General features: G+C 33.4%; 1 protein-coding gene across 1 annotated transcript; it reads right to left on the bottom strand.

Moving 5' to 3' along the window:
- Positions 1-69,871: 69,871 nt before the first annotated feature.
- On the bottom strand, positions 69,872-257,385 carry LOC141543943 (glyceraldehyde-3-phosphate dehydrogenase). Its single transcript, XM_074269606.1, has 2 exons — positions 257,148-257,385; positions 69,872-70,811 (listed from the first exon to the last, which is right to left on the bottom strand). Exons 1-2 carry the CDS (start codon positions 257,383-257,385, stop codon positions 70,078-70,080), a joined length of 972 nt encoding a protein of 323 aa, XP_074125707.1. The 3' UTR covers positions 69,872-70,077.
- Positions 257,386-288,358: the final 30,973 nt, after the last annotated feature.

Genomic DNA, 288,358 nt, shown 5'->3' with positions numbered 1-288,358 from the left:
CCTAAATTATTTCCTCTCAATTACACACATACATACACACACACACACACACACACACACACACACACACACACAACCTTTTCTATCCCTTTAATAAAAAAAATTGCTACTTCATTTTGATTTCTCTCCTTTGATTATTAATATTGCCGTTATGACCCAATTTGAGATTTCCATAATAAAAACATCAGCTTTTCCAAGCATTTTTTTTCAAATTTTCATTTATTTAATCATTACCAGGGTTTAGGTTTTTTCCTCTTTTTGAAAATAATGTTTGTAGTCTTTAATTATTGATTCATTTTGGACTGGATGCTAACTATAAAATATAGCAATTTTTACATATTCCTGATGTAGTTTTGACTGCCACAGCTACCAGAAGTACTTTTGAATCCAGTTTCTTTTAAATGAAATTGATACTGTTAGGCAGAATTTTTATTTTGATATAACAAAACAAATATATTTTATGATGTCTTCTGTTTTAATGGAAATAATCATTTCACATTTATACTTAAAATAAATGTACTACTTTATTTCTTCCCAGGTTAAACAAGCACACTCACACACACAAAGACACACATGCTAATGTACACTTAAAAACATATCATAGAGCTAAAATTCATTGTAGAATATGCTTTGATGTTTGTGTAAGCCTATTTCCTACCAAATTGCTTATACATTTCCAGAAACATATTTGTCAAATAATGACTCATTTCCCTAGTTTTTTTTTTATTTTCTATACACTTATCAAATATAACTTTTCTATACTGCCAATTGGGTGTTCATATCACTATTCTGTTTCATATTTTCCCTCTATTTTTACTCAAAACCAAATTATTTTGATGATAATACCTTTGAAATGTTTTAAAATCTGAGAATATAAAAGCATTCTTCTTTTCTCTTTTTTTTTCAATAGCCTAAAACAGGCTCTAGACTTAGAGAATATGAGTTCAACCATTGCAGACAAAATTAGAAAGGAAGCAATAAACTGGGGAAATTTTGTATATTCAAGGATTCTGATAAAGGCCTAATTTCTAAAATATAGAGAGAATTGACTCAAATTGAAAAGAATTCAAAAAATTCTGCAATTGATAAATGAGCAAAAGATATGAAAAGGTAATTTTTAGATGATGAAACTAAAACAACCATCTCTACTTATATAAAAAGGTGCTTTAAATCACTATTGTTCAAAGAAATGCAAATTAAGACAAATCTGAGATACCACTATATACCTCTCAGATTGGCTGGGCTTATATCCCAAAGAGATCTTAAAGGAGGGTCCCACACATGTGTAAAAATGTTTGTAGCAGCCCTTTTTGGTAGTGGCAAGAAACTGAAACTGAGTGGATGTCCATCAATTGGAGAATGGTTGAATAAATTATGATATATGAATGTTATGGAATATTATTGTTTTATAAGAAATGATCAGCAGGATGATTTCAGAGAGGTCTGGAAAAACTTATATGAACTGATGCTAAGTGAAAGGAGCAGAGCCAGGAGAACATTATACATGGCAACAGCAAGATTATATGATGATCACTTCTGATGGATGTGGCTCTTGTCAACAATGAAGTGATTCAGACCATTTCCAAAAATCTTGTGATGAATAAAGCCATCTGCACTCAGAGAGAGGTCAGTGGGAACTGCATGGGCACCACAACATAGTATTTTTACTCTTTTTGTTGTTTACTTGCATTTTGTTTTTCTTTCTCATTTTTTCCCTTTTGATTTATTTTTCTTGCACAGCCTGATACTTCTGGAAATATTTATAGAAGAATTGCATATGTTTAACATGTGTATAATCACATGCCATCGAGTGGAGGTGGTGGGGAGAAGGGAAGGAAAAATTGGAACACAAAGTTTTGTAAGGATGAATGTTGTAAATTACACATGTATATATTTTGAAAATAAAAAGCTTTAATTGAAAAAAAAAAGAAAATTACTTTCCCAAACCTAACCCCAACCCATTTTCCAGGCTTAATCTACATCATTTTCCTTCCCATATATTACAGGCCAATTAAACTGTCATTGTGGACAAAGAACCATTATTAACCAAATGTATTTGAGGAAATTGTTCTGAAATTTACCAAAAATTTGGCAAAAAACTCATGTATCTAGATAGATATAAAAACTAAAGGCAATTCAAATTATGGATTTACAATATTCATAAAGATAAAGTGGTTTTATTTTTATGATATATAGATGACATCATTAAACCCCAAATATTTTAGTTCAACTTATTTGAAACAAATTTCCTCTCAGATAAAAAATATTATTATCAGAAGAAAGATAATTATATCCATGAAATATTTGACAAGGAACCTTGATATTTAACATACATACTGAATTATTAAAACTTATAAGTACATCTCTCACCTCACAATACATATGTGGTTTAAAACTACAAAGAAGAAATACTGATTGATAATAATTATTTGAATAAATGATCAATTCAGTTCCCTCCAAATCAAAATATTTGCTCCTCTAGACTTTTGCACTATTTCATTTATTTCACTGATAAGCTAATTGATGTTCTTAGAAGCAACATGAAAAATGGTTCATGATATGTTTGAGCAGAATGCAACACTAATAAAAAAATTTTCGGTCAGTTGGCATTTATTTTTCTTCTTTCTGCCACCCTTGAGAGAGTGTGAATGGGAGAAGAAAAAAAAAGTGTGCATAACAAATATCCATAGAAAAGCAAAGCAAATCCCCATATCAGTCAAAGATACATGCTTAATATTGTATTAATAAGGTGTGTCCTTCACCTCCCTGTCAGTAAGTAAATAGCATCCATCATCATTTCACTGGAATTGTGGTTTGTCATTGAATTGAACAATTTTCTTAAGTCTTCCAGAGTTTTTGGTCTTTAAAATGTTGTGTAAATTGCTCTGTTGACTATCCTCACTTCATTCTTCGTAAAATCCTTCCAAGTCTTCCCTGAAGCCATAACCTTCTCTCAACACATCAAAAATGAGAAACTATGATGAATAACAAGAATAGAAGAAGTTACTTAACAGTTATATGCCAGACAAAGAAGAGAGACTGCTAATGTGGATAGAGTGTGTAATGACAGATTGATAGCCAAAGTAATCCACTACTATCATTCCAATATCACGAGAAGATGAGGAGAGCTTCTAGTATAATAGGTATATACCTGCCATAAACTTTATGCAAGGATGTGGATGAATCTTATATAAAATAGGATTAGATATGTTGTCATCTATGAAATGGGAGAAAACTCCTGGATCAATGAGATTATACATTCATTTGATTATGTTTTGTACTTATTGTTTCCTTTGTTGGAACACAAAGCTCTTTTAAGATACATTTTCAGAGAAGAATAGTATGTAAGAAGGCAGGAAAGATAACAAAGATTCCAATTATGAAGAGCTTTAAATGCTAAAGAGATGAGTTGCTATTTAATCTTTGAAAGATTTTTGAATATGAAGATATAAAAGGCAGCCCGTTACTTTAGGAAAAAACACTTCAGTTGGCAACTTATTGGATGAATAACAGCAGGAAGGAGAATAAGGTAAGGTGAAAAATAGGAAGCTATTATAATATTCTGAACAAGAAGTTATGAAGGCGTAATCTAAGCTAATAACTGTGTGAACAATGAAGAAAGAATACATGCACAAAGAGATATGGTGGAAATGGAATGACAAAATTTGTCAACTTAGATAAATTTTGTGCATAAGAATGCGGAGTTGAGAACATTGACAGTGAGGTTTTGAATCTGGGCGACTAGGAGAGTAATGATGCCCTCAATATTAATAAAAAAAAGTTCAGACAAAGAGTGAGCTAAGTATAAAGATAATGAAGTAACATGGTAAAATAGAGCAAACCTTAGAATTATGTAGAGCTAAATTCAAGTCTTAAATCAAATACATAATGATTTTGTTACTGTCGGCAACTTTCTCAAAGTATAATTTGCAACCTGGAATGGGATTGCATTTGATAAAGGACCTTTTCCTATAGAAATGAAATAACAGTTTCTATACAAAACTTATTTTCTATAAATTATATCACCATTCTCCTAATCAGTAAGGCTCAAGACATTATTATCATTTTTTAACTTCAACTTCTCTCTCATCTAACAATAGATAACATTTATATATTGCTTTAAAATTTTGAAAGTATTTTACATATTTGATTCTCAAATAATGATATGAAACAGATGCTATTGTTATCTTCATAATATAGATAAGGAAAGAGGCTGAGAGATTTTGAGAGATTACTTACCCAACATTACATATCTACTTAGTTTCTGAGGTAGGATTTGCACTTATGTCTTTGTGATTTCAAAATCAAAACTCTAACAATTATACCATCTTGCTGCTTTTAACATCTTTCCACATCTAGGTAGTGAACCCAAAATACTTATTCTGTTCTCTCATATTTTTCAAATCCCACCTTCTATTATGACTATACAATTACCAAGTTTGTTTCATTCATTTAAACCTGAACACTTAGAATGTGTTCCTAAAGGTCTATTTTCAGCCTCTCTCTAATTCATCCGGGCTACCATGGAGAGATTAAATAAAGTATTATTTTGATTATATACTTTCCTTTCAAAAATAAAGAAACCCTCAATACTTTCTTCCCTGGCTAGTGTAAAAAGCTTCAACTCAAATTCAGTGGCTTCCATGATGAATCTAACTTTCTGTCTACATCTCTTTTTTATAAGTGAGTTACGTTAAAGTGTTTAGAAGGAGGTAAAAATCATCTATGTTTCCTTCCTTCTCTAAAACTTTATGCTTCTTAGGAGAAAGATCTATATGTTTCCAAGTTTCACAATGTTTTATTCCTTGCTAAAAAAAAATAAGTTATTTAAATGACCTTCACCAAATAAGATGACCACCTATTTTGGTCCTTTGAACTCAATCCTCCAATAGGCAATCGAAGTCAAAGTAATAAAATGGTTTAATTCAGTATGCAGATTAACTCAGCCAGGTGCCTATAAGAAATCATGTTGTGGGCAGGTTCAGAAAATTGAAAAAATGATCCACAACCTAAACAGTGTATTAGTTCAGAGTGAATAATTATTGTGTAAATCAGAAGCATTATCTCTGTGAACTAGTGCATAGGAGAAAGAATGATAATCATATAGGCTAACAGTAATATTGAATTGCATTGAGACACACATTCACAAATATTTTAATATTAGTTATCTTCCACAAATAAAAAATGGTGACTTTGAATTTGTTCCAGCTATTGGTTCCATGCTCTTTTAGAAAAATTGACAACTAACTAATGATCTTACTTTCAGAAGCCATGGAAAAACAGAATTTTACAATGAATTTCAGAGATATTTCTTTTCTTCCACAACAAATTGTAACATCTGCACAAAGTTCAATATGGTCTCCTTCCAGAGGTATCTAAAGGGATGAAGAATCATCTTTACTTTCTTCAAAATAATAGAATGATTTAAAAGTGAAAAAAATTGATATGAAGAAAGTTAGGAGAGTCTAACATATGTATAGAGAATGGAGAGGCAAAAATGTCATGCATTATAAATTTCTTCAGAGAGAGCAACAAGCAAGAGGATTGATAAAAGGTTAGTAGATATGGCAATTTAGAGATCATTGATAACTTTAGAGAGAATAATTTCAGTTAAATGATGTGATGAGAAAGATTGAAAAAACTTAAGAAGAGAGTGAGAGGAAAAGAAGCTAAGGGACCTATTTTAGATGGCTTTTAAAAATATTTTTATTCATTAAAAGGAAGAGGAATGGAAGATGACTAGTGTGAATGAACAAATCAAACAAGGTTTTTTGTTTTTTATAATATTCTGGAATGGGGGGAAACATGGGCTTGTTTGTAGGAAATAAGGAAGAATATAGTAGACAAGAAAAGATTATAGATTAGTGAAAGAGTAAGAATAGAGGAATTGATTAGTTTTCTGGAGAAGAAGGAATGGAATGGAGTTATTTGTCTATATAGGAGAGGTAATTTTGGCAAGGAGAAAGGTAGCACTTCATGTGACGAAAAAGCAAAGGAAGAGATTATGGCAGAAAGCATTTGTGTATTATGAGATGAGGAACAGAAAAAAATGAGAGCTTTTTGAAGATGGCTTCAATTTTTTTTCAGTGGAATTTGAAGCAAGGTTGTCAGTCAAGAGGGTATTGCAAGGATGAGGTATATAGGTGAATGATAACAGATTATGATCAAAGTTAATTCCAAAGTTTATGAACAGGGATATATAATACTTGTGGGTGATCAGAAATATGATTGTCTCTGGGTATAGCTGTGGTGAGGCAGAGTAGCATATTGTAGATGAGTTAATAAAGGAATCTAGAGTTTAAAGTATTTTATTTGATAAAGTATTAATATGTATGTTGTAGTCCACTGTTATGAAAAAATGATTGAGGAGAAAAGAAAGACCATGCTGTGAATCAGGCTGTGTCTCACTGAGGAAGGAGGGAAAAGATCTAGGAAGTCTGCAAACAAAACCTGAAAGAGAATAAAGTGGGTGAAAAGCATGTATTGAATGAACCTTAAAGAAGGAGATGTTGCTGAGTGAGGGCAAGCAGATCTCATGACAATTAGCTACTTGCCATAATTCATGTGAAGAGAAACAAGTGAACTAGATATTCAAGCACAAGGATGCTTAGAGAAACAATACATACAATTGAAATTCACATCAGAAATTTATACTTAATTCAAAAAGAACAGAATAGATCAAGGGTGGGTGGATTAAAAAATTATATATTGAGAATATAAGTATATAAGGAAATTCTAGTACCAAAGAAAGAGTAAGCAGCTTAAAAGCACATAGGTGAAGATGAGGTAAAGGGAGAGAATATAAACAAAACATAAGTTATTTTAACAGGAAAAAAGGATGATGAGTCTTGGGAACAGAATGTACTCATGACATGGAAATTTGTTGTAGCATGATGAAAGATTTCCATTTTTCAATTGTCTACTAAAACTCTTTCTTCAAAAAACATCACAGGTAAAATATTCTTGGATTGTGTTAGTAACAATTTAATACTGCAAAAAGTAGGGGAAACTATAAGAAAAAATGTTCATATTGAACAGATTCTTATCAGGAAGGGAAAATTAGTTGATTTAATGTTGAACTTGGAAGAATGTGACAATTCCATTTTAGAATGTGTGATGAGGAAAACTGGGTATAGGCTGATTTGCATCTGATATTTTAAGAAAACAGATTACAAAGGGTTCAAAGAAAGATAAGTTAGTTACCTACATTACAATTCTAGAGAGTGCGAAATGAAAAACACTTCAAATAAAAATTTTTGAAAACACAAAAATAATTCCAAATATGAAAAGTGGTCTAAAAAAACCAATGTGAAGGAACAAGCAACTAATCTCCTAATTACCTAAAGGCCATTAAGTCATTTTTCAGTTATGTCTGACTTTATGACCCTATTTGAGGTTTTCTTTATAAAGATAATGAAGTGATTTTCCATTTGATTCTCCAGACCATTTCCTTCAGCTTATGAGAAAACAGGTAAAAGAATTAAGTGACTTGTCCAGGATCATACAACTAATAAAAGTCTAAGGTCAGTTCTGAACAAAGGAAGATGAACTTTCCTGACCCCAGGCCCAACACGTTTTCCATTGTGCCAATTTTAGAACTAGGGAAAGTTACGTAAAACAAATAAAGAATTATGTTTTAATGGCTCCATGATAACTAAAATAGTATCTAATATCAATTTTTCTGCTTAGCTTTGTACCTTTCACAGTCTGGCTCCTTCATATTTTTCCAATCTGCTTACATAATGCTCATGTCCCAATATTCTGTGAATAGCCTTCATATTGGTCTTTTAATTTGACTTTCCAGTTCCTGGTTTTGTGCCTTTTTCATTGGGTGTTTCCCATTCCTGGAATGTCCTCTGTCCTCCCTTCTGACTCCTGCCTTCTTTCAAATCTCTTCTCAAATACCAATTGCAAGAAATCCTTCCAGGTCCACCCCCACTACAAGTTATTCCCTCAGAGATTACCCCCTCTTGTCCTGCTCAATTTTGTATGTCTATATCTTTTTTGCATGCTGTCTTCCATTTCAGAATGTGAGTTTCTTGTGGACATGCACTGAGTTTTTTGTCTTTATTTCCCTAGTGATAGCAGAGTAATTGCAAAGGCACATAGTATCTAATAGAGAGACGGACAAAGAGAAATTGACTGAAATAAATAATAAATAAATAAATAATAAAAAATAAATAAATAATTAAGAAGTAAGAGAGTTTCTTGATTCCCATGCAAAGTATATTAAATTACTTCGTATGACTACTATTTGAAGCAGGCTCTGGCCCTGTAGGATGTTCTTTAGATAAGAATTCCAGTGTATATGATTCTTGTTCTAGACAGCATTAAGAAAGTAAGAGACTTGGGAAGATCATCATCATCCACCATTATTATTATAAATTACTATTATTATTGAAGTTTTTATTGTACTTAGATGTTATACTGACATAGTATGTCATATGATACACAGAGGTAAAGAAACCTCTGAGATCATTACTTAATGAGGACTAGGTGGAGTAGTTTCTGGAGCAGCATTCCAACTCCTGAAATAGTCCTCAAATATAAAAAGGCCATTCCATTACCTTTTCAGATATTTTCATTGTGATCCCTTAAAATGTATATGAATGTTAATTGTGAAAATTTTAAATACATGAGAAATTAATGACAGCAATTGGTACTTGTTAATAATGCACTTGATCACCTTTTAAAAGTCTATGATATTTTTTTTAACTTTCTATCTTTCAAATATCTTGAAAGTCAATTTCTTAGTATTTTCAAAAATGTGTCACTTCTATTATATCTTTTGAATGGAACTGTGTAATGGGCCAGAATTCTGGAGAAATGTACTTGAAACAAGGATTCTTACAAAAAGGTGTTAACTCAGTGGAATTGATAATACAATGGTTATCTAGTTTAGCATGTAAGTTCTCTAGTTCTGTATGACTGATTTAATCTTACAACAAATAATGGTTCCCTAGTGATATAATGATTGGTTTATAGTCAGTGTACTGTAATGATATCATTGTAATAGAGTATAAAATTGAGGACAAAGTCAGCCATAGACATTCCATCTTGGACCAGCCTCTGGTAGCTCTCCTGCCTCCTGCATTTCCTCCACTGAAATCAAGACCAATTCTGGAGAGCCTCCAGAAAGCTAGGTGGGTCCCAGGAGAAGGAGGCAGACTGTGAAGGAGATAATAAAGACTTTGGATTGTATTCCTGACTATTCTTGTGGAGATTATTCTGCTGAAACAAAGGCTGGTCCTGTGACCTCCAGAAAGCTAACCAGAACATTACAATTTGGAACCTGATCATGGAAATAAAGATTTACACTCAGCAGTTCCAACTGGCATGATCCTGACTTCAGTGGAAAAGTCTCCATGACCCAGAAATTAGGTTGAGTACAAAAATAGACAAGAAAGAAACTTTGTTAAGGACTAAACTAGTATTTCAGCTGAAATGAGACAATTACTTGTAAAAGAGCCTTCCCCACCCCAAGAGAAGTGTGTAGAAAGTATAGTTAAACTAATAAAAAAATCAAGGTTTGATTGAAACTTAGAAGGACTATTAGAAATGTTAGAGTGTATGTCCCCTTGGTTCTCAAAGGAAGAAGAATTAAAGCCAGACAATTGAAAACTAGTAGGAGAGCAACTAATTGAATATTACAATGATAATGGTCCTTATTCAATTCCTAAAGACACATTATATATATAAAACTTAATACAACTGACTTTAAGGAATTAAATAAATATTAGAATAAGAAAAAAGAACAAAGAGCAGGAGGGGAAGGGTACTGATAAAACAGCTGAAAAGCATGAAGAATTAGACAAAAAAGGAGTTAAGTATAATGCTGATAAAATTAAGTAGTGTGGTGTTTCACAGCAGGAACCATTAGGGCATTCCCCATCTCATGACCCACCCTCCTCAATTAATCCTTCATGGATGGAGGAAGAAGGAGGAGGGGGAGGGGAAGTGACACAATCAGCATCACCTCTGAAGCAGCCTGTGACAAGATTACAAAAGGCATTAGTTAAAGCTAAAAAAGGACAGGATATATCTGATTTAAGAATAGAAGCACATCCTCTTATTCAAGAGTTTGACTCCAAGTCAAGAAAGGAGAAGATACACTCCTTCTGATCTGGAAATTATCAAAGATATAAAAAAGGGTTGTACTTTTTATGGGACTACATCATCTTATGTTAAAATGGCATTAGAGAATTTGGCTTATGAAATTTTAACCCTTAGTGATTAGAAATCTATAGCAAGGATATGTTTAGAACCTGGACAAAACTTGTTGTGGCTCTTGGAGTACTGTGAACACTGTAAGATACAAGACCAATAAAATAGGCAAATTGGAGTTAATATACCAATCACCTTTGATTAACTAGCAGGTATAGGTCATTATGCAGATGCTTTAGCACAGATTAATTACCCTTTGATAGCATATGGGAAAATTTCTGCTGCTATCAAGCCATGGGGGAACCTCCCAGGAAAACAAGATAAAGGGGAAGCCTTCACAAAAATAGAGCAAGGTCCAAATGAACCCTTTGCTGATTTTGTGGGGCATCTGCAGATAGCTGTCATATGAACTATTGGTGAAAATGCAGCTACAGGAATAATGATCAAACAACTTGCTAGAGAAAATGCAAATGAGGCTTGTAGAAGAATTATACTGGAACTTCACAAGGCTGCTCCTTTAGAGGAGAACCTAAGATTCTGTGCCATAGTGGGCACAAATGCTTTTATAACCAGGCGAGGATGCATAACATGGGAAGACAGGGTCCCTCTTGTCAAGGGACTTCCAGAGAGACTCCTCAATGCTTTCAGTGTGGTAAAGTAGGGCATCTGAAAGCTCAATGTTGGCATAGAGATAGAGTGAGAAGACAGGGTGGGAAAACAAGATCCAAAATCTTATGCCCAAAATGCAACAGAGGCTTCCCTTGGGCCTCATAATGTAGATTGACTCAGGGAAACAGCAAGCAAAGCCCAGCTCCAGGGTGCCAGTGGACATCAGAATGTCAATTGACTCAGAGAAACAAGAGGCGGGGCCCAACTCCAGGGCCCCAAGCAAAAAACAGGTGAGGCCTGATGGCAGCCGATGCTATACCCAGTGTCTTTAGAAGTTCAAAATTCAGACATGATCAATCAGCCAAAAAGCAATTAATGGAAAAAAGGGATTGCAATTAGGAAAAATAGAATTGTATGCAGCTGAGACCACTGAGCTATCCCCTGCAGAAGTGAAATCTGTCCCTGTCTGGCCAATGGATCCTTTGTTTCTAGGCATAGTAGGCTTGACCATTTCACCTCCTGAGAGTGCTTACAAAACAATGTCCATCCATATGCTGATTTGTGAAACTGGGGAATGTATAGCTATTATCCCAGTCACTAATACAAGTAGACAATTTGTGCCTTATCACCCAGGAGAAGTAGTAGCATCAGGTTTACTGATACAGACTCCTAATAGGCAATCAGGTGATAGTCACCTAGACTCTGGCTCCCAACAGCAGAATCCAGGAATATTCTAGATTATAGCTGTTATAGCTGACTGACCTATGCTCACTATCTATATAAATGGCATACCATTAAAAGGGTTGTTAGATATGGGTCCAAATCATACAGTCATTAGAGGTTCCAGTTGGACCAGTCATTGGCCAAAGATCAAGGCAGACACCTATATATCTGGTATAGGAGGGTCAATAACAACTGAAGTTAGTACTACCCCTATTTAAAGGTGATATTAAAAGGTGAAACAGGGTTTTTACTCCTTTTAGTTGAAAAATCCTCATCAATCTATGGACAAAGACATTTTAAAGCATTTATGATTACAATTGAGTACTTCAGCTTTTTGGGCAAGTCTGCTGTTGAAGGCCTGCTTGGACTCTCACCTCTTCCTATTCAAAGGAAAACTGATACACCAGTGTGGGTAGAACAGTGGCCCTTAGCAAGTGATAAAATTCAGGCCTTATTAGATATAGTACAAGAGCAATTGACCAAGGACACTTACAACCTTCTCTAAGTTTAGCATGTGAGTGAAGGATGTGACCCATTATAAATCTTTTTTTTTTTTTTTTTTTTTTTTTTTTGTCTTTCATCCATGTTGTAGTAGACACCTTTTCAAGATTTACTTTTGCCTTATCAGCAACAAAAGAGATTGCCTTCGTCTTCACTGAATTCTTTATACAAGCTTTTCTAATTATGGGTGTTCCACAAGCAATAAAAACAGATAATGGACCTGCACATATACTTCTAAGCATTTTGCACACTTTTGTGCACAGAATCAGATTTTACACACCACTGGCATATCCTTTAATCCTCAAGGACAGGCAATAGTAGAGAGGAGAAATATCATCATCAAAACTCTCCTTGAAAAACCAAAGAAAGGGGGAGCCACAGGTAACCCTAGAGAACTTCTAAGTTTAGCTCTTTTTACTATTAACTTCTTCATTTTTGACTAAGATGTACTGGCTCCAGCAGACAGGTTTTATAACCCACTGGAAGGGCAGTGTCCAATGTGAGCAGCTCCACTATCTTTAGATAATCCCCATGTGATGTGGAGAGACCCAGAAAGTGGTGGATGGAAGGGACCAGATATGTTAACTGCTTTAGGGAGAGGGTTTGCTTGCGTCTCTACCCATGGAGAAGGAATGAGATGGGTGCCAACGAACCATATTCACCTTGTCCATCGGAGAGAGATGGAGCAAACCTTTGAAATGAAGGAGAAGACCCAAAAAACATTGGATGGTACCATCTCTGACTACATGTGCCACTGAAAAAGCATGGCTGTTAACCCAATGTGTATGACAATTGACTCATGAACATCAAATTTGTTGATAAGACTGTGATAGAACTTCAAAACTTACAGAAATCATTGGATTCCCTGAGATGAAAAATTGTTGATAAGACTGTTGCATAACTTCAAAACCAGCAGGAATCACTAGACTCCCTGACACATAATTAGACTGATACAGGGCTTCAAAATCTGCTAGAATCATTGGATTCCCTGACACATGAAGTAATGGACAATAGATTGGTTTTAGACTATTTCTAGGACTTATGGACATGTATAATTCTTCATCTTGATTCATGTTGTTTGTTATATCACTACTAGCCTGTGTTATATTATGTGCTTGTGTAATACCTCCCATGTTGATGGATTTATGTTTACCTGTTTCAAGTGAGACCCTTCAGAAACCCACTAACAAAATCTGGTTTGACTCCCCATTTCCCTTTGGTGTTTTCATCTGCCTTCCTGGAATATCAGGGAAGGTGTAATCACCTCATTTTTTTGGTGTTTTCACCTTATTTTCTGAGAAGTCAGGAAGGGTGTGATCACCTCCTTTTTGAGGTTCTCTCCTCCTTGAGAAGTCAGGGAAGGCACGACCACCTATGTTCTAAAATAAAAGAAAGCAGGAGATGTAATGGGCCAGAACTCTGGAGAATTGTACTTGAAACAAGGATTCTTACAAAAAGGTGTTAACTCAGTGGAATTGATAAGACAATGGTTCTCTAGTTTAGCATGTGAGTTCTCTAGTTCAGTATGATTGATTTAATCTTACGTCAAATAATAGTTTCCTAGTGATATAATGATTGGTTTATATTCAGTATACTGTAATGATGTAATTGTAATCGAATATATAAACTGAGGACAAAGTCAACCATAGACATTCCATCTTGGACCAGCCTCTGGTGGCTCTCCTACCTCCTCCATTTCCTCCACTGAAACTAACACCCATTCTGTAGGGCATCCAGAAAGCTAGCCGGGCCCCAGGAGAATGAGACAGATTGTGAAAGAGATAATAAAGACTTTGGACTTTATTCCTTACTATTGTGGTGATTATTCTGCTGAAACCAAGGCTGGTCCCAACACTTCCAGAAAGCTAACAAGAACATTACAGAACTGTTTTGGTTCTGTTGGTCTTTCTAGCTTTATACTTGTGAATTTTATCCTATTCTCATTTCCACATATAGGATATCAGGTGTTAAGTCCAAATATGGGTATTCACTGATCATTAGTGCTGAACACCGAGAATTATTTATAGGGTTGCATATACTTACTGAATGTTTATTGAAAGATGAGAAATGGAGAACATAAAGGAAAAAAGAAGGAACAAAGGAAGAAAGAGAAAGTGGATAGATGAATGGAAGAAAAGGGGGAAACAGAAGGGAAAAGGACAGGAAAACAGATAAAGATAAGCTTTGTTTGCTTCAAATTTATCAAAGTTTTGCCTAGGGCTTACCTAAAGAATGAAATAACATTTTATATCTAGGTCTTAAGAAGACCTTCCATTATTAAATTGTGTAAGCTGTGTTACTATGATACTTGTTCATTTAGAAAAGAATAATAAAAGAGAAAACTTTGACTTAAAATTACTTTTAAATGTGTTAGTTTATATCTAGTCTTATTTATTTCCAAAATCTCCAAAGTCACACAAATATTTACTTTAGAGGAAAGTGAAAATTGTTTTAAAGTTCAAGAAATTATCACTTCAATTGGTTAAAAAATAAGCATTGGTTAATTACTTAAAAAGAGAAATTCATTATATTAGACATTAGGGATTCAAAGATAAAAAGAGCTTATATTCTATCAAAGGGGGATAATGCATAAACATATAAATGTATACAAATCACAGACATACATAGAAGATAATATTTTGGGAGAAGCCTCTGATAGAGGATTGGGAAATGTTTCTGAAAAGATAATGTTTGAGCTGAATCTCAAAGGAAATAAGGGATTCTAAAAGGTAAATGTGAAGGATTCCATTCTAGTTATGTGGAACAACTGACAAAAAGGCATAGAAAAAGTAGATGGAGTGTCTTGTATGAGGAACAGTATAGATAGTTTAAATGCAGCATAAAGTATATGAAGGGGAATTATTTATATATTAACAATGAAAAAAATATGTTGAGTTCAGGTTATGAAGATGTGTAGATACCAAAAAGTGCAGTTTGTATTCAATTCTGGCATGAGAAGGAATTATGAGCTTATTGTGGAGGAGAATGGCAGTGTATCTGTATTGGAGGAAATGCCTACACTATGAGATTGAAAAACCATTATTGACACTCATATCCATGTGACAAAAATAAAACATTACCTACCCTCAAGAATCTTACTTTCTGTCAAATGCAAGCTTGATAGACCTAATTATGTTTATAAATATTAGAAAAGATATAGTTTAATCATCTATTAAACTGAAACAATAAACTTCCCTGCAGTACAATCCTACAATTTACCAATACCAGGAATGGAAAAGAGATATAGGAGCAAATTAGAAATTGCTACATGTAATAATAAATCATTGTATAAGTCACTCCCTCATAATAAATTGAGCAGTCTAAGAGATGCACTAATGCTTTTAATCCATAGCTGTGCCATTTAGCACTCTGGGTAGTAATTTAGTGTATTATATGATAATACAATACATTCATTGTTTATTTTCTATGTAGGAAAATGTAATTTATAAATCTAAGGAATGAATTAAGTTAAATAGAATGGCAGTCAGCAAGAATATAGTCATGTATAAGCACTGACATGAAATAAATATAAGCAGAATAAAATGCCAATATATAAATTATGACTTTCTATAATGATAATAGTGAAAGTCATGGGTTTAGCATTAATCATAAAAGGCTTTTCTACATGAGTTTTATCTGACATTCATGTTTCTCTATCTATCTATTTATCCATCTACCCATCTATTCAATAGTGGCACATCTATCCAACAGTGACACAACACATTCCAAGACACTTAGATATACAGAAAATTATTAAACATGATTCTCTGACTCCAAGAATATGACAAGAATATGATATGATGGGGTTGAACAAAGATCCAATTCCACATTGGATGTGGATCTATTTAGAAGGTAAAAACCTCAGAGATTTGAGTGATGCTGTACATATGGGAAAGGAATTATTTAGTAGTTGACTGAAAGTAGGTGAGAGACAGGGATATTTCAAAAATGACAGTACAACATTTCATCATCCCAAAATATGCAACAGAATTATGTGACATAGGACCTTCAGATTCATGCTTGCAATTTTAGGATTTGGGGACAAAGTAATATTCAAGACTGTTGTATGTGAGAGGAAAAAAAAAAAGATCTCTTCCTAAGTGCAAAAGCCAGGTAAATTTTGGAGACTAAAGAAGTTCAAATAGATTTAAAGCATTCCCACATTAATATTGTACAGACAAGCTAGGGTCTCTCAAATCAAAATCAATTAATTTCTAATAATGACTGCCTATTGATGAGGCAGGGGTGCAATTGATAAGATCATTAGACTTGAAGTCAAGGAGATCTAGGTTAAAAATCTATGTCAAATACTTATTGATTATATAAGTTTAACCTCTCTGTGCCTCAGTATACTAATGAAATTAACTGACACTAGATGTATTCATAATCTATATTTAAATCTATATTCCTATATTTCTATGTATGTTCTTACCAAAGCAGCTTAATAATTTATAATAGTTAGGAAACAGCTAAGTTGCTCAGTGGTTGGAGCACTGGCCAGAGAGGAAGACCTGAATTCAAATCTATCTGTAGGTAATGACAAGCTGTGTAATCCTGAGTAAGTCATCTAACCTCTGTTGTCTTAATCCACTGGAGGAAAAAATGAGATCACTAAAACCCCATGGACAGCATTGGCATAGGTCCAAACCCATGACACAACACAACTGAATGGCAAAACAAAAATAACACCTATTATGTTGCAGGTTCTGTAATAATCTCTATACAAATATTAGCCCTGAGAAATTTAGAACTATGCCTAAGTGTTATAAAACTTCACTACTGGATCTATGGTGTACTATGGTATATGAATGTAATGGTATGTTATTGCTCTATAAGAAATGATGAGCTGATTGATTTCAGAAAAGCCTTGGAAAAATTACATGAATTGATGATTAGTGCAATAATCAGTGGGAGTATAACATCTCAGATAGCAACAGCAAGATTGTGTAATGATTCACTGTGATGGAGATAGCACTTCTTGAGTTGGAAAATGCCAATCACATACTCAGAAAGAACTGTGGAAACTGAATGTGGATCAAAGCCCAGTATTTTTTACTTTTGTGGTTGTCATTTGTTTGTTGGTTGGTTTTTATTCCACCTTTCTCATGGTTTTTTCTCCCTTTGGTTTGATTTTTCTTGCAAAATATTACAAATATGAAAATGTGCTTTAAATGATTACGCATATTTGGCCAATGTAATAATTCTTGCTATACTGAAAGAATAAGGAAAGGAGGGAGAACAATGTAGAACACAAAGCCTTATAAAAATGAATCTTAAGAAAAATTATTGTGGGTGGAGGCAAGATGGCAGAGAGGACACATTTCTTTATAGAGAATTGACTCAAATTTATAAGAATTCAAACAATTTTCCAGTTGATAAATGGCCAAAGTATATGAACAGATAATTTTCAGATGAAGAAATTGAAACCATTTCTAGTCATATGAAAAGGTGCTCAATATCATTTTTTGATTAGAGAAATGCAAATTAAGACAACTCTGAAATACCACTATACACACTTCTTAGATTGGCCAAGATGACAGGAAAAGATAATGATGAATATTGGAGGAGATGAGGGAAAACTGGGACTCTAATACATTGTTGTAGAACTGTGATTGTATTCAACCATTCTGGAAAACAATTTCTATCTATGCCCAAAGAATTATCAAACTCTGCATACTCTTTGATCCAGCAGTATTTCTACTAGGTTTATATCCAATCACAAAGATTTCTTAAAAGAGGGAAAGGGACCCACATGTGCAAAAATGTATGTGGCAGCCCTTTTTGTAGTGGCAAGCAACTGGAAACTGAGTGGATGCTCATCAGTTGGAAAATGGATGAATAAGTTGTGGTATATGAATATTATGAAATATTATTGTTCTATAAGAAACAATCAGCTGGATGATTTCAGAGAGGATTGGAGAGAATTACATGAATTGATGTGAAATGTGAAATGAGTGAAAAGTGAAATGAGCAGAACTAGGATATCATTGTACACAGCAATACCAAAATTATACAATGATTAATTCTGATTATGTGGCTCTCTTCACCAATTAGATGATTCAAATTCCAATGATATTGTGAAAAAGACAAAGGAAGAGACAAATAGAGAGAGAGAGAGGAAAGAGACAAGCAGCAGAAAGAAAGAAAATCAGAGAGAGGGACAGAAAACAAAAAGGGGGGGAAACAGAACGAGAGAGAGAGAGAGTAGAGAGAGAGAGAGAGAGAACCATAACAGAGAGAAACGAAGTCAGAGAGACATACACAGAGAGTGGCAGAGAGGAGCATCCTGTAAAAACACCTGGAGTCAAATGGTAGCATGTCTTTTTGAAAGAAACAGGATAGGTGTTAGTGTCATTGCATCAAATAATTGTCATTGCATCAAATAATTTTATGTATTTGAGTGAAGTGTTAGATTGAAAAGGTATTAACAAAAAAACTAGATTAGTGAAATTTTAAATCTAAACAGAATTTTTTTTGTACTTGAGAGAAGCAAAAAAGTACTAATTTTACATAAAAATGCACTCAAGATGCAAGAAAAAACATGAGTCTTAAAGTACGTGACAGAACAAAAAACAAATTCTTAACATGTAAGAAATATTACAAGATAAAAATTACAAGATACAAAAATTACAAGATAAGTACCTAGAAGTTCAGAACATAGAGAATGAAAAAGCATTTAAAGAAATTATAACTCTCCATAAAAAATTCAACATTCTAAACTTCAACACACATAGTTATTAGATTTAATAATTTAGTTCAGAAACAAATTCCATAAGCAATTATTTTTTTAAAAATCTTTCAAATTCTAAGAAAAAAGAAATTAGAATAACACAAAACTATTCTCCACCCACCTAAAAATACAGGAGAGAATGGAAAAATGTATTCAGAAGAACAATGGATCTTAGAATGCAATCTTAGGTAACTTCTCTGCAAATTATGAACTTAATCACATATGAAAAAGGTGAGGGTACTCAATAATAAAAAAAAAATTAAATATTCTTAGGAAACAAACATATTTCAGATTGTTTGCTTCTCAAATGTCCCTACATACAGAAAGGAAATGCAATCCTACTATATGTTGTTTACAGGAAACACACCTGAAACAGGATGAGACATTCAAACTAAAAGTAAAAGGGTGGAGCAGAATCTATTATGCTTCAGGGAAAACCAAAAAAAGCAGGGATGTAGCCATCCTCATCTCAGATCAAGCAAAAACAAAAATTGATATAATTAAAAGAGATAAGGAAGGGGCATTATATCCTGCTAAAGGGAAGCATCAATAGTGAAGCAGTATCAATATTAAACATGTATGCACCAAGTGGTGCAGCATCTAAATTCTTAAAAGAGAAATTAAGAGAGCTGCAAGAGGAAATAGATAGCAAAACTATAATAGCGGGAGATCTCAACCTTGCACTATCAGAATTAGATAAATCAAACCACAAAATAAATAAGAAAGAAGTCAAAGAGGTAAATAGAATACTAGAAAAGTTTGATATGATAGATCTTTGGCGAAAGCTAAATGGAGACAGAAAGGAATATACTTTCTTCTCAGCAGTTCATGGAACCTATACAAAAATTGATCATATACTAGGGCATAAAAACCTCAAAATCAAATGCAGTAAGGCAGAAATAGTAAATGCATCCTTTTCAGACCATAATGCAATCAAAATAACATTTAATAAAAAGCCAGGGGAAAATAGACCAAAAAATAATTGGAAACTAAATAATCTTATACTAAAGAATGATTGGGTAAAACAGCAAATCATAGACATAATTAATAACTTCACCCAAGAAAATGACAATAATGAGACATCATACCAAAATGTGTGGGATACAGCCAAAGCAGTAATTAGGGGAAGTTTTATATCTCTACAGGCCTACCTGCATAAAATAGAGAAAGAGAGGGCCAACGAATTGGGTTTACAACTAAAATTGCTAGAAAAGGAACAAATTAAAAACCCCCAGACAAACACAAAACTTGAAATTCAAAAAATAAAAGGTGAGATTAATAAAATTGAAAGTAAAAAAACTATTGAATTAATTAATAAAACTAAGAGTTGGTTTTATGAAAAAACCAACAAAATAGACAAATCCTTAGTAAACCTGATTAAAAAAAGGAAAGAGAAAAAGCAAATTGATAGTCTTGAAAATGAAAAGGGTGAACTCAGCACTAATGAAGAGGAAATTAGAACAATAGTTAGGAGCTACTTCGCTCAACTTTATGCCGATAAATTCGATAACTTAAATGAAATGGAAGAATACCTTCAAAAATATAGCTTGCCCAGATTAACAGAGGAAGAAGCAAGTAGTCTAAATAGTCCCATCTCAGAAAAAGAAATAGACCAAGCTATTAACCAACTTCATAAGAAAAAGTCCCCAGGACCAGATGGATTTACATGTGAATTCTACCAAACATTTAAAGAACAACTAACTCCAATGCTATGTAAACTATTTGAAAAAATAGGGATTGAAGGAGTCCTACCAAATTCCTTCTATGACACAGACATGGTACTGATACCTAAACCAGGTAGATCGAAAACTGAGAAAGAAAACTATAGACCAATTTCCTTAATGAATATTGATGCTAAAATCTTAAATAAGATATTAGCAAATAGACTTCAGAAAATCATCCCCAGGATAATACACTATGACCAAGTGGGATTTATACCAGGAATGCAGGGCTGGTTTAATATTAGGAAAACTATTAGTATAATTGACCATATTAATAATCAAATTAATAAAAACCATATGATCATCTCAATAGATGCAGAAAAGGCATTTGATAAAATCCAACATCCATTCCTACTAAAAACGCTTGAGAGTATAGGAATAAATGGACTATTCCTTAAAATAATAAGGAGCATATATTTAAAACCTTCAGTAAACATCATATGTAATGGTGATAAACTAGAACCTTTCCCTGTAAGATCAGGAGTGAAACAAGGTTGCCCACTATCACCATTACTATTCAATATAGTACTAGAAACTCTAGCCTCGGCAATAAGAGCCAAGAAAGAGATCCAAGGAATTAGAGTAGGAAATGAAGAAATCAAATTGTCACTTTTTGCAGATGACATGATGGTATACTTAGAGAACCCCAAAGACTCTGCTAAAAAGCTATTAGAAATAATTCAGAATTTTAGCAAAGTCGCAGGATACAAAATAAATCCACATAAATCCTCAGGATTTTTATACATTACCAACACAATCCAACAGCAAGAGATACAAAGAGAAATTCCATTCAAAATAACAGTCGATAGTATCAAATATTTGGGAATATATCTACCAAAGGAGAGTCAGGAATTATATGAGCAAAATTACAAAACACTTGCCACAAAAATAAAGTCAGATTTAAATAATTGGAAAGACATTCAATGTTCTTGGATAGGCCGAGCGAATATAATAAAGATGACAATACTCCCCAAACTAATCTATTTATTTAGTGCTATACCAATCAGACTCCCAAGAAACTATTTTAATGACCTAGAAAAAATAACAACAAAATTCATATGGAAGAATAAAAGGTCGAGAATTGCAAGGGAACTAATGAAAAAAAAGTCAGAGGAAGGTGGTCTAAGTGTACCTGATTTAAAGCTATATTATAAAGCAACAGTCACCAAAACCATTTGGTATTGGCTAAGAAATAGACTAGTTGATCAGTGGCATAGGTTAGGTTCACAGGACAAGATAGTGAATAAAAATAGCAATCTAATCTTTGACAAACCCAAAGATCCCAAATTTTGGGATAAGAATTCATTATTTGACAAAAACTGCTGGGAAAACTGGAAATTAGTATGGCAGAAACTAGGCATGGACCCACATTTAACACCACATACTAAGATTAGATCAAAATGGGTCCAAGATTTAGGCATAAAGAACGAAATCATAAATAAATTGGAGGAACATGGGATGGTTTACCTCTCAGACTTGTGGAGGAGGAAGGAGTTTGTGTCCAAGGGAGAACTAGAGACCATTATGGATCACAAAATAGAACATTTTGATTACACCAAATTAAAAAGTTTCTGCACAAACAAAGCTAATGCAAACAAGATTAGAAGGGAAGTAACAAATTGGGAAAAAATTTTTACAGTTAAAGGTTCTGATAAAGGCCTCATCTCCAAAATATACAGAGAATTGACTTTAATTTATAAGAAATCAAGCCATTCTCCAATTGATAAATGGTCAAAGGATATGAACAGACAATTTTCAGATGATGAAATTAAAACTATTTCCACTCATATGAAAGAGTGTTCCAAATCACTATTGATCAGAGAAATGCAAATTAAGACAACTCTGAGGTATCATTACACACCTGTCAGATTGGCTAAGATGACAGGAACAAATAACGATGAATGTTGGAGGGGCTGTGGGAAAACTGGGACACTGATGCATTGTTGGTGGAGTTGTGAAAGAATCCAACCATTCTGGAGAGCAATCTGGAATTATGCCCAAAGAGTTGTCAAAATGTGCATACCCTTTGACCCAGCCATACTACTACTGGGCTTATACCCCAAGGAACTACTAGAGAAGGGAAAGGGTCCTGTATGTGCCAAAATGTTTGTGGCAGCCCTTTTCATAGTGGCTAGAAGCTGGAAGATGAATGGATGTCCATCAATTGGAGAATGGTTGGGCAAACTATGGTATATGAATGTTATGGAATATTATTGTTCTATAAGAAATGACCAACAGGAGAAATACAGAGAGGCTTGGAGAGACTTACATCAACTGATGCTGAGTGAAACGAGCAGAACCAGAAGATCATTATACACTTCAACAATGATACTGTACGAGGATGTATGCTGATGGAAGTGGATTTCTTCAACATAGAGAAGAGCTAATCCAATTCCAATTGATTAATGATGGCCAGAACATCCAGAAAAGGAACACTGGGAAATGAATGTAAACTGTTATTTCTACCTTCTGAATCCAATTCTTCCTGTGCAACAAAAAATTCGGTTCTACACACATATATTGTATCTAAATTATACTGTAATATATTTAACATATATAAGACTGCTTGCCATCTGGGGGAGGGGGTTGGGGGAGGAAAGGAAAAAATCTGAATAGAAGTAAGTGCAAGGGATAATGTTGTAAAAAATTACCCATGCATATGTACTGTCAAAAAATGTTATAATTATAAAATAAAATAAAAAAAATTAAAAAAAAAAAAAAAAAAGAAAAAAAAAAAAAAAGAAAGGAAATGCAAAAGAGGTAAAAGAATGCAGTAGTCAAGAGTTACAAAAGCAACAGAAGCACAATACAGAGACCTGTTAGAGATTTCATTCTGTGTACCCAAAAAGAAAAATAAAGGAAGAATTCAAGTAAAATTAAAATTAATGGAAAAGTCCTAAAGCATTATGGAGAAAACATGGTGACACTGCACATCAGGTGAATCAGTGTTTTTGTAAGACTAGTGTAGCGTGCTGTCATCTCTAGAAGCTGCCGGATCACTCTCTGGGAAGAGATCTGCTGTGTCTTCTACTCAAATCTCTCTGACAGATTCTTCTTCCTGTAGTGAACCGTTGTCTCCAGGCAGTTGCTGTTAACTCTTGTCCTTAGAAGTGACTTCCCTTCCTGCAGAGAGCCCCGTTAGGGCTGATGTAATGCAGAGTCTCTCTTCTTGAATCCTGGCTCTGAATCTCCTCCAGCTCTTATCCTTCTCCAGGCCGATCTGCTCTCTGGGCCCAGTGCTATCTCTTTTATCCTCCCAGAGAATGGGCGTGGGATAATGCAAGGGCTTCTGGGAAGAACCACCCCAGCCAATGAGCTTGCCCCCTCTATCAAGTCAACCTGAGTTCTCACCTTGTAATTGTCCAGAAAACCTGAATTCTCACCTTGTCACTGTCCAGACAACCTGAGTTCTCACTTAGTAATCCTAACATCTCCCCCTTTCTTTTGATTTAGAACATAGGACAGTCATGACCTTGAAACATAAATCCATCAATATGGGAAGTATTACAGATAATTACATAAATGACCTTGAAACATAAATCCATTTTTGCAATCTGATTGCCTTTTGACTCACTTATCAGGTAATCCCTTTCTGCCATGTGATTGCTTTTCTGCTGGTTGATTAAATCAGAGTCCTGGCCTTCTAAAGACTCTTTGGGTATAACATCAGCTGCCATCATGCCCCAAGTCTTTTTTGCCTGGGGCTCAGGTCCAGGGCCCCTCATCCCATTTCCCTGAATTAATCTACACTCTGATGCCCAATGGAGTCCTCTGTTGCATTTTGGACATGGGGTTTTAGGTCTTCTCTCACTCTGTCTTCTCACTGTATCTCCATATCTACACTGAGCTCTTAGATGCCCAATTTTTCCACATTGAAAACATCGCCGAGTTTCTCTAGAAGGCCCTTGCCAGGAGGGACCCTGTCTTTCCACATTCATCATTGTCCAGGTGTAAAAAGCATTTGTTCCCACTGTAGCACAGCGTCTTATGATCTCCTCTAAAGGAGCATCTTTGTCTAATCCCCATATAATTCTTTTGCAAATCTCATTGGCATTTTCCTTAGCCAGATGTCTGGTCATTATTTCTGTAGCTGAATTTTCTCCAATAGTTCTTTTGACAGCAGTTTGCAAACGTCCCACAAAATCTGCAAAAGGTTCATTGGGACCTTGCTGTATTTTAGTGAAAGCCTCTCCACGATCTTTCTGTCCAGGAAGGACACCCCAAGCTTTTATTGCAGCCTTAGCAATTTGTTCATATATTGTCATGGTATAATGAATCTGTTCCGAATTCTCTCCATACTGACCTTCACCAGCTAAGTGCTCAAAAGTGAATTGTGTGTTAACTCCTATTTCCAAATTGCATCTGACTTGAATTTTACATAATTCATGAAATTCCGCAAGCCATAATAAATTTTCTCCAGGTTCCAGACATGTCCTTGCTATGGATTTCCAATCATTCGGGGTTAGGACTTCATAAGACAAACCATCTAGTAACATTTTGACATAAGCTGATGTAGCCCCATAAAGGGTACAACCTTTTTTCAAATCCTTAATTTTATTCAAATCTAAAGGTGCATATCTTCTCCTTTTTTTACCTACAGAATCAATCTCTTCAATCACAGGATATGCATGTATAAAATCACTTATATCCTGTCCTTCTCTCTTAGCTTTAACCAATGCTTTTTCTAATCTTGTCATAGGCTTAGGCTTCTTCACAGGCAATTCTGTTTGTGTTTCTGCCTCTTCCCCTCTTTCTTCCTCCATCTCTGAAGGTGGGGTTGATGTGGGCCTGTCAATAATCTGTTCTCTAGGCAGGGTTGAAGCTTCTTCAAGAGAATCATACCCTAATTCCTCATTTAAATCCTCTTGCTCTAGGGAAAGATCTTGATCTTTCCTTTTTTCCTCACACTTCCTCCTCTGTTCATTTTTAGAACTTTTCCTTCTCCTACAACTTGCTTGATAGTTTAAGGCTAATTGAACTATGTTGTAGATATAAAATACTTCTGCAGAAATTGAACGAGGCCCATTTTTTGCTTGAAATTCTTTCATTTCATATCCCACTAGCTTCCATTTATCTACATCTATCTTTTCTTCCTCTAAGAACCAAGGGGATGTGCATCTTAATGCAGCCAAGAGTTTAGCAATCTGTACCCAGGTTACAAGTAAACTCTGCTCCTCAATTATGTTGATTATACTCTCTATAGTACCACTCCTGAATGGGGGTGGAGCTGAGGTTGCTTCTGGGGCTGGGGTTGAGTCGGCTGAGGTCTAAGGATTGAATTTAGCTAACATGTGCCCCATTTCAGCTATAAGAGATTCCTGGTTTAGCCCTTAACAAGTTAAGTTCCTTATTTATCTATTAGCACGCTCACTTAATCTTTAACAAAGTTTCCTCGTTACTCACGGTTCTGGGTCAGAGAGACTGAGATCCGGATGGGAGGCTTTTCCACTGGAATCAGGACCGTGTCTGTCCCTGTTCGGGCGCCAAATTGCGAAGGTCTGGTCTAGCTCCTCTTGTCAGGATAAGCAAAAGTCCTTGCCCCACGTTGGGCGCCAAGATATAGCGTGCTGTTGTCTCCAGAAGCTGCCGGATCGCTCTCTGGGAAGAGATCTGCTGTGTCTACTCAAATCTTTCAGACAGATTCTTCCTGTAGTGAACCGTTGCTGTTAACTCTTGTCCTTAGAAGTGACTTCCCTTCCTGCAGAGAGCCCCGTCAGGGCTGATGTAATGCAGAGTCTCTCTTCTTGAATCCTGGCTCTGAATCTCCTCCAGCTCTTATCCTTCTCCAGGCCGATCTGCTCTCTGGGCCCAGTGCTATCTCTTTTATCCTCCCAGAGAATGGGCGTGGGATAATGCAAGGGCTTCTGGGAAGAACCACCCCAGCCAATGAGCTTGCCCCCTTTATCAAGTCAACCTGAGTTCTCACCTTGTAATTGTCCAGAAAACCTGAATTCTCACCTTGTCACTGTCCAGACAACCTGAGTTCTCACTTAGTAATCCTAACAGACTAGAGGGAAATAGAAAGAATTGTTTTATATGCATGGGTTTAATCAAGGTTAGGAGTGAAGAGAAGGTAATCCAAGTAGTTTTAGGAAAGTGGATGATGAATTGAGGAAAGGGGAGAAGAAAGGACAGAAGCCTTGTTTTAGTTTAGTGTGGATTACACAGATGAAGTCTGTTATGGGAAAATGATAAAAAGGTCTATAAAATTTTTGAGAATCATGTGTAACACAGTACTTCATTTGGTGATTTGGTACTTGAACCATTTGTTTTATATTGGAAGAATTGGAATTAGATATCCTGAGGGCAACTGGAACTCTGGAAGAACAGGCATGGGTATAGGTAGATTTTAATGCAAATAAGGAAAAGAAGTAACTATGGGTAGGATATAGGTTATAGGTCAACTGCATGATAGATCAAGGTGAGAGTCCTAAAATGGGGAAGTACCTTTTCTGTCATCTTCAGCAATTAGCATTTTTTTGGGAGTGAAGCACAATGGAAATGGAAAAGCCCTGAGACAAGGTCTATAAGATAGTGGCAGAAACTATGAAGAGAAGAAATGCCCAAAATGTATATTTTTAAATGTATCCTTCAAAAAATAGAGAATAGGGACAGGAAAATTATAAAGGCCAAGAACCATAAAATGAAGGTCTAGAATAGTCTCCTGTCCCTCCCCCTAAAAAAATGATAGCTGGTAAAAAAAATTGAGACACTTTATTTAAAAGGATCAAACTAATAAAAATTTAAAATGTCAAAATAATCCAAATGAATAAGTGAAGGGAAGAAAGGAATAGAGAATGTACTTGATTGATTGGAAGAGAAAGAAAATTAAATAATCAGATAAACCCAGCAAAGGAAAAAGAGCTAATAAGCAAAATCCCAGAGGGAAAAGAATAACTAACAAGAGGAAGGAATCAGAGGTGAGGAGAAGAGAGACATTAGAAATAGAATCAGCTAAAAATAGAATATGCTAAAGTAACTGAAAGGACATAGCACTCACTATATTTACAGCAGAAAAGGAAAAACTCATAGCTGAAAAATAGAGGAAAATATAAACATAAACATTATAAAATTAAATGTGAATGGATTAAACAATTTAAAAATGATATATTGGATAAGAAAAATGCTATAATGTTTTGTTTGAAAAATAAAATGAAAAGGAAAATGAAAGAACAAGGACAAGTTTCACCATACATCTTCAATGGTTGACTAAGCTATAAACACTCTGTAGCTTCATCCACTTTCATATCTTTGGTTCATTTTCCCAAAATTTATTTTTCTTGCTTTTTGATTTATCTATTCTGCTGAAGGAAGTCTTCACATGTTTAGAGAAGATACCCTATTAACTCAAAAATGGGTTTGAAGCCTGTCAGTTACAGTCAACCCAATTTAGGACAGTTGCCAAGATAGTTTACCAGGGTGTGACCACTACACATGCTACAGCTTCTTGGAGCCAGAGATGAGTGTTGAATGCCAAGTGGATAACAAAAATGGATAAGAACCCTTTTAAAAGGCTCATCAAGCTCTCATAACAGAGGTACTAGTCCTTCCTAGACATTTTACATACTGCAGTGCCAGTAATATAGTACAAAAAGCTCAATGACAGAAAGCTTGCAATTATACCTAAATATTCATTAAAAACCCTTTGGTGGTAGCACAGAATTGGAAACAAAGGCAGTAGCTATCACCAATGGCTTAATAAATTTTGGTATATTCATGTAATGACATAGTATTCTAACAAAATAAATAATGTGAAGAATTCAGAAAAAATGCTGGAAGATTTATATGGACTGACGCAGAATGAAGTGAATAGAATAATTATAAAAACAATAGGGGCAACTAATTATAATGATATTAACTTAAAGAACATTAATCAAAACCATGTAGTCATAGTTATCAAGTTTAATTCTATAAATGAAATTAAAATGTTTTATCTTCATTCATTGTTGAAGCAGAGGCATATTAGAAATGGAATTGATCAAGGCTTAAATTTTGGCCATGTATTCTCAGTACCAATATGTTAGGAGTCTTACAAAGTGCTAAGTCACTGGAATGGATTTAATTATCTAATTTATCATGGTACTTAACAGTTCTCTAGTTCAGTAATATACTAACTAGAATTCCATGAGATTCACACCTTTAAGAGAGCATACTTTTAAGGGGCTCCCACAAGCCCACTCTCTAGGAGGAGAAGTCTGATTCACTCCCACGTCTACCTTCATGCTGGCTGGAGACATTGGGAGGACAAGAGGCTGGAGGCTGAAGGACAAACCTTTGGATTTGGAGACATTTGGACAAGAGCGCTTGGGAGCCAAGAAGAGAGATAAGCCTCTACTAAAGCTACCCAGGCCTCAGGAAAAGATTCAGGATTTTTTGAAGGACACAATAAAGGATCTGGACTTTAACTTCTGGCTGCATTTTGGGATTATTGAACTGAACTGAAACTAAGACTACCTCCAGAAGCTCCCCAAGGGATCTGCTCACAGAGAACGATTACAATTTAGAGAAACAGAATATTACACCAATACAAGGCTGATACTTAGAAGACATTTAATAAATGTGTTTTGATTATGTCAAAGATAGAAAAACGTGTTAGTTGATTTGAGTACATTGCTTTAAAATAACTTTATTACAATTTGAAGTTCACTACATAAGGTAGCAGATTACATATATTTAGAAATGAAATAATGCAGAATTTAAATTATAATAAAATAATGTCAAGCAATAAATACAATAAAATAATAAATAATAAAAATGAATATAAGAATGCTTCTGATATAAATATATGCAAAACAGTATTGGAAAAGAAAAAAAGTAATGCTAGTTCTTCAGAATGTTAGAAATATCTTTATTATCTGGTACCTACCTCAAAAGATTTATGTGAGGATCAAGATAGATAATAACTACATAGTTTATAGCACAATACCTAGAACCCAGTGTACTCAATAGATATTTTTTCCCTTCCTTCTTTCTAAAAAAGACAGATATTTTTATGGAAAAGAGAATAGGATAATAAATATTAAAGGGAAACTCACAAATAATATTACTACAGAATAAAAGTGATTTTGAAAATATCACCAGCAACACGTTACTTTACTCTTTACAACCCATTATTTATGACAATAACATTCATATCTTTAAGGTATTATTAGTAGTAGTATATTGAAAATCAAGTTTTTTTATGAACTTGATGTTGCTATGCTTATTACTTAGTAACCATAAAAATCATTGCATGATGTAATAGAATAAAATATTGCCCTAAAAGCATTCTACCATTAAGGTATCTCCAATACACTTATTGAAATTCTTTAAGATTTTTTAAAGATGCAGGAAAATAAATAAATCTAATTTACCTTCTAATTATTAATATCAAATAAGACATAAAATGGGGAAATATACCACTACCAAAGACATTTGCCACTATCATCTAAAATGTACATGCCACTACAAATGGAAGGCATATCTCCCACAGAAAGAGAATTTTTCTGAATGCCCTGGTTATGGAAAAGATTATATTGATTACATTACATCCTGAATCTTACACACCCTCTGAAAAGGGATTTGCTGTCACTCAAAGGAGGTTGGCCTAAATATTCACACAAGAAAAAGCAAATTAGTAATGACTATTGCCTAACTATTACATTCAGCCAGATGAACAATCAATAAACATTCATTAAGTGTTTATGTCAAGTCCTGTGTTAAATGCTAAAAGTACCAAACAAACAAACAAAAAAAACATTATATATATATATATATATGTGTGTGTGTGTGTGTGTGTGTGTGTGTGTGTGTATATATATATATATATATATATATATATATATATATATATATATATATATATATATATATATATATATATATATTTAGTCACTATCCTTAAAAGGAACTCATATTCCAATGGGGAAAACAACATTTGTAATTCAGAAAACATATAATATATTGAGAGTAGATATAAGGGGGCAGCTAGGTGGGGCAGTGGATAGAGTACCAGCCTTGAAGTCAGGAGAACCTGATTTCAAATCTAATCTCAAGACACTTAACACATCCTAGCTGGGTGGCCCTGGGCAAGTCACTTAATCCCAATTGCTTCAGCAAAAAGAAAAAAGAGAGAGAGAGAGAGAGAGAGACTTCAACTTGAATGACTGAAATAATTATGGTACCTTCAACAAAATAATAGGGAATTCAATCGTGTAATAAGAAAATGCATTTTGTTTTGGATGGAGCCAGAGAATCCATCAGCTGGTAGATATGACATGGATAAAAATTCAATAATAGAGACTGAAGAGGAAGGAGGAAGTGGTATAAACCCTTTGGGCACATTTCCAAATTGCTTTCCAGTATTACATCAGTTCAAAACTCCACCAACAACGCATTCATGTCCCAATTTTGCTATATCTTTTGCAATATTTATCATATTCCTTTTTTGTCATATTGGCCAATCTGGAAATTGTGAAGTGTTTTAAATAGGGATGGTTTTAAATAGATACTACTGATCATTTTAAGAAAAAAATCCATTTATTCCTATATTCTCTAGTGTTTTAGTACTAATGGGTGTTGGATTTTATCAAATGCTTTTTCTGCATCTATTGAGATAATAATATGAATTTTGCTAGTTTCGTTATTGATATAGTTGTTTTAATCTGTATTTCTTTAATGAAAAGTGATTTAGAAAATTTTTTCTTATGCTTGACGAAGACTTTGATTTCTTCTAAAAACTTTCAGTTCATATTTTTGACCATTTATAAATTGGGGAATGGCTTGTTTTCTCATTAATTTGATGCAGCTTTCTATTTATTTGAGAAATGAGGCTTTTATCACAAACACTTGCTGTAAAACATTTTCACATCTCTGCTTTCCTTCTCATCTTAGTAGCACTGCTTTTGTTTGTGGAAAACTTTTTTTTTTTTTTAAATTAATAAAATGCTCTATATCTTGTTTGGTCATACATTCTTCCTTTTGCCATAGATCTGAGAGGTAGTCTATCCCTTGCTCTCCTAATTTGATTATAGTGTCACCCCTTATGTCTAAATCATGTCCCCATCATTACCTTATCTTGATATACAGTATAAGATGTTGGATAACTGTTTCTGCTTTCAAGTTTTTTACCCCAGTTTTTGTCATGTAATGAGGTCTTTTCCCAAAAGGTTAAATCTTTGAATTTATTAAATGTTAGGTCACCATGGTCATTTACTATTGTATATTGTATTATATAAGGGGGCAGCTAGGTGGGGCAGTGGATATGCTATTCCACTGATCCACCATTTTCTTTCTTAGCCAATTTCATGTAGTTTGTCACTTTAAAATAAATTTTTAGGTCCTGTATAGTTAGGGTCCCTTCCTTCACATTTGTTTTCACGAATTCCCTTGATATTCTTGACCTCTTGCTCTTATGGATGAAGTTTAAGCAGAGAAAAGGGAGTGGTGTATATTATAATGTCTATTGTATGAAAATGAACAATTTTGGAAGATTTAAGAATTCTGTTCAATCCTGATTTCTGAAATGGAGCAAGAACAAATGTGACCATGATGGACTAATAGACCAAAAAAGAAATTCAATTTTGGATGTGATCTATATGGAAATTTTGATTCCTTTTGCTTACATAATATGAGACTTTTTGTCTTTTAATTTACTCGATTATTTATTTCTCTTCCTCTTGATTTTTCCTGCCTTTTTTCTTTATTTCCCTTCTTTTCTTCTTTCCTTCATTTCTTCAATACATAACTTCTTTTTACCTTCTTCTCCCTTCTTTTTTTTTCCATCGCTCTGTTCTCCTTTCCTTCCTTTCTTTCTTCTCTTTTAAGTTGGTTGAGGAAGCTAAAAGGCAAGAATGGTGGCTTGATAATTGAACAAAAAGAAAATATTTTACAATGGAAAATATTTTGCTACAGCAAGATCTCTTATATAGAAGAGATACAATATAATCATAGAGATAAATATAAAAGTACAATCATTTTTAATGATCTTTTATGATTTCTAACAAAGAGCAAAGGACTAAATATTTGTTGAATGAACAGAAGAATGACTGAATTAGTATTGATCATGTTTATGATATCAGTTTATTAATTTAATCTTCTTACCTTTAACAATGAGCTGATACACACACACATACAATTGTTGATGGACTTGGCTCTCTTCAACAATGAGGCAAGTCAAGACAATTCCAACAGACTTCTGAGGGAAAGTACCATTCAAATGCAGAGAGAAAACTATAGAGAATGAATGAGAATCAAAACAGTATCTTTATTTTTGTTCTTGTGATTTGTTTGTTTGTTTGCTTGTTTTTTATTTCTCATTTTTCACTTTTTATCTGCTTTTTCTTGTGCAGCATGAAGAATATGGAAATATATTTAGAAGAATTGCACATATTTAACCTATATCAGATTGCTAGTTGCCTTGATGGGAGTGGGAAAGAAAAATTTGGAATATGAGGTTTTGCAAAGATGTATGTTGAAAACTATTTTGCATATATTTGAAGAAATGAAATACTATAAAATAAAAAACTCATCTATATGATAATGTTACTTGATACTTTTAAAAAGTCAAATAAAAATAATTACATAGATATACATATCTATATATGTATATATCTATATCAGATATATATCTATATATGTATATATCTACATCTGATATAGATATATAGATATATACATATATATATATAGATATGTAGATATATACATAGATAGATATCTACTATGAGTGTATTTTCCTAGTCCCTAAATGTGAACCCAAAGGGAAAATATCTTTATAAGTTCTAGAAAGTTATAAGATAGAGATAGAAAGGTAAATGAAGGTTATGAAACTATCCAGAAACTCCTTTCTCTGTTGGAAAAGAATAAACACAGGATATTTGCTACATTCTTCTCATAAATTTGTGGGGAGTTAGTATTGGAATTTGTGGGGAGTTGGTACTGGAGGAAGTTGGATGGGTGGTGAGATTCCTATCTCTTTGACCTTTTAATGCCTCTCTTCTAGAAATCCAAGAAAGAAAAAGCTAAGTAAAAGGAAAAGCAGGATCTCTAGGATGGTGTATTTTACAACAGTGTATCCTCATGACTCTACATAACAAACAAAGTAGTCCATGTTTCTAGGGAGCAAGAAAGAGTTTCCTTTATTCTCCTATCAAGGGTACTGGAACAACTTCTTTCTAGAAAATACTATTCTGTAACAAAGGATACCTCCATGTTTCATCAATTGATTAGGTGACTCAATAAATACCAATCAAGTCATAAGACAGAGATGCCTAATTTTCTACATTTTCTCATCATCAATAATTTCAATGATTAAAAAAAGCAAGCAAGGAGGTAATATGGTATATTTCAAAGAACATTAAGTTTAAGAAAGACTGATCTAAAGATCTGAATTCAACTCGTGTTTCTGCTATAATGGTGGCAACTTAAGCAAGATACTTTATTTCTGTGAGTTTTCCTTTCACAATCTTTTAACTCTGAGGATTAAACTATATGATTTTTTTGTTCTTTACAGATTTACAAATCTTTAAATATATATTTATATAAATAAAAAATATTAAAAATGCCTTAACAAGTTCATGTAAAGGACTGAATCTCTGAGCAGATGCAATTGAATAGCCTAGCACTTAAGGCTAATTAATTACTAATTGGACCATATTCTATTAGCATGTGCTTAGAGAATGACCTGGCCCAACATCCTGTGCTGGTTCAATCTGTGGGTGTATACAGTAAATGAAAAGAGGCATTGGAGGGTGGAGTAGGACAAGAGGGAATCACACTTTGGTGGAGGAGAGAGAGAAAGAAGGTGTGGAGATTCCTATATCTATTCCCCTAACTGTGACCCTAAAAGATCAAGAATAAAGACTTCTGTTTATTCTGACTCCTGCTGATTCTAAGGTATTTAAGATTCTAACTCAGTCTTCACATTTGGCACCCAAGGTGTGGGCCAAGGACCCTACTTTTACTGAAGAAGTCCCCCAGTGACCAGGAAATTAGGTGAGTGTTTTAATAGACAAATAGGGAACTAACTTTGTTAAGGGCTAAACTAGTAACTTTTTTCTCGTTAAAATAAGGCAGATGTTAGGAATAGATTCTCCCCTGTCCCCAGTATCACCCCCACTCCTGCTGGGAAGGGGTGCTATAGAAAGCATGCTTAAGTTGATTAAGGGACAAGGCTTAATTATAACTTGGGAACAGATTGCTAGACTCTTGAGTACATTAGGACGCACATCGCCTTGGTTCTTAGAGGAAGAAGAAATAAATACAGATAATTGGAAACTAGTAGGAGAACTATGTGAATACTACAAAGATAAAGGTTCTCATTCAATTTCCATAGAAGCATTCTATAATATGATTGGCCTTAAAGAAGTTATAGAAAAAGGAAAAATTTTAGAAACAGCCAGATGAGGAAGTGTGAGGAAAAAGAAGACAAAGAACAGTTTCATGACCATATAGCCAGAGAGCATGGGGACTTAAATGAGGTTCAAAGGCATAGTGATTCTCTCTCTCATGAGGCAGCTTCAACCCCGCCTAGGCAGCAGATTACCTACATTCCTCCATCAACTCTGCCTCCAGGGATGGAGGGAGGAGGAGTAGTGGGAGGGGCAGTGATATCACCACACCTCCCCCCCCCAGCAATCACACCCTCCTATGACTAGGTTGCAGAAGGCACTACTTAAAGCCATAGAGAAAGGGAATGATATAGCAGAGTTGAAACTACAAATATATCCTGTGATTCAACAATTTAACTCTTCAGGTCAAGAAAGTAGAAGATACACTTCTTTTGATATAGAAATCCTCAAAGATCTCAAAAAGGCCTGCTCTTTTTATGGAGCTATTTCAGGTTGGGTTAAGATGTTATTACAGAATTTGGCTTATGAAGTCTTAACTCCTAGTGACTGGAAATCTATAGAAAGGATATGCTTAGAACCTGGACAAAACTTGTTGTGGCTTTCTGAATATAGTGAGCTCTGTAGGATACAAACCCAACAAAATAGTCAAAGTGGAGTTAATCAATCACCTGTGACCACAGGTGTAGACATTTCAGTACAGACTAATTACTCCATAGCAACATATGAGCAAATTGCTGCTGCTGCTATCAAAGCATGGGCTTCTCTCCCCAATAAAAATGACAAGTGTGAGACCTTCCACAAAAATTGCACAAGGGCCAAATGAATTGTTTCCTGATTTTGTGGGACATTTGCAGATAGCTATCATATAGACTAATGGTGAAAATACAGTAACAGATATTTTGATAAGGCAACTTGCTAAAGAAAATGTTAATGAGGTTTGTAGAAGAATTGTACTAGGACTACACAAGGATGCTACTTTAGAGGAGATTATAAGATGCTGTGTCTTATAGCCAGACTCATGATGCAGACTTCCCAAGATCACAACATGGGAAGACAAGGTCCTTTTTGGCAAGGGACTTCCAGAGAGACTCATCAATGCTCTCAATGTGGTAAAGTAGGCCATCTGAAAGCTCAATGTTGGCATAGAGACAGAATGAGAAAACAGGCTGGGAGAACAAGACCCAATATCCCATGTCCAAAATGCAACAGAGGACTCCATTAGACATCAGAGTGTAGATTGATTCAGAGAAGCGGGATGAGGGGCCCAGCTCCAGGACCCCAGGCAAAAAACACTTGTGGCATGATGGCAGCCAGTGCCACACCCAGAGAGTGCCTACAAGTCTAGTACCCAGACATGACCAATCAGCCAGGAAGCCATCTGATGGGAGAAAGGAATTACACTTGGAGAGAATAGAGTTGTATGTAGCTGGGACTCCTGAAATACCCCCTGGAGAGGTGAAATCTTTTCCTCTCCAGCCTATGGATCCCTTGCCTCCAGGAACAGTAGGATTGACCATTTCACCTCCTGAGAGTACTTACAAAACAGTATCTATCCATACACTGATGTGGGAAGCTGGGGAATGTCTAGATCATATTTCAGGCACTAATACAGATAGACAACGTGTGAGTTATCAACCAGGAGAAGTAGTAGCATCAGATTTACTGATACACACTTCTAATAAGCAATCTGCTTATAGTTGCCCAGATTCTGACTCCAAGCAACAAAATTAAGGAATATACTGGATAGCAGCTGTGACAGCTGACTGACCTATGCTCACTATTTATGTAAATGGCATACCATTAGAAGGATTGGTAGACACTGGTACAGATCACACAGTCATTAGAGGTGCCAACTGGCCCAGTGAATGGCCAAAGATTAAGGCAGAAACCAATATGTCTGGGGTAGAGGATCAATAACAGCTGAAATTAGTGCTACCCCTTTGAGATGGACTTTTGAAGGCAAAAAAGGAGTTTTTACTCCTTTTATAGTTGAAAAACTCCCCAACAATCTGTGAGGAAGAGACATTTTGCAACAAATAGGGCTAAAAATTAGTACTTTGGTTTTTTTAGGCAGAGCTACTGTTGAAGGCCTGCCACCACTTTCACCTGTTCCTATCCAATGGAAAATTAATATACCAGTATGGATAGAACAGTGACCCTTAGGTAGCGATAAAATTCAGGCCTTATTAGATATAGTACAGGAGCAACTTGAACAAGGACACTTAAAACCTTCTCTAAGTCCTTGGAATTCCCTAGTATTTGTTATAAGAAAGAAATGTGGAAAATGGAGGATGTTGACTGATTTAAGAAAGGTAAGTGAACAGATGGAAACTATGGGAATTCTTCAGCCTGGACTTCCATCTCCTATTCAGTTGCCTAGAGAATGGCTTCTTTGGATTATAGACATTAAGGATTGTTTCTATTCTATCCCCTAGAAAAGGAAAATATGAAAAGATTTGCCTTTTCAGTGCCCAGCGTTAACTTAGCTGAGCCTTATAAAAGATAAAAATGGACAGTTTTGCCACAGGAATGAAAAACAGCCCTACTATGTGTCAAATGTATGTTGCTGCTGCTCTTAGTCCAGTAAGAAAAGTATTTCCAAAAGTAATGTTATTACATTACATGGATGATATATTAAGATATGCACCTGAGGAACAAATGTTAGAAGCATGTCTACAAAAGACCATAGAAACACTAAGGAATTATAAATTGCACTTAGCTCCAGAAAAAATTCAGACATGCTCCTTTTCAATATTTAGGATATGAAGTATACGCTAAGGTGCTTACAGTACAGAAACTCTCCTTAAGAACAGAGAAGCTAAACACCTTAAATGCCTTCCAGAAATTGATAGGAGATATCCAATGGATGTGTACAGTGTTAGGCTTGACTACCTATCAATTGCAACCATCATATGATATTTTAAGAGGAGACAGTGCTTTAAACTCACCACACCAGCTTACAAAAGAAGCTCAAGAGGCTTTGAGAGAAGTTGAACTGGCTCTATCCAATGTGGTTGAAAGAGTCACTCAAAAAACCCTTGGAAATACCAGTCTTTGCTACACAAGGGGCACCCATAGCAGTCCTTCATCAAGGAGATAGTGTGATAGAGTGAGTGAACCTCCCAGCACAACCAGAACAGAGCCTTACTCCTTACCCAGTGCTTGTAGCTAGAATTTTATTAAAGACCATTAAGCAAGCTGTACAATTATCTGGGATGAAACCTGACAAGATATACACCTTTTATACTAATTGACAAGTTAATGTGATCTGTGAAACCATCCCAGAGTGGCAAATTTTATTAGCCATGGCTCCAAATTTTACACATAGGTCTCCATTAAAGATAACCAGACTGTAACATAATTGGCGATGGATTCTTGAAGAAAAGGTTTCTAAAGTTCCTCTTCAAGGACCAACTATCTTTACAGATGCATCCAAACATAATATTTGTGCTGTATACTCTTGTGACTTAACTATAAAGAGAGTAGTCAGAACTCCTTTTCAGTCCACTCACCAGAATGAATTGTATGCAATCATTTTAGCTCTTATTTATTATCCAGGAGACATAAATATAATATCTGATGTGGACTATTCAGTCGGTGTGGTACAAACAATTGCCACAGCCCAAGTAAAATTTGTAGCCTCCAATATATATCAGCTCTTTAAGGAACTTCAAGAGCAAGTGAGAAAACATCCAGGTAAGTTTTATATATTTGCATGTCCACTCTCATAGTGGACTTCCACATCCTATTTTTGATGGTAATTCAAAGGCAGATAGCCTTCTAACTATGTTGGCCAAATACGCCTTTATTTCAAGAAGCCCAAGAATCTCATTCTAAATATCATCAGACTGCCCAAGCTTTACGCTTACAATTTGGAATAACAAGAGAAGAAGCTAGAAGCATAGTAAAAGCCTGTCCAGCTTGCCTTCCTTTCCATGCTCCTACACTCCCTCCAGGGAAGAACCCTCGTGGTTTGAGACCTAATGAAATTTGGCAAATGGATGTGACCCATTATAAATCTTTTGGTCATCTATCTTTTATCCACATCATGGTAGACACCTTTTCAGGATTCGCTTTTGCATTGCCAGCAGCAAAAGAGACAGCCCAATGGTCACTGTATTCCTTATACAAGCATTTGCAATTGTGAGTGTGCCACAAGCAATAAAAACAGACAATGAATCTGCATATACTTCTAAACATGTTGCACACTTTTGTGCACGCATAAGATTTCACATACCACTGGCATACCTTTTAATACTCAAGGTCAGGCAATAGTAGAGAGAAGAAACAGAGATATTAAGACACTCCTCCAAAAACAAAAGAAAGGGGGAGCCATGGGTAACCCTAGGGAACTTCTAAATTTAGTTCTCTATACCATTATTTTTTTTAATTTTTGACAAGGATGCATTGGCTCTGGCAGACAGGTTTTATAACCCACCGGAAGGGCAGTGTCTAGTGTGAGCAGCTTCACTGTCTTTAGATAATCTCCATGTGATGTGGAGAGACCCAGAAAGTGGTGGATGGAAGGGACCAGATAGGTTAACTGCTTAGGGGAGAGGGTTTGTTTGTATCTCCACAGATGGAGAAGGAATCAGATGGGTGCCAATGAGCCGTGTTCTCCTTTTCCACTGGAAAGAAATGGAACAGACTCTTGAAATGAAGGAGAATACCCAAAAAACATCAGGTGTTTCAGTCCCTGACTGTGAAAGAGCATGGCAGTTATGGCGTTTAATTCATGGACATCAAAAATTGTTGGACTTCAAAACCTTCAGAAATCATTGGATTCTCCAAGACATCATAAGATTGTTGTTGGATTTCAAAACACTCAGAAATTATTGGATTCTCTGAGACATGATAAGACTGTTGTAGGACTTGAAAACCCTGAGGAATCATTGGATTTTCTGAGAAATAATAAGATTGTTGCAGGACTTCAAAATCTGCAGGATTCCCTAACACATAAAAAGACTGTTGCAGGACTTCAAAAACTTGTGGGGATCATTGGATTCCCTGACATGTGAAGCAATGGACAATAGATTGGTTTGGGAGTGTCTCTTGGTTGTTGCAGAAGGCATATGTGTGACTGATGTTTACATACCCTCCTTCTTGGACTTCTGGAAATCCTTTAAAACACCATGTTGATTTATAGTGTTTGTTATATCACTACTTGCATGTACAATTCATGTTTGTTACACCACATTGAGCCTTCACTGGTTGTGGGGAAGAGTCATCACTAATAGCCTGTGCGTTATTGCTATGTACTTGTGTAATACCTTCTATGTTGATGGGTTTGTGAATACCTGCTTCTAATAATACCCTTCAACCCAGAAACCCAATAACAATCCCCACTTCCCTTCGGTGCTTTTCATCTCCCTCCCTGAGATGTCAGAGAGGGCGGGATTATCTCCTTTTTAGTGCTTTTACCTCCCTTCCTGAGAAGTCAGGGAGAGCGTGATCACCCCATTTTTAGGGTTCTCACCTCCTTGAGAAGTCAGGGATGGCTTGACCACTTGTGTTCTAAAACAAAAGAAAGTGGTTGATGTAAAGGGCTGAATCTCTGAGCAGATACACTTGAATAGCAGAGCACTTAAGGCTAATTACCAATTGGCATAATCTATTGGATAATGACCTGGCCCACCATCCTGTGCTAGTTCAATCTGTAGGTATATACAGTAAATGAAAAGAGGCATTGGAGGGTGGAGTAGGACAAGAGGTAATCACTCTTTAGTGGTGCAGAGAAAGAAGGTATGGAAATTACTATATCTATTCCCCTGACTGCGACCCCAAAAGACCAAGAATAAAGAATTTTGCTTATCCTGACTCTGGTTGATTCTAAGGTATCCAGGATTCTAACTCCATCTTCACAAGTTCAGATTTGTATATTTTGAAATATATATATATATATATATATATATATATATATATATATATATATATATATATATATATATATATATATATATATATATATATATATATATATATATATATATTTCTATAAACAAAAAATCTTTAAAATCTCTCACAAATCTAGATTTATGAATCATATGGATTTAATTATCTATGGTATCCTCTTCTAGCAAACAGTAAACATTGATTATGGATAACAAAATATAGCAGCCATATGCAAATAGCTATGTGCTCACTTTTTTCTTAGAGCAAAGTGATAGTCAAATAACAGTCATACATCTTAAGTCAACAACATAAATGATTCACTAGCAACTCAAGTGTTGCCACTGCTGTGATTGGTTTGTGAATTAGTAAGAAAACTGACATGCTGTCTCTTGCCTTTAGTAGAAGAAAGATTTGTTTTATTGTGCTCTAAAAATAATTGCTGATAGAAAAGTTTTATCTCCAGAAACAGAGTCGAAAGGTAGCATAAAATGTTCCTTTTTTTCTGAGCAGAGTACAATTTAAAGCCCTTTTGTAGCACTGTTGCCAAATGCAGAAGATATTTAATGGCTCTGCATCCTGAACTATATCCTTCTGACAATGCATTTCCATGTCTTCTATGCCACCCAAGTTATGAGATTGGAGGGAATAATGAAAGACTAACAACATGTTTCATGGCAAAGGGCTCCAATTTTTTATTTCTCATTGACATGTCACTAGCTGAGTCAAGGCTTGATATCATGTAACTGGTACTTACTTTGTAGGAATTATATTAAAATATAGGAAGGTCTCAACCTTCTATCTTTTATATGCAATATTAAAGCCACATTAATATTTAGAGATTCAAAATCCATTGTGGAGAATAAAAATTTTAAGAAACTACAACTTGGAGCTGTGAAAAATTGATTTAAGAGCTTCAGTGTGTATTTTTTAAACTATGTTATTTTCTCATAAAAACAATTGAGTCAGCAAAGCAAGAAGTGCAGGGTTAGAAGAAATTGTCAAAACATTTATCAGAGCATTTATATAAGTGATGCAATTTTAAGTGAAGTGATCCTATTAAAATACCTATCTGTCCAGAAAGATATTTATAACTGTACCTTTTGAAATTAGAGACATTCATGCCATCTGTTCTCCCAAATCACCACTTTCTTTGTGCCTTTTCACACACACACACACACACACACACACACATATGTGCACATGCTCATACACATGCACACAGACCCTAATTTCACATGGTTTGGGAATAGTAGATATATAAAGTATATAGCATGAGCACTACCTGTTGTATGTGAGAACTTATCAACTTATCAAGTCAATTGCACTTCCATCTCAAAATAAATTGTAAAGCAGAATCATCCATTTCCCTTTTACTCTGCTCACAATATTTATAACTATCCTACCCCCAAATACTTCTCCTGGATATCACTTCCATATATATGGTATATTTCCTTAACAATATGTAAGCTCTTTTAAGGACAGGGATTGACTTACTTTTGAATTTGCATTTGCATCCTTAGTACCCAATACATAATGGACTCAATAATTTCTTCCTGAATCACTGAAATAATAATTTCCAAAACTAGATTGGTAGAATAGAGTAGATCAGCAAAAATGAAAAACAATTGAACTTAGTAGATAACATTCAATAAACCTAAGAACACAAATTATTTTGAAGACATTTTTGAACTAGGCAAACAGAAAAGTTTGACAAAAACAAAACAGTGCAAAGCAAAACTATTTAGATCAGAATTTCATGCCATATTCAACAATAAGTTCCAAATAAATGAATAAGCAAAATGTAAATTATAGATTGAAATCTAAAAAGGAAATTGATTTAAACAGAACATTAAAAAATAGGGCAAACAATTTCATCTCCCTTTCTACATCTTTGTCTCTATCTCTATGTCTTTCTGTGTCTCTCTCTTTCTGTCTTTCTTTTTGTCATCCATGGAATAGTGAGATATGTGTGTTCATTATCTACTGATATTTTGTTTCACACTCTTGAGTAAATGAATAAATTGCAGCTCACCTGTCTACTTATATAAGGAGCTGTTTTATTTGAACATTACTTAGAGGACTCTGATAAGTTTTGTAATTTTCCTATAAATGTGTGTTAAAATGACATAACAGGGCTTCATGTATTGTTGTAGTTGAACCACACTTTAGACCCAAGTGTTCTAAAATAAATATATTTTAAAAACTCACATGGTTTGTACAGAATATTGACTCCAAAGTATCTAAGGAAAGTGTGAAGCTCCAGTGAAGGTTCTAGGATATAAGGAATAAAGCATCCATAATAGATGCAGAAAAGCAAAGGAAAAGAGTACAGGAACAGATAGATGGCACAGTGGATAGAGCATAGGCTCTAGAGTCAGGAGGACCTGAGTTCAAATTGGGCCTAAGAGACTTAACATTTCCTAGCTATGTGATCCTGGGCAAATCACTTAATCTCAATTGCTTTGCCAAAAAAAAAATTAAAAACTGGTGTTAAGAATATTTTATTTGTCTGAGGACCCAATATGTTGATTCTGTATCATTTCCCCTATCCACAAAAGTATTAAACATTTCCCATCTACAATGACAATAACACAATCCTGGACAATATTGGTCAAGTATATTCCTGATTAAACTAACTATTTGATTCATTTGAATTTAACTCTTCAAAAGCTGGAGTAAATAAGAAAATCATATATATATATATATATGATTCTTACAATGAAGAACTCTTTCTGGGTAGAGGGGGATCAAGTCATATGAAGCCAGTTAACAATTCTTTATTAAGTACTTTCTATGTGCCATTTTGCTAAGTGCAAAGAGTACAGAAACATAAAAAGAAAATTTTCCTTGTCCTCAGGGAAATTATATTCTAATAAGGATAAGGTAATAGATAGAAGATTTATTAAAAAGTGGGGAAAGTAATATGAAGAAAAGGTAAAATCTAAAGAGTTCAAATCAAAGCTAAGAGACAAAATAATGCTTGTCCTTTGGACATATTCTTCCTTAAGATGGGGGAAAGTGGCCACAGGAACAGAGGATTGTTATAGATTCAGAAAGATATGAGGGTTTTATATTATAAAATCTTATAATCAAATAAGTTCCAAAAATGACACAAAATCTAAATGCAAAAAGTTGCATTATTATTATTATTATTATTATTATTATTATTATTATTATTATTATTATTATTATAAATCTAAATGCAAATAAGTTGCAAAAGTGATATAGTACTAGGTCCAAACATCTTGGAAAACAATGTAGAATATGCAAAAATAGTCATTACATTATCTATTTTCTTTTTTGCCCAGTTATACCTGGCGTTATAAAAGGAGGTAAAATTGTTGTGCCACAGTTCTCTTTTATTGTCCTGACTCGGTTTCCCTAACTAGTTCCCTAGCTTCAGTTTATAATGGTCTGCTCAGTCCTGTGAAACCTCCCCTAAAAGATCTTATGTTTTAGAATATCATAATGCCTCTCTCCATCCCAAGCGATCAGAATATCAGATATCATCTTATCAAGATGCCTCTCCCCATGTCCAGGGTGCCTCCCCCTATTATGTCATTCCCCTCCCCAGAGGCTCACCCCATCCTGTCAGAGTCCTGTTCCCACTCTCAGCACCCTGATCCTGCCCCTGCCTCAGACTACTCCCTGAGGGTATATATGTCATTGAGAACTCACATTGTTTCTGGATTCTTGGAAACAATAGTCTCATTTAGCCCTGGGACCAAATCATGGATCCATTTGATCCCAGTATATCTCTCCCTTTTTAATAAATTATTAAATACTCTCTAATCTCTATCTTGCCTCAGTTTCTTCAGCATTACAAAATGATATAAGAAGATTACATATATACAAATATATTTACAGTAACACACAGCAAAAGGATGGGAATTACACAATTGCCTATCAATAATGAAAGTAGTGGAAACATTGTGATTTATAAATGTAATAGAAACCTCTTGCTCCTTAGAGGAAAAGAAGCCCTCATCAATTGAATATGCTTGCAGAAGACTTTTAGTCTTTGAATACTGTATTTTCTCTTGCCCAGAATCCTAATGCTAAGCAGCCTCAATTTCCATGAGTTGAAAATACAAATGCACAAAAAGAAAGGCAAAATATGCCTCAGGAAGCTTATATTCTAATGAGGAAAAGATAATAGATAGAAGATGGTGAGGAATATGGGAAGAAAGCAAAATTTAGAAAGTTCACATCAAAGTCAAGACACAAAACAATAGTTGTCATTTGGACATGCCCTTTCCTAAAATGAAGGGGGCCACAAGAGCAGAGGAATATATGCCATTGATAGTTTTGTTGTTGTTGTAGTTGTTTTTCCCCTAGAGAAAATTCTTTGACAGATACTACAGTTCAGCTCATACATGCCTTTTCTTCAGGCATGGAAATCCTTTTCTTTCTGGCTGACTCTTCATTGACTTGCCTTTTCCTCAAGATGATTGTACTCTTTTTTGTTACATATCAATGTTCAATGCAACAGGAGCATTCCTGTTCCTTTTTAAGCAGTTGTATGAATCACTGTCTTCAGAGAATAGGACAGAAGTTATTATCAAAAACTATACCTGTCAATCTATTTTCAATATAGTCTGGTTAGACATCCTAAGTGTAACATATCCATTGGTATGTTAAAAAAAAAAAAAAGAAAAAGAAAAAGAAAAGAAAAGAAAAGAAAAGAAAAGAAAAGAAAAGAAAAGAAAAGAAAAGAAAAAGAAAAACTCCCTATGTAGAAACACTTTCCATTTTTTCACTTTCTAGATGCCATTTAAATTACTACATTTAATATATATCTTGCTGTTTTGAAGTTATGTGGCTAGAGAGTTATATTAAAAAGGAATAGCATCAACAAACTAATCAATTATTTTAACTACAAAATAATTTGTTTGTTTGGTTTTGGAATATCATTTGATGCAATTTTCTACTGTATCCCCAAAAATGTTTGATTCTATATGCAAGAACCTGGAGAAATGAACCTCTTATATCTGAAAGTAACTTGATTGCAACAGTCAGGAAAGTTTTTTCCCAAGTTGGTTTTGTTCCTTAAACCCTTTTCTATAACAATAGCAAAAAATATGCAAAAGAGAATGAAAGAAAAAGTGAGCATCTCTGTACACAATGTATAGTATTTATTATATAGATTTTCTTGAAATAGAAATTTATAGCTTTATATTTTGAATCCTCTCTTGTTTTTCTGGGTATATCACATAATATTTATTTTTTATTTCCCAGTTTGCATTTGTTTAAATAAATTAATTAAAATAAAAATGTAGAGACACAAAATAGAATATTATGTATGAACAGGGAGAAGTTCAATTTAGCTAGCTAATACAATATAGGAAAGGGAAAAATGTATAACAAAACTGCAAAAATAGAAAGGGGTAAAGATATGAAGACCATTAAAAATTCAAAGAGAGGAATTTACATTGTATCCTAAGAAAAAAAGTTTTATGATGAAGTAAAAACTTAAATTGCAAAAAAAGTGGAGGACTTAGTAAGAGGAGAAGAACTGGAAGCAACATAGCAGCTCTTTCTAGGATTTTGACTAAGGAAAATAAAAGAAGAAACATGGGATAATCTTTGTACCCATATGCTAAATTAAACATGCAAAGATATAATGTACAATATTTAGGACTATTAGACAGTATGTATACCCAGGATTTCACCATCTGTATCCCTGTTACCACGTATTGGGTCACTGATAGTCCAATAAATTTCCCCACATGGAGTATAAGTAAAGACTAGAGACATATTTTTGATTTTGATTTCTTGGTCTTTTTCTCCTGAGGAAAGTTAGAAAGATATAGAGGCAGTAGGGTAAGAACCAGTAGATAAAGAGTTATCAAAGATTAAAGAGAGGAATTATGGGGAGGGAGAATCTGTTGAAAACAAAACAGGAGGTTGGATTCAAAGGTATATGTAGATGGATTGACTGTTTCAAAGGGAAGGATTATCTCATTATTGGACAGTAAGAAAAAAGGTAAGAGTAAGGAAGATATTAGAAAGATTTGAAATAAAGAAAATAAAATTAATTGGTAAATGGCTTCAATTTTCCTAATAATATAAGTAATTTCTTACCTGAGATTTCTTACCTGAGAGGTGCTAATGTGGGAATCTTGAGGAGAAAAGATTTAGAATGGCTTTTTTGGGGACTAGGATAGAAAATAAATTAAGATTCAGAAAAAAGATTGACTTGCTATAGCGAAAGTTTAGTTAATATTAGATAACATCAACTTTTCAGGTATCTAATAAAATCCAAATTAGAAGAATGTTTCTGCTTCAAATGTACAAAAACATCCTCCCAGTCAATCTATAGGTGAGGGTAATATAGCTTGCATCTTACTATATCTAAAGCATTAAGGGTAATAAACCTAGGCTAAATAATAATTGCATTTAAACAAGCATAACAGAATTTTCTTCACTTGGCATTGTAAAGACTAATTCTCCTAATTTCTGACCAATGTTAATGTCTATGGATCACTTTTATTGTCATTACAGGGTATAAAGAAGGAGCAAAACACCTCTGAGACACTTACTCTCTCTTCTCTCTAACTGGGTCTGTAAGCAAATGTTCCCTAATATGTTATAAGTGAGACAAGGTAATATCTTTGATGAAGGTAGGTCATGGTTGATCTAGGGATGGAAAGCAGTGGTGGGCAGACCAGTTTGTGGGTAGCTTCATTCCAAATTAGAATAATAACTGGCTGAATATGACATCTGTCACCTGAAACACTTCCCTAATTATGCTACTGAGTTTTGATGGATGCAATGGAAGAGGTACTGACTGAAAGCAAGATTCCACACACATAAACTTATTTCAGAATAGCTCACATTAATGTAATGTCTTAAGGTTATAAATATTTTCTTCATAATTGCAGGTTTTTGTGTTTATTTTATTGTAAGTAGTGTTGAATTAATTTTATTGAAATAATAAAAATGAAGCTAAGGGAAAGTGAGTTATTTGCCCATAGCTACATGACAAATTACTGTCAGTGATCAGATTAAAACCTAGGCACTACAACCATGGAGACTCAAAAGATGTTACATCTCCACAAAAGCAGACCCAGATGTTAGGTTCTTACTAAGTGGTAATGAGATAATGAGATATTAGGTTCTTACTAAGTTCTAGGTCAGTACTTAACAATTCTCTATTTCCAGTCTTTCAAGGGAGTTTTACCCTTTTGAACTTCTGGTTAGGAGTTTAATGTTTAAAAGGAGCAAATTCATTGGTAGAAGTAATCTTCCCACAAGCCCTTAAGTTATCCCACACCCATTCTCTGGGAGGATAAAAGAGGGCTGCACTCTGGAGGAGGAGTCTCTACTCTGGGTCAGAGTTGGCAACTCTCTACAGGAAGAAGAATCTGGCCAAGAGATTGAGTTGAGACAGCAGATCTCCTCCTAGAGAGTGATTGATTGTTTCTGGAGATAACAGAACTTTACACCAATCCACTTTTTTTTTTTTTCCTTTTTTTCTTTTTTCTTTTTTTTTTTTTTTACTCATTTTTCCAAATTATCCTCTCCCTCCCTCCACTTCCTCCCCGCCCCCCCCCCCATGACAGGTAATCCCATACATTTTACATGTGTTACAATATAACCTAGATACAATATATGAGTGTAAATACCATTTTCTTGTTGCACATTAATTATTAGCTTCCGAAGGTATAAGTAACCTGGGTAGATAGACAGTAGTGCTAACAATTTACATTCACTTCCCAGTGTTCCTTCTCTGGGTGTAGTTATTTCTGTCCATCATTGATCAACTGGAAGTGAGTTGGATCTTCTTTATGTTGAAGATTTCCACTTCCATCAGAATACATCCTCATACAGTATTGTTGTTGAAATGTATAGGGATCTTCTGGTTCTGCTCATTTCACTCAGCATCAGTTGATGTAAGTCTCTCCAAGCCTCTCTGTATTCCTCCTGCTGGTCATTTCTTACAGAGCAATAACATTCCATAATCTTCATATACCATAATTTACCCAACCACTCTCCAATTGGTGGACATCCATTCAACTTCCAGTTTCTAGCCACAACAAAAAGAGCTGCCACAAACATTTTGGCACATACAGGTCCCTTTCCGCTCTTTAGTATTTCTTTGGTATATAATCCTAATAACAGTAATGCTGGGTCAAAGGGTATGCACAGTTTGATAACTTTTTGGGCATAGTTCCAAATTGCTCTCCAGAATGGCTGGATTCTTTCGCAACTCCACCAGCAATGTACTAGTATCCCAGTTTTCCCACATCCCCTCCAACATTCATCATTATTTCTTCCTGTCATCTTAGCCAATCTGACAGGTGTGTAGTGGTATCTCAGAGTTGTCTCAATTTGCATTTCTCTGATCAGTAGTGATTTGGAACACTCTTTCATATGAGTGGAAATAGTTTCAATTTCATCATCTGAGAATTGTCTGTTCACATCCCCCGACCATTTATCAATTGGAGAATGGTTTGGTTTCCCATAAATTAGGGTCAGTTCTCTATATATTTTGGAAATGAGACCTTTGTCAGAACCTTTACTTTTAAAAATATTTTCCCAATTTGTTACTTCCCTTCTAATCTTGTTTGCATTAGTATTGTTTGTACAGAAACTTTTTAGTTTGATGTAATCAAAATCTTCTATTTTGTGATCAATAATGATCTCTAGTTCTCCTCTGGTCATAAATTCCTTCCTCCTCCACAGGTCTGAGAGGTAGACTATTCTCTGTTCCTCTAATCTATTTATGATCTTATTCTTTATGCCTAAATCATGGACCCATTTTGATCTTATCTTGGTATATAATCTGTTCCACTGATCTACCGGTCTATTTCTTAGCCAGTACCAAATGGTTTTGGTGACTGCTGCTATATAATATAGCTTTAGGTCAGGTACACTTAGACCACCTTCCTCTGAGTTTTTTTTTCATTAGTTCCCTTGCAATTCTTGACCTTTTATTCTTCCATATGAATTTTGTTGTTATTTTTTCTAGGTCATTAAAATAGTTTCTTGGGAGTCTGATTGGTATAGCACTAAATAAATAGATTAGTTTGGGGAGTATTGTCATCTTTATTATATTTGCTCGGCCTATCCAAGAGCACTGAATGTCTTTCCAATTATTTAAATCTGACTTTATTTTTGTGGCAAGTGTTATGTAATTTTTCTCATATAATTCCTGACTATTCTTTGGTAGATGGATTCCCAAATACTTTATACTCTCAACATTTGTTTGGAATGGAATTTCTCTTTGTATCTCTTGCTGTTGCGTTTTGTTGGTGATATATAAGAATGCTGAGGATTTATGTGGATTTATTTTGTATCCTACCACTTTGCTAAAATTCTGAATTATTTCTAATAGCGTTTTAGCAGAGTCTTTGGGGTTCTCTAAGTATACCATCATGTCATCTGCAAAGAGTGATAGTTTGATTTCCTCATTTCCTACTCTAATTCCTTCAATCTCTTTCTCGGCTCTTATTGCCGAGGCTAGCGTTTCTAGTACTATATTGAATAGTAATGGTGATAGTGGGCAACCTTGTTTCACTCCTGATCTTACTGGGAAAGGTTGCAGTTTATTTCTATTGCATATTATGCTTACTGACGGTCTTAAATATATACTCCTGATTATTCTAAGGAATAATCCATTTATTCCTATACTCTCAAGAGTTTTTAGTAGGAATGGATGTTGGATTTTGTCAAATGCTTTTTCTGCATCTATTGAGATGATCATATGGTTTTTATTAATTTGATTATTAATATGGTCAATTATACTAATAGTTTTCCTAATATTAAACCAGCCCTGCATTCCTGGTATGAATCCTACTTGATCATAGTGTATTATCCTGGGGATGATTTTCTGAAGTCTTTTTGCTAATATCACCAATCCACTTTTAAAAATGTATTTTATGATAAGTTTTTATTTTTCAAAATACATGCACAGATAGTTTTCAACATTCACCTTGCAAAACCTCTTCCAACTTTTCCTCCTCCTTTCCTCCCTTAGATAACAGGTATACCAATACATGTTAAATATGTTAAAATATATGTTAGATGCAAGATATGTATACATATTTATACAGTTATCTTGCTGCACAAGAAAAATCAGATTTAGAAATAAGGTAAAAATAACCTGAGAAGGAAAAAAAAATGCAAGGGAACAAAAACAGGAGTGGAAATGCTATGTTGTAGTCCATACTCATTTCCTGTAATGTTCTGTTCTGACGTTATCTCATTAGCACTTAGTAAGAACCTAACACCCAGTGACTAGCCACTCTCCTAAATGGGAGAAGGGTAATCCTTGCCATGAATCAGGTATATAAGGTTGAAATTGAGGAGGGAAAAGCATAAAACAAAAAAAGCCATGTTGGTCTTGTACCAGGGTGAATGTGATACCCAAATCACTAAGACAAATAAGGAGAGTTCTTGACAGTATAAGCATTTCAAAGTCTAAAGTCTGCATAGGATCAGGAAACTAACATGCAGGGAATGCAAATGAATCATTTGTTTATTAGACTAAACCCTGGTTTTATTTCAATATTTCAATTCAGAAATCAATTTCTTTTGAGGAGTTTGTAATGTGGATACCACTGGTACATTAAAGAAAAGTCCAATAGCATTTATGTTTTTGCTTTTAGCCCCAATTTTTTTTCATATTTTTCTAATCCCAACATGATTTTGAAAAGAACTTTACCAATCTAATTCTGAGGGTTGGTAAGGATTTTCTTATTTCTTTTGACATAGATGATGATATATTTCCTGCACCTTTGGATGGAGCTAACATTACAGTATAATAATAAAAGGGATCCCTCAAGTATTCTTTTTATCAAAATCATGCCCTCTTTATCCAAAAAACACATGAAATAATCCTCTCTCAAATTAATTATGTTTTCTAGAATAATAACGTCAAATAACTTCCATAAAAGACTTTATAGTTTGGGAAAATCTACTAGGATTTAATTTGTTCTAATATACTTTTACAACATAGGATTACTTTTACGCTACTATTAGGCACCAGTGAAAGGAAATATACTATAATAAAAAATTTTCTCAACAGTAATGAATGATCATGACTACTAATCACATTGAAAAATGATATCTAGTGCACATTGGAGATATAGAATAGAGCTAGAAGTCAGAGATTCAAGGTGACTAAGCTCTAGAGAAAACAATCAACTTGTTTTCTCTGACGTCCCTTGGAAGATTCCATGGAGGAAGTTGTCTGTTGCAGCCTATTTGTCCTAATTAACAAATCTTTTCCCTTGTTTGATGATTTCATGCATTGTTCAAATACAGAACAGTTGCTTTCCCTCTACATATATAAAACAAAGAGAAAATGGTTAATGGTCATACATAGAGGAGAGAGGCAGAACCAAGATGGCATAGTAAAGACAAGGACTCATCTGAGCTCTCCCTCCAGATACCTTTAAATAATGGGTTTAAACAAATTTGCCATCAAACCTACAGAAAGATGGAAGGTGAATACAACTTAGAAGATTAGCAGAAAAGGTCTGTTGCACCAGAGTGGAACTGAAATGCAGTTCCAACTCAGGTTTTACCAGCACACCCTTAGTTCCAGTAAATCTTGGGAGTCACTGAAGCAATGGCAATAACAAAGGCAGCAGCAAGGACAGCAGCAACTGTAACAAGAACAGAAATAGCAGGAACAGTAGTGGTGGCTTCCAGAGATCTCAGCCCACAGAGAAACTGGTTTGCTGTTCTGATTCATGGTTCAAGGGTGAGTAGGAGCACTAGCAGCCAGAGTAGAACACTTTGAACAGTTACAGTGCAGAAAAGAGTATTTGTGGTCACTCACAAATCAGAGGATAGATATGAAAACACTTTGGAAGAATGAAAAATTTACAGTTTTGTAAGAGAATGTCTGAAAATAGGTAAATAAAATATCTGGAGTATGGGACATTATATCTCTCCCCCACCCTGGAAACAGAGCCCTGCTTTAACAAAGCAAAACCTGAGCTGGGCAAATAAGAAAACAGCATTAAAAACTGGGCTGGGCAAATAAGAAAACAGCATAAAAATATTCTGATCATACAAACTTACTATAGTGATAAGAACAATCACACTAAGAAGAATATAACAAAGTCAAAGATCTTAAAGCCTTCAAAAAAAATTGATCCCAAGCCATGAAAGAGATCAAAAGAGATTTTGAAAATCAAATGAGAGAGAAATTGAAAAGACAAATGTGAATGATTCAAAAGGAAACATAAAAAAACAAAACTAATAAGTAGAAAAATGTCTTACAAAAAAAATTGGCCAAATGGGAAAGGAAATACAAAAATATTCTTAAAAATTAGAATTGAGTAAAAGGAAGCTAATGACTTTATGAGAAATCAAGAAACAATAAATCAAAATTAAAAGAATGAGAAAATAGAAAACTATGTGAAATATCTCATTGGAAAAACAACTGACTTGGAAAAGAAATCCAGGAGAGAGTTAATTTAAAAATTGTTGATCTGCTTAAAAGACAAGGTTACGAAAAAAAGAGCAAAGAAATCATCTTTCAAGAAATTATTAGGGGTAAAGTCAAGATGGCAGAGAGGTCTTTGTCTGAGCTCTTCCTGACTTCCTGCAGAGTAACACCAGATCAAAACTCTAAACTGGTTTTGGAGTGACAAAACATGCAGATATTTGGAGTTTATCAAATTTCCAGTATAGGATATTTTGAAAGAACTTCAGAAAAGGTCTGTTTCAAATAGGCACAAGGAAGGCAACCAAGCACAGGCATAGATAACATAGGGAACCAAAGTGGTGTGGTGTCTGCACAACAGAGAAATCTACTGGGAGTTTCTTAGCTAAAATACAGCATTGCTGACTATTTATCCCTTTTCAGAAGCAAATGGATCATCATATTAGCTGTGAGACATTCAATGCAACTACAAAAGCCAAATAGTGATTCCCTAAACCCCAGTATAAAACAGAAATTGACTCTTCCCACCCAGCCCAGCAAGGAAATAAATAGCATCCGCCTCAGGTCAGTGTGAAGCCATTGTTGCCTATAGAGAGAATGCTTGGCAAAATCTTCTCTTTAGACTAAGAACAGACCTCAATCTTTAAAAGTGAGCAAAAAAGCAAAAGTAAAAACAAAATAAAACAAAACAAAACCTCCAAACATTGGCAGCTTTAAGGAAACAAATAACAGAACTCAATCCCTGAGGACACTAAATACAAATTATCTTCAGAAAAAGCTTCAAAGGGTGATATGGTTCCCATCTCACAAGGGTCTTTTGAAAGAATTCAAAAAGGATCTTAAAAGAAAGTTAGAAGAAAAATGAGGACAGGCAATAAGAACTTTGAAGGAGAGTTAGGAAAAGGAAACACATAAATAATAGATTTAAAGAAATGGAAAAAGCATATAACTCCTTAAAATAGATTTGATGAAATGGAAAAAGAAAGTAAGTCATTGAAAAACAGAAGCTGTGAAATGGGGAAAAGAAACAATAAACAAAACAACATAAAATTCAATTGGCCAAATGCCAAAGTAAATACAAAAGCTAAATGGAGGAATTAATTCTAAATATTAGAATGAAACAAATCATTTTTGGGGCATAATTCCAGATTGTTCTCCAGAATGGTTGGATTCTTTCACAACTCCATCAACAATGCATTAGTGTACCAGTTTTTCCACATCCCCTCCAACATTCATCATTATTTGTTCCTGTCATCTTAGCCAATCTGACAGGTGTGTAATGATATCTCAGAGTTGTCTTAATTTGCATTTATCTGATCAATAGTGATTTGGAACACTCTTTCATATAGGTAGATATAGTTTCAATTTCATCATCTGACAATTGTCTGTTCTTATCCTTTGACCGTTTATCAATTAGAGAATGGCTTGATTTCTTATAAATTAGAGTCAATTCTCTATTTTGGACATGAGGCCTTTATCAGAACCTTTAACTGTAAAAATCATTTTCCCAATTTCTTACTTCCCTTCTAATCTTGTTTGCATTAGTTTTGTTTATACAAAAGCTTTTTAATTTGATGTAATCAAAATTTTCTATTTTGTGATCAATAATGATCTCTAGTTCTCCTTTGGTCACAAATTCCTTCCTCCTCCACAAGGTTGAGAGGTAAAGTATCCTATGTTCCTTTAATTTATTTATGATCTCGTTCTATATGCCTAAATCTTGGACCCATTTTGATCTTATCTTAGTATGTGGTGTTAAATGTGGGTCCATGCCTAGTTTCTGCCATACTAATTTCCAGTTTTCCCAGCAGTTTTTGTCAAATAATGAATTCTTATCCCAAATGTTAGGATCTTTGGGTTTGTTAAACACTAGATTGCTATTTTTATTCACTATCTTGCCTGTGAGCCTAACCTATTCCACTGATCAACTAGTTTATTTCTTAGCCAATACTAAATGGTTTTGGTGACTGCTGCTTTATAATATAGTTCTAGATCAGGTACAGCTAGACCACCTTCATTTATTTTTTTTTCATTAGTTCCCTTGAAATTCTCGACCTTTTGTTCTTCCATATGAATTGTGTTGTTATTTTTTTCTAGGTCACTAAAATAGTTTCTTGGGAGTCTAATTGGAGTAACACTAAATAAATAGATTAGGTTAGGGAGTATTGTCATCTTGATTACATTCAATTGGCCTATCCAAGAGCACTTGATGTCTTTCCAATTATTTTAATCTGACTTTATTTTTGTGGCAAGTGTTTTGTAATTTTGTCCATATAATTCATGACTTTCCTTTGGTAGATTCCCAAATATTTTATACTATCGACCGTTATTTTGAATGGAATTTCTCTTTGTATCTCTTGCTGTTGGATTGTGTTGGTAATGTATAAAAATGCTGAGGATTTATGTGGATTTATTTTGTATCCTGCAACTTTGCTAAAGTTCTGAATTATTTCGAATAGCTTTTTAGCAGAGTCTTTGGGGTTCTCTAAATATACCATCTTGTCATCTGCAAAGAGTGATAGTTTGATTTCCTCGTTACCTAATCTAATTCCTTGAATCTCTTTCTCAGCTCTTATTGCCAAGGCTAGCATTTCTAGTATAATATTGAATAGTAATGGTGATAGTGGGCAACCTTATTTCACTCCTGCTCTTACAGGGAAAGGTTCCAGTTTATCACCATTACATATGATGTTTACTGACAGTTTTAAATATATGCTCCTTATTTTTTTAAGGAATAGTCCATTTATTCCTATACTCTCAAGTGTGTTTAGTAGGAATAGATGTTGGATTTTTTATCAAATAATTTTTTTCTGAATCTATTGAGATGATCATATGGTTTTTGTTAATTTGGTTATCAAACTGTGCACACCCTTTGATCCAGCAGTACTAGTGGGCTTATATCCCAAGGAGATACTAAAGAAGGGAAAGGAACCTGTATGTGCCAAAATATTTTTGGCAGCCCTTTTTGTGGTGGCTAGAAACTGGAAAATGAATGGATGTCCATCAATTGGAGAATGGTTGGGTAAATTATGGTATATAAATGTTATGGAATATTATTGTTCTGTAAGAAATGACCAACAGGAGAAATACAGAGAGGTTTGGAGAGACTTACATCAACTGATGCTGAGTGAAATGAGCAGAACTAGGAGATCATTATACACTTCAACAATGATACTATATAAGGATTTATTCTGATGGAAATGGATATCTTCAACATATAGAAGAGCTAATCCAATTCCAATTGATCAATGATGGACAGAATCAGCTACACCCAGAAAAGGAACACTGGGAAATGAGTGTAAACTGTTAGCATTTTTTGTTTTTCTCCCCAGGTTCTTTTTACTTTCTGAATCCAATTCTTCCTTTGCAACAACAACAACAACAAAATTCGGTTCTGCACATATATATTGTACCTAGGATATAGTATAACATATTTAATATGTATAGGATTGCCTGCCATCTAGGAGAGAGGGTGAGGGAAGAAAGGGAAAAATTCGGAACAGAAGGGAGTACAAGGGATAATGTTGTAAAAAATTACCTATGCATATGTACTTTCAAAAAAAGTTATAATTATAAAATTAATTTAAAAAATGAAATAAATAGAAATGAATGACTCAATGAGAAATCAAGAATCAGTTAAATTAAAACCAAAAAGAAAAAAAGAATAAGAAAAATACAAGAAAATGTAAAATACATCATTGGAAAAAAAAATAACAACTGACCTGAAAAATAGATCTAGGAGAAACAATCTAAAAATTATTTGACTTCCTGAAATACCATGATGAAAGAAAAAAAAAAAAAAAAAAAAAACAGAGACAAAATTTTTTTCAGAAAATCATCAAGGAAAACAGCCCTGATATACTGGAACAATGGGGTAAAGTAGCCATTGAAAGAATTCACTAATGACCTCCTGAAAGAGATCCCAAAATGAAAAATCTAAGGAATATTATAGCTAAATTACAAAAATATCAGATCAAGAAGAAAATATTGCAAGCAGCCAGAAGGAAGCAATTCAAATATTGTGAACTCACAATCAGGATTACCCAGAACCTAGCAGCTTCCATTTTAAAAGACTGAAAGACCTGGAATATATTTCAAAGGACAAAAAAAAATAAAATAAAAAACCTTGGATTGCAGCCAAAAATCATCTATCCAGCAAAATTAAGCATTATTTCTCAAGGAAAAAGATAAATACTTAATGAAACATTGATTTCATGTATTTCTGATGAAAAGACTAGAACTGGAGAGAAAACATGATTTTCAAATACAAAACTAAAAAAACATAAAAAGGTAAAATGAAAAAATGTTAAAAATGTTTACATACATATATGAGATGATGATATGTTTAACTTTTGAGAAATGCATCTCTGATATGAGTATACTTAGAGGTTGAAGATATAATTTCATTTTATTGTGATGATATGAAAAATAATCTAGAAATGGAAAAGGGATTGTACTGGAAGAAGAGGTAAGTGGAAGTAAAATGGGTTAAATTACATTTGATTTAAAGGCAAAAATGACCATTTACAATTGAGGGAAAGAAGGGAAGGGGATGAGCACTGTGTGAGCCTTACTCCCATCGGATTTGACTCAAAGAGTGAACATCAGATATATTTAAAACAGAGAGAAACTTGTCTTACCTTGTAGAGAAGCAGGAGAGGAAAAGGGAAAGGAAATGTGGAAGTTAATAGAAGAGGGAATAGAATTTAAAGGAAACAAAGAATAAGAAAGCAGAAGAGATTGTAAAAAAAGGAAGGGCTTTTGAGGGAGGTGATGGTCAGAAGAAAAATACTGGGGAGGAGGAAAAGGGGAAAAGAAAAGAGTTAAATGTAACTTGGGGAAAATAAGATGGCAGGAAATACAGAATTAGTCATTTTAACTGTGAATGTGAATTGAATGAATTCTCCCATAAAACAGAAAGATGCTCACAGAAGGAGGGCTGCTCCCCTGATAGTGCTCACAGTTTTTATACATTTCAAAGAACCCCAAATATCCAGCCCTCTATATGTTGAGACTGGCTACATAAATGTTTATTCCCTTATTTGTCTAGTAGAATGCAGTAAATGAGATAATGGTATAGATCCTTTGGCCATGTCCTTCTTTGGACTATGGAATCTAGTCCAGGCCTTATCTAAAATCACATGACTCCAGAAAAGCTGAAACTGAGGCCTTAAGGCTTCAACTAATTTAGCTAGCAGTCACTCATCAATCTGTGCTTGATCTGTAAGTTCTTCACCTTTTCCACACACTTCAAAGTGTTTTTTTTTAATATTTTATATTATATTCAAAGTTATTTTTATATTTTGATAAGCATTTAACACAGTTCCTGAAATACAGTATGCATATGTAAAACCTTTTTTTATTCATTCATTCTTCATTCACTCATTTATTCATACATTCTCTACCAAATATTTTGTGTGAAGTTTTCTTCTACTTAATATCCCATGCAAATAAAATGGCTAAAATAAAAGTAAAATGTAGCTAATGGGTTTATAAAACTTCTTTTTTAGTATTTGACATTATCTGTATTACATTAAAGTAGCAATTGCTATTCTTATATTCTTTTACAGTAACAAATAACAATTGATAATGTGACATTTTTAGTTGACTTATTTATAACATTCTTCTCACTAATACCTTACTTTTTTCATATAAATTCTTCTTGATTTCTTTAACCCTTTTTTTTTTTTTTTTTTTTTTTTTTAGCAGCGACAATATCTAATTATTGTTGTCCTTATCTTTTCTGTAGAGCACATGACAAACCTAAGGAAGTGATATGGTTTATTATTTCATTTCCTCTCTTTCCTTATTTTTAAGGAATCTTTTTAAAAATTGATGACTTTTTCAGCAATCTCATAATTTAGCTTTTGGTTGCTGTTTCTTTTCTTTATTATTCTCTTCAAATGAATTGGAATCCACTGGGTTTTAATTATGATGTCTTTTAATTGAATCAGTTTTCTCTCAGGTTTACAGATAGTATAATTTTCAACGACTATTTCATTCTTAATGGACTGATTCATTTTACTTGAATTCTTTTCTGGAATCACTTGTGTTTTTGGTAACTCACTATAGTATTATAAAATCCTATTGTAACATGTTTCCTATGTATAACCTTTTCTTATCTCTCATCAAGTTCCTTTGTATTTACTTGTAGTTTATGGACTCATCAGTGAGGATCTAGTGCTTGAAGTATACTCAGATTTGCACATCATAAAGAGCTGTACAAGAACATATCTGTTATTCCTTGCTTATACTATAGCAATTAGAACTTTGAAGAACTTATTTCCAGCCAAATGTGATTGAGAGACTGGTACTCTGCATTGATAAAAAATCATGTCTAAAAAAACTTATCTAAGGATACACAAAGACTGAGAATTCTGGAAGTACTTAAATAAAACTGAATTTTCATACTTCCTTTTTTATTTTGTCAGTAAAGGAGTCAGAGCTATCCAGAATGAGGAAGGAGATCTCCACTACCTTCCATACAATTCCATGTACATCTGGGCCTGTAAATTATAGTTCATTTGTTTTTCATCTTTCTTGGTTTTTTTTAGGTGAGTAAGTACTCTAAAAAGTAAGTGTCTAAGTGACTAATAGATCTATCGCGAGAGACTTAGTGCTCTCACCAGGAGCTGAAAATGGCAGTGACAAGAGAGGCCGAGCTTGCATATAGCAGAAAGATGACTACCCAAGTATGACAGCTCTTTCTGGAATTATAGTTCCTTGTGAGGATGAAAAGTGTTTGTTGTAAATTCTATAAGGGCACCAATATTTGGGGCTTGCACAGAGCTACATTTAATAAGATCTTCCTAAAGACTCCATAAGAGGAGAAGGGACTTTTGGGGCTATAGTTGTAATATTCCCCTTATCTACATATATTTTCTAAAAGATGTCTCACTACTATTGAATTTTTAGTTGAGTCACTTTCCTTAGAGACGTTGGTCTCTGGACCAGGATCACTAAATATCTACAAAATTATTGCTTAAAAATGTTATTTTTTTTCTCAATAACTATTGGAAAAGTACCCATTAAATGCAAAATGTAATAAAGTCATGTTTTGTTACAACCTGTTTTTATATGGATGTAAACACATGTATATGTATATATGTACATATATATATATATACATATGAATATCTGTATATGCATAAATATGCCTATGTACACACACACACACATATATACATACACACAAACACAGTTCCTTTGGATTAATACTGAAGGCTTTTGAAAACTCGCGGCTCTGTAGATTTTTTTGCCCAACAAAGTGGGAGGGAGTTAAACCGCAGGAAAAACTAAAGACATAAAATTATAGAATTGTTTTAGGGATGAAAAGAATGTCAATCATAGCTATTTATATTATACCTTAGGAAAAAAATGTTTATTTCCAGGGGTGGAGCTAAGATTATGGAGTAAAGTCAGGAAGCTGTTCAAGCTCTCTCAGTTTCCCTTGAAAACCTTATGAAACCAAGCCTCTGAACAGAGTCTAATGGAAAGAAACTACTGTCCAGCTCAGGATAGACTGGAAAAACTTAAAGAAAGATCAGTGTCACTGAAGCAAAAAGGGTGTCCAGCCCAGTTTAGATTAATTCTGGGAAAGCCAGTGAGAGAGTCTAAATCAAATCAGCAACTAAGACTCTCAGTCCTGGCTCAGTAGAGGAGTAAATAGTGGGGCAGCTTCCAGTGTCAGCTCAGAAGACAAACTCTGAGAAACCAGGCTGTTTCTGAAAAGAGCAGATGAAGTTACCCCACTACAAACACTAGGGACTCCTGTGCTCAAAGTCAAGCCTCAGGACTGCACAGGAAGCTTTGGATAGCACTTTCTTAATCCCAGGGAGAGCTCAACCTTAAAAATAAAAACAGAAATAATAGCAAAAGAAAAGAGAAAAGAACATTGACCTAGAAAGCTACTATGATGGTAGGACATACCAAAGCACAAACTCAGAAAAGGACAAAATGTCCACAGAGGAAATCTCAACTTGTGAAATGAATTTAACTCAAGCCCAAAGAGGCTTCTTGGAAGTGCTCATAAAAGGCTTTAAAAGGTAAATAAGAGCAGTAGAAGAAAAAAATGAGAAAGGAAATAAAAAGCATACATGACAGCGTCAACATCTTAGAAAATGAAAGAAAAAAAAGTTGCCTGAAGAAAACAACTCCTTAAACAATAGAATTAACCAAATATAAAAGATACAAAAGTAACTGAAGAAAATCACATACTAAAAAGTAAAACAAGGCAATTGGCTTAATTAGCCATCAAGAATCAGTCAAACTAAAAAGAATGGAAAAAAATGGGAGAAAATGTGAAATACCTCATAGGAAAAAATAGCCAACTTGTAACATAGATCCAGAAGAGACAATTTTAAAATTATTGGACTACCTGAAGACCATGATGAAAAACAGAACCTGGATAGCATTCTATAAAAATTATAGAGGAAAATTTCCCCAACATTCTAGAAATAGAGGATTGTTTTCCTGATTGAAAGAATCCCTCAATTACCTTCAGAAAGAGATCTCAAAAGGAAAATGTTAAGATATATTTTTATAAAACTCCAAAATTACAATCTCAACAAAAAGATACTGCAATCTGCCAGACAAAAGCAATTCTAATATTTAGGAGCAACAGTCAGGATTCCTCAGTATCTGGCAGCTTTTACAATAAAGGATCAGGAAGCCTGAAATATCATATTTTGGAAGGCAAAGGACCTGACATAACAGTCAAGAATTTACCTAGTGAGATTCAGCATCATCTTTCAGTGGAGGCAATGAAGCTTCAATGAAGTAAGAGACTTTCAATAATTTCTCTTGAAAAAGCCCAGAACTAAACAGAAATTTTAATCTACAAACATGAGTCAAGAGAAGCATAGAATGTTAAACAGGGGGAAAATATAATATTTAAATGTTAAACTGTCTACATCCCTAAATGGAAAAACAATATCTGTAACTCTTAAGAAATGTAACTGTCACTGAGGCAGACAGAGGGAACATCATATGGACTGAGGGTGAGGTTGTGAATTGATTGTAATATGATGACATGAAAAAAAAAAAGATATTAAATGTTGGGGAAAAAAGTCTGTACTGGAAAAAAAGAAGGGGGGGAATAATGGGAAAAATAGTTCACATGAAAAGATACAAAAGACCCATTACAATTGACAGAAAAAAGGGAGGGAGATAAGCATTTTCTGAAGCTTAATCTCACCAATTATGGCTCTAAGAAGAAATAACTAAATAGTTATATGTAGAAATTTATCTAACCCTGTAAAGTAGTAGAAGGAGAAAGAGGAAAAGAAAAGGGAGGGACAGGAAATAAGGGAGGACAGAAAGGGAAAGGCTAAAAGAAGGGGAAAAGGGTTGATCTATGTTAAGGTAGTGAGTGGACTAGATTAAAAAAATAAAGAGAAGGGGAGGGTGATAGAAGATAAGGTTATGGTAGGGATAGAAGATAAGGTTATGGTAGTTTCATTTTCTTCCTCTAAAAGGACAGGGTGGAAAGGTATATACAAAAGTATATACAAAGAGAAAATAAGATGAAGGGAAATAAAGACCTGGCAATCATGACATTTTTCTTTTCTTCTTATTATTATACTTTTTTATTTATAAAACATACACATGGATAATTTTTATACACTGACCTTGCAAAGCCTTCTGTTCCAAATTATCTCCTTCTTTATCCCACTCCCTCATCTAGACGGCAGGAAGCCCAATACATGTTAAATATGTTAAAATATGTTAAATCCAATATATGTATACATATTTACACAGTTGTCTTGCTGCATAAGAAAAATCAGATAAAGAACAGGAAAAAAAAATGAGAAAGAAAACAAAATGTAAGTAAACAACAACAGAAAGAGTGAAGATGCTATGTTGTGAACCACACAGCTCCCACAGTCTTCTTCTCTTTGAGGGGACATGGCTCTCTTCATCACTGAACATTTGAAATTGGTTTGAATCATCTCATTGTTCAAGAGAGCTATGTCCATCAGAATTTATCATCATGCAGTCTATTTTTCATGTATAATGATCTCCTGGTTCTGGTCATTTCACTTAGCATCAGTTCATGTAAGTCTCTCCAGACTTCAAAGAAATCATCCTGTTGGTTGTTTCTTTCTTTTTTTTTAAATAACTTTTTATTGACAGAACATATGTATGGGTAATGCTTTACAACATTATCCCTTGCATTCACTTCTGTTCCGACTTTTCCCTTTCCTCCCTCCATCCCTTCCCCTAGATGGAAGGCAATCGTATACATGTTAAATATGTTATACTATCTTAGATAAATATATGTGTGCAGAACCATACAGTTCTCTTCTTGCACAAGAAGAATTAGATTTAGAAATAACCCGGAAAGAAAAACAAAAATGCAAGTAGTCTACATTCATTTCCCAGTGTTCCTTCTCTGGTGTAGCTGATTCTGTCCATCATCAATCAATTGGAACTGGATTAGATCTTCTCTTTGTCGAAGATGTCTGTTGGTTATTTCTTACAGAACAATAATATTCCATACCATTCATATGCCATAATTTATTCAGCCATTTTCCAATTGATGGGGATCCATTCAATTTCCAGTTTCTTACCATTACAAAAAAGGCTGCTACAAACATTTTTACACATGTGGGTCCCTTTCCTTCCTTTAAGATCTCTTTGGGATATAAGCCCAGTAGAAACAGTGCTGGGCCAAAGCATATGCACAGCTTGATAGCTTTTTGAGCATAGTTCCAAATTGCTCTCCAGAATGGCCAGATGAATTCACAATTCCTCTGATAATGTATTAGTGTCCCTGTTTTCCCACATCCCTTCCAACATTTGTCATTATCTTTTCCTGTCTTCTTAGCCAATCTGAGAGGTATATAGTGGTATCTCAGGGTAGTCTTAATTTGCATTTCTCTGATCAATAGTATTTCGACACCTTATCATATTACTAGAAATAGCTTCATTTTCTTCATTTAAAAATTATCTGTTCATGTTCATATCCTTTGACCATTTATCAACTGGAGAATGGCTTGAATTATTATAAATTTGAATCAATTCTCTATATATTTTAAAAATGAGGCTTTTATCAGAACCTTTGAATATAAAAATGTTTTCCCAGTTTATTGCTTCCCTTCTAATCTTATCTGCATTCAATTTGTTTGTACAAAATATTTTAAACTTAATTTATTCAAAAATATCTATTTTGTGCTCAATAATGATCTTTACTTATTCTTTGGTCAAGAATTCCTTCCTCCTCCACAGAACTGAGAGGTAAACTATCCTATGCTCTTCTAATTTGTTTATAAAATCATTCTTTCTGTCTAGATCATGATTCCATTTTGATCTTATCTTAGTATATTGTGTTATGTGTGGATTAATGCCTAATTTCTGCTATGCCTGTATTCAATTTTCCCACAAGTTTTTGTCAACTAGTGAATTCTTATCCCCAAAGCTGGGGCCTTTGGATTTGTCAAACACTAGATTGCTATGGTCATTAATTATTTTGTTCTGTTAACCAAAAATGCAAAAAAGGAAAAAAATGTAAAATACCTACTTGGACAAACAGCTTACCTGGAAAATAGATCCAGGTGAGACAATCTAAGGATTATTGGACTCCCTGAAAAACCATGATGAAATAGCCTACTCACTATTTTTTCTGGAAATCATCAAAGAGAACTGCCCATATGTCAAAGAATCAGAAGGTAAAATAGCCATTGAAAGAATTCACAGAACACCTCCGAAAAGAGACCCCAAAATTAAAACTCCAAAGAATATTGTGGCTGAATTTCAGAACTATCAGACAAAGAAAAAAAATATTGCAAGCAGCCAAAAATAAATAATGCAAACACCAAGCAACCACAATAAGGATTACACAAGACCTAGCAGCTTTCACCTTAAAGGATCAAAGGACCTGGAATCTGATATTCTGAAAGGCAATGAAACTTGGAATACAGCCAGGAATAAACTACCCCACTAAACTGAACATTTTCTTTCAGGGAAGAAGTTGGACATTCAGCTGGTGAATTCCATTTAATTCTGATGAAAAGACCAGAGCTAAACAAAAAATTTGACCTCCAAATGTAGAACTCAAGAGAAGCATAAAAACTAAAAAGAATAGAACCCTTGAGAACTTCATTTTTGTTATGGATATACATAGAGAGTGCATGTATAATTTGGTTTTACTGTTATATATATAAAAAAAAAAAACAGAGATGGAAAGGGGATTGTACCAGAAAAAGGGGAAAGTGGAGGTAAAGTGAGGGAAATTATATCTCATGAAAAGTCTAAGAAAATCTATTATAACTGAGGGAAAGTAGGGATGGAGATGAACATTGTGTGAATCTTATTCTCATCAAATTTAGCTTAAAGAGAGAAGATTAGACATATTTGATTTCACCAAGAAACTTCTCTCACCTTATAGAAAAGTGGGAGGGGAAAGGGTAAAATGGAAGGGATAGGCTAAATAGAAGGAAAAACATAAATAGTATGGAAAAGTTATAAGAAAGATGGAGGGATTCTAAAGGCAAGTAGTGCTCATGTGTAAAATACTGAGGATAACGGAAAGAGGAAAAGGAAAGAGAAAAGAATAATTGGGGGTTAATAAGAGAGATCATTATTGATCACAAAATTGCTAATTTTGATCATATTAAATCAAAAAGTTTTTGTAAAGGGAGGGGGCGGAGCCAAGATGGCAGAGAAGAAACACACAACTCTGTGAACGTCCTTACTCCTTCACAACCAATTAGATAAATCAGCCTCAGAAATAGCGTTGGACTGATAGATACCACAAGGACTGGAAGCACTACTTACCAGTTGAAGAGAATCTGGAGTTTCAACAGAAAAGGTCAGTTCCCAGGGGAGGAAGAAGAGAGGCCAGCACAGACGGCCGGGTGCTAGCATACTGCGCCGATCACACTGGGAAGAACTCTGGGATCAGAGAAGCCACTGAGATAAGGAATCTGGCAGAGGCTGTTAGCTCTTCTCTGCTTGTGGTGCAGCAGTTCAGAGGAGAAATCAAGCCAAATTAATTTAAAACCAGACTGGATCTTCCCGGATCCCAGGAGTGACTCAGCAGATCTCGGCACTGGGGGGTGGGGCCCCTAGCTCCTACCTGAGACTAGTTAAGAGATTGAGAAGGGGGCAGATACGGCCCAATGCAACACACACTGCCTAGCTCAGCTGGAGGGTGTGGAACTCAGCTCCAGAAGTCCCAGAGAAGCAGGGACTGTGGTTTCTGGCAGACACTTCCAGTTTGAGTGCAGGGGCTTTTCACAACACCTGCTGCAGAAATCCAGGTTGGGCTTTACTGTTCAATCTCAAACATCAGGGAAGCTGCTAAAACACAGCGCCCTCAAGGCACAGCAGTGCAAGTCACCTCTGAGGCACTTCTAGGGAGGGGGTGGGGAACTCTCTCCCAGAGCTCTCTCTTAGCTCAGGCACAGGAGCCTCTGCATCCATCCTGTCTGAGAGGAAGCTGGTAAAGAAGTAAATAAATAATTTCCTACCCCAGGGACAGACCCCAAAAGATTTTTTAAATATGAACAAAAAAGCCAGAAAAACTATAGATACCTTCTACACAGAGAAAGAGCGGGTATCCAACCCCGAGGAAGTTAACAGCAGAGAGTCAGCAGATAACAACCTAAAGGGGAACGATTCCTGCCCCCATCACATAACTCTCTCCTAGAAGAGACTATTAAAAAGTTAAGAGAGTTAAAGAAAAATGGGGAAAGGAAAGAGAAGCTATGATAGAGAATAACAACGTCCTGAAATTGGAGTTGGAAAAAATAAAGAATTCACAGGAGATGCAGGGAAACAAAATTTATGAATTAGAAAAGGTTAAAAAATCACAGGAAAGTAGGATTTCTGAATTGGAGAAGATAAAAAAAGTCTCCAGAAAATAGAATTTCTGAATTGGAAAAAGAAAATAATTCTCAAAAAAAAAAAAATTAGGTAAATGGAAAAAAATTCAATAGAGCAAAATAATTCATTTAAAAACGAAATTGGGCATTTACAAAAAGAACTAAAAACTGTGAAAGAAGAAAATAACTCCTTAAAAGTCAGGATGGGACAAATAGAAATGAATGATTCACAGAGAACCCAAGAATCAGTCAAACAAAACAAAAAGAAATGAGAAGCTGGAGAACAACATCAAATACTTAGTGGGAAAATCTATAGACCTGGAAAATAGATCTAGGAGAGATAATCTGTGGATCATTGGACTTCCCGAAAACTATGACCAAAAAAAGAGCCTAGATTCTATTTTACAGGAAATTATCAAAGAGAACTGTCCAGAGATAATAGAAACAGAAGGGAAAGTAGATGTGGAAAGAATTCATCGAACTCCTTCTGAAATAGACCCTAAAAAAACAACATCACGGAATATTGTGGCTAAGCTGCAGAATTACCACACATAGGAGAAAATCTTGCAAGCAGCTAGAAAAAAACAATTTAAATACCAAGGTGCCACAATAAGGGTCACTCAAGATCTGGCTGCCTCCACATTAAAAGATAGAAGCGCCTGGAATTTTGTAAGGCAAAAGATCAAGGACTACAACCAAGAATGAACTACCCAGCTAAGTTTAGCATCTTTTTCCATGGAAAAAGATGGTCATTCAATGAAATAGAAGAATTCTATATGTTTCTAAGAAAAAAAAAAAAAAAACAGACTTAAACAAAAAATTTGATCTACATCCACAAGACTGAAGAGAAACAGAAAAAAATACACAGAAACCTTGAGAACTGTAACTCTGTTGTGGGTATATAAAAAGTACTCATGGATAATTTGATTTTACTGATATAAAAGAAAAAAAGGGGGGAGTAGTAAAGGGAAGGAGGTCGTTTCGGAAAAAGGGGAAGGAATGATAAAAAGAGGGAAACTACATCCCAGGAAGAGGCATAGAAAATACACCATATCTGAGGGAATTTAGTGAGAGGGAGAATCATTGTGTGAATCTTACTCTCATCGGAAGAGGCTCAAAGAGTAAATAATTGACATATTTGTTTTTCAGAGAATTTTCTCTCACTTCATTAAAAGGGGGGGAGAGGAAAAGGGAAAAGGAAAAGGAGAATAAGTGAAGGGACTTGGAGGGAGGGGGAGGGATACTAAAAAAAGGGAGGGCTGCAAGTCACAAGGGGGGTCTGTAAATTAAATATCGGGGAGGGGGGTCAGGGGGGCCAAGGGAAAAAGCATAATCTGTGGATAATATGATGGCAGGAAATACAGAATTAGTAATTTTAACTGTAAATGTGAATGGGATGAACGCTCCCATCAAACGGAGACGGATAGCAGATTGGATCAAAAATCAGAACCCTACAATATGTTGTCTGCAGGAAACACACTTAAAGCAGAGAGATACATACAGAGTAAAGGTAAAAGGTTGGAACAGAGCCTATTATGCTTCAGGTAAAGCCAAAAAAGCAGGGGGAGCTATCCTTATCTCAGATCAAGCAAAAGCAGAAGTAGATCTAGTTAAAAAAGATAAGGAAGGAAACTATATCCTGCTGACAGGTAGCATAAATAATGAAGCCATATCAATACCAAACATATATGCACCAAGTGGTATAGCATCTAACTTTCTAAAGGAAAAGTTAAGAGAATTGCAAGAAGAAATAGACAGTAAAACTATAATAGTGGGAGATCTCAACATTGCACTCTCAGATTTAGACAAATCAAACCACAAAACAAAGAAGAAAGAAATTTAAAAAGTAAATAGAATATTAGAAAAACTAGGTATGATAGAACTTTGGAGAAAATTGAATGGAAATAGAAAGGAATATACTTTCTTCTCACCAGTTCATGGATCCTATACAAAAATAGACCATATATTAGGACATAAAGATCTCAAAATTAAATGTAGGAAGGCAGAAATAATAAATGTCTTCTTCTCAGATCACAATGCAATGAAAGCTACATTCAGTAAAAAGTTATGGGTAAATAGACTAAAAAGTAATTGGAAAATGAACAATCTTATCTTAAAGAATGACTGGGTGAAACAGCAAATTATAGAAACAATTAATAATTTCACCCAAGATAATGACAATGATGAGACATCATACCAAAATCTGTGGGATTCAGCTAAAGCAGTAATAAGGGGAAATTTCATATCTTTGAAGAAAATAGAGAAAGAGTAAATTAACGAATTGGGCCAGCAACTTAAAAAGCTAGAAAAAGACCAAATTAAAAACCCCCAACCAAAAATTAAACTTGAAATACAAAAATTAAAAGGAGAAATCAATAATATTGAAAGTAAGAAAACTATTGAATTAATAAATAAAACCGAGAGTTGTTTTTATGAAAAAGCCAATAAAATAGATAAACCTTTGGTAAATTTGATCAGAAAAAAGAAAGAGAAAAATCAAATTGTTAGTCTTACAAATGAAAAGGGGGATCTTTCCACCAATGAAGAGGAAATTAGAGAAATAATAAGGAGTTACTTTGCCCAACTTTATGCCAATAAATTTGATAACTTAAGTGAAATGGATGACTTCCTCCAAAAATATAGGCTCCCTAGATTAACAGAGGAGGAGATAAATTACTTAGATAGTCCCATTTCAGAAAAAAGAAATAGAATAAGCTATTAATCAACTCCCCAGAAAAAAATCCCCAGGACCAGATGGATTCACATGTGAATTCTACCAAACATTTAAAGAACAATTAGCCCCAATGTTATATAAATTATTTGAAAAAATAGGGGATGAAGGAGTCCTACCAAACTCCTTTTATGACACAGACATGGTACTGATACCTAAACCAGGTCGATCGAAAACTGAGAAAGAAAATTATAGACCAATTTCCTTAATGAATATTGATGCTAAAATCTTTTTTTTTTTTTTTTTGCACTGAAATAAGATGACTTTATTGATGGTACACAATATAGGACACTCTAGGCTTCCCCCCCTTACTACAGAGGTGGCTGTAGCACAATGTTGTGAATGGGGCATGGAATCCCCAGTATATGAACATAGGTTAGGGATGTGGGCTCCCCAGTGGTGGAACAACTTTTTTTGGCTGGGGATGAAGATCCATATCTTCCCACTTTACTCCTTGGAGGCCATGTAGACCATGAGGTCCACTACACAGTTGCTATAACCATACTCATTGTCATACCAGGAAATGAGCTTGACAAAATGGTCATTGAGGGCAATGCCAGCACCAGCATCAAAGGTGGAAGAGTGGGTGTTGCTGCTGAAGTCACAGTATACAACCTGGTCCTCTGTGTAGCCCAAGATGCCCTTCAAGGGTCCTTCTGATGCTTGCTTCACCACTTTCTTGATGTCATCATATTTGGCAGGTTTCTCCAGGCGGCAGGTCAGATCCACAACAGATACGTTGGGAGTAGGAACTCCGAAAGCCATGCCTGTGAGCTTTCCGTTCAGCTCAGGGATGACCTTGCCTACAGCCTTAGCAGCGCCAGTGGAAGCAGGGATGATGTTCTGAGCAGCACCACGCCCATCACACCACAGCTTGCCGGAGGGGCCGTCAACTGTCTTCTGAGTAGCAGTGATGGCATGAACTGTGGTCATGAGTCCTTCCACGATGCCAAAGTTGTCATGAATGACTTTGGCCAAGGGGGCCAAGCAGTTGGTAGTGACAATCTTAAGGGAATTATCGTATTTCTCATGGTTCACTCCCATCACAAACATGGGGGCATCAGCAGAAGGTGCAGAAATGATGACACGCTTAGCTCCACCCTTCAAGTGAGCCCCGGCCTTGTCCATGGTGGTAAACACGCCAGTGGACTCCAAGACGTATTCGGCTCCGATGCTAAAATCTTAAATAAGATATTAGCAAAAAGACTTCAGAAAATCATCTCCACGATAATACACTATGATCAAGTAGGATTTATTCCAGGAATGCAGGGCTGGTTTAATATTAGGAAAACTATTAATATACTTGACCATATTAATAATCAAATTAATAAGAACCATATGATCATCTCAATAGATGCAGAAAAAGCATTTGACAAAATCCAACATCCAGTCCTACTAAAAACTCTTGAGAGTATAGGAATAAATGGATTATTCCTTAGAATAATCAGGAGCATATATTTAAGACCGTCAGTAAGCATAATATGTAATAGAAATAAACTGCAACCTTTCCCAGTAAGATCAGGAGTGAAACAAGGTTGCCCACTATCACCATTACTATTCAATATTGTACTAGAAATGCTATCCTTGGCAATAAGAGCCGAGAAAGAGATTCAAGGAATTAGAGTAGGAAATGAGGAAATCAAACTATCACTTTTTGCAGATGACATGATGGTATACTTAGAGAACCCCAAAGACTCTGCTAAAAAGCTATTAGAAATAATTCAAAATTTCAGCAAAGTGGCAGGATACAAAATAAATCCACATAAATCCTCAGCATTCTTATATATCACCAACAAAATGCAACAGCAAGAGATACAAAGAGAAATTCCATTCCAAACAAATGTTGAGAGTCTAAAGTATTTGGGAATCCATCTACCAAAGAAAAGTCAGGAATTATATGAGAAAAATTACAAAACACTTGCCACAAAAATAAAGTCAGATTTAAATAATTGGAAAGACATTCAGTGCTCTTGGATAGGCCGAGCGAATATAATAAAGATGACAATACTCCCCAAACTAATCTATTTATTTAGTGCTATACCAATCAGACTCCCAAGAAACTATTTTAGAAAAAATAACAACAAAATTCATATGGAAGAATAAAAGGTCGAGAATTGCAAGGGAACTAATGAAAAAAAAAAAAAAAACTCAGAGGAAGATGGTCTAAGTGTACCTGACCTAAAGCTATATTATATAGCAGCAATCACCACCATTTGGTACAGGCTAAGAAATAGACCGGTAGATCAGTGGAACAGATTAGATACAAAGGACAAAAAAGGGTACATCTATAGCAATCTAATCTTTGACAAACCCAAAGATACCAACATTAGGGATAAAAATTCATTATTCGGAAAAAACTGTTGGGAAAACTGGAAATCAATATGGCAGAAATTAGATATGGATCCACACTTAACACCATATACCAAGATAAGATCAAAACGGGTCCATGATTTAGGCATAAAGAGTGAGATAATAAATAGATTAGAGGAACAGAGGATAGTCTACCTCTCAGACTTGTGGAGGAGGAAGGAATTTATGACCAGAGGAGAACTAGAGATCATTATTGATCACAAAATAGAAGATTTTGATTACATCAAACTAAAAAAGTTTCTGTACAAACATACTAATGCAAACAATATTAGAAGGGAAGTAACAAATAGGGAAAATATTTTTAAAACAAAGGTTCTGACAAAGGTCTCATTTCCAAAATATATAGAGAACTGACCCTAATTTATAAGAAACTGAACCATTTTCCAATTGATAAATGGTCAAAGGATATGAACAGACAATTCTCAGATGAAGAAATTGAAACTATTTCCACTCATATGAAAGAGTGTTCCAAATCAGAGAAATGCAAATTAAGACAATTCTGAGATACCACTACACACCTGTCAGATGGGCTAAGATGACAGGAAGAAATAATGATGAATGTTGGAGGGGATGTTGGAAAACTGGGATACTAGTACATTGCTGGTGGAGTTGCGAAAGAATCCAGCCATTCTGGAGAGCAATTTGGAACTATGCCCAAAAAGCTATCAAACTGTGCATACCCTTTGACCCAGCACTACTACTACTGGGCTTATTTCCCAAAGAAATACTAAAGAGTGGAAAGAGACCTATATGTGCCAAAATGTTTGTGGCAGCTCTTTTTGTTGTAGCTAAAAACTTGAAGATGAATGGATGTCCATCAGTTGGAGAATGGTTGGGTAAATTATAGTATATGAAGGTTATGGAATATTATTGCTCTGTAAGAAATGACCAGCAGGAGGAATACAGAGAGGCTTTGAGAGATCTACATCAACTGATGCTGAGTGAAATGAGCAGAACCAGAAGATCACTGTACACTGCAACAACAATACTATATGAGGATGTATTCTGATGGAAGTGGAAATCTTCAACATAAAGAAGAGCCAACTCACTTCCAGTTGATCAATGATGGACAGAAGTAGCTACACCCAAAGAAGAAACACTGGGAAGTGAATGTAAATTCTTAGCACTAATATCTGTCTGCCCAGGTTACATGTACCTTCGGAATCTAATGCTTATTGTGCAACAAGAAAATGGTATTTACACACATGTATTGTATCTAGGTTATATTGTAACACATGTAAAATGTATGGGATTGCCTGTCATCGGGGGGAGGGAGTGGAGGGAGGGGGGGGATAATTTGGAAAAATGAATACAAGGGATAATATTATAAAAATATATAATAAAAAAGTTTTTGTACAAACAAAATTAATGCAGACAAGATTAGAAGGGAAGTGAAAAACTTGGAAAAAAATTTTTACATAAGGCTTCTGATAAAGGCCTCATTTCTAAAATATATTGAAAACTGCCTCAAATTTGTAATAGTTCAAGCCATTCTCTGATTGATAAACAGTCAAAGGATGTAAACAGACAATTTTATATGAAGAAATTGAAACTGTTTCTAGTCATATGTAAAGGTATTCTAAATCACTATTGATCAGAAAAATACAAATTAAGACAACTCAGAGATACCACCACACACTGCTCAGATTGGCTAAGATGATTGGAAAAGATAATGACCAATGTTGGAAGGAATGTGGGAAAACTGGGACACTAATAATATCAGTACAGTTGTGAACTCATCCAACCATTCTGGAGAGCAATTTGGAATTATGCTCAAAAAGTATCAAAGTGTGCATATCCTTTAAACCAACAGTGTTTCTACTGCACTTATTATATCCCAAAGAGATCTTAAAGAAGGGAAAGGGATTCATGTGTGCAAAAATGTTTATGGAAGCCCTTTTTGTACTGGCTAGAAACTGGAAACTGAATGGATGCTTGTGAAGGTCCGGGCTAGCTCCTCTGAAAGGCTCAGAATAAATCCTGGCCCCATGTTGGGTGCCAAATGTAATGCTCTGATAGTCTCTTCAATTATAATCCTTCTCTGGGAGGAGGTTTCTTTTCTGTATAATCTTTTCCTCTGTGGGCAGGTTTCTTGAGAGGCTTCTGAAGCCTCCAGCCAGAACAAAGGTAGAATCTCAAATCCTCTTCTTCCTGAATCCTGGCTCTTGTCCTTCCCCAATCCAGACTACTTGTCCAGGCCCAATGTTGTCTTCTTTTATCCTCCCAGAGAATGGGCATGTGAGAACTCAGAGGCTTGTGGGAAATTACTTCAACTAATGAACTTGCTCCTTTCAAAGGTTGTGTAAACTCCTTTTCAGAACTCCTTTTAAAGGTGTAAACTCCTCCTCAGAAGTCCAAAAGTGTAAACTCCCCCTAAAGGCCGGAACTAAAGGTGTGAATTCTGAGCTAGAGAATTATCCAGACAACCTGAGTTATCACCTTGTAATTTTAACAGATGCCCATCAAATGGAGAATGGCTAAATAAATTATGGAATGTGAATGTTATAGAATATTATTGTTCTGTAAGAAATGACCAGCATGATGATTTCAGAGATGCCTGGAGAGACTTAGATGAACTCATGCTAAGTGAAATGAGCAGAACTAGGAGATAATTATACACAGCAACAAGATAAAATGATGATCAATTCTGATGGACGTGGCTCTCGACTGTGGGAACTGAGTGTGGTTCAGAACATAGCATTTTCACTCTTTTTATTTTTGTTTGTATTTTATTTTGCACTTATTTACTGATTTAATTTTATTTTTCTTGTGCAGTATTATAATTGTGTAAATATATATGCATATATTGGATTATATTGGATTTAAAATATATTTCTACTATGTTTAACATATGTTGGACTACTTGCCATCTAGAGGAGGGTGTGGGGGTATGGGGAGAAATTGGAGCACAAAGTTTTGCAAGGGCTTAATTAAATTCTGATTTCCAAAAGAAATCTCTGATACAGTAGAAATAATATATATGCTTCTAAAGTAAGTCCCTGATTTAGGGTTTGAAATTCTGTTTTTAAATTACTTCTTTTCCTTCATGGGCATAAGTAAGACCTTGAAGAACTCATTTCACTTTAAGGCTGTTTTCTCATCTGCAAAATAGGAACAATAATTATTACACAACCTACCCTCACAGTTTTTCCTTCAAAGATTAAATAAGATAAATTGATCAGTTAATCAAAAATATATGATTAATCATTTAAAAAGCCTTTATTACCTACCTCCTATGGATCAGATATTTTTCTAAGCACTAGGGATGCAAAGAAAATCACAAGAAATGCCCTGTTCTCAAGGAACTTTGAATCTAATAGGGAAGGCAACATGTAAGCAAGTACAAATACAAATTTTACATAAATAGCATAATTATGATGTAAATAATAATTTAGATATAATTGTATATTTTAGAAATACATATGTATATATGTATTCGTATATAAACTTGTCTGTTTGCATATATACACATATATGTGTGTATGTGTACATTTATCTATCTCTCTAATTGTAGACAATTAGCAGAGAAAATACATTCACATTACTAGGTGCAAAACATTTGAGATGCAAACAACAAGATGTTATACTCAGTGCTCACTTTCTAATATGTTACATATATGAGCCTTTGGCTGAAACTCAAAAAGAAAGGTTGATGATCCTTAAGATCATATAATATCAATAAAACGGAAATGTATCTTCTTTAATGTAATTTGCATGAATAGAATCTTTTTAGTTTCTAATAGGGGTTCAGCACTTTCAGAGATATACCAAGTTATAGCTTCATAAATATTGATTCCTTGGATTCTGCCTGTGGTGACCAGCTGGAAAGAGGGGCAATGGTCTGTGTGGGGGGGTTTCTAGGAATTATAATTAAAATTAAAGAACTACATAACATGGAGTGCTTCCAATTAAGTTACTCTTTAATCATTTATTTTCTTTATCCTAATCCAACATGATCAGGATACTAGAATTATAGAACAGGTCTCTTTTCCCCCCATTCTTTCTACTAACAATTTGTATTGCAATAATGTTTAAAGTGCTTCTGATTATATATATATATAGTTCAAGGGATATTGCTTGATTAAATTATCTGGGAATTTCACAGGCAGACAAAATTATTTATTAAAAAATACTATGTTATCTAAATGGATTTCTTTAGTAACACATATAAATTAATAGGTTTTTGTTTCCTTTAGAGTAAAACTACACTTAAAGTGGTCCTTTAAATTTTACTTTTGCTTTAAAGAGAGGCAGCAAATATGCAAAAGATTGTTTTTATTTGAAACATATGCTCTTTTAGATATTAATTAAAAGGCTACATTACAATCTTATAACTGCTGTTATGAAACAATATGATGAAACTTAACACTCTATCTTAGAGCTTTTATGAAATTGCACCCAATATTTGGACTTTACATAGCCTCAAATCCATATGACTAATATATAATTAAGTGGAAAAATACAGTTTCACAAGTCAAGGATCACTTTTCTCAGACATCATCAACATTTTTAAACAAATATTCAGATATTAATAATTATTAGTATAGGAAAAAATCATGAAAGCACCCAAGAAAATAAATAGAATGAAACCATAATGATTGGTTAATATTAGCCCTAAGGCATGACCATCATTATATAAAGGAATGAATTTAGTTAAGAATGACTAATATAGGAGAAGAAAGCACATCATTTGAAATTAGAAGAGTTTGACTACTGGCTCTTTCCTTTTTCCTGTGTGAATTTGCTCATGTTGTCAAATGATTTCTCTGGACCTTATTTGGGAAAATGGCAGAATTAAACTAAATGATTTTTAATTTCCTTTCCAGATCCAAATTCTTTAAACATATGAGATTGGCTGGAAGCTGAGTAAATAATCACATCAAGTTCTTAAGAGAATCTCAGATACTAGGAATGTACTTATTCAGTTATAATAATGATTTTATTAGATTAATCAGAATTTCAATATACTTTTATTTCTTTGAACACTGATATACTAGGGCTTTAGAAAATCACCTCTTGCAATCTTGCAGATAATTAAAGAGAACAAAGGGAATAAGCAAATATTTATTAAGCATCTTTTAGGTGCCAGACACTGTGCTAAATAAACATTTTAGAAATATTATTTCATTTGTCCCTAACAACAATTGTAGAGGTTTCTAATTGGTTTTGTTCATTTTTTAAAAAATATTGAATTTTATCCTCAGTCCTATTTAAATAATAAACACATTGAATTTCATTATCACTATCTATAGAATCTGAGAATTACAAGGGATCACAGGAGACACTTAATTTAATTCTGATTTTAAAAAAGAAATCTTTGATACAGTAGAAATAATATTAGCTCTAAAGTCAGATTACAGATTCAAATCTAACATCTGATTCTACCTTTATGAACTTGGATAAATCATTAATCTCCCTGAGATTTCGTGTCCTTAGCTGTAAAATATAGGAATTTTACTGGATGAATTTTGATGCCCTTTCTGTATGAAATCTATTGTTCTATAAAATCCTTTTACACCTTAATTAGAGCATGGATGATAACAAAATTTGATTATTTGTGGAATAAAACTCAGTAGAGTTGGAAAGTTGGAAAAACTGCCTTTAGTGATTCTAGTTTACTTGAAATGAACAGATATCATAGAATGCTAAAAAAATAACTTTTGAGTATAATTTGCTAAGCATTATGGAAGATTTTTAAGGGAAAATAAATAAATATATATATATATATATATATATATATATATATATATAAGGTGACAAGGAACTAAAGATAAATATTTTTTGATTTGAAAAACATTTTACAAAAGAATACTAACTAATGAAATTGATATCAATTTTTGGCAATAGTGCAAAATAAATGTTTAGGGAAATGGCATATGACCACTTAGGAAAACAGGGGTCACTTAAAGGTAGCATATATTTACTAAGAATAATTTGTAATAGACTCATTATGTCATTTTTCTGACAATTGCTACATTGTTGTATTATATTAATGATGTGAAGATAGTGTTTCAGAATCAGAGCAACAAATTTGAAAAAATATGACATTAAGTCTCAATTGTTGGGACTTCTGGCCAAGATGGTGGCGAGGATGCACACAGCTGCTTGAACTCCACGTTTTTCTCTCAGAATTTACTTCAAGACAAGCCATGGAATTAATGCTTGACCAGAAAAAAACCACAAATAATTACCAACAGAAGACATCCTTGAAATTCACCAGAAAAGGTCTGTGTTTGCTCAGGAGAACAGACTGGGTGCGGCCTGTGGGCAAGCAAAGAGAGTGAGGCAGGCAGCTCACACTGCTCAGACCTGAAGGGGGAGGGGTGTGATCTCTTCCATTTCTGTGAAACAACCTTTACCCAAGTGTGGATATTCTGTCTTGGCAGCAAGCCAGGAGCAGAAGAGAAAGTGTAAACACACAGGAGGTAAAGAATAAAACCACGGAAAACTAGCATCTCTCCAGATCCAGCCTCCCCCACCCCCACCCAGAGTGACGCAGTGCGTTCTTAGAGCCTCAGAGTGCAAATGCAGTGAGCAGCCATTGCTGTCCTGTTAGTGCCACGCTACTTTCTCCCACAGTCTGTAGAGGAATCATGGTAGCACCATCCAGCCCCATCCCCCCCGCTCAGAAACGGACCAATTGTTTTTCTTGTCAATTTGTTTTCTTCAATTCCCGCTCTGACAAAATGAACAAAAAATTTAAAAGGGCTCTAACCATTGACAGTTTCTGTATGGATAGAGAGCAGGCTTCAAACCCTGAGGAGACTAAAAGCAGACTGTCTCCAGAGGAATCCCCTAAGGGGTATGTGACCTGCTCCTCAATACACAAAACTCTCATAGAAGAAATCAAAAAGACTCTCACAAGAGAGATAGAAGAGAAATGGGAAAAGGAAAGGGAAGCTTGGCAAGAGAGTCTGGAGATGTTATCCCACACATTTAAAGACAAAGTGGATAAAGAAAACAAATCATTGAGAAATAAAATTAGTGAGCTGGAAAAAGAAAACAGCTCTCTAAAAAATAAAATGGATGAAATGGGAAAAAAAAATTCCATAGAAGATAAAAATTCAATTGGACAATTACTAAAAGATATTTAAAAAGTGAGTGAAGAAAATACATCACTGAATATTAGAATCAAACAAGTAGAAATGAATGACTCAAGGAGAAACCAAGAAGTAGTCAAGCAAAACCAGAAAAATTAAACAATTAAAAAGAATGTCAAGTACCTTATTGGTCAACAGAGGTGGAAAACAGATCCAGGAGAGACAATTTGAGAATAATCAGACTCCCTGAAAAATGTGAGGAAAAAAGAGCCTGGACACTATTTTCCAGGAAATTATCAAAGAGAACTGCCCAGATGTTTTAGAAACAGAGGGTAATATAGACATTGAAAATATTCATCGATCATCTACTGAAAGGGACCCTAAAATCAAAATGCCAAGAAACATAGTGGCAAAGTTCAAGAACCATCAGGCAAAGAAAAAAAATATTGGAAGCTGCTAGAAAAAAGCAATTCAGATATGGAGGAGCCACAATAAGGATAACCCAGGATCTAGCAGCATCCACATTAAAGGAATGAAGGGCCTGGAATATGATATTCCAAAAGGCTAAGGAATTTGGTATGCACCCAAGAATAACTTACCCAGCAAAAATGAGCATCATTTTCCAGGGAAGAAGATGGATATTTAATGAAATAAATGAATTTCATCAAATCTTGATGAAACAAAGAGATCTACACAAAATGTTTGATCTTCAAATACAGAACTCAAGAGATTTCTAAAAAGGTAAAAAGATATCTTGAGAAATTCGCACTGCCATAAAGATATGTAAAGAACACATATATAATTTGTCCTAGGAACTAGAGGTATAAAGGAAATTATATCATAAAAAAGGGTAAAGTGGTAGTACTACATCTCATGAAGAGGCAGAGGTAACCTATTATATCTGAAAGAAAGAAAGGAGAGGAATGAACATAGTGTATATCAATAGACATATTCGATTTATGGTGAAACGACTTCCATTTCATTGAAAAGTGGGAAGGAAGGAGTAAGCTAAGGGGAAGGGAATGCAGAAATTGTGAGGAAAAGGGGTAAAATAGGGGGAGGAAATATAAGGTAAGGGAGGGATACTAAAAAGGGAGGGCTGTGAAAAACAAGAGGTGTTAACAAGTTTAATACTGGGAAGGGGGATAAGAGGGAAGGAAAGGAGAAAAGCATAAGCAGGGGTTAACAGGATAGCAAGCAATATAAAATTAGTCATTCTAACCATAAATGTGAATGGGGTAAAGTCCCTCATAAAGAAGAAGAAGTTAGCAGACTGGATTAAAAGCCAGAATCCTACTATATGTTGTTTACAGGAAACACACCTGAAACAGGGTGATGCATTTTGAATAAAAGTAAAAGGGTTGAGCAGAATCTACTATACTTCAGGTGAAGCCAAACAAGCAGAGGTAGCCATCCCCATCTCAGATCAAGCAAAAACAAAAATTGATCTAATTAAAAGAGATAGGGAAAGGCATTACATCTTGCCAAAGTGTAGCATAGATAATGAAGCAGTATCAATATTAAACATATACAGACCAAGTGATGCAGCATCTAAATTCTTAAAAGAGAAATTAAGAGAGCTGCAAAAACAAATAGACAGCAATATTTATAATAGTGGGAGATCTCAAACTTGCACTCTCAGAATTAGATAAATCAAACCACAAAAAAAATAAGAAAGAAGTCAAAGAGGTAAATAGAATGCTAGAAAAGTTTGATATGATAGATATTTGATGAAAGAATACACTTTCTTCTTAGCAGTTCATGGAATAAATACAAAACTTGATCATATACTAGGACATAAAAACCTCAAAATCAAATGCAGTAAGGCAGAAATAGTAAATGCATCCTTTTCAAACCCCAATGCAATTAAAATTGCATTCAATAAAAAGCGAGGGGAAAATAGACCAAAAAATAATTGGAAATTAATAATCTCATACTAAAGAATGATTGGGTAAAACAGCAAATCATAGACATAATTAATAACTTCACCCAAGAAAATGACAATAATGAGACATCATACCAAAATGTGCCGGATACAGCCAAAACAGTAATAAAGGGAAGTTATATATCTCTAGAGGCCTACATGCACAAAATAGAGAAAGAGAAAGTCAACTAATTGGGCTTACAACTAAAACAAGGTTGTCCACTATCACCATTACTATTCAATATTGTACTAGAAACATTATCCTCGGCAATAAGAGCCGAGAAAGAGATTCAAGGAATTAGAGTAGGTAATGAGGAAATCAAACTATCACTCTTTGCAGATGACATGATGGTATACTTAGAGAACCCCAAAGACTCTGCTAAAAAGCTATTAGAAATAATTCAGAACTTTAGGAAAAGTGGCAGGATACAAAATAAATCCACATAAATCCTCAGCATTTTTATACATTACCAACATAATCCAACAGCAAGAGATACAAAGAGAAATTCCATTCAAAATAACGGTCGACAGTATAAAATATTTGGTAATATACCAAAGGAAAGTCAGGAATTATGTGAGCAAAACTACAAAACACTTGCCACAAAAATAAAGTCAGATTTAAATAATTGGAAAGACATTAAGTGCTCTTGGATAGGCCGAGCGAATATAATCAAGATGACAATACTCCCTAAACTAATCAATTTATTTAGTGCTATACCAATCAGACCCCAAGAAACTATTTTAATGACCTAGAAAAAATAACAACAAAATTCATATGGAAGAACAAAAGGTCGAGAATTTCAAGGGAAGTAATGGAAAAAAAAATCAAATGAAGGTGGCCTAGCTGTACCTGATCTAGAACTATATTATAAAGCAGCAGTCACCAAAACAATTTGATATTGGATAAGAAATAGACTAGTTGATCATTGCAATAGGTTAGGTTCACAGGGCAAGATAGTGAATAAAAATAGCAATCTAGTGTTTGACAAACCCGAAGATCCCAACTTTTGAGAAAAAGAATTCATTATTTGACAAAAACTGCTGGGAAAACTGGAAATTAATATGGCAGAAACTAGGTATCGACCCACGCTTAATACCACATACTAAGATAAGATCAAAATGGGTCCATGATTTAGGCATAAAGAACAAGATCACAAATAAATTAGAGGATTATAGGATAGGATACCTTTGAGACTTGTAAGGGAGGAAGGAATTTGTGACCAAACTAGAACTAGAGATCATTATTCATCATAAAATAGAAAATTTTTATTACATCAAATTAAAAAGGCTTTTGTACAAACAAAACAAATGCAAACAAGATTAGAAGGGTAGTAACAAATTTAAAAAACATTTTTACAGTTAAAGGTTTTGATAAAAGCTTCATCTCCAAAATATACAGAGAATTGTCTCTAAGAAAATCAAAGAAAAAAAAAATCTAAGAAATCAAGCCATTCTCCAATTGATAAATATTCAAAGGATATGAACAGACAACTTTCAGAAGATGAAATTGAAACTATTTACACTCATATGAAAGAGTGTTCCAAATCACTATTGATCAGAGAAATGCAAATTAAGACAACTCTGAGATACCACTACCCACCTGTCAGATTGGCCAAGATGACAGGAACAAATAATGATGAATGTTGGAGGGGATGTGGGAAAACTGGGACACTGATGCATTGTTGGTGGAGTTGTGAAAGAATCCAACCATTCTGGAGAGCAATCTGGAATTATGCCCAATAAGTTATCAAACTGTGCATTCCCTTTGAACCAGCAGTGCTACTACTGAGTTTATATCCCAAGGAAATACTAAAGAAGGGGAAAAGTCCTGTATGTGCCAAAATGTTTGTGGCAGCCCTTTTTGTAGTGGCTAGAAACTGGAAAATGAATGGATGTCCATCAATTGGAGAATGATTGCGTAAATTATGGTATATGATTGTTATGGTATATTATTGTTGTGTAAGAAATGACCAACAGGATGAATACAGAGAGGCTTGGAGAGACTTGCATCAACTGATGCTGAGTGAAATGAGCAGAATTAGGAGATCATTATACACTTCAACAATGATACTGTATGAGGATTTATTCTGATGGAAGTGGATATCTTCAACATAGAGAAGAGCTAATCCAATTCCAATTGATCAGTGATGGACAGAATTAGCTACATCCAGAAAAGGAACACTGGGAAATGAGTGTAAACTGTTAGTATTTTTTGTTTTTCTCTCCAGGTTATTTTTACCTCCCGAATACAATTCTTCCTTTGCAACAACAACAACAAAATTCAGATCTGCACATATATATATATATATATATATATATATATATATATATATATATATTGTACCTAGGAGATAGTATAACATATTTAATATGTATGGGAATGCCTGCCATCTAGGGGAGGGGGTGGAGGGAAAGAAAGGAAAAATTCAGAACAAAAGGGAGTACAAGGGATAATGTTGTAAAGAATTACCTATGCATATGTACTCTCAAAAATATTATAATCATAAAATTAATAAAAAAAAGTCTCAATTGTTGCTGTTGGTGGTCCTTTATTCTTGAAGAGGACCCTGTCATCAGTGTAGTGATATCATGACGTGCAAGTGAATTGGATATAAGTGAGGAAAGGTTCACTTTACCTTCCAGAGCCATTTGAGTCCAATAATGAAGTATAGATCAGGACAACTGGAGATTACCCTCCAAATAAGTGGATCTCTTAAAAAGTGACCTTTTTAATCTAAGGTTTTTAATATATCTCAATTTGACTAAGGAAATGCCAATTCAATAATTAAGGAATGGTAGCAATTGAGACAAAAAATGTCCTCTCATCTAGCCAATAAGTAAATAAATAAAATAAAAACATCATAATTCTTAGAATATTTTATTGTATATAATTGGGAAGAATAGAAAATATGATGTTAAAAAGTAAGGGACAGAGTCTTTGGGGTTCTCTAAGTATACCATCATGTCATCTGCAAAAAGTGATAGTTTGATTTCCTCATTTCCTACTCTAATTCCTTGAATCTCTTTCTCGGCTCTTATTGCCAAGGCTAGCATTTCTAGTACTATATTGAATAGTAATGGTGATAGTGGGCAACCTTGTTTCACTCCTGATCTTACTGGGAAAGGTTGTAGTTTATTTCTATTGCACATTATGCTTACTGACGGTCTTAAATATATGCTCCTGATTATTCTAAGGAATAATCCATTTATTCCTATACTCTCAAGAGTTTTTAGTAGGAATGGATGTTGGATTTTGTCAAATGCTTTTTCTGCACCTATTGAGATGATCATATGGTTCTCATTAATTTGATTATTAATATGGTCAATTATATTAATAGTTTTCCTAATATTAAACCAGCCCTGCATTCCTGGAATAAATCCTACTTGATCATAGTGTATTATCGTGGAGATGATTTTCTGAAGTCTTTTTGGTAATATCTTATTTAAGATTTTAGCATCAATATTCATTAAGAAAATTGGTCTATAATTTTTTTTCTCAGTTTTCGATCGACCTGGTTTAGGTATCAGTACCATGTCTGTGTCATAAAAGGAGTTTGGTAGGACTCCTTCATCCCCCATTTTGCAAATAATTTATATAACATTGGGGCTAATTGTTCTTTAAATGTTTGGTAGAATTCACATGTGAATCCATCTGGTCCTGGGGATTTTTTCCTGGGGAGTTGATTAATAGCTTATTCTATTCATTTTTCTGAAATGGGACTATCTAAGCAATTTATCTCCTCCTCTGTTAATCTAGGGAGCCTGTATTTTTGGAGGATGTCATCCATTTCACTTAAGTTATCAAATTTATTGGCATAAAGTTGGGCAAAGTAACTCCTTATTATTTCTCTAATTTCCTCTTCATTGGTGGAAAGATCCCCCTTTTCATTTGTAAGACTAACAATTTGATTTTTCTCTTTCTTTTTTCTGATCAAATTTACCAAAGGTTTATCTATTTTATTGGCTTTTTCATAAAACCAACTCTTGGTTTTATTTATTAATTCAATAGTTTTTTACTTTCAATATTTTTGATTTGTCCTTTTAATTTTTGTATTTCAAGTTTAATTTTTGGTTGGGGGTTTATAATTTAATCTTTTTCTACCCTTTTAAGTTGTAAGCCCAATTCGTTAATTTTCTCTTTCTCTATTTTCTTCAAATAAGCCTCTAAAGATATAAAATTTCCCCTCATTAACTGCTTTATCTGCATCCCAAAGATTGTGGTATGATGTCTCATCATTGTCATTATCTTGGGTGAAATTATTATTTGTTTCTATAATTTGCTCTTTCACCCAGTCATTATTTAAGATGAGATTATTCAGTTTCCAATTATTTTTTGGTCTATTTACCCCTAACTTTTTACTGAATGTAGCTTTTATTGCATTGTGACCTGAGAAGAAGGCATTTATTATTTCTGCCTTCCTACATTTAATTTTGAGATCTTTATGTCCTAATATATGGTCTAATTTGTATTGGATCCATGAACTGCTGAGAAGAAAGTGTATTCCTTTCTATTGCCATTCAGTTTTCTCCAAAGGGCTATAATACCTAGTTTTTCTAATGTTCTATTTACTTTTTTAATTTCTTTCTTATTTGTTTTGTGGTTTGATTTGCACTCTAATCTGAGAGTGCAAGGTTGAGATCTCCCACTATTATAGTTTTACTGTCTATTTCTTCTTGCAATTCTCTTAACTTTTCCTTTAGAAAGTTAGATGCTATACCACTTGGTGCATATATGTTTGGTATTGATATGGCTTCATTATTTATGCTACCTGTCAGCAGGATATAGTTTCCTTCCTTATCTTTTTTAACTAGATCTACTTCTGTTTTTGCTTGATCTGAGATAAGGATAGCTCCCCCTGCTTTTTTGGCTTTACCTGAAGCATAATAGGCTCTGTTCCAACCTTTTACCTTTACTCTGTATGTATCTCCCTGCTATAAGTGTGTTTCCTGCAGACAACATATTGTAGGGTTCTGATTTTTGATCCAATCTGCTATCCATCTCCGTTTGATGGGAGCGTTCATCCCATTCACATTTACAGTTAAAATTACTAATTCTGTATTTCCTGCCATCATATTATCCCCAGATTATGCTTTTTCCCTTGACCCCCCTGATCCTCCTCCCCGATATTTAATTTACAGACCCCCCTTGTGACTTGCAGCTCTCCCTTTTTTTTAGTATCCTTCCCCCCTCCCTCCAAGTCCCTTCACTTATTCTCCTTTTCCTTTTCCCTTTTCCTCTCCCCCCTTTTAATGAGGTGAGAGAAAATTCTCTGAAAAACAAATATGTTAATTATTTACTCTTTGAGCCTCTCCTGATGAGAGTAAGATTCACATAATGATTCTCCCCCTCACTAAATTCCCTCAGATATGGTGTATTTTCTTTGCCTCTTCCTGTGGTGTAGTTTCCCTCTTTTTATCATTCCTTCCCCTTTTTCTGAAACAACCTCCTTCCCTTTACTACACCCCCCTTTTTTTCTTTTATATCAGTAAAATCAAATTATCCTTGAGTACTTTTTATATACCCACAACAGAGTTACAGTTCTCAAGGGTTCTGTGTACCTTTTTCTGTTTCTCTTCAGTCTTGTGGATGTAGATCAAATTTTTTGTTTAAGTCTGTTTTTTTTTTCTTAGAAACATATAGAATTCCTCTATTTCATTGAATGACCATCTTCTTCCATAGAAAAAGATGCTAAACTTAGCTGGGTAGTTCATTCTTGGTTGCAGTCCTTGATTTTTGCATTACAGAATATCAGGTTCCAGGCCCTTCTATCTTTTAATGTGGAGGCAGCCAGATCTTGAGTGACCCTTATTGTGGCACCTTGGTATTTAAATTGTTTTTTTCTAGCTGCTTGCAAGATTTTCTCCTATGTGTGGTAATTCTGCAGCTTAGCCACAATATTCCGTGATGTTGTTTTTTTAGGGTCTATTTCAGGAGTTCGATGAATTCTTTCCACATCTACTTTCCCTTCTGTTTCTATTATCTCTGGACAGTTCTCTTTGATAATTTCCTGTAAAATAGAATCTAGGCTCTTTTTTTGGTCATAGTTTTCGGGAAGTCCAATGATCCACAGATTATCTCTCCTAGATCTATTTTCCAGGTCTATAGATTTTCCCACTAAGTATTTGATGTTGTTCTCCAGCTTCTCATTTTTTTTGTTTTGTTTGACTGATTCTTGGGTTCTCTGTGAATCATTCATTTCTATTTTTTCCATCCTGACTTTTAAGGAGTTATTTTCTTCTTTCAAGCTTTTAGTTCTTTTTGTAAATGCCCAATTTCATTTTTAACTGAATTATTTTGCTCTATTGAATTTTTTTCCATTTCCTTAAATTTTTTTTTTTTTTTTTGAGAATTATTTTCTTTTTCCAATTCAGAAATTCTATTTTCTGGAGACTTTTTTATCTTCTCCAATTCAGAAATCCTACTTTCCTGTGATTTTTTAACCTTTTCTAATTCACAGATTTTGTTTCCCTGCATCTCCTGTGAATTCTTTATTTTTTCCAACTCCAATTTCAGGACGTTGTTATTCTCTATCATAGCTTCCCTTTCCTTTCCCCATTTTTCTTCAAACTCTCTTAACTTTTTAATAGTCTCTTCTAGGAGAGAGTTATGTGATGGGGGGCAGGAATCGTTCCCCTTTAGGTTGTTATCTGCTGACTCTCTGCTGTTAACTTCCTTGGGGTTGGATACCCGCTCTTTCTCTGTGTAGAAGGTATCTATAGTTTTTCTGGCTTTTTTGTTCATATTTAAAAAATCTTTTGGGGTCTGTCCCTGGGGTAGGAAATTATTTATTTACTTCTTTACCAGCTTCCTCCCAGACAGGATGGATGCAGCGGCTCTTGCACCTGAGCTAAGATAGAGCTCTGGGAGAGAGTTCCCCACCCCCTCCCTGGAAGTGCCTCAGAGGTGACTAGCACTGCTGTGCCCGAGGGCGCTCTGTTTTAGTGGCTTCCCTGAGGTTGAGATTGAACAGTAAAGATGGCACAAAGCCCAGCCTATGTGTCCCGGTGGGGCGTGGATGTCTGCAGCAGGTGACATGAAAAGCCCCTGCACTCAACCTGGAAGTGTCTGCCAGAAACCGTGGTCCCTAGTTCACAGGTTCCGCTTCTCTGGGACTTCTGGAGCTGAGTTCCACTCCCTCCAGCTAAGCTAGGCAGTGTGTGTTGCCTTGGGCCGTATCTACCCACTTGTCAATCTCTTAACTATTCTCAGGTGGGAGCTGAGGCCACACCCCCTGGTACTGACATCTGCTGAGTCACCCCCAGGGTCCTGGAAAATCTAATCTATCTGAATTTTTAAAGTATTTTAGATTTCTCTTCTGAACTGCTATATTTTAAGCAGAGAAGAGCTAACAGCCTCTACCAGATTCCTTTTTCTCAGTGGCTTCTCTGATCCCAGAATTCTTCCCAGCGCAATAGGTGCAGTATGCTAGCACCCAGCTGTCTGTGCTGGCCTCTCTTCTTCCTCCCCTGGGAACTGACCTTTTCTGTTGAAACTCCAGATTCTCTTCAGCTGGTAAGTCATGCTTCCAGTCCTTGTGGTATCTATCAGTCCAGCGCTATTTCTGAGGCTGATTTTTCTAATTGGTTGTGAGGGAGTGAGGACGTTCACAGAGTTGTGTGTTTCTTCTCCGCCATTTGGCTCCGCCCTGATCATTATACACTTCAACAACGATACTGTATGAGGATGTATTCTGATGGAAGTGGATATCTTCAACAAAGAGAAGATCTAATTCAGTTCCAAATGATCAATGATAGACTCAATCAGCTACACCCAGAGAAGGAACTCTGGGAAAAGAGTGTAAACTCTTGGTATCTTTGTTTTTCTTCCTAGGTTATTTTTACCTTCTGAATCCAATTCTTCCTGTGCAACAAGAAATTCAGTTCTGCACACATATATTGTATCTAGCATATACTATAACACATTTAACATGTATGGCACTACCTGCCATCTAGGGAAGGGGGGGTGGAGGGAAGAAGGGGAAAATTCGCAATAGAAGTGAGTGCAAGGGACAATGTTATAAAAAATTACCCATGCATATGTACTGTCAAAAGAAGCTATAATTATAAAATTAATTAAAAAATAAAGTATTAAAAAAAAAAGAAGGCTAACCGGGCCCAGGAAAAGATTTAGGACTTTGAAGGACACAATAAAGGATCTGGACTTTAAAAAAAAAAAAAAAAAAAAAGGAAGCTTTCTCTATACAAAAAAATAACTGAATTTATATCCTACCTTTAATGCTTACTGCCTATATGGCTCTCCTGAAGTAAAATTTTTAGTCTATGTAGGCCTCCATTTTCTCAATGGTAAAAATGAGTGATTTGAATTAGATGGTCTCTGAGGACTCTTCCAATTTTATATCTGTGATTACAAATCTAAAATGATAAGTAACATCAAACAAGACAGAATTTCATAAATGTAAATATAATTTATTGATATTTGAGTTAAACAATCAAATACAAAATACAAAATAGGAATAAATACAAAAAAGGGAGAGGAAGCATGGCAATCTTTGGACTGAACTAGAATTCATCATTCAACCAGGAAAGATGATCATCAAGAAAATCATTTTATTTTAAGATGACATTATTCCTAATATTGACATAGCATTTTTATTCTTACTACCCTCTGCTCTTCTGGCTGGAAGGCTGGAAGGTAAAGAAAATATTTTCTTAGCAAACCATCTCTTCATCTTTATTTTCCATCTAACTGCATTCCATTGTACCAAATTCCATTATGTTTCTATGATAGGAGTTGTATTTCTATATATCTATCAGCTTCCTCTTCTATGTCATACACACACACACACACACACACACACACACACACACACACATACACACACAGGCAGAGACAGTGGCAGCAGCAGCGAGACAGAAACAGAGACAGACAGAGACAGAGAGAGACTCTTTGACTGACAAGATAGTGAGTTCATGTTAAAATATATGAAGATAAGTGTAACAGGAAATTGAGAACTTCCCAAGAATAGTCATTTGATAATTCTGAAGAGAATCCCAAAACCTAAACCTCTCACTTGATAAATCCAGATCCAATTCAAGGGTCTGTTAATCATTAAGACTCTAGGAAGGAGAACAAAAGACCTGCCCCTCTAGTAGAAATATCTGATATCCTCTACCTTTACTTAACTTCTTAGAAGAAGCTAACTAATTAATGAACTAGAGACATTCTAAGGGATCTGTAAACTGGGTAATCTCTATTGTTGAGGAAACCTGAGGTAAATCCAGTCTCCTTGGTTATCCTAGTTTAATGGATTATTTACCTCTAAACAAATCTCTTTGTGAGGGCATTATATGGTTTCTTATAAAATTATCAACTAAGGTAGGTTGAGATTTAGTTTATAAGGGGAAATAAAATAGGGTACAAGTTGTAAGCCATTACAATTCAGGTCAAAATTTAACAAGTTCATGTTACTTGCAAGCATTATTCTTGTGGTCATGACTATATAACTCATTTCAATCTCTGTGGAAATTAACCTCTCTAGACTGGTTTGGAGTCCAGTGTGGAGAAGTTCGCTTCTTACAAGAGTCTAAGAATATTTCTATTCTTCATTTGAGATATCTCTGAGTATTTGTAAATTGGATTTGCCATACCACACAGGGATTTGAATGGAGTAGAAAATTAATGTGAGTCACTTATGTGATATGCCAGTCTAAAAGAAAAACTTATTCAATTTTTGGCTAATTTTATTAAATTATAAACTAGAGGTTGATATTTCTCCCACTGTACTTTGTTCTTGTGACTTTTTTAGGAGTACCAACATGTGCTGTCCTGTGTACCAAATTACAGGAAGCTCATTGACATGCAGAAACATTTCTAAAATATCTCTTGAAGGAGATACAGATAATTAGCCACAAAAAGAGACTTGGAAAGTATAAATTCTACTTTTAAATTTTTGAAAGTTTGCTGTGTGGAAGAAGAATTAGATTTGTTTTGACTGAGCTAAAAGGACAAAGTTAAAAACTATAGTTAAAAGTTATTCAGAGAAACAATTAAAGTTGCCCCCAAATAGTTGTCCCTGCCACTGGAGGTAATCAAGCATCAGCTAAGTAATTAAATGTCAGAAATTTTGTAGAGGCATTCGTGATTCAATTTGAAATAGGCCTAAATCATTTGAGTTCTCTTTTAACTGTATAATTATATGATTATTTATCTAGCAAATTAATATACTGATCCTGATAGCATCTGTTTATTAATAAACTATATAACCATTAAATCATACTTTTAGGTGTGATTCATTATACTGATAATGATCAAATTTCTCTTTGCAAAAATATAGAAATAGACATTTGTCATGGAGTAATTCTCTATATTTCCATCCTTTTTATTAAATTCAATATTCAAGATCTTTTTGCTGATTCTATAATATTGGAATTTTGAATGACTATGACTAATTGTGAAGGATGTGTACACATACTGAGGGAAAATATGGAAAATTCCCCAGTCTAGCTGACATTGATCCAAACATGTTAGGCTACTGCAAAAAAGTCATTAACAGGTCATCAACTTCTCATATATTAGAAAACATATTTAGCACCATGAGGCATCCATGTGGTTAGCATCAAGCCAGAGATCATTTAAATGTTACTTAATTCATTCTGCTGGGCAAATTATTTGCATAGGACACAAAATTAGGTATAATGGCAGAGATCTATGGAGAATTAGTCATCAATAACATTTGTGCAGCTCTCCCAAATTACGTGTGATTTCTTAGTTGTCACATCCAATCTCCTTTTCTCAATCCTCACTCTCTTCAATCACTCTGCATGAGAGAATAGGAGAAAATGCTTGGAGAAAAGAGATGGTATCTTGTTTGTGGAATAGCATAGAGGCTATGTCACAGGAACAAAGATTAAATCATGAGGAATTCCTCCTCAATTCTATCTATTGGCTTCCCTTTTTTGTTTGTTTGTTTGTTTTTTTAAAGTCTTAATTCAAATCCTATTTTGTATAATTCTAAAACCTTTTTTCCATTAATTACTTCCTATTTATTGTATATTATAGCATCTTTGCATACATTTGTTGTCTTCCCCATTATAATGTAAACTCCTAGATTGATAAAAAAAAAAAAAAGTTTATTTGGAGTTTGGAAGTAAGGGTAAAGGTAGAAAAATGCCAGGGCCAGAGGTGGCTTCCGGGCAGACAGGAACCCTTACATGGCCAGAAGGATATCATGTTTTTTTGGGGGGGCTCCTGCAAAGAAACTGGGCCCCAGAGCTCCCTTTTATAATCTTGAAGGTAGGTGGAGTCCCAGGCTCCTAAACTGGTTTTCAGCCAGGGTCAACATTGAATAGAATTCAATGAGTTTTTAGATAAGGAAGAAACTGTTTGTGGGGGTTGGGAAAACCCAAGTTAGCTCAGATCCCATGGGGGCTGGGGAAAGCCTGGATATCACTGGAATTCAAAAGGGTGCTTTTTGACCAGGATTTGTGAATCAAAAGATCCTAGCTTAAAGGGACCTCAAACCCCATCAATATCCAACTCTTTGTGACTTTATTTGGGTTTTCTTGGCAAAAATACTGGAGTGGTTTGCAATTTCGGTCTTCAGGTCATTTTTAATTATAAGGAAACTTGAGGTAATTAGGGTTAAGAGGCTTGTCCATGGTCACACAGCTACTTACTGTTTGAAGCCAGATTAGAACTCAGGAGATGAGTTTGCTTGATTCCAACCCTGTCACTCACTATTAATTTTTTTTTAGGAAAAAAACCCAGCAATGTCTACTTTCAATATTTTGCAAAAAATAGTTCCAAAACTGATGTTCAAAAACTATAAATCTAGAATTGATTTAATCTCAAGTGTGGTCATTTGGAAAGTTTATTATCACTGTAACAGATCATTTATTTTTAACAAATCATTGTAGATTTTTTTTGGAAACAAAAATCTAGAGTAAATGTTATAACTTGAAAATTTCAAGTTGTAAAAGCATGTTTTTTTTTTCACTTTGAAAAAAGTAAGATGGCATATTTTATGTGAATAAAGTGGGCAATATTTTGTCAAGTGACCTTGGATGCATGTACCTAAAATTAGTAAATACTAACAACCTTCATTTAATTTGTTGTAGGATAATAATTCTGTTTAGAAAATAGTAGCTGGTTGACAAATAGAAACAATTTCCACTTTAAAAATATGTTGGGAAAGCATGCATCTTAACTTCTGAGCAGAAAATCTAGACTGGAAGGAGTGATATTCAAAGATGCCATAATGGGATGTTTTAATATGTTTCTCTGCATTGTCCCTTCATATACTTTATAAACACTGCATAATACGTGGGCTCCTGTTGGGTTGCCTCAGACAGTGGCTTTCATTGTGACAAGTCATAAATACTGTCCTGCTGCTCCATGCTTTACAGGGGTTGAGGGTAATTGTGTGGAGCTTAAAAAACATATTGGAAATATGACCCTATGCCCCATGAGCTTAGCAGAAAAAGAAACTTATGAACATAGAAAGTTTCTATTTTACTCTTGGGTCACAAATCATAAAAACGAACAACAAAGGAGTTCATGATAAAAGAGATTAAAAAAAAGTCTTCACAATCTCAACTGTATAAGAGATGTGGAAATTTTATTTCTTTTTTGTCCTGCAGAGTTGATTAGCACATGTAAAAATATTCTTTTCATTCATTTTCCTGTTAGAAATATTAAAACAGTCAGATAGAAAAGAAGTAGACTGATGATTTTATTTTTCCCCATAGATCTCAAATTATATTGTCATCTTTGAGCAGTGTTTTTGATATGTTGGTAATGCTAGAAAACTTGCCTTTGATGAGAAAACACAAAAAAAGAATGAAGGTGAAAGTTTAAGTTTTTATAGGAGCAATGGCAATGGTGCACTTTGTGCCAAAAGATAGAAATCATGGGAATGGAAATTGGGACCAAACTATCCTGATCCTTTTTCTTAGGAATTTGCCTACTTAACCTTTTCTTGAAAATAACTACAATTATCAAAAAATCTCAAATAGAGTCAAAGTGTTTGGAAAGAGTCATACATCATGACTTGGCCGTCTCCTAGAACAGAAAGTAAATACTGAGTAGTTCTAGGATATGGTTTTCTGTTTATTTAAAGAGCAGGACATGTTTGACTCCAAAATGATTTTGTCTTTTGAAAAGAAACATCTATATGGACCTCCCAAATCAGCAATTGCAATAATAATAACATAAACATCTATATATATATTTTAAAATATTTTAACTATTTAAATTAATTTAATTACTAACTATATTAACTATATTTTAACTATTAATACGCTTTACATCTATTAACTCATTTGTACTTTAGAAACCTATTAAGTAGGTGATAATATATGATATGACTATATTAATAATCAAACTGAAAAAAACCATATGATCATCTCAATAGATACAGAAAAAGCATTTTGCTAAATCCAACAGCTATTTCTATTAAAACACTACAGTGTGTAGGTATGAATAGAGTTCTCCTTAAAATGATCAGTAGCATGTATTTAAAAGTCATCTGCAAGCATCAAATGTAATAGGGATAAATTAGAACAACTCCCAATAAGATTAGGGGTGAAACAAGATTGCCCAATATCACCATTACTATTAGAAATGTTAGCATTGGCAATAACATAAGAAAAATATATTAAAATAATTAGAATAGGTAAGAGCAAACAAATTATCACTTTTGCAGAAAATATGAAGGTATACTTAGAGATCCTAGAGAATCAACTACAAAAGTTCTAGAAACAATTCACAATTTTAGCAAAGTTGCAGAATACAAAATAAATCCCCATAAATCATCAGCATTTTTCTATATTTCCAACAAAGTCCAGCAGCAAACAATACAAAGAGAAATTTCACTTAAAATATTTGGGAGCTACTTGCCAAGGCAAGTCAAGAACTATATGAACACAATTACGACACATTTTCCACACAAATGAAGTCAGATCTAATTTCTTGGAAAAATAGCAAGTGCTTGTGGGTAGCCTGAGCCAATATAATAAAGCCACTACCTAAATTGAGCTACTTATTCAGTGCCATACCAATCAAACTCCCAAGAAATTACTTCACAGAGCTAGAAAAAAAATAATAACAAAATTCATCTTGAAGAACAAAAGGTCAAGAATTTCAAGTAAATTAATGAAACAAAATGCTAATGAAGGTGGCCTAGCTGTATCAGGCCTAAAATTATATTATAAAGCAGAGGTCATCAAAACCATTTGATACTGAGTAGGAAATAAATTAATTAATCAGTGTAATAGGTTAAGTTCACAGGACAAAATAGTCAATATCTATAGTATTTTAGTGTTTGACAAACCCAAAGATTCCAGTTTTTGGGATAAGAACTCACTATTTGACAAAATCTGCTTGAAAAATTGGAAATTAGTATGGAAGAAACTAGGCATTGACCCACACCTAACACCCTATACCAAGATAAGGTAGTAATGGGTTCGTGATCTAGACATAAAGAATGATATTATAAACAAATTAGAAGAATATAGGATGGTCTACCTCTTAGATCTGTGGAGAAAGAAGGAATTTATAGCCAAAGAAGAACTTGAGTACATTATTGAATGCAAAATGGATAATTTTGATTATATTAAGTTAAAAAGTTTCTGTTCAAACAAAACCATTGCAGATAAGGTTAGAAGGGAAGTAAAAAAACTGGGAAAAATTTTGACACTCAAGGTTTTTGCTAAAGGCCTCATTTCTAAAATATATTAGAGAATTGTCTCAAATATATAAGAATTCAAGCCATTCTGCAATTGATAAATGGTCAAAGGATATGTATAGACAATTTTCAGATGAAGAAATTAAGACCATTTTTAGTCATATGAAAAAGTGTTCTAAATCATTATTGATCAGAGAAATGCAAATTAAGACAACTCAGAGATACAACTACACACCTCTCAGATTGGCTAACATGACAGGAAAAGATAATGACAAATCTTGGAAAAGATGTAAGAAAATTGGGACAATAATTCATTGTTGGTGGAGTTGTGAACTGATCCAACCATTCTGGAGAGGCATCTGGTATTGTCAAAATGTATATATTTTGAAAATAAAAGGCTATAATTTAAAAAAAAAAGATTTTCAAGACTCTTCACACTTATTAACTCATTTGTTCTTTAGAACCCTATGAAGTAGGTCCTATGAAGTAGGTCCTAATGAGGTGTGTGAAACAAGGGATGTGAGAAATCCTGACAGCAATGGGCTCACCAGGCTGGTGTCATAGGATTTTTGCTAAAGAATTCACAGTCTTGGTCTGCAGGCAAGGTTTTTGGCCAAAAAATGGGTTTATTACACTGTGAAACAACTTTCCAGAGAACTAATTCCAAAGGACTTTAGCAAAGGTAAGTTTTTGGCAAAGATGGGTTTACACTGAAAAACAACTTCCTCAGTGGGTCAAATCCTGAAAGGAATTAGCAAAGGTTTGGGGTACAGCTTTTGATTATATTAGGTTTCTATGACCCAGGAGTAGGGAGTGATCTCCAGGTGAATTTGAGGGACTAGTTTTCAATTCAATAAAGGGTGGTGATTGTTTCCCAGAGCAAAGTGATTATCAGATCAACTGGGAGTGAGAGATTCCTATGGGAACTAGGTAGCTTTCCCAAGGGAGATTCAGGTGGATGGGGATAATTTTTAGGAATTTCCCCAGGCCTACCCTCCACAAAGATCAGGAAAGATCTTTTAGATCTTAGAAAGTGCTCTAGTGTTAATTCATTGCCACTTTCTTTATATTAGGTACACTGGGTCTCATTTAACTAAAATATCAAAATTGATCTCATTCACAGATATTGCAGATGGATCTACATAGCACTCCCATATACTTTATAAATTGTGTAAGACTTGTCATTCCATAGGAAAAGATGCTCCAAGAAACAATAAGGAACAATGCCTTTTTATACACTAAATTTCAATAAACTACTAAAAATGCCTATTAATAGATGCTTAAAGCATCTTTTGGTTGCTTGTAAACAATTGGTGCTGAGTAAATATTTGTGGTTTGATTAAGTGGACCTTAAATTGCCCAAAAGAGGAATCTTACCAATTATTTGAGACCAGAACAATCCAAGTCTTTTCTTTTTTATTATCATTGTCGTCATCATCTTGCTTTTAAAATATATTTTAAATTAATTGTTCATATGATATTTCCAAGAAGAAGATTTTTATACACGTGAATATCAATAAACATGAATGTTTAAATATACAAAAGATAACCAGAAGCTTATATAGAAAAAAGTCAACTTCCATCCATATATATATATATGAACATTTATGTATGTGTTAAATTTAAAGTGATAGTACAAAATTGTCCTTATTTACATCTCATTCTGAGCTTCCTTCTACATTTCTTTGGGAATATTTTTGTTTTATTGACATGCTTTTAAAAAATTTTTCTTCTTTCTTGTTACGATACCTACCTATGAACTCTTATGCCAATAAATCCAAAATAATACCCTCCAGGAATTGTGTCTTTTAACATTAAAATATAGTCAAGCAAAAGATATCCAATCATTGGTCAAACTGGAAAATTAACCCCATTGTATACATCTAGTCCATTACCGTTTAGTTAAGAAGTGAGAAGCATGATTGTGCATCAGTCAATTGAAGTCATGAATGGTCATAATATGGGTCAGGATTCTTAAGTTTTTGAATTTTTTTACCCTTTACATTATTGTAGCATATATTTCTCTGGTTCTGCTCACTTCACTGTGCAACAGTTCAAACATGTCTTCCTTGATTTATTTTTATAATTTCTGTATTTTAAGAACATGGATATTTCCATTATTAAATCAATATACTAGAATGTGTTGAGTTATTATCCAATTTATTAGCACTGATTCTGTTTCCAGGTATTATCTATATCAAAATTAAGCTTTATACATGTACTTTTGTACATAATGAGGATTATCTCTCAATTAGGTCTCAATTGTGGCTTTGACTAGTAATAATGTGTCTAGTTCAAACAGTTTATAAGGCATAATTCCAAAGTGTTTTGCAAATGGTTTTCCTTGTTCATAGCATCACCAAAAAGGGACTATTGTGTCCTCCTAACAGGACCCCAGTCAACAATGTTTATTTTCCTTTTTTTGATTCTTTTTGTTTGCTATCTTATATGATTATGGTCGAATCTCAAAGTTATTTTAATTTTCATTCATTTTGTGATTAGGAGAATTTTAATAAAATTTGAATATCTTCTCTTCAGAATTGCCTGCTCTCATCCTTTGATCATTTATCTATTAGGAATGGCTTATCAATTATCTATATGATTTATATATTAAACTTTTATTTGAGAAACTTGCTATTAGATTTACTATCTGTTTCACTTTTAATTTTAATTGCTTTCATTTTAATTGAGCAAATATTTAATTTTAATTTCTTCAAATTAAAATTATATATTTCATCTTTTGATAGCCTATCTATCCTTTGTTTAATAAAAGCCTATAGTTGTATCAGTAAAAGGAATCTATTCTCTTTCTCCTCTAATTTCTTTATGGTATTACCTGTTTTGCCAGACATCTAACCATTTTAAGCTTATTGAAAAATAAGGTGTGAACCTGTCAGATTGGCTAAGATGACAGGAACAAATAATGATAAATGTTGGAGGGGATGTGGGGAAATTGGGACACTAATACATTGCTGGTGGAGTTGTGAAAGAATCCAGCCATTCTGGAGAGCAATCTGGAATTATGCCCAAAAAGTTATCAAACTGTGCATACCCTTTGACCCAGCAGCGCTACTACTGGGATTATATCCCAAAGAAATACTAAAGAGCGGAAAGAAACATATATGTGCCAAAATGTTTGTGGCAGCTCTTTTTGTTGTAGCTAGAAACTGGAAGATGAATGGATGTCCATCAGTTGGAGAATGGTTGGGTAAATTGTGGTATATGAAGGTTATGGAATATTATTGCTCTGTAAGAAATGACCAGCAGGAGGAATACAGAGAGGGTTGGAGAGACTTAAATCAACTGATGCTGAGTGAAATGAGCAGAACCAGAAGATCACTGTATACTTCAACAACAATACTGTATGAGGATGTATTCTGATGGAAGTGGAAATCTTCAACATAAAGAAGATCCAACTCACTTCCAGTTGATCAATGATGGACAGAGGTAGCTACACCCAGAGAAGAAACACTGGGAAGTGAATGTAAATTGTTAGCACTAATATCTGTCTGCCCAGGTTGCATGTACCTTCGGATTCTAATGTTTATTGTGCAACAAGAAAATGATATTCACACACATGTATTGTACTTAGACTATATTGTAACACATGTAAAATGTATGGTATTGCCTGTCGTCGGGGGGAGGGAATAGAGGGAGGGGGGGCAATTTGGAAAAATGAATACAAGGGATAATATTATAAAATATATATATAATAAAAAAAAATAAGGTGTGAAGTGCTTGTCTAAGTCTTATTTCTATGAACAATGAATTAAAATTTTCTCAGAACTGATATTTTGGATCATATAATAGTCTCTACTAGCAGTTTTTACATACATAAACACACACACACACACACACACACACACACACACACACACACTCCTTTCTGTCTCTTAAATAGTATCAATTGTTGCCACCTGTTATTACTTTTAGATAGATAAGGAGGCAAAAGAGAGAGATAGATAGATAGGCAGATAGATACACACAAATATACACAATACTCTCCTTTCTGTTTCTTAAATAGTATCTAATGGAATTTAAGGATTATTATATATGACATAATTAGGTAGTTTTATTTTTCTTTTCCTCTAGGTCCTTTACATTTTATACCTTCCAATGAATTTAGTTACTATTTTGTTTAGCTCTACAATGTAAATTTTGGTAGTTTGATAATATAATAAATATGCAAATTGATTTAGGTAACATTATTATTATGTTATATTGGCTTTTGACAACCATGAGCAATTATTTCTCCCTGAATTTCTTTAAATACATAAAAACCTATTGCTTTAATAGAATTCTTGTTTGTGTCATGATTGTTGTTTTCCCAAAAAAATTTATACATTCTGTAGTGATTATGAATGGACTTTCTTACTTTATTGTATATTGCCAAATTGATATTAATATATAGGAAAGTGAAAGATTTTGTAGAATTATTTATTTAGTATTGCTTTAATAAAATTGCTAATGGTTTCAATTAATTTTAGCTGACTTTCTAGAGTTCTTTATTTCAAGTCAATAGTCATTTATTTAAAGAACCTACTATTTACCAGGTACTATAGAAAGTCAGAAAAAAAACATTTTTGTTATCAAGACTTTCATAGCCTAATAGAATAACCATGTAATTATTTATATAAAAACAAAATATACAAATTGGAGATGATGCCTCAATAGTTCAACAATGAGTTGATTTGGGCCAATTCCAATAGAAGTGATAGAGAGAACCATCTGTATCCAGAGAGTGAACTATCGGGATTATGTGACTCATAACATAGTACTTTCACCTTTGTTGTTGTTTGTTTGTGTGTGTGTGTGTGTTTGTTTCTTTCTCATTTTTTCCCTTTCCTTTTTTTTGTGTGCATCATGAGAAATGTGAAAATACATTTATAAGAAATGTACATATGTAACCCATATTGGATTACTTGCTGTCTAGTGGTAGGAGTTGTAGAAAGACAGAGAAAATTTGGAACACAAACTTTTGCAGGAATGAATGTTGAAAATCATCTTTGCATGTATTTTGAAAAATAAAAAGCTATTATTATAAAAAGAAAGAAAGATATACCATTTACAAAGATACTCAACTATTTCCTTATCACTGTGGGAAGTTAGTCCAAGATCTCTGCATATTTAATATTTATGTTCCAGGAAAATAATCCTATTCCAAAGAAAGTGTTAATTTTTAGAATGTATTATTGATGTCTTCCATTTCCTGGCAATCACCTCCAAGTGTAAAACCCATTACATGTGTTAAGACATCCTTGATTAACCCCCCAGGGGAATCTATAAATGCTCGAAAAATGAATGCTGAAAGGGAAAGCAAGTAAACAAGTCCTGACATTGTAAAAAGACCAAGCCACAGCCTTTAATAAAAGATGAATGGAAAAATATGTTTCTAATAATATTTCTAAAATCTATTCCATTTCCATCTTCTAGAAATTGTGTGGTTTAATATATCAACAATTTTTATAGGGAAATAATTCTCCAAAATGATGTTACCTTTGACTTCTCAGTACATTTTTACTTTTACAAATAACTTTCATATTATAATAATATGGGATTTTACCTATCACACTATATTTTAATTTCTAAATAGCTGCTTTTTTATTGAGAGCAATTTTGACTGTTGCACAAAACTTTCTTTCAGAATCTCTATACAACAGATAACTCTGTTAAATAATTATCTGGAGGAGATACAACAATATTACAAATAATAGCAGGGTCTAGAAGGCTTATTGTTACAATTGTAAGAGAAAATATCTCTAATTTAAACTAAGTTCAGAATAATAGGAATGAATACAGGATAGAGGAAAAAAATGAAGGAATGAAACTGGAGAAAGTAATGCAATTTTGCGGGAAATTGCATTGTTTAGTATTCCTAAGGAATTTAGAAATTGACAATGTAAGAGACTCAAGGGCTAACCTTGAAAACAGAAATTCCTAACTTCAGATTCCATGTTTGTTGCATATTACCCTTACGGCCAAGTCATTTTGCCCATTTTTCTTTTTTCCAGGGCAACTGAAATTAAAAGTGATTTTCCTGGAATAACACAGCTAGTAAGTGTTAGGTACTCCTGATTCTCGGGGCCAATGCTTCATTGACACCTAGCTATGCCCACTTATACTCTTTATCCCAGATAACTGAAAACTACAAATTACAAAGGAGTTACTGTTCTTCCTCAGTTAACTACATTTTCATCCTGGGAGTTCCTTATATGGATTTAATTACGGGGCTACCACTCCATGTCCATGAGTGAAAATTAAAATGTCATATATTTTACTTGTTCTTGAAAGAATATGAATATCTTTTGTTTAAAACTATTAAGTAATAAATACCTCTCTTTTTAAATTCTTCTTGAAATACTGAGTATTTTAATTAAAAGTTTCAGATATTACTTTCAATTATATTTAAGTCCTGAGTAAACATGAAGAATAAAGTGTTGAAAATCCGATTAATATCTTCTTTGGCATTAATAACTTCTTTAGTTACTTATTGTGTCTTGTTTCATGCCCTTGTTGTATTAACACAAATGTTACTGAGATAAAATATCAGAGAAATAGAAAGGATTTTCCAATATTTGTTGCTTGAGTATCAAATTAGGCACAATGTCCATAGAAGAATATTCTGTGATGATCTTTTAAATGATTTATCATATAATCCTTTCATAATACAAGTTCTCAATTCAGAGAAATAATAATTCTGGGGAAGGTCAACATGTTTAATTATTTTAGATCCTGCTAAGAACATTTGGAAGTTATCTTGTTACTGCTAAGAGCACAAGACCACATATGTAATTGAATTCCATTCAACTCAGTTCAATTTCAAATTATTTAGTGTCATATGCTTTCTACATAGCAAAGCATTTTGTAATCTATATCATCATCATCACCATCATCATTCAAGAAGAAACATTTCTGCTATCACAACTGTAAAATGTACTGGGAGAGAAATGAGAAAAAATGCATACAACAAATATAAAACAAATAGGAAATCGCTAAGATTGCCACATGATCAGAAAAGGATTTGAGAAAATTTAAAGTAGATATCATATTCAGTTAGTATTGAAGGCTGAATACAAGGGAGTTTATCACAGTTAAGTCCACAAGTTTTTATTAAGTATTTATTTACTATGTGATAGGCCTAAGCTAAGCACAATGGTTACACAGAAAAGTAGAAAAAGGCAAAAAAAACACTGAGGAAATCACAGTCTAATGTGTATGTGAGAGTGTGTGTGTGTGTGTGTGTGTGTGTAATTATTATAGACAAATAACTATGTACAAACAAACAAGCTATGTGTTCAGTTATTTCAGTCATGTCTTCAACATTCTTCACAACCCCATTTGGTGTCTTCTTAAGAGACATTGGGATAGTTTGCTATTTCCTTCTGCAGTTCACTTTACAGATGAGGAAACTGAGGTAAATAGGGCTAAGTGATTTATCAAAAGTCACACAGCTAGTAAGTACCTAAGGATAGATTTGAATTCAAGAAGATGAATCTCCCTGACTTCAGACTTGGTCCTGTAACCACTCAACCACATGGCACTATAAACAGGATAATTTGGAGATGAAAAAAAAAAAAAAAAAAAACAGAACTAAGATTACAGAGGATTGGAAAATAATGGTTCTGATAGAGTGTTAGTTGGTACTTGAAGGAAGCCAAAAAATCAAAATGAAGAAGGAGATCAGGTCAGCTTTGGCAAGTGACCAGTAAAAATTCTTATGTTAAGAGACAGAAAAGTAGGTATTTGTGCTTAGTTTTAAAGGAAGATAAATAATAAACAAACATAATGAGAGATGTGATCAGGGCATAGGATGAGAGGAGTGGTGAAATACATTTGAGAAAAGAGTGAGATGGGAGGGGAGACCAGAAACCTGCTAATAAGTCACTAGTTTGAATACAGCATGCTTGAAGAGAAGTACTGTCCAGAAAGACTGGAAAGTCAATTTGTTTCCAGATTATTCTAGAGATAAGAATCAATCCTTAAAGGATTTTGAGGGAGGTTCTGGCAAAGTCCCATAACACTCCTCCCTTTTGTAGACTGTTATCTTTTCCCTTTTAATTCTCTATATTCTGGCTTCCTTACCTCATCATTCACTCAAAATTACTCTTTCTTTTTTATTATTAAAGCTTTTTTTTATTTTCAAAGAATATACATAGATATTTTTTTCAACATTCATCTTGTAAAACTTTGTGTTCTAAATTTATTTCCTTTTCTTTCCCCCATTCCCTTTCCTAAATGGGAAAACATGTGCAATTTTATATATATATATATATATATATATATATATATATATATATATATATATATATTATCATGATATATATATATATTATCATGATATATATATATATATATCATGATATATATATATATCATGATATATAAGAAAAATCACAAAAATCTTGTATCCCAAAGAGATGATAAAAAAGTACAAAGGACCTATGTGTGGGAAAAATGTTTATATTATCATGATATATAAGAAAAATCACAAAAATTTTGCATCCCAAAGAGATGATAAAAAAGTACAAAGGACCTATGTGTGGAAAAAATGTTTATAGTAGTCCTTTTTGTAGTGACAAAAATACACAAAAAAAAATGAGAAAGAAAACAAATGCAAGCAAACTAAAAAAATAGTGAAAATAATTGTCTTGTGATAGAATGAGATATCTTGCACTGTGGGGACTGAGTATGTATCAAAACATATTATTTTCATAAAAGCAACATAGGAGGAATTCTTCTTTCACTATTTTCCAAAATAGTTTATGTAGTATTGCAATTATTTCTTCTTTAAATGTTTTGGAGAATCCACATATAAATCCATCTGGCCCTGGACATTTTTTCTTAGGAAGTTGATTAAAAGCTTGTTCAATTTCTTTTTCTAAAATGGGATTATTTTAAGTCATTTAGTTCTGTCTCTGTTAATCTGGGCAATTTATATTTTTATAAGTATTCATCCATTTCACAAGATTATCACATTTATTGGCATAAAATTGGACAAAATAGCTCCTATTCATTGTTCTAATTTCTCCTGATTGGTAAAAAGTTCTCCTTTTTAATTTTTGATACGAACAATTTGATCAAATTAACTAAAGATTTATCTATTTTCTTCATTTTTCATAAAACTAGCTCTTAGTTTTGTTTATTAATTCAATAGTTTTCTTTTTTAATTATTAAAGCTTTTTATTTACAAAGCATATGCATGGGTAATTTTTCCAACATTGACCCTTGCGCAACCTTTTGTTCCAAATTTTCCTCTCCTTTCTCCCACCCCTTCCCTAGCTAGCAGGTAGTCAATGCATGTTAAATATACTGAAATAGATGTTACATCCAATATATGCATACATATTTATCTAGTTATCTTGTTGCACAAGAAAAATCAGATCAAGAAGGAAGAAAAAGAGCTTAGAAAGAAAACAATGCAAGCAAATAACAACAGAGAAAGTGAAAATGCTATGTTGTGCTCCATACTCTGTTCCAATGGTTCTCTCTCTTCATCACTGCACAGGTGAAACTGGTTTGAATTGAGAGACATGTCCCTCAGAATTATTTGTCCTATAGTCTTATTGTTGCTGTATATAATGATCTCCTAGTTCTGTTCATTTCACTTAGCATCAGTTCATCTAAGTCTCTCTAAACCTCTCTGAAATCATCCTGCTGGTTGTTTCTTAGAGAACAATAGTATTCCATAGCATTCATATACCATAATTTATTCAGCCATTCTCCAAATGATGGGCATCCACTCATTTTCCACTTTTTTGCCACTACAAAGAGGGCTGCCACAAACATTTTTTGCACATATGGATCCCTTTCCCTCCTTCAAGATGTCTTTGGGATATAATCTCAGTAAAAACACTGCTGGATCAGAGTATTCTTGGTTTGATAACTTTTTGAGCATAGTTCCAAACTGCTCTCCAAAATGGTTGGATCCATTCACAGATTCAGTTCCCACATGCCCTCCAACATTCATCATTACCTTTCCCTGTCATCTTAGCCAATCTGACAGGTGTGTAGAGGTATATCAGAGTTGTTTTAATTTGCATTTCTTTGATCAATACTGATTTGGATCACCTTTTCATGTGGCTACAAATAGTTTCAATTTCTTCATCTGAAAATTATCTATTCATATGCTTTGACCATTTATCAATTGGAGAATGGCTTAAACTATTATACATTTGAGTCAATTCTCTATATATTTTAGAAAAGAAGCCTTTATCAAACCCTTTGAATGTAAAAATGTTTCCCAGTTTATTGCTTCTCTTCTAATCTTGTCTGCATTACGTTTGTTTGAACAAAAATGTTTTTACTTAATAAAATCAAAATTATCTATTTTATGATCAAGAATAACCTTTAGTTCTTCTTTGGCAACAAATTCCTTCCTTCTCCACAGATCTGAGACAAGGTATCCTATGTACTTCTAATTTGTTTATAATATCATTCTTTATGTCTAGATAATGAACCCATTTTAACATTAGGTGTGGGTCTTTGTCTACTTTCTGCCATTCTAGTTTCTAATTTTCCCAGCAGTTTTTGTCAAATAGTGAGTTCTTATCCCAAAAGGAGGGGCCTTTCGGTTGGTCAAATACTAGATTGTTATAGTCACTGGCTATTTTATTCTATGAACTTAACCTATTTCACTGATCAACTTATCTATTTCTTAGCTAGTACCAAATGGTTTGGATGATTGTTGCTTTATAATATAATTTTAGATCTGGTATAGCTAGGTCACTTTCATTTGCTTTTTTCTTCATCAATTCCTTTGAAATTCTTGACCTTTTGTTCTTCCAGAATGAATTTTGTTGTTATCATTTCTAGATCAATAAAATAGTTTCTTGGGAATTTGATTTGTATAGCATTAAATAAGTAGATTAAGTTAGGGAGTATTGTCATCATTATAATATTTGCTTGACCTATCCATGAACACTTGATATTTTTTTTTTCTAATTGCTTAGATCTGACTTTATTTGTGTGGAAAGTGTTCTGTAGTTTTGTGTACTGACTTTCATTTGGCAGATAAATTCCCAAATGTTTTATATTACCAAATTATTTTAAATGGAATTTCTCTTTGTATCTCTTGCTGTTGGATTTTCTTAGTACTATATAAGAACACTGGAGATTATAAAGATTTATTTTGCATCCTGAAATTTTTCTAAAGTTGTGGATTAATTTTAATAGCTTTTTACTTGATTCTCTGGGGTTCTCTAAGTATATTATATCATCTGATAAGTTAATTTCCTCATCACAAACTTTAATGCCTTTAATCTCTTTTTCTTCTCTTATTGCAAAGGCTAGCATTTCTAATACAATATTGAATGGCAATTGTGATAGTGCCCAACCTTGTTTCATCCCTGAGCTTATTGGAAATGGTTCTAGGTTATCCCCATTATATATGATGCTTGCTGATGATTTTAAATAGATGCTACTGACTATTTTAAGGAAAAGACCATTTATGCCTATACTCTCTAGTGTTTTTAATAAGAATGGGTGTTGGATTTTATCAAATGCTTTTTCTGTATCTATTGAGATGATCATGTTTTTGTTAAATTGCTTATTGATATAGTTAATTATACTACTAGTTTTCTTAATATTGAACCAGGCCTGCATTCCTGGTATGCATCCTACTTGGTCATAGTGTTATCCTGGGGATGATTTTCTATATTGGCTAATATTTTATTTAAGATTTTTGCATCAATATTCATTAGGGAGATCGTTCTATAATTTTTTTTCTCTGTTTTCATTATGCCTGGTTTAGGTATCAATAACATGTCTTTGTCATCAAAGGAATTTAGTAGGAGTCCTTTATGCTCTATTTTTTCAAATAGTTTAGATAGTATTGGAGTTAATTGTTCTTTAAATGTTTGGCAGAATACACATGTAAATACATCTGGTCCTGGGGATTTCTTCCTAGAAAAGCAATTAATAGCTGGTAATATTTCTTTTTCTAAAATGGGACAATTTAAGTAATTTATTTCCTCTTCTGTTAATTTGGGCAGTCTATATTTTTGTAGGTGTTGGTCCATTTCTTTCAGGTTGTCAAAATTATTGGGAAAAGTAACTTCTGATAATTGCTCATTTCCTCTTCATTGGTGTATAGTTCTCCTTATTCATTTTTGAGACTAATGATTTGATTTTCCACTTTTCTTTTTCTAATAAAATTAACTAAAGGTTTATCTTTTTTTTTAAAGCAACTCTTAATTTTATTGATTAATTCAATAGTTTTTACATTCAATTTTATTCATTTCTCCTTTTATTATTAGAATTTCAAATTTGGAATTTGATTAGGGTTTTTAGCTTTTTTTAGTTGCAAGCCTAATTTATATACTTTAGCTGGATCTTACAAGTTTTGTATGATGTCTCATTATTTTCATTCTCTTGGATGCAATTTTTAATTGTGTCTATGATTTGTTGTTTCACCCATTCATTCATTAGGATGAGATTATTTAGTTTTCAATTTCTTTTTGGTCTATTTTCCCCTGACCCTTTATTGAATGTAATTTTTATTGTGTCATAATCTGAAAAAAATGCATTCATTATTTATGCCTTTCTGCATTTGATATCAAGGTCTCTATATCCTAATATATGGTTTTTGTATAGGTTCCATGAATTGCCAAGAAGAAAGTATATTCCTTTCTGTCTCCAATAAATTTTCTCCCAAAATCTATCACATCTAGTTTTTCTAGTATTCTATTTATCTCTTTAATTTCTTTTGTATTTCTATTGTGATTTGGTTTATCTAAAGAGAGAGCAAGGTTGAAATTTCCCACTATTGTACTTTTGCTGTCTATTTCTTCTGGCAACTCTCTTAACTTCTTTAAGATTTAGATGCTGCACCATTTGGTGCATATATGCTTAATATTGATATTGCTTCATTATCTATGGTACTCTTTAGCAAGGTATAGTTTGTTTCCCTTATCTTTTTTTAATTAAATCAATTTTTGCTTTATGTTGAACTGAAACCAAGATATCTACCCCTGCTTTTTTTTCTTCAATTAAAGTATAATAGATTTTGCTCCAGTCTTTAACCTTTACTCTGTTTGTATCACTCTTCTTTAAATGTGTTTCTTCTAAACAACATATTATGGGATTCTGGCTTTTAATCCAGTCTGCTTACGGAAGAGTTCATCCCATTCACATTTACAATTAAAACCACTAATTCTTTTTTATTTTTTTTTAATTTACTACTTTATTTCCCCCCCAGTTACAATTTCTTATGTTATGTTTGTTTTTGTTGTTTTTTTTTTTATTCTATAATTATAACTTTTTTTCGACAGTATGTATGCATGGGTAATTTTTTTTTTTTTTTTTTTTTAGGCTGGGGTTAAGTGACTTACCCAGGGTTACACAGCTAGGAAGTGTTAAGTGTCTGAGACCAGATTTGAACTCGGGTCCTCCTTAATTCAGGGCTGGTGCTCTATCCACTGCGCCACCTGGCTGCCCCTGGGAAATTTTTTTTTTCAACATTATCCCTTGCATTTACTTCGGTTCTGACTTTTCAATTCTTTCCCTCCACACCTTCCTCTAGATGGCAGGCATTCTTATACATTTTAGATATGTTATACTATATCCTAGATACAATATATATGTGCAGAACCAAATTTCTTGTTGCACAGAAGAATTGGATTCAGAAGGCAAAAATAACATGGAAAGAAAAGACAAAATGCAAAAAGTTTACACTCATTTCCCAGTATTCCTTCTATGGGTGCAGCTAATTCTGTCCATCATTGATCAATTTGAACTGAATTAGATCTTCTTTTTGTTAAGGATCTCCACTTCCACCAGAATACATCCTCATACAGTATTGTTGTTGAAGTGTATAATGATCTCTGGGTTCTGCTCATTTCAATCAGCATCAGTTAGATCATGAAAGTCTCTTGAAGCCTATCTATATTCATCCTGCTGGTCATTTCTTACAGAACAATAATATTCCATAACATTCATATACTATAATTTACTCAACCATTCTCCAATTGATGGGCATCCATTCATTTTCCAGTTTTTAGCTACAACAAAAAGAGCTGCCACAAACATTTTGGCACATATAGGTCACTTTCCCTTCTTTAGTATTTTCTTGGGATATAAGCCCAGGAGTAGCACTGCTGAGTCAAAGGGTATACAGATTTTGATCACTTTTTGGGCATAATTCGACATTGCTCTCCAAAATGGCTGGATTCTTTCACAACTCCACCAACAATGTATCAGTGTCCCAGTTTTCCCACATCCCCGCCAACATTCATCATTATTTGTTCCTGTCATCTTAGCCAATCTGACAGGTGTGTAGTGGTATCTCAGAGTTGTCTTAATTTTCTTTTCTTTGATCAATAGTGATTTGGAACACTCATTCATGTGAGTGGAAATAGTTTCAATTTCATCATCTGAAAATTTTCTCTTCATATCCTTTGATTATTTATCAATTGGAGAATGGCTTGATTTCTTATAAATTGGTGTCAATGCTCTGTCTATTTTGGAGATGAGCCCTTTATCAGAACCTTTAACTGTAAAAAGGGTTTCCCAATTTGTTACTTCCCTTCTAATCTTGTTTGCATTAGTTTTGTTTGTGCAGAAACTTTTTAATTTGATGAAAACAAAATTTTCTATTTTGTTATTGATAATAATCACTAGTTCTCCTTTGGTCACAAATTCCTTCCTCCTCCACAAGCCTGAGAAGAAAACTATCCTATGTTTCTCGAATTTATTTATCATCTCGTTCTTTGTGCCTAAATCATGGACCCATTTTGATCTCATCTTAGTATGTGGTTTTAAGTGTTGGTCCATGCCTAGCTGACATACTAGTTTCCAGTTTTCCCAGCAGTTTTTGTCAAATAAAGAATTCTTCTCCAAAAGTTGGGATCTTTGGGTTTTTCAAACACTAGATTTTTATTTTTATTCACTATCTTGTCCTATGAACTTAACCCCTTCCACTGATCAACTAGTCTATTTCTTAGCTAATATCAAACTGTTTTGGTGACTGCTGCTTTATAATATAGTGCTAGATCAGGTACAGCTAGGCCACCTTCATTTGATTTTTTTTTTCATTAATTCCCTTGAAATTCTCGACCTTTTGTTATTCCATATGAATTTTGTAGTTATTTTTTCTAGGTCATTAAAATAGTTTCTTGGGAATCTGATTGGTATAGCAATAAATAAATAGAAAAGTTTAGGGAGTATTGTCATCTCAATTATATTCACTCGGCCTATCCAAGACCACTTAATATTTTTCCAATTATTTAAATATGATTTTATTTTTGTGGCAAGTGTGTTATAATTTTGCTCATATACTTCCTGACTTTTGTTTGGTAGATATATTCCCAAATATTTTATACTATCACCAGTTATTTTTTTAATAATTTTTATTAATTTTTATAATTATAACATTTTATTTGACAGTACATATTCATAGGTATTTGTTTTACAACATTATCTGTTGTACTCCCTTCTCTTCCAAATTTTTCCCCTCCTTCCCTCCATCCTCTCCCCTAGATGGCAGGCATTCCCATACATATTAAATATTTTATAGTATATCCTGGGTACAATATATATGTGCAGAACTGAATTTTGTTGTTGTTGTTGCAAAGAAAGAATTGTATTCGGAAGCTAAAAATAATCTGGGAAGAAAATCAAAACAAAACAAAACAAAACAGTGCTCACAATTTATATTCATTTCCCAGTGTTCCTTTTCTGGATGTAGCTGATTCTTTCCATCATTGATCAATTGGAATTGGATTAGCTCTTCTCTATGTTGAAGATATCCACTTCCATCAGAATGCATCCTCATACAGTATCATTGTTGAAGTGAATAATGATCTTCTGGTTCTGCTCGTTTCACTTAGCATCAGTTGATGTAAGTCTCTCCAAACCTCTCGTTATTCTTCCAGTTGGTAATTTCTTACGAACAATAATATTCCATAACATTCATATACCATAATTTACCCAACCATTTACGATGGACATCCATTCATTTTCCAGTTTCTAGCCACTATGAAAAGGGCTGCCACAAACATTTTGGCACATACAGGACCCTTTCTATTATTTAGTATTTCCTTGGGATATAAGCCCAGGAGTAGCACTGCTGAGTCAAAGGGTATACAGATTTTGATCACTTTTTGGGCATAAATCAACATTGCTCTCCAAAATGGTTGGATTCTTTCACAACTCCACCAACAATGTATTAGTGTCCCCGTTTTCCCACATCCCTGCCAACATTCATCATTATTTTTTCTTGTCATCTTATCCCATCTGACAGGTGTGTAATGATATCTCAGAGTTGTCTTAATTTGCATTTCTCTGAATAATAGTGATTTGGAACACTCATTCATGTGAGTGGAAATAGTTTCAATTTCATCATCTGAAAATTGTCTGTTCATATCCTTTGACCATTTATGGATTGGAGAATGGCTTGATTTCTTATAAATTAGAGAATATTCTCTGTATATTTTGGAGATGAGGCCTTTGTCAGAACCTTTCACTGTAAAAATGTTTTCCCAATTTGTTACTTCCCTTGTAATCTTGTTTGCATTAGTTTTGTTTGTGCAGAAACTTTTCAATTTGGTGTAATCAAAATGTTCTATTTTGTGATCAATAATGGTCTCTAGTTCTCCCTTGGACAAAACTTCCTTCCTCCTCCACAAGTCTGAGAGGTAGACTATCCCATGTTCCTGCAATTTATTTATGATTTCGTTCTTTATGCCTAAATCTTGGACCCATTTTTATCTTGTCTTAGTATGTGGTGTTAAATGTGGGTCCATGCCTAGTTTCTGCCATACTAATTTCCAGTTTTCCCAGCAGTTTTTGTCAAATAATGAATTCTTATCCCAAAATTTGGGATCTTTGGGTTTGTCAAACACTAGATTGCTATTTTTATTCACTATCTTGCCCTGTGAACCTAACCTATTCCAATGATCAACTAGTCTATTTCTTAGCCAATACCAAATGGTTTTGGTGACTGTTGCTTTATAATATAGTTCTAGATCAGGTACAGCTAGACCACCTTCATTTAATTTTTTTTTTCATTTCTTCCCTTGAAATTCTCAACATTTTGTTGTTCCATATGAATTCTGTTGTTATTTTTTATAGGTCATTAAAATAGTTTCTTGGGAGTCTGATTGGTATAGTACTAAATAGATTAGTTTAGGGAACATTGTCATCTTGATAATATTCGCTCGGCCTTTCCAAGAGCACTTAATGTCTTTCCAATTATTTAAATCTGACTTTATTTTTGTGGCAAGTGTTTTGTAGTTTTGATCATATAATTCCTGACTTTCCTTTGGTAGATATATTCCCAAATATTTTATACTATCGACCGTTATTTTGAATGGAATTTCTCTTTGTATCTCTTGTTGTTGGATTGTGTTAGTAATGATAAAAATGCTGAGGATTTATGTGGGTTTATTTGCTAAAGTTCTGAATTATTTAAAATAGCTTTTTAGTAGAGTCTTTGGGGTTCTCTAAGTATACCATCATATCATGTGCAAAGAGTGATAATTTGATTTCCTCATTACCAACTCTAATTCCTTTAATCTCTTTCTCAGCTCTTATTGCTGAGGCTAGTGTTTCTAGTACTATATTGAAAAGTAATGGTGATAGTGGGCAACCTTGTTTTACTCCTGATCTTACTGGGAAAGGTTCCAGTTTATCCCTATTACATATGGTGTTACTGATGGTTTTAAATATATGCTCCTTATTATTTTAAGGAATAGTCCTATACTCTCAAGCATTTTTAGTAGGAATGGATGTTGGATTTTATCAAATGTTTTTTCTGCATCTATTGAGATGATCATATTGTTTTTGTTAATTTGGTTATTGATATGGTCAATTATGCTAATAATTTTCCTAATATTGAACCAGCTCTACATTCCTGGTATAAATCTCACTTGGTCATAGGGTATTATGCTGGGGATGATTTTCTTTAGTCTTTTTGCTAATATTTTATTTAATATTTTAGCATCAATATTCATTAGGGAGATTGTTCTATAATTTTCTTTCTCTGTTTTCAGCCTACCTAGTTTAGGTATCAGTACAATGTCTGTATCATAAAAGGAATTTGGTAGGACTCCTTCAATCACTATTTTTTCAAATAGTTTATATAGCATTGGAGTTAGTTGTTCTTTAAATGTTTGGTGGAATTCACATGTAAATCCATGTGGTCCTGGGGATTTTTTCCTGGGGAGTTGATTAATAGCTTGTTCTATTTCATTTTCTGAAATGGAACTATTTAGACTATTTACTTCTGCCTCTGTTAATCTGGGCAAGCTATACTTTTGCAGGTATTCTTCCATTTCACTTAAGTTATCAAATTTATTGGCATAAAGTTGGGCAAAGTAGCTCCTAACTATTTTTCTAATTTCCTCTTCAGTACTGGGGAGTTCTCCATTTTCATTTTTAAAACTAACAATTTGCTTTTCCTCTTTTCTTTTTAAAATCAGATTTGCTAAGGGTTTGTCTATTTTGTTGTTTTTTTCATAGAACCAATACTTAGTTTTATTAATTAATTCAATAGTTTTTTTTTTTAACTTTCAATTTTATTAATCTCACCTTTTATTTTTAGAATTTCAAGTTTTGTGTTTGTCTGGGCGTTTTTAATTTGTTCCTTTTGTAGCATTTTTAGTTGTAAGCCCAATTTGTTGACCTTCTCTTTCTCTATTTTATGCAAGTAGGCCTCTAGAGATATAAAACTTCCCCTTATTACTGCTTTGGTTGTATCCCACACATTTTGGTATGATGTCTCATTATTTTCATTTTCTTGGGTGTAGTTATTAGTTATGTCTATGATTTGCTGGGGGGGTTGGTTATTTTTATTTTTTTTTATTTTATAAATATAAATTTTTTGATAGTATATCTGCATGAGTAATTTTATAACATTATCCCTTGTATTCATTTTTCCAAATATTCTACCTCCCTCCCTCTACTCCCTCCCCTAGATGACAAGCAATCCCATACATTTTACATGTGTTACAATATAACCTAGATACAATATGTATGTGAATCCAATTTTCTTTTTGCACGTTAAGTATTAGATTCTGAAGGTATAAGTAACCTGGGTAGATAGACAGTAGTGCTAACAATTTACATTCACTTCCCAGTTTTCCTTCTCTGGGTGTAGTTGCTTCTGTGCATCATTGATCAACTGGAAGTGAGTTGGATCTTCTTTATGTTGAAGATATCCACTTCTATCAGAATACATCTTCATACAGCATTGATGTTGAAGTGTACAGAGATCTTCTGGTTCTGTTCATTTCACTCAGTGAAATTCACATCAGTTCATGTAAGTCTCTCCAAACCTCTCTGAATTCATCCTGCTGGTCTTTTCTTACAGAGTAATAATATTCCATAACCTTCATATACCATAATTTACCCAACCATTCTCCAATTGATAGACATCCATTCATCTTCCAGTTTCTAGCCACTACAAAAAGGGCTGCCACAAACATTTTGGCACATATAGGTCCCTTTCCCCTCCTCAGTATTTTTTTGGGATATAAGCCCAATAGCAGCACTGCTGGATCAAAGGGTATGCACAATTTGATAACTTTTTGGGCATCGTTCCAAATTGCTCTCACAGCTCCACCAACAATGCATCAGTGTCCCAGTTTTCCCACATCCCCTCCAACATTCATCATTATTTGTTCCTGTCATCTTAGCCCATCTGACAGGTGTGTATTGGTATCTCAGAGTTGTCTTAATTTTCTTTTCTCTAATCAATAGTGATTTGGAACACTCATTCATGTGAGTGGAAATAGTTTCAATTTCATCATCTGATAATTGTCTCTTCATAACCTTTGATTATTTATCAATTAAAGAATGGTTTGATTTGTTATAAATTAGGTTCAGTTCTCTATATATTTTGGAAATAAGACCTTTATCATAACCTTTAAGTGTAAAAATATTTTCCTAATTTGTTAGTTCCCTTCTAATCTTGTTTGCATTAGTTTTGTTTGTACAGATACTTTTTAGTTTGATGTAATCAAAATCTTCTATTTTGTGATCGTCAATGATCTCTAGTTCTCCTCTGGTCATAAATTCCTTCCTTCTCCACAGGTCTGAGAGGTAGACTATCCTCTGTTCCTCTAATCTATTTATGATCTCATTCTTTATGCCTAAATCATGGACCCATTTTGATCTTATCTTGGTATATGGTGTTAAGTGTGGGTCCATATCTAATTTCTGCCATACTAATTTCCAGTTTTCCCAACAGTTTCTTCCAAATAATGAATTTTTATCCCTAATGTTGGTATCTTTGGGTTTGTCAAAGATTAGATTGCTATAGATGTATCCTTTTTTGTCCTTTGTATCTAATCTGTTCCACTGATCTACCGTTCTATTTCTTAGCCAGTACCAAATGGTTTTGGTGACTGCTACTATATAATATAGTTGTAGATCAGGTGCGCCTAGACCACATTCATCTGACTTTTTTTTATTAGTTCCCTTGAAATTCTCAACCTTTTATTCTTCCATATGAATTTTGTTGTTACATTTTCTAGGGCATTAAAATAGTTTCTTGGGAGTCTGATTGGTATAGCACTAAATAAATAGATTAGTTTGAGGAGTATTGTCATCTTTATTATACTCGCTCATCCTATCAAACATTACTGAATGTCTTTTGAATTATTTAAATCTGACTTTATTTTTGTGGCAAGTGTTTTGTAATTTTGCTCATATAATTCCTGACTTTTCTTTGCTAGATTCATTCCCAAATATTTTATACTTTCAACATTTGTTTGGAATGGAATTTTTCTTTGTATCTCTTGCTTTTGCATTTTATTGGTGATGTATAAAAATGCTGAGGATTTATGTGGATTTATTTTGTATCCAACAACTTTGTTAAATTTGTGAATTATTTCTAATAACTTTTTATTATAATCTCTTTGTTTTCTAAGTATACCATCATATCATCTGCAAAGAGTGACAGTTTGCTTTTCTCATTACCTACTCTTATCACTTTAATCTCTTTCTCGACTCTTATTGTCGAGGCTAACATTTCTAATACAATATTGAATAGTAATGGTGATAGTGGGTAACCTTGTTTCAGTCCTGATCTTCCTGGGAAAGGTTCCAGTTTATTTCCATTACAGATGATTCTTACTGACGGGAGTAAATATATGCTCCTGATTATTCTAAGGAATAGTCCATTTAATCCTATACTCTCAAGCATTTTTAGTAGGAATGGATGTTGGATTTTATCAAATGTTTTTCCTGCATCTATTGAGATGATCATATGGTTTTTAGTAATTTGATTATTAATATGGTCAATTGTACTAATAGTTTTCCTAATATTAAACCAGCCCTGCATTCCGGGTATAAATCCTACTTGATCATATTGTATTATCCTGGGGATGATTTTCTAAAATATTTTTGCTAATGTCTTATTTAAGACTTTAGCATCAATATTCATTAAGGAGATTCCTCTATAGTTTTCTTTCTCAGTTTTTGATTGACCTGGTTTAGGTATCAGTACCATGTCTGTGTCATAAAAGGAGTTTGGTAGGACTCCTTCTTCCCCTATTTTTTCATATAGTTTATATAAGATTGGGGCTAATTGTTCTTTAAATGTTTGGTAGAATTCACCTGTAAATCTATCTGGTCTTGGGGATTTTTTTCCTGGGTAGCTGATTAATAGCTTGTTCTATTTCTTTTTCTGAAATGGGACTATTGAAGCAATTTATCTCCTCTGTTAATCTAGGGAGCCTATAATTTTGGAGGAAGTCATCCATTTCACTTAAGTTATCAAATTTATTAGCATAAAGTTGGGCAAAGTAACTCCTTATTATTTCTCTAATTTCCTCTTCATTGGTGGAAAGATCCCCCTTTTCATTTGTAAGACTATCAATTTGATTTTCATCTTTTCTTTTTCTGATCAGCTTTACCAAATGTTTGGCTTTTTCATAAAACCAACTCTTGGTTTTATTTATTAATTCAATAGTTTTTTTTTTAACTTTCATTTTTATTGATTTCTCCTTTTAATTTTAGTATTTCCAGTTTAATATTGGTTGGGGGTTTTTAATTTGGTCTTTTTCTATCTTTTTAAGTTGCAGGCTCAATTTGTTAATCTTCTCTTTCTCTATTTTGTTCAAATAAGCCTCTAAACATATAAAATTTCCCCTTATTACCGCTTTAGCTGCATCTCACAGATTTTGGTATGATGTCTCATCAATGTCATTATCTTGGGTGCAATTATTAATTGTTTCTATAATTTGCTGTTTCACCCAGGAATTCTTTAAGATAATATTATTCAGTTTCCAATTAATTTTTGGTCTATTTACCGCTAACTTCTTTTTGAATGTAGTTTTTATTGCATTGTGATCCAAGAAGAAGGCATTTATTATTTCTGCCTTCCTGCATTTAATTTTGAGATCTTTATGTCCTAATACATGGTCAATTTTTGTATAGGTTCCATGAACCGCTGAGAATAATGCATATTCCTTTCTCTCACCATTCAGTTTTCTCCAAAGGTCTATTATACCTAGTTTTTCTAATATTATATTTACTTTTTAAATTTCTTTCTTATTTGTTTTGTGTTTTGATTTGTCTAAATCTGAGAGTGCAAGGTTGAGATCTCCCACTATTATAGCTTTACTGTCTATTTCTTCTTGCAACTCTCTTAACTTTTCCTTTAGAAAGTTAGATGCTATACCACTTGGTGCATAGATGTTTAGTATTGATATGGCTTATATGATTTGCTGTTTCACCCAATCATTCTTTATTATGAGATTATTTAGTTTCCAATTTTTTTTGGTCTATTAATAATCCACACATTTAGCAAAGTTGCAGGATACAAAATAAACCTACATAAATCATCAGCATTCTTCTATATCACTAACAAAATCCAACAGTTAGAGTTATAAAGAGAAATTCTCTTTAAAGTAACTTCTGATAGTATAAAATATCTAGGAATCTGTCTGCCAAGGGAAAATCAGAGACTATATGAGCAAAACTACAAAACACTTTCCATGCAAATAAAGTCAGATCTAACCAATTGGAAAAATATTAAATACTCTTGGATTAAGCAAGCAAATATAATAAAGATGACAATACTATCTAAACTAATCTATTTATTTAGCTCTATACCAATCAGACTCCCTCCAAAATCTATTTTAATAACCTAGAAAAAAGTAATAACAAAATTCATATGGAAAAACAAAAGGTCAAGATTTTCAAAGGAATTAATGAAAAAAAAAATCAAATGAAGGTGGCCTAGCTGTACCAGATCTAAAGTTACTTTATTAAGCAGCGATTACTAAAACCATTCCCTATTGGCTAAGAAATAGACGACTTGATCAGTGGAATAGGGTAGGTTCAAAGGTCAAAAAAGCCAATAATGTTAATAATCTAGTGTTTGACAAATCCAAAAACTCCAGCTTTTGGGATAAGAACTTGTTGTTTGACAAAAATTGTTGGGAAAATTGGAAATTAGCATGGCAGAAACTAGTTATTGATCCACACTTAACATCGCATATCAAGATAAGGTGTTCATGACCTAGGCATAAAGAATGAGATTATAAATAAATTATAATAACATAGGATTGTTTACTTCTCAGATTTGTGAAAGAGGATGGAATTTATGACCAAAGAATAACTAGAGATCATTATTGATCACAAAAGAGAAAAAATTGATTATATCAAATTGAAAAATTTTTGTACAAACAAATCATTGTACACAAGATTAGAAGGGGAGCAATAAACTGGGAAAACATTTTTACAGTCAAAGGTTCTGATAAAGGCCTCATTTCAAAAATATATAGAGAATTGACTCTATAAGAATTCAAGCCATTTTCCAGTTGATAAATCGTCAAAGGATATGAACAGACAGATTTCACACAAGGAAATTGAAACTATTTCCGCTCATATGAAAGAGTGTTCCAAATCACTATTGATCAGAGAAATGCAAATTAATACAGTTCTGATATACCAGTACCCACTGGTCGATTGGCTTGAATGACAGGGAAAGATAATGCAGAATTTGGAGGGGATGTGGGAAAATTGGGACAGTCATACACTGTTGGTGGAATTGTGAATACATACAACCATTCTGGAGAGCAATTTGGAACTATGCTCAAAAAGTTAATAAATTGTGCATATCCTTTCATCCAGCAGCGTTTCTACCAGGCTTATATCCCAAATAAATTTTAAAGAAGGGAAAAGGTCTTGTATGTGCAAAAAATGCTTGTGGAAGCCTTCTTTGTAGTGGCCAGAAAGTGGTAGGCTGAATAAATTATTATATATGAATATTATTGTTCTGTAAGAAATGATCAGCAGGATGATTTCAAAAAGTTCTAGAGAGACTTACATGATCTGATGCTGAGTCAAATGAGCAGGACCCAAAGATCATTATATACTTCAACAACAATACTATATGATGATCAATTCTGCTGGACCTGGCCCTCTTCAACTATGAGATGAACCAAATTAGTTCCAATACAGCTACAGAATTCTGGAAGATGACTATGAACCACTACACAGGATTCCCAATCCCTCTATTTTTGTCCACCTGCATTTTTGATTTCCTTCACAGGCTAATTGTACACTATTTCAAAACCCGATTATTTTTGTACAACACAATAAATGTTTGGACATGTATTCATATATTGTATTTAACTTATACTTTAACATATTTAACATGCATTGGTCAACCTGTTCTGGAGGAAGGGGTGGGGAGAAGGGGGGGAAAAGTTGGAACAAAAGGTTTTGTGTAATAGTCAATGCTGAAAAAGTACCTATGCATATATCTTGTAAATAAAAAGTTATAATAAAAAAAATCAAGTAAAATAAAAAAATAATGCTTAATTTTGCTGAATAGTTGAATCTTGCCTGCAATCCTCAGCCTTTCAGAATATCACATTCTAGATCTTTATTTTTCTGAAATGAAAGCTGCTTGGTCCTGGGTAATTCTGATTGTGGCTCCTTGATACAATTTGAATTGTTACCTTCTGGCTTCTTGCAATATTTTCTCCTTGATCTGATAATTCTGTAATTTGGCTATGGTTTCCCTAGAATTTTACATTTTGGGGCTTTTTTCTGAACATGAACAGTGAATTCTTTCAATGGCTATTTTACCCTCTGATTCCAGGACATCAATTTTCCTTGATTATTTCTCTAAGATGTCTATGATCTTTTTTTTTTTTTTTCATCATGTTTTTCAGGAAGTCCAATAATTTTTAGATTTTCTCTTCTGAATCTATTTTCCAGGTCAGTTGTTTTTCCAAAGACATATTTTACATTTTCTTCTATTTTTTTTTAATTTTTGTTTTGCTTTGTTTGACAGATTCTTGAAATCTCATTGGGCTATTCCCTTCCATTTTTTCAAATGTAATTCTTAGTGAATATTTTCTTCAGTTAGCTTTTTTATCTCCTTTTGCATTTGGCCAGTTGAACTTTCAAATGAGATATTTTGTTCATTGGATTTTTTTTTCTATTTCATAAATTCTGTTTTTCAGTGAGTTGTTTTCCTTTTCATATCTATTTTGTACTGAATTATATGGTTTCTCCATTTTGTCAAATCTATTTTAAGCTGTTATATGATTTTTCCATTTCACCAAATCTCTTTTTAAGGGTTTTTTTCAGATAATTTCTGTTTAATTTTTCAAACTCTCTTGCAAAGTTTTTATTTCCTTTCCCCATTTTTCTAATTCACTTTTAAGATTCTTTTTGAATTCTTCCAAGAGAGCCTTGTGATATGGGGAACAACACATATCACCCCTTGGGGCTTCTTCTGGTGACAATTTAACGTTCATATTTTCAGATTTGAGATCTGCTCTCTGTCTCCATAAACCTATCTATGACCAAAGTTCTTTTTGTTTTTTTGCTCCTTATTTTTAAAGGTTGAGTTCTGCTTTTAGTGCAAAGGGGGGATTGTCCCAAACTTCCTCTACAGATTACAGAGACTTTATGCTGTCCTGGGCCACTGCTGTTGATTTTCTTTATGTGCTGGGTGGGTGTGGCCAAATTCCTCTGCGAGTCAGAGGCTCACTATTTGCCTTTTTTATTTGCATTGGGTTTCTTACAGCCAATCTGCTGATTCACTGGCTTTTGAACCAGCACATGATAGCCAACACTGCTGTATTTTGACTAACAGCCTCACAGTAGATTCTTTAGCAAGTGGACACTACACCATCCTGAGTTCCTGTGCTACACCTGTACTCAGCTGCTTCCCCCATGTCCAAATGAAACATAGCTTTTCTGAAATTATTCTAAAATATCTTCTGCTGGAAATTTTTTAAACTCAAATAGTTGTAGGTTCTGTCACTCCAAAGCAGTTTAGAGGTTTGATCTGGTATTGATCTGAGGAATTCCAGGAAGAGCTCACATAAAGACCTGTCTACACTCTGTCATTTTTGTTCCTTGAATTGATTAGTTTTCCCTATAAATCTTTCTGTTTTCCTAACTTTCTAAATACCATGGAGCCTTTACCACTATCCTAGTAACTCAGGTTTGAAACCTAGATACTAAACTTGACTCTATTTTCTCTCACCTTTGCATCTATCCAATCTGTTGATGAGATCTAACAATTTCACTTTAGTAAAATCTCTAAAATATGTCCCCTTCTTTCCTCTGACATTGTCAACACCCTAATCCAGGTTTTCATTAGGTCATTGCAATAGTTGCTGGTTGATCTCCTCACTACAATCTGTCCCTAGCACAATCCAAACTTGGTTTAGTCAAAGTGATCTTCGATTATGTCACTTCCTTGTCCTTCAATAAATTCTGTTACTTTCCAGTGAAATTTAATATCAAAGATAAAATCCTTGGTTTGGATTTTAAAACCCTTCTTAACCTGATCCCCCATCTCATCTTTCTAATGTTCTAACACCTCTGTAACATGGACAGCTTTGTTATTCTTAAATAAAATAAAATACTTTGTCATCTGATTCCTGGCATTTTATCAACTATTCCCCATGCTAGAATTCTCTTCTTCATCTCTGCCTAAGGGCTTTCCTGAATCCAAACTAATATTACAACTTCCAAAAGAGATTTTTCTTGATCCTAGTTAATTCGTATGACTTAATTTATATGTTTTGGTTAAAAAACCTTCCATCTATAGATATCTCCAAGTTATCCTATGTATTCCTTGATGATTCATAGTTATTCCCACATTCTCTCTCCTCAATTTGAATGTGATTTCTCTGAAAACAAAAACTGCTTTTTTTGTGGCACATAATAGACAGTAAATGTTAAGTGACTGATGATTGATATGGTAAAACTTGTCCCTTAAAATTTGTATTTAATTTTATTTAATATATTTTACTTTCATATCACCATCACTTGTATTTCTGCTCCTTCTCTACCAATCAGAAAGTCATCCCATATAACAAAGAATAAAAAAATACATTATAAACATATTAAACAAGTGCAATAAGATTTGGAATGCTTCACAATCACAGTTCTCCACCTCAGTAAGGGAAGGAGAAATACATTTTCTTATTTCTTCTCTGGAATCAATTGTGATAATCAAAATTACATAATATTCAGTATAATTTTGTCATTTCTGTTGTTGTTCTTTCCATTGACACGGTTAAGTCATTATATTTCTGGATCTCCTCCCTTCATTCTGCATGCTTCTCTGTATTCTTTATATTAATGTTTGGTTTTTTATTACTCAATAATATTCTCTTTTACGTGCCATAATTGATATCAATTCATTTGTTTATAATTCTTTGAACAATAAGTGCTTCTGTGAATATTTTCTGTATTTGGAAATCTTTAGTCATCTTTCTCCATTTTTAACATTATCACTTTTTTTTTTTTAATAGGAATGGAATAGCAAAGTGGTGCAATAGATAGATTCTTGTTCCTAAAGTTGGGAGGACCTGAGCCTCAGACATTTATTTTCCAAGTGATTCAGGACAAGTGTCTTAACTCTGGTTATCTCCAAAATACTAGGACCAATTCACAAATTAAACAACACTGTGCTAGCATTCTTATCTTTTCCCAGGCTTTCCAATAGTCATTGATTTAACTGTTTTTGTCATTTGTATCATTTCCATGAGCAAAAAATAAAACAAGGTGTTTTGGATGCTTAATTTTCTTATTCTTAGGGATTGGGAATATTATTTCATATACTTAATGATGCTTTGTGCTTCTTTATGAAAACTGATTTTTCATATTCTTTACAACTAAATCTCTTAGCTTCATGTATGTATATTAATTACGTATTCCCCACTTACTATTAATCCCAGACTAGATTTCCCCCTATTCTCATGCATGATTTTTCCCTTCCTATTTTAAGTGCATTAATTTTGTTTATACATTTTTAATTTAATGAAAAAATGCATTTGTATTGCTTTTTTTAATTTAGTCTCCCTTGCTACCAATAATTGTGAAATAGTATGTCATTTTATTCTCTTCTAATTTGTCAATGTTATCACCATTGAAGATGAAAGACATTTGTACATATATGTTTGTTTTTAATAGAATTTTTTCCCTTTCCTAATTGATCTTATGATAAATAGAAAGGCTGGTTATCATATATGCATAATATTTTAAAACTTTATTGAAGTCATTAATTGTAATTTAAAAAACTATTTCATAGATGTTTATTTCTAAAGGTATTATGTACTGCTTAAATGCATGCATATTTCCTTCTATTTTTCATTCAGCAACCACCAGCAGTCTATTTTTTACTTTTTAGAGTTTTTCAACTATCATTTAAATTTTCCTATTTTTCATATCATTTTAAATTTTACTATCATTTAAATTTTCTATTTTTCTCTTTATTTCCTTTTTGAAATTAATATTTTATTCATTTAGATTACAAAGGTTCCAAACTTTTATAGTTTTGCTTTTTCTTCTTTTAATTCAATTAGCTTTCTTCCCTTCAAGTACTTAGATTTTATCATTTATATATATTATATACACATGTAGATATGTAGATAGTATTACTACTTCTAATTTGCTATACAAATACAGAACTGTATTTGTTTTTTATCCTGAGTTTCTTATACAGTCTAGTGATGAGATTTTTCATGGTTTTAAACCTTCATAATGGTAGCTTCTTCTGACATTACTTTCTCTCTCCAAATGCCCACCAACTTCAGGACACCTTCTGATACAATCCTGAACTTGGTTAAGGGAATTATTACTACATCTATTTTCTTTTCTTTATCATTATTTCTTCTAGTATATTTTAAGAAATGTTTTATTTGTATATGTGGGGAAAGGGGATTCTCTAGAATTTTTTGTATTGCTATCTTAACTTGAAGTTTTATTGTTTACTTATATGTAGTAATTAGTTCTACTATTTTATTTGAAGTGTTTATTATTTATCATTATTATTTTTATTTTAGTCAATTTCTTTTGCTTGTTATTTTTATGTATTAACAATTTTAATTCATTTATTTTTCTAAAAATTTTGTTTAGTCTCACTGATTCTTTTTTACATTTATTTATAATTTTCAGTAAATTATCACATAGTCTTTTTTTTTTTTTGGTAAACAACAATATACTCCTAATACTATGTTTTCCTTAAAATTTCTGTTTAGAAAATGCCATATGCCTTTTGTTTCTGAATTAGCTGTCATTTTAATCAAGATTTCTATTTTCTTTTTAAAAATATTTCCTTCAACTTTTTCATATCTGAGAGATGAATGTCATTGTTTTCTTTATTTTTCTCTTAGTGTCTATATATTTTCCCATTCCTTTTCTGATGAGTTCATTTCTCTACTTTATCAACTCAATTCATAATATATTCCTATTCTTTATATATCCTTCCCTTTTTATTTTGTTTTTCTTAAATTACTTGTATGGATGTTACACAACTTTATTTCTCATTTCTCTAATCTCTTATATAAATAACATGCTTCTTTGTAAATTCTAGTTAATTCCTTTCTCTGACTTGTTCTACAATTAAAAATGAAAAATGTTCTAATTGGTTGTCAAATTATGTTTATCAATACATTAAAAAACAATTTTGCCAACTGTGTCAACTACTGTGAATAAAAAATTAATAAGCAAATAGTCCCTTCCTTTGATATATTTAGAAATAATTCCTGTTTATCCAAAACATAACATATGAATGTGAAAAAATAGTTTTCAAAGATAAAGACTATAAAAAGAACACTCTCAGAGGTAGCGAATGACTGAAACTGAGCAGAATTGTGGGCTCTAATCTCATCTTTGTGTAATTAGATAATATTTTGTCAAAATCACAAAATGAAAAATCATATAACTAAACAGTTATATGTTTCTAAACATAAAGAATGAGATCTCTAATTAGGACTTTATTTCATGCAGGTAATTTGATGAATTCTTACATTGTAGATAATACAAGTATCTTTCTCATTCCACTCTATTTTGTCACCCTAATTGTGGAAAATGATAACAAAGGTACCAGTTGCCACTTTTTTTTTTTTTACTTACAGTGGCCCAGAAAGGGTCTAAAACTTCCTCTTGTCCCAATTCACAACTCCTCCCTGAACATCAAAGAGCTATCTTGCCCTTGTCTTGGTCTCACTCCAGGCTTCAATGTACACAGACCTCTTCTCCTGAAATGCCACAGAATTCAAGCTGTAAAGTCTTAAATTACAAGTAGGCTGGAAGAAAGAAGAAACAAGGAAAAGAAAAGAGAATCACATGATAAAGATATTATGATGTCAGGAAAACTCACTATAAAAACCCAAAAGAAGAAAATCACTCCAAAATATCTATAAACAAATCTTCAAAGAAAAAAAATGCAGCTTTGACTATATAATTCTTAGAGGAGATGAAATAAGAGTTGTTGCTGCTGTTTTTGATGTTATTTTGAAGATTTTTTTGAATGAAATTAAATATTTTTACAAAAAAAATGAAAAAGAAAGAAGAGCTATGAAAGAAAATTGGCAAGTATGATATCTGGACAGATTGGTTTCCAAAAGAAGAATGATCTTTAAATAATGTTTGGCAGAACAAGTCTTGATACTACCACGGAACATAGGATTATATCTTTCAAGCTGACAGTGACCTTACAACTAATTTAACTCTGTAATCTCCCACCCAGAGGATACTGATTGTCATTCTTGCTTAGTTCCAGACGTTTAGAAATAAAACTTAGAGCCACCACCAGGTTGATCAAAGATGGAATGTCTGTGGCTGACTTTGTCCTCAGTTTAAATACCCTATTACAATTACATCAATTGTAAAATTATTATATCACCAACTACTAAGTATATGTAAACTAGATAACCATTGTCTCATCAATTCCACTGAGTTAACACCTTGTTGTAGGATTAAATCAATCATACTGAGTCTTTAGTATATTTCTCCAGAGTTCTGGCCCATTACACTGAAATGTCTCACTGGAAGTAAATTGAATAGCTGGAATTTGAAACCAGGTAGTCTTACTCCAGAGTAAAAAAAAAAAAATCAAATGCTTTTTCCCCCCATTATTCTCTTTTATCTCCCATATAGGAAAAAAAGTATGGGTGAATTATTACTGCTTGTGAGGCTCAAATGTGATAATAGATGAAACTTGGTATTCAATCAACTTTATTTATGTCTGACTCTTTATGAACCCAGTTCAGATTTTCGTGGAAAAGATACAACAATGGTTTGCCCTTTTCTTCAGCTCATTTTATAGATGAAGAAACTGAGGCAAAGATGATGAAGTAACTTGCCCAGGATCACATAACTAGTAAGTGTCTGAAGTGAAATTTGAACTTAGCAAGATGAATCTCTTTGATTCCAAGCCCAGTGTTCTATCAATTATACTTCCTTGCTGCCCCATGATGCTTTGCAAAATTTAAAGTGCCATATAAATTCCAATTGTCATTGATGTTGATGTTGTTATCCCATCATCACATGTCCATTCTGGTGATAATTTTATTCCCTTAGCCTGCAATGTATATATAGCAACATAAGATTGTGCAGATAAATGTTTAACAACATCCAAAAACAAGTGTGCACAGATAGTTTTAAGTTTAATTTATTATTAAAACTTTTATAAGTCCATACTATCAACAAAACAATAAATCAAGCCTTGGTTTCTAATAATAGATGATTTCTGAGGTATAAGTATTCATAATGACAATTTAATAATGGGCTAGCTCTTAAGAGGAAGTTGGCTCCAACATATCCAATATATCCAACATATATTCAAACAGTATTTAAAAGGATGCTCATCAAGGCAGTATTTTATCAAGAAAATCAAGACTGAACAGTTGCAGAATATGGGAGGAGCATGAGTTTAAGACATTTAAAATGAAAGGAAATTTATTAATGCTATAATACAGATAACAAGGGGTGAAATAGAGCAAGATAGCTGAACTATACAATAATAATAGTAGGACTGAGAAGGATTGTGATGAATAAATTGGAACTGTTAGCAAGGGAAGAGATGTTTTATTCTTAGACACTTAATAATATTTATATATTACTAGGATAAAAAGAATGTGAGGTGAGAATTTGCTAGCCTAAAGGAATATAGCATCTTTTGACATATTGCATAGAGTTCATCCATCAAGCTACTTCAAGCAAGTCAAAGGAAAAAGACTCTGCTAAAATGAATTTTTGGATGTCAAGTCTACCATATCATATGAACTGGTTGGGCCCATATTAGCATCATTCTTGAGTGAAGTAGTACAAAATGGGTGTAACTAATATACCTGACTGGTAATTTCTGAGCAGAACTCTTATCTTCACTTGGTATATATTATACAATCATTGAGCTTTTTTGGGTCACAAAGAGACTCAAAACTTCGTTCAGTTAGAATAAAGCCAGGATAAAGATTTATAAAACTATGTGTTTCTAGTAAATAGTTTCTTTTTTTTTTTTTTAGAAAATTTAGATAGAGCTTTTTACATAGTCAAATAGAAAAAAAAGTTATAAAAAATTCTGCATATATTTTAGTTAATTCATATGACACAAGCAAAATTTCTTCTTGCTTCTTCATTGGAAATTTCACACATTTTAATAATGATATATATTTTTCAACACCCTACAATGGGAGAAGAAACAGAATGAAAATGCCTTTTTTAAGTACTATGATTTTCTCCTTCTTAATGAGAAGCAATGGTCCTCTCATCATGTTTTCCTGCAATATTCATATTATGATATGCCAACATGATTTTTTCAACTTTATTTTGCAATTTTTAAAATAACATTATCCCTTGTATTCATTTTTCCAAATTTTCCCCTCCCTCCCTGTACTCCCTCCTCTATATGACAGGCAATCTCACACATATTAAATGTGTTGCAGTATAATCAAGATACAGTATATGTGTGTAAATCCAATTTTCTTGTTGCACATAAAGAATTGGATTCCAAAGGTATAAGTAACCTAGGTAGAAAGAAATTCAATTGCCAGTGTTCCTTCTCTGGGTGTAGTTGTTTCTGTCCATCATTGATCAATTGGAAATGAGTTGGATCTTCTTTATGTTGAAAATATCCACTTCCATCAGAATATATCTTCATACAGTATTGTTGTTGAAGTGTATAGTGATCTTCTGGTTCTGCTCATTTCACTCAGCATCAGTTCATGTAAGTCTCTTCAAACCTCTCTATATTCATCCTGCTGGTCATTTCTTGCAGAGCAATAATATTCCATAACATTCATATACCATAATTTACCCAACCATTCTCCAATGGATGGACATCCATTCCTTTTCCAGTTTCTAGCCACTGTAAAAAGAGCTGCCATAAACATTTTGGCACATACAGGTCCCTTTCTCCTCTTTAGTATTTCTTTGGGATATAAGCCCAATAGCAGCACTGCTGGATCAAAGGGTATACACAGTTTGATAACTTTTTGGGCATAGTTCCAAATTGCTCTCCAGAATGGTTGGATTCTTTCCCAACTCCACCAACAATGTATTAGTGTCCCAGTTTTCCCACATCCCCTCCAACATTCATCATGATTTGTTCCTGTCATCTTAGCCAATCTGACAGGTGTGTAGTGGTATCTCAGAGTTGTCCTAATTTGCATTTCTCTGATCAATAGTGATTTGGAATACTCTTTCATATGAGTGGATACAGTTTCAATTTCATCATCTGAGAATTGTCTGTTCATATCCTTTGACCATTTATCAATTGGAGAATGGTTTGATTTCCTACAAATTAGGGTAAGTTCTCTATATATTTTGGAAATGAGGCCTTTATCACAACCTTTAACTTAACTATAGCAACATAAGATTGTGCAGATAAATGTTTAACAACATCCAAAAACAAGTGTGCACAGATAGTTTTAAGTTTAATTTATTATTAAAACTTTTATAAGTCTATACTATCAAAAAAACAATAAATTTTCCCAATTTGTTACTTCCCTTCTAATCTGCATTAGTTTTCTTTGTACAGAAACTTTTTACTTTGATGTAATCAAAATCTTCTATTTTGTAAAAAATAATGATCTCTAATTCTCCTCTGGTTATAAATTCCTATCTCCTCCACAGGTCTGAGAGGTAGACTATCCTCTGTTCCTTTAATCTATTTAAGATCTCATTCTTAATGGAGCAATTTTGATCTTATCTTGGTATATGGTGTTAAGTGTGGATCCATATCTAATTTCTGCCACACTAATTTCCAGTTTTCCCAACAGTTTTTTTCAAATAATGAATTTTTATCCCAAATGTTGGCATCTTTGGGTTTGTCAAACACTAAATTGCTATAGTTGTACCCTTTTTTGTCCTTTGTACCTAATTTGTTCCACTGATCGACTGGTCTATTTCTTAGCCAATATCAAATGGTTTTTGTGACTGCTGCTTTATAATATAGCTTTTGATCAGGTACACCTAGATCACCTTCATCTGACTTTATTTACATTAATTCCCTTGAAATTTTAGACATTTTATTCTTCCATATGAATTTTGTTGTTATTTTTTCTAGGTCATTAAAATAATTTATTGGGAGTCTGATTGGTATTGCACTAAATAAATAGATTAGTTTGGGGAGTATTTTCATCTTTATTATATTTGCTCATCCTATCGAAGAGCACTGAATGTCTTTCCAATTATTTAAATCTGACTTTATTTTTGTAGCAAGTGTTTTGTAATTTTGCCCATATAATTACTGACTGTTCGTTGGTAGATGGATTCCCAAATATTTTATACTCTTGACATTTGTTTTGAATGGAATTTCTCTTTGTACCTCTTGATGTTTCATTTTGTTGGTGATATATAAAAATGCTGAGGATGTATGTGGATTTATTTTGTATCCAGCAACTTTGCTAAAGTTGTGAATTATTTCTAGCAACTTTTTATTAGAATCTCTGGTGTTCTCTAAGTATACCATCATATCATCTGCAGAGTGACAGTTTGATTTCCTCATTACTTACTCTTATTCTTTTAATCTCTTTCTTGACTCTTATTGCAGAGGCTAGCATTTCGAATACAATATTCAATAGTAATGTGATAATGGGCAATCTTGTTTCACTGCTGATTTTCCTGGGAAACATTCCAGTTTATCTCCATTGCATATGATGCTTACTGACAAGCTTAAATATATACTCCTGATTATTCTAAGGAATAGTCCATTTATTCTTATACTCTCAAGAGTTTTTAGTAGGAATGGATGTTAAATTTTATCAAATGTTTTTTCTGCATCTATTGAGATGATCATATGTTTTTTTTATTAATTTATTACTTTATTAATATGGTCAATTATACTAATAGTTTTCCTAATATTAAACCAGCCCTGCATTCCGGGTATAAATCCTACTTGATCATACTGTATTATCCTGGGGATGATTTTCTGAAGTCTTTTTGCTAATATCTTATTTAAGATTTTAGCATCAATATTCATTAAGGAGATTCCTCTATAGTTTTCTTTCTCAGTTTTCAACCTACCTGGTTTAGGTATCAGTACCATGTCTGTGTCATAAAAGGAGTTTGGTATGACTCCTTCATCCCCTATGTTTTCAAATAGTTTATATAGCATTGGGGATAATTGTTCTTTAAATGTTTGGTAGAATTCACATGTAAATCCATCTGGTCCTGGGGATTTTTTTTCCTGGGGAGTTGATTAATAGCTTACTCTATTTCTTTTTCTGAAATGGGACTATTTAAGCAGTTTCCCTCCTCCTCTGTTAATTTAGGAAGCTTATATTTTTGGAGGTAGTCATCCATTTCACTTAAGTTATCAAATTTATTGGCATAAATTTGGGCAAAGTAACTCCTTATTATTTCTCTAATTTCAACTTTATTGGTGGAAAGATCTGCCTTTTCATTTTTAAGACTAACAATTTGATTTTCCTCTTTCCTTTTTTTCATCAGATTTACCAAAGGTTCATCTATTTTATTGGCTTTTTCATGAAATCAACTCTTGGTTTTATTTATTAATTTGATTTTTTTTTTTACTTTATGTATTATTGATTTCTCCTTTAAATTTTAGTATTTCAAGCTTAATTTTTGGTTGGGGGGTTTTAATTTGGTCTTTTTTTTTTCTAGTTTTTTAAATTACAAGCCCAATTCATTGATCTTCTCTTTCTCTATTTTATTCAAATAAGCCTCTAAATATAGAAAATTTCCCCTTATTACCAATTTAGCTGCATCCCACAGATTTTGGTATGATGTCTCATCAATGTCATTATCTTGGGTAAAATTATTGTTTCTATAATTGGCTGTTTCACCCAGGAATTCTTTAAGATGAGATTATTCAGTTTCCAATACTTGTTTTTGTCTATTTACCCCTAACTTCTTATTAAATGTAGTTTTTATTGCATTGTGATCTGAGAAGAAGGCCTTTACTATTTCTGTGTTGCTTTATTTAATTTTGAGATTTTATGTCCTAATATATGGTCAATTTTTGTATAAGTTCCATGAACTGCTGAGAAGAAACTATTCCCCTTTCTATCACCATTCAGTTTTCTCCAAAGGTCTATCATACCTAGTTTTTCTAATGTTCTATTTACCTCTTTAATTTCTTTCTTGTTTGTTTTGTGGTTTGATTTGTCTAAATCTTAGAGTGCAAAGCTGAGATCTCCCACTATTATAGTTTTGCTGTCTATTTCTTCTTGCAATTCTCTTAACTTTTCCTTTAGGAAGTTAGATGCTATACCACTTGGTGCACATTTGTTTAGTATTGATATGGCTTCATTGTTTATGCTACTTTTTAGCAGGATACAGTTTCCTTCCTTATTTCTTTTAACTAGATAAATTTCTGCTTTTGAGTGATCTGAGATAAGGATGGCAACCCATGCATTTTTGGCTTTACCTGAAGCATAATAGATTCTGCTCCAACCTTTTACCTTTACTCTGTATGTATCTCCCTGCTTTAAGTTTGTTTCCTTTAAACAACATATTGTTTGGTTCTGACTTTTGATGCTGTCGGCTGTCTGCCTCCATTTAATGGGAGAGTTCATCCCATTCACATTTACAGTTAAAATTACTAAGTTTGTATTTTCTACCATCATAATATCCCCTGATTATGCTTTTTTCCCCCTTGACCCTCCTGAACTCCTTCTCCAGGATTGCATTTATAGACCCCACTTGTGATGTGCAGCCCTCCATTTTTAGTGTAGCTCTCCCCTCCTTTTAAGTCCCTTCTCCTTTCTGGGACCCTTTCCTTATTCCCTTTTTCCTTTTCTGTTGTGGGTCTGCTTCCCTGCAGCTTCACTGGAAACTGAAAGTTTCTTACTGCGCGCTTCACGCTATCACCAGCCTTCGGACATCTCAGGCCCCGCTCTGGAGACAGGAGCGGGGAATAAGCAAACAGAGAGCCAACATGTAGCAGAGCTGTTCTTTATTGTCTGCTCCCCAAAATGTCTCCCCGAGCAGTTGCTGTTCCCTACTTTTATACAGAATCTTCTTGGACCCTCCCCGATTCCTCCCATTGTGGGCGGGGCAAGTTCCTTTAGCAATGCCTAGCCGTTTTTCTCCTTATATGGCCAAGCAACTCATAGTTCCACGCGTCTACCGACATGTAGCTCTATTAGTCGACCCGGAACCACATCCTGGAGATGACTGACATTAGGGCGGCTCCCTTCCACACAGGGAAGATTGGTTCTAGGTCCCTTACAATTCCCCCTTTTTGTTTAATACGCGGGTAGTGGTTCAAAATTAAAGATCTTTCTTTTGTAGCTAGCACAACTCAGGGTGACAAAGGCAAAGACAAAGCACCAAGAATGACAGTATCAAAAAATATATATATAACAAACAGTGCATCAAGAGTGGTAGTATCAAAAAACAATATCAAAAGACCAAAAATATTTGGCATCAGACTCATTGACCAACGGTCAGTTACACTTTTCCTTTTTTCTCTCCCACCTTTTAATGAGGTGAGAGAGAATTCTCTGGAAAACAAATATGTCAATAATTTAGTCTTTGAGCCTACTCTGATGAGAGTAAGATTCACACAATATTTCTCCCTCTCTCTAAATTTTCTCAGATGTGGTAGATTTTCTATGCCTCTTCCTGGGATGTAGTTTCCATAACCGTCATATACCACAATTTACCCAACCATTCTCCAATTGATGAACATCCATTCAACTTCCAATTTCTAGCTACAACAAAAAGAGCTTCCACAAACATTTTGGCACATACAGGTCCCATTCTTCTCTTTAGTATTTCTTTGAGATATAATCCCAATAACAGCAATGTTGGGTCAAAGGGTATGCACAGTTTGACAACTTTTTGGGCATAGTTCCAAATTGCTCTCCAGAATGGCTGGATTCTTTCACAACTCCACCAACAATGTATCAGGGTGCCAGTTTTCCCACATCCCCTCCAACATTCATGATTATTTGTTCCTGTCATTTTAGACAATCTGACAGGTGTGTAGTGGTATCTCAGAGTTGTCTTAATTTGCATTTCTCTGATCAGTAGTGATTTGGAACACTCTTTCATATGAGTGGAAATAGTTTCAATTTCATCATCTGAGAATTGTCTGTTCATATCCCTTGACCATTTATCAATTGGAGAATGGTTCGGTTTCTTATAAATCAGGGTCAGTTCTCTATATATTTTGGAAATGAGACTTTTGTCAGAACCTTTACTTTTAAAATATTTTCCCCATTTGTTACTTCCCTTCTAATCTTGTTTGCATTAGTATTGTTTGTACAGAAACTTTTTAGTTTGATGTAATCAAAATCTTCTATTTTGTGATCAATAATGATCTCTAGTTCTCCTCTGGTCATAAATTCCTTCCTCCTCCACAGGTCTGAGAGGTAGACTATTCTCTGTTCCTCTAATCTATTTATGATCTCATTCTTTATGCCTAAATCATGGACCCATTTTGATCTTATCTTGGTATATGGTGTCAAGTGTGGGTCCATATCTAATTTCTGCCATACTAATTTCCAGTTTTCCCAACAGTTTCTTCCGACTAATGAATTTTTGTCCCTAATGTTGGTATCTTTGGGTTTGTCAAAAATTAGATTGCTATAGATGTACCCTTTTTTGTCCTTTGTATCTAATCTGTTCCACTGATCTACCGGTCTATTTCTTAGCCAGTACCAAATGGTTTTGGTGACTGCTGCTATATAATATAGCTTTAGATCAGGTACACTTAGACCACCTTCCTCTGACTTTTTTTCATTAGTTCCCTTGCAATTCTCGACCATTTATTCTTCCATATGAATTTTGTTGTTACTTTTTCTAGGTCATTAAAATAGTTTCTTGGGAGTCTGATTGGTATAGCACTAAATAAATAGATTAGTTTGGGGAGTATTGTCATCTTTATTATATTCGCTCGGCCTATCCAAGAGCACTGAATGTCTTTCCAATTATTTGAATCTGACTTTATTTTTGTGGCAAGTGTTTTGTAATTTTTTCTCATATAGTTCCTGAGTATTCTTTGGTACATGGATTCCCAAATACTTTAGACTCTCAACATTTGTTTGGAATGGAATTTCTCTTTGTATCTCTTGCTGTTGCATTTTGTTGGTGATATATAAGAATGATGAGGATTTATGTGGATTTATTTTGTATCCTGCCATTTTGCTAAAATTCTGAATTATTTCTAATAGCGTTTTAGCAGAGTCTTTGGGGTTCTCTTAGTATACCATCATGTCATCTGCAAAAAGTGATAGTTTGATTTCCTCATTTCCTACTCTAATTCCTTGAATCTCTTTCTCGGCTCTTATTGCCGAGGCTATCGTTTCTAGTACTTTATTGAATAGTAATAGTGATAGTGGGCAAACTTGTTTCACTCCTGATCTTACTGGGAAAGGTTGCAGTTTATTTCTATTGCATATTATGCTTACTGAGGGTCTTAAATATATGCTCCTGATTATTCTAAGGAATAATCCATTTATTCCTATACTCTCAAGAGTTTTTAGTAGGAATGGATGTTGGATTTTGTCAAATGCTTTTTCTGCACCTATTGAGATGATCATATGGTTTTTATTAATTTGATTACTAATATGGTCAATTATACTAATAGTTTTCCTAATATTAAACCAGCCCTGCATTCCGGGTATAAATCCTACTTGATCATAATGTATTATCCTGGGGATGATTTTCTGAAGTCTTTTTGCTAATATCTTATTTAAGATTTTAGCATCAATATTCATTAAGGAGATTCCTCTATAGTTTTCTTTCTCAGGTTTTCGATCGACCTGCTTTAGGTATCAGTACCATGTCTGTGTCATAAAAGGAGTTTGGTAGGACTCCTTCATCCCCTATTTTTTCAAATAATTTATATAACATTGGGGCTAATTGTTCTTTAAATGTTTGGTAGAATTCACATGTGAATCCATCTGGTCCTGGGGATTTTTTCCTGGGGAGTTGATTAATAGCTTGTTCTATTTCTTTTTCTGAAATGGGACTATCTAAGCAATTTATCTCCTCCTCTGTTAATCTAGGGAGCCTATATTTTTGGAGGAAGTCATCCATTTCACTTAAGTTATCAAATTTATTGGCATAAAGTTGGGCAAAGTAACTCCTTATTATTTCTCTAATTTCCTCTTCATTGGTGGAAAGATCCCCCTTTTCATTTTTAAGACTAACAATTTGATTTTCCTCTTTCTTTTTTCTGATCAGATTTACCAAAGGTTTATCTATTTTATTGGCTTTTTCATAAAACCAACTCTTGATTTTATTTATTAATTCAATAGTTTTTTTACTTTCAATATTATTGATTTCTCTTTTTAAATTTTGTATTTCAAGTTTAATTTTTGGTTGGGGATTTTTAATTTGGTCTTTTTCTAGCCTTTTAAGTTACAAGCCCAATTCGTTAATCTTCTCTTTCTCTATTTTCTTCAGATAAGCCTCTAAAGATATAAAATTTCCCCTTATTACTGCTTTAGCTGCATCCCACAGATTTTGGTATGATGTCTCATCACTGTCATAATCTTGGGTGAAATTATTAATGGTTTCTATAATTTGCTGTTTCACCCAGTCATTCTTTAAGATGAGATTATTCAGTGTCCAATTACTTTTTGGTCTATTTACCCCTACCTTCTTACTGAATGTAGCTTTTATTGTATTGTGATCTGAGAAGAAGGCATTTATTATTTCTGCCTTCCTACATTTAATTTTGAGATCTTTATGTCCTAATATATGGTCTATTGTTGTATAGGTTCCACGAACTGCTGAGAAGAAAGTATATTCCTTTCTATTGCCATTCAGTTTTCTCCAAAGGTCTATCATACCTAGTTTTTCTAATGTTCTATTTACTTTTTTAATTTCTTTCTTGTTTGTTTTGTGATTTGATTTGTCTAAATCTGAGAGTGCAAGGTTGAGATCTCCCACTAATATAGTTTTATTGTCTATTTCTTCTTGCAACTCTCTTAACTTTTCCTTTAGAAAGTTAGATGCTATACCACTTGGTGCATATATGTTTAGTATCCATATGGCTTCATTATTTATGCTACCTTTCAGCAGGATATAGTTTCCTTCCTTATCTCTTTTGATCAGATCAACTTCTGCTTTTGCTTGATCTGAGATAAGCATAGCTACCCCTGCTTTTTTGGCTTTAGCTGAAGCATAATAGATTCTGCTCCAACCTTTTACCTTTACTCTGTATGTATCTCCTTGCTTTAAGTGTGTTTCCTGTAAACAACATATTGTAGGATTCTGATTTTTGATCCAGTCTGCTATACGTCTCCGTTTGATGGGAGCGTTCATCCCATTCACATTTACAGTTAAAATTACTAATTCTGTATTTCCTGCCATCATATTATCCCCAGATTATGATTTTTCCCTTGACCCCCCCCGAACCCCTTCCCCAATATTTAATTTAGAGACCCCCCTTGTGACTTGCAGCCTTCCCTTTTTTTTTAGTACCCCTTTCCCCCTCTTTCCACGTCCCTTCCCTTATTCTCCTTTTCCTTTTCCCTTTTCCTCTCCCCCCTTTTAATGAGGTGAGAGAGAATTCTCTGAAAAACAAATATGACAATTATTTACTCTTTGAGCCTCTTCTGATGAGAGTAAGATTTACACAATGATTCTCCCCCTCTCTAAATTCCCTCAGATATGGTGTATTTTCTATGCCTCTTCCTGGGATGTAGTTTCCCTCTTTTTATCACTCCCTCCCCTTTTTCTGATACTACCCCCTTCCCTTTGCTACACCCCCTCCTTTTTTTTCTTTTATATCAGTAAAATCAAATTATCCATGCGTACTTTCTATATACCCACAACAGAGATATAGTTCTCAACGGTTCTATGTACCTTTTTCTGTTTCTCTTCAGTCTTGCGGATGTAGATCAAATTTTTTGTTTAAGTCTGGTTTTTTTCTTAGAAACATATGGAATTCCTCTGTTTCATTGAATGACCATCTTCTTCCATGGAAAAAGATGCTAAATTTAGCTGGGTAGTTTATTCTTAGTTAGCTTTTTAAATTGCAGGCCCAATTCATTAATCTTCTCTTTCTGTATTTTGTTCAAATAAGCCTCTAAAGATATAAAATTTCCCCTTATTACCCCTTTAGTTGCATCCCACAGATTTTTGTATGATGTCTCCTCATTGTCATTATCTTGTGTGAAATTATTAATTTTTTCTATAATTAGCTGTTTCACCCAATCATTCTTTAAGATGCGATTATTCAGAGCAGAACTTAATCCCAGGGGCGGAGCCAAGATGTCGGAGAAGATCATTGGACTTCCAGAAAACTATGACCAAAAAGAGAGCCTAGATTCTATTTTACAGGAAATTATCAAAGAGAACTGTCCAGAGATAATTGAAACAGAGGGGAAAGTAGATGTTGAAAGAATTTATAAAACTCCTTCTGAAATAGACCATAAAAATGAACACCACGGAATATTGTGGCTAAGCTGCAGAATTACCACACAAAGGAGAAAATCCTGCAAGCAGCTAGAAAAAAACAATTTAAATACCAAGGTGCCACAATAAGGGTCATTCAAGATCTGGCTGCCTCCACATTAAAAGATCGAAGGGCCTGGAACCTGATATTCTGAAAGGCAAAAGATCAAGGATTGCAACCAAGAATAAACTACCCAGCTAAGTTCAGCATCTTTTTCCATGGAAGAAGATGGTCATTCAATGAAATAGAGGAATTCCATATGTTTCTAAGAAAAAAACCAGACTTAAACAAAAAATTTGATCTACATCCACAAGACTGAAGAGAAACAGAAAAAGGTACACAGAAACTTTGAGAACTGTAACTCTGTTGTGGGTATATAGAAAGTACACATGGATAATTTGATTTTACTGATATAAAAGAAAAAAACGAGGGGGTGTAGTAAAGGGAAGGGGGTAGTATCAGAAAAAGGGGAGGAAGTGATAAAAAGAGGGAAACTACATCCCAGGAAGAGGCATAGAAAATACACCATATCTGAGGGAATTTAGAGAGGGGGAGAATCATTGTGTAAATCTTACTCTCATCAGAAGAGGCTCAAAGAGTAAATAATTGTCATATTTGTTTTTCAGAGAATTCTCTCCCACATCATTAAAAGGGGGGAGAAGAAAAGGGAAAAGGAAAAGGAGAATAAGGGAAGGGACGTGGAAAGAGGGGGAAGGGGTACTAAAAAAAAAAAAGGGAAGGCTGCAAGTCACAAGGGGGTTCTATAAATTAAATATTGGGGAAGGGGTTCAGGGGGATCAAGGGAAAAAGCATAATCTGGGGATAATATAATGGCAGGAAATACAGAATTAGTAATTTTAACTGTAAATGTGAATGGGATGAACGCTCCCATCAAACAGAGACAGATAGCAGACTGGATTAAAAATCAGAACCCTACAATATGTTGTTTACAGGAAACACACTTAAAGCAGGGAGATACATACAGAGTAAAGGTAAAAGGTTGGAGCAGAATCTATTATACTTCAGGTAAAGCCAAAAAAGCAGGGGTAGCTATGCTTATCTCAGATCAAGCAAAAGCAGAAGTTGATCTAATCAAAAGAGATAAGGAAGGAAACTATATCCTGCTGAAAGGTAGCATAAATAATGAAGCCATATGGATACTAAACATATATGCACCAAGTGGTATAGCATCTAACTTTCTAAAGGAAAAGTTAAGAGAATTGCAAGAAGAAATAGACAGTAAAACTATAATAGTGGGAAATCTCAACCTTGCACTCTCAGATTTAGACAAATCAAACCACAAAACAAACAAGAAAGAAATTTAAAAAGTAAATAGAACATTAGAAAAACTAGGTATGATAGACCTTTGGAGAAAACTGAATGGCAATAGAACGAAATATACTTTCTTCTCAGCAGTTCATGGATCCTATACAAAAATAGACAATATATTAGGACATAAAGATCTCAAAATTAAATGTAGGAAGGCAGAAATAATAAATGCCTTCTTCTCAGATCACAATCCAATAAAAGCTACATTCAGTAAAAAGTTAGGGATAAATAGACCAAAAAGTAATTGGAAACTGAATAATCTCATCTTAAAGAATGACTGGGTGAAAGAGCAAATTATTGAAACAATTAATAATTTCAACCAAGATAGTGACAATGATGAGACATCATACCAAAATCTGTGGGATGCAGCTAAAGCAGTAATAAGGGGAAATTTTATATCTTTAGAGGCTTATCTGAAGAAAATAGAGAAAGAGAAGATTAACGAATTGGGCTTGCAACTTAAAAGGCTAGAAAAAGACCAAAGTAAAAACCCCCAACCAAAAATTAAACTTGAAATACAAAAATTAAAAGGAGAAATCAATAATACTGAAAGTAAAAAAAAAACTATTGAATTAATAAATAAAACCAAAAGTTGGTTTTATGAAAAAGCCAATAAAATAGATAAACTTTTGGTAAATCTGATTAGAAAAAAGAAAGAGGAAAATCAAATTGTTAGTCTTACAAATGAAAAGGGGGATCTTTCCACCAATGAAGAGGAAATTAGAGAAATAATAAGGAGTTACTTTGCCCATCTTTATGCCAATAAATTTGATAACTTAAGTGAAATGGATGACTACCTCCAAAAATATAGGCTTCCTAGATTAACAGTAAAGGTTCTGACAAAGGTCTCATTTCCAAAATATATAGAGAACAGACCCTGATTTATAGGAAACCAAACCATTCTTCAATTGATAAATGGTCAAGGGATATGAACAGACAATTCTCAGATGATGAAATTGAAACTATTTCCACTCATATGAAAGAGTGTTCCAAATCACTACTGATCAGAGAAATGCAAATTAAGACAACTCTGAGATACCACTACACACCTGTCAGATTGGCTAAGATGACAGGAACAAATCATGATGAATGTTGGAGGGGATGTGGGAAAACTGGGACCCTGATACATTGTTGGTGGAGTTGTGAAAGAATCCAGCCATTCTGGAGAGCAATTTGGAACTATGCCCAAAAAGTTGTCAAACTGTGCATACCCTTTGACCCAGCATTGCTGTTATTGGAATTATATCCCAAAGAAATACTAAAGAGTGGAAAGGGACCTGTATGTGCCAAAATGTTTGTGGCAGCTCTTTTTGTTGTAGCTAGAAACTGGAAGTTGAATGGATGTCCATCAATTGGAGAATGGTTGGGTAAATTGTGGTATATGACAGTTATGGAATATTATTGCTCTGTAAGAAATGACCAGCAGGAGGAATACAGAGAGGCTTGGAGAGACTTAAATCAACTGTTGCCGAGTGAAATGAGCAGAACCAGAAGATCACTATATACTTCAACAACAATACTGTATGAGGATGTATTCTGATGGAAGTGGAAATCTTCAACATAAAGAAGATCCAACTCACTTCCAGTTGATCAATGATGGACAGAAATAACTATACCCAGAGAAGGAACGCTGGGAAGCGAATGTAAATTGTTAGCACTACTGTCTATCTACCCAGGTTACTTATACCTTCGGAAGCTAATAATTAATGTGCAACAAGAAAATGGTATTTACACACATATATTGTATCTAGGTTATATTGTAACACATGTAAAATGTATGGGATTACCTGCCTTCGGGGGGAGAGAGTGGAGGGAGGGAGGGGATAATTTGGAAAAATGAATAAAAAAAAAAGAAAAGAAAAAAGGAAAAAAATTTAAAAAACATAAAAAAAGAAATAATTCAGAATTTTAGCAAAGAGGCAGCATACAAAATAAATCCACATAAATCCTCAGCATTCTTATATATCACCAACAAAATGCAACAGCAAGAGATACAAAGAGAAATTCCATTCCAAACAAATGTTGAGAGTCTAAAGTATTTGGGAATCCATGTACCAAAGAATACTCAGGAACTATATGAGAAAAAATTACAAAACACTTGCCACAAAAATAAAGTCAGATTCAAATAATTGGAAAGACATTCAGTGCTCTTGGATAGGCCGAGCAAATATAATAAAGATGACAATACTCCCCAAACTAATCTATTTATTTAGTGCTATACCAATCAGACTCCCAAGAAACTATTTTAATGACCTAGAAAAAGTAACAACAAAATTCATATGGAAGAATAAAAGGTTGAGAATTGCAAGGGAACTAATGAAAAAAAAAGTCAGAAGAAGTTGGTCTAAGTGTACCTGATCTAAAGCTATATTATGTAGCAGCAGTCACCAAAACCATTTGGTACTGGCTAAGAAATAGACCGGTAGATCAGTGGAACAGATTAGATACAAAGGACAAAAAAGGGTACATCTATAGCAATCTAATCTTTGACAAACCCAAAGATACCAACATTAGGGACAAAAATTCATTAGTCGGAAGAAACTGTTGGGAAAACTGGAAATTAGTATGGCAGAAATTAGATATGGACCCACACTTGACACCATATACCAAGATAAGATCAAAATGGGTCCATGATTTAGGCATAAAGAGGGAGATAATAAATAAATTAGAGGAACAGAGAATAGTCTACCTCTCAGACCTGTGGAGGAGGAAGGAATTTATGACCAGAGGAGAACTAGAGATCATTATTGATCACAAAATAGAAGATTTTGATTACATCAAACTAAAAAGTTTCTGTACAAACAATACTAATGTAAACAAGATTAGAAGAGAAGTAACAAATGGGGAAAATATTTTAAAAGTAAAGGTTCTGACAAAGGTCTCATTTCCAAAATATATAGCGAACTGACCCTGATTTATAGGAAACCAAACCATTCTCCAATTGATAAATAGTCAAGGGATATGAACAGACAATTCTCAGTTGATGAAATTGAAACTATTTCCACTCATATGAAAGAGTGTTCCAAATCATTACTGATCAGAGAAATGCAAATTAAGACAACTCTGAGATACCACTACACACCTGTCAGTTTGGCTAAGATGACAGGAACAAATAATGATGAATGTTGGAGGGGATGTGGGAAAACTGGGACACTGATACATTGTTGGTGCAGTTGTGAAAGAATCCGGCCATTCTGGAGAGCAATGTGGAACTGTGCCCAAAAAGTTATCAAATTGTGCATACCCTTTGACCCAGCATTGCTGTTATTGGAATTATATCCCAAAGAAATACTAAAGAGAAGAATGGGACCTGTATGTGCCAAAATGTTTGTGGCAGCTCTTTTTGTTGTAGCTAGAAACTGGAAGTTGTGTGGATGTCCATCAATTGGAGAATGGTTGGGTAAATTGTGGTATATGACGGTTATGGAATATTATTGCTCTGCAAGAAATGACCAGCAGGAGGAATACAGAGAGGCTTGGAGAGACTTAAATCAACTGTTGCCGAGTGAAATGAGCAGAACCAGAAGATCACTATACACTTCAACAACAATACTGTAAGAGGATGTATTCTGATGGAAGTGGAAATCTTCAACATAAAGAAGATCCAACTCACTTCCAGTTGATCAATGATGGACAGAAATAACTACACCCAGAGAAGGAACACTGGGAAGTGAATGTAAATTGTTAGCACTACTATCTATCAACCCAGGTTACTTATACCTTCGGAAGCTAATAATTAATGTGCAACAAGAAAATGGTATTTACACACATATATTGTATCTAGGTTATACTGTAACACATGTAAAATGTATGGGATTACCTGCCTTCGGGGGGAGGGAGTGGAGGGAGTGGAGGGAGGGAGGGGATAATTTGGACAAATGAATTTAAAAAAAAATGATGAGATTATTCAGTTTCCAATTACTTTTTGGTCTATTTACCCCAAACTTCTTCTTGAATGTAGTTTTTGTTGTATTTTGATCTGAGAAGAAGGCATTTATTATTTTTGCCTTCCTACATTTAATTTTGAGATCTTTATGTCCTAATATATGGTCAATTTTTGTATAGGTTCCATGAACTGCTGAGAAGAAAGTATATTCCTTTCTATCACCATTCAGTTTTCTCCAAAGGTCTATCATACCTAGTTTTTCTAATGTTCTATTTACTTTTTAAATTTCTTTCTTGTTTGTTTTGTGGTTTGATTTGTCTAAATCTGAGAGTGCAAGGTTGAGATTTCCCACTATTATAGTTTTACTTTCTATTTCTTCTTGCAACTCTCTTAACTTTTCCTTTAGAAAGTTAGATGGTATACTACTTGGTGCATCTATGTTTAGTATTGATATGGCTTCATTTTCTATGCTGCCTTTTAGCAGGATATAGTTTCTTTCCTTATCTCTTTTAATTAAATCAACTTCTGCTTTTGTTTGATCTGAGATAAGCATAGCTACCCCTGCTTTTTTGGCTTTACCTGAAGTATAATAGATTCTGCTCCAACCTTTTACCTTTACTCTGTATGTATCTCCCTGCTTTCAGTGTGTTTCCTGTAAACAACATATTGCAGGTTTCTGACTTTTGATCCAGTCTGCTTTCTGTCTCTGTTTGATGGGAGAGTTCATCCCATTCACATTTACAATTAAAATTACTAATTCTGTATTTCCTGCCATCATATTTTCCCCAGATTATGTTTTTTCCCTTGACCCCCCCTGAACCCCTTCCCCAATATTAAATGTATACACCGCACTTGTGATGCGCTGCCCTCCCTTTTTAGTATCCCTCCCACTCCTTCCAAATCCCTTCGCTTTTCTTGTACTCTTCCCTTTTCTTTTTTTCCTTTTCCTCTCCCCCTTTTAATGAGGTGAGAGAGAATTATCTGAAAAACAAATATGTCAATTATTTACTCTTTGAGCCTAGTCTCTTGAGAGTAAGATTCACACAATGTTTCACCCCCTCTCTAAATTCCCTCAGATGTGGTATATTATTCTATGCCTCTTCCTGGGATGTAGTTTCCCTCTTTTTATCACTCCTTCCCCTTTTTCTGATACTATTCCCTTCCCTTTACTACTCCCCCTTTTTTATATCAGTAAAATCAAATTATCCATGTGCACTTTCTATATATCCACAACAGAGATACAGTTCCCAAGATTTCTTTTTACCTTTTTCTGTTTATCTTCAGTCTTGTGCATGGATATCAAATTTTTTGTTTAGGTCTTGTTTTTTGTTTTTTTGTTTTTTTCTTAGAAACAAATTGAATTCCTCTGTTTCATTAAATGACCATCTTCTTCCATGGAAATAAATGCTAAACTTAGCTGGGTAGTTCATTCTTGGTTGCAATCCTTTATCTTTTGCCTTTCGGAAGATCAGGTTCCAGGCCCTTCGATCTTTTAATGTGGAGGCAGCCAAATCTTGAGTGACCCTTATTGTGGCACCTTGATATTTGAATTGCTTTTTTCTAGCTGCTTGCAATATTTTTTCTTTTGTTTAGTAGTTCTGTAGCTTAGCCACAATATTCTGTGGAGTTTTTTTTTAGGGACTTTTTCAAAAGGTGTTAGATGAGTTCATTCAACACCTATTTTCCCTTCTGTTTCTATTATCACTGGACAGTTCTCTTTGATGATTTCCTGTAAAATAGAATCTAGGCTCTTTTTTGGTCATATTTTTCAGGAAGTACAATGATTCTCAGAATATCTCTCCTACATCTATTTTCCAGGTTTATAGATTTTCCCAGTAAGTAGTTGACGTTACTTTCCAGGTTTTCATTTCTTTTTTTTTTTTTTTTTTTTTTTTTTTTTTGTTTTGTTTTGTTTTGTTTTGTTTTGTTTTGTTTTGTTTTGTTTGACTGATTCTTGGGTTCTCAATGAATCATTCATTTCTATTTGTTCAGTCCTGATTTTTAATGAGTTATTTTCTTCATTCACATTTTGAGTTTTTAAATGAATTATTTTGCTCTATTGAATTTTTTTCCATTTTCCTAATTTTTTAGAGAGTTATTTTGTTTTTCCAATTCAGAAATCCTTTTTTGAGACTTTTTTATCTTTTCCAATTCAGAAATCCTCCTTTCCTGTGATTTTGTAACCTTTTCTAATTCACAAATTTTCTTTCCCTGCATTTCCTGTGAATTCTTTTAGTTTTTCCATCTCAAATTTCAGAACATTGTTATTCTCTATCATAGCTTCTCTTTTCTTTCCCCATTTTTCTTCAAAACTCTCTTAACTCTTTAATAGTCTCTTCTACGAGAGAGTTATGTGATGGGGGCAGGTATCATTCCCCTTTAGGCTGGTATCTGCTGACTCTCTGCTATTAACTTCCTTGGGGTTGGATACTCGCTTTTTCTCTTTGTAGAAAGAATCAATAGTTCTTTTTGGCTTTTTACTCATGGATAAAAATCTTTTGGGGTCTGCCCTTGGGGTAAGAAGTTTATTTATTTATTTCTTTACCAGATTCCTCCCAGACTGGATGGATGCAGTGGCTCCTGTGTCTGAGCTAAGAGACAGCTCTGGGAGAGAGTTCCCCTCCCACTCTCTGGAAGTGCCTCAGAGGTGATTAGTATGACTGCACTGTGAGGGTTTCCCAGTGAAGGACCCCGCTGTGTGTCCTGGAGACTTCCCTGAGGTTTAAGACTGAATAGTAAATGTGACACAAAGCCCAGCCAATGCGTCCCGTGGGGTGTGGATATCAGCAGCTGATGTGAAAAGCCCCTGTGCTCAAAGATCAGGCATTTCAAGGGAATTAATTAAAAAATTAAAAAAAAATTATAAAAAAAACAACAATATGCAAATGAAAGTGGCCTATTTGTGCCATATCTAAAACATTTGATACTTCAAAACATTTGAAATAAAGTAGGTTCTCAAGATACAATAACCAATGACTACAGTAATCTAATGTTTGATAAACTCAAAGACCCCAACTTGTAAGATAAAACATATTATTTGACAAAAAATTGAGAAAATTGAAAATTAATATCGCAGAGAGTAGGCACTGACCCACACCTAACAACCTGTTACCAAGATAATGTGTTCATGATTTAGACATAAAGAGTTATAAGCAAATGAGAAGAACAAAGGATAATCTACATCTCAGATCTGTGGAGAAGGAATTAATGAATAAAGAAGTATTAGAGTACTTCATGAAATGCAAAATAGATAATTTTGATTATATTAAGTTAAAAAGTTTTTTTTTTGTATAAACAAAACCAATGCAGACAAGAGTAAGGCTACATTTCCAAAATATGGAGAGAATTGACTCAAATTTATGAGAATACAAGCCCTTTTTCAATTGATAAATTGTCAAAAAATATGAGCAGAATATGACATTTCTGGTCATATGAGAAAATTCTATAAAACATGATTGATCAAAAAAATGCAAATTAAGACAACTCTGAGGTACTAATATACAATTCTCAGACTGGCTAAAATAATAGGAAAAGACAATGATGAATGTCGCATGGGGTGTGGGAAATCTTGGATATTATTAATACATTGTTAATGGATCTAACCATTCTACAGAGCAATTTGGAATTATATGCAAAGGGCATATCCTTTAATCCAATTGTGTCTCTATTATGTCTGCATCATAGAGATCATTAAAAAGGGAAAAGGACTCACATAATCAAAAATGTTTATAACAATCCTTTTTTTAGTGACATGGAACTGGAAACTGAGTGGATGTCCATCAGCTGGAGAATGGCTGAACAAGTTATTCTATGTGAACGTTATGAAATGTTATTGTTCTATAAGAAACAATCAGCAGGATGATTTCAGAGAGGCCTGGGGAGGCTTACATGAATTGGTGCTATGTGAAATGAGCAGAACCTAGAAATCCTTGTACATAGCAATAACAAGAATGTAGAATGATCAATTATGTTGGATGTGACTCTTCAAAAACTAGGTAATTTTGGCCATTTGCTGTGGTCTTGTGATGAAGAAAGCCAGATGAACTCAGAGATAGGTCTGTGGGAACTGAGTGTGGATCATAACATAAAATAGTATTTTTTACTTTTTTTGTTGCTGTTTGCTTGCATTTTGTTTTCATTCTCATTTTTTTTTCTTTTTGATCTGACTTTTCTTGTGTACCATGATAATTGTGGAAATATGTATAGAAGAATTGCTCATATTTAACATTCATTGCATTACTTACAGTATAGGGGAGGAGCTAAGGGGGAAAGGGAAGGAAAAAACTGGAACACAATGTTCTGCAAGAGTGAATGTTGAAAATTATCTATGCATATATTCAAACATAAAAAGCTTTTATTAAAATATGTAACAAAAAGTAACAATAGAAACCAGCTGTATGATAGCATACCTGACAACTGATCATTTAGTTTGTTCCTGGAGTCTTCCACAGTGAAAACAAACTATTTTGTACAGTTCTAATCATGAGTAAATGTCAACTAAGTGGTACCATGGTAGAAAAAGTGTCAATCTTACCCTATTTCCTAGTTTCATGGTCCTGGTCAAGTCATTTAGCCTTATTTGCTTAGGGCTTCTCATCTATAAAACAAGCTGAAGAAAGAAATTGCAAATGACTTTAGTATCTGTCAAAAAATTCCAAATGAAGTCACTAAGATTTGGACATGACAAATAAAACAACGGAACAATCATTAATACATTTTTTCCTTATATCAACATAAATTGTTCTCTTTAAAACATCCATCATTTTTCTCCTAGTTCTGCCCTTTCTAGTTAAAGGAACCTGTCTGACTCTTTCTCCACTTGGGAATTTTTTAAATTCTTGTAAACTATAGTTACTCTGAGTCTTATTTTGCAGAAGTGTAAAACTTCTGTAACTTCACATGATCCACACATGGCATAGAATCAGGGCATTCATCATCTGTATTGGCTTAGAGGGCATACTGAATACTTTCCCATTTATCAATATTTTTCTTTAAACTCTAGCACCCAGAATTGGTCCTAATATTACAGATATGGTCATAGCAGGGCAGACTTACAGTGGGGACCATCACATCCTTTCACATTAAATTATGCTTTTCTTAACATAGCACAAGATAAATTTTGACTTATTTTAAATGTTTTTGATGCCTTTTGTTTTCACATCATCACCATTTCAAGATATATTCCCCCATTTTAACTGAATTGAACCCTCTTTGTCACAAATAAATATGAATAAGGAAAGAGTTTCTTGGATGTTTTTTCATATGTTTAATTTATTTTTTCTGAGGTTGGGTTATGTTAATTCTCTGTTTTTCACTGATGCCATCTTAGAATTTTAAGCTGCTTCTATTTCTCCTTGCTCCCAAGCATATGAAGACTTTCCCCAGCAGAATGAATGCATAAAAACAATTTGTTTCAAACGCCATGAAAGCAGCTGAAGCAAGTACTATGGAGTACTTATAGCTTGGTCCTTAAAAATGCCCAGGTTATAACTGCATCCTAGGCCATTATCACTTATCTTGGATTTTGTCCTGCCACTGGACTTTGATGTTATAGAAAGAGTGAGACTGATAACTTTACACAACTCTGCCTCATTTAAGTTCAATTCATGCATATCCTGAAACCTCACCCCATGATATCATTGGCCCTCTTTGAAAATGAAGGGCAAACAACAATCTATTTTTGTAAATAGTTATCCATTTTGTTAAAGATATCATTTTTATTGACATGTTACAATTCAGTAAAATAGCTTATTACAATGCCATTCATTTGTACTTTATTTATTCTTTATTTCATGTTATTAAAATAATTTTTCTCTCATTACATTAGCATGTTATTTTGTTTTTAAAAGCTTTCAGGTTTTATTAATTTAATATTTTTAGTTTATTGCTTAAAATTTTGTTCACATCTTTTATTCTCAAAATTTCTCATTTTACTTGAAAACAAAACTTTTCCTTTATTGTTTGCACACCCAAGTGAGTGATCTATAATTTATCTCTTTTGTTGATTGCAGTATTTTGAAACAAATTGATCTTCAATTCTGAGTGACATGGCTCTTTTCAACAGCAAGGCGATTTAGGCTAATTCCAATAGTCTAATATCCAATAGATACAAGAGTCAGCTGTATCCAGAGAGAGAACAGTGTGTGGATCACAACATACTATTTTCATCATTTTTATTGTTATTTGCTTGAAGTTTGTTTTTTTCCTCATTTTTTTCCCTTTTTAATCTGATTTTTCTTGTGCACCATGATAATTGTGGGAATATGTATAGAAGAATTGCACATGTTTAACATGCTGAATCATTTGCCTTCTAGGAGAGGGGGTGTGGGGAAGGGAAGAAATAAAATTGGACCATAAGATTTTGCAGTGTGAATGTTTAAAATTATCTATGCATATATTTTGATGATAAAAGATAAAAAGAAAGCATCTATAATAATAGATTGATCTTAAATATTGATTAACTTAATGAACAGTAGTTTGTATGACTTATTCATTGACTGCAGTTGATAGGATTAAATTATTTGGCCTTTATTTAAATGGAATCCTACTTTTAAAAGACTTTTTTGTTTATACTTCTAACTATATTAAAGTTAATATAGAATTCTTAACATTTTTGTCTTTTTCATTTTCATGAGATTTCTATGACATTGAACTTGACCAGGTTTTGTAAAGATCCCATGTACATTAGAGCTGTTTGTTTGTATTTGTTTTCATGATTTGCCCAAGATCTAGAATAGGCAAGCAATGGTGTGCTAAATCTTTAGCAAACAGCTCTTGGGGGACAGGAGGTGGAAGAAGCAAAAATAACATACTTTTCTGCATTATCAACATTTTCTGCATCATTTTCTAACTTAAAATTAAAAGAAAAAAAAAAAAAAAGGACACAAATAGAGGATACTTTAAACATGTGAATTCCAGAGCTGGCATAAGCTTCTGGAATGAAGGGTTTCTGTGGTAAGGTAGAAAATCTCTTTTGGCTCCCTGCAGAGGAACAAAGTCTATGTTTCAAATATGTTTTTTTTTTTTTTTTCCTGAACAGAACATTTCTTCCCTCTTCTCTTAACATTCACAGGCTGACTTCTATATTTGGAATGGTCTCCTTAAACTCTCACTTCCTAGAGGCCCTATCTTCTTCAGATCTCAACTCCTGTGAATGACCTTTCCTACTTTCTCCCGGTTTTCAGCACATACCACCACCTAAACTTATTTTGTTTTTATTCTTTAAGTTGACCTATCTGTGTATGTGGGCTAATTTTTTTTCCAGTACTTTGAATTGACAAGATGCTTTGAGCTTCTTTTAGGTTTTGACAAATTCCATCCTTGGTTATCAGCAATGCTATATGGCTGGAAATCATAGTATTACACAAACAGTGAAATGTTAAAATTCCTTATGGAAAAATTTCCCTCTAATACAAAAATGGAATCAGAAGTTCATGGTACTATAATTCATAATATCTATTCTGTATGTTTATCAGCAGAGGCTAAGAGGAAAAGATAAGAATGAGTTGATGATTATGCTAACAGCAGAAATGACTTCTCATATTATTAATTCAGGCTTGTCTCAGTTAAGTGCAAAATTCAACAGCCCACAAAAGAGTCAGTTGAAATAATCCATTAAAATCAGTTTTTACTCTAGGTGAGTTTACCTCAACAGTTAAAAGTTCAAATTTGTTAGAATATTACTTTTCTCTCTATTACCTCTGCTGTCTGTTTCTTTGAACAGAAACAGATGATAAATGATAATGAGAAACATTTTCAACTACTCTGTTAATATATTCAGCCATCGGTGTTTTAAGAGCACCAGATGGATCAGATTATCCAATCATACACCAGCAGTCAAGTAACCCCAACAACCAACAGAGTCAAATATATCCTTGCTCATCCATCTCTATTACATGCCAGTTAAGTATTTATTTTTTAAAGCAAATATATTTTAAATAAACAGATCACTTACTTGAGATGACTAATATGTTTTGTAGCTTATGGGAAATGGTGCTTAAGTTTGAATTTCATATATAGAATTTTAAAAAAATAAAATGTGATGATTATTTCACAGAGTGACAGATAAATCATTTCTTCTCATACATATTTTGTGGATGCCTGGTCAAGCAAAATCCACAAAATATTTTTTATCTAATAGCATGTATTTCTGAATAAAACAGTAACCAATAACTAGACCTTTTATCCTATTTTTTCTAAAATATAATCAGAGACATATATGATGGAGTTTAAGAGAGACAAAGAACAATGAGCAGATCATATACCAAGAGTTAATGAAGACTGATTAACTAATCACTTGTTTCTACACAATATCAGCTCTTACAGAAGGAGACCAAAATCTTGAGTGAACTTTATGTATTGGATTTAAAGAGGGAAAAGAAAAGATCTACACAGGATAGACATTCATGGATTGGTTATAATCCATTAAGTACCATCAGTAAATGAATACATTTCTCTCTTCTCCTTAGTGTGCACCACAATGCCTGACCCATAATAGATGCTTAATTAATATTTATTGGGGTTAATTAAATATTGCAGACTCATTAACATACCAAAAATAAATTATCCTTTTAGAGTAAGTTTGATTCTCAGTTTATTCATCTATAGAAAAACAGGGCTGAACTAAATTATTTCTTCTAGCTTTAAAAACCTTTCATTTTAATTTTAGCATTTTGGAAAAGATATTAATTCAGTTTGACAACAATTATCAATAGGATATCATGATTCAAGAAAAGAATCATAGAAGATGAAGATTGTTAGAATACATAAAATATCACTAAATTGGAGTGTTAACACAGAATTATTATTAAATTGTATTATATAGAATTAATATATATTATTAACATATATTAGTATAATATATTTATATGTTGTATTAATATAACACATACATTAAATTAATATAATTTACAAAGCCCTGAATTTACTTAGTAGAATCACTTTCTTAATATATAAAAAGCCTCAAATTTATTTTAAGTGATTTAATGAAAATTATTTTCAACTTTTCCTAGTAATTAGGTAGTAAAGTACTTAAATAAGACCCAATTTTAAAATATCTAATTCTTTTGTTTCATATTTTCATCAATTAAACTTGGACAGGAAATAGTTTTGCATTCTAACTCCCTTCAACATATTCTAACAGTTACACTAATAGGATACACATGTTTCACTCCCAAAAAGATTTTAAGATGATTCAAATTATCACATCTTTTCATATGTTAGCTGTTATATCATTTTGGAACAAGAGAGCAACAGATGGTTTTCAGTATATACTGTTAAAATAATATAGATAGAAAGTCGAAGTACACTGTATGCATTTTGGATCCCTAAAACTGTATCCCTAATAAGTTATACTTGATGAGGAAAAAGTCCTGTTGATATAACTTAATTTTATTACCCTGTATTAGCTGATGGAATTAAAAGAAATATGCCAGAACCACCAATATTTAAATATGACAATAGCCTTCAAGATATTTTTTCTCATTTATGGAGTACCTTCTTTGTAGTAAGAACTTAATATGTTTCAGCTCACGTGTAATTGCATAGTTAAAGAAATGCACCTGCTGATAGAGCATTAATTAGTCAAGTTCTGCATGTCACTGCTGACTCTACTTCACAGAGTTCCCAGAAATTGTTACTTTCTGCCTTGATAAATTATTCTTTGTTCATTTAGCTTTTAATATCTTCCTAATAGTGCTTAGACACAGTATTCCAAATCACTATTATCTGGTATTCTTGAAATCATTTTTGTTAATGTTAGTACGAACAATGGACTTGTCTCATGTCAGCTTCTAAAACTCCTTTTGCTTCACTTGCAAAGTTATTTAAAGACAACTCGGAGATAACTACAACCATTGCCAAGAAGACTAACATTATTTCAATATTTTTAGCTCTCTCTGCATCAAAATTTTATACTCCTCCAAAATTATTACTTATTTTTTTATTTTTTAAAATTAGTTATTTAATTTATTTTAAAATTGGAAATTTATGTATGTAAATAATTATTTGGGGAGTGGGTACTAAAGAGGCAAACTATTATATTGAAAATTTCAAGATGCAAAGGATCATGATCTGTCAGCATTTTCAAAAACAGTTTATGACTAAAATAAGGAAAATGCAAAAACAAGAGAAATCATGTATATATTTAGAGACAAATATGATTTTTAAAGGGCAGGTAGGTGTCAGAATAGATAGAGCATTTGTCTTGGAATCAGAAAAATTAATCTTCCTGTGTTCAAGTCTGACCTCAGATGCTAATTAGCTGAGTGACTATAAGCACATCACTTAATTGTTGTTTTCTGAATTCCTCATTTCAAAAATGATTTGGAGAAGGAAATGGCAAACTATTTCAGTATCTTTACCAAAACAAAAATAACAAAAATGAGGTCATGAAGAGATTAGCATGACATAACTCAACAGCAACAGATAATTTTAAAAGGGCTACTTATTTGACAGGGAAAATGTGGGACATTTTGACTTTTTTTTTTATAGGAAAGGTGAATCATTGAAAATCAGGATGCTTATGCAGTAGTAGCAGAAGAAAATGAAGAAATGAAGAAAAATTGAAAGCAAGATGAGGGCAGGAAATGGGAGAAAGAAAGTTATTTTGAGCTTTAGCAAAAAGAAACAGTCAATCAACATAAGGATTTTGCTAATGGATTCCTTATTGGCCAGAGAAAGAATTGACTTCATTGACCAGGAGCCCATTAGTATCACCTAGAATTGGAAACAAGTGCAATTTTCATCAAGGGTTTATTGTTTTCTGCTGCCCCCTGTGGATTGAGAAGGAAAAGGAAAGGGGACTTTACTATTGAAAGACAACTGTACTTGATTTAGAGAATTGGACTAAAATGATTTGTATGACTCACAGATAACCTCTATTGTGAGATTTGTGGTTCTTTAGCCTAAAGAGAACTGCTCTTTACATTAAAAGCTATCCTTTTTAAAATGTGATTTTTAGGGAAATGATTAATGGGAAAAGCTTTTAAGAGCTATGATCGAGGGGAAAAAATAAGAATTTTGTCCACTAAAAAGTCAATCAGTGATCTGAGAAGTAGCTTCATAGGGTGCAGATGCCCTGAATAAGAACTAAACCAGTGAAGCCTGAAGTTCATGAGTTTTCCTCTCCCATGAACTTCTTGACAGGTTCCCAAAAAGTGAATGCCCATAGCTATTGAGTATGCAGTAATCAAGGAACCTAATCTATTTTAATGTATGTTACATTATTTATTTGTTTGCTATTAGTATTAATATTTTAATATTAGTATATACTTTTCATATTCATATTAATATTAGCACAGTAATTATTGATATAATAACATTATCTTGTATTTTATGATTGAATAAAAATTATTTTAAGATCCAAAAAAGTCATTATTTTGAATATCATGTGGTATAAATTCCATGCATTGTTGATTGGGTATGCTTCCTTGAATCACTGGTTGTGAAAATGGAAAAGTCATCAGATAAGAACAACCATTTGTCCTCATTTCATAGGCAGAAATAAATGAAGCCTTGCACTAGTGTATTTGCAAAGTAAGTGGAGAGGAAGAGATAGAGATTGTTACTGTGAAAAGAAAAGGGACAGAAATTCAAAGGTTCTTAAGTGGCTTTCTATTTCTTCTAGGAAACCACACAGATGTGCACCCAGGCTTGCAGAAACACAGAGACATCCAAACTTCTCGACCTAGCATTTATAAGTACTCCTTCCTAAGCATGTTACTTTAGTATTTTTAAAGGCCACTATATTCACAGGATCATAAGAACATATATTTAGATCTTGAAGAGACTTTTGTGACCCTCCAGTCCATCCCCTCAATTTATACTTGACCCAATTGAGCCACAGAGAAATTAAATGGATTATGCATAGAAACTCAGGAAATAATTGTCTGGGCCAAGATTTAAGTATAAACCTTTCAGCTCCAAATATATCAGTCTTATCAAAGCACTATGATAGTTCCTATTCTAATCAAACTAGTTTCTATTAATTTCTTAAAATAAATGTCTTATCTCCATGAGTTCATAAATATTATGCCCCAAGCCTCAAATTATTTTTTTTCATTTATGGAAATTATATTTCTTTCTTTCTAGGCTCATCTCACGTGTGACTTCTCTGATCTATCTCTTCCTATATTTTTAGTGTGTTTTCTATCCTCAAATGACTCTAGAATACATATTACATATATATGTATATATATATATATATATGTGTGTGTGTGTGTGTGTGTGTGTGTGTGTGTGTGTGTGTGTGTGTGTTTATATTGTTTCTTCTTAGTATAGATAAACTCTTTGAAAACACAGAAACTAAAGCAATACTCTAGAACTGTCATAATGCCTCTTGTTTTTTTTTTGGTTTAATTATTTCAGTCATGTCCAACTCTTTGTGACCCTATTTGCAGTTTTCTTGGAAGAGATGTGAGAGTCATTTGCCATGTCATTCTCTGTGTCATTTTACAGAAGAGAAAACTGAAGCAAACTGGGTTAAGTGATTTCTGTAGGATCACACAGGGTCTGAGGCCAGGTTTAAGCTCAGGAGAATGATTATGAATCTGAGTGATAGAAAAAGAAATTTCACTCAATAAAACAAGGAAATTAGAAGGATAAATTAATTTAAGGGAAAAATAGCAAATTCTATTTGGAATATGTTGAGTTTTATAATTATTAAATAAAATATTCAGTCTGCCATTGGATAAATTGCTTAAGAATAAAAACAGTTTTTAAAAGAAACACAAATTATTAATAATTACCTATTTTTTTCAAATATCTGATCTATTTCAATTACAAAGATTGAATATTTGATCCATAGTACAATCTTATAAAAATTATGGGATTTCCTTTGTTTTTTTTTTTTTTTTTCAAGGCAAGAAAAACACAAAGAGTAATATTTCCTGTAACTTTAAGCTTTGATTAAGGACACCATTCTTTCTTTCCAGCTTTTCTGAGCATTATTTCTCTTCTCATGCTCCCTGACACAAAAAAGATTGGCTTTCTTTTTATTCCTGAGTTTCTATTCCCTCATCTTTGTGACTTTACACTTACCATCCTATATACCTGGAATGTATACTCCTTACCTCTTCTACAGTATGTCTCTCTCTTCTTTTAAGATAAAGTTCAAATGAAATCTTATTCCCTATAAATCCTTTCCTGATCCTCTTCCCAACTGCTAGTACTCTCCTTCCAAAATTATCTACACTGGATTACTTTGCACAATTTATTTGTTTCATGGTTGTGTTTCATATAACTACTTGTTGCTCTTATTAGAATCTAAGCAATTTGAAAATACATGTTGTTTCATTCTTATAGTTGTATGTTTAGTGCCTACCAGTTAATGACACCCCATAGGTACTTAATAAATATTATTTGATTAATTATTTAAGGCCCTTGAGATTAATTCAGTTAATTATGATACAGAGTGAAAGGTAATTATGAGTTTAAAGATTATTTAATTTTATTTAGTAACTGATCATGAAGGACTTACTTTCTATAAGGCACTGTGCTAACTGCAGGGGTTCCATGAAAAAATGAATTAATTCCTATTAGCAAAGAGTAGATAGATACCCACAAACATGAAAGCCAATGCTTGAAATTCGGAGTGATTAATGCTCAACAGCTTCCATCCGCATTTGACTTACTGAATTAATGACAGGGGCATTAATGACAAAACCACACTTACTACATACTGGGAAACAATCCCCAAATTGCATGCTAACTACACTGAATTTTTTTTTCTGCCACCTATTATCTTTCACTTTTTAATTCACTTTTTTCAGTGCAAATTACAAACATATACTCAATTAAAAAAATTTAACCAACTGTCAACTGAACTCATTTAAGAAAAAATATAACATGCTAGAAGAAGTAGGAAAGTGAACAATTCACGCAAAAACATTGGATTTATCTTGTATATATAGCATTATAAATATGACTTCTAAATATAAAAATAATTTCAGGTTGTTTTGTTTTATTTTGCCTTGAAAGTTTGTTTTTCTTCTCCGAAAAGCTTTAGGATTGTATGCCTTTATATTTTAAAGTTAACTATTTTTCAGATACACGCAAAATGTATACCGATATTTTACTCACTATTTCTATATAGGTAATCGCCAAATAGAATTATCTGTAGCCAGTATTTCTTCTAAACTGCAAACTCATATTTTCACTTGGCTACTGAAGTCAACCATTTGATTATCAAGATAATATTTCAAATTTTATATGCCTCCTTCTCTATCTCATCATAAAATCCTAGATTTAGAGCTGAAAGAGGTCTTATGGGTCATCTAGTCAATTAGTTTTGAATTCAAATAAAAAGGGGAGCTAATTAAACAAAAGAAAAGAAAGATGGGAGGGAGGGAAGGAAGGTATGAGGGAGAGAAGGAAGAAAGGAAGAAAAAAAGGAAGGAAAGGAACTGAAACTCAGAAAGGCTAAATTATTTGTCCAAAGTGCCATAGAAAGTAAACAAAGAGCTGAAATTTTATTAGGTATTCTGATTTTCTTACTTATCATACTTTCTAATGTAACTTGCTATTTTTCAACATTGCACAAATCCACTGGGCTTCTTTCCATTTCTAGGAGTAAAGTAGGTCTTCCATGAGCATGATTTTAGGTGACAGAAAGAAAGCAGAACTACTCAATTCTTTTAAAATTCTTTTTCCAAGGAAAATGGTCTTAGGACTAAGTTATTTAACATGAAAAAATGAGGCATTGAAAGTTAAGAAAAATGAAAAGATGTTAAAGGAAGAACTTTCTTTCCTCAATGAGTTAAGACATGTCCAGATGAATTATGACAACAAGTCCAGATGAATTACATCACAGCATACCGAAAGAACTTATGTTTATGATTTCAATATTCTTTGTGACAAATGGTTGTGAACATTTATTAGGTAAATGTTATCTCAATTTTCAAAAATGAAATTATAAGAGATTGAATTTGTTATCAAATCTTGGAAGAATTCCATAACTGTTAAATATATAATTATGTACATTGAAAAATCAAACTTGCAATCAAAAGTGAGCCAGCACCTTGTTAGAGATCATTGTGATATTCCTCTGACTGATCAAATAACATTATATTGTCCAGAAACTCCTCCTACGGATTTGAAGATTCTTATGTGTTCCCGTTGTCTTAGTCTAATCCCACTGACAGTCAAACTGAGACCTGTTAAACACCTTAACTTAAAAAGGCCAAGGTCTCCCACTGTATCCAGGGCCATTTCTTCTTGTCTGAATCTATTTCTGGCCCCTGAACCCAGTTGTCTCTGGAGGGAAAAGTGAAGTAAGTGATCTTGTCCTATTTACCTTCATTTAAATCCGATTCAATCACATCATGGCATCACCTCCTTGACATCATGGTTTTCTTCAAGAGCAAGTAAACAGAGTGAAAGCCAAATATTTGGGTGTGACTCAGATATACTCAAGCATTGATCCAATCACTCATTCATATTTTATTTCATAAATTAAAAATAAAATAAAAATGTAAAACACTTAAAAGAAATATAAATAAAAATCAAGGAGGCATTATCAAAGTCCCATCATTTGAGATATTTATTTCTTATTTAAGGTATAATTTTCAATAAAGATAACCCAATAATCAATAGTTATCTGTTCATTAAGGCCAGTATACTATGTGCCAAGCATTGATAAGACCTAGGGAAAGCAATTAAAGAAAAACTATCTTAAAGCCATCCCCTGAGGTTATTATAATTTTTTGGAGGGTAAAATGACACAAAAGTAAAATGAGAAGCAGGGGATTTGGAGTAGGGAAGACGAGGAAGTATCTGAAGCCCAAAATGTCAAGTCAAAGTCAAAATGAATGCAATCTGGGTGAGAATTAAAGAGATATTCATCCTTAAGTGAAGGTTAAGGAATTCATGGTTCTGGACTCCTATCAGAGAGAAAGATGGTATGCTTAAAGACTTTTTGGATATTGTAGGAAGATGACATTTATCAATTACTTGAGAGTAAGGTGGAGAAAGCAAAAAGTCCAAATAGATGGAGCCAGATAAATTATAGTACTCATTCTTTTCAATCTTTAACAGATTTATTGTAGTTACATTCTGTATAGAAATAATATTTAATTACTTCTAAGTAGATATTAATATTACTATGTGCAAGGCACAGACATTATGGTAAGTACAGATTCAGGAGGAAAAATAAGTCAGGAGGAAAAATAAGCTTTGCTCCAATAATTTAAATATTTAGTGGAGGTGTGGCATATAAACAAATAATTATAAGAAAAATTAGACTGCTATGGATACATTAGTACAATGATCTGATTCAAAACAAGCATCAAGCTTACTCTGTATTAGTAATGGAAGAAGATAGAAAAACAAATAAGATTCACTTTTGTTTAATAAATATTTTGTTTTATAAATATTGTTGAAGTATTGAATATTGAATAAATCATACACAATTATTTTAGGACCATAGCCCATGGATTCCTGTGTGGGCAAAATTATCTCTGACTTAATTTAATCAATATATTGTATAATACTTACACAAGCCCTTTTATGAAACAGGCACTTAATAAAGGTCAGTCTATCAATTAGTCAAAATAATTTATTAAACCTTACTATGTACCAGGCACTTTGCTAAGCACTGGTAATAAAAAAAAATAAGTAAAAAGAAAAACATTCCCTATTCTCAATGAATTTATGCACAGTGAGAAAAGACAATAATTAAAAGGAAGATGAAAATGTTGGGGGAGAGACCTGGTCATGGGGCCTATATTAGAACAACTCCAAAAAGAAACAAAATATGGCTAGCTTGGGCAACTCTCCTTAAAGGAAAGTTCTGGAAGAAACCATACAATAAGAAGTCACATGAGGAAAGAGTATTTTAAAAATTTTAATTCCATCTCTAAAATGAAGAGGTGTGATAAAGTAGAGGAAGTCTAGACTTCAACCTGGAAAGGAATGATTGCTGAATAATTAAAAGGACTTCTATCTACTTTAGGAGCACATATTTTGACATTATGCAAAACCATATGTTAAGGTTTTAGTGGAGGGCCATCAGGCAGGAAATAAACAAGTTATGGGTTTTTTTTCCAGCCATTTAATTCTCAGCATGTGCAATCATTCATCATATTGACTTTAAAATACTTGGTCTAAGATATATTCTATTAAATTACTGCTATAGTGACTCAATGTAAGCATTTTAAATTTTATTTCCTTTAAAATTGACATCCAGTTAGTGAATATCTAGAAGTATCAATATTTACTATGTTTCTTTCAAGTAACACTGACAAAATGTTTACATAAGCTTATCTGGTTGCTGATCAAATGCAAGATATCAGCAGCTGTCTTAACTGTGCCTAAATGCATGTTTTCCCATATTACATTTCCATTTTCATTGACTCCTCAGTTAGAAATTTAATGTTTAAATAAAAAGCATCAGACCCTCCTCTTCACCTCCCAAAGCTGTATTTCCTTTCACACTGTTTTCACACCGACTTGCCCAAAACTATAGACTATAGTTCCTCAGAGCTTGTCTAACGTAAAACACATTTGTAAGTGATATTCCACGTGGTATTTTTGTCCAGAGTCCTTGGGGTTGTCAGCAGAATGAACATACAGAGGTCAACCTCTATAAGAAAAGCAGTCTGAGAATTCAGTACTTTAAATAATTCAGGAATTCTCCTATTGTCTTTCTCTAGCCATACCCTAAAATTCTCAATGAATTTGATCTGTGAATTTCTTCTGCTCCAGATTCTGATTCTTATTTTAACTTAGCAACCTGACTTTTTCCTGTTTTCCTTAATTCCTTTTTAATTTGTGATATGTAGTATACTTTGTCTCAAAGTATGTTCTCTGTGATTCATTAATATTGTTTTTGCTATCATTCTTGTTATTATCATCATCATTATTTTTTTTACCTCTTGAATAATTCTGTTAATTTCCCTTATAATAGTTTAATGAGTTTATTTACCATATGAGTTAGCTCATATATGTAACTATTCTTTGAATGACACTGAATAAAACCTAATTAATCATTCAATTCACAAGAATTTACTCAGTGCATGCTATGTGCTAGGCACTATACTAGATGCAGGAATACAAATATAATAGATCAAACAAAGTCTTTCACAAAAGAGCTATTAGAGGGGGAAATCAGAAGATATAAGGATATAAAGAAAAGAATATATAAAGAATGTAAAGAAAATTTGTTAAAGCAATAAAAACAAATAATTCTTAATTAGTTAAATGTAAAATTGTTTAAAAGAAAAGAAACTAACAATTGAGATTCTAAAAGATTTCCTGTAGAAGATGGCTAGTAAATGTTGTTCATAACTTCATATAATCTTCTACGAAAGACAAGATCATTCTACAAAAGTAAAAAAGATTAGGTATTTTCCACTAAGTCTTTTTACATTAAGTAATTACCAATGAAGAACAAGAGTTGCCCATGAATTATTCCTTAATCTGACTATATGTTCTTACAAGCATATATCTCTTTGATGACATTTTATGATACTTTCCATGCATATTTATTTTTTGACAATATGCTGAATCCATCTTGCAAATCTCAAACATTTCTACCTTGCCCTCTGAGTGACCACAATTTTAATTTTTCAGAAACTGTTATTCTATGCCTGACAACAAAAACCAATATTACTATTAAAAATTATATCTTGAAGAAAAAATTCTTGTCAATTAGAATATACTGATGTAAGATAACACATTCTCCTTTTTTTCCAATTCTGGAGTCACTTTATGGCCCATCTATCTCTATCTAAAATATCTGTATTGAGAGATCTGTTATATGGATTTCATAGATCACATCACAATCTGGAAAACTGATATTTTTAACTTATTTCTAATTTAATTTCTAATGTAATGATTTAGGTAAAACTCTTTTGGTTAATTATGGATCTTAATTAGAAGACTTTTCAGTTGGATCCACACTTAACACCATATACCAAGATAAGATCAGAATGGGTCCTTGATTTAGGAAATAAAGAACGAGATCATAAATAAATTAGAGGAACATAGGATAGTTTATCTCTTATACTTGTGGAGGAGGAAGGAATTTGTGACCAAAGAAGAACTAGAGATTATTATTGATCCTCTAAGAACCAAGGGGATGTGCATCTTAATGAAGCCAAGAGTTTAGCAATCTGTACCCAGGTTACAAGTAAACTCTGCTCCTCAATTATCTTGATTATACTCTCTATAGTACCACTCCTGAATGGGGGTGGAGCTGAGGTTGCTTCTGGGGCTGGGGTTGAGTCGGCTGAGGTCCAGGGATTGAATATAGCTAACATCTGCCCCATTTCAGATATAAGAGATTCCTGGTTTAGCCCTTAACAAGTTAAGTTCCTTATTTATCTATTAACACGCTCACTTAATCTTTTAACAAAGTTTCCTCGTTACTCACGGTTCTGGGTCAGAGAGACTGAGACCTGGATGGGAGGCTTTTCCACTGGAATCAGGATTGTGTTGGTCCCTGTTCGGGCGCCAAATTGCTATGGTCCAGTCTAGCTCCTCTTGTCAGAATAAGCAAAAGTCCTTGCCCCATGTGTGGACGCCAAATGTAGCGAGCTGTTGTCTCCAGAAGCTGCTGGATCGCTCTCTGGGAAGAGATCTGCTGTGTCTACTCAAATCTCTCAGACAGATTCTTCTTCCTGTAGTGAACCATTGTCTCCAGGCAGTTGCTGTTAACTCTTGTCCAGAGAAGTGACTTCCCTTCCTGCAGAGAGCTGACTTCCCTTCCTGCAGAGAGCTGCATCAAGCCAGATGTAATGCAGAGACTTCTCCTCTTTGTCCTTCTCCAGTCCAATCTGCTCTCCAAGCCCAATGTTGTGTCTTTTATCCTCCCAGAGAATGGGCATGGGATAATGCAAGGGCTTCTGGGAAGAACCACTTCAGCCAATGAGCTTGCTCCTTCTATCAAGTCAACCTGAGTTCTCACCTTGTAATTGTCCAGACAACCTGAATTCTCACCTTGTCACTGTCCAGACAACCTGAGTTCTCACCTAGTAATCCTAACAAAGTTATAAGTATAAAATTAAAAAAATTTAAAAAGAAGACTTTTCAGTGTTCATGAATTTGATTCAATCAGCAAAACATTATCCAAAACCAGGAACAATTTAAGCTATCTCCTCAACTATAAATATTTTTTATTATTTTTTTTATTCTGTATTAGAGATCATGGTAAGAAACATGGTAGAAAGAAACATCATTGATGAGTATATATCCCTTGCCCTTATATACTGCTTTTTTAATAATGAAAGGATTTTGAAGTTATCTTTCTTGTGTATTTCAAGAAAAATTATTTGATTTTAACAAGGACATAGGGCAAATAAAAATAAAGAAGAATCTTAAAAGCTACCATTTTAAACATAGGATCAAAACTTTTGTTTGTTAAAATTAAGTTTTAAAATGATAAAGATGCCTCTTTCAATCTACTGTGTGTTTCAAAAAATATAATTTGGTGCAGAATTTTTTAAAAGTAGTCTTTCTTCCCATTCTTATATCTTTAACAAAGATTATTCTGTTACTTTCTTTTACTTCAGGAATCCGATCTCCTACTATTGTTGTCTTTTCGGCAGAGAAGAGTGATACTTTCTACTCAGTGATGACGATTCTTACATTTAGTAATATCCTTCACATCCCAGGATGTCCAAATTTCTATTAAATTATTATTCAAACCCCACTTTACACTCCCTACAATCCAATTGCTTATTCCCATCCCCCTCAAATATTTAACCTAACTGTATCCAGTTCCACCATGTCCTCTGAAATACCTGTTCAACAGACAACAAATTTCCTTTTATCTTAAATCTATTTCTTTCACACTTCTCCCATTTATTAGCTCTTGAAACTTGGTCTTTAACATCCAAGATATCACTATTGATAGATCAGCTATATTGGTTCCCTTTCAACTTCACATCACAATCTTGAAAATGGATCTTTAACTTGATGACTCAGTGGGAGAATTGAAATATCCCCTTTGCCCAATTGCCCCTTTCAGGTTCTCCTCTCAGTGACATCTCTTCCCTTCAGATTCATGATATTCATATCTCTAACCCAATCAAAATGTTGATAAGTGATAACTCCCAAGTGACTCCCTTCTTTCCTCAATAAGTTTCATACCTAGATAAGATTTGTTTTAATGCCCTCTAAAACTTTTGTCTTATTTTAGGGGACCTAAACATACAAATTGATTCTCCTTCAAACACCATAACTGTTCAGTTCTTCAATCTACTTGCTTCCTATAAGCTACTCCTCCACCCCCTTCAGCTAGATACAAAGATGATTATGATGGATATCTTGCTATCACCCACAGATGTGCCACTTCCATCTTCAAGAATTCTGAAATCCCCTTACCTGACAATAATCTATTGGTTTGTTAGCATCTTCTTTGTTTCTTTTATATAACCATATTCTTCATCCTCACTATGGCCTTCCATCCCTTGATCTCTCAGTTATCTCCCAAGATATATCCTCTTCATTAGCCACTATCTCTTCTTCTCATCTTGACTCCTTTGTGAACCAATTCAACTTTGTATGGTCCTGTTTTCTTGAAACTCTAGCTTTGTTATAATTGATTATACCCAGCCACGCCTTATTTTTGGATCACTCCAATCATCTGTTGCTTCAAATTCTATAGTTGTGCTATGAAATAATGAAGAAAGTCCTGCAACCATTTTGACTAGGTCTATCACAAATGTTTGTTACATAACCTCAACTGAACTCTCACTGTTGCTAGATAATATGACTATATATCTTCCTTATTAACTCACTGATTCATTCTGCACAACGGTTTTGTCCAAGCTTTTTCATTTTTCCTCAAAGTTCCCATGACATCAACTGAAACCCTCAACTCATATTATCTAGTGTATGATTTTATCAGTGTCATTTACCCCTTTCTCCTCCATTATCCATATTTACCATAATAAAATGGCTTAATTAATTACTAGTCATAAGGCCTCTACTTGTCCAAGTTATCCCATTCTATTCCAATTCTTCCAATAGACTGCCCCTTTTTCATATCTCCCTCTCTAATGACTCATTTCCTGCTGCCTAAAACATGTCTTTGTAAAATATAAAAAAACAAACAACCACCATAACAAGAAGTCATTTAATCTTTCCATACTCTCAAACTATTGCTCTATTTTACTTCTGTCTTTGTTACAAAATTGAAAATGTCTGTCTAAAACAAAACTCTTCATTTTTCTCTCATTGTCTTCTTAATCCTTTGTAATTTAACATCTGACCTTATTCTTCCACTGAAACTATTCTCTCCAGTTGTTAATGAGTTGTCAAATCCAATGGCTTTTCTCAGTCTTCATCCTCCTTGACTTCTTTACTGACTATCATTTTGTCACTACTATTCACTTTTTTTCTCCTTGATACTATCATACTATAGCCTGTTCATCATTTTTTTTAGTATAACACTACTATTCCATTACTTCCATATATTGTAACTTACCTAGAAATTTCCGAATTGATGGACATCTACTCTTTTTCCAGTTCCTTGCCACCAGAAAAAGAGTTGCTACAAATATTTTTGCACATGTGGGTTCTTTTTCCTCTTGTATGATTTCTTTGAGATACAATGTCACTGCTGGATCAAAGGTTATGCATGGTATAGTTTCAAATTGTCTCTCAGTCTTTTTTGCTGCATTCTTCTCCAGACCATATTCTTTAACTATATAAATGCCCCTCAGGATTTTGAGTTCTCTCATTTTCTCCCTTGAGACTACTTGATTTTATGACCTCATCATCTCATTTATTTAATTTTCATCTCTATGCTGACAATTCTCAAATAAGCTTTCCCTGCCCAATCTCTCTGCCAATCTCCAACCTTGCACCTCCAATATCCTTTCACACATCTTGAATTGGATGTGCAATAAACATGTAAAAGCCACTGTTCAAAACAAAACTTCATTGCCTTTTCACCTAAACTTTCCCTATGTCTTCTACCTTTTTGTACTATTATAGAAGATGATGTCATTCTCCCAGTCCTTGAAGTTTACTACTTAGGTAACATCCTGGAATCTTCATTTGCCAAATCTAAACTATTACCGTGGTCCATTGATTTCACTTTCCCAATATCTCTTGAAAATTCATTTCTTACCTCTGACACTACCATCACTTCAGTACAGGTTCATATCACCTCATGCTTAGATTACTCCAAATGTGTATGCTTGGATACCTCAAATACTCTCCCTACTCCAAATCATCCTCCATTCTGCCATTAAATTGATTTTCCTAGAAGATTTAATCATTTAACTCAAGCTACATGATAAAATTCAGTGGCCTCTATAACAAAACACAAAATGCCATGTTTGATATTTAAAGCACTTTGTAATTTAGTGCCTTCCTACATTTCTGGTCTTTTTACATCTTACACCCAAGACATACTTTTCAATCCAGTCACATTGGCCTCCTTGCTGCACAAGAACAAGACACTTTATTTCTCAGTAGGAATTTTCTCTGGCTGTCTGTTATGGGAGCCACTTGTTAAGTGGTTGCTGGGGATCTATCTAATTGTGACCATGTGAAAAGATGATAACAATTTAAGAAGACTGAGAGGCAGTTGTGTCCTCGGACCTCTCTCCTCTTCCCAGTTCACAAAGAATATCTGAGTCAGTAAAGCCTGATTTGGAATTCCTTGCAAATGTTATTTATTATGATTCACAGCTGTGGGGGCTTTTGGAGAATCAACCTGCCCCTTCACACTTATTCGTGGTCCTTAGCTGTCCCCCATACCCTCTCTACTCCAATCATTGAACCTCCTGAATGTATTTAAGTCCCAATTAAAATTTTCACTTTCCTCTGGAAGCTTTCCTCAACCACTCTTAATTCCAGAATATTCCTTCTTTGACTTATTAGTTTAATCATTTATTTTGTACAGCTATTGTTTTTTATACATTGGTTTGCATGTTGTCTCTGCAATTAGATTCTAAGCCCTTGAGAAAAATTACTGTCTTTCACCTTTTTTATCCCTAGAGTTTAGCACAGTGTCTGACATAGAACATTTACTCAATAAATTATTATTGAATTAATAAATATAAATAGTTCTCATGAAACTTTTGTCGAAATGGAAAGCAAACATATAATTCCGTAGTTACAAATATACTTTTGCTTTTTTTAAAAAAATTGTGTCCATCCATCTCCATATCCCTACTAAGGATTTGGTATTACTTTCCTCCTTCTGATATCTTCAGAATTTTCCCTTAGTGGATTCAAATTACTTTGCCTCCAGCATAGATCTTCCTCTGTAGACTTTTATGGTTTGGGTTTTTGTTTCCCCCCAAGCTCCTCTTCCCATCTTTGTTTTATTTAATATTATTGCTAATTCCTCATATACAGTTAATGTAACAATAGAGTTCAAATTTAGATCCTTTATTACTGATTGAATAAAAGTGTTCTATATATCTTTAAAGACTTTTATTTTTTTTTTATTTTATGCACTATTTATTCTTGCAGTTTCATATTTAAATCCTCTGTGGATATTAAGCTAAAATTGTGTGTTTTACTAAAGTTTCTGAATTTTTTTCTCTTTGTCACTTCTCACTGTTTTAGAAGATGATCATGTTCGACATCTTTAATATTCTCTGATGTAATGCTTGTAATGGTTATCCAATTAACAAACAAAATAAAAGCATATAAAATTATTTGGAATATATAAACTACAAGAAACATCATAACCAATAAGTTCTGATGATCACTCCTACTCCATTCTGGATATATGATCATTTTGCTCTTTCAAAATATCAACCAATATTTCTAAAGAATTCTTTTTATGTTTCTCCACACTAGAAGAATTAAAGACACTCTTGAAAGAAAATTCTTTTAGAACTTTCTTTCTATAACTTATTTATTATCTCTTCAAGTATCACAGTTAGTTCATAAGAGTAACAGTACCAGTCTTTCAATAATATTCATATATAGATATACATTCAATAAAAATCCAACCTCTTCTCCTTCACCCTCTCTCCTATTCAGAAAGAAAAATAAAACTGTTGTAAACATGTATAGTCAAGTGAAACAAATTCCTGAAGTAGTTGTGTTAAAAAAAAAGTCTATAAATCTATATTTTGAGCTAATCATGTCCCTAAAAAAAGTAATATGTTTCATCATGAATCTTTTGGGGTTGTAATTAGTCATTAATCTGAGTGAAGTTCATAAGTCTTTCCCAAGTTGTCCTTAAAATATTATTGTATAAATTGTTTCCCATGTTCTTCTCACTTCATTTTGTATTCATATAAGTCGTTCCAGATTTCCTTGCAATGAATATGCATATCATTTCATATAACATCCCAACATACCATCATATGTATACATTATAACATTTTTAGTCACTCTTCAGTAGAGGACTTTCCCTCAGTTTCCAATTATTTTCTATACAGAAGAGAAGAGCTGTACATATTTACATACACACACACGCATACATATATGTATATGTATGTAATATCATTAAACTTAATTTTGTTTAGGATTGATCCCTCCTTTAACCTACCCTTTTTTAATTTAATCAATTGTTTTTTTTTTCCTTTTTCCCCATTGAATAAAGTGCTCTTAGATAGCCAACTGTATTATATGCATGTGTATGTGTGTATTCTTCCCGTCTTTTACTATTTTTCTTCTTTTTTTTCTTTGTTTATTTTATAATTATAACATTTTTTACAATATATACGCATAGGTAATGTTTTACAACGTTATCCCTTGTACTCCCTTTTGTCCAGAATTTTTCCCCTCCTTCCCTCCACCCCCTCTCCTAGATGGCAGGCATTCCCATATATATTTAAATGTTATAGTATAACCTAGGTACAATATATATGTGCATAACCGAATTTTGTTGTTATTGTTGTTGTTATTACAATGGAAGCATGAGATTCTGAAGATAAAAATAACCTGGGGAGAAAAACAAAAAAATGCTAACAATTTGCACTTATTTCCCAGTGTTCCTTCTCTGGGTATAGCTAATTCTGTCCATCATTGATCAATTGGAATTGGATTAGCTCTTCTCTATGTTGAAGATATCCACTTCCATCAGAATACATCCTCATACAGTATCATTGTTGAAGTGTATAATGTTCTCCTAGTTCTGCTCGTTTCACACAGCATCAGTTGATGTAAGTCTCTCCAAGCCTCTCTGTATTACTCCTATTGGTCATTTCTTACAAAACAATAATATTCTATAACATTCATACCATACCTTACCTATAACATTCATACCATAACTTACCCAACCATTCTCCAATTGATGGACATCCATTCATTTTCCAGTTTCTAGCCATTACAAAAAGGGCTGCCACAAACATTTTGGCACATACAGGACCCTTTCCCTTCTTTAGTATTTCTTTGGGATATAAGCCCAGTAACAGCACTGCTGGGTCAAAGGGTATGCACATTTTGATAACTTTTTTGGGCATAATTCCATATTGCTCTCCAGAATGGTTGGATTCTTTCACAACTACACCAACAATGCATCAGTGTCCCAGTTTTCCCACAGCCCCTCCAACATTCATCATTATTTGTTCCTGTCATTTTAGCCAATCTGACAGGTGTGTAGTGGTATCCTAGAGTTGTCTTACTTTGCATTTCTCTAATCAATAGTGATTTGGAACACTCTTTCATATGAGTGGAAATAGTTTCAATTTCATCATCTGAAAATTGCCTGTTCGTATCCTTTGACCATTTATGAATTGGAGAATGGTTTGATTTCTTATAAATTAGAGTCCGTTCTCTATATGTTTTGGAAATGAGGCCTTTATCAGAACTTTTAACTGTAAAAATTTTTTCCCAATTTGTTACTTCCTTGTAATCTTGTTTGCATTAGTTTTGTTTGTGCAGAAACTTTTTAATTTGGTGTAATCAAAATGTTCTATTTTGTGATCAATAATGATCTCTAGTTCTCCTTTGGACACAAATTCCTTACTCCTCCATGAGTCTGAGAGGTAAACTATCCTATATTCCTCTAATTTATTTATGATCTTGTTCTTTATGCCTAAATCTTGGGCCCATTTTGATCTTATCTTAGTATGTGGTGTTAAATGTGGGACCATGTCTAGTTTCTGCCCTACTAATTTCCAGTTTTCCCAACAGTTTTTGTCAAATAGTGAATTCTTTTTCCCAAAAGTTGGGATCTTTGGGTTTATCAAACACTAGATTGCTATTTTTATTCACTATCTTGCCCTGTGAACCTAACCTGTTCCACTGATCAACTAGCCTGTTTCTTAGCCAATACCAAATGGTTTTGGTGAGTGTTGTTTTATAATATAGTTCTAGATCAGGTACTTCATTTAATTTTTTTTAATTACTTCCCTTGAAATTCTTGACCTGTTGTTGTTCCATATGAATTTTGTTGTTATTTTTTCTAGGTCATTAAAATAGTTTCTTGGGAGTCTGATTGGTATAGCACTAAATAAATTGATTAATTTAGGGAGTATTGTCATCTTAATAATATTTGCTCGGCCTACCCAAGAGCACTCAATGTCTTTCCAATTATTTAAATCTGACTTTATTTTGTGGCAAGTGTTTTCGAAATTTTGTTCATATAATTCCTGACTTTCCTTTGGTAGATATATTCCCAAACATTTTATACTATCGACAGTTGTTTTGAATGGAATTTCTCTTTGTATCTCTTGCTCTTAGATTGTGTTGGTAATGTATAAAAGTGTTGAGGATTTATGTGGATTTATTTTGTATCCTGTAACTTTGCTAAAGTTCTGAATTATTTCTAATAGCTTTTTAGCAGAGTCTTTGGGGTTCTCTAAGTATACCATCATGTCATCTGCAAAGAGTGAGAGTTTGATTTTCTCATTTCTTACTCTAATTTCTTAAATCTCTTCCTCGGATTTTATTGCCAAGGCTAGCGTTTCTAGTATTATATTGAATAGTAATGGTGATAGTGGGCAACCTTGTTTCACTCCTGATCTTGATGGGAATGATTTCAATCTTTCCCCATTACATGTGATGCTTATTTATGGTTTTAAATAGATACTACTGATTATTGTAAGGAAAAGTCCATTTATTCCTATACTCTCGAGCATTTTTAGTTGGAATGGGTGTTGGATTTTATCAAATGCTTTTTTCTGCATCTATTGAGATGATCATATGTTTTTTTATTATTCTGATTATTAATATGGTCAATTATACTAATAGTTTTCCTAATATTAAACCAGCCCTGCATTCCTGGTATAAATCCTACTTGATCATATTATATTACCCTGGGGATGATTTTCTGAAGTCTTTTTGCTAATATCTTATTTAAGATTTTAGCATCAATATTCATTAAGGAGATTGTCTATAGTTTTCTTTCTCAGTTTTCAATCTACCTGGTATAGGTATCAGTACCATGTCTGTGTCATAAAAGGAATTTAGTAGGACTCCTCCAATCCCTATTTTTTCAAATAGTTTATATAACATTGGAGTTAGTTGTTCTTTAAATGTTTGGAAGAATTCACATGTAAATCCATCTGGTCCTGGGGGTTTTTTCTTAGGAAGTTGGTTAATAGGTTGTTCTATTTCTTTTTCTGAAATGGGGCTATTTAGACTACTTACTTCTTCCTCTGTTAATCTGGTCAAGCTATATTTTTGAAGGTATTCTTCCCTTTCATTTAAGTTATCGAATTTATTGGCATGAAGTTGAGCAAAGTAGCATCTAACTATTGTTCTAATTTCTTCTTCATTAGTGGTGAGTTCCCCCTTTTCATTTTCAAGACTAAGAATTTGCTTTTTCTCTTTCCTTCTTTTAATCAGATTTACTAAGGCTTTGCCTATTTTTTTTCATAAAAGCAACTCTTACTTTTATTAATTAATTCAATAGCTTTTTTTACTTTCAATTTTATTAATCTCACATTTTATTTTTTAGAATTTCAAATTTTGTGTTTCCCTGGGGATATTTAATTTGTTCCTTTTCTAGCAGTTTTAGTTGTAAGCCCAATTCATTGACCCTCTCTTTCTCTATTTTATCCACGTAGGCCTCTAGAGATATAAAACTTCCCCTTATTACTGTTTTGGCTGTATCCCACACATTTTGGTATAATGTCTCAATATTGTCATTTTCTTGGGTGAAGTTGTTGTCTATATCTATTGTTTTATGTCTATGATTTGCTGTTTTACCCAATCATTCTTTACTATAAGATTATTTTGTTTCCAATTATTTGTTGGTCTGTTTTCCCCTGGCTTTTTATTAAACGTAATTTTAATTGCATTGTGGTCTGAAAAGGATGCATTTACTATTTCTGCCTTACAGCATTTGATTTTGAGGTATACACCTTTCTGTCTCCATTTAGCTTTCACCAAAGATCTATCATATCAAACTATTCTAGTATTCTTTGACTTCTTTCTTATTTATTTTGTGGTTTGATTTATCCAATTCTGAGAGTGCAAGGTTGAGATTTCCCACTATTATAGTTTTTCTGTCTATTTCTTTTTGCAGCTCTCTTAATTTCTCTTTTAAGAATTTAGATGCTGCACCACTTGGTGCATATATGTTTAATATTGATACTGCTTCATTATCTATGCTACCCTTTAGCAGGATATAATGCCCTTCTTTATCTCTTTTAATTAGATCAATTTTTGTTTTTGCTTGATCTGAGATGAGGATGTCTACCCCTGCTTTTTTGGCTTCACCTGAAGCATAGTAGATTCTGCTCCACCCTTTTACTTTTATTCTGAATGTATCACCCTGTTTCAGGTGTGCTTCCTGTAAACAACATATAGTAGGATTCTGGCTTTTAATCCAGTATGCTTACTGCTTCCTCTTTATGAGGGAGTTTACCCCATTCACATTTATGGTTAGAATGACTGATTCTATATTACTTGCTCTCTTGCTAACCTCTGCTTATGCTTTTCTCCTTTCCTTCCCTCTTGCCCCCCTATCCAGTTTAAAGCTTGTGAACACCACTTGTTTTTCACAGCCCTCCCTTTTTAGTATCCCTTCCCCACCTTAAAGTTCCTGCCCCTATTTTACCCCTTTTCCTCGTAATTTCTGTATTCCCTTCCCCTTAGCTTACTCATTCACTCTCACATTTCAATTAAGTGGAAGAAGTTTCACCATAAAATCAAATGTCTATTGATACACACTATGTTCATCCCCCTCCTTTCTTTCTCGCAGATATAATAGGTTACCTTTGCCTCTTCATGAGATGTAGTACCACCATTTTACCCTTTTTTATGATATAATTTCCTTTCTACCTCTAGTTTCTAGGACAAATTATACATGTGTTCTTTACATATTTTTATGGCAGAAATATAGTTCTCAAGATTTTTTTTACCTTTTTAGAAATCTCTTGAGTTCTATATTTGAAGATCAAACATTTTGTGTAGATCTGTTTTTTTCATCAATAATAGATGGAATTCATTTATTTTGTTAAATGTCCATCTTCTTCCCTGGAAAGAGATGCTCATTTTTTGTTGGGTAAGTTATTCTTGGCTGCATACCAAGTTCCTTAGCCTTTCGGAATATCATATTCTAGGCCCTTCATTCCTTTAATGTGGATGCTGCTAGATCCTGGCTTATCCTTATTGTGGCTCCTCCATATCTGAATTGTTTTTTTTTTTTCTAGCAGCTTTCAGTATTTTTTCCTTCCTCTGATGGTTCTTGAATTTGGCCAGTATATTTCTTGATGTTTTGATTTTAGGGTCCCTTCCCGTAGGTGACTGATGAATTTTTACAATATCTATTTTACCCTGTGTTTCCAAAATGTCTGGGTAGTTCTCTTTGATAATTTCCTGGAAAATAGTGTCCAGGCTCTTTTTCTCCTCACTTTTTTCAGGGAGTCTGATTATTCTCAAATTGTCTCTCCTGGATCTGTTTTCCATGTCTGTTGTCTTTCCAATAAGGTATTTGACATTCTTTTCAATTGTTTTGTTTTTCTGGTTTTGCTTGATTACTTCTTGGTTTCTCCTGGAGTCATTTATTTCTACTTGTTCGAGTCTCATTTTCAATGATGTGTTTTCTTCACTCAATTTTTTAATATCTTTTTGTAATTGTCTAATTGAGTTTTTAAGTGAGTTTTTTCCTTCTATAGAATTTTTTTTCCATTTCATGCATTTTATTTTTAGAGAGCTGTGTTTTTTTTTTTTCCAACTCACTAATTTTATTTCTCAAAGATTTGTTTTCTTTATCCACTCTGTCTTTAAATGTCTGGGATGACTTCTCCACATTCTCTTGCCAAGCTTCCCTTTCCTTTTCTCATTTCTCTTCTAGCTCTCTTGTGAGAGCCTTTTTGACTTCCTCTATGAGAGTCTTGTGTATTGAGGAGCAGATCATATCCCACTTAGGGGATTCCCGTGGAGACAATCTTCTTTTAGTCTCCTTATGGTTTGAAGTCTGCTTTCTATCCATACAGAAGCTGTCAATGGTTAGAGCCCTTTTAAATTTTTTGTTCCTTTTGTCAGAGCAGGAATTGAATAAGACAAATTGACAAGAGAAACAATTGGTCTGTTTCTGTGGGTGGGGGGTGGGAGATGGGCTGGATGGTGTTACCATAATTCCTCTACAGACTGCAGGAGACAGTAGCGAGGCACTAACAAGACAGAGATGGCTGCTCGCTGTGTCTGTGCTCTGAGGCTCTAGCAACACTCTGAGTCACTCGGGATTAGTTTGGGGAGTACTGTCATCTTTATTATATTCACTCGCCCTATCCACGAGGACTGGATGTCTCCCCAGAGATTCTAATAAAAAGTTATTAGAAATAATTCACAACTTTAGCAAAATTGCTTGGATATAAAATAAATCCACATAAATCCTCAGCATTTTTATACATCACCAACAAAATGCAACAGCAAGAGATACAAAGAGAAATTCCATTCAAAACAATTGTTGAGAATATAAAATATTTGGGAATCCATCTACCAAAGAAAAGTCAGGAATCATGTGAGCAAAATTACAAAACACTTGCCACAAAAATAAAGTCAGATTTAAATCATTGGGAAGACTTTAAGTCCTCATGGATAGGCCGAGTGAATATAATTAAGATGGTACTCCCTAAATTAATCATTTATTTAGTGCTATACCAATCAGACTCCCAAGAAACTATTTTAATGACCTAGAAAAAAGAACAACAAAATTCATATGAATGAACAAAAGGTCGAGAATTTTAAGGGAATTAATGAAAAAAAAAATCAGATGAAGGTGGTCTTGGTGTACCTGATCTAAAGCTATATTATAAAGCAACAGTCACCAAAAAAAAATTTTATATTGGCTAAGAAATAGACTAGTTGATCAATGGAACAGGTTAGGTTCACAGGACAAAATAGTGTACAACTATAGCAATCTAGTGTTTGATAAACCCAAAGATACCAACATTTGGGATAAAAATTCATTATTTGAAAAAAAACTGATGGGAAAACTGGAAATTAATATGGGAGAAATTAGATATACCAAGATAAAATCAAGATGGGTCCATGATTTAGGCATAAACAATGAGATCATAAATAGATTAGAGGAACAGAGGATAGTCTACCTCTCAGACCTGTGGAGAAGGAAGGAATTTCTGACTAGCGAAAAACTAGAGATCATTATTGATCACAAAATAGAAGATTTTGATTACATCAAACTAAAAAGTTTCTGTACAAACAATACTAATGCAAACAAGATTAGAAGGGAAGTAACAAATTGGAAAAATATTTTTTACAGTTAAAAGTTCTAATAAAGGCCTCATTTCCAAAACATATAGAGAACTGACTCTAATTTATAAGAAATCAAACCATTCTCCAATTGATAAATGGTCAAAGGATATGAACAGACAATTTTCAGATCATGAAATTGAAACTATTTCCACTCATGTGAAAGAGTGCTCCAAATCTCTATTGATCAGAGAAATGCAAAGTAAGACAACTCTGAGGTAGCACTACACTCCTGAAAGATTGGCTAAGATGATGGGAACAAATAATGATGAATGTTTGAGGGGCTGTGGGAAAACTGGGACACTGATGCTTTGTTGTTGGAGTTGTGAAAGTATTCAGCTATTCTGGAGAGCAATTTGGAACTATGCCCAAAAAGTTATCAAATTGTTTATTCCCTTTGATCCAGCAGTGCTACTCCTGGGCTTATATCCCAAAGAAATACTAAAGAAGGGAAAGGGACCTGTGTGTGCCAAAATGTTTGTAGCAGCTCTTTTCATAGTGGCTAGAAACTGGAAGATGAATGGATGTCCATCAATTGGAGGATGGTTTGGTAAATTATGGTATATGAAGGTTATGGAATATTATTGCTCTGTAAGGAATGACCAGCAGTATGAATTCAGAAAGGCTTGGAGAAACTTGCATAAACTGATGCTGAGTGAAATGAGCAGAACCAGAAGATCATTATATACTTCAACAACAATACTGTATGAAGGTGTATTCTGATGGAAGCAGATGTCTTCAACATAAAGAAGATCCAACTCACTTCCAGCTGATCAATGATGGACAGAAACAACTACACCCTGAGAAGGAACACTGGGAATTGAATGTAAAATATTAGCACTACTGTCTATCTACCTACCCAGGTTACCTTCGGAATCTAATACTTAATCTGCAACAAGAAAATTAGATTTACACACATATATTGTATCTAGGTTATACCATAACACATGTAAAATGTATGGAATTGCCTGTCATCTAGGGGACTGAGTAGAGGGAAGGAGATGGAAAATTTGGAAAAATGAATACAAGGGATAATGTTGTAAAAAAAATTACTCGTGCATATGTACTGTCAAAAATTATAATTATAAAATTAATAAAAAAAAGAAATGAACTTCTTATCAAATAAAGATGTTTTTAAAGGTAATAAAATGGTATCTTTGAAAGGTAATGAGATCCCTGTCATTTTGTGCTATTCCAAGAGTCTGGGTAATCACTGGTTAGAGCGCTATTAGAATTTGTGAATTAAGAAACAGCTGGACAACCTGACTTCTAAAGATCCTTTCATGTTCTGTGCTTTAATGACTGACACAATGCAGGGCATGTCTCATCACTTTGCTACTGCTACTATTACTCAGAGACCAGGAATAGCAGAAAATTCTTTAATTAAGTCCATTACGAAATCAAGAATTTTTCAGAGTTTTCTAACAAACAACTTATTTCCATTATCTAATTAATGAGGTTAAATTGATTTTAAAATAGATCAATATACTCAATTTAGCTAAAATAAAATTCTTTTTAAAAGTATTTATTGGTATCTTTTATTTTCATAGCAATGTCCTTTCTGAGCATTATCACTCAGTAATTCATTCTAATAGTCAATATTAAATTTAATTTAATTTTAAATAACTTTAATAATAGCTTTTTATTTTCAAAACACATGCAAAGATGGTTTTCAACATTCACTCTTGCAGAACCTTATGTTCAAAATTTTTTCTCACTCCCTTTCTTCCCATCCTCCCCCCAGACAATAAGTAATCCAATATAAATTAGATATATGTAATTCTTTTAGAAATATTTCTACATTTATCATGCTGCACAAGAAAAATCATATCAAAAGGGGAAAAAAGCAAACAAATAACAACCACAAAAAAGGTGAAAATACTATGTTGCGATCTACATTCAATCCCATAGACCTCTTTCTGGATACATCACTTCATTGTTGAAAAGAGCCAATTCTACCAGTTGACCATCATATAATCTTTTTCTAACAATTAATTTTTAAAATAGATAATAGATCCCAAGCCAAGCCCCATTTTGATTGCCTTAGAGTGAATGTAAATAACAATTATGTATGCTTGGCCAAAATTCTGAGGGTCTTTCCCTCCCAAATTAATTACATTTTAATAGGTTTAAAAAATGCCATTTTTTGCCTCATTTCTCTCTAATGTAGCTTTATCACTGAAAGGATGGTTGCCTCAATCAAATTTAAACCTATTAAAACACCTTAGCTTTAAAAGGTTAAGCTCTCTTACTGTATTCAGGACCATCTCTGGGAGTCCTGATCTATGTCTGGCCACTAAATCCAGATGGTTCTGAAGGAGAAAGTGAAACTGATATCCCTGCAGAGCCCTCCCTCCCTCAGATCCAATTCACTTGCATGTCATTGTATCACCTCCCTGATGTCATGGTCATCATTACAAAGGACAGATAATGTGATTTAATGTGATTGCACATGTATTACCTCTATCAGATTGCTTGCCATCTTGGGTAGGTGAAAAGAAAGAGGGAGGGAGAAAAATTTGTAACTCAAAATCTTATTAAAAAACAAATGTTGGAAATTATCTTTACATCTAATTGGAAAAAATAATATTTACAAATAAATAAATAAAATAGAAGGAAGGATGAGCAATAATCTTTGAGTAGTAGTACCTTCTCCCTGGAGACCCAAATGGCCAGTTTGAATTAGGTAAAACTATTTTCTTCCTCCCTTCATTCCCCTCTCCCTTTCCCCCCTTCTTCCTTCATTCTTTCTTTTCTTCCCTTCTTCTTCCTCATATTCCTCCTATTAATAGCATAATAAAAATCTTTGATAGAGGAGATGTAAGTCTATACATTTTTCTGAAACAACTCATGATCCTGGCTTGTAATATCAATATACTTTGGGCTATCACCCCCATACCCCATTATGGGTAACCCCATCATTTTGGGTGACCCCTGTTCAGGGAGAGTTGGATTATACTCCAATACCCCATCATTTGTTGACCCATATAGATAATCCTGAAACTCTAATATATTTTGATGTTCATCACTACTCCAACTTTTGGTGAGTAATCCCAATATTTTGGTGGCCATAAGAGAAGAGTCTGACTTTACCCAAACACTATCATTATTCCCATTATTTTGGTGGTGAAAACTCATCAATAATCAGATATGTGGATACTCTGTCCAAAGGAATGTAATTTTTGATCACTTATCTTCACAAGGCATCTTTGGACTGGAAGTGGCTAGTTTTCCTCTTATTAAATATTTTATAATTTCCCCCCAAAAGTTTGGACAATTAACTCTTCACCTTATATAGTTTTCATTTATAATTTCTTGAAATACTGCTTTAAAAACAGCCTTTGGAAAAGCTCATTGCTATTCAAATAAAGCTACTTGACATTACCTTTAAACCCAAATCACTCTGGCTTTCATTGATTAATCAATAATATGATCCAGCCCAAATATTTCTTGCTCTTTGCCTGAGTTCCAATGGCTCAAAGTGAGTATAAATCACTCTGTCTTGACAGGAAATTCTGAGATTCTACCTTTCCCAGACTGATTTTTTTATGATGCAAACTAGGCTATATTTTGTCACAATTTTTAGTTAGCCCCATGTAACTGAATGGATATTGCCTCAGAAAGAGGAACCCCTGGAAAGACCTTTACTTAAATAGGCCAAGGTCTCCCAATGCATGCTGGGATATGGCCAGTCTTTTTGACTTATGGACTCTGTCACTGGACTCTGGTGACTGGAGGAGAGAATGAGACTGATGACTTTGTGAAGCTATGCCTCATTTAAGTCCACTCCACCTGCTAGTCAGGACATCACCCTTGTGATGTCATTGGTCCTCTGAGAAGATAGAGCCAATCAACAATAACAAAAAGGAATGTTCTTCCTACATTTACAACTTTGTGAACATCAATTACCATTTGTGAAATTCCACTTATTCTGCTGAACAAGAAAAAATGGTGCTCATGAGATTGATTAATAGATGGCCATTTTTTAATTTAAAATTAAATTTTCTGAATAAAGCAGGACTGTTTGAGTATCCTAAGGGGGAAAAAAGCAGTTTTGATACATTTTTTTTCCTCAAAAGGTTTACAAGATTATTCTTGACAATGTTTTCTGAGCATAGGGAGTTTCAAGATTGCACAGGACAGAAGCAAAACTGAGACAGCTGGTAGAATGGAGTGAAAATATGAGATTTCTAAAAAGCAATGTTTTATTAGCACAGATCCAGTTAACATGATTCCCCTCTCAATCCATGAATAATAAAAGCCTGAGATTTCATTCCAAAGTGAGATCATATCAGATTTCAAGTCCTTAATCAGAGGAACAAAACAACAACAAAAAAAATATATGTAAACTCCAGTAATGAAGCTAAATGTATATTGATCAATGCAATATTAAATACTTTACAAAAATATGGGAAGAAGGTAACCAAATAACAGAAGTATGTGATGGCAACTAAATACATGAAATAAAGATTGGGTATTTATTATTATTATTATTATTATTATTATTATAAGCTCTGTCATTCAATCACATATGGAAATATTTTAACTAATAGAAACATTTTTAACTAGTGATTTTTGAACCAAAGGCAGGAACTATCCTACTTTGTGCGAGAAACACAAAAATCAACACTCAAATCAAATGTCAGCCACCATGGGAAGTGACTTTGAGATATTAGAAGTTCCCAGTTGGGGAGACCAGAAATGCATTTACCTGGAGAGCTATGAGGTAAAAGCAGATTATTTGATAAGTTGCTTGTTTGAAAAATTATTCTTTTTAAATTCTGTAGGTTTTTGTTGTTGTTGTTGTTTTATTTTCATTTGTTTATTTTTTAATTTTTTTTATTTCCTGCTGCAACCCTGAAAGTGGTTTATGTACCCTTTAAATGCATCAATAGGTTAGTATTAATTACCCAACTTCTGCCAACCAATCTGCTTCTGTCACTTCACTGTTCAGTGTTCAGGTGTGACAACACTTTAAAGGAGCTCATGCCTTAAAAAGGCATCCTTGTCTAAGGATTGCTATTTGAGAAACACAGGCTAGGATTTCTCCTCTTAGTGTCTTTCTTATGAGATTAATCTGTTATTGACTACACCCTGTCTTCCCCTCAGAGATAAGTTAAATATGGAGTGAAAGATGGATATAATTTTAAACAAAGGCAAGGTCACAGGGAAAATGTGAGCTGAGCAGTAACAAATGAGAACTTAACAGAGATGAGATTTTAGAAGCCTGTGAACATGGGCAGCCATTAGTATTTCTTTAGGAAGTGAAGTGATTAGCAAGTTATTGGAATCGATTTGGTTTCATGAAATAAGGAAGCCTTCAATGGTGGAAGTTGGCTTTTACGTCTTTTTTTGGAGAAGTGCAATGATCTTTTTGCTGAGATGAATAGCTATGCAATATGTTATTTTAAAACTAGAGAGGCATACTTCATTCCACAACTGTAAGGTGAAGTGGTTCATAAAAATGTATTGTATGGATATGTTTATATGTATATTGAAAGATTTTTTTAAAAAAATATATCTGTATACCAAGGAACAGAACTTGAAGAAACTGTCAGTAGAAGAAGGGTGAGAAAAATCCTAGAGAAGAATAGTGTTATTTATTCATCATTATTGTTTAAAAAAAAAAAAAAAGCAGCTGTACTTGGCTGAAAGTAATCATTCCTTGAGTTCCTTTTGTAAGAGGGAATAATAGAAAATGAACAAAACAACCACGCCATCAAGGGTTTTAGGAAAGAACAACATGGTACTGTTTTCTCTAAGGGAAAAAAAAAACACCTGACATCCAAAGTGTCAAGGCAAACAATGTGTTGAAGTTCCCATATGCATTCTGTTGGTATATCCAATTGCACCACAGAACTAAAACAAGAAAGCAAAATAAAACAGTGTCCATGATTACAGAGAATTTCCTATAGGCATGAAAAGGCATGTATATTTTAACACTTGTGATTTTTTTTCCCAACATCCCAACAGTACAGGCCCCAAAGAGAATTTGGCAAGTAAGGATTATATTAACAGTGATTAAGAAAATCTCTTGTGAAAAATATATTGCTGAATCAGATTTTTGCGTTGTTTCCTCAAAATTCATGAAAATGTACAAATATATAATGTTACTTATTTACTCTCAACTTTCAAGCAGGTTTTCCACCGAAAAATAATGACATTTTGCATATGCTTAGGGAAAAAATTCAATTCATTTCAACATTAATTGAATATCAACAGTGAGACAAAAGTTTTGGTGACTCCCAAATGATGCCTAAAGACAGTATCTTTTCACTTTTGTCCATGTTATTTCTGTTGATGTAGGACACAAGTTCTTACTACTTAGCTGATCTTTCAAATTGTTGTAGCCTTTTTTTTTTTAATGCAGCCAACTTGTTATGTACTTCTTTGGACTTACTCATGCTCCTCCAGATATATGGTCCATGACCAGGACATTCTTAAAGACTTTCCAAATTTGTTAAAAACTACCAGAATTTGAAGTGAACCAGGAAAGCCTTCAAGGACAGAGTAAATTTACACAGAGATCCTAAATCCATAAAGATGAGATATCAATTAAATAGTATAAAACATAAGCAACAAAACACTTTGCAACAAGTAATTAATAAAAAGTCTTTTCTTTATAATTTTGAGAAACTAAGGCACTGACCTGCAAAATGAAGTATAAGGAGACATATCAAAAAGAAGTAATGAAACTTAAGTTTTAAATTTAACATTCCATTTACTCAATATGCTTTTCCACTTCACCTAATTAATCATCAACAATTGGACATAGAGAAGTAATACTAATCTACCTTGGCATATTTTTACTGTGGGATTCCCTTCATTTTTTAATTGTCTCTATTAGTTGTTTAAAATATATTATGAAGGAAATGGGCAAATTAATGGAATGTTTAGAGTATTTGATTTATATATATATATATATATATATATATATATATATATATATATATATATACAGAGAGAGAGAGAGAGAGAGAGAGAGAGAGAGAGAGAGAGAGAGAGAGAGAGAGAGAGAGAGAGAGAGAGAGAGAGAGAGACTAGTAATCTGGGCTGAAATAATCTTAATAAGTGAAAAAATGTCCATTTTCAAATGTACATTCCATTATTTCTTAGAAACTATTCTAACCAAGCTAAAAGTTTTTGTTGTTGTTGTTGTTGTTGTTGTTGTTTGTTTGTTTGTTTTGCTTTTTATTGAGAGACATATGACAAAATGGACAGAGAGCAGGCTTTCGAAAAAGCAAGAAATAGAGTTTTTGTACACAGGCAGCTTATAATCATTAAACATGACTTGCAGTTTAATGAAGTGAAATGATTAAATTGCAGTGACCATTTCAACATCTAGGAAAGAAAAAACAAAAGAAAAAGAAAAACTTGCATGGTATGGGAATAGAGACCTAAGTAGTAATACAACCATACAGCATAAAAGCAAAGATTTTTACCAATACCTACCCCAATCCATCCATTCCTTTTTTGTTTGTTTGTTTATTCTATTATTTTTATATTCATTTAGTATTTTATTTCTCCCATTGATATGCAAAAGCTGGATTTAACATTTATTTTGAAATTTGAAATGCAAATTCTCTCCCTTCCTTTTTCCCTCTTGAGAAGATAATTAGATATATACTATAAACCTAGTCCTGCAAAAAACATTCCCATATTAATCATTTAGTGAAAGTAATCATAGACAAAAAAAAATTCAAGAAAAATAAAGGAAAATTTTAAAGTATGCTTTAGTTTATATTCAGATACCACCTCTTCTTTCTCTAGGTGTGGATAGCATTTTTATAAGTCTTTGAGAGTTATTATGGATCATTATATTGCTGAGAATAACTAAGACATCCAGAGCTGATCTTCTATAGAAGCATTATAATTTTGTATACAGTAGAATTCATTTTATATCAACTCATGGAAGTCTTTACAGTTTTTTTCTGAGAGCATTCTATTCATCATTTCTTGTAGCATATCATATATATATATATGTACATATATATATATGTACATATATATATACATATATATATACACATATATATGTCCGTCATAATCACATACCACAAATTGTTCAACCATTCTCCAATTGATGGTCTTCCCTCCAATTTGATTCTTTTCTATAAGAAAAGAACTGTTAGAAGTGTTTTTGTAAATATAGGTCCTTTTCCTTTTTTAAATCTTTTTGGGTAAAGATCTAGTATTGGCATTGTTAAGACTAGTTATAATTTTTTTAATTCTATTACTTTTGTTAAATTATGTCTTGATTTCTTATGAAGTCATTAGCTTCCATTCTCTCAGTTCTAATTTTTAAGGAATCAGTTTCTTGATTAAGTTTCTGTGCCATTTTCCATTTATCCAAATATACTATTTAAGAAGTTATTTTCTTCACTGAATTTTGTACCTCTTTTTCCATTTCACCAGTCTTGTTTTTCAAGGCATTCGTCTCCTCATTGGCTGTTTGTATCTCATTGATCATTTAGCATCATCTGTTTTTTTAAAGTGTTATTTGAAGGGCTACCTTTACCAAGATATTGACTCATTTTTTTTCATTATTTTCGTGCTTCACACTCATTTCTTTTCCAACTTTTTTCTCTACCTCTCATGCTTGATTTTCAAAATCCTTCTTGAACTTTCCCATGGCCTGGGAACAATTCACATTGTTCTTAAAGGCTTTGGGTATAGTTTTGATTTTATCTTCTTGTCAATGAATATTTTGATGTTCTTTATCAGCATAGTAACTTTCTATCATTAGCATATTTTTCTATTTTTACTCATTTTCACATTCTGTTACATGACTCAACTTTTTGTTTGAGTAGAGCTCTGCTTCCAAGGTGGAGAATGCACTGTCTCGTAAGTTTCCAGTTCTTCTAAGGTTTTATGATGTCAGGAGAGATGGATTTACTCCTTCCCTGCCCTTTGCTCTGGTCTGTGGATGATTACAAGCATTCTTTTCTGCTCTGTGAGCTCCCTTATTTATTTATTTATTTTCAAATTTGCTTATTTATTTATTTATTTATTTATTTATTTATTTATTTATTTATTCATTCATTCATTCATTCATTCATTCATTCGTTTGTTTGTTTGTTTTATTTTTTTAAAAGAGGATTCTTGCTCCATGTAGTCCCAACTTTTGATGTGTAAAGGCTTCTCCTCATTCTGACTGACACTCAGGACTATGACCTGGATTTGAGTATGGGCAAAGCAACATAATCCTGCCTCAGTTGTAACAAAGCAAATCTTTTGATATCCTTCTGATTCATTGTTTAACCCTCTTACTATCTCTGGGCTCTAAGAGCTCATCAAAAATATGACAATTTTTTCCCGATGATAGTCTAAGTTTTCCTTGGCTAGAAAATTATTTCACCCATCATTTTGTGAGTTCTGCTGCTTTTGTAGTTGTTTTATGGTAGTTTTAAAGGCATCGGGAGGATTTGGGGGAGAACTCAGGTGAGTCACTGCTTTATCTCTACCGTCTTGCTCCACTCTGCTCCCCAATCCATTCAATCTTTATTCTATCAAATAAAGCAACACATTGATGAACCTGTTTTAATTAATTTAAATAACTATCAATTAAGTCTAAAAGAATCAAAAATCAAATTAATTTAATTATTACATTATTACATCTTGGTTGGTTTAATTAGTGCATCATCTCTACTTTTACAGAGTGGCTGTGGGATCCTAGGCATGTCAGTGAATCTTCAGTGTGATAGGTAAGTCTCTAAGACTAGAAGTTGTAAAGAAGGTGCTGACTTGCATTGGCAGAAAGTTTCCTAATTCCTAAAATTCCAGGTCCGGTCTCTAGTCTAGTAATAGTAACAATGGTAGCCAGTATTTATAAAGCCCATGATTCTCCCTAATGCCTTCATGATCAAATTTAAACTCTTTGTTTGGCTTTTATGTTCCTTCACAATCTGTTCCCAAACTTTTGTTTCAAATTTTATTGCATATGATTCCATTTCCAGAAAAATCTATCTTATTTATGTTCTTCAGACCACACCTTCCACTTCCTGTTGACATGTTTTTGGCCTCAGACACTTACTAATTGTGGGACTCTAGGCAAGTCACATTATCTCTGTCTACCTCAGTTTTTTCAACTATAAAACAAAAACGAAAACTACTGAGTTGTTGTAAGGATTAAATGGGATTTTTAAGGGATTGGGTAAAGTGTTTAGAACATGGTGGGTGCTTAGTAAATGCTTTATTATTTAATTGGTTGAAATTTTGAAAGTGCTTTACATATCTAATAATCAACAAAAACTTCAAGGTTTAAAGGCCGGAATTCCCTGGCCTTAAATGGGAAGAATTGGGTTTATTTTCTTACACGCACTCTTTGACTCTTTGCGCCCCAACCCTAAAGATTGTTTTAAAACTTGAGTTTGACTCATGCTGAAGTCTTTTCAAATAAAGGAGAGAAAAGATGAGCTATAGAAAATTTGCATTAAATATGGGACAACTATTTATTTTTTTACACAAAAGAAATTCATTATACATAAAACCCATGAGCATATGTAAACAAACAAAAAACAGAATATACTAGCCTATAATTGCTGCTGTTCTTTTGTAGGAGATTAAAACTTAAAAACTTCAATATATAGCGGGACTAGTGAAAGCTGTTACACATTTTGCTTCAGTATTGTCCAATTTGTTCCTAGTCTGTCTTTTGTCATTCCAGATCTAGTGTAGAGCTCTTCCCCAACTGGTGGCAAAGTAATTTGAGCAAGATTACATAACTAATAAGTAATAGGGCCAGCATTCAAATTTTGATCTTCTTATCACAAATGCAGCACTTACATCCATAATCCCTCAGATAAGTCTTCAAAGTACTTGGTACTGAGGGCAGAAAAATGAAATAGGACACAACTTCTAATCTAGAAGAACTTTGAATCCAGTGAAAAAGACAAGGATTATACAATTATACACATATACAAGTAGTGATGCAGGATAAAATGGAATAAATGAAAAAGAAAGGATCCAAACCTTTAGAAGTTGAGAAAAAAGACATCTCACTGTGGACATAGAAAAGGCTTGAGATGGTACTTGAAGAGTAAGAGGAAAAATAATAACTGAGCTCTCTATTCACCACCATTAATAAAATTCATAGCTTGATCACTATAGCTCATCATTGACCCTGCTAATCCTATGACAGCATGCACCGAATCCCCAGTTTCTAGTCACCATAGGCAAGAGTGTTGTGGACTTTAGAATATACCCAAATCCCAGTTCCCATCATGTTCCCTTAGAGGAACCATAAACATCCTATTCCCCTGAAGTATCCTGGTCAGAGTGCTATCAGTTTGAGGCCCCTCTTAAGGATTCCCACCAGAGAATAGCAAGCTTCTATCTCCTAGAGTTATTGATTCAGTTATTCCTGGAACATCTTTAGTTAGAGTCCTATCAGATTTATTGAATTCCTGGGTTACTTCTGACTTCCCTAATGGGATCCCTACCTCAATTTCCATATATTTTCAGGTACCTTTTGGGACAATCTCTGGATTATTCAAGGTGGTGACTTATTTATTTTTGCATTTCCTACCATCATTTCATAGGGTGCCCATTTTAAATCTTTACTCAAGTAGATGTGAGAGAACTGGACTACTCTTACCTTTTACATCACTATCTAAAATCAGCCTCCCTCTTCTCCCTCTAACAGATTATCTGGGAAATCTGACTAATAAATTACCAGGGAAGGGCAACACATCACAATGATATATCAACTGGCCCCAAATCATACTTTATGACTCAAACGGGAAGACTTTTTCAGGACAAGGGAAGTAAACTAAATATAAACTAAATATAAAAGGAAAATGCTCAACTTTGAAAATTTAAAAATTTTATGTCTGAGTAGCACAGAGAGAGAATGAATCAGAATAGAATATCATATAACAGGATAGCATTGATTTTGCTAAGTATTGATTGACAAAGACCAAATCATTATACAATGAGTGGTTTAAAATAAATAGATCATAATGAAAGGTTTTAAAATTTCTCTTAATGGTTACACCTCCCCCTGTAAAGCAGCGGTAATATGCATTTTCATTTATGTTAGTGGAAACATCTCTTGGAGGACAGGATGAAGACACATTATACAAAAATTATTATAAGACATTAGGTTTCTGATTATATTTTTACTAACGTTTCTTTTGCTACAAATATTGGCAGTTCCTATGCATGGAGATGTGATATATTCCCCAATATTAAGTGTTTGGATTAGAAAGATAAACTTTTTTCTTAACAATCATAGCATGGTGTTTCTGGAAAATCTATTGGACTGGATTTATAATAATGACAATGTGAAGGATTCCACCAAGTAAGCAACCTATATTAGAACCCCAGAATCCTTTATATTATGTTTTTGAAAGGAATAATGATAAAATGATAGCAAATGTTAACCTGAACATAAAATATCCTGTTGTTATTTTTAATCACAAATTTCAAATCATGGCAGTAGTTTGACAAATGTATCTTATCGAATCACTTTCCTTACTAAAGGGTTTTCAGGATGCCATGGAGAAACCTTTTGGACATTGTTTGATGAATTTACATACACCAAAACACATGGAATACTGACCAGCTGTGTTCATCAGATAAATTTTTAAAGGCATAGAACTGTGAACATTGTTACTACTCCCACGAGTCTGCCCTGAAGCAAATATATTTCAGTGCATGCATTGACAATGCGCCTGTTAAGATCCTTCATATGATCCATTCCTCAAAAGAGAAAATCACAGTGACTTTACAATAAATGTACTCATATATATAATTTTAAACACCTTAATAAATTGATGCTTATCTGTTCCAATGTTATTGAATGTTGCTATCCCTCCTTTTTATTCCTCATACAAAATAATCCATCCCCCATGACAATTTTTCTTCCCCTTTTTCTACTACTTGTCCCATGAGCTGGAATAAATTCCCTGTTCTTTAACTTATCCATCTCTTCCTTCTAATTCTAAGTGGGTTAAGCATTACCCTGTACAAAAATCTCTTGGATTGTTAGTGGCTCCTCTCCCAAATTTCTAGATATTTAATTACATTTTAATTATTTGCTTTTGTATTTTTGTATATACATAGATAGATAGAGATTTACATATATATATGTAAATTACATACATACTGGCTATCTTGTTTCCTATTTATACTGAAAATCCCTTGTTTTTAGGAATAGTTTTATCTTTAAATTGGTATGCCTAGTGCCTAGCACAGCTCTCAATACATAGTACCTAGTAAAAAGTTGGTGTCTATGGGCTTATATAATGATATCTTTTCAAGTAAAGTTAAAACAGTTCTACACATGGAAAGTTGGAATTCCCATTGTAATTTTGATTGATTGATGTTAATTTTTAAAAAGGGGCAAAAGTAAAAAAATGAGCAAAAAAAGTGTGAAGAGCATATCACCTTTCAAACAACAACCAAAATGGCCATTGAAACAACCATGAGGATTTGGAGGACTTCTGCTAAATTAAGCTGAATTTCTGGCTTTTAGCCTCTTAGACTAAGGCAAGAATGAGAAAAGCTATCTTGTAACTCACCACCAAAGGAAAGCGATAAGCAAAATCACCACTGTAATCCACCATAATTCTGAGAAACTCTTTTTATAGAGCTTTTAGTAGCAATATAGAGTGCCAAGTCTGGAATCAGAAAGACCTGAGTTTAAATTAGTTTTCAGATACTCTACCAAAAAAGAAAATAAACAATGTGATGTAGTAGAAGTGAAGTAGTTACCAGTTTAACCAAAAATGGAGAAGAATGAATTCTGGCAATTTCAGACTTCATTTCTTTCCCATATTCAGAAGAATTATGTCTAGGATTTTCCTTATGGTGGATGAATCTGGGAGTATTTCACAATAAATCTCACAATTTTAAAATGATGACAAGGAAGAAGAACACCCTCAAGGACCTTAAGTGCCAAAACACCCACAAAAGCACTTCAGAGCCAGTCCCTAAAGATGTACTGATTCAAACTTGCCAAATGTAGGCTGCATCTGACTCAACCATTTATTCATTTATGCTTGAAGTTAAAACTAAATGTAGTTCTCATAGACCACATAAAATTTAACAATAAAACAAAATTGAAAGGACATTGGCAAAATGAAATATTGGTTCTCTTAGATGCAACCTGCACATATTCAAACAAAAATACATCTATTAAAAAGAATATGTTAAATAAGAATGGTGTGTTTATTCACATGGTAATAGAACATCTTTATAAGGTCATAGCAAGACTAATTAATTCCTTGTGAACCAACCTTTCAATTCTGGTACTGACAAAAATTTTTGTGAGTAGCTCAAGTCCTTGTCCTCTGAATTAAACAAGAAATGGAGCCAGCTTCCCTGCTTTTGGCCTAACTGGTTTGACAGGAAATCTAAAAAATAATGCACCCAACACACATGTTCTGGGATGACATACATTTTCATTAGTTTACCATCCATGATCCCTGCATCTTCCTGATAATATTAGCTAATAAAGGCCATTTTGATCCATTTCTCAAAAAAGTGTCTGCAATTCAAGAAGTCCTGGAGATCTAACACCTTGGTCTAATTCTTAATTTTTTAGGCCACATCTATACCTTTACTTGAATACTTAATCCATTTTCAACCCAATCTGGAGGGTTTCTATTCTGTGATAGAATCTCCTTTCTCAAATTTATAATCTATAATTCCTATGTAGAAAGTACTTCTTGTCCCCCCAGCCATCACATTTATCATTGTACACATTTTATCTATAAAAATCTACATATTTTATTTTTCAAATTGTCCTTTATCTTAGATCTGCTTACATTGTAATTTCTGCATAGATCAAGCTGTTAATTTTTCTTTTTAGACTTTCACAACAGTTTTCTAAGCATCTAAAGAATTTGCAGAAAAGATAGAAGACTTATGGATAAACTAGTAAAGAATGGTTATAACTAGGAAATAAGCCGTTAAACTTGTAGAAATGTGGGGTAATTCATGAACTAAGGCCACATCTTTAATTACAAAGTAGCAATCAAATAGTAGATCCATCTAAATTTCAAAGTTTCTGGATAAAGCTAATTTTTTTTTAATTTTTAATTTGTGGGACATTTTGTGGGAACTCAAACAAGTAAATATTGCATTTTACACAAGTAAACAAAGCATAAATTATGAATGCAATTTATGTTTCACAACTATTGCTGAGGCATATTTTAAAAGCACATTTATTGGAGGTGGAGCCAAGATGGCAGAAAGGACACATGCATCTGTCTAAGCTCTCTTTTACTCTTAAAGTACTTTTTATGCAATAGCCTTGGAATTGGTGCTTGACTATCAAAACTCATGAATATTGGGAGAACAATATATTACCAACAGAAGAAAATCTCAAAATTTGCCAGAAACGGTCTGTTTCACTTGCGGGCAGGATGGTTAGGCCAGGCATAGCATCAGGAAAGTTGGCAGTGACAGCACAGAAGGTAGCTCATGCTGAACAGACTGGAGAAGGGTGGGTGTGGTCTCAGTCCATGGAAAATTTGCAGGGAGAACAATACCACAGTGTAAGATACTTTTACTGGCAGCAAGCCAGTAGATCAGCACAGAATCTATAAACACAGGGGGTAAAGACTATAACCCCAAAGTGTTAGAGTCGCTCTGGAACTGGCCACACCCACCCAGCATGGGAGAGACTCAGAATGATCTCAGTCCCCAACTGCTGATCTCAAGGCAGACACTGAACACAATGTAGATGCTAATCCCAGTGCAGATGCTGGTCCCAAAACAGACATTGTTGTCCTACTGATGCTTCACTGATACTTGCTGTTGTCTGTAGACACACTCTGCCCTAAAAAGCAGACTGCAGGGGTTTTTTGTTTGTTTGTTTGTATTTTTCAAAATGAGTAAAAATTCAAAGCTGACTCTAACTATAGATAGCTTCTATACTGAAAGAGAGCAGACTTCAAACCTGGAGGAGACTAAAAACAGATTGTCTTCAGATGAAACCCCAAATGGTGATATAACCTGGTCCCTATCACACAAGGCTATCATAGAAGAAATTAAAAAGTCTCTTAAAGGAGAGCTAGAAGAAAAAATGGGAAAAGGAAAGGGAAGCCTTGCAAGAGGGTCTGGATAAGTCATATTATTCATTAAAAGATAAAGTGGATAAAGAAATCAACTCCCTGAAACACAGATAGTGAATTGGAAAAAGAAAATAGCTCCCTAAAAAATAAAATTGGAAAAATGGAAAAAAATTCCATGGAACAAAACAACTCATTTAAAAACACAATTGGACAATTGCAAAAAGAAGTTTTAAAGTAATTGAAAATAATTCATTAAAAATCAGAATTGGACAAATGGAAATGAATGACTCAAGGAGACATCAAGAATCAGTTAAGGAGAGATAATATGAGGATTATTGAACTTTCTGAAAATCATAAAAAGAAAAAGAGCCTCGACACTATTTTTCCGGAAATCATCAAAGAGAACTGCCCAGATGTTATAGAAATGGAAGGTCAAATAGACATTGAAAGAATTCATTGATCACATACTGAAAGGGTCCCTAAAATCAAAACTCCAAGAAATATAGTGGCCAAATTCCAGAACTATCAGACAAATGAAAGAATACTACAAGCAGCTAGGAAAAAAATGAAAACAAACAAAAAAAAACCCTCAAATACTGAGGGGCCACAATAAGGATTACTCAGGATTTAGCAGCATCCACATTAAAGGATCTAAGGGCCTGGAATGTGATATTCTCAAAAGGTTAAGGAACTTGATATGCAGCCAAGAATAAGTTACCCAGCCAAAATGAACATTTTCTTCCAGGGAAGGAAGATGGACATTCAATGAAATAGGTGAATTCCTTCTATTTCTGATGAAAACCTGGAACTAAACAAAAAGTTTGACCTCTAAATATAGGACTCAAGAGAAATATAAATGAGTAAAAAGAACTTTTGGGAACTATATTTGTATTACTAGTATGCATAAACAGATGTATGATTTGGTTTTATTATTATAATATAAAAAAGAAGCTAGAGGTGAAAAGGAAATTGTACCAGAAAAAGGGTAAAGTGGGGGTACTGCATCTCACAAAGAGGCAAAGGAAACCTATTATATCTGAGGGAAAGAAGGGAGGGGGATGAAGTGAATCTTACTCTCATCAGAGTTGGCTCAAAGAGAAAATATTAGACATATTGGATTTACAAAGAGACTTCTCTCACTTCATTGAAAAGTGGGAGGGGAAAAATAAAAAGGGAAAGAGTAAGCTAAATGGAATGGAATACAGAAATTTTAAAGAAAAGGTTGAAGAAAAGGAGAGGGACTCTAAGAGAAGAGGTATTCTAAAGAAGGAGGGCTGTATGAGGCAAGTGATGCTCACAAGTTTAATACTGGGGAAGGAGGGAAGAGGGAAAGGAAAGAGAATAGCAAAATTTGGGGTTAACAAGATGGCAGGAAATACAGAATTCATAATTTTTACCATAAATGTGAATGGGGTAAACTCCCCCATTAATCGGAGGTGGATAACAGACAGGATTAAAAGTCAAAATATGTTGTTTACAGGAAATACATTTAGAGCAAGGTAATACATAGAGAGTAAAGGTAAAAGCTTGGAGCAGGACCTACTATGCTTCAGGTGAAGTCAAAAACCAGGAGTAGCCATCCTGATCTCAGATCAAGCAAAAGCAAAAAATGATCTAATTAAAAGAGATAAGGAAGAGCACTGTAGCTTGCTAAAGGGTAGCATAGATAAGCAATATCAATATTAAACATATATGCACCAAGAAGTATAGCATCTAAATTCCTAGAGGAGATATTAAGATAGATGCAAGAAGAAATAGACAGCAAAACTAAAATAGTGGGAAATCTCAATCTTGCATTCTCAGAACTAGATAAATTAAACCACAAAATAAATAAGAAAGAAGTTAAGGAGGTAAATAGAACATTAGAAAAATTAGGTATGATAGATCTTTGAACAAAACTTAATGGATACAGAAAGGAGTACAATTTCTTTTCTGCAGTTCATGGAATCTATACAAAAATTAACCATATATTAGCACATAAAGACCTCAAATTCAAATGCAGAAAGGCAGAAATAATAAATGCATCCTTTTAAAATCACAATGCAATAAAAATTACATTTGATAAAAAGCCATGGAAACAAACCAAAAAGTAATTATAAACTAAATAATCTCATCCTAAAGAATGATTGGGTGAAACAACAAATCATAGACACAATTAATAATTTCACACAAGGGAATGACAATGATGAGAGAACATGCCAAAATGAGTGGCATGCAGCCAAAGCAGCAATAAGAGGAAATATTATATCTCTAGAGGCCTACTTGCATAAAATAGAGAAAGAGAAAATCAATGAATTAGGCTTACAACTAAAAAAGCTAGAAAAGGAGCAACTTATAAACTCCCAATCAAACACTTGGCATTCTAAAAATAAAAGGAGAGATTAATAAAATTGAAAGTTTAAAAAAAAACTATTGAATTAATAAATGAAACTAAAAATTGGTTCTATGAAAAAACCAACAAAATAGATAAACCCTTGGTAAATTTGACTAGAAAAAGTAAAGAACAAAATCAAATTGTTAGTCTTAAAAATGAAAAGGGAGAACATGTCACTAATTGTTCTTTAAATGTTTGGTATAATTCACCTGTAAAATCATCTGGTCCTGGGAATTTTTTCTTAGGTAGTTGATTAATAACTTGTTCTTTAATCCAGAAGTGTTACTAGTGGGCTTATATCCCAAAAAGATATTAAGGAAGGCAAAGGGACCTGTATATGCAAAAACAAATGTTTGTGGCTGCCCTTTTTGTAAAAACTAGAAACTGGAAATTGAATGGATTCTCATCAATTGGAGAATGGCTGAGTAACTTGTTATATATGGATATTATGCAATTTTATTATTCCTTAAGAAATGACCAGCAGGATGAATACAGAGAGGCTTGGAGAAACTTACATGAACTGATGCTAAGTGAAATGAGCAGAACCAGGAGATCATTATGCACTTCAACAAAAATACTATATGAAGATCAATTCTGGGATATCTAGGTATATCATTATACCATCTGCAAAGAGTGATAGTTTGGTTTTCTCATTACCTACTCTAATTCCTTTAATCTCTTTCTAGACTCTTATTGCCAAGACTAGCATTTCTAATACAATATTGAATAGTAATGGCGATAATGGGCAAACTTGTTTCACTCCCAATCCTACTGGGAAAGGTTCAGTTTATCCCCATTACATATGATGCTTATTGATGGTTTTAAATATATGTTCCTGGCTATTTTAAGGAAAAGTTCATTTATTCCTACTTGGTCATGGTGTATTATCCTGGGAATGATTTTCTGTAATCTCTTTGCTAATATGTTATTTAAGATTTTAGCAGCAATATTCATTAGAGAGATTGGTCTATAATTTTCCAGGTATTCAGTCTGTATTAGTCTACACCATGATTACCCTCCTTTGTGGAATAGTTGTCTTGATCAGAACATGCAAGATTGTTGTACATATATATAGCAAAGGGATTAGTCTTCCTCAACCTCTCAATGAGATCTTTTAGCCTCAAGAATCAATATCCTAATAGTTAGGTAAAATTATTTTTTTAACTTATTATGATTCATTAAAATATTATGTATAGATTTGGATGTAATAAGAAGAACTTCTGTGAGGGGATTTGTAATTAGATAGGCCTCTGGTATAAGTCTCAAATATAAAACCAACAATTTATATTCAAGATTAACAAAGTATTTTAAATATCTCATCAAATCCACACAACAATGTTGATTAGTGTTATTATAATCAGCCACCATTTTACAGCTAAGGAAAGTGTGCAGAAGAGACATGAAATGATTTGTAAGTATCTGAAGCAGAATTTGAATTCATCTTCCTGATTTAAAATTCATAATTGTAGCCACTGTACTATATAATGCTTACCAAGAGACAGAATGAAATGAGGCACTCAAAATTCATCTAACAGTTAACACAAGGTCAATCATAATAGGAAAGTATGATTATTCCTATAAATAAAGCATTGTTTCAACTGAGCACAAATTTCCAGTGTGATTCATGTGGTTGGTCTACAGTTTTTAAGCTTAAAAGAAGAGCTCTAGCCTATATATCCCATCTGTTTTGTACCCTGGCAACCTGGAATTTTCAAAAATAGCTTGAGCTTTAGTGCCCTGAACCAATTAAATTGTGGTGACAGTTGCACTATCTGTAAAAGGAAGAAAAGAAAAAAAAAACTTGCATGGTATAGAAATGGAGTTAGGGAACTTGTAGAATAATGCAGCTACTATAGGATAAAAGCAAAGAACTTTACCAATAGCTAACCCAATCTACTCAATCATTATTCTATCAACCAAAACAATCATAGATAAAGATCTTTTTTTTAAAATTTTATTTATTTATAATTATTGACAGTATATATGCATGAGTAATTTTTTTATAACATTATCCCTTGTATTTGTTTTTCCAAATTATCCCCTCCCTCCCTCTACTCCCTGCCCTTGGTGACAGGCAATCCCATACATTTTACATGTGTTACAATATAACCTAGATACAATATATGCGTGTAAATACCATTTTCTTGTTGCACATTAAGTATTAGATTCCGAAGGTAACCTGGGTAGGTAGATAGACAGTAGTGCTAATATTTTACATTCCCTTCCCAGTGTTCCTTCTCTGGGTGTAGTTGTTTCTGCCCATCATTGATCAACTGGAAGTGACTTAGATCTTCTTTATGTTGAAGATATCCACTTCCATCAGAATACATCTTCATACAACACTGAAGTGTACAGCGATCTTCTGGTTCTATTCATTTCACTCAGCATCAATTGATTTAAGTCTCTACAAGCCTCTCTGTATTCCTCATGCTGGTCATTTCTTACAGAGCAATAATATTTCATAACCTGTATATACCATAATTTACCCAACCATTCTCCAATTGGTGGACATCTATTCATCTTCCAGTTTCTAGCCACTACGAAAAGAGCTGCCACAAACATTTTGGCACATACAGGTCCCTTTCCCCTCCTCAGTATTTCTTTGGGAATTAAAGCAATGCTGGATCAAAGGGTATGAACAGTTTGATAACTTTTGGGGCATAGTTCCAAATTGCTCTCCAGAATAGTTGGATTCTTTCACAACTCCACCAACAATGTATTAGTGTCCCAGTTTTCCCACATGCCCTCCACCATTCATCATTATTTGTTCCTGTCATCTTAGCCAATCTGACAGGTGTGTAGTGGTATCTCAGAGTTGTCCTAATTTGCATTTCTCTGATCAGAAGTGATTTGGAACACTCTTTCATATGAGTGGATATAATTTCAATTTCATCATCTGAGAATGGTCTGTTCATATCCTTTGACCATTTATCAATTGGAGAATGGTTTGATTTCTTATAAATTAGAGTCAGTTTTCTATATATTTTGGAAATGAGGCATTTATCAGAATCTTTAAAAATTTAAAAATAGCTTCCCAATTTGTTACTTCCCTTCTAATCTTGTTTGCATTAGTATTGTTTATACAGAAACTTTTTAGTTTGATGTAATCAAAATCTTCTATTTTGTGATCAATAATGGTCTCTAGTTCTCCTCTGGTAATAAATTCCTTCCTCCTCCACAGGTCTGATAGGTGGACTATCCTTTGTTCCTCTAATCTATTTATGATCTCATTCTTTATGCCTAAATCATGGACCCATTTTGATCTTATCTTGGTATAGGGTGTTAAGTGGGGATCTATATCTAATTTCTGCCATAATAATTTCCAGTTTCCCAACAGTTTTTTTCCAAATAATGAATTTTAATCCCTAATGTTGGTATTTTTGGGTTGGTCAAAGACTAGATTGCTATAGATGTACCCTTTTTTGTCCTTTGTACCTAATCTGTTCCACTGATAGACTGGTCTATTTCTTAGCCAATACCAAATAGTTTTGGTGACTGCTGCTATATAATATAGCTTTAGATCAGGTACACCTAGACCACCTTCACCTGACTTTTTAAAAATTAGTTCCTTTGCAATTCTTGACCTTTTATTCTTCCACATGAATTTTGTTGTTATTTTTTCTAGGTCATTAACATAGTTTTTTGGGAGTCTGATTGGTATAGCACTAAATAAATAGATCTACGAGGATGGAATGTCTTTCCAATTATTTAAATCTGATTTTATTTTTGTGCCAAGTGTTTTGCAATTTTGTTCATATAATTCCTGACTTTTCTTTGGTAGACGGATTCCCAAATATTTTATACTCTCAACATTTGTTTTGAATGGGATTTTTCTTTTTAGTTCTTTTTGTATATGCCCAGTTGAGTTTATAAATGAATTATTTTGCTCTATTGAATTTTTTTCCATTTTCCTAATTTTTTCTAGAGAATTATTTTCTTTTTCCAATTCAGAAATCCTACTTTCTTGAGAATTTTTTGGCCAAGATGGCGGAGAAGATACATGCGATTTTGTGAGCTCCCTTCTTCCCTCATTACCAATTAGTTAAATTAGCCTCAAAAATAACACTGGAGTGATAGAAACCACAAGGTTTAGAATCACAACTTACCAGCTGAAGAGAATCTGGAGTTTCAACAGAAAAGGTCTGTTCCCAGGGGAGAAAGAAAAAAGGCCCGCACAGACAGGGTGAAGTGCTAGCACACTGCACTGATTGGGCTGGGGAGAACTTTGGGATCAGAGAAGCCACTGAGATAGAGGAATCTGGCACAGTCTGTTAGCTCTTCTCTGCTTATAAAACAGCAGATCAGAAGAGAAATCAAACCACTTTAAAATGTAAAGCCAGGTACTAGAACCACCCCAATCTGGAAGTGACCTAACAGATCTCAGCACGGCAGTATGCCCAGCTTCTGCTGCCTGGGGCTTCACCTGGGGGTAGTTAAGAGCTTGAAAGGCGGGGACACAGGCCAAAGCAACATCTAATTCACATAGTGCCTGGCTTGCTTGGAGGTTGTGGGACTCAGCCGCAGAAGTCCCTGAGAATTGGAACCTTTGAAATAGGGACAGTGGTTTCTGGGCAGACAATTCCAGTTTGAGTGCAGGGGCTTTTCACGTCAGCTGCTGACATCCACTCCCCACAGGACGCAATAGCTGGGCTTTGTGTCGCCTTTACTGTTCAGTCTTAAACCTCAGGGCAGTTGCTAGGACACACAGTGCCTTCAAAGTACAGCTGGACCAATCACCTCTGAGGCACTTCCAGGGAGGGGGAGGGGAACTCTCTCCCAGAGATCTCTCTTAGCTCAGGCGCTAGAGCCCCTGCATCCATCCAGTCTGGGAGGAATCTGGTAAAGAAATAAATAAATAAACTTCTTACCTGAGGGACAGTCCCCAAAAGATTTTTTAACTATGAGTAAAAAGCCAAAGAGAACTATTGATTCCTTCTACACAGAGAAAGAGCGGGTATCTAACCCCAAGGAAGTTAATAGCAGAGAGCCAGCAGATAACAGCCTAAAGGGGAAGGATACCTGCCCCCCATCACATAACTCTCTCCTAGATGAGACTATTAAAAAATTAAGAGAGTTTGAAGAAAAATGGGGAAAGGAAACCAAAGCTATGATAGAGAATAAAAATGTTCTGAAATTTGAGTTGGAAAAAATAAAGAATTCACAGGAGATGCAGGGAAACAGAATTTGTGAATTAGAAAAGGTTAAAAAATCACAGGAAAGTAGGATTTCTGAATTGGAAAAGATAAAAAAACTCAAGAAAATAGGATTTCTGAATTGGAAAAAGAAAATAATTCTCTAAAAAAATTTAGGGAAATGGAAAAAATTCAATAGAGCAAAATAATTCATTTAAAAACTCAATTGGGCATATACAAAAAGAACAGCAGCTATCAATAGGTACTAGGTAGAGAAAATTTGAGGGAATGTAAAATTTTGCTTTTCTCATATCCACTCCTAATTCTTAAAGAAGAAGTTACAAAATTTTTTTCCACTAAACAGAAGTTCAGCTATTGAGACTACTCTCTTATACTTTGTTCTTAGTCCCATAATTTGAACAACAGAATGTCTGCTGGGATTCCTTAACCTCTTCATTGCCACAGATGCTTTGCTACAAGATATTACCCCTCTTGCTTCCATCTCATTTGTCACTCCTATCACAGAGGAATTCTTCCATTCCAACAGCTCCCAATGAAATCAAAGTTTTTCTCCCCACCAATCTTCATAAACTATTTCTTAAAATATTCTAAATGCAAAAAGAATACTATGTCTCTGTGCCCCAAAACACCTGGAATCCTGATTGAAATTTGAGAACTTCACATTTGGATAAATTAGCTCCAAACCCAATGTGTTACATTAGGAGTTATCCATTAATTGAGTCATATTGAATATAAGCAGTAGTCATTTCTGTTTTGACCAGAAACTCTGAGGAAGGATCTTTCCCTCACAGATTCATTCATTTATTTATTTAGATGTTTTTCCCCAGAGAAAGTGAAAGAGGAGATCATTTGCTTAAATTGCTAACTAGTCTTAACTACTAAATAAGCGCAGCCTCAGTCAAATTGAGATCCGTTAAAGACCTTAGTTTACAAAGACATAAGTATCACATTATATCCTGGGCCATTTCCACTCATCTTCATCCATATTTTTCACTGGATCCTCATGATTCTGGAGTGGAAAATGAGGTGGTCTTGCATAACCCTCTCTCACTTAAATCCAATTCACTTGTATGTCATGACATCCCCTCCCTGAGGTCATGGTCCTCTTCAAAAAAGAAGGAAAAGAAACAGTAATGATCAGTTATGATACAATTAACACTTCTCAGCAGTAAAATAAACCAAGACAAATCTAAGACTCATGATGAATAATGCTATACATATCCAGAAAAAGAACTGATGGAGTCTAAATACAGTTTGAAGTATACTATTTTAATTTTCTTTGTTTTAGCAATTTTCCTCCTTTTTGTTCTGTTTCTTCTTTTACAACATGACTAATGTGGAAATATGTTTAACATGATTGCACATGTATAACTGTATCTGATTCCTTACCATCTTGGAGATAAAGAGAGAAATTTTTAAATGAATGTTGAAAATTATTTTTACAAGCAATTATGGCATAAATAAAATACTATTTATATCTTAAACTTTTTTGTGATGTCCTCAACAACAACAAAGAACAAAGATGTATAGACAAAAAAAGTACAATTACTAATAAGAAAAGCTAATTGGGACAATGTTCTCTTAATGACATCCTAGGAAAGGTTGTTGTAGCACCTTTTCTATGGGCTTAAGTTGGATTGATGGTATTATGTAAGTCTTAGCACTTAGGCTAAATTTTTTTTATTAATGCTTTTTACTTAAAATATATGCATGGGCAATTTTTCAACATTGACCCTTATAAAAGCTTTTGCTCCAAATTTTCCCCTCCTTACCCCTACCCCTTCCCTAGATAGCAGATATATATTAAATATGTTAAAATATATGTTAAATCATATATATATATACTCTCTCAGGGTGAAGATGGCTCTCTTTATTACAAGATTATTGGAACTGATCTAAATCATCTCATTGTTGGAAAGAGCTACATCTATCAAAATTGATCATTGTATAATCTCATTGTTCCTGTGTACAATGATCTGGTTCTGCTCATTTCATGTAAGTCTCTCCAGGTCTCTCTGAAATCATCCTATTGATCATTTCTTATAGAACAGTAATCCATTCTCCAGCTGATTGGCATCCATTCAGTTTCAAGCATTTAGGCCAAATTGTAAAGTGATTTTAATAGATGGATTTAAATGAGGAGAAGAAAAAGAGTTAAACTCCAGGCCTAAGGGAAGATTTGTTATAGAAGAAAATAAATTGAAGATGGAAGAACATAAATAATCCAGTTTGACAGGAATGAAGAGTATGCATAAAATAATATAAAAATCTATGTTGTAGTTAAATACAGAACAGTTTGGAAAGGAGGGCATTAACCATAAAAGAAATGAGAAAATGCTTTAGGTAAATGCTTGAGTTAATCTTAAAGAAAACAGAAAACCTAAAAGATATAGCCAAGGATCTATTCTAGTCATAGTAGATAGCCAAAGTGACATAGGGAGGAATCACATAGGTCAAGAAGGATTAGCAGTAATAAAAGACAAACATAATTGGCAATTAAAAAATCAGTGGAGAATTGGGCATATTTGAAGGCAGTACAGAAGGAAACAACAGAGATTGAAGATTCAAGGAAGCAGGAACTATTGAAAGTACAGTCAGCTGTACCAGTAAGTTTCTTAACCAGTACTACTAATCACACCATTCTATTTCTTAAATTAGATACACATGATACAATAATAAAAGCCTATAGCAATGTAGTATTGGATAAATAAATCCTCAAACTCCAGCTTCTGGAGTAAGAACTCACTATTTGAGAAGAATTCATAGGAAACTGGAAAATAATATGTCAGAAACTCAGCATAGATCTGCATTTCACATCCCATACCAAAATAAGGTCAAAATGGGTATACAATGTGGGCATATGGGTGATACCACAAACAAACTAACAATAATAAAAAAAGGGATAATTTACCTATAAGATTTTTGGAGAAGACAAGAATGTATGAAATTCAAAGAAGAACTAGATAACATAATAAAAGGCAAAATGACAACTTTGATTACATTGAATTTAAAAGCTTTTGCATAAACAAAACCAATAGAAACAAAATTAAAAGGAAAATACAAAGCTAGGGGAAAAAGCTTTATAGGTTGTGTTTTGATAAAAGTCTCATTTCCAAAACATATAAAGAACAGTATCAAATTTATAAGAATACAAGTCATTACCCAACTGATAAATGGTCAAAGAATATAAACAGATAATTTTCAGATGATGAAATTCAACCATCGTCACAAGTGGGGTCTATAAATTAAATATTGGGGAAGAGGTTCAGCAAGGTCAAGGGGGAAAAAAAGCATAATCTGGGGATAATATGATGGCAGGAAATACAGAATTAGTAATGTTAACTATAAATGTGAAAGGGATGAACTCTCCCTTTAAAAGGATCAAAAGTCAGAACCCTACAATATGGTATTTACAGGAATCACATTTAAAGCAGGGAGATACATACAGAGTAAAGGTAAAAAGTTGGAGAAGAATCTGTTATGCTTCAGGTAAAGCCAAAAAAGCAGGGGTTGCCAATCTTATCTCAGATCTCATTTCAAGCAAAAGCAGAAATTGATCTAATTAAAAGAGATAAGGAAGGAAAATATATCCTGCTAAAAGGCAGCATAGACAATGAAGCCATATCAATACTAAACATATATCCACCAAGTGGTATAGCATCTAACTTCCTAAAGGAAAAGTTAAGAGAGTTGCAAGAAGAAATAGACAGCAAAAGAATAATAGTGGGAGATCTCAACCTTGCACTCTCAGAATTAGACAAATCAAACCACAACACAAATAAGAAAGAAATTAAAAGGTAAATAGAACATTAGAAAAACTAGGGATGATAGACCTTTGGAGAAAACTGAATGGTGATAGAAAGGAGTATACTTTCTAATCAGCAGTTCATGGAACATATACAAAAACTGACCATATATTAGGACATAAAGATCTCAAAATTAAATGCATGAAGACAGAAATAGTAAATGCCTTCTTCTTAGATCACAATGCAATAAAAACTACATTCAATAAGAACTTAGGAGTAAATACACCAAAAAGTAATTGGAAACGGAACAATATCATCTTAAAGAATGACTAGGCAAAACAGCAAATTATAGACACAATTAATAATTTCACCCAAGATGATGACAACGATGAAACATCATAACAAAATCTGTGGGATGCAGCTAAAGCGGTAATAAGGGGAAATTTTATATCTTTAAAGGCTTATTTGAACAAAATAGAGAAAGAGAAGATTAATGCATTGGGCCTGCAACTTAAAAAGCTAGAAAAAGACCAAATTAAAACCCCCCAACCAAAAATCAAACTTGAAATACTAAAATTAAAAGGAGAAATCAACAATAGTGAAAGTAAAAAAAAAATATTAAATTAATAAATAAAACCAAGAGTTGGTTTTATGAAAAAGCCAATAAAATAGATTAACCTTTGGTAAATTTGATCAGAAAAAGGAAAGAGGAAAATCAAATTGTTAGTCTTCCAAATGAAAAACGGGATCTTTCCACCAATGAAGAGGAAATTAGAGAAATAATAAGGAATTACTTTGCCCAACTTTATGCCAATAAATTTGATAACTTAAGTGAAATGGATGACTACCTCCAAAAATATAGGCTTCCTAGATTAACAGAGGAGGAGATAAATAACTTAAATAGTCCCATTTCAGAAAAAGAAATAGAACAAGCTATTAATCAAATCCCCAGAAAAAAATCCCCAGGACCAAATGGATTTACATGTGAATTCTACCAAACATTTAAAGAACAATTAGCCCCAATGTTATATAAAGTATTTGAAAAAATAGGGGATGAAGGAGTCCTGCCAAACTCCTTTTATGATACAGACATGGTACTGATACCTAATCCAGGTAGATCAAAAACTGAGAAAGAAAATTATAGACCAATTTCCTTAATGAATATTGATGCTAAAATCTTAAATAAGATATTAGCAAAAAGACTTCAGAAAATCATCCCCAGGATAATACACTACGATCAAGTAGGATTTATACCAGGAATGCGGGGCTGGTTTAAAATTAGGAAAACTATTAGTATAATTGACCATATTAATAATCAAATTATTAAAAACCATATGATCATCTCAATAGATGCAGGAAAAGCATTTGATAAAATCCAACATCCATTCCTACTAAAAATGCTTGAGAGTATAGGAATAAATGGACTATTCCTTAGAATAGTCAAGAGCATATATTTACAACCGTCAGTAAGCATAATATATAATGGAAATAAACTGGAACATTTCCCAGTAAGATCAGGAGTGAAACAAGGTTGCCCCACTATCACCATTACTATTCAATATTGTACTAGAAATGCTAGCCTCGGCAATAAGAGTCGAGAAAGAGATTAAAGGAATAAGAATAGGTAATAAGGAAATCAAACTGTCACTCTTTGCAGATGATATAATGGTATACTTAGAAAACTCCATAGATTCTAATAAAAAGTTATTAGAAATAATTCACAACTTTAACAAAGTTACTGAGTACAAAATAAATCCACATAAATCCTCAGCATTTTTAACATCAACAATAAATTGCAACAGCAAGAGATACAAAGAGAAATTCCATTCCAAACAAACGTTGAGAGATTAAATATTTGGAAATCCATCTACCATAGAAAAGTCAGGAATTATATGAACAAAATTACAAGGCACTTGCCACAAAAATAAAGTCAGATTTAAATAATTGGAAAGACATCCAGTGCTTGTGGATACACCAAGCGAATATAATAAAGATGACAATACTCCCCAAACTAATCTATTTATTTAGTGCTATACCAATCAGACTCCCAAGAAACTATTTTAGTGACCTAGGAAAAATAACAACAAAGTTCATATGGAAGAATAAAAAGTTGAGAATTGCAAGGGAACTAATGAAAAAAAAGTCAGATGAAGGTGGTCTAGGTGTACCTGATCTAAAGCTATTTTATATAGCAGCAGTCACCAAAACCATTTGGTATTGGCTAAGAAATAGACCGGTCGATCAGTGGAATAGATAAGGTACAAAGGACAAAAAAGGGTACAGCTATAGCAATCTAGTGTTCAATAAATGCAAAGATACCAACATTAGGGATAAAAATTCATAATTTGGAAAAAACTGTTGGGAAAACTGGAAATTAGTATGCCAGAAATTAGATATGGATCCACACTTAACACCATATATCAAGATAAGATCAAAATGGGTCCATGATTTAGGCATAAACAATGAGGTTATAAATAGATTAGAGGAACAGAGGATAGTCTACCTCTCAGACCTGTGGAGGAGGAAGGAATTTATGACTAGAGAAGAACTAGAGATCATTATTGATCACAAAATAGAAGATTTTGATTACATCAAACTAAAAATTTTCTGTATAAACAATACTAATGGAAACAAGATTAGAAGGGAAGTAACAAATTGGGAAAATATTTTTTACAGTTAAAGTTTCTGATAAAGGCCTCATTTCCAAAATATAAAGAGAATTGATCCTAATTTATAAGAAATCAAACCATTCTCCAATTGATAAATGGTCAAAGGATATGAAGAGACAATTCTCAGATAATGAAATTGAAACTATATCCAGTCATATGCAAGAGTGTTCCAAATCACTACTGATCAGAGAAATGCAAATTAAGACAACTCTGAGATATCACTACACATCTGTCAGATTGGCTAAGATGACAGGAACAAATAATGATGAATGGTGGAGGGCATGTGGGAAAACTGGGACACTAATACATTGTTGGTGGAGTTGTGAAAGTATCCAACCATTCTGGAGAGCAATTTGGAACTATGCCCAAAAAGTTATCAAACTGTGCATACCCTTTGATCCAGCAGTGCTACTCCTGGGTTTATACCCCAAAGAAATACTAAAGTATGGAAAGGGACCTGTGTGTGCCAAAATTTTTGCAGCAGCTCTTTTCGTAGTGGCTAGAAACTGGAAGATGAATGGATGTCCATCAATTGGAGGATGGTTTGGTAAATTATGGTTTATGAAGGTTATGGAATGTTATTGCTCTGTAAGTAATGACCAGCAGGATGAATTCAGAAAGGCTTGGAGAGACTTGCATAAACTGATGTTGAGTGAAATGAGCAGAACCAGAAGATCACTATATACTTCAACAACAACAACTTCAACAAGATGTATTCTGATGGAAGCAGATGTCTTCAACATAAAGACAATCCAACTCACTTCCAGTTGATCAATGATGGACAGAAACAACTACACCCAGAGAAGAAATGTAAGTGAATGTAAAATGTTAGCACTACTGTCTATCTATCCAGGTTACTTATACCTTCAGAATCCAATACTTAACGTGCAACAAGAAAATTGGATTTACACACATATATTGTATCTAGGTTATACCATAACACATGTAAAATGTATGGGATTGCCTGTCATCTAGGGAATAGAGGGAGGGAGGGGAAAATTTGGAAAAATGAATACAAGGGATAATGTTATAAAAAATTACTCATGTATATATACTGTCAAAAATGTATAATTATAAAATTAATTTAAAAAAAGAAATTCCACCATCTATAGGCATATGCTATAAATCACTATTGTTAGCGAAATGCACATTAAAATAACTCTTACCTATTACTTTACTCCCCTCAAACTGGCAAAATAATAGAAAAAGACAATGATCAATGTTGGCTGGGATGTGGGAAAACTGGGACACCAATGCATTGTTGGTGGAGTTGTGAAATTATCTAACCATTCTGGAGAGCAATCTTAAACTGTGCCCAAAGGACTATAAAACTGCTTACTTTTTGACCTAGCAGTGCCACTAGTAGGTCTATATCCCAAGGAAATCATGAAGGAAAGAAAAGGACCCATACATGCAAAAATGTTTGTAACAAGCTCTTTTTGTGTTAGCAAAGAATTTGGAAATGAGTAGTGGCCCATCAATTGGGGAATGGCTGAATAAGCCATATGATATGTGAAAGTAATGGAATATTATTGTTCTATAAAAATGATGAACAAGTTGATTATAGAAAATCCTGGAAGATTTACACGAACTGATGCTGAGAGAAACATGCAGAACTGGGAATGCATTGTATATTATAACAGCACGAATGTGCAACTTTGTTCTTCTTAATGATTTTTTGATCTAAAGCAACCCCAATAGACTTTGGTCAGAAAATGTCATTTGCATTCAGAAAAAGAGCTATGGAGATTGAATGTAAATTGACAAATACTTGGTTCACTTATTTCTTCTGTTTGTTCTCTCCCATGTTTTTTCCCTTTTGTACTGATTTTTTTCTCCCAACATGATACATAAAGCAATGTTTATTAAAAAGAAATAAATTTTTGAAAAGAAAAAAATTTAAATATTTTGGAGAAGAACTGGATGATGTCAATAAACATGTAGAAGGGCTGGCCTGGACAAGGAGAAGGCTCATCTTTTGTTAGACAAGATATCACTAAATATGAAGCTGCTTACATTACCTTTAAATTCTCTTCTATTTCTAAATGTATAATCCTGTAAACTATGTTAAAGAACACCAATTCACTGATTTTATGTAAATAATTCTTCAGAATTATTTGACATTGGGAGGGAAGGCATATGGAGACAGTTGTCCTTAAGCAAAAGTCATATAAAAATTCAAATTTTGTTATAGATTTCTGCTTCATAGAATAAGAAGGTCTTTCTCATCACCTCAAAACTTTACAAATTTGCTAATTCTGAAATAAATGCCTCTATTATAGCAGAAGGTTCTGATAACTATATTTCTTTCTTTTTTTAAATACTGTCTTTTCTCTGTATGAGCTTTGTAGTGACTGTGAGCTTTAAAAACAAATCAGGCAGCTAGTGACACTTTTTATCCACTGAGTGACAGCTGAAATGAGAAGACTCTTTTTTAGCAGCAGGATTTCATGCTCTCGTAGCTGTTAATATGTAGTATATGTTCGTGTGCATGACCAAGTGTTCAAACAACTTTCGGTTTATTAGAGGAAAATAAAATGCTCCACCCATTGGATCCAATGAATGAAAAGAAGGGAAAAAAGTATGATATGGGAAATGACAGCTATGACAAAAAATACTCTCTTTGAAGACAAAAAAGGGCCATATTTAGACAGCTGGACAATTTCTTGTGCTAAAGTAGAGCCCAACTTCTCTTATCTTTGGTGTGAAATGTGTAGTAACACATGCACATTAACTGGAGACATTATTCATCTGTCTTTAGTTGGACAGGTACAATTTGTTTGGCTACAGAATTAGGAGCAAAAAATGTTTCATATCCCCAAGGACTGACATTGAATTGATGGGGAGCTCAATGAGAAAACAAGAACAGGCTTTCAATAATCACATATCCCTGTAGATCTGCACAATAGAGATATTACTGCTGCTACTGACAAAACAATGACACCCATGACAAAACCTGTTGATGAAAGGGAACAAATTATTGCAGAATAAAGCCTACTCCTTTAATATGGTTCACTTCTTTTATCACCCACATTTTTTTTGTTTGCTTATTAGCCTAATTGTTGGGGTAGAAAAAGTATGTTGAACATTGGATCTGGAGTCAGAAAGACAAGAATCCAAATTTGGCCTCAGATACTTAATTACTGGAAGACTCTGGGCAAATAACCTAATGTCTGTCTGCCTCACTTTCCTCATTTGTAAAATTGAGATAACAATGACATCCATCTCCCAGAATTTTTGTGAAGATAAAATGAGATAACAATGTATAAAGTAATTTCCATACTTTAAGGTGCTAAATAAATGCTGTGGTGCAATGGATAGAAAGCTGAGCCAAGAGTAAGGAGAACCTGAGTCAAATGCAACCTCAAATTATACCTATCAGAACCTAGACAAGTCTTTTAACCCTGTTTCCTCAATTTTCTCACTTGTAAAATGAACTGGAAAAGGAAATGGCAAACCACATAAATTTCTTTGACAAGAAAGCTCCAAAAGGCGTCATGAAGACTCATATATAGCTAAAAGAACTCAACAATTGTAACTATCATCATCATTATTATTGCCATTATAACTTCTTAAGAATGGGGCTCTCCTTGAATAGCGGGGATACAGCCCAAGGGAACATCTAATTCACATAGTGCCTGGTTTGGCAGGAGGCTGTAGAACTCAGCTGTGGAAGTCTCAGAGAAGTGGAACCTTTGAAATAGGGACAACGGTTTCTGGGCAGACACTTCCAATTTGAGCACAGGAGCTTTTAAACTCAGGTGCTGAAATCCACGCCCCAAGAGACACATTAGCTGGGCTTTGTGTCACCTTTACTGTTCAGTCTTGAACCTCAGGGAAGTCTCTAGGACACACAGCAGGATCCTTCATTAGGCAACTCTCACAGCGCAGCTGTATCACCTCTGAGGCATTTCCGGGGAGAGGGAGGAGAACTCTCTCCCAGAGCTAGCTCTTACATCAGGCATAGTGGCTGCTGCATCCATCCAGTCTGGAAGGAAGCAGGTAAAGAAATAAATAAATAAACTTCTTACCCCAAGGACAGACCCCAAAAGATTTTTAACCAAGAGTAAAAAGTTAAAGGGAACTATTGATTCCTTCTACACAGAGAAAGACGAGGAACTTAATAGCAGAGAGTCAGCAGATAACAGCCTAAAGGGGAAGGATACCTGCCCCCCCATCACATGACTCTCTATAGAAGAGACAATTAAAAAGTTAAGAGAGTTTGAAGAAAAACGGGGAAAGGAAAGAGAAGCTATAATAGAGAATAACAATGTTCTGAAATTTGAGTTGGAAAAAATAAAGAATTCACAGGAGATGCAGGGAAACAAAATTTGTGAATTAGAAAATGTTAAAAAATCACAGGAAAGTAGGATTTCTGAATTGGAAAAGATAAAAAATTCTCTAAAAAATTAGGGAAATGGAAAAAAATTCAAAAGAGCAAAATAATTCATTTAAAAACTCAATTGGGCATATAGAAAAAGAACTAAAAAATGTGAATGAAGAAAATAACTCATTAAAAATCAGGATGGAACAAATAGAAATGAATGATTCATTGAGAACCCAAGAATCAGTCAAACAAAATAAAAAAAATGAAAAGCTGGAGAATAATGTAAAATACTTATTGGGAAAATCTATAAACCTGGAAAATAGATCTAGGAGAGATAATCTGAGGATCATTGGACTTCCCAAAAACTATGACCAAAAAAAGAGCCTAGATTCTATTTTACATGAAATCATCAAAGAGAACTGTCCAGAGATAATAGGAACAGCAGGGAAAATAGGTGTGGAAAGAATTAATTGAACACCTTCTGAAAAAGACTCTAAAAAAAGAACTCCATGGAATATTGTGGATAAGCTGCAGAATTACCACACAAAGGAAAAAATATTGCAAGCAGCTAGAAAAAGGAATTCAAATATCAAGGGGCCACAATAAGGGTCACTCAAGATCTGGCTGCCTCGACATTAAAAGATCTAAAGGCCTGGCACCTGATATTCCAAAAGGCAAAAGATCAAGGACTGCAAGCAAGAATAAACTACCCAGCTAAGTTTAGCATCTTTTTCCATGAAAGAAGATGGTCATTCAATGAAACAGAGGAATTCCATTTGTTTCTAAGAAAAAACCCAGACTTAAACAAAAAATTTGATCTACATCCACAAGACAAAAGAGAAGCAGAAAAAGGTACACAGAAAACTTGATTAACTGTATCTCTGTTGTGGATATATAGAATGTCCACAATGATAATTTGATTTTACTGATATAAAAAAGGGGGGTGTAGTAAACGGAAGGGGCTAGTATCAGAAAAAGGGGAAGGAGTGATAAAAAGAGGGAAACTACATCCCAGGAAGAGGCATAGAAAATATACCATATCTGAGGGAATTTAGAGACGGGCAGAAACATTGTGTGAATCTTACTCTCATCAGAATAGGCTCAAAGAATAAATAATTGACATATTTATTGTTCAGAGAATTCTCTCTAACCTCATTTAAAGGGGGGAGAGGAAAAGGGAAAAGGAAAAGGGGAATAAGGGAAGGGACTTGGAAGGAGGGGGGAGGGACACTAAAAAGGGGAGGATTGCGTGTCTATAAATTAAATATTGGGGAAGGGCTTCAGGGGGGTCAAGGGAAAAAGTATAATCTGGGGATAATATGATGGCACGAAATAGAGAATTAGTAATTTTAATTGTAAATGTGAATGGGATGAACGCTCCCATCAAATGGAGACGGATAGCAGATTGGATCAAAAATCAGAACCCTACAATATGGTATTTACAGGAATCACATTTAAAGCAGGGAGATACATACAGAGTAAAGGTAAAAGGTTGGAGCAGAATCTATTATCCTTCAGGTAAAGCCAAAAAAGCAGGGGTTGCCAATATTATCTCAGATCAAGCAAAAGCAGAAATTGATCTAATTAAAAGAGATAAGGAAGGAAAATATATCCTGCTAAAAGGCAGCATAGAAAATGAAGCCATATCAATACTAAACATATATCCACCAAGTGGTATAGCATCTAACTTCCTAAAGGAAAAGTTAAGAGAGTTGCAAGAAGAAATAGACAGTAAAAGAATAATAGTGGGAGATCTCAACCTTGCACTCTCAGAATTAGACAAATCAAACCACAACACAAATAAGAAAGAAATTAAAAGGTAAATAGAACATTAGAAAAACTAGGGATGATAGACCTTTGGAGAAAACTGAATAGTGATAGAAAGGAGTATACTTTCTTCTCAGCAGTTCATGGAACATATACAAAAACTGACCATATATTAGGACATAAAGATCTCAAAATTAAATGCAGGAAGACAGAAATAATAAATGCCTTCTTCTCAGATCACAATGGAATAAAAGCTACATTCTGTTAGACGTTAGAGGTAAATAGACCAAAAACTAATTGGAAAATGAATAATCTCATCTTAAAAAATGACTGGGTGAAATAGCAAATTATAGAAACAATTAATAATTTTACCCAAGATAATGACAGTGATGAGACATCATACCAAAATCTGTGGGATGCATCTAAAGCAGTAATAAGGGGAAATTTTATATCTATAGAGGCTTATTTGAACAAAATAGAGAAAGAGAAGATTAAGGAATTGGGCCTGCAACTTATAAAGCTAGAAAAAGACCAAATTAAAACCCCCCAACCAAAAATCAAACTTGAAATACAAAAATTAAAAGGAGAAATCTATAATATTGAAAGTAAAAAAAATTATTTAAATAATAAATAAAACCAAGAGTTGGTTTTATGAAAAAGCCAATAAAATAGATAAACCTTTGGTCAATCTGATCAGAAAAAGGAAAGAGGAAAATCAAATTGTTAGTCTTCCAAATGAAAAGGGGGATCTTTCCATCAATGAAGAGAAAATTAGAGAAATAATAAGGAGTTACTTTGCCCAACTTTATGCCAATAAATGTGATAACTTAAGTGAAATGGATGACTTCCTCTAAAAATATATGCTTCCTAGATTAACAGAGGAGGAGATAAATTGCTTAAATAGTCCCATTTCAGAAAAAGAAATAGAACAAGCTATTAATCAAATCCCCAGAAAAAAATCCCCAGGACCAAATGGATTTACATGTGAATTCTACCAAATATTTAAAGAAGAATTAGCCCCAATATTATATAAACTATTTGAAAAAATAGGGGATGAGGAACTCCTTTTATGACACAGACATGGCACTGATACCTAAACCAGGTAGATCAAAAATTGAGAAAGAAAATTATAGACCAATTTCCTTAATGAATATTGATGCTAAAGTTTTAAATAAGATATTAGCAAAAAGACTTCAGAAAATCATTCCCAGGATAATACACTATGATCAAGTAGGATATATAACAGGAATGCAGGGCTAGGTTAATATTAGAAAAACTATAAGTATAATTGACCATATTAATAATCAAATTAATAAAAACCATATGACCATCTCAATAGATGCAGAAAAAGCATTTGATAAAATCCAACATCTATTCCTAATAAAAATGCTTGAGAGTATAAGAATAAATGGACTATTCATTAGAATAATCAGAAGCATATATTTATGACCGTCAGTAAGCATAATATGTAATAGAAATAAACTGGAACCTTTCCCAGTAAGATCAAGAGTGAAACAAGTTTGCCCACTATCACCATTACTATTCAATATAATACTAAAAACGCTAGCCTTGGCAATAAGAGCCGAGAAAGAGATTCAAGGAATTAGAGTAGGAAATGAGGAAATCAGACTATCAGTCTTTGCACATGACATGATGGTATACTTAGACAACCCCTAAGACTCTGCTATAAAGCTATTAGAAATAATTCAGAATTTTAGCAAAGTTGCAGGTAACAAAATAAATACACATAAATCTTCAGCATTTTTATATATCACCAACAAATGTAATAGCAAGAGATACACAGAGAAATTCCATTCCAAACAAATGTTGAGAGTATAAAATATTTGGGAATCCATCTACCAAAGAATAGTCAGGAATTATATGAGAAAAATTATGAAACACTTGCCACAAAAATAAAGTCAGATTTAAATAATTGGAAAGACATTCAGTGCTCTTGGATAGGCTGAGCGAATATAATAAAGATGACAATACTCCCCAAAGTGATATATTTGTTTAGTGCTATGACAATAAGACTCCCAAGAAACTATTTTAATGACCTAGAAAAAATAACAAAATTCATATGGAAGAAGAAAAGGTCGAGAATTGCAAGGGAACTAATGAAAAAAAAAAGTCAGATGAAGGTGGTCTAGGTGTACCTGATCTAAAGCTATATTATAATACCAGCAGTCACCAAAACTATTTGGTATTGGCTAAGAAATAGACTGGTAGATGAGTGGAACAGATTAGATACAAAGGACAAAAAAGGGTACATATATAGCAATCTAATCTTTGACCAACCCAAAGATACCAACATTAGGGATAAAAATTCATTATTTGGGAAAAAAAAAAACTTTTGGGAAAACTGGAAATTAGTATGGCAGAAATTAGATATGGATCCACACTTAACACCCTATATCAAGATAAGATCAAAATGGGTCCATGATTTAGGCATAAAGAATGAGATCATAAATAGATTAGAGGAACAAAGGATAGTCCACCTATCAGACCTGTGGAGGAGGAAGGAATTTATTACCAGAGGAGAACTAGAGATCATTATTGATCACAAAATAGAAGATTTTGATTACATCAAACTAAAAAGTTTCTGTACAAACAATACTAATGCAAACAAGATTAGAAGGGAAGTAACAAATTGGGAAAATATTTTTTACAATTAAAGGTTCTGATAAAGGTCTCATTTCCAAAATATATAGAGAACTAACCCTAATTTATAAGAAATCAAACCATTCTCCAATTGATAAATGGTCAAAGGATATGGACAATTCTCAGATGATGAAATTGAAATTATATCCACTCATATGAAAGAGTGTTCCAAATCACTTCTGATCAGAGAAATGCAAATTAGGACAACTCTGTGATACCACTAAACACCTGTCAGATTGGCTAAGATGGCAGGAACAAATAATGATGAATGGTGGAGGGCATGTGGGAAAACTGGGACACTAATACATTGTTGGTGGAGTTGTGAACGAATCCAAACATTCTGGAGAGCAATTTGGAACTATGCTCCAAAAGTTATCAAACTGTGCATACCCTTTGATCCAGCAGTGCTGCTATTGGGCTTATATCCCAAAGAAATACTGAGGAGGGGAAAGGGACCTGTATGTGCCAAAATGTTTGTGGCAGCCCTTTTTTTAGTGGCTAGAAACTGGAAGATAAATGGATGTCCATCAATTGGAGAATGGTTTGGTAAATTATGGTATGGAAGGGTATGGAATATTATTGCTCTGTAAGAAATGACCAGCAGAAGGAATACAGAGAGGCCTGGAGAGATTTACATCAACTGATGCTGAGTGAAATGAGCAGAACCAGCAGATCGCTGTGCACTTCAATTTTGTATGAAGATGTATTCCGATGGAAGTGGATATCTTCAACATAAAGAAGATCCAACTTACTTCCAGTTGATCAATGATGGACAGAAACAACTACACCCAGAGAAGGTACATGGGAATTGAATGTAAATTGTTAGCACTACTGTCTATGTACCCAGGTTACTTATATCTTTGGAATCAAATACTTAATGTTCAACAAGAAAATTGGATTAACACACATATATTTTATCTAGGTTATATTGCAACACATGTCAAATGTATGGGATTGCCTGTCATCAAGGGGAACAAGTAGATGGAGGGAGGGGATAATTAGGAAAAATGAATACAAGGGATAATGTTATAAAAAAAATTACTCATGCATATATACTGTCAAAAAATTTATAAAAAAATGGGGCTCTCTTTTGTCTCTTTTTATATCCCCAGTGCTTAGCATAATGATTGGAACATATTAGGCACTAAATAAATATTGATGTAGTGATAATAATTGTCACTTGTTCTATACTTTAATTAGAGACTTTGCAGAAAAGAAACAACAAAAAAAGTGGTTATAAAAAATTGCGTAGTAGACTTACTTAAAGGATAATTTGTCTAACTCACTGAGGATAGAATGCCCTAATCTGACATTACAATCGAGTATAAGCAGGGAAATAATGGCTTGCTGGAAGAGAAGTGAGAGAATCTGAAACATCAAAACATATAAATATCACAAGCTCCATGACCTCCAATAAAGACCTCCTAGTCCCTATATTAATGAACATCTGATCCTTTGAATTTGCAGTATGTAGCATATTTCTTAATGCCAAAATACAATGCTTTGTTATTTGGCGTACTGGAAAAAGTAATTATTGGCAGGTTTTCAGCTGAAAAACACCATATGAAAAGGATTCCTCCTTGATGTTTCTCTTCCTTTCTTATCAACTGTTCCTGCTTCTATTTTACATTGACTGAAAATGAGCTGAAAAATCTATTTCCAAACACAGGCTACACAACAACTAAAATGAAATGCAGAGACCCACTGATTTGGCGAAATGCTAGTAGAATGGAAGTCAATAGAATAAATATTTATTAAATATCTACTATATGCCAGGTAAGAGCAGCTAGGTGGCACAATGGTGCACAGAGTGTTGGGCCTGGAGTCAGTCATTTTCCTGAGTTCAAATCTGACCTCAAGACACTTATTAGTTGTGTGACTCTCCACAACTTTCACTCTCTTTCACTTTATCCTGCTTGCTTCAGTTTCCACATCTGTAAAATGAGTTGGAAAAGGAAATTGTATATCACTCTCATATCCTTGCTTAGAAAATCCCAAATTGGATCATGAAATTTCAGAAACATCAAAGAAATAACTAAGCAGGGGCAGAGCCAAGATGGTGGAGAAGATACACCTGAATTTCTAAGCTCCTTTCTTCCCTCAATACCAACTAGTTAAATCCAGCTCAAAAATAACGATGGACTGATAAAAACCACAAGGATTAGAAGCACCACTTACCAGAAATGGTCAGTTCTGAGGGAAGGAAAAAAAAAGATCAGCAGAGACAGTGTTGGATTGGGGCTAGCACACTGTGCCAAACGGCCTGGGGAGAACTCTGGAATCAGAGAAGCCACTTAGATAGAAGAATCTGGCATAGGCTGATAGCTCTACTCTGCTTATAAAATAACAGATCAGAAGAGAAATCAAAGCCACATTAAAGCAATAGACAAAAAATATAATCACCCCAAACCAGAAGCAACTTAACAGATCTCAGCAAGGCTGTGCAGTCACTTGCTGCTGTCCAGGGCTTTTCCCTGGGGTAGTTAAGAACCAGAACAGTGGGGAACACAGCTTGGGGCAGCCTCTAATCCATATAGTGCAGGGCTCAGCCTGAGGCAGTGCAATTCTCCCTGTAGCAGCAGCAGAACTCCCATAACAGCGGAACCCTCACAGCAGGGACTGTGCTTTCTGGGCAGATGCTTTCCGGTTTGAGTGCAAGGGCTTGTTTTGAAAGCTGCTAATATCCACGGCCCCACAGGAGGCTTTGGCTGGGGTTTGTGACGCTTTCACTGTTCAGCCTCTAGTCTCAGGCAGTCACTAGGCCACACAGCGAGGGTCCTTCACTGGGCGCTCCTGACAGCACAGCCATGCTAACCATCTCTAAGTCACTTCTTGGGGGAGGGGAATAAGAGTATGTAATGAGGAAATCAAACTATCACTCTTTGCAGATGATAAGATGGTATACTTAGAGAACCCCAGAGATTCTAATAAAAAGTTATTAGAAATAGTTCACAACTTTAGCAAAGTTGCTGGATACAAAATAAATCCACATAAATCCTCAGCATTTTTATATATCACCAACAAAATGAAACATCAAGAGATACAAAGAGAAATTCCATTCAAAACAAATTTCAAGAGTATAAAATATTTGGGAATCCATCTACCAAAGAACAGTCAGGAATTATATGAACAAAATTGCAAAACACTTGCCACAAAAATAAAATTAGATTTAAATAATTGGAAAGATTCAGTCCTCGTGGATAGGACAAGCAAATATAATAAAGATGACAATATTACCCAAACTAATCTATTTATTTAGTGCTATACCAATCAGACTCCCAAGAAACTATTTTAATGACCTAGAAAAAATAACAGCAAAATTTATATGGAAGAATAAAAGGTCAAGAATTTCAAGCGAATTAATGAAAAAAAAAAAAAAAAGGCAGCTGTACCTGATCTAAAGCTATATTATAAAGCAGCAGTCATCAAAACTATTTGGTACAGGCTAAGAAATAGACTAATCAGTCAGTGGAACAGATTAGGTACACAGGACAAAATAGGGTATAACTATAGCAATCAAGTGTTTGACAAACCCAAAGATACCATCATTTGGGATAAGAATTCATTATTTGGAAAAAAACTGTTGGGAAAACTGGAAATTAGTATGGCAGAAATTAGATATGGACCCACACTTAATACCATATACCAAGATAAGATCAAAATGGGTCCATGATTTAGGCATAAACAATGAGATCATAAATAGATTAGAGGAACAGAGGATAGTCCACCTCTCAGACCTGTGGAGGAGGAAGGAATTTATGACTAAAGGAGAGCTAGAGATCATTACTGATCACAAAATATAAGATTTTGATTACAACAAATTAAAAAGTTTTTGTACAAACAAAACTAATGCAAACAAGATTATAAGGGGAGTAACAAAATGGGAAAATATTTTTTACAGTTAAAGATTCTGATAAATACCTCATTTCCAAAATATATAGAAAACTGACCCTAATTTATAAGAAATCAAACCATTCTCCAATTGATAAAAGGTCAAAGGATATGAACAGACAATTTTCAGATGATGAAATTGAAACTATATCCACTCATATAAAAGAGTGTTCCAAGTCACTACTGATCAGAGAAATGCAAATTAAGACAACTCTGAGTTACCTGTCAGATTGGCTAAGATGATAGGAACAAATAATGATGAATGTTGGAGGGGATGCGGGAAAACTGGGACTCTAATGCATTGTTGGTGGAGTTGTGAAAGAATCCAGCCATTCTGGAGAGCAATTTGGAACTATGCCCCAAAAGTTATCAATCTGTGCATATCCTTTGATCCAGCAGTACTACTACTCGGTTTATACCCCAAAGAAATATTAAAGTTGAGAAAGGGACCTGTATCAGCCAAAATGTTTGCGGCAGCTCTTTTTGCAGTGGCTAGAAACTGGAAGATGAATGGATGTCCATCAATTGGAGAATGGTTGGGTAAATTATGGTATATGAAGGTTATGGAATATTATTGCTCTATAAGAAATGACCAGCAGGACGGATACAGAGAGGTTTAGAGAGACTTACATGAACTGATGCTTAGTGAAATGAACAGAACCAGAAGATCACTATATACTTCAACAACAATACTGTATGAATATGCATTCTGATGGAAGTGTGTATCTTCACATAAAGAAGATCCAAGTCACTTCCAGTTGATCAATGATGGACAGAAACAACTACACCCTGAGAAGGAACACTGGGAATTGAATGTAAATTGTTAGCACTACTGTCTTTCTACCCAGGTTACTTATACCTTCAGAATCCAATTCTTAAAGTGCAACAAGAAAATTGGACTTACACACATATATTGTATCTAGGTTATACTGTAACACATTTAATATGTATGGGATTGGCTGTCATCTAGGGGAGGGAGTTGAGGGAGGGAGGGGAAAATCTGAAAAAATGAATACAAGGGGTGATGTTATAAAAAATTACTCATGCATATGTACTGTCAACAAAAAATTTTATAATTGTAAAATTTATTAAAAAAAAGAAATTTAAGATGAATTCAAAGAGAAAGATAAGTGTTATGAGAAATTCAGAGAACCAAATGTTGCTAAAAAGACAATTATAATTTTCTGGAATTCATTAAAAATATTGCAAAAAAAATGAAATAACTAAGCAACAAATATTCCAGGCACTTTACAAATATTATGTCATTTAATATAATTATAAAATCAGAGTTTTACATATTGGGCCATTAAGTTACTTAATTTGAAATGTTGCATTTTATACCAGGATGCAGTTTCTCCAGAGGCTTAAATTGTTCCTAGTTACTGTCTGACATTTAAAAAAGGACATTTTTATACACCAATTAATCATCATTTATTGCATTGAGATACATATAAATGTTAACCCAAATATATATTTTTGTATATGTTAAAAATTACTAAGTTGGTACAGTTAGAATTCTATAATTAAGAACATATAATAATAATAGAGAACACTTATTAAATCTGCCAGACATCATACTAAATATTTTATAAAAATTATATTATTTAAACCTCACCACAATCCTTCAACATAGGTACTATTATATTATGAAATGCCAAATAGATAATTTTGATTCTATTAAATTATAATGTTTTATAAACAAAACCAATGTAAGACAAGATTATAATGGAAACAATAAACTGGAAAAATATTTTACATCTAAGGTTTCTGATAAAATCTTCATTTCTAAAATATATAGAAAATTTATTTAAATTTATAAGAATTCAAGCTATTTTGTAATTAATAAATGGTCAAAGATATGAATAGACAATTTTCAGATGAAGAAATTAAAACCATTTCTAGTAATATGAAACAATGCTCTAAATCCCTATTTATCAGATAACTCTGAGGTACCACATAGTTTGACTAAGATAGGAGGAAAAGATAATAATGAATGTTGGGAGAAGGATATGGGAAAACTGCGACACTAATGCATTGTTGGTGCAGTTGTGAAATGATCCAATCATTCTGGAGAGCAATTTGGAACTATGCCCAAAGGGGTATCATATTGTACATACCCTTTGATCCAGCCGTGTCTCTACTGGGCCTGCATCACAAAGAGATCTTAAAGGAGGGAAAAGGGCCCACGTGTTCAAAAATGTTTGTGACAGCCCTTTTTGTAGTGGCAAGAAACTGGAAACTGAGTGGATGACCATCAATTGGAGAATATCTGAATGAGTTATGTACATGAATGTTATGGAATATTATTGTTCAATAAGAAATGATCAGGAGGATGATTTCAGAGAGGCCTGGAGAGACTTAGAGGAACTAATGTTAAGTGAAATGAGCAGAACCAGGAATTCATTGTTCAAAGCATAAACAAGATTATATGATGATCAATTCTGATGGATATGACTCTTTTCAACAATGAGATGATTCAGGCCAGTTTCAATGATCTTGTGATGGAGAGAGACATCTGCATCCAGAGAGAGGACTGTGGGAACTGAGTGTGGACCACAACATAGTATCCACTTTTTGTAATATTTTGCTTACATTTTGTTTTCTGTCTCATTTTTTTTCCTTTTAGATCTAATTTTTCTTGCTCAGCATGATAGTTGTGGAAATATATATTGAAGAATTCCACATTTTTAACATATATTACATTTCTTGCCATCTAAGGAAGAAATTGGGAGGGAAAATTCAGAACACAAGATTTTGCAAGAATGAATTTTGAAAATTATCTATGCACATGTTTTGAAAATCAATAGTTTTAATAAAAAGGGGGTACTATTATCCCCATTTCAAGGATGAGAAAATTTAATCAAAGCAAAGGGTATGTGACTTGCTCAAAATCACATAGCTAGTACATGTTTGATCCTGGGTTTGAAATCATGTCTTCCTGACTCCATCCTCAGCTCTCCAAACTGTATCATCTAAACACCAAAAACAGTGGACTTGCCATCCACTCAGTCTTGGCTCTCGGGAGAGACTTGTAATTTTGCTTCCAATGCTTTCAGAGTAATTTTCCTTAAATGCCAATCTGACTATATGATTCCCTTACTTAACAAACTGATATTGTTTCTAGATAAAATGTAAACTTCTACATTTAGCTATTAAGATTCAACATAACCTTGCACTAATAGGCCTTCCCAGCTTCTTTGGATACTAAATCTTTTTCTCACATTCTACAGTCCCAAAAAACTGGTTTTCTGTCTGTTCTTCAATACTACCTTCTATTTCCTATTTCAGTGTTTTTACCTGGCTATTCCTCATGTACATAATTCACTTCTTCTTTACCAACACTTAAATGAAGCATCTCCTCAATCACTAGTGCCCTCTTTTCCATGGCAGGATACAAGGGTATAGATAGATAGATAGATAGATAGATACATGCCAATATATACAAATATATATATATATATATATACATATATATATAAAAACATGATTTATCATAATTATAGTATATCACACAATTCACATCATAATTATGCATGATATATCATATACCATAATTTTGTTAGGATATATTATCTATATTTTATCTATAATATTATTTTCAATTATCATGTGGCATAATTATCTGTAACAGCATATATTTTATGAGAGAAGTAGCCACAATATGCCCTTCTTTAGCATAGTCTTTGAAAATTTAGGCTCATCTCTGCTTTAATGCAGCACTGATAAGGTACTGATAATCATAATGGTTTATTGTTGTTGTTGCTGTTTTATTTTGTTTTTTTTTTTTTTTTCTGAAAATGAAAATGAGACAGCACGTGGGGTTTTCAATAACTTTGGTGCTTTTTTCCTGATTAATTTATTGACTTCTTGGCTTAAATATGTCAATACCTCAGAATTCAACTCTTCTGAAGAGCAAGTAATAACTATGTAAATATAATTCTTAACTAAATATCATAAGTAGATAGAAATTCTGATTATGTTTCTCAGATTACAAACATTGATTATAAATTTATATGATCAGTGAAATATATTTTTAATATTTTGATTTTCTGCATCTTTATTTTAATAATTGAATTTTATGAATACTAATAATACATTTTAATATGGTCAATATGATCCATGCAAAGGTGAGAAAAATTCTCATTCAGTGATCTCCAGAGAATTATATATCTATATCTATATCTATATCTATATCTATATCTATATCTATATCTATATCTATATCTATATCTATATCTATGTACATACATATATGTATATATATATATAATATAAGTCCTCTAAAACCTTACTGCTATATATTTCATTTTTGTCTTTTTTTATATTTTTGTGACACAATGGAAAGATTGCTGCTTGATTTAGAGTTAGAAAGGCCTGAGTTCAAACCTTGTCTCTGATACTTCTCTTAATTTCATTTAATCAGTTTCCTCATGCATAAAGAATGGGAACATTAATAGCACCTACTTCCACAGATATTGCTATGAAGATCAATAAGGTAACTTATATAAACCACTTTGTAAATCTACAGCAAAATATAAATATGAACTACTTGTGCGAGTGCCAGTATAGAATAACTCTGTCTGTACAAGATAATTTTGTCAGTACAAGATAATTCTACATGATTAGCTTATTCTTTACCAGGGTCTAATTAATTACTGAGTTGCTTCCAGGAATGGGGTCTTTTTCCAGAGTCCATCCACTTCATCGTTAACATATCTGAGATTAGAATTGTTGCTATTATTTGGAGACATAATCTATTGCACTTCATTCCTTCATTTTAACTCCATATAAATATTTATGTTCCAAGAGGGTTTCTTTTATATAATATGTTGTCATATTCTGCCTTCTGCCTCTCATTCACTTTACAGGGAGAATCCATAGCAATCACACTCCCAATTACTATTGTTAGATTCTTTTCTTTAATATCTTATTTTATTTACTGTCTTTTACTCAACACATATATACATGCACACACATGCATTTCCCTCCTTTTATAAGGAAAAATATTTATTAAATGAATGTATTAGAATTAGCATTGTCTATTTATAATTGCAGGAGTGACCTGTTCCTATTTCTTTCTTTCCTTTTTTTTTTTTTTTTAATCTCACTCAGAATTAAATTACCAAAGCCAATCCTTTTCTCTTTCCTTTTAATTTCTCCTTTATAATCTGTCCTCCATAGTTGAAATTTCTTTTACTTCTGACAATTCCCTTTCCAACTACATCTTTGCTCTTAAATTAACCTGATCCTTAACTCTCAAGGTATCATCTATGTCCTTAATGATTTCATATTACACTTTGTATATATAAGTACAATCTTTCTTCTCCTATTTCAGATAAATGTGGTTACAAAACTGTGCACCTTCACTCCCTCTAATTCTATATCTAAATCTTCTTAGACATCCAATTTATGAAAACTATTGAGTTGTTCATTCTTTCTTGTTCCTTTCCATATATGTGTGTTTGTATGTATTCCTTTTCTTTTCCATTACTATGTTATTATATCAAATAAAACATAAAACTCTATCCCCAATCAGTTTGTCTTTATTTTTAATGTGAAGTTTCTTATTACCTTCTCAATTTTTTATTTTCCTATTGTATTTTTCTTTTCTGTTATTGTTTTTCTACTTTAAAAAATTCTTTCTTATTTAATGTTTACATATTACTCTCTGAGGATTAATACCAGAATAGTAGATAAAGATGTGTCTTTGGAATCAGAAGTTCCTTCTACTAATGAATAGACAAGTCTGATCTAGAAACCAGTAAAATTAATCTTCAGGGGTTCAAATATGACCTTGGATAAGTCACTTAAAATTGTTTGCTTTAGTACCTTATCTATATAGAGATCTGAAAAAAGAAATAACAGACCACTCCAGTTCTTTGCCAAGAAGACCTCAAATGGAGTCATAGATAGTTGGGCACAAATGATAAATGAATTAATAAAAAAAATGTGTGTATAAGATATATGTGGGTATGGTGTTTATGTGCATATAGTATAAGTATATATGCATATGTGTATATATGCATAACCATATGCAAATATTTCTGCAGATATATGCACATGTACCTTATATGCACAGATGCATATACATGGCAATATATAAACATGTTTGCAGGGGTGTCTGTTTGCATTTCTATATGTGTGTATCTATCTGTATCTATGTATGTATATGCTTGTGTCTAATTATATGGAAAGAGAATATGCAGTCTATCTGTGCATATTAATTTCCCTGATAAAATGTAGGTTCCTTAAAGGCAGGAATTATTCCATGTTTTATTTTTGAATCTGTAAGACCTAGCTTGGTGAGCAGCACATATCTAGTACTAAGTTAATGCTTGTAGATTGATTTATGTGCAATTGCAGATTGTTTCAAACATATGCATATGTATAAATGCATAAACACACATTTATATATATATATATATATTTATATATATATATATATATATATGTCACATGTAATAGAAATAAGTTATCTACATCTATATATTTTCCTTCAGTCTTTATCACCATAAACTGATCTATGTGGAATTTTCTTTGGCCAATTCTGAATTCTATAGGCTGCCCAAAAGTTCTGAGTTTGTTTTCTTCATCTTTTTTTTCTCTAAGATTTGTTGTGTTATTTTTCAAAACAGATTTCATAACAGTGGAGAAGAGGGCAGTTCAGGTTTGATAAGGAGAGTGTGAAGATGACTGGTTAGGTCATTTGTAAAGACAAGTTGTGTGTAAGTAGCAGACTGCATTTGGAGACACAAGGCTAAATGTCAGTCCTCGGTTAATCAAGGGGTTGCTATGCTACTCTCAAAAATAACTTCATTTCTCTGTGCTTTAATTTCAATTTTTTTAAATGTTAGAAAGTTGGTCTTTTAAAATATAATCACCAAAAAAGAGGGTCAGATATTGGGGTGATTAACTGGAGAAAAAGGCCATTCCTGATGATTCCTACTTAAGGTGCAAATGGGTTTCTTGAGCAAATGAAAAAAGGGGAAACAAGTAACGGATGAAGACCAAAACTCTGGATGACCTTTAAAAGTCAGTTCAGTGAATCTAGAAAGCTGACTCAAAGAGAACATAGCATCTAGTAAAAAAGGGAAAGATGTTTAGAAGAAAAGAAAGGAAATCTTTTAAAAATTCAGAAACTCTAAATAAATAGAAGCAAATGTCAAAAAGAAAGAGATCAGAACTCTGGAAGTAAGACTGCTTAAACTGCTTCAGTCAATCAACTTGGTGCTGTTGCTTGGGCTTCCTCTTGAAGAGGACTATGACATCAGGGACAGGATGCCATGACATACAAGTGAATTAAATTTACGTGAAGGAAGGTTGGGTGGACAAGGTCATCTGTCTCACTTCCTCTTCTGGATTCACCCAGGTTGACTAGACGTGGTCCTTGATACACTAGAGACCTTAATCTTTTTAAACTAAGTTCTTTAACAGACCTCAGTTTGAGGCAATCATTCAATTAGTGATTAAGGCGAAGGAAGAAAGAACTGAGGAAAAGAATGGCCTTTTTTAACCTAATCAGTGAATGAAGTAAAAGAAATCAATTTTGCAGGGTAGGGGTGGGGAAAGAAACCTCAGGATTTCTGGCCAAAACAAGATTTACTTTCACTCTGAGGCAATCAGAGCCAAAGCAAAAAAACAAATGAGTTTTACGTGAGACTTTTTGTTGAGTAATCAATAAGTGCCACATGGATTTGGGTTTAGGTTATAATTATTAAGAAATAGATAGGATAGATAAGATAGATAGGAAGGAAGGAAGGAAGGAAGGAAAGAAGGAAGCAAACTTCTTTTTTCCTAAACATAAGCCCTGATAGGACATCGAACCTAAGAAAAGAAAATTATAGATTCTCTGGAGTTATTTCTCAAAAAGGAAAGTGAATATGTATACCAGAAAATACACCTGTACAATGCAGTATTAAGATGAGAGGCAAATAGGAATATTTAAATCATACTGATCACAACTCTACCCCAACAATGCTACAATGAAATGAGAGAACAGCATTATCCAACGTTGTAATAATTTTATTAAAATTTAGCATATTTAATGCATTTTGATTTTTTTTGTTTTTGGGATGTTTTATGTAAATGCATTTGTAAAATTAGAATATATATATATATATATATATATATGTATATATATATATATATATATATATATATATATATATATATGTATATATATATATATATATATATATATATATATATATATATACTTACTTATTGCACACATAATAGGTCAATAACTTTAACTACAGAAAGAAATGGAAAAGCATATTACCTTGCTTGTTCTTAGCTGAACCTGATTCAGTACAGTTCCCTGGTTGTTTATTTTGGTTATTAGAATAAAATGAAACACTCATATATTGTCCAATAGCAAAAAGGGATTTACTAAGACATAGTAGGATAAGAATATTGAACAAGAATATGCATTTAGGACACTCCAAACTCATTCCCCTGATAGGAATCTTTATGGCCCATTATGGTACATAGATAAGCATCCATCAAACAGCACCTGGAGTGCAATTTTGTACTCAGGTAACTAGTTTATGACTATCAAAGCAAAGCCTTTAGTCCCCTGAGACCATCAAATCTCAAGGATGGTCTCTATTTTTAAAATGAGGGAAGGGATTAAGATATTTCTTCCTCTATACTTTTTTTTCTTTATAAATGCTACAAGAAGCTAGTCTGTTCACTCCATGTTAGTTTTCTTTGTTCCATGACTAAGCTTTTCAAATCATTGGAAGAATTTATAGGGTATTACAAATTAATTCCTACCTATTCATGGAAGTATTATTTTGTCCAAATCCTTTTTTCTTCCTGAAGCAGGTATGCATATTAATTATTACCAAATGTGTTGATTCCGTGCCTCTATGAAGTAGTTTTTGCAGATGAATAAGTCAGAAAAAGGCATGATTTTTTTTTCACTAAGTTTGATTCGGTAGATATTTACTGAATATCCAGCAGAGGAGTCCTGCCTTGCTTGACTATGGCAGCATGAACAACTAAATCTAGATGTCAATAATTAGTTAAGAAATTAATAATATCCTAATCAATCACATCCCCTCCCACATTCATCATTATTTTTACCTGTCATCTTACCCAATATGAGAGGTGTGTACTGGTATCTCAGAGTTATCTTAATGTACATTTCTCTGATCAGTACTGATTTAGAGCACCTTTTCATATGACTAGAAATAATTTCAAATTATTCACCTGAAAATTGTCTGTTCATATCCTTTGACCATTTATCAATGGGAGAATGGTTTGAACTATTATAAATTTGAGTCAATTCTCTATAAATTTTGGAAATATGGCCTTTGTAAGAACCTTTAAATGTAAAAATGTTTTCCCAGTTTATTGTCTCCCTTCTAATTTTTTCTGCATTAGTTTTGTTTGTAAAACAAAACAAAACAAAACATTTTTATTTAATATAATCAAAATTATCTATTGTGTGGTCAATAATGATCTTTAGTTCTTCTTGGGTCATAAATTCCTTCCTCCTCCAAAGATCTGAGAGGTATACTATCCTATGTTCTTCTAATTTGTTTATAATATTATTCATTATGTCTATATCATGAACACATTTCTACCTTATCTTGGTATATGGTGTTAAGTGCAAGTCAATGCCTAGTTTCTGCCATAATAGTTTCCAATTTTCCTATCAGTTTTTGTCAAATAGTGAATGATTATCCCAAAAGCTGGAGTCTTGGGTTTGTCAAACACTAGATTTCTGTAATCATTAACTATTCTGTCCTGTGAACCTAATCTATTCCACTGATGGACAATTCTATTTCTTAAGCCAGTACTAAATGGTTTTGACAACTGCTGCTTTATAATATAGTTTTAGATCTGGTATAGCTAGGCCACCTTCATTTCTTTTTTCTTTTTTTTTCTTTCTTTTCTTTTTTTTTTTTTTTTTTTTTACATTAATTCCCTTGAAATTCTTGACCTTTCATTCTTCCAGATGAATTTTGCTGATATTTTTTCTATGTCTGTAAAACAGTTTCTTGGAAGTTTTATTGGCATAGGACTAAATAAATATATTAGTTTAGGTAGTATTGTAATTTTTATTATATTTGCTCAACTTAACTAAGAGGACTTGATAGTTTTCCTCTTGTTTAGGAATTGTGTGGGAAGTGTTTTGTAGTTGTGTTCATATAGTTTCTGACTTTCCCTTGAAAGATAGATTCCCAAGTATTTTATACTATCAACAATTATGTTGAAAGGAATGTTTTTGTTTTGTTTTGTTTTGTTTTGTTTTTGTTGTTGTTTGTTTGTTTGTTTTGTATCTCTTGCTGCTGATATATATGTGTGTGTGTGTGTGTGTGTGTGTGTGTGTGTGTGTGTATATACATATATATATATATATATATATATATATTTAAAATGATTTTGATTTATGTGGATTTATTTTGTGTCCTGAAACTTTGCTAAAGTTGTGAATTATTTGTAATAGTTTTTTTTTTAGTTGATTCCCTAGAGTTCTCTAAGTATACAATCATGTCATCTACAAAGAGTGATAATTTGGTTTCCTCATTATGCCCTTTAATTCCTTTAATCTCTTTTTTTGCTTATTGCCAAAGCTAACATTTCTAGTACTATACTGAATAGTAATAGTGATAGTGGGCAACCTTGTTTCACACCTGATCTTATTGGAAATGATTCCAGTTAATCCCCATTATATATGATGTTTGTTGATGGTTTTAAATAGATACTACTGATTATTTTAAATAGAACTGTAGTTATTTCTGTACTCTCTAGTGCTTTAATAGGAATAGGTGTTGGATTTTGTCAAATGATTTTTCTGCATCTATTGAGATGATCATATAATTTTATTAGTTAGGTTATTAATATAACAAATTATGCTAATAGTTTTCCTAATACTAAAGGAGCCCAGCATTCCTGATATAAATTCTACTTGTTCATGGTTTATTATCCTGGGGATGACTTTCTGTAATTTCTTTACTAATATTTTATTTAAGATTTTTGCATCAATTTTCCTTAGGGAATTGATCTATAATTTTCTTTCTCTGTGTTTCATTCTACTTGGTTTAGCTATCAGCAATATATCTGCATCATAAAAGGAATTTGGTAGGCGTCCTTTCTGTATTTTTTCAAATAGTATTAGAGATAATTGTTCATTAATTATTTGGCAGAATTCACATATAAAACCATTTGGACCTGGATATTTTTCCTTAGGGAGTTGATTAATAGCTTGTTCTATTTCTTTTTTCTAAAATGGGACTATTTAAGTAATTTATTTCTACTAACTGGGCAATTTATATTTTTGTAAATATTCTTCCATTTCACATAGGCTATCAAATTTATTGGCATAACTTTGGACAAAATAACTCCTAAGTATTAGTCTGACTTCCTCTACATTGATGAAAAATTCTCCCTTTTCAATTTTGAGGCTAACAATCTGATTTTCCTCTTTCCTTTTTCTAATCAAATTACCTAAAAGTTTATCTATTTTGTTCTTTTTTCATAAAACCAAATCAATTTTTAATTCAATAGTTTTTTATTTCATTTTAAATTTTATTAATCTCCCCTTTTATTTTTAGAATTTCTTTTTAATTTTTTTATTAATTTTTATAATTATAACATTTTCTTTGATAGTACATATTCATAGATAGTTTTTTTACAACATTATCCCTTGTACTCCCTTTTGTTCCGAATTTTTCCCCTCTTTCCCTCCATCCCCTCCCCTAGATGGCAGGCATTCCCATACATACTAAATATCTTATAGTATATCCTAGGTACAATATATATGTACAGAACCGAATTTTGTTGTTGTTGTTGTTGCAAAGGAAGAATTGTATTCGGAAGCTAAAAATAATTTGGGAAGGAAAATAAAACAAAACAAAACAGTGCTCACAGTTTATACTCATTTCCCAGTGTTCCTTTTCTGGATGTAGCTGATTCTGTCCATCATCGATCAATTGGAATTGGATTAGCTCTTCTCTATGTTGAAGATATCCACTTCCATCAGAATACATCCTCATACAGTATCATTGTTGAAGTGTATAATGATCCCCTAGTTCTGCTCGTTTCACTTAGCATCAGTTGATGTAAGTCTCTCCAAGCCTCTCTGTATTCCTCCTGTTTGTCATTTCTTACAGAACAATAATATTCCATAACATTCATATACCATAATTTACCCAACCATTCTCCAATTGATGGACATCCATTCATTTTCCAGTTTCTAGTCACTATGAAAAGGGCTGCCACAAACATTTTGGCACATACAGGTCCCTTTCCCTTCTTTAGTATTTCCTTGGGATATAAGCCCAGGAGTTTATTTTTAGAATTTCAAGTTTGGTATTTTATTGAGGGTTTTTAATTTGTTCTTTTTCTAACTTTTTTAGTTGCAAGCCCAAATCATACATCTTATTTTTCTCTAATTTATTCAAGTAAGCCTCTAGAAATAAAAAAAAAGTGTCCCTTATTACCCCTTTGGCTGCATTACACAAATTTTGATATGTTGTCTCATTATTGTCATTCTCTTGAATGAAACTGATTGTGTTTATGATTTGTTGTTTTACCCATTCATTCTTTACAATGAGATTATTTAATTTCCAATTACTTTTTGTCTATTTTCCCTTTGCCTTGCATTGAATGTAATTTTTATTGCATCATGATCTGAAAAAATGCATTTACTATGCATTTGTCTGACTTTCTGCATTTGATTTTGAGGTCTTTATAACCTAATATACGGTCAATGTTTGTATAAGTTCCATGAAAAGCTGAGAAAAAAGTGGTATACCTTTCTTTCTCCATATAGCTTCAATAAAGATTTATCATACTTAACTTTTCTATTATTCAATTTACCTCCTTAACTTCTTTCCTATTTATTTTGTGGTTTGATTTATCTACTTCTGAGAGAGCAAGTTTGAGATCCCCACTATTATCATTTTGCTGTCTATTTCTTCTTGTAGCTCTCTTAAATTTTCATTTAGGAATTTAGATGCTATGCAACTTGGTGCACATGTTTTTAGTATTGATATAGCTTCATTATCTATCATACCCTTTAGCAAGATACCGTTTCCTTCCTTATCTGTTTTAATTAGATCAATTTTTGCTTTTGCTTGATCTGAGATCAGGATGGCTACCCCTGCTTTTTTTTTTTTTTAAACTTCACCTGACATGTAATAGATTCTGCTCCAGCTTTTTACCTTTATGGATCACTCCATAAATGGGTTAAATGGGTTTCTTGTAAACAGCATATTGGAGGGTTCTGACTTTTAATCCAGTTTGCTATCTGCTTCCATTTTATGGGAGAGTTCACCCCATTCACATTCAGAGTTAAAACTACTAATTCTGCATTTCCTGCCATCTTATTTACCTCCATTACACCTTTCTCTTTCCTTTTTCTCTTTCTCTCTTCCCCAGTATTTTGCTTATAAGCACCAGTTGCCTCCAGTAGCTCTAACCTTTCCCTTTCTTATAACTTTCACAGAGCTTTCTCTGTGAAATCAAATATTTCTGATATTCTCTCTTTGAGCCAAATATGATGAGAGTAAAATTCATACAATATTCATTTCCTCTCTTCTTTCCCTCAATTTAATAGATTTTCTTTGCCTCTTCATGAGATATAATTTCTTTCATATTACCTCCACTTCCCCTTTTTCCAGGTGCAATCCCCTTACCATCTCTAGTTTCTTTTTTATATTATAAAAGTAAAATCAAAATATAGTATACTCTCTAAGTATACCCATAACAGAGTTAGAGTTCTAAAGAGTTCTTTTCTTTTTCCCCTTTTATGTTTCTCTTGAGTTCTATATTTTGATGTCAAATTTTTTGTTCAGTTTTGATCCTTTTTTTTTTTTTTTTTTTTTTTTTTTTGGCAAGTTAAGTGACTTGCCTAGGGTCACACAGCTAGGAATTGTTAAGTGCCTGAGACCAGATTTGAACTCGGGTCCTCCTGAAGTCAGGGTTGGTGCTCTATCCACTGTGCCACCTAGCTGCCCCAGTTTTGATCCTTTCATCAGAAATAAATGAAGTTCTTTTGTTTCATTGAATGTCCATCTTCTCTCCTGAAAGAAAATGCTCAGTTTAGTGACATAATATATTCTTGGCTGCATTCCAAGTTTCTTTACCTTTTGTAATATCAGATTCCAGGCCCTTTGATCCTTTAAGGTAGAAATTGCTAGGTCCTGGGTGATCCTGTTTTGGTTCCTCAGTATTTGAATTGTTTCTTTATGGCTGCTTGCAATATTTTTTCGTCGATCAAATAGTTCTGAAATTTAGCCACTATGTTCCTTTCAATTTTCATTTTGGGGTCTCTTCCAGGAAGTAATTGGCGAATTCTTTCAATGGCTATTTTACCTTTTGATTCTAAGATATCAGGGCAGTTCTATTTGATGATTTCCTGAAAAACAATCTCTAGGCTCTTTTTTCATCATAGTTTTCAGGAAATACAATAATCCTTAGATTGTCTTCCTAGATCTATTTTCCATTTCAGTTGTTTTCCCAACTAGTTATTTTACTTTACTTTACTTTACTAGTTATTTTCTTTTTCTTTCTTTCTTCCTTTCTTCCTTTCTTCCTTTCTTCCTTCCTTCCTTCCTTCCTTCCTTCCTTCCTTCCTTCCTTCCCTCCCTCCCTCCCTCCCTCCTTCCTTCCTTCCTTCCTTTCTTTTTCTTTCTTTCTTTCTTTCTTTCTTTCTTTCTTTCTTTCTTTCTTTCTTTCTTTCTTTCTTTCTTTCTTTCTTTCTTTCTTTCTTTCTTTCTTTCTTTCTTTCTTTCTTTCTTTCTTTCTGTCTTTCTTTCTTTCTTTCTGTCTTTCTTTCTTTCTTTCTTTCTTTCTTTCTTTCTTTCTTTCTTTCTTTCTTTCTTTCTTTCTTTCTTTCTTTTTTGGTTTTCCTTGATTGACTGATTCTTGATGTTTCATTGAGACATTCATTTCCATTTTTTCAGTTCAGCAACTAGGGCAGAGTAACCAACACTGTTGTAGATCCCTCCCCATAGATTTTCTAATAGGCAGAGCCCACACTACCATAAGACTCTTTGCTGCCAGCACTCAGTGTCTGTGCTCGGCTGCTTTTGCTTGGCCTGCCTCCCTCCATGCTTGATTGAAACAGACCTTTTCTGAAGAATCTTAGAAATTATCTCCTGCTGGTAATTTGTTATATTTCCAATATTTTTGGGATCTGTAACTCCAAAACTAATTCAGAGGCTGTATTTGCTAATTATTCTGAGGATTGCAGGAAGAGGTCAGGAAAAATGTGTGTCCTCTCTGCCATCTTGGCTTCACTCCCATAACTATTTTCTTAAGTGAATTTTTGTAACTTTTAAATTTCAACTTCTTAAGGAGCTTTTTTTCAATGATTTTTTCTTATTTCACTTGGTCAGTTCTGTTTTTTAGAGTGCTCCTCTCTTTAGAAGATTTTTGTGCCTCTTTTACTATTTTGCAAATTTTGGGTTTATTTTCTTCAGTATATGCTGTGTTTTAGGTTTTTTATAAAGCTGTTGACTCTCCTTTTATATTTTGCTTATATTATTTCTATTTCCTTTCCAAATATTTCTTCTACCTCTCTTATTTGATTTTTTTTTTTTACTTAATAGTATTTTTCCAGTTACACTGCATCACAAATCAGGACCAGTAATTCTGATTTTTTTCATGTCACTGAAATTCAAAGACTCTGGAACAAAGGACAAAGTTGTTGACTCTGTGCAACTCTTCCTCACTTTATTCAACTTGCATTTGGGTCAAAACATCATCCCATGATATCATTGGTCCTCTTCAAAGGACAAACAACAACAACTCAAGCAGGGATTTTGTTGCCTTGTAGCCACCTTTGTAGCTAGGCCTTTGACTGTGACCAAGTCCTCTGCTCTACTGTAGTCACATTTACTAATTTTCCTTTCTATCATGTCATTGAGCTCAGGACTTCTTTGTAAGTGACCACAAGTACTCCTTCAGCCTTGGAAGCATGACCAGACCATCTGTTTCTCTATGACTATGTTAGCATGTTACTATGGTGACAGGGAAGATAAAGACAAAAATCCAGAAGAAATCAATAGCAAAGCAGTTAGAGCCTCAAAGAAAAATGTGAATTGATTACAAGCAAAGAGGAGACAGAGAGACAGACAGATAGACAGAAAGACAGATGCCATTTTTTGACCTTGGGATTATGACTGGGGACTGTGTATGGACAATGCCATGGTGATCTGAATTCAGTGCCATCAAAGGACCACTCTTTTTCTAACCATTGTTTAACCTCATAAACACAAATCTTAGATGGTTCCTTGCAGGGGCCTGAGCAGATGGTCTGCACTGCACTCCAAGCTTTTTTTTTCCCCCTCCTATCCTTCATACATTAGATACAACAATTGTGCCGGTAATAATGTCACATTACCTTCTCACTTATTTTGAAATTTCTTCAAAGTGAACTTCTGAATTATATAGCATAAAGATTACTCACATTCTCAAATGGATCTTTGATTGTGTTGATTTATATTTATTAAATGTTCAATTGATACAGTCATGTCCAAATCTTTGTAACCCCATTTTGGAGATTTCTTGGCAAAGATATTCAAGTGGTTTGTCATTTTTCCTCTAGCTCATTTTATACACAAGAAAATTGAAGCAAACAGGGTTTAGTGACTTGTCCAGGGTTATACAGCTAATGTATGTCTAAGGACAGATTTTAACTCCTGAAAATGAATCTTCTGATTCCAAACCCAGTGATCTATTCACTGTGCATTTAGATGCTCACTGATTTTCATATGATCCATTTACTTCGGACATCCCCTCTAATTTTGTAAGTCACAATTTATCCATGCCTGCCCATCCTCCACAACTCTTGTATAAGTATTATTATCCTCCTTTTACAGATGAGTAAACTGAGCACTCAGATAAGATAAATGATTTGACTAAAATCTCGGGGTTAAAAAATATAATACAGAAAGGCAGCCTTTTGATCTTCTACCTCCTAGTTCAATAGTGGACCACCCCTCTCCAAGGATCCACTTTAATTGATTCAATAAAAAAGTTTAGCACTTCAGTTAAAATCTGAAGTAAGCAAACTGTTTGAAGTTGTATTAGAGAAACAACTGGTGATTTATGTTTCCCTTTTTAATTGGGATATTTGGTACTAAGAGGACACAGTTTATAAGTAATTGAATATCCTAGCAGAGAAGTCACTCTAAGAAAACAGTATCTCTTGTAATATCCCTGTGCAATGCAGATCTAATCAACAACCTTTCTGAAATTGCTTAATATTGACCATCAGATCTGATGAGCATGGCAGTCATAGTTGGCAGAGATCTCCTTTTACATTATGTATGTTTTCTTCTTAATGGCATCAGAAGGAATAAGCACAAACTGTCAGTACATAGTGCATTGTTGTGAATTTCTGCCCAGTGCTTTAGTGGAAATATCTTGCTGATACTGAAAGTTAATCTTCTTATGCCAGTTATTAGGAGTATGTGGTTTTTAATGATATCAAAATAAGTTTCAATTTGTAAACAGGTACTATTTTTTTTCTTTGTAATATGAAAAAATATATAATAAAATTTTAACTTGTCTCAAACTGCTGGTATTTCTCAAAGTGAGACCATCCTACAACCCTTCCTCTCTTTCTGTACTTAAATTGTTTGAAATGTCTCCTTGAAAAGCTTGCTTTTCTTTTAACACTCTCCTAAAGCCTTTGCAATCTGGCTTCCAACCTCAACATTCTACTGAAACTGTTCTTTCCAAAGACACCAATGATCCCAATGTTCAAAACTACTGGTCTTTTCTAGATCTTTATATTTTGCTATCTTTTTATTTGATTTTATAAACAACATTTTCCTTTTAGATGCTCTCTCTTTTCCAATTTTTCATAATTCCATGCTTCTGATTCTCTTCCTTCCTATATGACTGCCCTTTCTCAGTCTTTCTGGTTATCTCTTCATTCATGTTCCTCCTGCAAATCAGGGATCCCCAAGTTCCATTTTGGGCTCTTTTCTCTTTTCTTTCTAAAGTCTCTCAATGATATGATCTCATTATCCCTTATTAGTTCTGTTATTAAATCTATGCAGATAAGTCTCAGATCTAAGTATCCAATTATAGTCCAACACAGTCAACCAGCTAGATATTAGATATCTGAAAATAGATATCCTGTAGACAACTCAAGGATCCCATACTCACAGTGAAATTCATGATCCTTCCAACTTTCCTTTTTATTGTTGAGGATACCAATATTCTTCCAGTTAACAAGGTTCTCAACCTCACTGGTAGCCTAAACCTATATTATTGCACTAACCTTCTAAGGGGACTTCATTTGTAAGCCTCTCTCCATTCCTATACATCCTCCACACAACTGTCAAAAAGATTTTCTTAAAGCATACAAATGACACCAAATTAGGTGGCTGGCTCTAGACAATATCAAGAAGTGGAATTTGGATTTCAGTTTCTCTGTTTGTAAAAGAAGAGAATGGCTTTCAGGGACTCAGAGGTCCCTTCAAGTTCTCACTCTTGAACCCATGAGCTTATTAATTTTTACTTCCAAGCCTCCTTTTCCTGTTCTTGCTACTACACTAATTGGGAACTCAAGAACCTCAGCATGCTTTTCTCTGCACATGCTTCTGTTATGAATTCTGAAATGTACATGAAGCCCAAAGAGCAAGCTTTCATGCTTTAAATGCCTCTCATCAAAATGTACTTGTCAAAATTTTGGGGTCTTTTAGTCTTCTGAAAAACTAGCATGTGTCATTTTCTAAATAGTACATTTGCACCTAGAAATAATATCATAGTTCAACAGAATATTGTAGATTGTAGAAATTTCAGGCAGATTAGTGAGAGATATATTTGCCTGGGAAAGGCATAGGTGGGAATATCTCTGTCTCAGTAGTGTAAAAGGCATTAGTCAAAAGATCATAGCATAAGATATGTAACTGGATGGGGCCCTAGATATATTTTTTTCCAAGTCACTCATTTTCCCTTAAAATCTGAGGAACAGAGGAATAGAAATGAAATAAATTTTCCAAAGTCTCAAAATAATTTAGAAAAATAACTGTAGAGCTCAAGTTTTCAAATTTTCAATCTAGTTGTTCTACTTTTCTAGACAAAAAATAAATTACTGTCTTCTATATCCAGATATGAACAGTATAGTCCTATGATGAGGTAAGGCTTTTTCTGAGACAAATAAATAGAAGACTCCATGAGTGATCTTAGGTATGCTTATAGAGTTGCCAGGCATATCCAGGGAAACCCCAATTTCAAAAATACTTTTATTTTTGTACTTGTTTTGGTACATACTTGTATTTTTTAATCAAAGTTTAGTTAACGAGAAATAAAGGGGTTAAGCTTGAGTTTATTTTGTTTCATAAAAATAATATATTTTACTTTTGAGCATTCATATTCACGTTATAATAAAAATAATATAAAATTATCTTGTCAATTGATTTACATTAGGATGAAATGTTTTGTTCATTTCAAATAATGCCTGAAATGTACCTTTTAAGTTTTGTCTTAAACAATTTATCTTAAATGTTTTGTTTATTTTAAAAATTATTTTTTTAAAAAGCCTCAGAGCTTTCCTGTGTTAGTGCTTTAAACCCCCATTTCAATTCTATTATAATTCTGTGGTAAAAACAACTCCTGATATTATGCTAGACTTTCCACAGAACTCCTTAATATTTATTAACTTTGTTGCTCAGTATGGTGATTTCACAAAACCACAAGCACTGTATACTGTTCCAAAAATGCTGTCAGCTTCCAAAGAATAGGAGCTCAGATGACATCTTCCTTCAGAGTCTGATGGTTCCATGCATTAACACACACTTTTCTAACCTCCCCCTGGACCCTTATAAGCCGACTGTCTCTTTCTTGACAACTAAAATTGATTGGACTGGACCACATGACATCAGGCTATCATCTCATATGATGTTTTACCATTATTTTCAGTAGACTCCAGTTTCCACAAGCAGGCTAGAGTTGGAAAAGTATTTATTATCTCAGCAAAGGAATTTTAACATACAGCTACATTTTTGACCACTATAATCCTATGGATTTGTACAAGAAGAAATATCTTGTACTAAAAAAGAAGAACCAAAGGGCCAAACTGGACATTAAAATGAGGAAATATTTTGTTAGTTGGAGAAGAACTTCTCAAATAAGTACCAGTGTTTATTTTCTGCTACATTTCTGAGCTAGAATAATTTTACTTGTATAAACGTCTTGGCCAATTATGATAAATCACTGAAAAGGATATATACCAATATGGATTAGTATTTTGTACAATTTGATGAGTTATACATACTTAGAAGCAGCATAGTAGAAGAAATTAAGAACCTGTTTTAAAGTCAAAAAACCTTTGTTCAAATCCTGCCTCTTTGACATAGACTGTTTATGTAGCAAATCACTTGGTTTCTCAGTCCTATGTGTTACTTGCTATTATAAATTGCAGAGAGGATGTCAGCCTGCATTGCTAAAAGGATTTTACTCACCTGTTTGTCAAATTCACCAGTGAAATCACGGATCTAGTCCCTGTCTTATTCCTTATCACCAGTTATAACTCAAGTACACCCAACCTGCCTGTCAACAAGGTTTACAGTCATTAATAATCTTGAAACAAGATTTATCCTTCTTTAAATTGACAAGAAATCAAGTAAACAAGTAGTTATTGTTTCTAATATGCCAGGTACCTTTATAAGCACTGACAATACAAAGAAAGAAAAAAAAAAGACACATCTGAGATAGTAACAGTGAACAAGGTGAAATGGTATTACCAATAGGTGACAATTTTTCAGAGTTTAAATATCTGCAATGCATTTTATTTTATTTTTTATTATTAATTTTTGACAATTATATGCATGAATAATTTTTATAATATTATCCCTTGTATTCATTTTTCCAAATTTTCTCCTTCCTCCCTATACTCCCTCCCCTAGATGACAGGCAATCCCATACATTTTACATGTGTTACAGTATAACATAGATACAATATATGTTTGTAAATCCAATTTTCTTGTTGCACGTTAAGTATTGGATTCCAAAGGTATAAGTAACCTGGGTAGATAGACAGTAGTGCTAACAAGTTACATTCAATTTCCAGTGTTCCTTCTCTGGGTGTAATTGTTTCTGTCCATCATTGATCAACTGGAAGTGAGTTGGATCTTCTTTATGTTGAAGATATCCACTTCCATCAGAATATGTCCTCATACAGTATTGTTGTTGAAGTGTATAGTGATCTTCTGGTTCTGCTCATTTCACTCAGCATCAGTTGATGTAAGTCTCTCCAAGCCTCTCTGTATTCCTCCTGCTGGTCATTTCTTACAGAGCAATACTATTCCATAACCTTCATATACCATAATTTACCCAACCATTCTTCAACTGATGGGCATCCATTCATCTTCCAGTTTCTAGCTACAACAAATAGAGCTGCCACAAACATTTTGGCACATACAGATCAATTTCCGCTCTTTAGTATTACTTTGGGATATAAGCCCAGTAGTAGTACTACTGGGTCAAAGGGTATGCACAGTTTGATAACTTTTTGGGCATAGTTCCAAATTTCTCTCCAGAATGGCTGGATTGTTTCACAACTCAACCAGCAATGTGTTAGTGTCCCAGTTTTCCAACATTCATCATTATCTGTTCCTGTCATCTTAGCCAATCTGACAGGTGTGTAGTGCTATCTCAGAGTTTTCTTAATTTGCATTTCTCTGATCAGTAGTGATTTGGAACACTCTTTCATATGAGTGGATATAGTTTCAATTTCTTCATCTGAGAATTGTCTGTTCATATCCTTTGACCATTTATCAACTGGAGAATGTTTCGGTTTCTTATAAATTAGGGTCAGTTCGCTATATATTTTGGAAATGAGACCTTTGTCAGAACCTTTACTTTTAAAAATATTTTCCCAATTTGTTACTTCCCTTCTAATCTTGTTTGCATTAGTATTGTTTATACAGAAACTTTTTAGTTTGATGTAATCAAAATCTTCCATTTTGTGATCAATAATGATCTCTAGTTCTCCTCTGGTCATAAATTCCTTCCTCCTCCACAGGTCTGAGAGGTAGATTATCCTCTCCTCCTCTAATCTATTTATTATCTCATTCTTTATGCCTAAATCATGGACCCATTTTGATCTTATCTTGGTATATGGTGTTAAGTGTGGATCCATATCTAATTTCTGCCATATTAATTTCCAGTTTTCCCAACAGTTTTTTTTCCAAATAATGAATTTTTATCCCTAATGTTGGTATCTTTGGGTTTGTCAAAGATTAGATTGTTAAAGATGTACCCATTTTTGTCCTTTGTATCTAATCTGTTCCACTGACCTACCGGTCTATTTCTTAGCCAATACAAAATGGTTTTGGTGACTGCTGCTATATAATATAGCTTTAGATCAGGTACACTTAGATCACCTTCCTCTGACTTTTTTTTCATTAGTTCCCTTGCAATTCTCGACCTTTTATTCTTCCATATGAATTTTGTTGTTATATTTTCTAGGTCATTAAAATAGTTTCTGGGGAGTCGGATTGGTGTAGCAGTAAATAAATAGATTAGTTTGGGGAGTATTGTCATCTTTATTATATTCGCTCGGCCTATCCAAGAGCACTGAATATCTTTCCAATTATTTAAATCTGACTTTATTTTTGTGGCAAGTGTTTTGTAATTTTTCTCATATAATTCCTGACTTTTCTGTGGTAGATGAATTCCCAAATGCTTTATAGTCTCAACATTTGTTTGGAATGGAATTTCTCTTTGTATCTCTTGCTGTTGCATTTTGTTGGTGATATATAAAAATGCTGAGGATTTATGTGGATTTATTTTGTATCCTGCCACTTTGCTAAATTTTTGAATTATTTCTAATAGCTTTTTAGCAGAGTCTTTGGGGTTCTCTAAGTATACCATCATGTCATCTGCAAAGAGTGATAGTTTGATTTCCTCATTTCCTACTCTAATTCCTTGAAACTCTTTCTCGGCTCTTATTGGCGAGGCTAGGGTTTCTAGTACTATATTGAATAGTAATGGTGATAGTGGGCAACCTTGTTTCACTCCTGATGTTACTGGGAAAGGTTGCAGTTTATTTCTATTGCATATTATGCTTACTGAAGGTCATAAATATATGCTCCTGATTATTCTAAGGAATAGTCCATTTATTCCTATACTCTCAAGAGTTTTTAGTAGGAATGGATGTTGGATTTTGTCAAATGCTTTTTCTGCATCTATTGAGATGGTCATATGGTTTTTATTAATTTGATTATTAATATGGTCAATTATATTAATAGTTTTCCTAATATTAAATCATCCCTGCATTCCTAGAATAAATCCTACTTGATCATAGTGTATTATCCTGGGGATGATTTTCTGAAGTCTTTTTGCTAATATCTTATTTAAGATTTTTGCATCAATATTCATTAAGGAAATTGGTCTATAATATTCTTTCTCAGTTTTCGATCTACCTGGTTTAGGTATCCGTACCATGTTTGTGTCATAAAAGGAGTTTGGTAGGACTCCTTCATCCCCCATTTTTTCAAATACTTTATATAACATTGGGGCTAATTGTTCTTTAAATGTTTGGTAGAATTCACATGTAAATCCATTTGGTCCTGGGGATTTTTTCCTGGGGAGTTGATTAATAGCTTGTTCTATTTCTTTTTCTGAAATGAGACTATTTAAGCAATTTATCTCCTCTTCTGTTAATCTAGGGAGCCTATATTTTTGGAGGAAGTCATCCATTTCACTTAAGTTATCAAATTTATTGGCATAAAGTTGGGCAAAGTAACTCTTTATTATTTCTTTTATTTCCTCTTCATTGGTGGAAACATCCACCTTTTCATTTGTAAGAGTAACAATTTGATTTTCCTCTTTCCTTTTTCTGATCAAATTTACCAAAGGTTTATCTATTTTATTGGCTTTTTCATAAAACCAACTCTTGGTTTTATTTATTAATTCAATAGTTTTTTTTTCCTTTCAATATTATTGATTTCTCCTTTTAATTTTTGTATTTCAAGTTTAATTTTTGGTTGGGGGTTTTAAATTTGGTCTTTTTCTAGCCTTTTAACTTGCAAGCCCATTTCCTTAATCTTCCCTTTCTCTATTTTCTTCAAATAAGCCTCTAAAGATATAAAATTTCCCCTTCTTACTGCTTTAGCTGTATTCCACAGATTTTGTTATGATGTCTCATCATTGTCATTATCTTGGGTGAAATTATTAATAGTTTCTATAATTTGCTGTTTCACCCAGTCATTCTTTAAGATAAAATTGTTCGTTTTCCAATTACTTTTTGGTCTATTTACCCCTAACTTTTTAATGAATGTAGCTTTTATTGCATTGTGATCTGAGAACAAGACATTTCTTATTTCTGCCTTCCTACATTTAATTTTGAGATCTTTTTGTCCTAATAGATGGTCTATTTTTGTATAGGATCCATGAACTGCTGAGAAGAAAGTATATTCCTTTCTATTGCCATTCAGTTTTCTCCAAAGGTCTATCATACCTAGTTTTTCTAATGTTCTATTTAATTTTTTAATTCCTTTCTTATTTATTTTGTGGTTTGATTTGTCTAAATCTGAGAGTGCAAGGTTGAACTCTCCCACTATTATAGTTTTACTGTCTATTTCTTGTTATATCCTGCTGAATATAGTTTCCTTCCTTATCTATTTTAACTAGATCAAATTCTGCTTTTGCTTGATTTGAGATAAGGATAGCTACCCCCGCTTTTTTGGCTTTACCTAAAGCATAATAGGCTCTGCTCCAACCTTTTACCTTTACTCTGTATGTATCTCCCTTCTTTAAGTGTGTTTCCTGCAGACAACATATTGTAGGTTTCTGATTTTTGATCCAGTCTGCTATCCTTCTCTGTTTGATGGGAGCATTCATCCCATTCACATTTACAGTTAAAATTACTAATTCTGTATTTCCTGCCATTTTTCCCTTGACCCCCCTGATCCCCTTCCTCGATATTTAATTTATAGACCCCCCTTGTGACGCACAGCCCTCCCTTTTTTTATTATCCCTCCCCCCTCCCTCCAAGTCCCTTCCCTTATTCTCCTTTTCCTTTTCCCTTTTCCTCTCCCCCCTTTTAATGAGGTGAGAGAGAATTCTCTGAAAAACAAATATGACAATTATTTACTCTTTGAGCCTCTTCTGATGAGAGTAAGATTCACACAATGATTCTCCCCCTCACTAAATTCCCTCATATATGGTGTATTTTCTATGCCTCTTCCTGGGATGTAGTTTCCCTCTTTTTATCATCCCTTCCCCTTTTTCTGAAATGACCTCCTTCCCTTTACTACACCCCCCTCTTTTTCTTTTTTATCAGTAAAATCAAATTATCCATGAGTACTTTTTATATACCCACCACAGAGTTACAGTTCTCAAGGGTTCTGTGTACCTTTTTCTGTTTCTCCTCAGTCTTGGGGATGTAGATCAAATTTTTTGTTTAAGTCTTTTTTTTTTCTTAGAAACATATAGAATTCCTCTATTTCATTGAATGACCATCTTCTTCCATGGAAAAAGATGCTAAACTTAGCTGGGTAGTTCATTCTTGGTTGCAGTCCTTGATCTTTTGCCTTATGGAATATCAGGTTCCAGGCCCTTATATCTTTTAATGTGGAGGCAGCCAGATCTTGGGTGACCCTTATTGTGGCACCTTGGTATTTAAATTGTTTTTTTCTAGCTGCTTGCAAGATTTTCTCCTTTGTGTGGTAATTCTGCAGCTTAGCCACAATATTCTGTGGTGTTCTTTTTTTAGGGTCTATTTCAGAAGGAGTTTGATGGATTCTTTCCACATCTATTTTCCCATTCTGTTTCTATTATCTCTGGACAGTTCTCTTTGATAATTTCCTGTAAAATAGAATCTAGGCTCTTTTTTTGGTCGTAGTTTTCGGGAAGTCCAATGATCTGTAGATTATCTCTCCTAGATCTATTTTCCAGGTCTATAGATTTCCCCAGTAAGTATTTGACGTTATTCTCCAGCTTTTCATTTTTTTTTTGACTGATTCTTGGGTTCTCTGTGAATCATTCATTTCTATTTGTTCCATCCTGACTTTTAAGGAGTTATTTTCTTCTTTCACAGTTTTTACTTCTTTTTGTAAATGCCCAATTTCATTTTTAAATGAATTATTTTGCTCTATTGAATTTTTTTTCCATTTCCCTAATTTTTTTTGAGAATTATTTTCTTTTTCCAATTCAGAAATACTACTTTCCTGTGATTTTTTTACCTTTTCTAATTCACAAATTTTGTTTCCCTGCATCTTCTGTGAATTCATTTTTTCCAACTCCAATTTCAGAACATTTTTATTCTCTATCATAGCTTCCCTTTCCTTTCCCCATTTTTCTTCAAACTCTCTTAGCTTTTTAATAGTTTCTTCAAGGAGAGAGTTAAGTGATGGGGGACAGGTAGCCTTCCCCTTTAGGTTGTTATCTGCTGACTCTCTGCTGATAACTTCCTCGGGGTTGGATACCCGCTTTTTCTCTGTGTAGAATGAGTCAATGGTTCATTTTGGCTTCTTACTCATACTTAAATAATCTTTTGGGGTCTGTCCCTGGGGTAGGAAATTATTTATTTCTTTCTTTAGCAGCTTCCTCCCAGACCGGATAGATGCAGCGGCTCCTGCACCTGAGCTAAGAGATAGCTCTGGGAGAGAGTTCCCCACCCCCTCCCTGGAAGTGCCTCAGAGGTGACTATCACTGCTATGCTTTGAGGGCACTGTGTTCTAGCGGCTTCCCTGAGGTTTGAGACTGAACAATAAAGGTGACACAAAGCCCAGCCTGTGCGTCCCAGTGGGGCGTGGATGTCAGCAGCAGGTGACGTGAAAAGCCCCTGTGATCAAACTGGAAGTGTCTTCCAGAAATTGCAGTCCCTAGTTCCAAGGTTCAGCTTCTCTGGGACTTCCCTGGGACTGATTTCCACAGCCTCCAGCTGAGCCAGGCAGTGTGTGTTTCCTTGAGCCATATCTGCCCACTTCTCAATCTCTTAAGTACTCACAGGTGAAAGCTAGGGGCCACACCCACAGTGCCGAGATCTTCTGAGTCACCTCCCGGATAGGGGAAGATCCAATCTGGCTTTTTAAAGTGGCTTAGATTTCTCTTCTGAACTGCTATTTTATAAGCAGAGAAGAGCTAACAGCCTGTGCCAGAATCTTCTATTTCAGTGGCTTCTCTGATCCGAGAGCCCTCCCCAGGGTGATCGGCGCAGTGTGCTAGCACCCAGCCGTCTGTGCTGCCCTCTCTTCTTCCTCCCCTTGGAACTGACCTTTTCTGTTGAAACTCCAGATTCTCTTCAGGTGGTAAATCGTGCTTCCAGTCTTTGTGGATTCTATCAGTCCAGCGCTATTTCTGAGGCTGATTTATCTAATTGCTTGTGAGGGAGTAAGGACGTTCACAGAGTAGTGTGTATCTTCTCCGCCATCTTGGCTCCGCCCTCAAGTCTTTACTTTTAATTGAAAATAAGAATGGAAACCTCTCCTGTTCTCCCTACCTAGGACTCTATTATCTCAGTATTTTTTTTGGCTTTTAATTTGCTAGATGATATCACACTTTGGCAAACCTATGGATTACCATAATCATTACTAGAAATTTATAAATATGCTATTTACTAAGAAGATCCAGTACACATTATAAAGAGAGGTTAAGAAAGATAAATATGCATATCCAGAGATTTGTTGAACCTTTTCCTTCTAAGTTTTCCCTGCATCACTTTATTTATTCCTTCAATATTCTGACCCAGATTAGGATTTTAATGTCTCCTAACATAATTCATAGTTTTAAGATAATATTTTCTTTGTTTCTTCTTTCAAATGCTTTTTTCATTCTCTAAAGGAAAATAATATAATATCTGATAAACTGAAGATTAATATATTCCTCTAATCTTTTCAATTCCTCCTGAGTGAAAACTTGTACAAGAAGTTTTGATTTGACTTTTTAGACTTTGAAATATTCCCATAATATTTTATATGCATTGTAATTAGTATTTTCATTTGCTGTCATTCATGTAACAAGCTTCTGTGACTGACACAGGAAACTATTTGTTGAAATTATTTGCTTTAAGAAAGAAAAAGAAAAATGGATTAAAAATGTTCATTATTTCCTAACTTACGCAATACCTACATCAGTCTTTCCTTCCTTTTTCTGGGACTTTCTCAACTTTGTTAAAAGAGAGTAAGTTTCCTTACTGCCTTTGATCAAAAGGTATGCACAGTTTGATAATTTTGGGGCATAGTTCCAAATTGCTCTCCAGAATGACAGGATTTTTCACAACTCCACCAACAATGTATTAGTGTCCCAGTTTTCCCACATCCCCTCCAAGGTTCATCATTATTTGTTCCTGTCACTTAGTCTGACAGGTGTGTAGTAGTATCTCAGAGTTTTCTTAATTTGCATTTCTCTGATCAGTAGTCATTTGGAACACTCTTTCATATGAGTGGATATAGTTTCAATTTCATCATCTGAGAATTGTCTGTTCATATCCTTTGACCATTTATCAATTGGAGAATGGTTTGATTTCTTATAAATTAGGGTCAGTTCTCTATATATTTTGGAAATGAGGCCTTTATCAGAACCTTTAACTGTAAAAATATTTTCCCAATTTGTTACTTCCCTTCTAATCTTGTTTGCATTAGTATTGTTTATACAGAAACTTTTTTAGTGTGATGTAATCAAAATCTTCTATTTTGTGATCAATAATGATCTCTAGTTTTCCTCTAGTCATAAATTCCTTCCTCCTCTACAGGTCTGAGAGGTAGATTATCCTCTCCTCCTCTAATCTATTTATGATCTCATTCTTTATGCCTAAATCATGGACCCATTTTGATCTTATCTTGGTATAGGGTGTTAAGTGTGAATCCATATCTAATTTCTGCCATACTAATTTCCAGTTTTCCCAACAGTTTTTTTTCAAATAATGAATTTTTATCCCAAATGTTGATATCTTTGGCTTTATCAAAAACTAGCTTGCTATAGTTGTACCCTTTTTTGTCCTTTGTACCTGATCTGTTGCACTGATCAACTGGTCTATTTCTTAGCCACTACGAAATGGTTTTGGTGACTGCTGCTATATAATACAGCTTTAGATCAGGTACACCTAGACGATCTTCATCTGACTTTTTTTCATTAATTCCCTTTACATTCTAGACCTTTTATTTGTCCATATGAATTTTGTTGTTTTTTTTTCTAGGTCACTAAAATAGTTTTTGGGAGTCTGATTGGTATAGCACTAAATAAATAGATTAGTTTGGGAAGTATTGTCATCTTTATTATATTTGCTCGCCCTATCCATGAGCACTGTATGTCTTTCCAATTATTTAAATCTGATTTTATTTGTGTGGCAAGTGTTTTGTAATTTTTCTCATATAATTCCTGACTTTTCTTTGGTAGATGGATTTCCAAATATTTTATCCTCTCAATATTTGTTTTGAATGGAATTTCTCTTTGTATCTCTTGATGTTGCATTTTGTTGTTGATGCATAAAAATGCTGAGGATTTATGTGGATTCATTTTATATCAATTTTTCTAAATTTGTGAATTATTTCTAATAACTTTTTATTAGAATCTCTGGGGTTCTCTAAGTGTACCATCATATCATCTACAAAGAGTGACAGTTTGATTTCCTCATTACCTACTCTTATTCCTTCAATCTCTTTCTCTACTCTTATTGCTGAGGCTAGCATATCTAATACAATATTGAATAGTAATGGTGATAGTGGACAACCTTGTTTCTCTCCTGATCTTACTGGCAAAGGTTCCAGTTTATCTCCATTACATATTATGCCTACTGACGGTCTTAAATATATGTTCCTGACTATTTTAAGGAATAGTCCATTTATTCCTATACTCTCAAGCGTTTTTTGTAGGAATGGATGTTGTATTTTATCAAATGCTTTTTCTTCATCTATTGAGATGATCATATGTTTTTTTTTTTATTTTTTGATTATTAATATGGTCAATTATACTAATAGTTTTCCTAATATTAAACCAGGCCTGCATTTTTCCTGAAGTCTTTTTGCTAATATCTTATTTAAGATTTTAGCATCAGTATTCATTAAGGGGATTGCTCTATAGTTTTCTTTCTCAGTTTTCACCCTACCTGGTTTAGGTATGTACCATGTATGGGTCATAAAAGGAGTTTGGTAGGACTCCTTCATCCCCTATTTTTTCAAATACTTTATATAACATTCTGGCTAATTGTTCTTTAAATGTTTGGTAGAATTCACATGTAAATCCATCTGCTCCTGGGGATTTTTTCTTGTGGAGTTGATTAATAGCTTGTCGTATTTCTTTTTCTGAAATGGGACTTTTTATGCAGTTTACCTCCTCCTCTGTTAATCTAGGAAGCCTATATTTTTGGAGGTAGTCATGCATTTCACTTAAGTTATCAAATTTATTGGCATAAAGTTGGGCAAAGTAACTCCTTATTATTTCTCTAATTTCCTCTTCTTTGGTGGAAAGATCTGCCTTTTCATTTGTAAGACAAACAATTTGATTTTCCTCTTTCCTTTTTCTGATCAGATTTACCAAAGGTTTATCTATTATGTTGGCTTTTTTCATAAAGTCAACTCCTAGTTTTATTTATTCATTCAATAGTATTTTTACTTTCAATATTATTGATTTCTCCTACTAATTTTAGAATTTCAAGTTTAGTTTTTGGTTGGGGTTTTTTAATTTGGTCTTTTTCGTGCTTTTTAAGTTGTAGGCCCAAAGCCTCTAAAGATAGAAAATTTCCCCTTATTACTGCTTTAGCTGCATCCCACAGATTTTGGTATGATGTCTTATCATTGTCATTATCTTGGGTTAAATTATTAAATGTTTCTATAATTTGCTGTTTCACCCAGCCATTTTTTAAGATGAGATTATTTACTTTCCAATTACTTTTTGTTCTATTTACCCCTAACTTCTTATTGAATGTAATTTTTATTGCATTGTGATCTGAGAAGAAGGCATTAACTATTTCTGCCTTCCTACATTTAATTTTGAGATCTTTATGTCCCAAAATATGGTCAATTTTTGTTTAGGTTCCATGAACTTCTGAGAAGAAAGTATACTCCTTTCTATCACTATTCACTTTTCTCCAAAGATCTATCATACCTAGTTTTTCTAATGTTCTATTTACCTCTTTAATTTCTTTCTTATTTTTTTGTGGTTCAATTTATCTAATTCTGAGGGTACAAGGTTGAGATCACCCACTATTATAGTTTTGCTGTCTATTTCTTCTTGCAACTCTTTTCATTTTTCCTTTAGGAAGTTAGATGCTATACCACTTGGTGCATATACATTTAGTATTGATATGGCTTCATTGTCTATTCTACCTTTTAGCAAGATATATTTTCCTTCCTTATCTCTTTTAATTTGATCAATTTCTGCTTTTGCTTGATCTTAGATAAGGATGGCTATCCCTGCCTTTTTTGGCTTTACCTGAAGCATAATAGATTCTGCTCCAACCTTTTCCTTTACTCTGTATGTATATCCATGCTTTAAGTATGTTTCCTGTAAACAACATATTGCAGGGTTCTGACTTTTGATCCAGTCTGCTATCTGCCTCCATTTAATGGGAGCGTTCATCCCATTCACATTTACAGTTAAAATTACTAATTCTGTATTTCCTACCATCATAGTATCCCCTGATTATGCTTTTTTTCCCCTTGTCCCCCCTGAATCCCTTCCCCAGTATTTAATTTTTGGACCCCACTTGTGACATACAGCCCTCCCTTTTTCCCTCCCCCCTCCTTCCAAGTCCCTTCTCTTATTCCCCTTTTCCTTTTCCCTTTTCCTCTCCCCCCTTATAATGAGGTGAGAGAGAATTCTCTGAAAAATAAATCTGTCAGTTATTTACTCTTTGAGCCTACTCTGATGAGAGGAAGATTCACACAATGTTTCTCCCCCTCTCTTAATTCCCTCAAATGTAGATTTTCTATGCCTCTTTCTGGGATGTAGTTTCCCTCTTTTTATCTCTCCTTTCCCTTTTTCTGATACTATCCTCTTCCCTTTGCTACTTCCCTTTTTTATGTTATATCAGTAAAATCAAATCATCCATGTGGAGTTTCTGTATATCCACAACAGAGATACAGTTCTCAAGAGTTCTTTTTACCTTTTTGTGCTTCTCCTGTGTCTTGTGGATGTAGATCTTTTTTTTTTGAGTCTGGTTTTTTTCTTAGAAACAAATGGTATTCCTCTCTTTCATTAAATGACCATCTTCTTCCATGGAAGAAAATGCTAAATTTAGCTAGGTGGTTTATTCTTGGTTGTAATCCTTGTTCTTTTGCCATTTGGAATATCAGCTTCTAGGCCCTTTGATCCTTTAATGTGGAGCCAGCTAGATCTTGAGTGACCCTTATTGTGGCACCTTGATATTTGAATTGTTTTTTTCTAGCTGCATGCAATATTTTTTTCCTTAGTTTGGTAGTTCTGCAGCTTAGCCACAATGTTCCGTGGAGTTCTTTTTTTAGGGTCTTTTTCAGAAGGTGTTCGATGAATTCTTTCAATGCATATTTTCCCTTCTGTTTCTATTATCTCTAGACTTGTTTCTATTATGTCTGGACCGTTCTTTTTCTCTTCATATTTTCTAGTATATATTCTCATCTGTATGCCTTAATTTCTCTTCTTTTTATCAAGTTACTTTCATGTGTTTATTTACCTATTACTATGTTTGTTCATTTTGGAAATGGTATTTGGTAGAGTGACAAGAAAATATAGATAGATAGATAGAAAATGTAGATGTAGACAGATACACACATATCTATACCTTTATATATCTATCTCTATGTATCTATTTATATCTATAGCTATTTCTATATCTATCGATTTATCTATCAACTGATATATATATATATATATATATATATATATATATATATATGTATGTATATACTTATATAGATATATATAGATATAGATATAGAGACACAGATACATTGGGGCATTTCTAGGATATTAATCAGGAGCTCAGCTGAACCTAAACAATATTTCCTCAAGTTTAATAATGTGTGTTGGGGTAGGAGGATTGTAGACACAATTTTAGACTATTATCCCTCTTTCTGAGAAAGGAAAATAAGCCTTTTTACTTAACTTCCTGTTTTTCTACTGGAAAGAACCAATATTCCTTAGAGATGAGTTAGGGGAAGAGATACAATGCGTGTGCACACATGCACACACACATACACACACAGACACACACACAAACTAATCATAACTAACATTTACATAGAACTCTAAGTTTCATTAAGTACTTTTGAAGTGTTGTCTCATTTTATCTCTACTATTATTTTGTGAGATAGAGATTATTACTGTCCTTATTTTACAGATGAGGAAACTAAGGTTTTACAGATAAAGAAACAGGTTATACTCCAAATCACACAACTAGTAAATGTTTGAAGCTAGATTTGAACTCAGATTTTCCTGATTCCAGGCCTGGCATTCTATCCACTACACCTCCTAGCTCAAATGTACATATTTTTAATATTATATCATATCCCTGAATGTACTCTCCCTCCTGACCAAGACCTTAAGTCCTTCAATTCCTCTCACCTCACTTTCCCCCATTCCTGTTTTCACTATATTTCTCTACTTTAGTTACCAAACTCAGCTACTCTAATTTTGTCTTATTGCCTGAAATGTTCCCCATGTTCTTGATTTCCTTTGAATCTGCAAATCTGTGTCATCCCTAATAGTAATTTTATCCACTGATACTTTGAGGATACCAAGTAATATCAGAGGGGAAATATAATTGCAGATTGTTCTGTTATATTTTTCAAGTTTATCTAGCTTCAATCTGTCATGTTTGGCTCTTTTGGGGCATTTTTATAATTAAAATTTTGTGAACTTCTAGGTGATTTTTCAGAAAACAGATATGTTTTTCTGCAATTATGACACAGTGAAGAATTCTTGTTAAACTGAAATTAAAAATAATCATAAAGGATCAATGGAACAATTATGATTTTTAATTGGAAAAATTTTTGTACAAGCAAGTTAAATGAAGAATTAGGTAGGAAATCATTAATTCAGGAGGGGGGGAATCTTCCTAATAAATTTCTCAGGTAAAAGTCTAATATCTAAGTCATATAAATAATTTATTAAAACTATAAGGATAATAAATTGTTAAAAGATATAAATGTGTAAAAATCCAAAATTATAAGTGACTTATGAAGAAATGCTTCAAATAACTAACAATAAGATCAATCTAAAATAAAATAACTTCCACAACCATCAGATTGACAAAGATAACAAAAAGGGAAAACAACAATTCTGGAAACTATCATGAAGTTATATTTTTTAAAAACCACTAAATTGTGCATATCTCCTAAACTGGCAAGTAACAAATAAAAGCTAAAAAGTAAATATATTTCAACTGAACCAAGACACAATAAACTACACTACATCAATATAGTGGAACATTATTGGGTCATCAGAATTGACAGAAGGAACTACTTCAAAGAACACAATGAAAATGGGATTCATCTGATATAGAAGTAATTGAACAGGAACAAAAGAATAATTTATTCAATAATTACAACAACAATATGAAGACAAATTAGGAAAAACCTCAGACTTCTGAAAAAAAAGCAGGATATAATAAGTTTTAAGGAACAGATGAGGAAATGATTCAAAGCTTCTCCTACTGACTCACCACTCACCCTATATATTTTTGGAAAAATAAAGCACTTGATATGCAAAAAAACACATATGCATATTCCAATACACACACACACACACACACACACACACACACACATAATGTGTGGGTTTCTTTTCCTCGACATAAATGTTTGCTGCATTGCTGCAAAAAAGGACTTTTATTTGGGCACAGAAAGATAAAATTGATAAATTAGACAATGATGATGAACAGAAAAAAAATCATTTTAATACATTGAAGAAAAATGCAGAGAACAACAAGAATAATAAAACATTTAGTCCGTCAATGAACATTTATTAAGCTTATACTATATGTCAATTACTGCCTTAAGTATTCAGGATACAAAACAAATAAATAAACAAACAGGCAAATAAAGGTTAAAGGCACTTCCTAGTCTGAAGGAGCTCACAATCTTATGGGAAAGACAACAAAAAATAAATAAACATGTGCAAACAAGTCATATATAGAAAAATATGAAATAATTAGCAGGGACAAGGCATTAGAATCAAAAGGCATTAGAAAAGGGTTCTAGTAGAAAACATCATTTTAATTGTGACTTGAAGAAATCCAGGAGGTGAGGAGGCAGAGATGAAGAGGGATAACATTATAGGCATGGGTAACAATAAGAGAAAATGCTCAGAGGAGAAAAGGCAACACATATCAATGGAATAGACTTTTTTTAAATAAAATATTAGGATCTTTGTTGAACATTCTGGCAGAGAAAGAACCATGAGAAGCTTGAAGAGAGATGACAAGGTGTTTAAGACTTGCTATGGAGAATGGAATAGTGAGTTGATAAGGAAAGTGTAAGAGAAATGTCTAGCAATAGTAAGGCCCAAATGAGGTCATATAACAAATTTGTTATAGGCCCAGTGCAAAGAGTTTCATGGTTTCCCCCACTTTCATTCATCAGCATATATATAGACAGATGATAATTTTAAGTCTCTCTTTTATCTGACCTTTTACCAGAAATGCTGATGTATATCAATTTCACTTAATTTTCCTGTTTCCTATTTCCGGTTTCAACAGTCTCTCCAATAGAGATTATGGGTTACAGGTCGCTTTAAGAACCAAATGAAATATTGTAGAAATGGTGATTTTTAACTCTAAGAGCAAAGAAAGAATATTGGGTTAGAGCTTGACAAAAAACTAAAGACTGTTGTAACTGGAGAGAATTTGGAGAATAGAGGAGGAAAGAAAATACACAGTTTTCTTTCTTAATGAAACTGAAACTTGATCTTACAAAAACATAAAGAGAATATTTAGGAAAAGACTATGAAGCCAAATTATTACTCCAATTGAGATGTGATTTGAACTAATAAACTGAAGAAACTGTTCTCAGAAGTGAAATCATCTAAAATTACAACAAGGGTTTTTTTAAATTACAAACAAGGGTTTGAGATGATCCTAGTTTGATCATTTTCATAGCTAAATATTGTAAATAATTCCTGTTTTCTTGATTTTGTTTTGAATAATTGCATATTCATAATTTTTATTGGATTGGAGATTTTTTTATTTAACCTTGAAGATTATAATTATTATTAATATAGAAATTATTATATATTATTATTATTAATAATATATATATATATATAGAATAAATTATATAACTATGAAATTATAAATAAGTTTATTTCTCCTTTATAGCAACAATTTTATCTATATATTACTAATTGTATTCTAAATATGCGGATGTGCATGTATATATATATATATATATATATATATATATATATATATATATATATATATATATATATATATATATATATATATATATATATATTTGTGTGTGTCCATGTGCATGTATGTGTATATGTGTGCGTGCATATATATATATATATATATATATATAGAGAGAGAGAGAGAGAGAGAGAGAGAGAGAGTAAAGAGAAAGAAAGAACAATTTTCTACTTGATTAAATAAATAAGAGTTCACAAACTAGTAAAAGTTCTAAACAACCTAAACATAGTTAATTTACAGATATATTGGATTTTTGGTAATTAATTGAGAAATATATAAAAAAGATCCTGCATTTCTTTAGAGCTTGGAATCAGATTAAATATGCAAACAAGTTAAATAGGAAAATAGGAATATTTTAGTATTGATTGTTTTATTATGCTAAGAAAGGAGATATTCCTTATTGAATTTTCTTCTCCTTTAACCCACACATATAACATTCTCATTTCATCATTTCCCATTTTGTCTCATTCCAATCTCTGAGCAAAATGTGGCCCTCTTCCCTTCCAATCCCAAATTCTTGACTTTACTTTTAATCTCCTTTCCCCTTCCTTTCCCCCAACCCCCTCCCCCAGATGGCAGGTTGACCAATACATGTTAAATATAAGTATATGTTAAACACAATATATGTATACATATCCATACAGGTATTTTGCTGCACAAGAAAAATCAGACTTAGAAATAAGGTAAAAATAACCTGAGAAGGAAATTAAAAATGCAAGTGGACAAAAAAGGGAGTGGAAATGCCAGGTTCATACTGATTTCCCAGAGTTCTTTCACTGGGTGTAGCTGGTTCTCTTCATTATTGAACAAATGGAACTGATTTGGCTCATCTCATTGTTGAAGAAACCCATGTCCATCAGAATTCATCATCATATATTGAAGTTTCTAATGATCTCCTGGTCCTGCTCATCTTACTTATCATCAATTCATGTAAGTCTCCCAATGCCTTTCTGAAATCATTTTGCTGGTCATTTCTTACAGAACAATAATAGTCCATAACATTCATATACCACAACTTATTCAGCCATTCTCCAATTGATAGGCATCCATTCGATTTCCAATTTCTAGCCACTACAAAAAGGGCTGCCACAAACATTTTTGCTCATACACGTCCCTTTTCCTTCTTTATGATCTCTTTGGGATATAAGCCAAGTAGTAACACTGCTGGGTAAGAGTGTATGCATAGTTTGATAACTTTTTGAGCATAGTTCCAAATTGCTCTCCAGAATGTTTGGATGCATTCACAATTCCACCAACAACATTCTAAATTTTGAAGGAAGTTTTTGGCATTATTCTCATCTATCATTACAAATATCTTCCTGAGGGGCGGAGCCAAGACGGCAGAGAAGACACACACATCATTATCAGCTCTTCTTCTACCCTCACTATTAATTACCAAATTCAACCTCAGAAATAGTGCTTGACTGGTAAAATCCACGAATATTGGGAGTATAACAAATTACCAGCTGAAAATAACCTGGAATATCACCAGAAAAGATCTGATCAACAGGAGGAGGCCAGTGCAGGCAGGGAGGCAGAACACAGAGACTAGCACACTGAGTGGATCAGAGGTGGCCTCCACAGGTGGAGATATTTCAGGGAGGACTCTACCACAAGTTAGCTGCTCTGCTTTGGTTGCAAAGCTGGGAGATCAGCAGGGAAGTTACAAAAAGGCCAAAGATAGAGTGTACTCCAAAAAACTCCAGAATCTAACAGGATCTGGCTACACCCACCTAGCACCAGAAATGACTCAGCACAGACCACAGCACAGCTGTGCAGCCCCATTCTGCAGCGGGGCTCTGCCTGGGACAGCCACAAATCTGCACAGCAGAAGGCTCTGCCTGGAGCAATAGAACTTCCACAGCCTTGTGCTTCCAAGTGTAGAAACACTTCCAGGGCAGGGCTCTTCCCAGGGCACTTCCACAGCTCTGCCACTCTTAGCAACCTGTTTGCAGGACAGCTCCTATCCATACATCTATCCCTGCTTTACAGAAAGCTGGTAATCTCCTTCCTTGAAAGCAGACCCTAAGGGCTTTTTTCAACCAAACACACACACACACACACACACACACACACACACACACACACACACACACACACACACAAAAAAAAAAACTAATAGCAGTCTCCAGACAAAAAAACAAAAAAAGTAGAATGTAATCTGGTCCCCATGACACAATGCTCTCCTAGAAGAAATTACAAATAATCTTAAAAGAGAGGTAGAAGAAAAATGGGGAAAGGAAAGAGAAGCTCTGTAAGGGCATACAGAAAAGGTATTTAATTCACTAAAAGAAAAAATTGATACAATGGGAAAAAGAACTTCCTGAAATGTGAATTAGAAAAGGTAAAGACCTCTCAGGGGACACATAATTTGTGAATTGGAAAAGATAAAGAATTCCCAGGAAAATAAGATTTGTGAATTGGACAAAGAAAATAACTTAGTTAAAAAAAAATAGTAAAATGGAAAAAAATTAATTAGAGCAAAACAACTCACTTAAAAACTCAATTGGACATATACAAAAAGAAGTAAAAAAAAAGCTAATGAAGAAAATAAGTCATTAAAAATCGGAACTAAACAAATAGAAATGAATAATTCATTGAGACATCAAGAATCAATCAAACAAAACCAAAAAAATAAAAAATAAAAAAAAAATAGAAAAAATGTTAAATATCTACTTGGAAAAAGAACATACCTGGAAAATAGATCTAGGAAAGATAATCTGAGGATTATTGGATTTCTTGAAAATTATGATGAGAAAAAGGGCCTAGACAGTATTTTACAGAAAATCATCAAAGAGAACTGTCCAGATGTAATAGAATCAAAAGGTAAAATAGGCATTGAAAAAATTTATCAAACACCTTCTGAAAAAACCCTAAAATAAAAACTCCAAGGAATATTGTGGGTAAATTTCAGAACTACGAGATGAAGGAAAAAATATTACAAGCAGCCAGAAAAAAAAATCAAATACCTAGGAGCCACAATAAGGATCACTCAGGATCTAGTTACTTCCACATTAAAGGATTGAAGGGCATGTAATCCAAAAAGCAAAAGAACTTGGAATGCAACCAAGAATAAACTACCTAGCTAAGCTGAGCATTTTCTTCCTGGGAAGAAGATGGAAATTTAATGGAACAGGTGAATTCCATTTGGTTCTAATGAAAACAAAACAAAACAAAACAAAATAAAAAAACAAAAAACAGAACTAAACAAAAAATTTGACTTCCAACTATAGGACTCAAGAGAAGAAGAAAAAGGTAAAAAGAACTCTTGAGAACTGTATTTCTGTTATGGACATACATAAAGAGTACATGTATAATTTTATTTTACTGATATAATATAAATAAGGGAAGTAGAAATAGAAAGGGGATAATATCAGAAAAGGGGAAAAGGGAAGATAAAAAGATGAAAACCACATCCCATGAAAAAGCAAAGGAAATCTATCATATCTGAGGGAATTGAGGGAGGGGAAACATTGTGTGAATCTTACTCTCATCGGATTGGGCTGAAAGAGAAAATAATTGACATATAGGGTTTACAGAGAAACTTCTCTCACCTCATTAAAAAGTGGGAGAGGAATAGGGGAAAGGAAAAGAGTAATAAGGAAAAGGTATAAGAAAGGGAAAGGGATTCAAAGGGTTTTGGAGGGATTCTAAAAAGGGAGAGCTATGTAAGGCAAATGGTGCCCATAAATTTAATACTGGGGAGGGAGGTAAGGGGGATAAGAAAAAGAAAAGCATAATTTGGAGATACTAAGATGGCAGGAAATACAGCATGTAATTTTAACTGTAAATGTGAAGGGATGAACTCTCCCATAAAGCAAAGGCAGGTAGCAGACTGAATCAAAAACTGGAACTCTATGATGAGTTATTTATAGAAAACACATTTAAAGCAGGGTAATACATACAGAGTAAAGGTAAAAGGCTGGAGCAGAAGCTATTATGCTTCAGGTGAAGTCAAAAAAAGCAAGGATAGCCATCCTGATCTCAAATCAAGCAAAAGCAAAAATTGATCTAATTAAAAGAGTAGGAAACTATATCTTGCTAAAGGATAGCATACACAATGAAATAGTATCAATACTAAACATATATGCATCAAGTGGTATAGCATCTAACTTCTTAAAGGAGAAGTTAAGAGAGTTGCAAGAAGAAATAGACAGCAAAACTATAATAGTGGGAGATCTCAACCTTGCACTCTCAGAATTAGATAAATCAAACCACACACACACAAAAAAAAGAAGTTAAAGAGGTAAATAGAATATTAGAAAAGTTAGGTATGATAGCTCTTTGGAGAAAACTGAATGGAGTCAGAAAGGAATATTCTCAGCAGTTGATGGAACCTATATAAAATATATTAGGACATAAAGACCTCAAAATTAAATGTAGAACGGCAGAAATAGTAAATGCATTATTTTTCAGATTACTATGTAATAAAAACTACATTCAACAAAAAGCTAGGGGTAAAGAAACCAAAAAGTAATTAGAAACTCAATAATTTCATCCAAAAGAATGTTTGCATGAAACAGCAAATCATAGACACAATTAATAATTTCACCCAAGAGAATGACAACAATGAGACAACATACCAAAATTTGTATGATGTAGCCAAAGTGGTAATAAGGGGTAATTTGATATCTTTAAAGGCTTACTCGAATAAAGTAGAGAAAGAGAAGATCAATGAATTGGGCTTACAACTTAAAAAACTAGAAGAAGACCAAATTAAAAACTCCCAATCAAATACTAAACTTGAAATTCTAAAATTTAAAAAAGAAATTAATAAAATTGAAAGTTAAAAAAACTATTGAATTAATAAATAAAACTAAGAGTTTGTTTTATGAAAAACCCAATAAAATAGCTAAACCTTTGCTAAATCTGATTAGAAAAAGGAAAAAAGGAAAATCAAATTGTTAGTCTTAAAAATGAAAAGGGAGAATTTTCCACAAATGAAGGGGAAATTAGAGCAATAATTAGGAGTCAATTTGCTCCACTTTATGCCAATAAATTTGATAACCTAAATGAAATGCATAACTACCTTCAAAAATATAGGCTTCTTAATGCTACTACTGGGCTTATATCCCAAAGAAATACTAAAGAAGGGAAAGGGACCTATATGTGTCAAAATGTTTGTGGCAACCCTTTTTGTAGTGACTAGAAACTGGAAAATGAATGGATGCCCATCAATTGGAAAATGGTTCAGTAAATTGTGGTATATGAATGTTATGGAATATTATTGTTCTGTAAGAAATGGCCAGCAGGATGGATACAGAGAGGATTGGAGAGACTTACATGAACTGACACTCGGTGAAATAAGCAGAACCAGAAGATCATTATACACTTCGACAGCAATACTGTATGAGGATGTATTTTGATGGAAATGGATAGATCTTTGACAAAGAGAAGATCTAATTCAGTTCCTGTTGATCAATGATGGACAACTATACCGAGAGAAGGAACACTGGGAAATGAGTGTAAACTGTTTGCATTTTTGTTTTTCTTCCCAGGATATTTTTATTCTGAATCCAATTCTTCCTGAGGAATAAGAAATTCAGTTCTGCAAACATATATTGTATCTAGGATATACTATAACATATTTAACATGTATAAGATTGGCTGCCATCTAGGAGAAGGAGTGGAGGGAAGGAAGGGAAAAATCAGAACAGAAGTGAGTGCAAGGGATAATGTTGTAAAAAATTACCCAATGCATATGTACTTTCAAAAAAAGTTATAATTATAAAATAAAAAAGGGAAAGCAAAGTGCAGTATAAAGCAGAGTAGTGAAAAGGGAGAAGGTAAATAGGGTGAGAAAGACATGAGGAAAAATAGGAAGGAAAATATACAAATAATCATGGCTTTAAATGTGAATGGGATGAATTTTTCCACAAAATGGAAACTAATAGATTAAAATTTTGAATTCAAAAAAAAAAAAATATAGGCTTCTCAGATTAACAGAGGAAGTAAATTGTGTAAATAGTCCCATTTTAGAAAAATAAATTGAACAAGCTATTAATCAACTCCCTAAGAAAAAAACCCCTAAGACCAGATAGATTTACATGTGAATTCTACCAAAAATTTAAAGAAAAATTAACTCCAATGCTATATAAACTATTTGAAAAAATAGCGATTGAAGGAGTCCTACAAAATTCCTTTTATGACACAGACACGGTACTGATACCTAAACCAGGTTGGAGGAAAACAGAGAAAGAAAATTATATAGGCCAATCTCCCTAATGAATATTGATGCTAAAATCTTAAAATAAAATATTAGTAAAATATTACAGAAAATCATCCCCAGTATAATACACCATGACCAAGTAGGATTTATATCAGGAATGCAGGGCTGGTTCAATATTAGGGAAACTATTAGCATAATTGACTATATCAATAACCAAATTAACAAAAGCCATATGATCATCTCAATATATGCAAAAAAAGCATTTGATAAAATCCAACATCCATTCCTAACAAAAAACACTTGAGAATATAGGGATAAATAGATTTTCCTGAAAATAATCAGGAGCATCTATTTAAAACCATCAGTAAGCATCATATGTATTGGGGATAAATTGAAACCATTCCCAATAAGATCAGGAGTGAAACAATGTTGCCCACTATCACTATACTATTCAATATTATATTAGAAATGCTAGTTTCAGCAATAAGAGTTGAGAAAGAATTTAAAGGAATTAGAGAAGGTAATGAGGAAACCACATTATCACTCTTTGCTTATGATATGATGGTATACTTAGAGAACCCTAAAGATTATACTAAAAAGCTATTAGAAATAATCCATACCTTTAGCAAAGTTGCAGGATACAAAATAAAGCCACATAAGTCATCAGTACTCTTATAAATCACTAACAAAATACACAGAGATACAAAGAGAAATTCCATTTAAAGTGACTGCTAATAGTATAAAATATATAGGAATATATCTGCCAAAGGAAAGTCAGAAACTATGTGAGCAAAGCTACAAAACACTTTCCACACAAATAAAGTCAGATCTAATCAATTGGAAAAATATTAAGTGCTCTTGAATAGGTTGAGAAAGTATAATAAAGATGACAATAGTACTTAAATGAATCTATTTATTTAACAATATACCAATCAGACTCCCAAAAATATTTTAATGACCTAGGAAAAATAACAATAAAATTCATCTAGAAGAACAAAAGGTCAAGACTTTCAAGGAAACTAATGAAAAAAAAATCAAATGAAGGTGGTCTAGCTATGCCATATCTAAAACTATAATAAAAAGCACCAGTTACCAAAATCATTTGGTATTGACTAAGAAATAGACTAATTGATCAGTGGAATAGGTTAGATTCAAAGGACAAAATAATCAATATCTTTAATAATCTAGTGTTTGACAAACGCAAAGACCCCAGCTTTTGGGAAAAGAATTCGCTTTTTGACAAAAACTGCTAGGAAAATTGGAAATAAGTATGGCAGAAACTAGGTATTGACTCACACTTAACACCATACACCAAGATAAGGTCAAAAAGAGTTCATGATCTGAGCATAAATAATTAGATTTTATATATAAAGAACCTTTCAGACCTGTGGCAGAGGACAGAATTTGTGACTAAAGAAGAACTAGAGATCATTATTGATTACAAAATAGAAAATTTTGATTATATCAAATTGAAAAACTTGTATAAACCAAACTAGTGCAGATAAGATTAAAAGGGAAACAATAAAATGGGAAAACATTTTTATAATAAAAAGGTTCTGATAAAGGCCCCATTTCCAAAATATATAATATTATATATATATATATATATATATATATATATATATATATATATATATATATATATATATATATATATATATATATATATATATATTCTAATATAGAATAATATATGAGAAATCAAACCATTCTCCAATTATAAGTGGTCAAAGAATATGAATAGACAATTTTCAGATGAAGAAACTGAAATTATTTCTAGCCATTGAAAAGATGCTCCAAGTCATTATTAATCAGAGAAATCCAAATTAAGACAACTCTGAAATACCACTACACACCTGTCAGATTGGCTAGGATTACAGGAAAAGATAATGCTGAATGTTGGAGGGGATGTGGGAAAACTGGAACACTGATACATTTTTGGTGGAATTGTGAATACATCCAACCATTTTGGAGAGCGAATTAGAACTATGCTCAAGAAGTTATCAAACTGTGCATACTCTTTGATACAGCAGTGTTACTACTGGGCTTATATCCCAAAGAGATCTTAAAGAAGGGAAAGGTACCTGTATGTGAAAAAATGCTTCTGGCAGCCCTCTTTGTAGTGGCCAGAAACTTGAAATTGAGCGGGTGCCCATCATTTGGAGAATGGCAGAATAAATTATTATATATGAATGTTATGGAATATTATTATTCTGTAAGAAATGACCAGCAGGATGATTTCAGAAAGGCCTGGAGTGAATTACATGAACTGGTGCTGAGTGAAATGAGCAGGTCCGGGATATCATTATATACTTCAACAATACTATATGATGATCAATTCTGATGGATGTAGCTCTCTTCAACAATGAGATGAACCAAATGAGTTCCATTTATTCAATAATGAATAGAACCAGCTACACCCAGCAAAAGAACTCTATGAAATGAGTGTGAACCACTACAAAACATTTCCAATCCCTCTGTTTTTATCCACTTATTATTTCAAAGTCTGATTCTTCTTGTACAGCAAAATAACTATGTATATGTATACATATGTTGTATTTAACATATATTTTAACATATTTAACATGTATCTGTCTACCTGCTATCTGGGGGAAGAGAGGAGCAGAAGGAGGGGAAAAATTGGAAGAAAAGGTTTTGCAATTGTCAATGCTGAAAAATTACCCATGTATATAGGTTGTAAATAAAAAGTTATAATAAAAAAGTATATACCAAATAAAAAATAAATATCTTCCCTTTGAGATTACCTTCCATTTACTCTATATATCTCTTACATATATATGATTTTTTGTATTCTGTCTCTCCTATTAAAATGTAAGATCCTTGTATGTAAAGATTTTGCTTTTTTTTTTTTTTTTCTTTGTAACCTAAGGACTTATCTCAATACTTGGCATATGTAAGTAACTATTAAATGTTCATTTGCCTATTGACCAATTAATTCCATAGCATGTAGCATCATAGATAACACCTCCATATCATTTGTTAATTAATCTTGCACAGATTAGGAAACATCTAAGTTTTCATTCCACTCAATCAATAATTAAACTCAAACATCCCAAAGTAAATATACTCAATATAAATATTTTCATACCCATTTTCCAGAACTAGAAGCCAATCTAGCAGATGAGAATAATAGTACTTAATAATTATTCAGTGTTTGCTGTATGCCAGGGATTGTCTTATGTATTTCATAATTATCTCATTTGTTCCTCACAATAACCCAAGGAAATGATTTGTTATTATCCACCAATGAAAAAAGCTAAGGTAAACATGATAAATAACTTCCCTAAGATCATATAATTAATAGCTATCTGAGACATATTTGAACTCAACTCCTTCTGATTCCAGGCCCAGTGCTCAATTCATATTAGCAACATCTTTTCCCCACTCTTACCACCATTGTGTAATACCACCACCATCACAAAAAAAATTTAACATTTTGGAATTTTTCCTATATAAAAAGGGGGAGGAAAGAGAGTCACACCATTACCCCAAATGTGGCTAGATTAAAATAAACTATAGTACACTAAAAATATATTTGTTTGGTATCACACGTAAATTGTCTTCTCAATAAAAGCACTCATTCAATAGAGAACTTACACTCTTGAAATACTTTTAAACAGTATCATGACATTTTTCTTTTGGCAATTTACATATTTTTCCATTTTAAAGAACAGCATTTAAAATTATTTCTTCAATAGTCTTCACTTTTAATTTTTTTAGAACAGCAAGAGAAAATTCTGTGAAAAGAAACATTTAATTCTTCAATCATGCCCCATGCCTTTTGAAAGAAACATAGACTATTTTACAATGGAATACCACTTTAACAAATTCCTTTCTTGCAAAAAGAAATAGTATGGATCTATTATTTACCCCCAAATATAGCAGCCATATAGTTAGAGATGTCAAAAATAGAACAGGTTGCTCTTGACTTTTGTGTGTTCATAATTTTAGGTCTTTAGGCTGAGGCTGGATAGCCACTTCTTGGGCATGTTATAGATAATAAATTAGAGTAGAAACAGCTTTGAATTTGAAATCACAAGTATTGGGTTTCAATCTGATTCTTCTCCTTATTCTCTTTTATGATGTTTGGTGAGTGGGCTATTTTTTTCTATTTCTTCATAAGTTAGTAAAAGGTTTGGATTAGATGATCTCTAAGGTCTTTTCACTTTGTATTCCATGTGCCAATCAAGAATGCTGCTCAAGTAGACTTATGCTGCTGGTTTATGGCTTACACAGAGGATGACTAAAAGCTTCAAGATTATAAGGCAAGATGAATTCTTGCTTACAGATACCTTCATTGTCCACCAATCAAAATGAAAAGGAAACAAGCCGTTCCATGGCAATCATAGAGGGATCTGTCTCCTCATCATATTTTATCCTTGTCAGAATCCTCCCTAACGAGCTTATTAATCATCTGGAAGATGATCACCTGCTCAAGACTTAATGTGGCTATAGAAAGGACCACAGAACACGGACATGATGCTTGCTGCTCAACAACTTCAGAAGAAATGTCAGGAGCAGAATAGAGACTTATATACAATTTGATACCCTCAATAGTGAAAGCTTTTGGAAGATCATGGTAAAATTTCTTTACTCAAAAAAGTTTATTAACATTATATACCAGTTTGATAATGGCACACCCACATGTATTCTGGATGAGAAATGACACTTTCACATTTTTCCAGTCACCAGCAGAGTGAAGCAGAGCTTTGTGCTTGCTCCCAAGCTCTTCAGCATGGTATTTTTCCACAAGTTGTGAAATGCCTTTATTGAGGATAAAAATAGCATCTGATGGTAAACTATTTAATTTGAAAAGACTATAAGCCAAGACCAAAGTGGAAAGATAGTTTTTGTTTCAGATGATTGTGTATTCAATGCAGCCTTTGAGAGCAAGATGCAGCAGAGTACATATTGAATCTCTTTTGCTTATCCTAATTTTAGCCTAACAATCAATCCCAAGAAAACAGAAATCCTCCACCAGCCAGTACCACATCATTCATAGTCACAGTAAATGAAGAAATTTTGAATGCTGTGGATAAGTTCACTTTCTTTGGAAATACACTCTCCAGGGCTGTCCACATAGATGATGGGGTTGGTGTATGTTATTTCCAGAGCTGATACAGTGTTTGGGAAGCTCTGAAAAAAAGGGTGGGAGAGAAAAGATATTAAGCTGCATACCACTCTCAAGGTCTACAAAGCCATCATGTTGATTACATTATTGTAACCTAAAACCTAGAAAATCAATCAGTGTCATGTAAGAAAATGGAACTGCTAGCTGAGCCAAGATAACAGAGAGTACAGAGGTCTTTTTCTGAACTCTTCCTGGATTCCCTCAGATCAACACCAGATCAAGTCTCTGGATGGGCTTTGGAGTGACAGAACTCACAAATATATAAAGTATAACAAATTTTCCAGCAGAAAATATTTTGGAAGAACTTCAGGAAAGATCCATTTCTGATAGGCAGGGGGGGAGGCAGACAAACAAAAGCACAGTGCAGAGATACAGGGTAGTTTGATGTTCTTAGACCAAGAGAGTGCACCAAGAGGCTCTAATTCAAAAGTCAGGAGTGTTGGCTATTCTGTCCTGGGTCAGAAACCAGTGGATCAGCAGACTAGTTGTGATACCTCTAATGCAACTACAGAAGGCAAATAGTGAGCCCCTGAACTCCAGAATAACACAGGTCTTGGCCATGCCCTCCAAACATGGGAAGGAAGTCAGCAGCACTAGTCCAAGGGTAGCATGAAGTTGCTGTCACCTGTAGAGGAAGCTTGGGACAATCTCCCTTTTGCCCTAAGAGTAGACCGCAACTTTTAAAAATGAGCAAAATAGTAAAAAGAGCTCTAATCATGGATAGCTTTTATAGAGACAGCGAAGAATACACCTCAAACCCTGAGGGCATTAAAGACAAATCATCTCCAAATAAAGTCCCAAATGGTGATATGAGTTGATCTGCTTCTCACAAGGTTCTCTTGGAAACTTCAAAAAGGCTCTTAAAAGAAAGAAGAAAAGTGGTGGAAAGGAAATGAGGAATGTAGAAAAGTTTGGAAAAGGAAACAGAAATTATCTGTAGAAAACTCCTTAAAAATAGATTTAGCAAAATGGAAAAGGCATGTAACTCCTCACAAAGCAGATTTGATGAAATGGAAAAAGGTCAGGAATGATATGACCACAATTTAAAAAACTCTTTCCATACAAATAAAGTCAGATCTAATCATTTGGCAGTGTTCATTGATAGGCCAAGCTAATATAATAAAAATTATTCCCAAAACTCCCAAAAATATTTTATAGAACTAGAAAAAATAATAAAATTCATCTGGAAGATCAAGAATTTCAATGGAATTAATGAAACAAAATGAAAATGAAGATGGCCTAGCTGTACCAGACCAAAAACTATATTATAAAGCTATGGTCATCAAAATAATTTGATTCTGGCTAAGAAATAGAGTAGTTAATCAGTGGAATAGATTAGGTTAGAAGACACAATAATCAATGATTATAGTAATCTAATGTTTGATAAACACAAAGACCCTAGCTTTTGGGATAAATATTTAGTATTTCAGTAAAACTTCTAGGGAAACTGGAAATTAGTATGGCAGAAAATAGGCAATGAACCACACCTCATACCCTCTACTAAGATAAGGTCAAAATGGGTTCATGATTTAAATATAAAGAGTGATAATATAATTAGAAGAACAAAAGATAGTTTGCCTATTATATCTGTGGAGAAGAAAGGACTTTGTGGCCAAAGAAAAAACTTAAGTACATTATGGAATGCAAAATGAATACTTTTGATAATATTAAATTAAAAAGATTTTATACAAACAAAATCAATTTAGACAAGATTAGGAGAGAAACAATACACTGGGAAATTTTTTTTTACATTCTAGGGTTCTGATAAAGGTCTCATTTCTAAAATATATAGAAAATTGATTTATAAGAATTCAAACCATTCTGCAATTGATAAATAGTCAAAGGATATGAACAGAGAATTTTCAGATGAAGAAATTCAAACCATTTCTACTCATATGAAAAAATGCTCTAAATCTCTATTGATCAGAGAAATGCAAATTAAGACAACTCTGAGGTACCATGACACACCTCTCAGACTGGCTAAGAAGATAGAAAAAAGAAAAGGATGAATTTTGGAGGAGCCTTGGGAAAACTGGAACTCATATTGTTGGTGGACTTATAAATGGATCCAAACATTCTGGAGAACAATTTGGAATTATACCAAAAAGATTATAAAACTCTAGATACCCTTTGATCCAGCAGTGTTTCTATTAGGTCTGTATCCCTAAGAGATCATAAAAAAGTGAAAGCACTCATATGTGCAAACAAATTTGTAGCAGCCAATTTTATATTGACAATAAACTGGAAAACGAGTGGATGCCCATCACTTGGAGAATAGCTGAATAAGTTATGGTATATGAATGTCATTGAATATCATTTACCTATAAGAAACAATCAGCAGTATGATTTCAGGGAGGCATGGAGAGACTTATATGAACTGAGTGTAGTGAGTAGAACTAAAAGAAGATTGTAAAAGCAATAAGATTTCAGGATGATCCATTCTGATGTATGTGGCTCTTTTCTGAGGTGATTCAGGCCAGTTCCAATAGATTTATTGGAGAAAGTCATCTGCATCCAGAAAGAGGCTGTAGATACTAAATATGGATCACAACATAGTATTTTCACCTTTTTATTGTCCTTTGCTTACATTTTGTTTTCTTATTTCACTTTCTTCATTTTTGATCTGATTTATTTTGTGTAGCATGATAATTGTGAAAATAGATTTAGAAGAATTACATGTTTAACATATATTGAATTGCTTGTCATCTGGGGAGGGGATTGGGGAAAAGTGGGAAAAAAAACTTGGAACACAAGGTTTTGGAAGAGTGAATGTTGAAAATCATACCATGAAATTATATTATGAAAATAAAAATTTAATTAAAAAAGAATACTATGCTTTAATCCACATTTAGTCTCCATGATCCTCTCTCTAGATTATGATGTCTCTTTCCATCCCAAGTCTTATTGACTCGAATCACCTCATGTTGAAAAGAGTCAAGTCCATCATAATTGATCATCACATAATCTTTTCACAATCTACAATGTTTTCTTAAACTCAGGTCTTCTGAATCCAAATCCAGTAATATTTCATCAAAGCTTAATGCTTCTAAATGACAATTTGGTCTTAAATCCTATCGTCAGGGTATTATTCTAATCCTGTTCTTTCTACTTCATGTCATTCATTTTACCTATCACATTGCAATATCTTTTTTAACATAAATATAAATGGAGAAAAACAAAATATACTTCATATATAAGTAAAATGTGATAATAGCCATGCTATTCTTCCCATTTTCTGAAATACTTGTTTATTCAAAATAATTTTGCCTTTTCTATTACAACCTTAAAATAAAGTTGTAAATACTATAGATATGAATATTATATATATATATATATATATATATATATATATATATATATATATATATATATATATATATATATTTGTTTTTGTTTTGTTTTGTTTTTCATGTACATGTAACAATGCATTATTGGCACATTTCCATATCAACACACAACACATAAATGCACATGTACATATGGTTATATATATATATATATATATATATGTGTGTATACATAAACACACACATATACATATATATGTATGAATATCTGTATGTCCATATTTGTATTCCAGTCACATCATTAAAGCTAAACTATTATTATCCAATTCATAATTAGAAGTCTTAGAAGAAAAAGTTGAAAATGTCTAAAGAAAAAAAATTATCCTTTTAATTGCAGCATATCCATTTTTAAGTCTCTTTAAAAGAGCCTTATAATCAACTGAGTCCTATTAAACACTTTGCAGGTGATTGGGGAATGTGTGTATTGCATATTTATGGCCTGATATGCAATAATCACCAGAACCAAATAGTCAGCAGGGTTTGTTTTACTCCCTGACCATATGAGAGTTCCCCCCATTGTCATATTTGCCTTCTGGAATAAAGTTCACCCTGAATTGAACCTGTTGTAAGTCAAAGATTTGACTATGGATTAATCTTTCTTATTCAAGGTCAAGAATCCTAAACAAAATCTCCTCAAAGCTATAGCTTTCATGAAGCCTAATGACAGGAAGTCATTGGGAGACACCATCAATTAAATCAGTGACCTGACCTGTCGGCTCAGATTCAGATGATCGTCTTATGCCTATGCTGTGGGTAAATAACCATGTCATTTTCTAGTAATTTCATGTAGTTGCTTTTGTTGTTGTTGGCACTGGCATAAATTTGATCTAATATGAATTTTATGATTAAAACATTTACTCCACTAAAAAACCAATGTATTAGACTAGAAATTATAGCTTCCATTAAAGCACATGTAATAATATAAATTCATAAAGACTATTGCCTTAAGTGAGTGCTAGTCTGAGATCAATGTTTTCTCCTACTTTGGCAAATGTTCCGTAAATTCTCAAGTACTCATTACAGAGCCAAGTGAATGTTACCCGCAAAAATCTTGCTCAAGCTTTGCAGAAAATTACAGAGCACAATTTTTAAACAATGACTTCTTTGCATCATTGGGATAGAGCTTTATGGAATTCAAGAGTTACATATCCTGAAGAAACTACTTTTCATTAAAGCATAATAACAACATCAACAGAAGTCAGCATTTATATGATGCTTTAAGTTTTATAAAGTTCTCTCATTTGATCATTACAACATCCTCATGCAGTTGGTGTTCGAACTATTCATTTTGCAGTGAGATAACTGAAATTGGGAGATGTTCATGCAACTGATTTGTGTCAGAAGCAGAATTGTAACTTTGATCTTTCTGAGAACAAATCCAGTATTCTGTGTACCAGAATCTAAATCTAAATCATCTTAAATGAAGAAAGAAGAAAAAAATACAGTTTCAGGCACTGGACATAGCTATGAAATTAGGAGAAAAAGCATAGGTCTTTAAGGTAAAACACCTACTTTATAATCCTAGATTTGTCACTAAAATATCTGTGTGATCATAGGAAAATTATTTTATCTTTCCAGATCTCCATTTCCTCAGTTTTAAAATGAGTCAATTTGACTTAAAATATTAATCAAATTTAACTACTGCAATAGTGTCCTAATTGTTTTCTCTAATTCATCCTTCACATGCCTGCCAAAATCATTTTCATTTTTTTAAATGAGCCTAAATATGTCACTCTCCTGCACAGAAATCTTTCGTTTTTTCCTGTGTTTACTGAAAACAAACAAACAAAAAGCATGCTCTTCATCTTAGTATTTAAAATCCTCTATGATCCAGGTCCAGATACGTTTTCTGGACATTTCTATAATTTCGCTACACATATACTATTCCATCCAAACTTGCCCATTTGATCTTTCTGAAACGGAGACTCCTACTTTGTATATGTTGTGATGCTGATTCTTGTTTATGTGTTTGTGCCTGTGCCTGGCTGTCACTCTTGGCTAGAATGATTTCCCTCTCCTTTTCAAAATTCTTAGCTTCTTTATCCCTCAGGTGCTACCTTCTTCCCAAATCATTACTAATCCTATTCCCTTCAATTCTTAATGTTCTCTCTTCCTTCAAAGAATATGTTTACTTGACTGTTTACACATTATATTTTTCAGTAGAATCAAAATCCTAGAAGATAAGAATTGTTTTTAATTTCTTCTTTGAATATATTTAGTATTTAATCCAGTTCCATGTCAAAGGTATATACTTAAAAAACTTGTCATATCAAAGTCAGTTGAGTTTGAACTGCAATTCCTATGCACTTCCCAATAAAAGCATTATTGTTATTACCATGCCAAGTTTGGAAAAAGCATAAAATACCATTTCAATTAACTTTTATCATTTTTTTTGTTTTTTCCTGTAACTTTGAAATGCTCTAAGCAAAAGAGCTCTATGGAAGTATCTATAGGTTGACTTGTATATAGAGCACTGGGCAAGTTCAAAAACAGCTGTAGACAATCAGTAGCTTGAACAAGTAACTTAGCTTCTGTCTGCCTCAGTTTCTTCATCTGAAAAATGGGTAAAATAATAGTATCTTCTCAGAGTTTTGTGAAAATAAATTAAGATAATGTTTGTAAAGTGATTAGCATTTAATAGGTACTTAATACATGTTTCTTCCTGCCTCTTAGCTCTGAAGTCGATGTTACTTATGTAATTATGATTCTAATTCCAAGGAACAATACAGATGTCATTATGTTATTGCTATTGTTGTAATGGATAGTGTTATGCATGTCCTAACATACACATATCTATGTCTCACAAAAAGGTGTCTAAGTGATACAAACTTGATGTCAGAAAGATTTATCCTGAGTTCAAATCTGGGTTTAGACAATTATTTGCTGTGTGATCCTGGAGAAATCACTGAATCCTGTTTGTCTCAGTTTTTTTTTTCATCTTTAGAATGAGCTAGAGAAGAAAATATCAAATCACTCTAGTATCTCTGACAAGAAAATGTTAAATAGAGTCCCAAATAGTTACACAGTATTAAAATGGCTGAATAGCAACAACATATATAGATATGCACATATTTTATACACTCACACACACATAATACACACATACAAAGTGGGATTCAGTGATTCTACCTGTTGGACTAAGAAAAATAGGAATAAAAATGTTTCCTAGGATTTGAAGATGAGTTGAAAAGTTCAGGGAACTCTAAACAAAGACTAATAAAATCAATGAAATTACAATAAATCCAAAGAGAAGTGACAAAGTCAATAATGGGTGCAGATACCATATTATAAAAATTAGACCATACAAAAAAGTATAGACATTCTAAAAGAGTACCTAACCAAAATTAGAAGAATTGCATAATAGGGGACTGAAAAATTAAGTAAAGAATCTATCACTGAGCTGATGTCAGTGATATCTGAATGATAATGAACTAGTGAAGATGTCCAAAGAATCTAGGAAAGTAACACACTGAAATTGAGTATGTGAAAAAGGCAGATTAATGAAAATTATTTAATAATAATTATAAACATTATCATTATAAACAAAATGAGAGATAAAGGCTAAATTATAATATAGTTAGGTTGATTCATATATAAATGAAAAAAAACAAGAAGAGTTACTGGTAAATTAATTTCACTTTGGAAAGAAGTTCCTTCAGGAGTGTTCCAGAAATCAGTATTTGCTATGTGATGTGATGAGATGTGAATATACATATAGAAATACATATTTTGACATTCATGAAAATATATACAAGTGCATATGTCATAATTATGTTATATATATATGCACATACAAAATGTTTATGCATGCATACAAACATGTATGTCTGTGTGTATATATACATATCTGTATTGGATATACATTTACAGAAAGGGGACAAGTACAGAGAGAGAGGTCATAGACAGAGAGAGAAACATATAAAGACAGAGACAGATGGAGGGAGCAAAGAAGAAAGGAAGTAAACATGACTTTCAAATTTAAAGAGAGTACAAAGCTGAGGGGGCAAGCTAAACACATTGTACATCTGAGTCAGAATCCAAAAAGGTCAAAACAGACTAGGATAATGAACTAAATGTAAAAAATGTGAAATCGTATATAAATAAAGTTCTGTACTTGTATAAGAAAACAGATTGTTTCAGTACAAGAGTGAAGTATGATTAAAAAAATTCATCTGTAAAATAAATGTGTTTATGAATCACCAATATAATATAATAATATAAGCCAAAAAAAATCTAAAGTGATCTTATGTCATTTTAAGAGTTAGATAGTGTCCAGGGTAATGAAGGCCATAGTTATGTTGTTATCCTTGGCAGAGATCACATCTGAAATACTTTGTTTAGTATAGGGCACATTTTAGAGAAGAGACTGACAACCTGAAATACAACAATGAAGGGAGATAAGAATAGTGATATCCTTAAAGGATAGATTGAAGATGTGGTTATGGAGAACCTGATGAAGAGTCTTAAGGGCATGGGAGAGTGGTGAAGAAGGGAATGTGATATCTACAATATAATTCAAGTATATGAAAGATGTCATGTGGAAAAGAAATTAAATTCCCTCCCCCGCCCTTGTTCCCAAAGGACAGGGAGTGTAACATGAGAGAAGAGAAACTGGGACCAATTAGGAGACTATGGCAATAGAACATTCAAGAACTACTAGGGCCCTGAACTAGGCTAGTAGTCATAGAGGGAAGAAAGTGACATCCCTACAAAAAAAAAATCACAATAGCAGAGTAAATAATTCAGTGTCAATTGTTCTTAAATTTTTAGGAGGTCAAAGACCCATTTTACAATCTGATGAAGGTTATGAAACACTTTTTTAGAATAATGCTTTAAAATGAATATAATAAATATGTTTGCAAAGGAAATGAATTATGTTGAAATATAATTTAAATATAGTTAAAAATAGTATTACAAAAAATAAATTCATCCATTCCAGGTAAATAAACCCTACTCTGTATAGAAAGTAACTTTTAAAAATTATTTTGCATCTTAAGTTCCTAATATTGTTGTCTCTATTGTGTGTCTACTTGTTGAGCTAGAGAATATATTAAGAATAAGGCAGAATAGGTACTTCAATAGCTATGGCCCTCTTGACATTAATCAGAAAGATTTTATCTAGAATCCTTCACACAATAAGATAGGACAAATTTGCTTTGTTGATATTTATTGAACAAAAGTGTTGGCTACATTAAATAATGAATCTATATATCTAGTATCTGTATTTATGCCTTCTCCATATGCTTTTGGGTCTTTGGTATATAAGACTTTAGTCTGATATCCAAATAATGCTTATAATGGCTATAAAGATCTTGCCAACAGTGTTCTGATTTAGACCCCCCCTTTCAGAGCATCACATCCACATTATGAATGAAATGTGCAGTAAACCCTAATGAATATGTCATTTGAAAAGATTGTTATTATCACTGAATTATATATTTTTTCTGTTTACAATAGAAAACATTTTTAATTACAATACAAATTATATGGTACAGCCATGTAGTCATAAACAAAGAAGTAATTTGTGTTCTTTCTACACTTATCATTTGGTGACTAATTAGTTTTTCTCTGAGACACTAAGTGACTCTTATGAATAAAGAGCTCCTGAGGAAATAAAGGTTAATCTTGAAGTGATTACAAATCCTCTACTAACTTTATAATTAATAGTTACATTTAGGATGCAGAAGTCTTCTAACTTTGCTAAGTAGCCTTTGTTAATTAGTCCTGAGTGCTGGCATCTTTTATCATGCTTTTACAGTGCATTCATCAATCAACAGGGCTGTGTAACTAAAGAGATTTTTAAAAAATATGAAAAAAGTAAAAGGTTAAACTCTTTCTTCCAGAGCAATCACATTTTTAATATTTAGTATCTGGTGAACTCCCTCAGACCTCCATATCACTCTCTTTGTGTTGTAACAAGGGGAAAATATTAGCTGTTTGAAATTTAATTGACCATTTATGGAGCTAAAAGTTTAAAAATTTATAAAACAAACAAACACAAACCCTTCAATATATGCAAAGAAAAATAACATGGTCAATAAAGGGTATTGAAATTGGGGTCTAGTAACAATTATGTATCCAATTTGCAGTATAACTTTGACAAGTTATTTGTGAAAAAGTGACTAAATTATATGTAACTTAATCATAAAGGTTCTCAACCAGTTTACAAAGATTATTCCTGTTAAGAAATTTTGAGATAAGGGAATATGTAACATAGAATCACTTAAGAAGTATAAGTACCACTGGGAAATGAGTGTAAACTGTTTGCACTATTGTCTTTCCTCCCAGGTTACTTTTACCTTCTGAATCCAATTCTTCCTGTGCAACAAGAAATTCAATTCTGCACACATATATTGTATCTAGGATATACTATAACACATTTAACATAACAGGATTGCCTGTCATCTAAGGGTTGGGGTAGAGGGAAGGAAGGGAAAATTAGGAACAGAAGTAAATACAAGGAATAATGTTGTAAATATATATAATTATAAAATTCATTTTAAAAAAAAATTTTAAAAAGAAGTATAAGTACCTGTAATAGTAGGCTAGACCCCAAAGACACAAGTACAAAAAAAAAAATGAAACTATCCTCACTCTCGAGAAACAAACATTTGAAGGAGGAGACAACAAATAAGTATAAAATATGCACAGTGTATATATATATCATATCATCACATACAAATATACAGGTATTTTGGAGTTGGCAATTGAGAGAATCAGGAAAAACTTCATGTACAAGATAATTCTCAATCTGCATTTTATGGGAAAAGTATGTCTACAAAAAATAAGTAAGGAGGAAGTAGGTTTGTATATAAAGAATAGTCTGTACAATCGTTTAGAGAAAGAAGTTGGAGTGTCATGTTTGAGGTACAGAGAAATCAGTCTGGTTGGATCAGGGAGTGCTAGAGTGGGAGTAATGTTCATTGAATCTGGAACAACAGACTGAGGCCAAGTAGTATAACATTTCAGAAGAGTCGAATTTTTTATTCTAGAGGAAATTAAAGGGCACAGCAAATAAGTTCAGTAAAAACTCATAGTAGATTTCTTTTCAAAGAAAATAATTTGACATCAATGTGTAGGATGGATTATAATTGGAAGATACTCAAATCAGGGAGATCAATTAGGAGACTGTTGCAATAATCTAGAAGAGGAATAATTAAATCCTGAATTAAGAGGTTAAGTGGAGAAAAGAGATCTGGCAGAAAGATTTTGTGAAGAAATAGGAAGATTTGGCAAATGATGGTACACAAGATGAGGTAAAATATATCCAGGACACTATTGAAATTAGGGACCTGGGAAAATGGAATAATAATAATGCTGAAATTTGGAAGAAAGGGGAGTTTAGAGGAAAAGATAATGAGTTCAAGTTTGGACATGTCTAAATATCTCGTTTGAAGTGCTAATGGACAGCTAATGAACAGTGGAGACACTGGGGCTAGATACAGCTATGGAAGTAATCTGTATAGAGTTGATAGTCAAAGCTATGATTTATGACCTAACCAAGAATAGGAGTGAAAAATAAGTAGATGAAGAAGGAATAAGGCAAATACTTGAGGACAACTTACATTTAAAGGATATGATATGAATTACTAAAGGAAACTGAGAAAGAGCAATTAGTTAAAGAGATAAACTACCAAAAAATCAGAGAGAAGAAAATATTCAGGAGGCTACTAGTCAAATGCTGCAGACACATTTATAGGAGGACCATTTTTAAAAGATCAAACTTGGCAATTAAGAGACTACTAGCAACTTTAGAAAGAAAAGTCTCATTTGAGTTAAAAGCCAAATACAAAAGGTTGAAGAATCAATCAGAGGAAAGGGAATTGGGTATATTATCAGAAGAGATAATGTATATAAAATGCTTCATAAACCTTCAAAACATTTTAGAAACCCATTCCACATAAAGTACTTGAAAATTTGGGTGACTTGCCATGTTACAAAGTAACCTAGCTAAACAGTAAAATCACTGCAAAGAAAATGTATCATGACCACCTATAACTCATTAGTGAGTTAGTTGCAAACCCTAATGAAGAGGCAAACAGTGATGAATGATCTTGTCAAGTGAACTCTCCCCAGTTATAGAGACTGTTAGGAAAAAATATAGTAATAATACAGAAGATTGAATTCTAAGAAGAAGATTGAATCTAAATTGAAAAGCAATGAGATAGTGGAAATAATGGGGTGTGAAGTCATACCTGGGTTCAAATGCTCCCTTTATAATTCCCAAATTCTTTCATGTTATTTCTCAGCCTCAGTTTTCTTATCTGTTAAATGTGGGGTTTTTATTAAATATTCTAGAGACAGCTAGATGGTGCAGTGGATAGAGCACCAGCCCTGAAGTCAGGACAACCTGAGTTCAAATCAGATCTTAGACACTTAACATTTCCTACATGTGTAACCCTGGGCAAGTCATTTAATCCCAATTTCCTTGCAAAATAATTAAACAGGTATTAGTGAATCTGTGAAATCTCTTTCATCTATGAATATTATCCCAAAGATACTAGGTAGTGATACAACCTAGTATGGAAGGTTCTTAATCTAAGGCCCAGTAACTTTTTTTAAGTAACCTTTTTCAGTATGATTGATTTTTTTGTACTTATAAAATTTATTTTATGCATTGAAAACATAATTCTGAGGAGTCAATCATTTTTTTTATTCAATAGCATTTTATTTTTTCCCACTTACATATAAAGAAAAACTTTAACAGTTTTATCATAGATACAAACTTTTCTCCCTCCCTTCCCCTTTTCCAAAGATAGAAGTAGTTTAATATACTTTGTACATATGGTATAATGTAAAACATATTTCTGTATTAGCCATAGTTATAAAAGAAGAAACAAATCATAAGGGCAAAAACCACCATGAGAAAGAATAAGGCAAGTGAAAAAATGCTTCTAGCTACATTCAGAGTCTATCACCTCTTTATCTGGATATGGATAACATTTTCCTTCAGATGTCCTTTGTACTTGTCTTGGGTTACTGTGTTTATGAAAAGAGCTAAGTCATTCATATTTGATTATATTTTTGATTTTGAGGTTTCATGCCCTGCTATTACATGGTCACTTTTTATTACATGCCATGTGCTACTGGAAAAAAAAAACCATATATATATATATATATATATATATATATATATATGTGTGTGTGTGTGTGTGTGTGTGTGTGTGTGTGTGTGTGTATGTGTATATATATATATATATATATGTATATATATACATATTCATATACATATATATGCATGTGTGTATAATTTATATATTCCTTTGTGTTCCAATTCACTTTTCTCCAAAGAGCTGTCATATCTAACTTTTCTAAAATTTGATTGACCTCCTTAACTTTTTTCTTGCTTATTTTTGGATGGGTATGTTGAGTTGTGAGACAAGACAATTGCTTCTGTTCCTTTCTGTAACTCATTTAACTTCTCCTTAAAGAATTTGGATGCTACAATTAATGCAAAAAATGTATTTAGAAGGATTGCATATACTTAATCTATATCAAATTGCTTGCTGTCTTGGGGAGGGGAGAGTAAAGGGAGAAAAATTGGAACAAAAAGCTTTGCAAAGGTGAATGTTTAGAGCTGTTTTTGTGTGTATTTAGAAAAAGAAAACACTATTAAAATAATTTTTTAAAAAATATATAAAGTAAAATGAGGGGAGAATGTGAATGCTAAACTCTGAAGTATCACCTCACACTAATCAGAATGGCTAAGAGGATAGGAAAAGATAATTAGAAATGTCGGTGCATATGTAAAAAAACTGGCACACTAATGCATTATTGGTATAGTTGTGGAAAGCTCCAGGCATTTTGGAGAGCGTTTTGGAACTATGCCCAAATTATAATAAAACTGTGCATATTCTTTGATCCCACAAAGAATCCCATATTCTTTGATTTTTTTGTCACTACTGGGTTTATATATCAAAGAAAGTACAAGAGAGGGAAAATGACCTAAATTTACAAAAATGTTTCAGCAGCTCTTTTTTGTAGTTGCAAGGAATTGGAAACTGGGTGGATGCCTATCAAGTGGGAAATGGCTAAACAAGTTATTTTATATGAAGGTAATAGTATATAATTGTTTCATAAGGAATGATGAGAGGGAATGAAGCCAAGATGGAGGAGAATAGACAGCCTGAGCTCTTCCTGGTTTACCTCAAAATCTAGAGTAGATCAAGCCTCTAAATGGATTTTGGAGTAACAGAACCTACAAATATTTGAAGTTTAACAAATTTCCAGCAAAATATATACTGGAAGGCTTCAGAATAAATTGGGCAGAGTGGAAGCCCAGTACAGGCACAATGCAGAAAGGTCCAGATAAGAGAAGCCCAGTGCAGGGAATGTAGTGGGAGGCTTTCAGTCAAAAATACAACTGTATTGGTTATTCTGACTTTGTTCAGAAGGCCAGTGGATCAGCAGACTAGCTTTGAGAACTCCAATGCAACTACAGAAGGCATATAGTAATCCCCTGAGTCCCAGCAAAACATGTGGTACTTGGCAAGGCCCACTCAGTCAGGCTCAGGAAGCCTGCAGCATCAACAGCACTACAACACTGAGAAACCCCCTTTTGCCCTGTGGAGAAAGCTCAGGAAAATTTCCTTTGGTCCTAGGAGCAGACCTCAGCCTTTAAGAATGAGCACAAAAAGCAAAAAAAAAAAAAAAAAAAAAGGGTCCTTTATCAGAGATAGCTATTATGAAGACATGGAAGAACAGAACTCATACCCTGAAGACACTATAGGCAAAATGCCTACAGATAAAGCTTCAAAGGGAGATATTAACAGGTCTCCAAATCAAAAGGCTTTCTTGGAATAATTTTAAAAAGATCTTAAAAGAGAGTTAAAAGAAAAATGAGAAAAAGGAAAAAAAAAGAGTTTAACAATTTTTCACAGAAATTGTTTGAAGAATACAACTCCTTAAAAGTATTGGTGAATGGGAAAAAATATCCTGAAGAAAATTACTTCTTAAAATTGTATTTGGCAAAATGAAAAAAGAAAACAACTCCTTAGAAGTAGGTTTGGTGAAATTGCGGGGCAGGGAGGAATCCAACTAACAAAACAACCCTTCTAAAAATACATGCAAAAGGAAGTTTAAAAAAAAGCTAACTGAAGAAAATTCACTAAAAGTTAGAATTGCACAAATGGAAGTGAATGTTTCAATGAGACATCAAAAATCAGTCAAATCAAGCCAAAAAAAAAAAGAAGAACATGTAAAATACTTCTCTGGAAAAAGAACTGACCTGGAAAACAGATCTAGAAGAGCCAATCTAAGAATTATTGATTTACCTGAAAAGCAAGATGTCTGAAAAACAATATGTCTGGACAGCATTTTTCAAGAAATCACCAAAGAAAACTGTTTTTATATTCTAGAACCATAAGGTAGAATAGTCATTGAAAGAATTCACCAATCACTTCCTGAAAAAGAGCCCAAAATGAAAATGTTAAGGAATATTGTTGCTAAATTCCAGAATTATCAGATCAAGAAGAAAATACTGAACAATCAAGATTACCCGAAATCTAGCAGCCTTCACTTTAAAGGTTCAAAAGACCTGCAATAGAGTAATCTGGAGGGCAAAGATATGTGGACAATAGTCCAAAATCAAGTATCCAGCAAAACATAATAGATTTTCAATTATTTTTGATGAAAAGACCAAAGCTGAACAGAAAATTTGATCTTCAAATACAGAACTTAAGAGAAGTAAAAGAAGGTAAAAATGGAAGACAAAACTATTTTTAAAAAATTAAAATGTTTACATACCTACATGGGATGATGATACATATAACTCTTGGGTTTGTGTTTTTGTTAGGAATATACTTAGAGACCATAGGTATAAATTGACTTTAATATATAAATATATAAATTACATAAAAATGAAACGGATGGAAAATAATTGTACTGGAAGAAGTGGAAAGGAGAAGTAATATGGAGTAAATTACATCACACAAAGAAGAAAAAAAACTTATTATATTTGAGGGAAAGAAGGGAAGTGGATGAGCACAGTTTGAATCTTAATCACATTAGATTTGGTTCAAAGAGGAAATTTCAGACATACCTAGTTTGGTACAGTAATTTGTCTCACACTATCACAAAGAAGGAAAGGAAAGGGGAAAGGAAAGAGAGGTGATAGAAGGAGAACAGAAGTAAAAAGAGAAAGGAATAAGAAAAAGGAAGAGCTGTAAAAAGGGAGGGCAATGTGAGGGAAGTGGTGGTCAGAAGTACGACATTGGTGAAGAGGGATGGGGGAAAGGACAAAGTATAAGTTGGGGAAATTAGAATGGCAGAAATGCAGTTAGCAATTTTAACTGTGAATGTGAATGGGGTGAACTCTTCCACAAAATGGAAGCAGAAAGTAGACTGGAATAAAAGCCAAAATCCTATAATGTATTGTTTATAAGAAACACATTTAAGTAGAGAAATACATACTGAGTAATTTTAAAAGACTGGAACAAAATGTTTTTAACTTCAGCTGAAGTTAAAAAAAAAAAAAAAGCAGAGGTAGCCACTCTGATCTTAGATCAACCAAAAGTAAAATTAGATCTAATTAAAAGAGATACCACCAAATATTATAGCACCCAATTCCTAGAGAATTCAAGAGAGTTTCAAGAGGGTAACTCAACCTCCCTCTGTCAGAACTAGATACATCAAATCACAAAATAAAAAGGAAAGAAGTTAAGGAGGTAAATAGAATTTTAGAATAGTTATATATGATAGACCTTTGAAGAAAATTGAAAGGGAACAAGAAGGGATATACTATCTTCTCATTGGTACATGGGACCTACACAAATATTGATATGTATTAGGTATTAATGAATTAGGGCATAAATATTTCAAAATCAAATATAGAAAGGCAGAAATAGTAAATTCATTATTTTCAGATCATGAGGTAATAAAAATTACATGTAATAAAGGCCTGGGGAAAAATAGGACAAAATTAATTGGAAACTAATCTCATCCTAAAGAATGAGTGGGTGAAACAACAATTCATAGAAACAATTGATAATTTAATGTAAGAGAATAACATTAATGAGACATTTATGGGAGGCAGTCAAAGCAGTATTTAAAGGAAATTTTAGATCTCTATAAGCATACATGAATAAAATAGAGAAGTGGAAGTTCAATGAACTGGCCATTCAACTTTCAAAAAGCTAGAAAAAGAACTAAATAAAAACCTCTAATTAAATATCAAATATGAAACTCTGAAAATAAAAGAAAAGATTAATATGATTGAAAATAAGAAAACTAGTGAACTAATAAACAAAACTAAGAGTTTGTGTTATGAAAAAGCAACAAAATAAATAAAGCCTTATTAATTTGATTTAAAAAAATAAGAGGGGGTGGAATCAAAATGGCAGAAAGGAGACATATCTTTTTTTCTGAGCTCTCCACATGTCCCTCAAATTAACAGTAAATCCACCCTCTGAATGGGCTTTGGATTGACTAAACCCACAAATATTTAAAGTGTAATAAATTTCCAGGAGAAGATAATTTGGAAGATCTTCCAAAAAGGTTTGTTTCAATCAGGCAAAATGGGGGGGGGGGGCACCCAAGCACAGTCAGGCCTCATACAGGCAGTTCACAGAACTAGGGCAGTGTAAGGTCCAAACTCTGGAGCAGGGAGGAATTTATGGAAATGTTGGCTACTCTGCCTTGGTTGCAAACCAGTAGATCAGCAGATTAGCTGTAAGACATTGCCAGAAGTTAGTCTGCACTGACTCAGTGCAACCACTGTCATCTGTAGAAGAGACTTGAATAATGTCCCCTTTGCCTTAAAAGCAGATTTCAAACTTTTAAAATGAGCAAAAAAATTAAAATAACTTTGACCATGGATAGTTTTTATGGAGAAAGAAAACAATAGATTTCAAACCCTTAGGACACTAAAAGCAGATCATACCCAGAAGAAGCCCGAAAGGATAATATGAATTGGGATTGGGAAAAGGAAACACAGAAATTATCTAAACAAAACTCCTTACAAAATAGATTAAGTGAAATTGGAAAAGCATATAACTCCTTACAAGATATATTTGACAAAAGGGAAAAGAAAATAATGCCCTGAAAAACAGAATTTGTAAAAGGGAAAAAATAAAACAACTCCTTGAAAAACAAAATTTGTGAAATGGAAAAAAAAAACATAGAAGAAAACAACTCATTTAAAAATCTAATTGGCCAAATACAAAAGGAACTAAAAAGGTAACTGAAAAAAATAATTAGAACTGATGAAATGGAAATGAATAATTCAATGAAACATCAAGAATCAATCAAGCAAAACAAAAAAAAAAAAAATGAAAAAAGGAAGAAAATGTTAAATACCTCATTGAAAAACCAACTCTCCTAGAAAATAGATCAGGAAATAATTAAAGGATTATTCGACTTCCTGGAAACCATGATGGGGGGGGGGGGAAGAGTGGAGATATTATCTTCCAGAAAATCATCAAGGAAAACTACACTGATGTCCTAGAATCAGAAGGTAAAATAGCCAATGAAAGAATTCACCAAACACCCCCTGAAAGAGATCCAAAAATGAAAACTCCAAGGAATACCATAGATAAATTTCAGAACTATACAACCAAGGAAAAAATATTGCAAGCAGTCATGAAGAAACAATTCTTATATCAAGGAATCACAATCAGGATTACCCAGGACCTAGCAACTTCCACCTTAAATGATCAGAGAGCCTAGAATCTGATATTCTAAAAGCCAAAGGAACTTGGAATACAGCCCAAAATAAGCTATCCTATAAAGTGAGCATTATGTTTCGGAGAAGAAGATGGACATTTGATGATACAGGTAATATTTTTTTTAATTTTTGATGAAGAAGAAAGAAGAAAACCAAATTATAATTATCAGAAATGAAGAGGGTGAAGTTACCACCAATAAAAAAAAAGAAATTAAAGCAATAATTAGGAGCTATATTGCTCAACTTTATGCCAATAAATCTTTAATATAAGGAAAATGGATGAATATTTACAAAAATATAGATTGACCAGATTAACAGAGCAGGAAAAAAATATGTAGTCCTATTTTAGAAAAGTAAATTGACAAGTTATTAATGAACTCCCTAAGAAAAAAAATGTCTATTGTCAGATGTATTTACAAATGAATTCTACTAAACATTTAAAGAGCAATTAATCCCAATGCTATACAAACTATTTAGAAAAAAGCAAAAGCTATCATACCAAATTCTTTTTATGACACAGATATAGTGTTGATACCTAAACAAGGAAGGAAAAAACAAAGAAAGAAAACTATAGACCAATTTCTTTAAGGAATATTATTACAAGCATTTTAAATAAAACATTACCAAAACGATTACATGAGTTATCACCAGTTTAATATATCTTGAGCAAATTGGATTTATACTAGGAATGCAAGGATGGTTCAACATTAGAACTATTAGCATAATTGACGTTATCAATAATACAACTAAAAGAAAGCATATTATTATCTCAATAGATGAAAGAAAACATTTGATAAAATCTAATACCCATTCCTATTAAAAAAACACTAGAAAACATAGGAATAAATGTTTTTTTTCTTAAAATGATCAGCAGCATCTATTTAAAACCATCAGTAAGAATCATATGTAATAGAGACAAACTTGAACATTCTAAGTAAGACCAGGAGTGAAAAAAGTTTACCTACTGTTATCATTACCATTCAGTATTGTATTAAAATGTTACCATTTGCATTGAGAGAAAAAAATTGAAGAAATTAGAGTAGGTAATGAGGAAACAAAATTATTATTCTCTGCCAGTGTTATGATTATATATTTAGATCAACTAAAAAAAAATACTAGATACAATTAACAAGTTTAGCAAAGCTGCAATACATAAAATAAATCCACGTGAATCATTGGTATTTATATATGTTACCAACAAATTCCAGCAGCAAGAGATAAAAAGAGAAATTCCATTTAAAATAAATAATCTGTAGTCTATTTGGCAAGATAAAGCTGGGAGCCATATGAACAAAAAATTTTTCAACCACATAAATTTATATCTACACAACTGGAAATATATCAACTCCTCATGAGTAGGTTGAGCTAATATAATAAAAATGACAATTCTACCTAAATTAATATATTTATCTATTGCCATACTAATCAAACTGCCAAGAAATTACTTTATAGAGCTAGAAAAAAACAAAATAAAATCCATCTAAAAAACAAAATGTCAGAATTCTATTATGCTACTAGTATCCTAATATTGAACTAGCACTGCATTCCTGATAGAAATCTTATTTGGTCATCATGTATTATCCTGGGGATGATTTTCTGTCATCTCTTTGCTAATATTTTATTTTAGATTTCTATTGCTTTAATTTTCTCTTCATTGGTAGAAAGTTAGCCCTTTTCATTTTTGAGACTAATAATTTTTTTTCCTTTTTCCTTTTTCTAATTAAATTAAGTAAAGGTGTATCTGTTTTATTGTTTTTTTTTTTCATAAAACCAACTCTAAGTTTTATTTATTAATTCAATAGTTTTTTTAGTTTCAATTTTATTGATTGCTACTTTTATTTTTAGAATTTCAAGTTTAGTATTTGGGGATTTTAAATTTGTTCTTTATCTAGCTTTTTTAGTTGCAAGTCCAATTCATTGACCTTCTCTTTCTCTATTTTATGCAAGTAAGCCTCTAGAGATACAAAAAATTTTCCCTTATAATTGTTTTGGTTACGTCCTACAAAATTTGTTATGCTGACCCATTGTTGTCATTCTCTTGGATGAAATTATTGTGTGTATGATTTGGTATTCCACCCATTCATTATTTAGAATTAGATTATATAGTTTCCAATTTCTTTTTGGTCTATGTTCCTCTGGCCTTTTATTGCATGTGATTTTTGTCATATCATGATCTTAAAAGATACATTTACTCTTTCTGCCTTTCTGCATTTGATTTTGAAGTCTTTATGTCCTAATATATATGGTCAATGTTTGTATAGCTTCCATGAACTGCCAAAAAGAAAGTATACTCCTGTCTTCATTCAATTTTCTCCAAAAATCTATCATATCTTTTTTCTAACATTCTATTTATCTCTTTAACTTCTTTCTTATTTATTTTATGATTTGATTTATCTAGTTCTGAGAGAGAAAGGTTGAGATCTCCCACAATTATGGTTTTGCTATTTATTTTTTTCTTGCAACTCTCTTAACTTCTCCTTTAGGAATTTAGATGCTACACCACTTGGTGCATATGTTTAATACTAATGTTGTTCATTATCTATGGTACCCTTTAGCAAAATATAGTTTCCTTCCTTATCTCTTTTAATTTAATCAAATTTGTTTTTGCTTGATCTGAGAACAGGATGACTATCCCTACTTTTTTTACCCCACTTGAAGCATAATAGATTCTGCTCCAGCCTTTTACCTTTACTCTATATGTATCTCTTTGTTTAAATGTGTTTCTTATAAACAACATTTTGTAGGATTCTGACTTTTAATCCAGTCTGCTATCAACTTACATTTTATGGGAGAGTTCATCCCATTCACATTTACAATTAAAACCACTAATTATGTATTTCCTGCCATGTTGTTAACTCCAAATTATACTTTTCTTTTTCCTTTTCCCCTTTCCCTCCTTCCTAGTATTTTACTTATGAGCACTACTTGCCTCAAGCAGTCCTCCCCCTTTAGAGACCCTTTTCCTTTTTTATACCTTTCACCTACTATTTCTCTTTTCCCTTCTATTTAAAATACCCCTTCTCTTGCTGCCTTTCTCTTTTCTATTAGGTGAGAGAAGTTTCTTGGTGATACCAAATATATCTAATATTTTGAGTCAAATCTGATGACAGTAAGATTTACACAATATTCATCACACTCTCTCAATTATAATAAGTTTTATTTGCTTCTTCCTGAAATGTAATTTCCCCCATTTTACCTCTTTTGCCATTTTTTTTCTGTTACAATCTCCTTTCCACTTCTTTTTTTTTTTGTATTATAACAGTAAAATCAGATTATATATGTATTCTCTATGTATACCCATAACAAAAATAGTTTTCAAGAGTTTTGGGTTTTTTGTTTGTTTGTTTGTTTGTTTTTCTTTTTGCCTTTTTATGCTTCTCTTGAGTTTTATATTTGGAGGTCAATTTTTTTGTTTAGCTCTGGTCTTTTCATGAAAAATAAATGGAATCCACAAGTTTCGTTGAATGTCCATCTTCTATCCTGAAAGAAAATGCTCAGTTTAGCAGGGTAATTTTTCTTGGCTGCATTCCAAGTTGCTTTCTTTGCCTTTCAGAATATCAAGTTCCAGGCCCTTCAATCCTTTGAAGTGGAAGCTGCTGGTTTTAAGTAATCTT

Source organism: Sminthopsis crassicaudata, chromosome 5 (genome assembly GCF_048593235.1).
Source record: "Sminthopsis crassicaudata isolate SCR6 chromosome 5, ASM4859323v1, whole genome shotgun sequence".
Lineage (NCBI taxonomy): Eukaryota > Metazoa > Chordata > Mammalia > Dasyuromorphia > Dasyuridae > Sminthopsis > Sminthopsis crassicaudata.
The sequence above is the reverse complement of the archived record's forward strand: the minus strand, read 5'-3'. Positions and strand labels throughout refer to the sequence as shown.

Excerpts from the sequence above, each read along its gene's own strand:
- LOC141543943 (XM_074269606.1), bottom strand. The coding sequence starts at position 257,385 with ATGGATAGGAGCTGTCCTGCAAACAGGTTGCTAAGAGTGGCAGAGCTG. Across the intron at positions 70,812-257,147 it reads TGAGTCATTTCTGGTGCTAG|ATTTTAGCATCGGAGCCGAA; the intron begins GTGGGTGTAGCC and ends ATCTTATTTAAG.